The sequence below is a fragment of the Spermophilus citellus genome, assembly GCF_964194105.1.
Source record: "Spermophilus citellus genome assembly, chromosome: 15".
Taxonomy (NCBI): Eukaryota; Metazoa; Chordata; class Mammalia; order Rodentia; family Sciuridae; genus Spermophilus; species Spermophilus citellus.
In genome coordinates, this window is record NC_138195.1 from 53,573,602 (window position 1) to 53,861,959 (window position 288,358).

The window sequence follows — 288,358 nt, forward strand, 5'->3', positions numbered from 1 at the left end:
ATGAATCTCTTTGGTCATTGCCCATATAGCCTGGCCCATAAAACATGCAATAGCTTCTAGTGAGATATGATCAGAAAAGTAGATTAGGGTCAGGGCACAAAGGACTTGAATGCTTCACGGAGTCCTGCATTCAGTGACACTGAAGCTCAGCTGTAAGAGCATTTTAGAGGCCTCCAAGTTTATAGAAGAGACTCCTTTACCCTGAGCAGAAAGTTGCGTGCAAAGAGATCCAGGCCAACTAATGACCCAACTGAGAGGCCAGAGAAACTCTGACCTGAGGTAATAGATTTATACTGGGAGTAAGACTCCAGATCCAGGGTCTGAAGCTCCCCCCAGGTGCTGGTCTGCTCAGTCTGCCATTCTTTGACAACACTCTAGGCTTCTCTTGCTGGCAGGACCCAAGGTGGTGCTTACACAGATTTCTATCCAGCAACCTGGAGGCTGATGAGAGCATAAGGAAGATGAAATCAAGGTTGGTGAGATGCTAGAGCTTCACAGATCCTCTCCCCACTCCCCTGGTTTGCCTAAGCACCACAAGGCCAAGGACTTCTCTTGTGTCCCATGGAGAAGGAAGGAAAGCCCATCAGAGCCGCTGGAGGGGCATCTGCTAGAGCTTAATGAGTATCTAGGTGTCAGTCAAGTCACCTTGAATAAATAAATGATGGCATGGGACAAGTCTCTATGCTATCAATGAAATAACAGGAGGTACCAGGTGATCCTGAAGACCCTTCAGAGTTTTGTTTGCTTGTTTAAATTTTTATTGTGGTTAAAAAATAAAACGTAAAATGTACCATCTTCATATTTAAGTGTACAGTTTAGTAATATTCAGTATGTTTACATTGATTTACAACAGACATCCAGAAGTTGTTCATATTACAAAGTTGAAACTCATTCCTTGTTAAACAACTCCCCATGTCCCCTGCCCCAATCTGTGGAAAACATCACTTGACTTTTTGTGTCTGAGACTTTGACTATTATAAGGACCTTACATAAGTGGAATCATATAGTGTTGTCTTTGTGTAGCTAGCTTTTTTGCTTGGCATAATGTCCACATGGTTCATAGATATTGTAGCATATGTCAGAATTCCCTTCCTTTTTAGGAATATTCTACTGGATGAATATTACACACACAAACACACACACACACACATGCATGCACGCACAAACATGCACACACACACCTTGGAATTTCACACATTGGACTTTGTCCATCTAGCATAGTGACTCAGTGGGGCGAGGGGGACTGCTAGATAATTAATGTTCGAGCATAGGTGTGCCTGCTAAATAATTAATTACTAATCACTTTAGAGAAAATTGTAGCAAAAACTTGGACTGATTCATCAGAACTTTCTGGATTCGCTTCCACATCTGAATGAGAGATAGATAGACTAGATATCTCATACTTATATTGTCCTATCTAATTAGAGAGATTCCTCACATTTTGTTTCTTCATTTGCTGGTGGACATTTGGGTCCTTTCCACCTCTTGGTTGCTGTGAACATGAGTGTGCTGCTATCTCTTCAAGACCTGGTTTGGCCCTTCAGGTTTAAGGTGCATGCAGTGTGTTTAGTTGTGTGCTTTATTACTCCTTTGTTAAAAATAACAACCACCAAGAGCCTCTCAAGGAGTCATCGAATTGAAGTGAATACTTCCAATGCCACAAGGAGACACTCATTTTAGGAAATTTGGACACTCAAAGCTAAGATTTTGCATTCAAAACTCCTAAAGCTGTATCACCAAAAGGAACTAGAACAGGGCCTTGCAGAGGAAGTGCTGTCATTGTGCAGTATAGTTATGACTTCGATCTCAACAGTATCTAGGAAACCCTTTCCATGGAGATTATGGGAGTCTGTTAATATAAATTACTTGCTGAATAAGCCATGCATTAACTTGTTGGAGAATACATGCCAGGTATGCAGAAAAACATCTGCCAAACTCAGCCATGCATATTGTCCCCCCCAGGGAAAAACATTTAAGATCCATATGTATTCCTTTAAAAGAAAGGCTTAGTGTTCTCTCCTAGGTAGCATGGTTGAAATATCTGGCAGAGGTTCAGGCTTGAAGGTATGTTCCTAAACGCTGGAACCAGCCCCTCCAGCGAGGTGACTCAGTGGAGCGTTGGATGATTGTTAGATGATTAATATTTGAGCAAAGGTGTGACTACTGGTAGGGGTGCAGAAGTAACTAATCATTCATCGTAGAGTCCTTTTTAAAGGAAACTATAACAAAAACCCGATTTGATCCATCGAAACTTTCTAGGTTCACTTCTATAATCTGAATACCTATCCCATTCAGAATGAGGAGAGCCCAATAATTCCTTTCCGTAAGAGTCACCAAGTCCTTGTCTGGGAATGTGAACAGGATGATCAAAGTGTCTACCCCTGAGATCTTAGTGCAGGGGAGAAGTCAGGGAGAGGCACTAACCATGGAATCTCAGAAAGCAGCTAACTCAGGCAGAGTGTTAGGGAAAGCATCATGCCAGCTGACATTTCATGGGGACATTGAAGGAGAAGGAGTTTTACAGGCAAAGAAACATAAGAAAGAGCAGTCTATGCTGGGGGGAATAGCACATGTGCTGAAATACCTGCAATCGCTACTAACTCAAAGTTCACTAGCATCCCTGAGGTGCAAAAACACCATCCACTGAATCCAGTGATCTCCTTAGACATCTTCACAATGTGCCAACAGGGGCTGCTGCTGGTAATTTATGGGAGAGAGAATATCCAGCAAGGAGTCTGAAGGGAGATAGGAGCCTTCCATCTGTTCTCAGCTGGTTGCATGGTATTGTCCAAAGCAGGTTACCCACGGTTTGGGGGACAATGCTTTTTATTGTTACAACTAAGACTCTTCTGTCTGGAATCATGCTATACTGAACAGGACACTGGAAAAAAGACAAAAATTTGGACTGTATTAAGCAAACCTAGACTCTCCCTGGGGTGCTCTTTCCTCTAACTATCTTTAGAAGGAAACTGAGAGTCTCTTGGGAGATTCTCTAGTGAATGGAGCAGCTGGGTTTGCTGGACAGGTTTCTCTTTGTCTGGGAGCTCTGAGTGCCTCCCCAGCCTCAATGAAACTGTAGATGATTTTTAAGGCAATAGTTAATAATTAAACGAGAGACAGAGCTAGGAAAAGCTACAGAATTCTTCCTACAGCAGGGGAACCCAAGATATGGAGGGTGAGGACATTGTTAATTTTAAATATTGTACCTATTTTATTTTTAATTACTTTGCTTTTAAATGTCGACAACATACAAGTGTATAAACTACAAAAAGAGCCTTTCCCTCTGATGAAAATTTGGGTTTTTTACCCCTGCACATCTGTCTCCCAGAACCACTGTTACCAATGCACACCATATTCTTCTACATCTTATGCCATGCACAGTGTATAGGTAGGGACTTACTTATACTTAGATGCAAACTTCATCAGAGGCAGGACAGAACTAGGATAGAGAAAGTGGGGGGAGATATGGCTGATGTCAGCTGTCCCTTCCTGTTCAGCAGAAACAAAGAATCCAAAGAGCTGACAGGAGTATAGTTTTCTGTTTACAGCCAGCTGAGAGCAGTAATATGGGAGTCTCCCCAAAGGGAAAGAGAAACAAACGGTTATTGAAAGCAAGGAGAGGCTTATGGGAATGTTGAGATTTCTAAGATTGACAGAAGAGATGGATGAGTGAACCTGACATGATGGAGAGTCTGAGTTCTGTCTGTCCTTTTATAACTGCAGCATTTTGTAAAGATGGGAGTACACAAAGTAAAGCATTAACTGGCTTGGAGGGTCTAGGGGCAAGTAGCTATCAGTGGAGAATACACAGGGAAGATGGACAACACTGAGCACTGGCAAGGACATGGGGCTGCTGGATCTCTTATGCATTGCTGGAGGGAATGAAAATGATACTCTTAGGAATTTGTATTTCTCTATGAAACTTATATTCTCTTTTAAGTCACATTTAGCTGTAAGTAATAGAAAATTGATTAATGCTGGTTTAAGAGATAAAAACTTTTACTATTCACCCACCAAAATGCTTAGAGGTAGACAGTCCAAGATTAGACCAATATATCAAGAATGTCATCCATGAAATAGACTTTGTGCCTCCTTCTGCTTCAACAACCTCAGTTGTTGATATATTACTTTTGCAAACAGTTTGACAGTATCTTGCAAAGTTAAGCATACATTTACCATATGACCACTCATAGATATTGAACCAAGAGAAATGACAACATAGGTTCAAATGAAAGTTCTACCCAAATGCTCCTAGTAAATTTATTCATAACTGCCCTAAACTAGTACCAATTCAATTACATCTATTAACTGATAGATAGATAAATGTTTGCATATCTATACAATGGAATATTCTCAGTAATAAAAATTAAATATAATTATGGAGTTTTAAAAAAAACTCTATGGTGAACAACTTTAATAAGATATTTCACTTATAAAGAACAATGTTTAAAAATACATAATTTAATAAAGTGAACCTACATCAAAGTTCTTGGCCAGGCATGGTGATAAACACCTAAAATCTCAGTAAATCATGAGGCTGAGGCAGGAGAATTGCAAGTTCATTGCTAGTCTCTGCAAGTTAGCAAGACTCTGTCTCAAAATAAAAGTAAAAAAGAGTTTGTGTTATACCTCAGTGATAGAGCACTTGCCTAGAACATGCAAGGCCCTGGGTTCAATCCCTAGCACCACATACACACAAAAAAGTGAATGAATGGATGAATGAAAATTCTTAATGTGCATTATTTTGCTAGCATCCCAAAGGCACCACACTGATTAAGGACAGAGTTAGAGGAAGTATGGTCCATAAACAACCCTCACTTCTGAGACCAGTGGGGAGTTGGATCCCTGAGACCACTTTTAATTTTGATATTTCACTAGAGAGATTCCCAGAACTCACTGAAAGCTGTCACAGGGAAAGGAGACAGATTAAAATCAAGCAAGGGAAAAGGTACACAGCAGAGTCTATGACGGTTCCAAACATAGCGCCTCCAATTGTCCTGTTCCTATGAAGTCATGGACAGTCTTATTTCTCTGACATCAATGTGTGACAACACACACGAGGGCACTGGCAACCAGAGAAGCTAACCTGGGCACCTAGTTGGCTGACCATGTGGTCCCCCACCGTCTCCAACCTCTCTGGAGGTCAAGCTAATACTGCTTGGTCTCTACCCTAAATCACTCTGTTGGAATAGCTCCAAGCCCTTACTCTAAATCATATTATTACTATATGACTATAACAATGCCATGTGGATTTGAATTACAGTGACTTTCTAGTATTTTGATATGTGGTTAGGTAAATTTCACATGACCATTCTTTAGTATAATATTCATAACTATTCTTGGATGTGTATGTTTCTTTATAAAACTTAAATTCTTTGTTAGTTTAAAGTTACATTTGGCTTCAAGTGATAGAAAATTGACTAATGTTGGTTTAAGTAATATAAACCTTTTCTATTCAACCAACAAGATGCTTAGACTGTTCTGGATGAGAACAATAGTCCAACAATGTCATCAGTGATGTAGACTTTGTGCCTACAGCTGCTTTACCACTCTCAGCTTGCTGATAATATATATAATTGTTGCCTCATGGCCGTTCCATGGCTGCACAGATCTGGTCACTATAACCACATCCAAAGGCAAGAAATAAGAATTGGGGCTGGGCTTGTAGCTCAGTGGTAAAACACTTCCTAGCACCTGTGAGGTACTGGGTTTGATCCTCAGCACCACATATAAATAAAGGTATTATGTCCATCTACAACTGAAAATATTTTTTTTAAAAAGTAGGAATCTTCTACTTGTGACACAGTCTTTTTACTAAGAATAAAAACTATTAGGAGGCCTCAGTAAACTACTTGTACCTATTTTAGCCAGATCTGAATCATACATCCTTTCTTGGACAAATCATTGGTCAAAGAGAATAGGAAATAATTACTGATTGAGATCAATCATAACTCATTGGTCTGAGGTAGGAACCAACTCTGTGAGAATAAGGCCTCTCTACCCATTTCTTATAACTGCAATTCTGTTTGAAAGAAACTAGTGGGGAATAACTGTTGGGTAGGCAATTGTGTCTGCCACACCTTTACATTTAAGAATAATCCATATTTTTTAATGAATACTTTGAAACTCTTATGTTGAATTACATTTAGCTTATATATTAACTTAGACTTAATATTTCATGGTTTTCAAGTTTTTTCATCAAGAACTATTATACTATTCCATTTATTTTGTTCTTATTTTAAGAAATTTAATAATATTTTCAGTTCCCTTAATAAAAGTCCTGAAGCTCTCTGCTTCAATATAGGCCCACATAAATATTTTACAGTATTTGTCACTATTGTGAATGTAATATTTTGCTATGTCTATTTACAGATATGTATAGGTATTTGCACATATCCCTTGAATCTTGCCATCTTCTAAATTATCCCATGAGATGTAATATATCACCATACACACTTAATATTAAGAAGTCAAATTATCAGACACTTTATTTCAACCCTACCACTTATACCTGCGTGACCTGGGGAACTTCCTCTCTCTGCTCTCTCTATGTTGCTAAGGCTGGCCTCCAACTCACGATCCATCTGCTTCAACCCCCTGACTCACTCTGCCAGGCAATTTCAATAATTTTAATAAAATATCTTGGGTTACTTAAGGATAGAATCACATAATTAGCAAAAACAAATAGTCTCCTTTCCCAATGTTTGTACTAAGTATTGAATTTTTATTGAACTTGCTAATACTCTACTACTATGGAGGTAGATAAATAGTTCCTTATTTAATTAAAATTAGTGGTTGAGTCAGGCATGGTGGTTCATACCTTTAATCCCAGCTACTTGGAAGATTTAGGAAGGAGGATCACAAGTTCAAAACCTCAGCAACTGAGACTCTGTTTCAAAACTTTAAAAACAAAATTGTTAAGTGGCTGGGGATGTTGCTCAGTGGTAAAGCACCCCTGGGCTCAATCCCCAGTACCAAAAAATATTTAGCATTTTACCATTTAAGGAATTTGCTTTCAGGTCTTAGTAAAGAATATTATATGCAAGTGGTAGCTAGTTGCTTTTATTTCTACTTCACTTAGGATTGTTACTGGGAAGGGCTGTGAAAGTTTTACCAAATCCCTTTTCATCATCTTCAAATATAACAGGCAGTATTGTTGCATTTAATTTGCTCATATATATCAGTAAACTTACTAATGTTGACACCCATTTGCATTCCTACACTAAACTCAACTTGGCTGTAAGATAGCATAGATCATAATTTCTAAGTTTTACATTTTATCATCTCTGAAATTGGGTCATACATTTCAGTCAGTGGCACCCTACACTTGTTGTTGACTAGACAGCAGGTATGACACAGTTGCCAGGGCCTGCACACATGTCAAGTGCTCACAGATGTTAGATAATTGACCCTTTGAGTTATGTACATTGGGTTTTACTCGAGGAGTTAAGTTTAGTTGCTGTATAAAATCTAAAATATTACATTATGATTTGTCACCAAAATGAACAAGTTATTAAACGTACAGAATATCATGGAATCAGAGAAGTGGAACATAACTTGGATAATCATAAAACAAATTTTGTCATCAGAAATGACTTAGTTTTCCCATTTTCTCACAAAGCAGCACTTGAGAGACATGTAGAACTAAGTAACCCACATACACGTTTTCCTATTGAGTTACACACAAAAGAGTTGCAGTGCTCTAGAAAAGTTGCCAAATGTTTTGAAATGGGTAAGAGAAATTCCAAAGCAATGTCATCAATTCATGTGTTTTGAAATACCATCAAAATTTCTTGCTAACTTTGAACAGAAAACTATTATAAAGAAAGCACCCTTTAAAAAAATGCCGCATCACCAGTGCAACTGATGGCCAAATGAGTATATCGTGTGCAAATCCAGAAATCAGTGACTCTGAGTCTACAAATAGTAGAGTTGGGACTTCCAATGTGAAGCTATCTAAGGAATTCCCAAATGTTTGGTTTGTTTCTATTTTAAATTTTAAGTGTACACATAGTGATAGATGAGATGGGAACAACCCCCATATTTAGATTAAAGGTCAGCAGTACCCTGGCTATAAGGAGTAGCCAATCAGAGTCAGATTCTGAGCTTTGTTCATTCCTTTGTCTAATCATTCCCCTCCCTGTGCTGCATCGGAGAAGCCATTCTATGATCACAAGGAGAACCAGCCTTAACATTAAAACCAACACATGAATAACATCATAGAAGCAAAAGTTCCTGGACTGTTGATGACATCATGGAACTGCAGGTTCACCTCAAAGCAATCTGTTACTTGCAAACCAAACCTTAATTGAATAAATACTTAGTAAATGTTAGTTGATAGTGCAAACAATAGTGAGTGAGGACACTGGAGTAGCCCTGCTTCCCTAACCTAGGAATGATCCCACGACTGGGCCATTGTGATAAACTACTGGTCTCATCTATGGAGGGCCCTAGAAAGAGTCCTACAGATTTTGCTATGGGGAACACTGTGGAAGTAGAACATCTTTATGCCTAAAAAAAAAAGAAGAAGAAAAAGTGGAATTAAGAGAAATTGGTAAGTAGGGAAGGCATTTGAAGCTGATCTGTGCACATCTATTTTTGCAGTTCAGAAACAATTCTTGACTTTTATCAGCCACAGAATATTTTTGCAGTTCAGAAACAATTCTTGATCTGGATTTGACTTTTATCAGCCACAGACTGGGAATCTGGGCCTAACACAATGAAGCTGAGCACCAATTTTTGCTTCATTTTCACTTCGATGCTAGCTGAACTGTTCCCAGTGAGCCCAGATATTGCAGGGTCATCAGCTTAAAAAATCATGCCATGCTGCTGGCTTGGGTCACCGCTGAGTAAGCAGATGAATCCAGCTGAATGTAAAGGTGATGGACACTGAAAGAATCACAAGTGTCTACTCAGATCTGTCTGCTGCTAGTCATGTTTTCTGACTGCCCAATGGATTTGAGAGGGACAGGTAAGTTTCCCAGGCCCTGCCAGGTGGTAACATATCTAAGTTATCTAAGTTGTCACGAAGATTCTAATCAACCTTAACTTCAAAATCTAAAGCTAGTCTATAGTCTTTACAACACCAGAATTACTTTTCTCTTTAAAACTTGGTATGTTGTTGAGGTTTTTTGGTTTGGTTTTCAGGGTTTTTGTTTTTGTTTTTAATTTTTATCCTTATGTTTTATAAATAAGTTTTCCTGTGCCTGCTTGCCCCTAACTTCTTCTTCTGTCTGATGGCAGTTTAAAGAGTTCAGCCTGTGCTTTCTTGTACAAAGAGAAACTTGGGAACATTAGGAGCATACTAATTCACCACCAGATCTAGCCTAGCTTCTGAAGTCCAGAGCTTGAGGGTGTTGCAGAAGTGGAGTCACGGCTTTTTTCCATTTGATTAGTAAATATATTCTAGCTGAAGCCTAAGAGCACTTTCTTCTCCAGAATTCTGCTCTAATTCCTGAATGCAGTTGTCATTAATAGTCAATTTCTGGGTGCCCATGTCCCAAGGAAATGGCTTCTTCTTTTGTCTTAAGTAGACCTCCCTGCAAACTTTCCTTATCTTTGACCATACCCTCTATGTCAGAATGAAGAAAGTAAGCCTTTTCTTCCCCCTCTTCACAGAGTAGGGAGAAATTAGGCAGGCAGGAGAAAGGTTGGGGATGAGGGGTGGGAAATTACCTTTTTATGACTACATCCACATTGTAGCAAATTATACCAAATATTTTATGACCTTCAAATCTGTTGGCTACTTGTTATGGTTTGGATCTATAAATGCCACCCCTCCCCACAAAGCTCATGTCTTAGAAGCATAGTCCCCAATACAGCAAGGTTCAGAGGTAGGACTTTTAGACAATGATAAGAGGTATAACCTCATTAGCAGATTAATCCATTTGATGATTAATGGACTACTGGGTGGTAACTGTAGGCAGGTGGGGGCATGAATGGAGAAAATAGATCACTGGAGGTGTGCTCTTGAGGATTATATTGTCCCTGGTTCCTCTCTTTCTTTCTCTCTCTGCTTTCCTCCCAACCCCACATTTCTGCCAGGGTTTTCTGCCACACCTCAAACCCAGAGCAAATGTAATCAGCTGACCATGAACTGAACCTCTGAAACTTTGAGTCCCAAATAAACTTTTCCTTCTTTAAATTGTTCTTGTCAGGTATTTTGCTCACAGCAATGAAAAGCTGACTAACACACCACCTAGCAAGAAAACTGCATGATCCCTCTGGTTGACTGACCCCTCTCACTACCCAACTTAGGCCCACCCCTCTTTCACAACACTGCCCAAGTACATCTGGACGCTGGTCCTAGGCCAGGCTCTGGAGTCTCAGAGGTGGAGCAAAGAAACTCAGAATTTGATTAAGAAGAATGCTTGAGTAGATTCTATGGGTCCAAGAGCTGCCATAAATTCATCTGAAACACGGAATCTGAGTGGGAAGTCAGGGAGGTGAATGGAGGAGCTTTTGGACCTCCACACCAGTAAGTGCTTCCCAGGTGAAGGGGGGAGGGCACTGCAGGCAGAGACCTCCTCTCACCAGAGGGGTGTCAGGCTGCTTTGCTACTTCTTTGTGAGCTGGCCTCATTGTTTCTCTGATCTTTTAAGACTTCTGCTGTGAGTCAGCTAATCCTATCTCTGAAAGGATGTTCCCCCAACCACTTACTTTTCTAAATCAGTGTGGGTCCTTAATACATGAGTAAAAGAATTAACGGGATTAATGAGTGTGGGCCAAACTAACCCATCTTCCTCAGGCTGAGAGAAACAGGCAAAAAACATCCCAAGAGTCAGTGTTCTTGGCTGCCACAGATAACTCTGCCTTGCAAACAGCATTTCAAGGATAAGTTGGAGGCTGGCAATTCTGAATTTGTTCCCAATGCTTGACAGGATGCTCATTAGTACGAGTCCTGAATATTTCCATTGCCATACCAGAAAAAGTAGGGTGAGAAAGTAGTAGTTTAAAAAAAAAAAAAAAAAACCACTATTCGATCGCGGAGCACTATGGCACACGCCTGTACCGCCAGGATCTTGGGAGGCTCTGACAGGAAGATCACAAATTCGAGGCCAGCCTCCACAATTTACTGAGACCCTGTCTCAAAAACAAAAGGGCTGAGGATGTAGCTCATTGGATGAGAACCCCTGGGTTCCAACTGCAGTGTGTGTGTTGGGGGGGGGGGGGGGCGAGCGGGACTATTCCCGAAAGTGCTTAAAACTGGAAGGTGACCACCCTTGGCTACACGACAGGTGCTTCTACATCCGATTGGGGCAGTACACTAAAAAACGCTGCAGGAGCTGAACGCTTGTAATCCCAGCCATTAGGGAAGCTGAAGCAGGGGAATCGCACTTTGGAGGCCGCCCTGGGATATTTAGCGAGACCCTGCTTTAAACAATAAAAAAAAAAGGGCTTGGGATATAGCTCAGCGATAAAGCACCTGAAACCCTAGTACCAAACAACAAGCAACACAAAACGCTTCAGGAGCTCGCGTTCACTGACTTCCGGAGTTGTGAACAAACTAGCGCTGTGCGAACCAAGGACAGCCGGGAACGCAACCGGAGAAGCGCGGAAATTCAAGACTGTCCGCAGAGCAGAGCTGAACCGAGGAAGCGGAGCAAAGGCCGGACAGCGGCTCCGCGGGGGGCGGGGCCCGTCACGTGTGAGTGGCGCGGCAGCACCAGCGCGAAACTGCGCAGGCGCGGGGCCGCCCCGGAATCCCCGCGGGGTAGATCTCAGCGTCCGAGTCCCGCGCGAGAGGAGGGCGGGACGGGAGTACTGACGGCGGGTGCTGTGCACAGGGCTCTGTGAAGCCGGTGACGTCCGCAGAGGCGGGGTCGGTCGCTGCGCAGGTGAGGAGTCTAGCGGGGCCGGGTCTGCGGCGCGCCGGGAGCACTTACAGGGTTTACGTCCGCGCTCTCAGCCGGTCCGGCGCGAGCGTGCAGTCCCTTTAGTGGCTGCCCGACCACCCCCTCGGGAAGGGGCTCCTTCCTGTCGCCGAGGCACCTCTGCGTGGTCGCAATCAGTGGGAACATCCCGCTCCCGAGCCCACAACTTGGCGCTGATCTGAGGACGAGAACGCTTGTCTTCCCGCTCTAAGCATTGAGTGCTGGTGGCACCGACCTGCCAGAATATCTGGGACAAAGGACTGCGGCGCGCCCCCCCCTTCCTGGGCTAAGCCTGGGGTGAGCGGCGCGCGGACCCCCTGAGAGGAGGCAGTGAAGGCAGGGTCTCCTGACGGTGCGTCCCGTCACTGTTGCTTGCACACCCACCCGTGCCCCTACAGTTTCAGGCACCTGTTCTCCCTCTTCCAGAGGTTACAAGTCCATGGTTTACTGTTGGAAGGAGTCCAAGTGTAAATTTCAAAACAGTGCAGAGGTGTGGGAATGAGAAGACAACGAAGGACTAGCCTGTCTTCCCCGTTGTGCAGGAGCTGGCAGAGAAGGGGTCGGTGGTCAGAGACAGGGCGAGAAAAGTTAGGGCCCCGCCTGGCGCTGTCAGGAGGTGCTGAGCTGTGCAGTGGAAAGCACCCTCGAGGCCAAAGGATTGACCCGAGTTCCAATCGGGCTGACTCTGCCTCATATCCCACTACACCATGCAGTTTCCTCAGCCCATTGACCTAGACCTCAACTTGGAATTTGGGTTTTATTGTAATGAATTTTCCTTTCAGCTGGTGGATTATTTATTAGAAAGGAAAATAATTAGGATTTAGTTTGAAAAAAGCTATCTGTACAAAGTCAGCTTGTATGCAGTCTTGGATATACCTGTTTTAGCCTGTCCCCGGAGACTGAGAATTGGGAGTCAGATTGCAAACCTTGACTCCTCAGAATATACACATTCATTAGAAACATATGGATAACATTTTTGGGGCAGTCATTAATTGGGAAACAAGGAAAAATTATATATCATATCAGTGTCACCCTTTGTAAGGCAGTATACAAAGCAGCTCCTATGTGTTTAATCTTCTTCTTATTTCATGTCTGTGGGAAGTGATTCGAGAGTCATTTTCATTTTACTGATTCAAGACAGTGCCTTGCCCAGGTTCATACAACTAGTGGGAATTATGTCTTGGGTATTCTTGACCTGGCCTCCTTTATAAGGGTGTACCATGTAGTTGAGACTATTGTTTCTGAGTGGGTACAAAAGGTACAATAGCTTGTGTGGTATTGAGAAGGTTTAGTGGAATTCCAGGACTCAAGCTCCAGGCTTTGTTAGTATCTCAGAAATAAGGCAACTTTCATGCCTCTTTGTGAAAGGTTGGCAGAGACTCTAAGTCTCCCTTGACTGAGGCTTGTGTGGCAAGAACCGTCCAGAGTTGCTGTGGAGGGAGCCAGCCTCATCTCTGAGCTCAGTGACCTCTGGCACAGATTACAGCTAAGCAGTGCCCTTTACCTTCTCTGGCACTATGGGTGCAGAAGGCAGTATGTAGCTGCTGCAGTGTTTGCATGGAGCGTGTGTTGCGCAGTGGGCAGATAGCAGAGAGGTGAGGCTAAGCCAGGGTTCCTTCCAGATCTAGAACCTCCACCTACAAAGCAGGTCTGCAGTGATAGATCTGGAGCAGTTTTTCAGTGTTTTGTGTCCTGCTTCAGATGTCTTGCTCTCATGGGAAAGTAAATGAATCTGAGCCCTGCAAAGAAGAGACAGATGGCTGCCTCACAATTCTCTAGTGCATTGCTGCATTTCACATTGTTTTTAAATATTCTTTATGATAGCCTTTCAAAATACCCTTGTTTTTAAGAAGGTACTGAGGTACAGAGGGATGAAATGACCTCACAGAGTCAGAGGAAGAGTTTAGGTTTAGGGTCCTGAAGCAGTGTCTTTTGAAATATAACCCCTGCCTTCCTATCTGCACCCATATAACTTGATAGAACAGATGTTCTGTCCCTAGACAGGAGACAGCAAGTGAGGGACAGAATGGCTAAGTCATTTGGGGTCTCTGCAGCTTCAGCCTCCTTTCTCAGAGGAAAGGACCTCTCCTAGTTCGTACATTCCTCAGTTTTAGCCACATCCTAAAGTTTCCTGGTAGCTAGTTATGGCTTGTTCTTTGAGCATCTGTTCAAAACTTTCTGAATCTAGCATTTGAGAGGAGGGCTAAGCCAGAGATAAGCAGACAGGCAGGCAGTCCAGAGAATAGAACTGAGAATTGGAGACTGCAACAGGTAGGTGAAAGCTCTTTGCAAGTGGCTATGGTATTGAAGACACTAGTGAGTGGGAGGGCATCTTCTATTGCTAGTGGGGCCCGAGGTGCCCATGTTAACATGTTGTTAAACTAGCATTTTCAAGCTCTTTAGCATCTAGAATTGTCAGGGCCTTGTTACTGTGAGTGGGAAAAGTGTGGATCAGCTTCTTAGCCAAGAATGGGCAGTGTGACCCTTAAGAAAACATTTGGCATTGGTTTATAAGTTATTTGCCAAGGATTGGGCCTGGAAGAGTCTGGTGTTCTCTCAAAGTGCCAGGTTTCCCAGGCCCTATTCAGGAGTAGTCTGACATTCAAATTTCTCTTAGCCACCAATCAGGTTTCAGGCCCTGAGCCTCTTGACTAGATCCCTAACCCCTACAAAGTTCTAGCTCTAGAGACTTTTGGCCAATGGTCGGCTGTTTGAAAACCAGATAGAATAAATGCAGAATAAACAGTCATGGACTGGGATTTTGTAGACCCAAACCCGAGTCACCCTTGTGATCTTGCACTACCTAGTCCCTTCTTTGAGCCTTAGTTCCCTCATGAACTTAGTAAAGGAGGGGCTGAAGTAGAATTTTAAGGGAAGGAGAGGAAGATGAAATATCCTTCCAGCCTGGCACTGAGGGCCTGAGGCAAGGAGGCCCTTAATTTCCTTGTCTCCTGGTCTTCTCTTTCTTCCTTCTGTGCTGTCTGCCCCAGGCTAGCTCCTTCTGAGAAGGGAGGATTCCCTGGGTAGGCTGGGCGAGGCAGGAATACCCTTGATGATGCTGTCTATACTTGTTTTGGACATGAATTAACCCACCCAGTGCTGATGCTTTATTTTATTAATACTTTATCCGTTTCTGCCTAGAGGCAGCTCTTTGAACAGGCAGGAGTTTGGCCTGGGGAAGGAAGAAGTGAGGATGCATATCCAGCAGGAGAGCACTGGTGGCAACTGCCCCTGTGACTTTCTGAAGTGCCATCAGATCCTTGTAACTGCAGTCTTGGGGTATGTTAGAGTCTGGATGTTCAATGTACACCCAGAATGTCTACATAGATTAGGTCAGACCACCCTGCCAGCAAGCAGTGTAGCTAGGACTCAATGTAAGTTCACCTAAATCATAAGTTTAGTGGCTTACTGGTTGGTTTGTTTTTGGCACTAGGGATTGAACCCAGGGACACTTTACCACTTTGCCACATTCCCTTTTTGTTTTGAGACAGAGTCTCACCAAGTTTCTGAGGCTTGCCTTAAACTTTCAGTCCTCTTGCCTCAGCCTCCTGAGTCACTGGGATTGCAGGTGTATGCCACCCCACCAGGCTTAGTGCTTTCTTTAACATCAAGCCATCCCCATCCAAAATTACCTTCCATACAGCACTGAAATTGAATGGTTTCAACCTCACCTCACTGTGGAGTTTAAAATTTAGATTCTTTCATTAGACATGTAACACCTACTAATTACTAGGCTATATGTTAAGTGCTAGTGACACAGGAATGAGTGAAACAATAGTCCTTGTCCTTGGATTGTGCCATAATATCGTGGAGACAGAAGTAAGTAGGTAAAATACATGAAATCCACTTGTGCAGTAACCACGTACATGTGTTTATATATGCATGTGCACTATAATCAGAGGTGAGGGAGCAGTCAAGTGACAGGGTTTTTAGGAAAGAATTTAGAGGAAAGTATTATTTGAGCTTAGCCTTAACAAATAGATAGGCATTTACCTCATTAGCAAGAGTGGGGAAGGCATTCTGAGTAAAAGAAATGGCATGAGCAGTAGCACAGCCTTGCTTGTGGAGTGGTCTGATAAGGATGCTCTAGTGGCCTGGGAGGAGGCCAGAATGGTGGGCTGAAGCTAAGCTGTGGAGGTCTGTGCCAAGAAGTTTTGTGAGAGTCTGAAACCAAGGGAAGGATATGGGCGGGTCAAGGTGTGTTAAGATTGCTCTGCTACAACCTGGAGAAAAACTAAAAAAAAAAAAAGAAAAAGAAAAAAGCAGAGTCAGGCCAAGTTCAATTCTGTGGCTATTGAAGTAGACTGGGTGCAAAATAATACAGTCTTGGGGTTGGATTGTAGCAGTGAAGTCAAGAAGTGGGTAGCAGATACATTTTATAAGATGAACAGAACTTCCTAATTAGGTATGGGGAGGGAGGTTGAAAGGAGATTAAAATGTGACTACTAGTTTCTGGCTTGAACAAATGGGCTAGAAGCTTGTGTTTTTCCCCAAGAGACAACTCCAGAAGAGAAATTAACATGAGCGTAGGTCAGTTTTGACGGGGTACAAAACCTGCAAGTGGAAACTTTGAGTCAAAAGCAGGATTGGGGATTTGGAAGTCAATACCAAGGTAGAGGCTAAAGTGCTGAAGTAGGTGAGATCACTCAGGAAGGAAGTATGAGTTGAAAAACCACTTGCATGGCAGGGAAAGCAAAGGGAGGTAATGAATAGATGCAGGTGAAGGTCCTCAGTGATGCTAGCTGACTTCCTGGGCATGGTGTGAGGAATGGGCAAGGAAGCAGGCTGCCACAGAGAAAAGAAGCTGGCTCTTTGATTCTGTTCAAGTGACATGTGGGCTGTACTAAGGGCTTTGCTTCATTAGTTTTCCCTGGATAGCAGAGGGGGAGTCTGTTGGCACTTGGGAAATGTTATAATCTGCATGACTGTGAATGACTCAAAACTTTGCTCAACTTTTTGAAGAGCTAGGGGGGCCTTGGCGGCTCTCCATTTTTTTGTTTGCTGAAGATTAACTGTTGGCAGCTGGGGGAGCCCCAGGGTGTCTGTGTGGCCTGGTCCTGCCTATGGAGTGACTGAGCTTAGGGGCATAGGCTAGACTCCAGGGCCCCACCTCCAACCCTCCCCCCCTGCCTTCTCTCCCTGCCTGTTCACTGTGGGTCAGCCTTTTTGTCCGCAGATACAGGGGTGGATGCTACACATGGTGAGTGCCTGTTCTCAGGTTTAACCTGCCTGAAGTTTGCGATAGGGACCCTGTAGGGAGGGGAGGTGCCTTGTGGAAGGAGGAAGGTTCAAAGTTGTAAACTGAATAGGCAGGGTTGGGGGTGCTGGTGAAAAACCAAGAATGTTCAGACTTCAAAGTGAGCTGTTTCTGCTGGAATCCTAGGATGTTACCTGGGAGCTTTAAGTACCTGGGCATCCCCTCATTTTGGAGTTGTGGAAAATGGGGCCTGGGAAGGGATCAGCCCAGCTTGTCCTAAAGCACATCTGGGTTGTGCTCTCTACCCCACAGCTTCTAGACCTGAACTGCCTCTGATCTGCCACATCTGTTGTTTGTTTGTGTTCTTATCAACTTCACCTTCTGTGAGAGGAGGATCAGATAAGCTCCATGGGGGGGGAGGGGAGTGATTGAAGACTGGTGGAGGCTGGCTCTCCAATAAACAACTTTGTTATTCTCTTTTAGAGAGACTGACCCTTTTTTAATGGAAAAGGGATGGGGCCTGGGAGAAGGAACATCTGGTGTGTGGTAAATTTCCTTTAGAAGATCATGATTTGACTGTATTTGATGATTGAAGAATAAGTTTATCTTTTTAATTATTTTTAAAGACAAAGAAGATTATGCCTCTTGACTTCCACAGACCCATTTCTGAATGCAGTAGGGCAAGGTGTGACAGAAAGATTACAAGGTTTGAAGTCTTATTTCTGTTGAGCCTGATCCAGGTGGCATTTATCACTACCTGCTGGCTCTGTGACAGTGGGGAAGTTAATGAACTTCTCAGTGTTGGCAGCTATAAAACAGGAGGATTTCTGCATCATAAGACTGTAGAGTACATTAGCCATGTGTATCAAGTGACTCTAAGGAAATTCAGAGTTACTGATCTCCTTTCTTCCGAAGTCAGTGGTCTTAGAGGCCCATGTGGAAATATGTTATTTTATTTAGATATTAAAGCTCCTCCTGCCCACCCTTTTCCTGTAGGTGGGAATAACTATGATCCAAGACTCAGGATCTGCTCAGGCTGTGCAGCAGGCTGTTGCATACACGCTTCAAGATGCCAGGACAGGGTTGCTTTGTAGTTATGGGGGCTTGGCTGAGGGGTTGAACCTGTGCCTTCTCTGGGTATTTCCAGAAATCATTTTTCATGCTTATCATGGGCAGAAGAGCCGGCTGCTGGAGGTCCACTTGGCACAGTGTGTTCATGGAGAGACCTGACTGACCAGTAATCCTAATAATGCTCTGACAGCTTAGTGCTGCAGGGACTGAGGATGCAGTCCACCTCCCCAGAGTGGTGATGGTACCTTCAGCCCTGACATCTGCCCCAGTCAGTCTCCTTCCCAGGTTTAGTCAGTCCTTCCATCCTGCTTCTTGTGTCCTACACTAGCTCCAAAGCCACTTCTCCATGCATCTGTGGCTACCCAGACTGACTCTCATCCCTGTACTGCCATAGCCTCATGTTCATTCCCTGACTCGACTGCTTTACCTTCTAATCTACTTTTCTGTTATTTGTGTGCCAGGCCTGCATCTCCTTGAGGATTGTTTATCATTTCATTTTATATCGTTCCAAATTGTCATATATTAAATAAGGTCAATGCTGTATAAATGTTCAGAAATAATTGTTAAGTCTAGTTGAGTTGAATTCCCATGTTGTATTCTTAAGAAGACAGGCTAAATGTCTGTGGATGGGCAATAGGGGAATGGAGCCTGTTTGCCTCTAAGTGCAACTAGGTTGTATCTTAAGGATGTGGAGCTGACTCTAAGGGTCTCTGAACTTCCTGAATTCATTCATGTACCAAGTCAAAGCAAGTCTATTTGTAGAGTAGATTAAAGCTGGCCTTTGCATACTGAAGCAGAAATGTTTACATCTGATCAGATACTACTCATGATCCTGGATCCTACATACTTGTCAGAAATCCAGAGATGTTTTAGAAATGTGTAAATATATATAGACATTGTTCCAGGCATTGTGGAATCTCAGCAGGTGGTTGAGAACTGTGATTTTCCTCCTGATTATTCTGTGAACTATAATCCAGTAATGTGTAACTTTGCCACATGAAAGAATTGGAAGCAGGCCTGTGAAAGTTTCTTTCCTGTTTGGTCTAAGAACTTGATTGTTTGTGAGTTGTTTTCTTCACCATTCAATTCTGTTGAGTTCATATCAGCACACATTTGTGGTGAGTCCATGTCTGTGGACCACATTTTGAGTAGTATGGTTTTAAGAAACTCCTCTCCAAGCAAGAGTCTCTCACATCAGAGATACCACAGCAGCAACCCCCTCCCTAATTCACATACTGACCTCTCTGCTGTTTTTTTCTTCCCAAGTACATAGATGCCAGATCGTCTTTCTGAAATGCTGTTTTCATTTAGTCACCCCTTGTCAGGAAGTTCTCTTTCGTTTCTTAATTCAAAATCTGGACTTCTGAGGCCGACCTTAGTACTAGTCTGACCTACTCTTTCTTTCCCAAAGTCATTACCACCAAGTTGTAGTGCCTCCCTTACAGCCCCATGGATTTCCAGACTTTTGCTTGGACTTTGGAGAAATTCTGTATGAGTCAAGTCCTGAAGGGGCAAGTTGAGGTTGAGGGTAAGTGAACCACATATACCCCAAGGCCTGTCCCTAGCAATCTAAGTACACAGAATCAGGCTGGGATATGGGAGAAAGGTAGGAGAATAAGTCAGATCCTAGGATGGCATGAGAAGTAATGGAAGGGTAGGTGTTTAAGTGGTTGTCAGGAGAAGGAAGGCATGATAGGGTCCCTAACACTGTTACAGGGGTGTGCTGCTTCCAGGGTTTTCTACCCAGAAGCATAAGGATTCCCAGCTGAAGGGAATTTTACTACTGAGTGTCCAGGCCCTGGCTGGGAATAAGACAGTGTTCCAATAAAATCTCCCTGGGACTCCAGTTCACTTGCAGAGTCCCAAACATTGTGTAGAGACACCTTTTGCTAGGCTACTTCTGAAGCACTTGCTTCTGGGCATAACACATCCCCCCTTAGTTCCTTATTTCCCTCATTCAGCAGACACCATGCAGTTCTGTTCACAGTGGGAAAATGGCAGGTTAGACAAGGTATTTAACAGTTGCTATCTCTTGGTAGTAGGCTTTGGAGGATGTTTGCTTTCTTGTCAACCAGTCAACCATAATTTTGTGTATTGCCTCTTTGCTATTTTTTTGTTTTGTTTTACCATGAGCCTATTGTATTTCTACATTAACTAGAAAATAAAGCTATTCTCAGTTGGGAGAAGTTTGCTGAGATTGTCTGCCTACCATGAGTGGGTCCTGCTGGGGCCTTAATGAATAGAATATGGTCCTTGTTTCTGGGGGATTTTCCAATTAAAAAGGAAAAAAGGTAGGGTAACAAAGCAAGTATCCTCTAATCATGGAAGAGAAAGCTGTCCCTATCTAGATAGGCATAGCTGAGCCACTTGTGTTGTAAAAGAGTATCAGAGTTTGGAGAGGAAAGGAAGGAGTCAAGGGGTCACAGCATGGCAGAGCACTGCAGAGTTGGGGGCCACCACCTTAGACTAAAGGAGAGGGAACAGCAACAGAAGTCCTGAGAATGCTGTCATTTCTCTGTCATTACTTCTGACCCCCTGGTGAGTTCCTTGGGGCACTAATTACACATCTGTCATATCTTCAAGCTCTAATAACTGGCAGGTGGTTAGCAGACCTCATTCCACATTTCTGATCCTGCTTCCCCTCCTCCCTTGGCTTCCTGGCCAGCTGCCTGCCAGAGCCTTGGAACCTTACTCAGGAGATCAGATTCCAGCTGTCCTGTGGAACCAGTAACATCTTCCTTCCTCTCAATCTCCAGAGATGTCTTTCCTCCAGGACCCAAGTGTCTTCACCATGGGAATGTGGTCCATTGGTGCAGGAGCCCTGGGGGCTGCTGCTTTGGCACTGTTCCTGGCCAACACAGACATGTTTCTGTCCAAGCCCAAGAAAGCAGCACTGGAGTATCTGGAAGATATAGACCTGAAAACACTGGAGAAGGGTAAGTAGTCACCCTGCTGTTCTCAGTACTTTTCCAAGGTACTGGCATGCAGGCTTGCTTATTTATTTATTTATTTATTTTTTCTTGAAGAGACAATATAATAACATTAGGGAAAATTTAGTAAACTTTGAAATTACCAACAGTTCCATTTTCCTAACACAGTCATCATTTTTATTCCAGCACTTTCCTTTCCATATGTACATGTTATTATAAAGTTATGATCTTGATATGTTATTTTACCTCTTCTTATCAAAATCATTGTTCACTCTTATTATCTAATTATAATGATAAATCACTTCATAATGTTTAATCATGTATTATGCCATCACTTGGTAAACCTTCCAGAGAGTTTTCTGAGCAATTCCAGGCTTGTGGAATCATCAATGTGCCACCCCTCCCCCCTGCAAAAAAGTAATTAAATAAAGAAGTCTCTGGGTCAGATAAGGCTGAGAAACATTGTGTATCTAATTCCATGTTCCTGATGCTCAGCACAGGACCTGGTGCACAGAAGGAATTTGCTTATTGAAATGGGGAGGTCTGCTTTGCTGTTGATAGAGCATAATCAGCCCCCAATTAGGCAGTACAAGAGAAAGCATTTTAGTGCCACACTTCAGAACAGACATACCTCTCTACCTCCTTCTGGAACACTTTTCCCTCTGGAGTCCATTATGGGCAGCTGAGAGCCACACACTCCCTGTGTATTCTCAGCATTAAAGCTGTAACTCTGTGGGGATTCAGTTGTGCCCAGATGTAGCAAGGAAGTTTGACTGGTAAACACTGGGGCTCATTGACTGTGTGGTCTCCAGATTAGTGTCCTGAGAGGAAGCCTTTGTCATCCATTCAATAAGTGAGGAAGCTTGCAAAGGAAGGCAGTTGTGTGGTTGTGCAGACTCATGGAGGGCCTCTTCAGTAAGGTGTGAGGAAGGCCTGATAGCCTTTGTTTAGCCCAGGCTTCCCAGTCTTATTTGATTATGGACAGTCTTCCCCACTTCCCTCTTCCCTTTTTTGTTCACATAGCCCCCCCACAGGAACATGGATGCCTCTGGCACACTAAAGCATAAGGGTTCATAGCCCCCACTAACTCTATGACCAGACACCATGAGTAACACTTTTATATTCTCTTTTTAATAATCCCTGCTGCCCAAGGTAGAACTGCATATATTTATATGCATTTTGCAAATGAGAAAGCTGAGGTTCAAAGAGGAAAAACGGCTTTCCCATGATCACATAGCTCTAGATTCAAATTCAATCTGATCTCAGAGACAATCTTGTACTACAGTCTTGTACTACAGTACTATCTACCCTAAACACTTCTTTGTAGGACATCTACCCCACTCTATTAATAACATTGCAGTTTACATAACTGAGGTAATTTTTAAAAAAATTTCTGTTGTCTTAATTCCTTTGAATATTTTTATAAGAGTATGTGTGTGTGTGTGTATGTGTATGTATGTGTGAGAGAGAAAGAAAGTACAAGACATTTTCAGTTTGCCTATTTTTCTGACCTACAAAATTGTTACAATGTTAAGCGACACTGGCCATAAAAGGAATGCCATTCTGCCACAGTTTGGAATGTTCATATTTGAAAATGTTTTTATGTGGAGGGGCCTTTGAGTATGTAATAGGATCTGTAAGTGTTATTAACTTTCTTCAGGAAGATGAATAGTCCCTGTGTGAGTGTGGTTCCCCCCCTCCCATGTGTGAAATGCCTGTCCTTGCCCTCTCCCAAGCCTGGTTTCTGACCTTGGCTTGGCTTAGTGCAGATCATGAGCTTCTTAGGGGTCAGGGCTGGAAGGCCAGGAGGAAATACTGAATTTCCTTTTATTTTCCCCTTAGAACCAAGGACTTTCAAAGCAAAGGAACTATGGGAAAAGAGTGGAGCTGTGATTATGGCTGTGCGGAGGCCAGGCTGTTTTCTATGTCGAGAGGTGGGTACCTTAGAAGATCAATTCAGAGAAAAGAATCCCTGCAAGTGGGGACCAGAGCATTGCCAGCCAGGATCAAAGGCCTGTAGGCCTACTGTGGCCTTTTGTCAACTCTGGGCTGTTCTGTTATTTGCTCTGGGTATTTCTTTTGATGTAGATTTTGTTCCTGCTTTTTAGCAACTTGCTGTCTCTTACTGAGGTTAGCAACACATCTGTCTTCCCTTTGATACTTGCAAGCCTTTTACCTTGTGTTGTGACATCTGTGTTCTCCCCATTTAATCCAAGTTGAGGTACAGTTCAGTGTTCACAGTGGGCAGCACAGACACAAACTTCTTGAAATGGGAGGTCTACATTGCTATGGGCATGGTTAGCGCCCATCTGTGATAAAGCTGCAGCACCTGGAGAAGCTCTTTAAGGTGGTATAGAACAGACCTGCTTGTCAGCCTCTCATTAGGGACCCACTTGGAGTCTGGTATGGGAACTGTGGTCTCACAGGATCTGTACTTTGGCAGGGATTTAGTTAGGCTGATGGTGTGGGTTCATTTGACATGAAAAATCCATGAAAGTTGGGACTCGCTGACTGGATGGTCTCCAGGTTGGCCCTTCAAAGGGAAGCCACTGCTGTCTGCCCAGTAAGTGAAGAAGCACAGCAGGGAAGGCAGGAACTGTGATTTCTAAGTCACAAAATACTAGTATCAAAGGAAACATTGCAGTGACCTAGTGCCCCTATGGGTAAACTGAGAGCCAGAATGGTTTGGTGGCCTGCCTAATCTGGTAACAGAAGCACCAAGTTCTGAAATCACTCCTTGCCTGGAAGAAAACTGGGGATCACAGTACTCCTACTCACAAGACCGCCTGGCTTCCCAAGCTGTGGCTTTGGCCCTGTGAAGATTACCATCCTATTCCTCTGGCTGCCGTCTTCAGCCCTGAGGGATTTCCTTTTCAGCCCTGTTGGTCTCTCTCCTAATTGTGTGGTGGACCAGTGGAGAATCCACTTATACCCTGATGCACAGGCTGTCCTGCAGAGTCTCCCCCTCAGGGCATTTTTTGCCTGTCATCCCATTGGTTTCTCCTCATATCTCTTGAAAATACAGCTGGTTGTTACTATTCCCATTTTGCAGAGGAGGAAACAATGGTGTAGACATTGTAACAAAGTCATGCTGTCTAAGGAGGTGTATTAATGTCCTGTTGCCATAAACTTGGTGACTTTAAACAACACAACTGCCTCAGAGTTCTGGAAGTCAGAATTCCAAAATGGAATATGCATGCATTCCTCTTGGAGGCTATGAGGGAGAATCCATTTTTTTGCCTTTTCCAGCTTCCTGTATTCATTAGCTTATAACCTCCTTCCTCTGTTTTAAAAGTTAGCTGGTCAGGTGGTTGTATGTCATTGTATTCCGATGACAGTGACTTTTCTGCCTTCCTCTTCACACTTAAGGACCCTAGTGATTATACTGGGCCCAACCATATAATCTTCTTATTTCAAGGTCAGTTGATTAATAGACTAAATTTTATCTCAGTCTCCCTCCCCCTTGCCATGTAATGTAACATATTCACAAGTTCCAGGAATTGGGACACAGATATCTTTAGAGGCTCATTTTTCTGTCTACTACTAGAGGTGGAGTTTAAACTAAGAGTTTTTGATTCCAAATCTGCAATGCCTCCACACACCAACATTGAAGCCTGTTATGACTTGATCTCTTGAGGCCAGTGAAACCCAGAAGGTTCCAAGAGCAATAACTCTTGCTAATTGCAACCTGTTTTCCTCTATGCTGGTCTGTGCCCTGGCAGAACATTTTTGTGGAACTTAAATTTTCCAAAAAAGATGGGTGGATGTCAGTCTGAGTTATTTGGGGAGGCCTGAGGAGAAAGTATTTGACTCAGTTTCCATTTCACAGCTTTGTGCAGTGACATTCCCAGATAAAGAGCCCAGGAAAAGCAAGTGAAAAAAAAAAAGCTTCTCTTCTCCAACAGGTGATCTTTGACCACATCAGACACTATAGTCCCTCCTCCTGGTTCTTGGGCAAAATTTGCCACTCACTGAAGCTCTTGATAAATGTATTATAGTAAATTCTGCTTCAACTTTTTGTTGTTGTTGTTCTAGAAAATGTAAACGTAGTTGCCACCATACAGCAGTGCATTTGTATTTGAAGCAAGCAGGCTGCATTTAAAAGAATTTCCTGCTAGTCCTTTAATTCTGGCACTCAAAGTGAAAAAATAATTTGTTCTTAAGGTTAAAGCTTTACCATGATCTGTGCAGTATTTACTTATCCACATCAGTTCATGAGGGTCAAGGATGTCTGAACTGCTCAGCTCAGCTACGTTCTCCACCTTCAAATTTTTCCACCTGGTATTTAGCAACCTTCTTTATATCCAGTCATGTTCTTTGCACTGAGGGACCAATAAATGGAACACACAGTTTCTGAATATGAGATATATTTGGGAATTAAGTGACAATCCTCACCTTAGTGGTATCCCACAGACTCAGCACAAAAAAATGTAGCCAAGCAGGGAAGCTATAGAGGACATGCACAGAGCCAGTTGTGGCTCACACCTATCATCCCAGTGACTCAGAAGACTGAGGCAGGAAGATCACAAGTTCGAGGTCAGCCTCAGCAACTTGGCAAGTCCCTGTGTCAAAATAGAAAAAAAAAAAAAAATTGGGGAAATAACTCAGTGGTAGAGGGCCCCTGGATTCAATCCTCAGTACCAAAAAAAAAACCAAACCAAACAAACAACAGCAACAAAAAAGAACATACACAGAGAAACAGAAATAGAACGTCACTCCAGACTGGATAGGCTTAACCAGGGAGATCTTTCTAGATCAGGGATGCTTTTCCAGAGAGTCCAGTTTGACTGAAAAGAGAAAGGAGGTGGTAGCAGGGGAGGGGAGACCACTGAGCACAAGTGTAGAGGCCCTGGGTGGGTGGACTGTGTGGCATGTGTCTGATGGTCCCTTGTACTAGTTTGGTCTAAGGCCAGAGAGCAACTGGAAGATGAGATAGGTGAGAAGTGTCATGGCTGGGAGTACAGGCGACACTGTTATGGCTGCCTACTCCAGGCTGTGGTTGAAACACCCATGAGAGGAAGCTAGCTGTTCTTTCCACAGTGAAAAACACAAGAAGTCTGGACTGAGGATGGCTTCTGATGCCCTTTCCTGAGGCCTAGTGCTCAGCTGAGACAGTCGCATGCTAGGCTGCACAAATACTTCTGGCATTTTGTTGCCTCTGGTCCCTACGTTCAGAGCCAGCCACACTCTGGTGCTATGTAGAGAGAGGTTTGTTGGCTGCAGAACATCAGGAGTTCATGCCCCTGGACCTCCCTATCTTCCACAGGAGGCTATGGACCTGTCCTCCCTGAAACCCAAGTTGGATGACCTGGGTGTTCCCCTCTATGCGGTGGTAAAGGAAAAGGTTGGGACTGAAGTGAAGGACTTTCAGCCTTATTTCAAAGGAGACATCTTCCTGGATGAAAAGGTACATGTCCTGTGAGCTTGTGATACACATACTGATGGGGACTGTGCTCAGCTATGGAGAGTTCTGTGGCTCAGGGTCAATCTAGCATGGAGCTGGAGGCCAGCCTCCCCTTCTGTTACTCTGGACTTGCTGGGGCTCCCCCAGCCCTATGAGCCAGAGCATCAGATGCTTGAAAGTTGCCTTCTTCATTGACTCTAAAACCCTTTCATGCAGTGTGACCCAGGAGGTGGACAGTAGCCGAAGCCCACTTGGGTTCCCCCATCACACAGGTGGACCTTAACACAAACTCCCAACCCTTAATGTATTGCAGCTCTCTTGCTTTCCCCTCCATTCCTCACCTGCAGAATGTAGCATCATTGCAGGTATGAGAATAGTGATAAGGTCGAGTTAGAGTTATTTCTCTAGGTTGGGCCTGTCTTGAAATCAGAAGCTGAACCCAGGGCTGGGAGTTAGAGTACTTTCCCAGCATGTACAAGGCCCTGGGGTTCAATCTCCAGTACTGAAAAAAAAAAAATTAAAAGATGACAAACCTGGCAAGTTTCTTCATGTTCTTGGCAGTTGAGGCTCATTCTGGTGGAGTTGTGTGTGCTAAATGGGGAGAGGACAGGAACTATCAGTCTTTGTGTCTTTGCCTGAGAACAGATACCCTGTAGGGAAACTTCCTCCCTGGAGGGGTAAGCATAAAGACTCTTCATTTGGGGTCTATCTTTCTTGGTCCCTAGAAAAAATTCTATGGTCCACAAAGGCGCAAGATGATGTTTATGGGATTTGTCCGTCTGGGTGTATGGTACAACTTCTTCCGGGCCTGGAATGGAGGCTTCTCTGGAAACCTAGAAGGCGAAGGCTTCATCCTCGGGGGAGTTTTTGTGGTGGGACCAGGAAAGCAGGTACATTCTTAATGTTTCCTTGGGCATCTCTGGGTATCTGTCTCTGATCACAAGGCCCTGATCAGGGACCTAGAATGGGGGTTTACTTTCCCTGTTTGGGTTTTCCTGGCTTTCGTTCCAGAAAACCGGGGAAGGTAAGGTAGGGAAGGGAGGGCAGTGGTCATTTGCCACACACCTGCTGGCTCCTCATAGATGAGTCCATTCACTCTTCACCTTGTGAGACTCTGATCATGTTGCAGACAAAGAGCTTCGACCATGAGGGGATGAGCAACTGTACCAATGAACACAGCTCAGCAGTGGCACTGCTGAGGTCTGAACCCAGGATTTTCTGATTCAGGTTCTGTTTTCTGTGTTCAAATGAAAATATCATTTTATTATCCTTATAAATGTACTTTATTTGCATATTTCCAGGCCATCAAGGATGGAGAAAACTGAAGAGGAAAGAAGGAATAAAAACAGGCCTGATAAGGGAAGGGGCAAGGAGGTTTTGTTGGAGAGAATGTGTTTTTCCCTCTGAGGGTCTTGGTGTCAGGGCTGTGCATAGAGAGGTCACTGACTGTTATGGGCTGTTATGGACTGTTATATGACTGTTATGGACTGTTATGGGCTCTGATTATGAAGATCTAGAGTCAGCATGGAGACCCCAGAAGCAGGGCATGGAAAAGATAGATGAGGAGTCTGTGGGCCCAGGAGTTAGGTGGGTGGGTGCTCCATGTTGGACCCTGGGCTGTTGTGACATCCCCCACCCCACCCTGGAAAGTGGTACCAGCAAAGGCTGGTATTTATATGGAGGGATGGGGCAGAATAGATGCAGTCAGGGCATGGGAGGAAGACCTGTAGACTGGTGGTCTGACTTCTAGGCTGGTCCTTGCCCAGGGGCATGACATTAAAATTTATAGCAAGTGTTGTTTTCTTTCTGTAGAAAGACAGGGTTGATCTACATGGTTGGATCTTACTATCAATATTGATAATTGCATACTTTTCCCAATTTAGAAGAAATCAAAGAGGGAATAGAAATCCTTGGATTTTAGACTTTATTTCTGAGTTCTTTTATACTTCAGTAACTGTTCTCACTTGGCTTATTAGAACTTAACAGTAAGTGTAAATTTAAAAGATAAAACGCAGGAACTCACATTTCTCTAGTTCCAGAGACCCTGCTAGTCCCTGTGCATAGACTAATCTACAAAAGTGATTCCCACCGACCCTGGCCAGATACCCTTATTCTTGGGCAGACCAGGCTGCTTCCTCAAGGACTGCCCCTCCCGTCCCACTCTGGTACTGGGGGTTTCCTGCACTCCTCCCTCCTTGCTTTCTCCTGGCCTCTAGGGCAGGGTTTGGCATACCTGCCAGCCTTTTCTTGCCTAGTGATGACTCACCTGATGCTCACAGGCTGGCTGGCACATTCCTGATGTTGCCAGATGTATTGTTTGCCTTTGTGGGCACTCCCTGGAGCTTCAGGCCCTCCCTGCCTGGTAGAAGGTTAACTGGATTGGCTGAGCATCAGAACCTTGCTCAGTTGTTCTTGGGAGTAATTTTTACAGTCCACTATGCCAGGTACCACTTGATGGGAACTTTTTTCTTTTTTCCTTTTTTTGTATTATTAATACATAAAGCACTCAGTGCCACTTGGTGGCAATTTTAAAATGTTTTTGTAATAATAATCTATAAGGCATACTTTAAAGAAGCATATGTGTGCTATAGAAAATTTGAAAACAGCCAAATAATGGAAGGTGCAGGGAACCATTCTATGAGCTTGACCACCACAGACAACCCATTGGAACAGAGCTGAATGGTCTTTGGCTTTATTTTTGTTCTTCTTTTATTTTTTAATCTTTGGAACTGGTGATTGAACTTTGGTACTGGTGCTCTACCACTGGCCTACATCCTTAGCCCTTTTTATTTTATTTTGAGCCAGGGTCTCACTGAATTATTGAGGCTGGCCTTGAACTTGTGATTATCCTTCCACAACTTCCTTAGTAGCTGGGATTACAGGCATGTGCAACCATGCCCGGGTGGCTTTGTTTTTTTATTTTTAGAAAATGATGAATTAACTAAACTAGATTTTTTTTTTCATTTAGCAGTGTATCCTTAGCATTTTTCCATGTCATTATATATTCTTTCCCAGGGCAGACACCAAGACTTATTTTTACTACCTGCTTTACTCTTTATTGAATAGCAAGTAAATATAATTTCCTGATCTATTCACCTACAGTCACTACACTGAGGTGGGACTTCTAATTTTTTAAGTCTTTCTAAATAATGACAACATATTTTCAGGGTTTTTTTTGGGGGGTGTTGCTTGTTTTGAGGTGTGTATGTGTGTGTGTGTTGTGCTAATGATTGAACCTAAGCATCCTCCACCACTGGGCTGCATCCTTAGCCCTTTTTAAAATTTTTTGTTTTGAGCCATGTATTGCTAAGTTGCCAAAACCGGCCTCGAATTTTTGGTCCTCCTGCCTCAGCTTCCTGCATAGTTAGGATTACAGTTTTTTGCCACCATGTCTGGCAGTGTTTTTTTTTTTTTTTTTTTTTTTTTTTTTAAGTCTGAGTTCTCAGGTGTAATGGGTTAAATAACTTAAGCACTGTAACATACCTCTATAATCTCAGATATTTGGGAGACTGAGGCAGGAAGATGGCAAGTTTGAGGCCAGCCTGGGCAACTTAGTGAGACCCTGTCTAAAAATAAAAACGGGTGGGGATGGAACTCTTGGTAGAATGCTTTCTTAGCATGGATTTTACAAGGCCTTGGATTCGATCACTAATGCCCTCTGTCCTCCCAAAAAACATTTTTTTTTTACCACTTCTTTAGGATTACTTTGGGATATCCTGGTCTTAGTGCATTTTGTTTCATAGTACTGAAAGATTGGCCTCCAGTTTCTTATGAATACTAAAGGAAACCATGGGTCTCCTGCTGAAGACCTGCTGAAGTCTGCCGTCTGAGTTCTACTCCGTCGGGTTTTTCTTTTATCTTCATTCAGTTATCTTCAGCTGCTATGTTCTTTTGCCTGCCTCTCTGTCTATGGACACCTGAGTTACCCTCTCTGCTTTATACCTTTATCATAATTAGCAGCTCCTGGCTTCATGATCCCAAAGTGTTCGTTGCATACTCCAAATCATATGATGTGGCCTTTCTGAGTCACCTTCCCCCAAAGTCTGAATTCCTCCAGGGCAGATGCCAGGCTTTATTGGGATCCATGTTCCTTGAGCACAAGGCTTGATGTACAGCTGGTGCTCCACATCTGTCTCATGAATGAATGACTTAGAATGAGGATTGATATTCCCTCTCGTTTCCTTTTTAGGGCATTCTTCTTGAGCACCGAGAAAAAGAATTTGGAGACAAAGTAAACCCACTTTCTGTTCTGGAAGCTGCTAAGAAAATCAAATCACAGGTTCCAGCCTCAGAGAAAAAATGATCACATGAAACTGCCTGGCTTATCCTTGTTTCCACTGATGTCCCTGAAAAGTTAGGAAACTCACTTATACCACTATATTCTCACTATAGATTATTAACATATTTTAATATAATTTTCTGTTTAGGCCCATTGAGGCAAAATAGGCCCAAAATATGACTGATAAAAAATCCAAGAAACTAGTGCAGATCATTTTAGGTAAGACCTGGAATAGATGAGGCTTAAAGTTGGCTGGTGCACCTCATTACAAACTTATGTGGTATTTGAGTACCATTATTTGAAATGATTTTTATTTTCATGTCTTCAAAAATCTAAGAAAATTTGGGGCTGAGGGTGTATGTAGCTCAGTGGTAGAATGCTTGCCTGTCATGTGGGAGGCCCTGGGTTCAATCCCCGGTGCTTAAAAATAAAATAAAAAGATGTAGGACACATTGATAATGGAGTTAAAGATTAGCGATGTAAGACTTGGTGTGTGTGTTTTCTATTAATGGCTTATTATATAATGTCAAAGTAATACTCAAAGAAATTATGTGTTATGGGATAGTTTGATGAAGGTAAATTATAAATTGAAATCTCTTTTTTCATGTTCTCTATTCTAACCTCATAGATTCGTTTTTCTAGGAGTGATCATCTGTGGCTCTAATAAATTATGCATCAATAATCACCTGTACAAATTTTTCTGACAAAACCAATAATAAAAATACTTACCATAATGTTGTCTGAAAGTGAAAAATTATATTCCCCAGGAGTATAAAGGGTAAGGGAGGCAGGCTGTAGTTCTAATAATGTAAGAGGTTTGAAAATGACCAGAAGTATTCATCCCATCATTCATATTAGTCATTTATGAGGAATGACTTTGACGTTTAAAATCGGTAGCCACTTTCATATTGGTCTTTTAGTCTAATTGGGAAAGTAAGGAAGAGAAGGAACATAAGATGAAATGTGACTTAATACATTAATTTATTATGTTTGAATTTTTTTCTTGTGGGGAGCTCTGCCCCTAGAAGTCTCCACTAAGGCACCAAATGAGCCCAGGAGTATAAGTATTGAAATGAGAATCAAGAATAGAGGATTTATTCAGGGGACCAGCCCAGCCTGGAGGAAGAGAGTGAAGTATGTCATCTAGGAAAGCAAGAACAGAGACTGAGGCTGGGAGTCAAGCTGGGAAAGTAGAAAAGTGGAGACTGAGGATATAGTAGGGCTTGTAGCTCAGGGCTAAGATGAGGTTTGGGTCTAGCTTCAGGTGGGTGGCAGTGCAGAGTTTGTACAGGTCCATACTGGGCTGGGTTTCTGCAGTTTTTGAGGAAACACCCTTAAGTATTCGCTCAGGAGCCTGATCCATGGGATTCCAGCTCAGAATAGAGTTCTTTGATGCCCAGAGGACACTTAACTCTGAAATAGTTCCCTTGCAACTGAAAGAGCAAAGCCTTAAAGCATGCACCAATGGATGCAAAAGTAGAAACCTCATTGTGATCCCTTTTACCGGCTGTTTTCTCCTGGGTCCTCATATGCCTTGTATTCTCTCTCCTGGTAGTATGGAATCCTGGAAAGAGCATTGAGTCAAGGTGGGTTCAATTTCTAGTATACTGTGACCTTAAGCAAAGCTCTGGCTCCAGGCACCCTCATTGCTATCAAGTGGGCATAAAAATTCCTGCCCATTCTTCGGAGCTATTAGAAATCACTGAAGGGGCTGGACATGGTGGTGCACACCTGTAATTCCAGCCACTAAGGAGTCTGAGGCAGGAGGATCACAAGTTCAAAGCCCACCTCAGCAATTTAGCGAGGCCCTTGATAACTTGGCGAGACCTCGTCTCAAAGTAAAAAATAAAAAGGGCTGAGGATGTGGCTCAGTGGTTATGTGCCCCTGTGTTCTATCCCTGGAACCAAAAAAATTATTGAAGGAATGATAAATATTACAAGACAATGCTTCTCCAACTTTAAAATACACGAAAACCACCTGCAAAGCTCATTGAAATTGAGACTGTTGGAAAAGGTGGACACAGTAAAGACATTTTATTCTCAGGTCAGAAAGGAGTTCAATTCTGACCTGTGCAGAAGTGACTGGGAATTTTAAAGGGTGAATGAGGGGGTTAGGAGGGAAATGGGGGGGGGGGCAGTCAGAGAAGTGGAAAATTACAAAGAACTGGTAGGAGGGGTCAATGTGATCAGAGCTTCTGTGACTGTACTGACTGGCAAGTTTATGAAGTTAGGTTTTCTGCCTCTCACAGTGTCTGGGAGTCAGTCCTATATTTCTTGATAATTACATTTCAAAGTGATGTTCCCAGGGCTTTAAGAAATACTCTGGCTCCTGGTTAGTAAAAGATGCATATGTGCCTTTGAGGTATAGAAAGGATTTAAATTGAAATTTTATAAAGTAAATTGTTCCAAGAAAAGGGGAAGTTATGGGCCTGTAGTTAGGTGTTGACTGGAACAAATGGTAGATTCTATTGGCAGCCTTGAACTTTCCCAGACAGGGACTCAAGAGAAGACAAGACCTTGAGACAAGGCCTTCCCAAGCTGGTGTTTGTTCGATTCCTTTCATGTATGCATAGTAAGGGGCTGGTGGACAAAATAATTTTTGCTAAAGGTTTAGTGGTTCTCAAGACTCTAATATAGCAGCCTGAGCTAGGGCCTGAGTTTCCAAATTTCTAACACATTCCAATTAATCTTGATATCCTGCTAGTTCATGCATAATACTTTAAGAAGCAAGACTCTAAAAGAAGACTGTACAAAGCAAAGGCATTAACCTCTGTGGGCTTTGGGCTTGAAAAGCTTCAGCAATGTTTACAAACATTAGCAGTTTTCCCTTTTAATTTATTTGATAAAAGAATTGGAAATCCACAATGCAAACTATTGAGAGAATCCACGACAATATCCTTACTATAAAGCTGGACAATTTTGGACATAAAGTAAAATTACCTGGGAAGATTTTTAAAAACTTCTGATGCCCAGGCCCACTAAATCAGAGTCTTTGGAATGGGACTCAGGCAACAATATGTCTTTAAGCTCCTGGGTGATTCTAATATGCAGTCAATGTAGAAAAGTGCTTAGAATATCAAGTTTGGAAGAATAGCAGTTACATCTGAAGAGCTTTTTCTCAGAACCGGGCTGCCTCTGATCATCCCTGATAAATTCAAGGAAAAACCTTTGGGTGGCAAGTGTTGGGATGATGTGGTCATGGAATGGGGAAGTGGGAACTTTAACTGGATCTGAACCTTCAAGGTGAAAAAAAAATAGAAAAGAGTAGAGATAGGAAAACGAGAAGAATTCTGGTAATTTTTGTTATGCAATTCTATGTTTTTTCCCCAGTATACTGATTTATCAAAAGCATGCCTGCGTTTATGTTCTCTTCCCAGAGTAAGGCATTCCACTGTGATAGGGAGGCATTGGATAGGTGGGTTAGGAAGGACAAGCTGTGGGAAAGAGGCAGTAGGGATTTGTTCAGTACAAAGGATGGAAATCAGAGAGCAGACTGAACACTTACGCCCATCCTCTGACTGCCTTCCTTCCTCCACTAATGTCCAATGGGGCAAGCAGGCAGGTGGATATTTGTGAGGGGAAGGGAAAGAAAATTTGCTCATTCTGATTTCACTTTCAAATACTTAAAGGAGAAGAGTTTGGGGCTGGGGTGTAGGTCAGAGATGGAGAGCTCACCTTGTATATCTGAGGCCCTGGGTTCAGTTCCCAAGCTTGTGTATGCACACGTGCACACACACTTTCTTTTTATTTATTCATTTATTGATTGATTGATACTAGGAATTGAACATGTTAAACAAGCACTCTACCACTGAGCCACAACCTCAGCCTAGTTAGTTTTTAAAGTATTATCAGAAAAGATAGTATTTGATGGGATCCCTGGATTTGGGGAGGAGAACAGGAACATCTGGTCCACTTCCATGTTGCATGGTGGTCAGGGCTGACCACACACACTTTTAATGGAAGGAGTCAGCTCTTTCTACAGTGCAATGAAGGCCCCGGGAGTGGCAGTGTGTGTGTACTGCCCAAAACAGGTTGACGGGACGGGCATCTCTCAAAATATGACATCTGAGCAGACATCTGAAGGAAGTGAAAAAGTGGGTCTTACAAATATTGGACAAAGAGCCTTTCATGGAGAGGAAACTGCAGGTGCAAAGGCTCAGGGGTGGTACTGGGATTGATATGTTCAGTGGAGAGTTAAAAAAGCAAGATGAGCCAAGTGATGCGTGGACAGTGGCAAGAGAGGAAGCAAAGGCGGTGAGATGGTTGGAATGCAGGCCATGTGGTTCTAGCAGACCAGAGTAAGAACTTATAAATTTTACTGAGATATAGGAGTCCTTTGGAGGGTTTTAAGAAGAGTGACATGATCTACTTTTTATTTTTCTGGCTACTTGGAGAGAATAGACTGTTGAGGATCCAAGGTGGCAGCAGTGAGACCACTTAGAGCTGTTGTAATGATCCATTCAAGAGATAATGGTAGCAGGAACCAGGTAGAGCAGGGAGGCCTGAGAAGTGTCAGGTGCTGACCAGATCTGAAGGAAAAACTAAAGAGGATTCCTGAACCATTTGATGTGGAATGTGAAAGAGATGGATCAAGGATGACTTCACCATTTTTGGTCTGAACAGCAACTGCATGTGAATTTTGCATTAAAGGAGAGCAGAAGATGATGGGATAGTGGGAAATTTTAGTGGGCTACAACAGTCCAAAGAATGAACCAGGTCTCAGCTTGGATGCACTGAAACAATGCTAAGATAATCAGCCAGCTCCCAAATTATACATTCAATAGGATGCAATTTGCATGTTTTTTATGACATGGAAACAGCATTGTTGGGAAGGGGGTGTAAAATCCTTACACACACACACACACACACACACACACACACACACACACATATATGAGATGAAAAGACAAGTATGGGATGATAAACAATGTGCAGCTTGGGTTGAGCCCTACTTGGGAGCTTCACACTTTTAACAATCCCATTGCTTAAGTCAGAGCCTATTCCAGTTAAAGTAGAATCTCAGGATTAATTATTACTTTTTAACTCCCTAAGGGATTCTAGTATGTGGGCAAGGTGGAAAACCACTGCCTTAAAATGGAAAACAATTGTGAAATCTTTTAGAAGCAAAAGGAATTTTCCCCTTTTATATCAAAATCTTGGTCAGTGTCTGCTTTGGATTTAGGCAAGAGATACCCATGCTCTAATTTCCATGATGTTCATCCAGGAAACATGAGTAAACACTCCCTAGGGGCAGCTGAACCCAGACTAGCCTTCCACCATCACTTTCCAGTAAAAGGAACTCCTTAGAGAAATGGCTGATTGCAAAGTTGGGGCAGAACATGTACAAGATGAGTCTAAAACATCTTGTCACATCAGATAACAAACAGGCTCTCAAAGACCACTGAGCACTTGTAGAAAGGACAGATTCAAGAGACAAAAGAGGCTCTTGCTGGGCAATAATGGGATGATCTGAGCATCAATGAACATAACTGCACAAACACAGGAAAGCTACAGAAATCCATAAATTTGATGATAATTTTAAGAAGGAAAAAACCTCCAGTTAATATTGAAACCTAGCAAATAAAAACAAATACGATTTACCCTGCCTTTGCTACTTGAAAGTAACCAAGGGTTAATAATAGAAGTTTCTCACTATACAAGTAGTAATTCAGATCCAGCAATACCATATTAGAGTGGTAGTTGCCAAGAGGCAGCCAGTGGGAGAGGCCTGAGTTCCTAAAAATGCCTGAGAGTGCCCAAAAGGCAGCTCCATGCAGGGCTCTGCCCCAGCAGTGATGCCTCTAAAGGCACTCTATCCAGCAAGACGTGCTGGTACCACTTCCTACTCAAAATGTTCTTCCAGCACAGATCAAGTCAGTCAAAATCTGGATCCTATGTCTTCACTTTAAGAGGAGGAAAGTGTTCTCAGAGAATGATGTTTCAAAACTCCAAGTTAGGCAGGTCTATTGGCACATGCCTATAATCCTAGATAGAGACTTGGCAGGAGGATCACAAGTTTGAGGCCAGCCTCAGCAATTTAGTGGCACTCTGTCTCAATTTTTTTTTAAAAAAAAAAAAGCAGGATGGGTGGTGGAGTTATGGATGTAGCTCATTGGATAAGTGCCCCTGGGTTCAATTCCCAGCACTAAAATAATAAATTAAAAAATAAAAATACTCAAAAGCTGGTCAGGAGCAACTTTTGTGATAGAGGGCAAAGAGCTCTGAGGTAAGCCTTCAGAGTTGGGCCACCTATTGCCATGAAATCTTGGGTTGGTGGCTCTCTTCTCTGGGTCTGTGTCTCCATCTGTATCATTCAGGAGGTTCTAGATTTGGCAGCTGTGGGCACTATGGATCCTTCATCAGTGCCAAACCTGGAGTCTAGGTCTCTGTTCATATCCAGTGCTGTTGTTACTAATCTTGTTTTGTGGAACTGGATATTGAACTCTACCACTGAGCTCATCCCCAGTCCTCTTTATATTTATTTTGAGACAAGGTCTCACTAATTTTATGAGGCTGGCCTTGAACTTGTATCCTGCTGCCTCAGCCTCCCAAGTAGTTGGCTATTACTATGCACCACCATGTCCACCAACCCCATCCTCTTTGGATCAGTGGACTGGACATTTCAAGAAAACAGAAATGTTGATCTTGGTCAGGTGTGATGGCACACACCTCTAATTGATGCACTGAGACTGCACTGGGACAAACCTCTCCTTCCAGATCCAGGGAAACTGTTGAGTATAAAATATAGACTAGATTTGCTAAACAGGATATTTGGGTCAAGGAAGTAGACTTCAGGACAATTCTCCAAGTAGCCTTGGATAGACTCAGCTCTCCCAGAATATGCTGGGATTATAGCATCTTGAGAGGAGGAACTGGCCACAACAGATTGGGCTCTGTTCCTATCACCCCTAAGGATGTTAGGGGGAAATTGCTTCCAGCCAACATAGCTTCTCCCCTGAATCCAAGTACTAAAGATTGATCTCAGAGGCACTCTACCACTGAGCTTTATCCCCAGTACTTTTTATTTTTTATTTTGAGACAGTCTCACTAAATTGCAATCCTCCTGCCTCAGCCTTCTGGTTAGCTGGGATTACAGGCATGTAGTACTATACCTGGCTAATAATGTCTATTCTGACTGGAGTAAGGTGAAATTGCAAAATAACTACCCCATGATGCTGCTATACCACTCCTGGGTATAAATCTGAAGTATTTAAGCACAATATATGCTCGTGTGGAAATGTCCCAGAGAAACCCATTAATTCACACAATTAATATGACTTAATATTTGTAATTTAAAACTACTACCATTTGTATTAGCATCCCCCAAAAGAGAGAAATATTTAGGTACAAATATAGCAGAATAGGTACAAGATTTATATGCAGAAAACTATAACACTTTAATCAAGGAAATCAAAGAATGGACTAAATGGAGAGATATTCTATATTCATGGATAGGAAGACTCAACATTGTTAAGATGTTAGTTACTTCCAAATTGATCTATAGATGGATACAAATCCCAGAAAGTCATTCTATGGATATCAACAAACTGACTCTGAAATCTGTATGAACAGACAAAAGACCCAGAAAAGTCAACACAATGTTGAATGAAAATAAAAAAAGTTGGAATACTGATGCTATCTGACTTTAATAGGACAGTATAAAGAATCAAGACAGTGTTGTATTGACAAAACAATAGACAAATAGATCAGTGAAACAGAACAGAGAGCCCACAAATAGATTCACATAATTATGGTCACCTGAGTTGGGCATGGCAGTATATGCCTGGAATCTCAGACACTTGGGAAGCTGAAGCAGGGAGATCCCAAATTTGGGGACAGCCTGAGCAATTTTTCAAGATCCTGTATCAAGAAAAATCAGGGGAATATGGGAAGCAAGGGATAGAGACGTAGCTCAGTGGTAGAGTACTTGTCTAGCATGAGTGAGGCCATGGGTACTGATCCTCAAAACTGAAAGAAAAAAAAAAGCCTAAGGACATGAACAGATGCCTCAACAAAGAAAATGTACAGAAGACAAGCAAATCAAGATGTTCCACATAATATGTCATTATCAAGAAAATGTGAATCAAAATAACAATAAGATACCACACTATTAGAATGGCCCAAATCCTTAATACTGGAAATAAAAATGCTGCCAAGAGCTGGGCCCAGTGGTGCATGCCTGTAATCCCAATACCGCAGAAGGCTGAGGCAGGAGGATCGAGAGTTCAAAGCCAGCCTCAGCAACTTAGCGAGGTCTTAAGCAACTCATTGAGACCCTGTGTCTAAATAAAATATAAAAAAGGGCTGGAGATACCGCTCAGTGGTTAAGCACCCCTGGGTTCAGTCCCTGGTACCAAAAAAAAAAAAAAAAAATGCTGTCAAGGATATGAATCAGCAACAATTCATATTCTCTGGGGTGGGAATGCCAAATGGTACATCCACTCTGGAAGATAACAACACTTTTTTATTTGGTACTGGGGATTGGACTCCAGAGTATTTTACCAACACCACCTCCTTTTCAAATTTTATTTTGTTTTGAGATAGAGTCTTGCTAATTTGCTAAAGTTGGCTTTGAACTTGTGATCCTCCTGCCTCAGCTGCCCCAGCAGCTGAGATTCCAGATGTTTGCTACCATGCCAGGCAGTTTAAAACTTTCTTACAAAACTAAATATAGAGACTCTTCACCGCGCGAATGAGCTGCCGAATTATATGAAACAGCTGATAAGATGAGTGACAATTTAAAATCCAAGTGATCCGAGAACACGCACTGAGCTCTGACCCGCTGAATTCAAACTCCCGGTCACCTGCTTCCAGCAGACAAACAGCTATGACTCGGCATTAATTCATCCGGCTGAAACAACTGGTCAGCCCTTCTCATCATACGAAGGTAAATGCCTACCGAGCCTTCATAAGTAGTGGTCACAGGTTTGAAACGGGGCTTGGGAGAGAAGGACCCACCCGTTGAATTGTTCGCCCGGCAAAGTGAAACGACGTCATCAAACTGCTGCGGAGGAGATAACTTCGTGGAAACAGGTGTGTGATCCTATAGCCTTGCCTCTCCACACATCGGGAAAACCTTAAGGGACCCTCCCAGATCTCCCGTAAGGGCCCCTCCCAGCTCTCCCGTGAGTGCTACAGCCAGCCCGAGGGAATCAGAGGTGGTGCGGACCCGCAGCGCGGAACTACCGCTCCCACCAGGGCTGACTGCTGAGGTCTCTTGCACCAGCTACGGGGAAGTGGATACTGGAGGGCAAGTAAAATCCGCTGAGGATTCTCAGCCCCAAACTCTACAAACTTAGGGTCTAAGGGAATGGCAAACTGGAAGAGTGTGCCCAGTCATGCATGAAAACAGGGTCCCCGGGAGCAGCAGACTTGGCATGTAGCCAGTATTGTGGTGAGAGGGGCCTGGCTAGAGAAAAAGTGGGAAGTGACTAGACACAAGAGGAGGCCCTAGACACTCAGGATTGGAGACTCGCCCAGTCTGGGAGGAGCTGCTGCACAGTGATTGGTTCCCGCGTATTGACAGGAGAAACTTGACCTGGTGGGCACAGCGCCATCTACTGGAAGAGAAGTTAATCAAACTCTAAGACGGCATTTATTAGGTTTTTTTTTTTAATTTATTTTTTTTCTCTTTTTCTTTTCTTTTTTTTTTCTCTTTTTTTTTTTAGATTTGGGTTTTTCTTTCATTTTCATTTTTTTCTCTCTTGTTGTTTTATTAATTTTTAAATTTTTTTTTGCAAAATATTTTTTTTGTTTTTAATTTTTTTTCTACTAATTTTAATTTAAAATTTTTTTAATTATTATTATTTTTTTTAAATTTTTTTCTTTTTTAGTTCCTATTCTTTTTCTTCTTTAGTCTTTTCATTTTTCTTATCCCCCCTTTTTTCCTTGAATTCTACCTGCCTACTCTCTTTAGAGACTTCTTCCCTTCCCTTCAAATACCTTTCCTCCCAAGCATCAAATTAATCTATAGGAGCAAACAGTAACTCAGCAGTCAAACAGAACAAGAAGCAACATGAGCAGCTTCAAAAAACAAGGAAGAAAAGGAGTACAAACAATGCAGGACAGCCTAAATATTCAGGAGGACCTAGAGTCATCAGAAAAATGGTCATATAAAGAACTCAAGGAACACCTAAGACAGATGGAATGGAACCTTAAAGAGGATACAAGACAGCAAATTCAAGCAGCGAAAGAACACATTGAGAATGCATTTCATAAACAGATAAAAGAAGAAGTTAAGCATCTTTATCAGGAGATAGAGATTATAAAAAATAATCAAACAATAATTCTAGAAATGAAGGAAACGATAAACCAAATTAAAAACTCAATTGAGAGTATCACTAACAGAGTGGAGCAAGTAGAAACCAGAACATCAGATAATGAAGACAAAATATACCATCTTGAAAAGAGTCTAGCCAACTCAGAAAGGCTGGTAAAAAATCACGAGAAAAACATCCAAGAGTTATGGGATAACATGAAGAAACCAAACTTACGAGTCATCGGGATAGAAGAAGGTACAGAGATTCAAACCAAGGGAATGAGAAGCCTGCTGAATGAAATAATTACAGAAAACTTTCCAGAAATAAAAAAGGAAACAGATATACAAATTGAAGATGCATACAGGACACCGAGCACACAAAATCACAGTAGACCAACGCCAAGACACATTGTTATGAAGATATCCAATATACAGAACAAAGAGAAAATATTAAAAGCTACAAGAGAAAGGAGACAGATACATTTAGGGGTAAACCAATACGGTTAACCACGGATTTTTCATCACAGACACTGAAAGCAAGAAGATCATGGAACAATGTATTTCAAATACTGAAAGACAATGGATGCCAACCAAGAATTCTGTATCCAGCAAAATTAAGCTTCAGGTATGACAACGAAATAAAAATCTTTCATGATAAACAAAAGTTAAAAGAATTTGCAGCCAGAAAACCAGCATTGCAAAGCATTTTGAGCAAAACACTACAAGAAGAAGAAATGAAAAACAATAACCAAAACCATCAGTGGGAAGTGCCTCAGTAAAGACAGAGGGCGAGGGGAAAGACAATCATGGAGAAACAAACAAAAATTTTTTTAAAAAAAGGATAAACAATCAAACATGGATGGAAGTTCAAACCACATATCAATAGTAACTCTGAATGTTAATGGCTTAAACTCTCCAATAAAGCGACATAGGCTGGTATCATGGATTAAAAAAACAAATCCAACAATATGCTGCCTCCAGGAGACACATCTGATTGGAAAAGACATACACAGGCTGAAGGTGAAAGGATGGGAAAAAATATACCATGCACACGGTCCTCGCAAGCAAGCAGGGGTGGCCATCCTCATATCGAATAAAATCGACTTCAAGACTAAGTTAATCAAAAGGGATAAAGAAGGTCATTATATACTGTTAAAAGGAACCATTCACCAACAAGACATAACAATTATCAATATTTACGCACCAAATAATGGTGCTGCGACATTCATAAAACAAATTCTCCTCAAATTCAAGAATCAAATAGACCACAACACAATAATTATGGGAGACTTCAACACACCTCTCTCACCATTGGACAGATCCTCCAAACAAAAGTTAAATAAAGAAACTATAGAACTCAATACCACAATCAATAACCTAGACTTAACTGACTTATATAGAATATATCAACCATCATCAAATGGATATACTTTTTTCTCAGCAGCACATGGATCCTTCTCAAAAATAGACCATATATTATGCCATAGGGCAACCCTCAGTAAATATAAAGGGGTGGAGATAATACCATGCATTTTATCTGATCATAATGGAATGAAACTGGAAATCAATGATAAAAGAAGGAAGGAAAAATCCTACATCACATGGAAAATGAACAATATGCTACTGAATGATCAATGGGTTACAGAAGACATAAAGAAGGAAATCAAAAAATTCTTAGAGATAAATGAAAATACAGACACAACATATCGGAATCTATGGGACACAATGAAAGCAGTTTTAAGAGGAAAGTTCATCGCCTGGTGGTCATTCCTCAAAAAAAGAAGAAACCAACAAATAAATGAGCTCACACTCCAACTCAAAGCCCTAGAAAAGGAAGAGCAAAACAACAGCAAATGTAGCAGAAGGCAAGAAATAATTAAAATCAGAGCGGAAATTAATGAAATTGAAACAAAAGAAACTATTGAAAAAATTAACAAAACTAAAAGTTGGTTCTTCGAAAAAATAAATAAGATCGACAGACCTTTAGCCATGCTAACGAAGAGAAGAAGAGAGAGAACTCAAATTACTAACATACGAGATGAAAAAGGCAATATCACAACAGATGCTACAGAAATACAGAAGACAATTAGAAATTATTTTGAAAACCTATATTCCAATAAAATAGAGGATAGTGAAGACATCAATAAATTTCTTAAGTCATATGATTTGCCCAGACTGAGTCAGGAGGATACACACAATCTGAACAGACCAATATCAATGGATGAAATTGAAGAAGCCATCAAAAGACTACCAACCAAGAAAAGCCCAGGACCGGATGGGTATACAGCGGAGTTTTACAAAACCTTTAAAGAAGAATTAATACCAATACTTTTCAAGTTATTTCAGGAAATAGAAAAAGAGGGAGCTCTTCCAAATTCATTCTATGAGGCCAACATCACCCTGATCCCGAAACCAGACAAAGACACCTCAAAGAAAGAAAACTACAGACCAATATCTCTAATGAACCTAGATGCAAAAATCCTCAATAAAATTCTGGTGAATCGAATACAAAAACACATCAAAAAAATAGTGCACCATGATCAAGTAGGATTCATCCCTGGGATGCAAGGATGGTTCAACATACGGAAATCAATAAATGTTATTCACCACATCAATAGACTTAAAGATAAGAACCATATGATCATCTCGATAGATGCAGAGAAAGCATTCGACAAAGTACAGCATGCCTTTATGTTCAAAACATTAGAAAAACAAGGGATAACAGGAACTTACCTTGACATTGTAAAAGCTATCTATGCTAAGCCTCAGGCTAGCATCATTCTGAATGGACAAAAGTTGAAGGCATTCCCTCTAAAATCCAGAACAAGACAGGGATGCCCTCTATCTCCTCTTCTGTTCAATATAGTTCTCGAAACACTGCCCAGAGCAATTAGACAGACGAAAGAAATTAAAGGCATAAAAATTGGAAAAGAAGAACTTAAATTATCACTATTTGCAGATGACATGATTCTATACCTAGAAGACCCAAAAGGGTCTACAAAGAAACTACTAGAACTAATAAATGAATTCAGCAAAGTGGCAGGATATAAAATCAACACGCATAAATCAAAGGCATTTCTGTATATCAGCGACAAAACTTCTGAAATGGAAATGAGGGAAAACACTCCATTCACAATATCCTCAAAAAAAAAAAATACTTGGGAATCAACCTAACAAAAGAGGTGAAAGATTTATACAATGAAAACTACAGAACCCTAAAGAGAGAAGTAGAAGAAGATCTTAGAAGATGGAAAAATATACCCTGTTCATGGATAGGCAGAACTAACATCATCAAAATGGCGATATTACCAAAAGTTCTCTATAGATTTAATGCAATGCCAATCAAAATCCCAAAGGCATTTCTTGTAGAAATAGATAAAGCAATCATGAAATTCATATGGAAAAATAAAAGACCCAGAATAGCAAAAGCAATTCTAAGCAGAAAGTGTGAATCAGGCGGTGTAGCGATACCAGATTTCAAACTATATTACAGAGCAATAGTGACAAAAACAGCATGGTACTGGTACCAAAACAGGTGGGTGGACCAATGGTATAAAATAGAGGATACAGAGACTAATCCACAAAGTTACAACTATCTTATATTTGATAAAGGGGCTATAAGCATGCAATGGAGGAAGGATAGCATCTTCAACAAATGGTGTTGGGAAAACTGGAAATCCATATGCAACAAAATGAAACTGAATCCCTTTCTCTCGCCATGCACAAAAGTTAACTCAAAATGGATCAAGGAGCTTGATATCAAATCAGAAACTCTGCGTCTGATAGAAGATAAAGTTGGCTCCGATCTACATATTGTGGGGTCGGGCTCCAAATTCCTTAATAGGACACCCATAGCACAAGAGTTAACAACTAGAATCAACAAATGGGACTTAATTAAACTTAAAAGTTTTTTCTCAGCAAAAGAAAAAATAAGAGAGGTAAATAGGGAGCCTACATCGTGGGAACAAATTTTTACACCTCACACTTCAGATAGAGCCCTAATATCCAGAGTATACAAAGAACTCAAAAAATTAGACAATAAGATAACAAATAACCCAATCAACAAATGGGCCAAGGACCTGAACAGACACTTCTCTGAGGAGGATATACAATCAATCAACAAGTACATGAAAAAATGCTCACCATCTCTAGCAGTCAGAGAAATGCAAATCAAAACCACCCTAAGATACCATCTCACTCCAGTAAGATTGGCAGCCACTATGAAGTCAAATAACAACAAGTGCTGGCGAGGATGTGGAGAAAAGGGTACACTTGTACATTGCTGGTGGGACTACAAATTGGTGCGGCCATTTTGGAAAGCAGTTTGGAGATTCCTGGGAAAGCTGGGAATGGAACCACCATTTGACCCTGCTATTGCCCTTCTCAGACTATTCCCTGAAGACCTTAAAAGAGCATGCTACAGGGACACTGCCACATCGATGTTCATAGCAGCACAATTCACAATAGCTAGACTGTGGAACCAACCCAGATGCCCTTCAATAGATGAATGGATAAAAAAAATGTGGCATCTATACACAATGGAGTACTATGCAGCAATAAAAAATGACAAAATCATGGAATTTTCAGGGAAGTGGATGGCACTAGAGCAGATTATGCTTAGTGAAGCTAGCCAAACCCTAAAAAACAAATACCAAATGTCTTCTTTGATATAATGAGAGCAACTATGAACAGAGCAGGGAGGAAGAGTAAGAAGAAAAGATTAACATTAAACAGAGACTTGAGATGGGAGGGAAAGGGAGAGAAAAGGGAAATTGCATGGAAATGAAGGGAGACCCTCATTGCTAAACAAAATTACATATAAGAGGTTGTGAGGGGAATGGGAAAATAAACAAAGAGAGAAATGAATTACAGTAGATGGGGTAGAGAGAGAAGTTGGGAGGGGAGGGGAGGGGGGATAGTAGGGTATAGGAAAGGTAGCAGAATACAACAATTACTAATAGGGCATTATGTAAAATTGTGGATGTGTAACCGATGTGATTCTGCAATCTGCATTTGGGGTAAAAATTGGGAGTTCATAACCCACATCAATCTAATGTATGAAATATGATATGTCAAGAGCTTTGTAATGTTGTGAACAACCAATAAAAAAAAAACTAAATATAACCCTTTCCGTATGTTTCAGCAATTGCATTCCTTGGTATTTATCTCAAAGAGGTGAAAACTATCCATACCAAAATCTGCACATGTATGTTTATAGCAGCTTTTATCAATTGCTAAAACTTAGCATCAACCAAAATGTTCTTCAGTGGGTAAATGAATAAATAAACTATGGTATATCCAGAAAATGGAATATTAGTCAGCATTAAAAAGAAATGAGCTATCAAGCCATGAAGACAGAGGAAAATTAAATGCATATCACTAAGTGAAAGAAGGCTATGTGAAAAGACTGCATACTATATGATTCAATTATATTCTGGAAAATGCAAAAGTATGGAGACAGTAAAAAAATTGTTGACTGCTAAGGGTTAGGGGGAAGATAGGTTAGGAATAGATAGGACACAGAAGATTTTTAGGACAGTGAAACTAATCTGTGTTGTACTTTAATGATAGATACAATCATTGTATATTTCCATCCTACAGAAGGTTCAAACCACTGATAGGATTTGGAATGTAAATGTTCCCCAAAATTTCATGTCCTCAGTTAATAGAACTATCGGGAGGTGACAGAAAGTTTAGGAGGTGAAACCTAGTTTGAGGAAGTTAGGTCACGGGGGGGCATGTCCTTGAATGGAAAATTAGGACCCTAGTCCCTTCTTTCTGCTTTCTGGCCACCAGGGAGTTAGGGGCTTTGGCCCACTATGGTTGCCTGCCATGATGTGCTGCCTCCTCACAGGCCCAAACCAATGGTACCAAGCAATCATGGACTGAAACCTCAGAAACTATGAGACAAAATGAATCTTTCCTCCTTTAAGGTTGTTTTTCTCTTTTCTCGGGCATTTTGTCACAGCAAGAGGAAGTTGACTAATATAAACACTAAGATTAAACCCCAATATAAATATGGACATTGGGGGATTCTTATGTGTCGATGTAGGTTCAATTATAACAAATATACCAGGTAGGTAGGGGATGTTGATAATGGGGAGGCTGTGCAGGTACAGGGTAGAGATTATATGGGAAATCTTTTTACCTTACATTCAATATTACCATGAACATAAAATTGCTTTAAAAAATAATCTAGCTGGGCATGAAAAATACAAATATATTAAATAGGAATATATTGGGGGCTTTTGTTTTGTTTTTGAGATGAGGGTCTTATTTTGTTGTCCAGTCATGAACTCCTGGGTTCAAGCCATCCTCCTGCTTCAGCCTCCTGCGTAGCTAGAGCTACAGGTGCACACCGCCAAACCCAGTTTACCAATATATTTGTAACACAAACCAAAATACACTGGCAAGTGTAAATACATTGGCAAATCAAAAACCAAGGCATACAGAATCCCATTTATTCTGTCCCTATCCATCTATATGTATATTTGTTTGGCTCTAACAAGATAGATGTTTATTTCTCTCTTAAAATGGAATAGTCTATACCTAAGCTATCCAAGGCTGGGCAGGTGGCCCCACTGGGTCAGGGGTCAGCTTTCTTCTGAATTGTTACTCTGTCATCTTACCTCAATGCCTTCATATTCCACGAAGTTACCCACTAGTTCACCAGAGCTGGTGGGGAGGAGATGTAGAGGTCGCACTTCTTTCCCTTAAGTCACAACTTGGAAATAGCACACTTCACGTTTGCTCACATCCTATCGGACAAGACTTCAGGATGCTCTTATCTATTACAGAGACTGGGAAATGTAGTCTTTCTTTCCTTTTTTTCATTTTTTTTCTTTCTTCCTTTTTGTTTTTTGGTGGTGCTGGAGATTGAACAACGCCCCCCCCCCCCCAGCTACAGCCCTGGAAATGTAGTCTCTCTCATAGATGGCTTTGTACCCAGCCAAAATTTGGTGGTTCTATCCCCACCCCTGAAAAAGAATGGATTTGGGGGGAAACCCAAATGTCTGCCTTAACATATATATGGAAAATACATGAAACTCTGGTAATAATATTTGCCTCTAGAAACAGAGTAATAGTGATTGAGGACATAGATAGGGAGGACAATGTTCTATTTAGTACCCTTTTGGATCTTTATAATTTGTTCCATGTGAATGTATTAATTAATCCAATATTTTAAACAAGGTTATATAAATGTCACCTACTATGTTCTTAGTATACCTTCCTAGCTAGTTCACTGACAGAAGTTTGTGTATCTGCCCCTCACCCCTCAGAGAAGGTTACAGATAAATGTGGTGTGAAACTCAGGCCACACTGAATTGCAAAAAATCCACATGGAGTGAGGAGCTGGGGAAGCCCCATAGGCCTACATGGGCTTCTTTGTACAGGAGCCTGGAAAAGAGCTCAAATCCAGATAAGTGCCCTGGGAATGCTAATCCTCCTGGCCTCCCTAATTCCCTCCTGACTGGGCCAGGTTTGATTAGAGAAGAGGAAGCCCATTCTTCTGCCAGGCTTTTGTCCCAGCATGGCTCATGAGGAGAGAGAAGAGGAGGCCAGGAGAGACTGGAGATGTAGGTGCAGGCAGTTCCTAGGCAGATGCTGCTGCTTGCCCTTTGAAGCAGGAAGCCTTTGAAGACCCTGCCAGGCAGAGGCCAAGCTGCCCTTATCTGACTCTCATCTCTTTCCCATCCTTCATGACTCATGAAACCTTGGGGCAAACTTCAGGCCTGTGTGGATGGGAGCTGGGAGGCTACCAGCAGCGAGCCCGTCATCCTAGTGCAGGAGGGCAAACCCTTCTACTGGTTCCTGCTGGGCTGTGAGACAGATCACAGAAAAGACACTCTCATACCTCCTGGAGTATAGACCACTCAGGCCCTGTTACCTAAACTGGCTCCCAGTACCCTCCAGGGTGTTCTGCAGCTGTTATTTAATACCCAAGGGGCTCTGTGCACACAGAGAAACATTTCCAACTCCACATCGTGTCAAATGTCCAATGAAAGAAAAATGAAACTGTTAACATTCCTCTAAATATTTACATAATATTTCCACAATTAATAAATCAAATTGTTGTAATTTTAACAGAATAGATTTCCCCTGAACATTTAAACATCAATTACACCCTTCCTGAATCTAATGACTCAGTCTTATAAATGTTTTTAACACCGTTAAATATTGATAAATAATAACATAACCATTACAGAACTGGACCTGTAAACACATACTAACTCTGCTTTCAATGCTAGTGAGTGTATCTAAAATTGCTTCTTTATTATTTGCAATCAGTGGCAGAAACAGCCAGCAGGATAGATAATACGCTTGTATGTTGCTCATCACTGCCCTCTCCTGGGAACCTGAGGGAGTTGGCCAGGCCACACCTAATCCAGACTCATCAGGTTCTGTGACTTAAATTCCCACCCAGGGTATAGTGACTGGATGAGAGTCAGGCCCTAGACTGTACATCAGACCCTCCTGGGCTGGCCATGGACTTTCAAGACTTGAATAAAATCTTTGTCCAAGAAGGGATGCTAATGTTGTCAGCTGAATAGAGCAATCAGCTACGGGTTCTTGGGGTGTCTCAGTGTGCATCTCAGAGAAACGCTGGGACAGAAACCAAAGATTTACAGAGGAGCCAGTGAGCAGAAATCTGGCATAAGCCCTGAGGGGTGCCCTTCTAAAATTGCTGGTGCAGTAGAAAAAGAGACACCAGTATCAGTGCACAAATGGGGAGTACATGACATGGGGATGGTACCAGATCCTGACCCCTGCAGGCTTGCTCTACAAAAGGCACTGAGGAGAGGCTGTGCTGGGTGACTTTGTCTTTTCCTGGCTTCACACAGGCAAAGGGAATGGGCAAAAGGTGTTCTGAGCCATGGCAACAGCATGGGCAAGGGGTCAAGTGCACAGGAAACAGAAGCTGACCCCGAAATGCATGTGCAGGAAGGGAGGGAAGCAGGACTGAGTAGAGACAGGAACTGAACAATGAGGCCTCAACTGATCCCATGGGAGCTCTGAGCTGGGATGTTCCATTAGTTCCCAGGAAAAGAGGCAAGGAAGTTCTGAATCCCTCCCGTCAACTACTTAGTGGATGTAGCTGCTCTCCCCGCTCACACACACACTGGGGACAGGGCAGAGCCGTGGGGTGGGGCACAGCCTTGGCACCTTCCTTCCACTAGGGAAAATTCCAAGCGAGTGAGCAAATTCAAACGCTAAGTCCTGCCTGTGTGGCCCCTACATGGAGGGGACAGACTGGGTCACTGAGTGCAAGGGAGGCCTGTGGTCAGAATGTGGTTACAGCAGTCCATTCAGAGGCTGACCAGGCCCAGCCTCTGAATAACACAGGAAGGGGTTGGTATTCAAGATGAACTTTTAAGAATTTGGGGGAGGGAGACTGATAGGATCAGATTTTTGTTCTAGGGTCAGGGAGGGGGTAACTGGGACCGCAGGATAGAGATTAAGTCTCATGATAAAGACATGGTGTGGCCAAGTGCATAGAGAATATCTAAAGACACAGAGTGACTGGGACTGCAGAGAGCCTGTGAAGATGGGGTGGGGGTGCTAAGATCAGAGTCTGGAAAGAGCAGAAACATGTACAGGAAGTGGGAAACAGGGTGCCTCAAAGAAGGCTGAGGAGCAGCTGGGTGTGCACTACATGGTCCTGAGTGGGTAAGCAGAAGAACGAGTGCTCCCGGAGGAAGGAGATAGAAGCAGTGTCACACAAGGTTGGCAAAATTGTGCCCTCCTTTCTAGCATATATGCGCCCTTCTGCCTGCAACACACGCCCACAGAGCAGCAGCTTGAAAAACTCAGAGATTCCTTAGACTGCCCCTAGGTGGCAGTGTGTGCACATACAGCAGCTGTTGGGCATGGGTCCCCAAGGACAACCAGATTTTCCAGTGGGATCAGCTAAAAGGCCCCAAAGTTGTGAGAGAAACAGAGAGGGGCACTTGTGATGCCTAAAGTACTCACCTGTGCTCTGCTTCAGGTAAGTCCCAGTGCACCCCTGTCCCGTGCTTCTGGGGATGGAAACATGAGGATCTTTCTGGGACTCTCCTGGCAGGGTCTGAACCTGGAGGTCCCAGGGCCTTAGCAGACCCTCAAAACCCTGAGATTGAGACAAACAGGGGTTTCAAGTCTGGATTTGAAGATGATAGTTCTAGTTCTACTGCTTGTGGACTGGGTGACTCCTTCTGAGCCTCGTTTCCACATTTAGTTTACTAACCCAGAGCTTTATGAAGGTCAGTTCACATGAGATTATTCCAGATATAACATTCTTAATTCTAAGTGGCTTTTATATCCACATATACCCCATAATTCCCTGAACGGACATGAGCAACTCTCAACCCTGAGTGGACATAGCTTTCAAGGGGAGAGTTGAGGTTCGGCCCAAGCAGTCTCATTTTTCAGGTCCTTGCTCTTGACCTCTATGATCTGCTCTCTCCCTCTGATGTACTATCTAGCCACAAGTAGGGTTTCCTTCTTTGGCAAAACCATCTCCCATGTGGAGTAATTATACCATGGTTGAGTCAAGGATGATAGGACGTTGAGAGGTCACCTGTCAAATCACCTTCTTCTTGCCCTAACCCCAGTTCATGGGTGGCACAACCTTGGCCAGAGATATGATGGGTCTACTTATTACCACCATCTGCTGAAAGTTCAGCCCCCATCACTGAAGAGTACACCTCTGTCTCTGTGTCTGATGCTCACTATCACAAATCTTAGTTCTGTCTTGCAGGGAATACCACCTGAGGGCATAGGTCACATAGCTTAGGATGCAGATTCTAATGGGAATAAGAAGTACTTGGAAATTTACAGGCTCCTTAAAATAGTTCATTCTAGCCAGGTGTGGTGGTTCACACCTGTAATCCCAGTTTCACAGGAGGCTGAGGCAGGAGAATCCAAGTTCAAAGCCAACCTGTGCAAGTTAGTGAGACTATGTCTTAAAATAAAAAAATAATTTTAAAAAAGGTCTAGAGATGTAGCTCAGTGGTCGAGTACCACTGGTCTCAATCCCCCATAGTGAAATAAAAAAAATCATAACAAAACAATAAGCATTGGAAGATAGGCCAAGAAATCAACTTATTTTTTGTTCTTTCTCCCCTAGTTCTGGCCTCTTTTTAAAGAAAGGAAACATCCATTTAAAACTAATCTCAAGTCCTGCCATACATGAGATGACCCATCCTCAAATTGTCCTCTTGGCCCTAACTTTCTCACTCTAAGTAAGGGCCATTGACTTACTTCTTTGCTCCACGTGGTCACCCATTCTCATGAATACACCCACAGCCTTGTGTTACCATATCATCTTCTCATTTACTGAGGGCCTGCCAGCTCCACTGCCATCTTCTCCTTCCTACCAGCCAAGGCCTATGATACAACACCTCTGCTTTCTTTCCAGTATCCTTGAATCCTTTGCACTATTGTTTTTCTCTCATGCCTTATGGCAAATTCCCAAACAGTGCTCAGTTCTACATCCTAGAAAACTATGGTGACTATCCACCTTTCTCCATTCTGCCTCATTTTCACCTGAACCATTGCACAGCTCTCTTTATAACTTTTTTCTTTTATGATTATAAGTCGACTGAGGCTAAAACCTGGCCATTGAGGAGAGCCAGAACAGACCAGCTGAGTGGACCTGGGAGCTGAATGACATTGTGGAGGTACCAATCAGCCTGCTCTTTTTCCCAGTATGTCTTGGAAGTTTTTTCAATAACTATAGCTACCATCAGCAACAAAACCCATTTGGGTAAAGCATGTAGTTGGGTCACTGTTATAAGGACTAAACACAATTCCTAATTGATACAAAACCTGCAATTTTTTGGCTTTTGCTTAGATGTATCTCCTGAATACAATCTCAAATTGGACCTATTCCTTCTGTCCAGAGGCACTTCGAATGGAAGAGTGTGGGGAGCCATTTTGACACGTGATTGGGTGACTCCCGTTAAGGGCCTGAGGCGCTTTGGCTCTGTCGAAGCTTTCCCGACCCTTTCCTGATGAGAGAGCCCATCCGTGTGGGGGTGTGCCTGACCACTGACCCCGGGGACCCAATCACTGACCCTGACCTTGGAGTGCAGCCCCCCCTCAACCTTCATTGGATGGAATTCTCCCCTGAATCTCTTGTTCCCCAAATAAAAGGCTACTCCCCGGCGTGTTCACTCTCTCTCTCTCTCTCTCTCTCCTGCTAGCCCAGAGTAATCCTTGCTGCCCTGCTGGGCGGCTAGAGGTGGGAACCAGAGAGGTGAGCCGTCTCGGACCTAGCAATATAAATAAGGTAACTGGTCTGTGTGTTTTATTTCGATCTCTTCTAACTAACTTTATGCCTAGAACCTCATTAATGAAACCACTGCGCAGGCCGCATGGTAGAGAAGAGGTCTAAGTCATCAACTTTCATTAGATATACACATACAAACGACCCCTGAGTTCCTTGTCTCAGCGAATAGCACCACTGTTCATTCAGCCAGAATATGATGTCTCCTGTTTCCTTATTTTCCCATTCAACTCCTCACCCTCAGTTCTATATCCAGGAAGCATCCTGACTCTGTCCACCTCTCTGCATCCTGCCTTATCTGTTCTGAATTATTACTACAGTTTCCTTTATAATCCTCCCCTCCCCATTTAATCTTGCTCCTTTCAACCCACTCTTCTGGCTGCAGTCTTAGGGATCTTCTAAAGCACAAACATGTCAATGTCATTATTCTGCCTAAAACCTTTCAGTGGTTGCCTAGGACCGGCTATACAAGACTCTGCCAGGAATTATGATGTTGGTCCTGCACACACCATCCCTTCTTCTAACATAGGTCTTGAGCTATGGGCATGTGACTCAGGCTGGCCCAATTATGGTATCCCATCTCCCTCGCCACAGTGATTGGTCCAGGAATGGGCACATGACAAGAGTTGGACCAATTAGAAATCTTTCTTGGAACTTGTCCAAATCAAGCTAGAGTATAGAATTATTCACAGTCATATACTTTTGAAATGGCAAACTCCAAGAAGTAGGAGAGAAAGGCAGGGGGTCCTGGTCTGGGAAGCCCCTAGTATCAGCCATGAATTTCCAGAATAACTTTGGTTTCAGGTTCTTCTTTCGATTCTGAGTGACCTGAATATCCTTCCGGTAATCTCTTCCCTCCCCATTTTCCTACATTGGTTTAAGTAGAGGCCCCTTGTTTCCAACTAATTATTTCCTGACTATTGTGAAGAGCTTTGGCAGTGTGGCCTTAATAAGAAATCGTTCCTGGGTAACAGAGTTCTTCACAGCTTACCTACTGTTTTTCAGTTTTACAAACTTTATTTCATTTGACACTTTTCTTTCTTTCTTTCTTTCTTTCTCTCTCTCTTTCTCTCTCTTTTTTTTTTTTTTTTTTTTTTTGTGGAGGTGCTGGGGAATCAAATTCAGGGCCCTGTGCATGGTAGCATGGTAGGCAAGTGCTCTGCCACTGACCTACACCTGTAGCCAATTTGTGCGAGGAGCTTGTGAGATGGGTATTACTAAGACCTTGACAATTTAGGTAAGAACATTAAGACTCATAGATGTCATATGGTTTGCCCAAGATGAAAAAGCTATGAATTAGGAAAGTTTGTCACCAAATCTCACTTCTCTTTAGGGTCCCCTGTGCCTGCCCCTTGCCAGTGCATACATGGTTGTACAGCCCAGGATGGGCAAGAGCAGCTTCAGGACAAAGGACTATGGAGGAATTCAGAGGAAGACAAAAACCAAGTTCTCCCACTTAAACTTTAATTGATATTTGCTTCAGGAAAAGAAACTCTTGACTTCTTTGCTTTCTTTCTTTCTTTACTGTTCCTTGTTCCCACAATCCATACTCCAGGCTTGTAGTCAGTACTTTAATTCAGCTATTTTATTGGCAATTACAGTCCTAGGGACTAGCCTGCAAAGGAAATTACTAGTTACAATACAATTCTTTTATAAGTTGGGGCTGTCTGTATCCTAATTCTTTCATTTTTAATAAAGGAAATAAAAACATATTCTGAATGGATGTTCTCTGCTGCTCTCAAAAGCAACCCCATGTTGCTGTCAAAATGGGAAAGCTGGGTAGCTGGGAATGGCAGAGGAGTATCAGATGTGAGTGTCCAGTGAGAACTGCTGGGGGATGGGGTGGGGTGAGGTGGGGTAGGACATGCTGACTCTGTGAGGGATCTTCCCCACCCTCTTTAAAATTTTATTTTATTTAATTTATTTATTTTTATGTGGTGTTGAGACTCAAGCTCAGTGCCTCACACATGCTAGGCAAGAGCTCTACTACTGAGTCACAACCCCAGCCTCATATCCCCACCCTCTTAAGAACCTGCAGCAGTGTGTTCAACCTGTCTAAAAAGAAAAAAATGTGTCCCAGAGGTTGCTCAGATTGGCAGAACCTCCAACATCACTCAGTCTATGATTCACAAAGTTGTCTTCACTCTCCTTCCTCTTGTTCTATGCTCATGACCTTCACATCCAGGATTACACAGATATCATCAGATGTGAATGGTCATCTTTTCTTCACTGGAAATATGTCAGCCTCTGTGTGCTTTTCTTAATAACTGTGGCAGTCTCCTTCCATCAGAGGTGACCTTTTCATCAGTGCCCATATCCCATCTTCTTTAGTCTGCTCTTCAGAGTCACTGCTCCTTCTATCTCTCCTAGATCTTTCCTATCACTGTACAAACCTGCTCTGGGATAATTTATATTTTAACAAACTCCTCTGTAGTCTAATAAAAGTCAAAATTAAATGTGGTCACAAGCACCAGAAAATAGAAGATTAAACATATATAAAAAGTCAATAGGTAGGTAGCTAAGTAGGTGTGATGACTCCCTAAATATCAGGAAGCCACATTTATTCTCACTCTTCCATAACTTCCTCAATACATGGCTTCCACTACAGATTCCATATGGTTACTGGAGCTCCAACAGTATATCCATATATTCCAGTGAGGAAGAAAGAACAATGGCTGAGGAAAGCACATTATTTCCTTTAAAGCCAATTTAAAATTTGCACATGATCACCCCTACATCCTGCTGGCTGGAAGTGAGTCACATGATTATTCATAATTGCAGGATAGGCTGAGAAATTCTATTATGAAAAGAAAGGGTGAGAATGGTTTTTAGAGTAATCTAGCAATCTCTACCAAAGCCTCCTATATGCCCACATCCCTTTTGAGATTCCTTCCAAGTTCTCTGTTTCCTGTTAGGTTGCCCATATATGATAGCTATACTACGTTCTAGCTTTCACCCCTCTACTTCAAGAACACTGCATACCCAGCATGAAAAGAGGGCCCAGCACACATCAGGCCCCCAGTCAAGCACTTACTGTCTGCTGAAAATAAATGGAGGGTCAAGTCCCCATAGAGGTCCTTAAACTACCTGGGGTGTCACAGAGACAGTTGCAATCCCTTAAAGAAACAGCAATAACTGGAATAAACTGAACAGATACCATTTCAAGTTTCTCTCTCTCTCTTTGTTTTTGTAGGGCTGGGAATTGAACCAAGGTCCTTCTCCCACTTGCTAGGCAAGCGCTCTACAATTAAGCTATATGCCCAGCCCTTTTTACCTTGAGACAGGATCTCACTTAATCGCCCAGGCTGGCTGGCCTTTAACTTTTGATCCTCCTCCTGCTTCAACCTCCCAAATAGTTGGGCTTACAGATGTGCGGTGACTGTGCCCCCAGCCTAGTAAGATTCCTGTTATGCATTGCCAGGCAGAGCAGACTACCTGATCCTCAGTCCCCTCTGTGAGTTTAAGCAACAGCAGTGTGCCTGTGCTTCACTTTACAAGTAGGGAGGCCGATGCTAGGAAGGTCAGCCTTTTCATCATGAGATGCATGCCAGCAGGGTGGATCCCCCTGCATACCTGTCTGTACTTCAGGTCTCCCATGCCGCCAAGAATCACCTCAGCCACCTCCTCATCATAAAGGTGAGGAACAAATCTCAGCAGGAGATTCAAAGAAAGCGTGGTATTTTTAGCATCAAGGCTGGAAGGAGCGAGTCCTTAGTGTTCTGTATGCAAAGAAATAAAAATCTTAATTTACCATCTCTTCTTTTACAGATTACCCCCACCTTGGATTTCCAAGGCCGGGCAAGAACGCCTTCCATCTTCAAAACAGCCATTTTCCTAATCCTTCTCCCACCTCTACCCAGTCGCCCTGAGCATCCCTTGAGATGTGGCCTCCCACAGCTCGCTGTTCTCCGCTGGGGCCAAGCCTGGGGCAAGACCGGAGGGGCGTTTGCGACTGCTCGCAGTGGCCACAAATGCCCGCCCAGGGTCCAGGCTCCTCCTGCGCCGCTCACCCACCGCTAGGGCAAGGACCAGGGCTGGCCCCTGCCTAGGGCACCGCCCAGAGTCGGACAAAGGGGCGGGTCGGCGATCTGGCCTCACTGCTTGTGGTGCTCCGAGAGCTGGAAGGCGGGGCGGGGCGGGGCGCGGCGGGGGAGGGTCGATCCGCGGCGGGCGGGGCGGGGCGGGGCGGGGCCAGGCGCGGGGCCGCACCGGGCGGCGAAGGGAAGCGGCGCCCCTTCCTTCGCCGGCGCCAGGCGCCGCGCCCCCGGCCACGCCCCTCTGCGCCCCGCCCCCGCCGCTTGGACGGCCCGAGTCGCGCCCTCCCGCCTGGCGCTGCCGAACTTGCTCTAACTTCCTCGGCCGACCGGGCCGCGCCGCCGCTGCCGCGCCCGGGTGAGTATCGCGCGGAGCCCCAGCCGAAGCGTCAGGCCCTGCCCCCCTCATTGTCTGAGGCCGAACCCCTCAGTGAACGTCCACCGGAGACAAGGACTGCTCCCCAGATTCCCGCTCGGTCCCTCAGACTGCCTCCTCGCCTGCCCGGGGGCGGCCCCGCGGGCGGCGCTGGCTTTGTCTGCCCGGATCGCCCGCGAGAGGTTGGAGGCCGCGGCCCGGACCCTGCGGAGCCGAACTCAGGCTCGGGGCGGAGTGAGAGGCACCGCGGGTGATCCGGCTGGCGCTCCTGACTCAGTCGCCCTGGTTTCCTCCGGGGACGGGCGGGGGTGGGAGTACGCTGCGAGGGAGGGGCTGGATTCCCGCCGTCGCTCCGGGCTCGGCTTTCGAGCCCCGGGGTGGGCGCTCTCTTCGGCTCCGTAGCCAAACCTCGGCACCCGGGAGCGAGGGTCGGGGTTGAAGGTGGAGGGGTGGGTACAGGCCAGTGAGAGCTGCCCCCTCCCCCTACTCAGCGATGGGTGTTCTCCAAGTCGCGCACGCGACTGTGCGTCCGACTCTGCTTGGCTCCGGCTTGGGGCTGTCGGAGTTTGAGTACGTGGAGACCCAGCTTCTCCGTGCTTGGAAGCAGAGCCCGACCCCCCGACCCCTGACCTGGACTAAGCTTTGGCCGGGTTGCTTTTGTGGCTCGTCCCAGCTTGCTGCTCCGTCCCCGTTGCGGAGGTTAGGAAGTTTGTGTGTGTGTGTGTGTGTGTGTGTGTGTGTAGGGACGTTGGCCTTGGGACCACTTGAACGTGTGTCTTGGGAACTTAAAATTGGCCTCCGTAGAAAGTCGGAGTTTGGGGAAGTCGTGAGCCCGTTGGTATTCTGGCGCTGGCCAGCAAGCAGTGGTGAGTACTAAATAACTGTCCCTGGACGCTGGTCTGAGGACTTCATGCCAGAGAGTGTAGGGCTTTGAGTTGGAGTCTCTGCAGGTGTGCTGAGAGCTGGAATCTGCTCTACAGGAGGTCACTCTTGGGCTGGTGTGTCAGCTGTATGCCAAATCCTCAAAGAAGCCTTCACCCTGCCCCTTGACCTGGAAGTAGAAGTTGGTGCCATCTGAGTGCTTGGGCCACCCCTTCCCTTTTGTGAAAGGAAACCTGGAGATCCACATTCAGCCAGTACAGTGGTTGGTGGAGGCAATTTTCCTTTCAGGGATGCTCCTGGGTGCTGGCACCCTCAGAATGAAGGCCAGATTCCATCATGGCTCCATATTGCCTTCTAGCCCCCTTCCTCAACGGTCCCCAAGCTTTGTGTCCCATTCAGTGTGTGTGTGTGTGTGTGTGTGTGTGTGTGTGTGCACGCGTGTGCTTGCAGTGCCATTGCAGTGCCATTGCACTTTGCCACACTAGGGGGTTGAACCCAGGGCTTCACACCATGCTAGGCAAATGCTCTACCTCTGAGCTATACCCCCAGGTCCCATTCTGAAGATTTCTATTGTTTCGAGGTCAGACCTTAGAAACCAGGCTACCAGATAAATTTTCCCTCTCCTTCTCATTGTGTTATCCTTTGTTGCACTCCACCTTCAGGTGAAGACTTCTTTGATGTGTCAGTCTCTTCCTTTCATTTCTGAACTCCACTACTTGGACCACCTAATATTATCTGGCACTGTTGCAGGCAGTGTTCTAGGACTAGTGATTCCCTGACCATCTGTAAAACCTGTGTGGTCTTAGAATCCAGGCTGGACTTAAATAGGTGCCCAATAGTGTTTATTGATTTGAGTTTAGCAGCATCAAACAAGAATTTGAGTCATGGATGCCTTTGCAGGTTTGTGGCTGCTCCCAGGAAGAAAGGGCATGGAGGAGAGGGGGCTGCAGAAGTGTTATCTGCCCAGGGAAGATCCACCCCTTTTTTAGCAACTGTGCTAATCTCTTAGGACAGGTGAGGACTGCTCCTCCCTTTCTATGTTTGGGAGTGGGAGGATGAAGCTCATGCCTTGCATGGGAGGGGAGGGGCCTGCTTTGCAGGTTATGGGAGTGAAGTTCCCAGGGAGGCCAGGGTGTATGGAACCATTTCCTGAGGCCTCATTCTAGGTCACAGTGCGCTCAGGGATTTGACCTTGTTTAACTTCAGCTGAGTAGAATTCATTTTGGCAGCACCTACGAAGTGCCATTGTGCCAGTCCTGGGAAACCTTTGCTGGTGTACAATCTAGGAAGGTTTTGGAGAAGCTTACCGCAAATATGTGGCAGGTTTAATATTGATAGTAATAGTGACTTTGTTGAGGCTTAGTATTTACTGAGACTTAAACCAGTAAACTATGCTAGTTTTACTTATATTAACTCATTTAATCCTTGAAACAACCCAGTGTGAGATGATATTAATCACCTTATTTTACAGATAGGAAACAGTGGTCAAGAGAGGTCACAGAGTAACTTAGCTTGAGTTTTCAATTTGAGCTGGATTTCCTGATTGCTAATTGGAAACAGGCATTACTTAATGCCGTTCTCCAAGAAGTGATTAAAATTGATTAATATACTGAACAAACCTGGCCCACAGCAGAAAGACTAAGTTCTTACTGGGGCAGTTGCCTTTCTATCCCTGCATCAGAAAGCATCTTGCGAGTCTAACACAGCCTGGGCACACAGCAGGTACCTCCAGATCCCTGCTGATTGACTGCTGATGTAGCTTATGTGGTATTACAGACAATGGGAAAAGTGACTGAAAAGTCACTGCTTATATCTGTCTAGAGAGATCAGGGTTTGATGTGGTAACCACAATCTCAGAGGCTTAAAGCAACAAAGGTTTATTTCTCATTCACTCTACATATCCATTGCCTGTCTTTATGTTGTCCTCATTATAGGACCACATATGGTACTATGCGGATTCATTGGAACTTTCCTGGCCACTTGGACAGAGGGATAGAGAGCATGATGAATCCTCCCCTGATTCTTAGCCCGTCTACCTAGAACTGGTATTTCATTGGCTGAAGCAAGTCACATGGCCATATTTACCTGCGAAGTGGGGAGGAGATAGAATCAGAAACATTTGGTGAATAGCACTTATGCCCAACACTTGCCTGCCACTGTTCCTTCCTCTGTGGTTTCTTCACACAGAGGGGATCCTATTATCATTGTATGTATCTATGTCACCAGGAGCAGTAATCATGAATTAGAGAAGTACCATTTAAGTTAAAGATGAAATGAGGTGCTACATTTGAAAGGCAGAGGTATGGTAAACAAAAATGCATTTCAGGATAGTAAGAGGTGGTCTGCAAAGTCACTTCGCTCCTCTGGTCCTGGGTAAGTTACTTGAATTCCTGAATATTATTTTGCTCATTCATTAATTCATCCACTCATTCAGAAGCTTAAGAACCAGTGGCAAGTTTCAGGTCAGAGATTCTTACGAAGCACATGCTCAGGTCCCAGTCCACTGCTAGGGATGATGATACCTGTTTTTTGCTGCTGAGTCCCAGTAGCCTTTTAAGTGAAATATTATTATCCCTGAGAAGTTAAGCCAGCTCCTGTTCTACTTCACTGCCCTGGCTTGTGAGTTCTAGGATATCTTGTACTTCCTATCCCGCCTAGATGTGGCTAGCCACCTTTCCTTGAAGCAGGAACAGGTAGAGTTACCTCTGGCAACTGTATCCTCCCCCTTCCCTTTTTATATTCTGAGGCTGAGCTTGCAGGCCTAGAAGTGTGGACAGGAGTGTTTGTGTGGAGAGGTAACTGGAGGGTGGACTCATTGGCAAACAGGATTGAGTGTGGGGCTGGGATGGTTCTCTGGAACCATGTACTAGAAGGGGTTAGAAAACATAGATGATGTTAAAAACCGAGCTACACTGAAGTTCTTGCTTTTGTGCTTCATTACCTGCTTGGTTTCTGGTGACATCCAATATATCCCACAGACACTGGGAATGGTGGAGAAACCTCAGGTTCTTCTGCATTATGGCTAACTCACTATCCTTAGGCATATTTTCTCCTTTTGCAGATCCTCTTTTCCCATCTGTGGAATGGAGGAACAAGTAATTGTGATCTCCGGCAGTTCCCACTCTTGGCTGGCCATCAGAGTCCCCAGGGAGCTGTGTAGACTGGTGATTTGAAACTCTTGGGCTTAGAGAAGCCAGTATCTTGGGTTTGCTTTTCCCAAACCCAAAAAGCAGTGTCTTCTCTGACTGTGAAGAGCATAGGGTTTTGTAGTCTCCCACTCATTTCTCCCTTAACCGCATATGTTTTTCATTTAGACAGAGCAAGTAATTGTGTTGGTTAGCACAGTACCTGGCTAGTGGGCATTGTTCAGGATCTCTGATGATTCAACATGAAGATGACTGGCACCAACCAGCTCACAGAGTAGACAGTGGGGAGGCCAGCTTTCACGTTGTGTCTAATTTCTGACCAAGTGTCCTAGATCACAGTTTTACATTTTCTCCTCTGTATAGTGAAGCAGAATCAAATCTGCCTTCTTGTCTCACTGGGTTGCTTTGAGTGTGAATAACACTTCAGATTTGAGAAACTGGGTCCAGAGCCCGAGTCAGGCCTGATATTCTGTTTGGGACAGTGCCATCTGTCTGGAGGCTCTCAGCAAAATACTTACCAGCAGCTGATTCTGGGAACCCCACTTCCTCCCTCCACTCTTGGGCCTGGTAGGGTTGGGTGGAGCTGGGCGGGGCTGTGGTTTTCTCTTAGGAGGGAGCAGGCCTGTAAGTGGGCCTCGGCAGATGAGAGTTGAAACCTTTACCTCCTGAGGTCTGTCTGCTTCCGTCTTTGAGCAACAGGGTAAAGACCTTGGCTAGATAGCTGGAGAGTCAGGCTCCTCTCTCCTTGAGCTCTGTCAGCCTGCTCTGGATGACTGAGAGCCATGACAGTTGTCTCAATTGGCTGCTGGGATCCTAGTAGGAGGTGGGCCCCTAGTGCTGCCTCAGACTCTGTGTTCCCTGGCATTAGGCAGACCTGAGTTTCTGCTGTTGGTATGGGTAAGATTTGGGGAGGGGCCAGGGCAAGGGGCTGGTGAACCCTTTCTGGGTTTTCCCTGAATATGTGTGCCAATTCTTGGGCCTATGCTCATGTATGCCATAGAGCTCAAGGAGCACTCAAAAAAGAGGCTTTGAGGAATTCACAACTCTGACATTCAGGAGAGGGACCCACACAGCATCTTGAAGGGAGTGAGTGCCCCTGACTTTTTTGTCTGTATTCTGAGGTGTCAGAGTTCTGAACCTGCGAGGGCCTAGGGCAGTAGCATATCCAAGGACACAAAGTCCTTAGGCAGGGTCTTGAGTTTAAGGCATCAGAAGAAGATGTCATCTAACTTTCAGTTTGGGGCCTCCCAGGAAGGTACAACTGGGCGCCATAAATTCACTGCAGCAATTCAGGCTGTGGTGGGGCTCAGGACAGCAAGAGTACGTGCCCAGTCTGAGGGGCACTTAGCTGTGCTCAGTTCCCTGCTCCACAGAGAGGCTGTAAATGCCCACTGAGTAACCATTACCCATCTCCGTGATCTCCCTGGTGCCTAACCAGCCTGCAGGGTAGTAGTCTTGTTTCAGTCCTTCGCCCCAGTCAGAAAGCAGTGTATTCCTGGGGCTTGGAAGGGGATGCCAGCTCTAACCCCAGATGAAGTGTAGGGGACACTGGGTGAAGGGTGGGAGTTGATAGGTCTGGGAAGCTTTGGGGAGCTCTGAATGGTTCAAGAAAAAAATTATTCTGGCACTTGTTTAAACATTTAGGCAAACTATTCAGGACAATGGCAATGGGATTTTTAGTAAGGGAGAGAGATTGGGCTCAACTCCAAATTCAACAAAGGAAGACTGGGACTTCACAGCTAAGGAGCAGTGTGTGGGGGACCTGGAAAATTTCTAAGAAGATAGGATTTTTTTTTTTTTGGTAAATGATGTAACAGGATTCTTGCTGAAGGTAGGCCCAAGTGATTAGATATTAACTAGTGAATGGTGGCAGATGAGGCACTTGATTGGATATTGGGAATAAACCAACTCAGCAGGATTTTTGGTAATACTGGGCTCTTTTAAGATAGAGACAGAAGCCCGAGGTCAGAACTAGTTCAGCAGAGGGCTCAAAGGACCTGACTAAAAAGTTTGATGAAGGACAGAATTGTTTTCAGTGTCCCATGGCCAGCAGTGACCTGTATTTAGCTTGTCCATGGTTCTTGCTCTAGTCTAAGTTCATGACTACTTACCCCTGTCCCACAGGAGTGGTCTTTCTTTGTGGGTGTCCCTTCTCATAAGGGTCCCTCATTGTTTCCAGAACCTTGGTCTTTTTATTTTCACCATCTACTGGTTTCTTATCTCTTGGCTTCCTCCCTACTAGCCTGCTGCACCCAGGAAGCAGGCTAGTAGGGAGCTTCAAGGAATTAATGGGCTCCAAGAAAATGGAGATTAGTGGGCTCCAAGGAAATGAAGACCCAGACTGTAGCGGGATCTGCTGGCCAACCAACCCTTGCCACTTTTCTCTGGACAGCTCCATCTGCCAGGCTTCCAAAGCTGAGTTGTTTGCATTTCCTGCTGCCCAGGTCTGGTCTAGCAAACTGGTCTGACAACTTTGTGCCCCACCCCTCTTTCAGCCTAGTGCTGTCTCTTTTTTCTGAGCTGGGCCCAGGGAGGTGCTGTGCAGATCTTCTCTCTGACTGGACTGAGGGTACTTTCTGTTCTGGGCCCTCCTGGTGTGAGCTACTGCATGTGCTGCCTGTGATAACCCCACAGCTCTTTTCCCTGTATGAGGCCTTTGGATCCTTGCATCCAGTCAGCCTGGCTCCTTCTGCTCCATAAGCCATGCTCCCCCTGGTTTTCTGTTTGCCCTTCCACTTACTTGGTCAGACTCTGCCCCTTACCAATCAGGGCAGGCTCCCACCTGCCTTCTTGAGAAGATGGTATGTTTGGTCTTGGCCACTCTCATCTCAGAAGTCAGCGTTATAGGAACCAGGCTGCCTGTTTGTAGGGAAAACATGTTGGCTGCTTGTAAGGACCTACCTATCTCCCAAAGGCCAGTGTTGGGCTTCCACCCTTGCAGGGGAAGAATGGTGACAGCCCTGCTCTCCACAGCCATCCTGCCTCCCACACGCTTTATCTCCTTGTCATAGTTGCTTCCTGTGAAATACAAGCAGTGTGTAAACAGGATAAGTTTTGAGGGGGGATGCCAAGAAAAGAGTCAGTGTGGTGTTGGGGCATTCATTCCCTATGGCCCTGGGATGCTGAGAAAAATAGGAAGAGGGAGTGGCGTGTGCCCAGGCACAGGGGTGGATGGGCAGTTTAATTCAGAGCCTGAGTCTGGAAGCTTCCTGAGGGTAGTCCTGGAGCTTCCCTCTGGGAGGCAGGTCAGGTGGTGGGGGCAGGTGCAAGCCTCAGTGTCACAAGGTATACTATGGAGAATCAGTGCCTCTCAGGGGTGGGGATGGGACTGGAGAAGTGCTGGACTTGGTCTCATGCAGGGTTGTGAGATTTCAGGTTAAGACCTGCCCAGGACTTGCACTGAGCCCATCCAGGGGATCAGGAACTTGTTCCCCCAAACTGAAGTCTGAGGGCTCCAAATGCCAGTGTGGTTCTGCTTGTGAGCTCTCATTTGTGCTTGTTAATTTGGAGGTTACTTGTTGAACACATAACAGTCATCAGAGAGCATCTTAGAGAAGGGGGGCCAAACATGCACCTGCCCTCTCTCTCGCCTCCTTTCTCTGGCCTGAGCAGCCTGTGAACTTGAGACCATTAGGAAATTGTGCCTGTGCTGGTATCCCCAGGGATAGGGTGGAGCATTCTTTACATGGAAAGGTTTTGCTTATGGCCATTCCCTGCCCTCCAGTTCTCTCCCCAGATGGTCTGGCCATTCCTGGCACTTAATGGCCATTGTGTCATATCCCTTAGCAGCAGGAGAGTCTGGGACTGTTTTTGTATTATTCCTTTGGGGCCAAATCACTTGGAGGAAATACATCAGTGCTTCTGAGTGCAGACTATTGATAGGCCAGCTAAAGAGGGCTTTTAAACAACATGTATGTATCTCTTTAGCAAGAGATAGATATACAAATGCATCATACAACTCCATTTTGTAGCTTCCATTTCCTGAAGGTACATGGAGTTTAGTGGTTAAGGGATTAGGATTTTGGAGAAATTGTTTTTAGCTTGTCCTTGGAATTGGGCCAGGCCTAGAAATCTGTTGAAATAGGTTTCTTTAGCTGCTAAAATGGAGATGGGATTATAACATTAGGACCTTGAGCCTGACTAATGACTGGGGCCCTATAGGATCCCTGCTTGAATGCTTGGGTTACAGACAGACAGACAGATAGACACACACACCTAGTGCTTGGACCTTGAGTCCCACAGATGGTCCTTGGTTTGGCATAATTTCTTTTCTGCTTTTATCAGAGCCTGTTTGTGCTCTTCTTAGGCAAACTTACTATTTTGGGACTTGGGATGGAGTTGTAAGCAGGGACTCCAAGTTGCTTGGGGGTTGGCACTCCTCTCCTCCTTCCTTGCCCTATCTCTTCTTCCTCCCTTTCTGATTGCCTCCCCTCCCCCATCCCCTCTCTACTCCTTGTTCTCAAGAGATATCACAGTCTGTCTGCAAAGCTGTAGGTAAAGTTTTTTTGTGCCTCCAGCCACAGAATTTAGGTATTTTAAATGTTACTTTAGGTTTAACTTTTTATTTTTAAAAAATGTATATGTGATGAAAAACACAGAGCAAAGATATAATGAAAATTCATATTTTCTTTGTCCCCAATTGTGCATACACATACCCCTCCTGCCCCAGGGGGCCCTTGGTCACCAGATGTTCTGTGCCTAGTCAGGCATGTCTGTACTCCTCTCTAGCTTATTCCCTTGGTGGTATACTAATTACACTGTTCTGCACTTACTGGTTTTTATCACTCTAAAATTTATCCTGGGATTATTCCATTTTAGTAGAGTTTAGTCCATTATTTTTAAAACAGTAGGTCATTCTGCTGAATAGTGACTTTTGACTCACTTCACCAGTGCCCTGTTGACAGACATTGAAGTTGCTTTCAGTGTTTTGTTTCTGCAGGGTATCACATACATGTTGGCTGGCTATGAGATTAAGGCATTGGGTGCTTAACAGGAAGGAAACACTCCTTCTTCCAAAAGGGAAAATGGAAGTTTCTGAGGATTTCTTCTGAAAGGATCTTATATTTTTGCAGTCTGGTTCACAACCCAGCCTGTCTTTGGTTCACCTCAGGCTTGCCTGTCTCCATGAGCGTTATGTTTGTGTCCCTTGGCTGAGCCCTGTGGGTCATGAGGCCTGTGCACCCAAAAGTGTGACATAGGAGTGTGAGGAGGCAGCCAGAGGGAGAGAGGGATCTGAGGAGAGAAAGGCAGCTTCTCACATGTGGGTTTGAGCTGCCTCAGGGGTTTGCTGGACCTGGGTGGGTGTGAAGAGGGCGCCTTGGTTGAGAACCATGCTGGAGCTGGCCTGCTTTCAGAAGAGCAGGTCTAGGGGTTAGTGTGAGGAGCAGGCCTGCTGCTCTGGGGTCCCTGGTATCCTGTCTGCTCTGTTGCTGGGACTGACTGGCACTTGCCTAACATGCTGTGATTTTAAAAGCCTATGTAAAAGGTGCCTGGGTAAATAGTAGATGGGCTTTCTGTTTTGAGCAGGGACTTCTTTTCAGAGCAGAAACAGGGGGTAAGGCACAAGAGTTTTTCCTTCCTGGGATGGATTAGGGGAGGGAGGGAGGATTGTCTCCACTGCCCTGGAAGAACTCTGGCTGTTGCCACTGTGTGCCTCTGAGATGACCACAACAAGGGCAGGGCAGGAAACAGGGAGATTTTAAGGCTGGCTGTCAGATAGCCCCCTCACTAGACCCTGGCCTTTATCCCTGCCCTGGTTTTTCCTGCCCTGGCCCTTCTGTCCTGGCATGCAGAGAACTTCTCACCATTGCAGTTACACGCAGTCCCCCTGAGAAGTCCAGAGTTCCCCATGCCAGCAGCTCTGTTGTTAAGGGCCCCAGTAGCACAGAGGTTTCTATTGTGTTCTGGTGGCTGCAAAGCCTGACCTGTGGAACTGAGGAGGTGGGGCCTGGGACTGACAGTGGAGCTATTCATGGGCTCTGTCCTGGTTTCCTGTTGCTTCCATTGTGGATTTTGGGGGGTGGGGACTAGAGAAAGAGGGGAGGGAGTGGCCAGGGCTGCTGTTGTTGCTGGCTGCAGGAACCCATTGTGCTCCTTAGAGGTCCATTCCAGACTGACTTGAGCCACTCCTGGACCTCTCACTTGTTCTCAAACTCTGGGCCTTGCTATGCCCTCATGCCTGCCCTTTGTGGGTACCTCTGTCAAGATCCCTTTCCCCCCCCCCTTTTTTTTTTTACTGGAAGGAGCCCCAGTGCCAGGGGCCCAGCTGCCACCTACTCTGCTGCCTTGGGGAGCATGTTTCTGCTTCATCCCCCCCTGGCCCAGCTGCACCCTTGGGTGGGGGCCAGGCACGTGCCTGGGTTGCTGTGAGTTTCACAGGGCCTCCACCTTCCTTTGTACTCTCCCGGTGTCCCTCATCCCTGCTCCAGCACTCAACTGCAGAAAAGCCTGCTCGCTGGCAGCCCAGCCAGCAACCACCACTGACTGAGCCACAGCCATTTTCCTTTGTTCTGCCATCTCCGGGCTCTTGAATCTCAGGCGGGCAGCAGGCGGCGGGCACGCTGCACCAGCGGAAGCCCTTACGACAGAAGTCTGCCTGCTGAGGCAAAGGCATGGCAGCCCCTGGCTGTACCCCATTTCCCTGCAATGCCGAGGTTTCCTTTATTTACAGAGTTGCCCCTCTTATGAATCAGAGGTGAAGAAAGAGGTCTCATCTGTTTGTGGCCACTGAGTGTGTACATGACAGAAAGAGACTCTCTCTTTCTCCCCCCCACCCCCCACACACCCTAGAACTAGCCTTCTGCTCCTTGGCAGAAAAGGCCACTCCTGGGCACAGTGTGATCATCATTGAAGTCAATGTAGAAAGAGCTCTTAGCCACCAGTGGCAGGGTTGGTTGAGAAAAGTTTCTTTTTATTTTCATCTCTATGGTTGTGAGGATTTTTCATCTGGAGGGAACCGCCCCTCCCCCTTCATACTGAATTTCTCTTGTTCCTCCTCCCAGTTTTTGGTGAGCAGAAGGAACATTTTCTCTGGGGAGTCTATCTATCTCCAGCCATGTGTGGTCACAGGTTGGGCCAAGGGCCACTTCTGTCACCCACCATATGATATCTCTTTCTGGAGTACCTGCCCCTGCTTTCTCTTTCTCCTGCTTTCTGAACTGTCCTAGAATCTGTAATAGTCACCAGCCTTTGAAATATAGAGTTGTTTTATACAGAACATTTTTACTTTAACCTTTCAAAACCCACCCATGTGTAGATCAGCCTGACTGGCTGTCCTATCTGACTTTTTTAATCAGCCTAGTCTTACAAATTAGGAAGCAAGTCTCAGCCACAAAGAGGATTGCACCTTGGGGTGTCCTCATTTCAGCAAATGTTGTAGCATCCAGGAGACTCAAAGCAAAAAGAGCTGGAACACAGATGCCACTTTCGAGGAGAGGGTAGTTGCATGCATGGAAAAGGTCACACACATTGCTCAGGAAAGAGCACATGGAGGCAGAGCCTGGGGTTTGCACTGGCTCCCTAGGTGACCTTGGCCAGTACAGACCACTTGGCATGGGCCTCTGGCTAGAAGACAGAGGACAGGTTGCTCAGATGAACTTTCAAAAGGTTTTAACTGTGACCTTTTTAGTCCTGTGGGCAGTCACTGCCAGGAACCTCTCTTGCCAGCTCAGAATCTTGGAAGAAAATGCCCTCAGATGGGATGAACAAAGGTCCTCTTTTCCTGGGCATTTCTTTGTCAGATTCTTGAGGGACTGCAATGATCCTCTTAACTGAGATCTGGAAACCTGCCACCTTGAACCCAAACACATTGCCAGTTCTCAAGGGCTGTATGTGACCAGGGGTAAAGTCTTGCCTTAGACCTCAACTTGGCTTTTTTCTTGGAAATGACATATTACTCTTATTCATTATTATAGCCACCCCTCTCTTGTGAAGGGGGACCTGGGGAAAGGAAAGGAAAACATTTTATTATCTCCTGCCAAAGTGAAGACAGATGGTTCAAAGTAGAAATGAAAAGGTAAAGATACCCTCTGTACTTAAATAGTTTCTGTTTTTTACCTTAGTGTGTGGGGGATGGGGGTTCAGTTTCAGTTTTTTCATTGTTTTGTTCACAGGTTCCAGGAGATAAAATGTGTTTTTTTGCTGCTGTTCCTTTGCTCCTTCAGCATGGGATTCTGGCCCTTTATCTGCCTTTCCCCACCCAGCCTCCATCCCCTGGTCTTCCCAGCCCTAACCACTACTATCTGACAGACCTCCTGTGTCTGCTGCCCTCCTGCTTTCCTTTCATTGTCTTTGGGACCAGCCCATGTCACTACTGGGCTCTGTTTCTGCCAGCATGTCACTGGAAGCCTATGGTCTTGGAAGGAGTCCAAGGAACAGGGAGGCAGGGTTTGCTCATCTTTTGGTTAGAGTAGCGTTTGCAGTGGTGGAATGGGAATAAAAATAACCTGTGATGGCTAGGATTGTGGCTCAGTGTTTGGTCACTGCAGAGCATTTGCTGGTCTCCAGATTTGATTCCCCAGCATGGCAAAAACAGCAAGACACCTGTGACAATCCAGTGGGATACCCTAAGATAACCAACAAATTCCAAAATTAAAGTGTTTCTCAAGGAAAGCTGATTGCATCCTTGTAAATCAGTGCACAGTAAGGACATGCTTCACTTAATGGTTGGTTTCCTCCTGTGCATTGGTGTTGTGGCTTGTTCTCTGGCATCTCCCATCCTCTCTATTCAGAATGCCTCCCACAGGCTTGTTGATAGGCAGCATCAGCATCACCTGGGAGCTTGTTGAGACGCAGTCCTGGGGGCCTCACCCAGACTAGCTGAATCAGAATCTTTAACAGGATTCCCATATGATATGCATGCACTTTCACATTTGAAAAACACTGGCTCATCCACTTACCCTGTTATTTCTCCACCAGTCTGTTTTGTGGTTTTGTGGTCTTTACCCTCTGGCCTTCCTTAAAACTGTCCACTTAAGATGGGTTTGGCGACTCCTATATCTGTGGCCCCTCTCCTAGGGCATGCAGCACACACAGGTATTCCTGGGCACTAGGAGTGTCTTGGAGGTAGGGCTAGTACCCCAAAGCTCCCATGGCTCCAAGCCTGCTGGTGAGTTCATCTTTGGGGCATAGAGTTGAGGTGGGTAACTCGAGCTTCTCCAGGCCATTTGGTGTCACTTGTCCTATCCCGTTTGTCCCTGTCTGGTCCAGCTGGAGGACAGAATCCGAATCAGGTTGTAGGAGTTCTTTTCACTTTATTGAAACTCAAAGCATTCTACATAAAAATATTTTGGTGTATGTTGAAGTTCAAATAATTCAGAAGAGGGACTATAAAATTACATTTTGTTGTAGTTTTGCTGTGGAAAAGACATGTGACTGTCTTGATCACACTAGCATCTCCTATATTCTGGTGAAGGGTTGGGGGTACAGTTAGGTCCCTGGGGATGAGACTCCAGCTCCCCTGCTCATTTGCTGAGAATCCCTGCCCTTCTGGGCTCTGCTTTTGGAGCTGTTCTGCTGATCTCTTACTGGCTTCCTCTCAGTCCTTGTCAGTAGTCTCCCACTATTGATTTACAGTTTTAAACCCCCTCCTATTCGGTTTCTCTTGACATTTTTCCAACACATCACATAGCTTTGCTTAGCTCTGCCCCTTTTCACTTTTCATAACTTCATTGGGAAGGTTTTTTGCTTGCTTGTTTTTAGCTTTGTAAATCTCCTCCCGGCCCTCCCCGCCCCGCCCCAGGCTTTTCTTTGCTTGTAGGAGTCTGGGAGTCAGGCTCTGCCTTGGGCTGAAAAGTGTCCCACCCTGAACTGCTTGGTAGAGTTTGGGTGTTCTCCAGAATGCCTTCCTCAGTGTGAACTGGGGTGTTTGTCTTAACACAGTATATTGTAGCAGACTATGTAGTTTGGATACAAAGATTTTTAAACATCCATAAGTACCCTTTATGCCTTTCAGCCATGAAATAAATGGAGGAAAGGACTAAATATGTATTACTTGAAATTCTCTTAAGTAGTTTCCTTTGTAGGAGAAGAGAGGTGGAGCAACACACACAAAGAAAACATTTCAAGTCTCCATTAGGCATGCAGGTCAAATCCTAGCAGAGTTACTGGAGCAGCTCCTCAATAACCAGCAAAATCCAGTCATTTAAGCAGAGTTGTACTTTTTCACCAGAACAGATCCATAGGCTACTCCCCCCATTCCCACTGGGGTACCCAGGGGCCCTCTATCACTGAGCTACATCCCCAGCCCTTTTTCTAGCTTTTACTTTGAGGCAGAGTTTCACTAAGCTCCCCAGGCTGACCTTGAATTTGAAATCCTCCTGCCTCAGCCTCCTGTCTGGGATTACAGGTGCTGAGCCCAAGGGATCCATTCTTGGAACCTGTAGTATTCGGGAGTGGTTCCTTCCTAACTGGTTTTGTTCTAGGCCTCTGGCCTAGAACTGGGGGCATACTGGGGACTCTGTTGATGATTTGCATTGCAGAGTGTGTCCTGAGACAGTTGGCAGCCACCAGGTTGGATGGCCGAATGTCCCCGTCTGCCAGACACCACTGTTGCTTCCAGAATGATGTTCCTCTAGAGGCAGTGCTCTCAGTTGGTTCACATTTAAACCAGCTGTACTGTGGAGCATTTCCTGATGAGCTTCTGCTGCACCCATTCCTGTGCTCAGCACCTACTTGGCCCTGCATTTAGGAGTGGGAATCCTCTCCCACGTCCCACAGCCAAGTCCTACTCTTGAGTCAGAGTTGTCTGCACAGAGTCATTCTGGGTTCATGGCATGCAGCTGCACCCCAAACATGTAGAAACAAGTCCTGAGGTGCTGTCTCCCACAACAAAGCCTTTCCTCCTTGATGGGCTTGCTAAGCCAGGCTGTGTACTCAGGGGTTGCTGGGCAGGCTGTCTGCAGCCTTGCTAAATTGGGCTTCCCTTGGCCCTCTGGTCCTCCCTTGAGAGTTTTTGAATGGACATGGGACTCTGTCCCACAGTTGTCCTGAGGCACAGCAAGTTGGCCTTCTGTGTTCTTGTTCACCTTGGAGATGCTGCTGTAAACAGGCCCACATGTGGCACATTTGTGTGCAGCTAGCTGAGAAAGAGACTCTCATGTGCTTTTGCCTGGGGCATATGAAAGGATTGTGTCCATAGGGGTTTGACCTGGACTTAAGTTTTCAGAATGGGCCATGATTATCAGAGCACAGGGCACCATGACAATGTCAACTCCAAATCTTCCCATGAGTGGGCAGCCTCATCTGGGATGGCAGAAGGCAAATGGTGTGGGAAATAAACTTGCAAGCCAGGAAAGTGCCATCCTTCTTTCACCCCGTTGAGAGGATGGGGTGGGGCAGCAGCTGTGGATGAGCAGGCCCTGCCTCACCTGGGCGGGCAGGTAATACCCTGAAGCTGCTGGTGCAGTTGAGTGAGTTGCCTGATGAATCATTCTGAGAATTTCCTCTGGGGTCCTCTGCAGAGGCTTGTTTGTTGCCTTATGTTTTGTCTGCTTCCTCCCCACCCCCACCCCCACCCCAATGAAAAGGACTGCAAACTTTGTTTTGACTTGAGGCCACTTATTTTGTAGAATCGCCTTTAATTTGGCTTTGTTTGATGTTTCCTCATGATTAGATTCAGGTTAAGCATTTTCAACAAGAGAGTTTATGTCATAGGTGCTTCCCCTGGGGAGGCACATGATGTCTTTATTCAATTTGACTCATTACTAGTGATATTAGCAGTGATCATTTGCTTATTGTGTTGTTGGCTGGGTTTCTCCACTGCTAAGTTACTTTGATGCTCTTTGTAATTAACAAGTGCCCTCTGGGGAGTAATTTGAGACTATGAAAATGTGCTGTTTCCCATCAAACTATGATCAGCTAGTTTTAGGATCTGTTGACCATCCTTGACAGAATGGGTTATATCTGTCATGGTTGCTGAATGGTGAAGATGTAATTCCATAATTCCTTCTGTATTTATTCTTTGGCATTTATCTTTCTTTTCTCCCATTTGTTTGTTTATCCATGTGTGTATTAGAATCCACTCAGAATTCTTGTCTGTTTTGATTCTCAGATTGTTCCGGATATGGCTAGTGGAGGCTTCTTTAGACTGACTGCTGGGAAGGACAGCTCTTTAAAAATGTGCTTTTCCAGGTCTATACCAGCCCTGTTGAACTCAATGGGATTCTGGAAACATGTCCTTCAGCAGTTTGGATGTTTTGTGGAATTTGGTATCATGTGGATTTAGCCGGTTGTTTTTTTGTGGTCACCCCACAGAGTTCCATTTTCTCCCCAGTCACCTGCAGAGAAAAGTGACCTGAACTCTGCCTACTTCCAAGCTGGGTTTCTGGGTCAGAGTTTCTTTGAACAAAGACTTCTGTAGCTTAAAAAATAATAAAAATAGTAAGTTTTAAAATCTCTGGATTAGTGATTTTTCAAGCCCAACCTCTCCCGCAGAGTCCCCTTCCTGCTTCCCTCCACTGACCCCTGTCCACCCCTCCCTGGGCTTCTCTCCTGATGACTGCATTGAAGGAGGCAAAAGCTTCTTTCATCAATTAGTGAAGAGGCTCCTGATGCTTGTGAAACTCAGCAGGTTTGGGGTTGTGGGTTTTTGGTGTGGAAATTTACAACGCTTAATTTGCCAAGCTCAGTGTTTTTACAGGAAGCCACTCACTTAGAACCTCAAGCTAGATCTGTGGCTCAGAGTTGGTGGCCCAGCTTCTCTTGAACCTCCACATGGAAGATATCCTAGGGCTGGTCAAGGGCCTGATGATCCTGGGAGCCTACCTTCTCCCATAGCTGTGCTCTGCAGCACTGCTTATCACCCTGTGATGAAGGAAGCTGGCCCACCCCAAATTCTTTATAACTTTGTGGTTCCTTCCCACAGTGTAGTCACATTTCCTGATGCCAGTGAGTGCTGCCTTGTTGTCTGGTAGACCCTAAGTCTAGGGTATTGGGTAACTGGGGACTGGGTGAGCAGAGGACATAGATACTTTCGACTCTGAGAGTGAGTCAGAGAGAGCTGAGCCCCTTCTTTGCCTCTCAGAGTGTGATGGTGCCTTGGGGCAGCTCAGTGAGATTCCTGTGGGCTGCCTGCTCTGGCCTGCATCATACTTTTTCTCCTACTGCCTGCTGGAGCCCCTTTCCCTTCCATGCCCATCTACCCCCTGCTTAGGCATCTCCCTTGAGGCTATCTGTTCCTTTGGCCTGTGAAGGTTCTCTGGTGCTCAGTGGGCCCTGAGGCACCCCCTTCTTAGATGGTTGGAATATCCAGGGCCTAAGTTGTACTGCTTAGAGATGCAGAAGAGGCCCTAATTCTGTTGGGAATGCGGCTGCCCTTTCCTATTTGGTTGGGCCTGAGATTGGGTCAGTTGCCAGTACTGGGAGCCTTGAAGGCAAGGTGAAAAGTTAATTCTTGGTGAATGGCTGTCTCTGGACAATAGAGAGAAGGGGAGATTGCAAGGATGATTAAATTGGAGGGGTGGTGCCCATTTTAACTAAGAATGTGGGTGCATGGTTTTGTGATTAAGGTCACTTGATCCTCAGGTAAAAGAGAGGGGCATGAGGAGGAGTGGAAGAAGAGGTGGAGAGCCAGGTAGGAGACCTTCAGACCTTCTTGTAAGGAAATGAAGTACTGACCTATGGGTCCCTGGGAGGAGGAGGAGAGCAGTTAAGAACAGCTTCTGAGCAGATGGTTTTGTGATTGGAGGTGATTGAAGGTGCCCTTGGGGGAACCCAGTTGGTAGCCACATTGATTGAGATACCTGAGGGATCCAAATGGCACTCCTTGGTCCACAGTTAACTTTTATGCCTGGAGCTTGGGATAGGTTTCAGTGGCAAGATAATAGGCAATGGAGCCACCAGCAGAGAGCAGTAGTGGAGGGGATGCTAGGTGTGTAACCACCCCTTAGAAGGGTGGTAAGTGTTAGTTCAGGACAGAGCTCACTGAGAACTTTACTGTCTACAGCAAGGTCAGGCAGTGTGGCACTGAGTTCCCTTTTCTCCACTTCCTTCCCTTTGTGCCTCAGTCTGTCTGGCAGGCTGTCTCTGTCTTCTTCGCTTTTGTTTGTGTATCTGTGTCAGGAATGAGTCTGGTATCTCAATTTCTCAAATTTTGATCTAGTTAAAGTACACATTGAGGGAGACTGAGACTTTGCATTTCCCACAAATTCATGTTATTGGTGGTGATATCTGACCAGAGAGTTAGTACCAATTTTAAAACAGATATTGTCCAAAGAGGACAGGTCAGAATGGGGAGATGCTAATGGGGAAAGGAGACCCTGAAGGAGAGTGTGCAAGTGGCTGCCATTCCCTCAGAAGGTCCCAGCTTGAGGAGCAAGGGCCCAACTCCCTTGGTTGTGGGATAGCTAGGCACTAGCCAGATTTTAACATGGCTGAGAAGCTCAACAAACAGTTGCTTCTTGAATGTCAGTTGGTGAGGGTGATGTTTGTATGGAGCTGATCTGTAAAAAGGTAATGAACTTTTCTGTAAACTCAAGGTTTTTTTTTTTTTTTTTTTTTTTTTTTTTTTTTTTTTTTGTGGTGGTGATTGTTTTGTTTTGTTTTTGCAGTTTTGGGGATTGAACCCAAGGCCTTGTGCATGTAGGCAAGCACTCTGCTGCTTTGTACATCCCCAGCCCTTATTAAATTTTTATTTTGAGATGGGGATCTTGCTCAGTTTCCTAGGCTGGCCTTGAATGTGCAATCCTCATGCCTCAGTCTCCTGAGTAGCTGGGATTATAGTTATGTACCACTGCACCAAATTTGTAAACTTAGGTTTTAATTTAAAGGCCCAATCTTTTTTTTTTCTTCTGAATTGGATGTCTTTCCTTTTCTGCCTTTCCAATCCATCCTTTTTCTTTAAGCCAATGCATGTTTATTATTTCACAGTTTTTGTAGGTCAAAAGTCCAAGTACAACAAAACTCAACTCTGATTCTGCTTAGGGCCTCCCAAGGCCCAAATCACAGTGTCAGCAGGACTGTGTTTCTTTCTGGAGACTTGGGAGGATCCACTTCTAAGCTCATTCTTCCTGTTGTTGGCAGGATTCAGTTCCTTGCTGTTGTAGGACAGAGGTCCCCGCTTCCTTGCTGGATGCTAGCCAGGGCTAGAGGTTAACTCCTGGAGTCTCTCTGATCCTTGCAGGTGGCCCCCATGTCTCAGACCCAGCCAAAGGTACATCAGATCTTTTCATGCTTGGAATCTCTCTCACTGATGCTTCTGCACTTGATTGGGAGAAAGCTCTGTTTATAAAGGCTCATGTAATTACAGTTGGTCCTATGTATCTGTGGGTTCTGTATCAGAATTCAAATGACCACAGATCAGAAATACTTGGAAAGGAAAATGGCATCTGTGCCGAACATGTATAGACTTTTTTTCTTGGCAATATTCTCTAAACAATACAGTAAACAACATTTGCAAAGCATTTACATGGTATTAGATATTATAAATAATATAGATGTGATTTAAAGTTTTAGAGGATGCGTGAAGGTTATAATGCACTGTTTTATATAAGGAACTTGAGTATCTCTGGTTTGTTTTCCAAGGGGGTCCTAGAATCAATCCCTTGCAGATACAGAGGGATGACTGTACTTTGGACCCACTCAATAATCTCCCTATTTTAAGACCAGTTGATTATTCACCTTAATTGCATGAACAAAGTCTCTTTTGCCCTTTTTTTTTTAATGTGGTGATAGATTCTTCTCCTTGACTTTTATACTTTGCTAAATAAAAAGTAGCAACTAAAAATACTTTGAAATCTTTCTGGGATAGAAGTGATGAATTGAACAGACCTAATTTTACTTTCTCTGAAAACCTCACATAAGTTAAGGAGGATTTTAAAAAATGAATCCATGAGCATGGGTAGAATGAGAAAGAAAACAACAGCAAGAAAACTTTTGCAAACTAGGAATTGATGGACAAGTATTCCAGTTTGAATGTAAGAATTCATGGCACCAGATTATTTTGAGGGGTGAGAGGGGATGAAGGGCATCCAAGATGGGTAATATGATGGTTTGAAAGCAATTGATGTGGTTACATACCTAGTTTCCTTTCCTTCCTCCATGATGCTGGGTGATTGCCTCTCCCACTTTTCAGCTGGATATTGGAGATTAATTCTGCAGAAGGAAAAAAAAAAAACAAGGGTCTTGGAGACTCCAAGTATTTTGGAGGGTTCATATGAGGATCACCTCTATTCCCCAATCTTCTAACCCTATTTGGCTTCTAGAATACTGATATCCAGTCCCTTGGTGATTAAAAAGCAGTCTCCCCATAGGGGTGGCATACACCTATCATACCAGAGGCTTGAGAGGCCAAGGCAGGAGGATTGCAAGTTCAAGGCCAGCCTCAGCAGTTTAGCAAGGCCCTAAGCAACTTAGTGAGACCCTGTAACAAAATAAAAAATAAAAAAGGGCTGGGAATGTAGTTTAGCAGTACAGTGCCCCTGGTTAAATCTCCAGTACCAATAAATAAACAAATGAATGAATGAATAAATGGATAAATAAATAACCAGCCAATCTCACTGGGGAAACCTAACCAGCCTAGAAAGAAAAGAGAAAAAACAAATGATGCTGATAAGAGAGACTTCCCAGCAAAAGGCCAGCTAGATCGCTCTAGACAGAAACTTAGCTGCCCAGGGATTTAGCGGTTTCCAAGTTAACTTCTTAGTCATCCACCTTAGTCATGAGGATTACCAAAGACTAGTAGGCATGTTAAGAAAGTAACTAACATGAAAGAAGGCAAAGCAAATAAGGGGAAAAAAAACTTGAAAGAAACAGTCTATTTAGAGAAAACAATTTTTGAAAAAAACTCAGAAATATACTCCTAGTTAAAGAAATACTCCATACATGAAATAAGAATAGATACTATGAAAAAAATCACATGTGGAAAACCAAAAGTTATTTAAAAATTAAGAAATGTGGGCAGAGCAAAACCATCAGAGAATTATTAGAAGGTAAAGTTGAGGAAGTCTTCCAGGAAATAGAGCAAAAAGATGAAAAGACAGATAATAGGTAAAAAAAAGAAAGAAAGAAAGAAAGAAAGAATGAACCAGGCTTCCCATATCCATTAAAAGCTGTAGCAGAAAGGGAGAACAAAGAATGCAAGTGATAAAATCTCAAGGAAGACATTCCTAGACTAGAAAGCTGTTTTTTTTTGTTGTTGTTGTTGTTGTTTGTTTTGTTTTTTCTAAATAGGAATGGTCCTCTGAATGTTGAGCCACATGGTGGAAGGTAGACATAGACCGGTACTCTGAAATCTCAGTAAGCTAGGGAGCTAGGTAATCCTGTAAGTTCACAGAGAGAAAAAAACAGGTCAAATACAAAGATAAGGGGTGCTAGGGTGGTGGCTCAGAGGTAGAGTGCTTGGCTGGCATATGTGAGGCCCTGAGTTCAATTCTCAGCACCACATACAAATAAATAAATTAAATAAAGATCCATCAATAACGAAAAAATATTTAAAAAAATACAAAGATAAGGAATCAGTACTTTGGGGCTTCTCAGTGCTCTAGAAGAATATTGAAGATGGTGGAGCTATGCCTCATTGTTCTCCATGAAATTGCTTCTTAGTATAGAATTGTATACACAAACTCATTAACGAGTGAAGGTAGAATATTATTATTTCGTGCGCATGTAGGAATATGTAACAACAAATCCCATCAATATGTACAACTATAATGCACTAATAAATTGGGAGAAAAAAAGAATGAAGATATTAGCTGGATAGAGCACCTATGTAACATAGGCGAAAGGAGCACAAAGATGTTTTCAGATATACCTGGTCAGAAAAACTCGCCTTTTGCACTGAAACCTTTCTTCACAAAGGTGAGCCAAAGACCAGACCTTCTGAAGACTGTATCCCTAGCCCTAGGCATCAGGTGAGATGGAAGCAGCTCAGAAGCCTCTGGAAGGGATTAGAGATAGAACAGCTGGTGTGTAAGAACTTATTCAGAGTAGATTTAGACACCTGGCATTGAATTTGAGGTTGACTTTGGTCAAATTATATTGTTATATTATGTGCATGTTTGAATATGTAACAACAAATCCTATCGTAATGTACAAGTATAATGCATCAATAAAAATATGGGAAAAATGAATTTGAGATTGACTATTGGTAAATTATAGAAATTGAAGCAAACAAAAATGAGAATAACTCCAGAGAAAACAAAAATTGCACGGGAAAAGCAGACAATTGTGGTTTACTTGGCTCTTTTTGATGACCCATATGGTAACTTTGTAGTATCAGCTCTAAAAATTACTCTAGCCACTTCTACATCTTATCATTAGAGAGAGGAGAGATGAAAAAGGTCAGATATGGGAAGGGAAGCTCAGGGGCAAGGTGGGTTCAAGGGCAGTCTAGTTAAATCCTCATCTTCAGGGTAGGAAGTAGACAGGTAATGTCCCAATCTGAAAAGCAGGGACTAGTAATTCAAACATTATATACAGACATTTCTAAGAGATAGTAGGTATAAACAAGAGTCATCTAGAAGTTGAATGTCCTTAGGAGAGGAGGCCTAACTTAGGGGTGGGGCTAGGGTCTACTGTTTTTCTCAGCACAGATTTTACAATAGTTGGTTCTTAGATTATATGTAGATATAATTTTGATAAAAATTTAAATAAGAGCAAATCTAAAATGCACAACATGTGAAAAGAGGAAGTATTATTTCAGGAAAATCATTTTAAATTTGTGCATGCAAATTTGTGCACACTGGATTACTTTTTGTCAAATGTATTACGTATTTCATTTTGCTTTGCTTTGCTTTGCTTTGCTTTCTGGTTTTTTTTTTTTTTTTTTTTTTTTTTTTTTTTTTTTTTTTTTGTGATACGAAAGCTCCAATCCCAAATGTTCTACACTGAAATTAGTCATCCTCAACCCATGAAATGTATTTCATATTGTGAGCTGTGGTCAAACAGTTAGAAAGCCATGTTGGAGTGGGTTCTCATTGCCAGTTCACTTTTCACACTTCTGAATTGATCAAATATTTTACAGTTGAGCATGTGCTACTTTTCAAATTACAAATGGACAGTGGGGAGGAATGATACAGCTTAATGTAACAGAAGTAGACAGGAGCCCTGTTTATGATGACTGCAGGGCTCGTCACCACCTACCCTGCCTACCCCAGCAGTCGCTTCTATTTACATTTATAACACCAGGGAGGAAATGGTGAGGGTGATAGTGGAAACCTTTTTGGAAAATCACCTAAAGGCCACACACCATGCACCCATTTTCAAGCTCCTGTATTCCACTTTGGCCTTTTTTACCCATGTGCTTACAAATTTGCTCCATCATGCAAACTGTGATGTTCACATTTCATAGTGTGTATTCTTTCTCATGGTTTATTTTCATGAGGCATATTCTTGATCATGAATTTATTGGTTTAAGGGTATGACCAGATTTTGGGGGTGTTAAATGAAAGGGGTAGTAACAGATCTCTCTGCTGCCAACAAGATACAAACATGCTTGCCAGCAATAGTGGTGGTTATCTTGTTAAATTAAGAAGTGTGAAATAGTATCTCTGGATATTGTTTAAATTTTATTTCCAGCTGGGGGAATATAGCTCAGCGGTAGAGCACTTGTTTCACATGTTCAAGGCCATTGTTTCAATCCCTAGCCTGCAAAAAAAGTTAAAAATTAAAATTTCCAGTGACATTATTTTTATCTGTTAATTATATTGATTTTCCATTTCATAATGTTCGTATCCTTTGTTTACCTAAAACTGGAGTCTTGTTTTATTTAGTATCAATGTTTATGTGTTGTATTTATCCTATGTCATAAGTGCTACAGCTGCATATCACTTATTATTTGTTTCCTTTATTATTTTAAAGTTTCTTTTAATCATATGGGAATTTTGAGTAGTCTTGTACTTTTTCCCTGTTGCCTCAGAAAATGAGGCCAGGGACAATGACACATGCCTATAATTCCAGCTACTCAGTCTGAGGCAGGAGGATGGCAAATTCAAGGCCAGCCTGGGAAACTTAGAGAGATCTTGTCTCAAGGTAAAATAGAAAGGGCTGAGTGTAATTCAGTGGGAGAGAGCTTGCCTAACACGTATGAAACCCTGGATTAAATTCCAAATACTGTTTAAAAAAAGGATGATTAAGCTGGGGTTGTGGCTCAGTGGCAGAGTGCTTGCCTAGCATGTGTGAGGTACTGGGTTCCATCCTCAGCACTACATAAAAATAAACAAATAAAATAAAGGCATTCTGTTCATCTCTAACTACAAAAAGAAGAGGAAACCAAGTTTATTTAAAAAAAAAAAGATGATTAACATGGACCTACTGAGATACTCTGTTTTCCAAGACATGCTTATTTAACTCTCCTCAGATTGCTGATATGTTGTCTCAACATTATTAAATAATTCTACCTTTGACCCTGTTTTGAGAAGTTGATGAAATGACAAAACATGTGCCTTGTATTTGCTATATAAATATTTTTTATTAATAAGTTCTTGGAATTGAGACAGTTTGAGGTATTAATAATTGTTTTATATGCACACAAAATAGATTTTGGATTCTTCTCTGCTGGGGTGGTAGGTAATTAGTTTTGGAAAAGTTTGTCCATCTACTTGTAGGAAGCCAATATGCTTAGTCTTGTGTGTGTGTGTGTGTGTGTGTGTGTGTGTGTGTGTACTTTAAGGTAAATGATATAGGTGTTAATGGACACATCACTAACAGAGGGCCTAGTTCTGCTTTCCTTCAGTATGACTTGGTTAGCAGATAAGGTGAGATGCCAATGACCATGTTCACTTTGTAGTCATTTTGGGTTAGGTCTGGCTGTTGGGATTCTCTGACTTGGCTTTGGGCCCCAGCATCTGTGCAAGCAGTTATTTCTTGTTTGGTTGTGTGGTTTGTGGGGTGAAGAGAGTAAAGCAGGTGGGGAGAGAAGCCAGGTGCCCTGTGGAAGGAGAATCTCCATGCTCCACAGCATGAGTCTCCCTGCTGTTTGCAACTCTGTGAGGTTCCCTGTGGGGCATCTGTTCTCCATACTGAACTGGATGAACTTGTAGGAGATAAGGGATCTTAAGGGTGAGATTCCTTGTGTCACCGTAGAATAATCATGTCTCAAAGACCCTGGGCAAGCGGAACAGGGATGAGTCACCCAAACTGAATTGGTTTATTTGTTAATTTATTAGTAGTTTCTTTATGGAACTGCAGTCAGGGAGAGAGGGGGGATTCTGGTTTGGTTGGCTAAAGGGCACTTTCTGGTGACAAAAGGGCACTTTCTAGGATTCCTAAACATTTGGGTACTATGTCTGAACAGGTCTTTCGCCTTCCATGTCTTTAAGGCCAGCTCTGGGAAGGGAAGGGCCATCTGCCTTTCAGCCTTCTCTAGGAACCTCAAAGAAGAGGGTACATTTTGCATTCCAAGGAACAGGATTGTCTTGTAGGTTTAAAAAAAAAAAAAAAAGATAACAGTTTCTACCACTATTTTCCTGCCTTGTGGTACATTTTCAGCTGTTTGCTGTTTTTTGTGATAAACTTAATCAAGTTTTAGGTTTAATTTTTTTCCTACATGTCTGAATCCATCTATAGTCTACCACCAAATATTCCCATACCAAAAACAAAAATCCCCAGTGCTTTGGGGTTCTATAATCGGTGATACAAAAACAGATGGATATTAGTTTCTTTGGGTAGTTAATTGTCTGCAAGGAGTTTTCCTCTCCTGACCCTCAGTCTGTGTGCTGTACCCCAACCAACAAGGCTCTTTTACTTTCAGAGGATCCCCAAAGCAACTGCAGCCCCTACCCAAGCTGATACCTGGTCCTCTGGCCACATGTCTGGAAGCATGTCCCTGTTTTCTGAGGAACTTGTCAATAATGCAGATTCAGGGCCCAGCCAAGACCTACTAAACTGAATTGGGCTGTGGGGTGAGAAGTGCTGTAATCTGTATTTGGAATAAATGATCTTGGTGCCAGCTGGGGTCATCACTCTAGTGGTATCAGGGACTAGTCAATAAAAACCCTGTTTTAGTTGGAGATACCAAGGCCCCAGGAGGGAAAGCCTTGATAGGGTCAGGCCATCCTGCTACAGATGCCTCTGTCTCTACCTGAGATCCTTGTGTTTCTTCCTGCAGCACCTCACATGTGTCCAGCTATGTTCTAGCCTCTCAAGAGTGTGTCCTTATCACAGAGTCCTTGGGCACTGGGATGGCTGTGCCTCATTCTTACAGGGCAGTTTTGTGGAAGCATTCTTCTAATGGTGGTAGGAGGGTAGGAAACAGGGCTGCTGGGTGGTTGGCACCTTCCTGGCTAGGTTTTGAGGTCAGACAGACTGGATTCTTCCAACAGGGCGTTTACCTCTCTTCCATCCCTCCTGGGAAGGCGAGAGCAGGGTGAATGAATGGTGGGCTCTAGACAGCCTCTCGGTTCCATACCTTAGGAGGGTTGACTGAGCAGTCCATCCACTTCCAGAGGAATGTGCTTCCTTGTCTCTTTTCTGCACCATTGTCTCAGCAAAGTGGCAGGGCTTCCATGGCTTCTGCCATGTAAGAATTTGAAAGTTGTCATTCTTCACACAATATACAAAGGTGGCAGGTGCTGATTTCTTACTGTCTATTAGGGATGGGTTGTGTCCTCACTGGCCATGTTGTTCTGGCCTTGATCCCTATTCTAGCTGGCTTCCCCTTACTCTGGGAAGGTGGGAGGTGAACAGGGGGCTGGGGAGGGAGCTTTGCTCTGTGAGCTTCAGATCCTGACCCTGAATGTTAGCTTAGACATCCTCTCCTTCCCCAGCATAAGCCTTGCTTTGGCAGCAGAGATTTTTCACCTTCCCCACCACTCCCCACCAGAGGATGGTAGAGGAATTTAGGGATCACCTGGATTATCACTGGGGTTCAAAAAGGAAAAAAGTATAGGTGTTTTTTCAGAGTTTTTCCTTGGGACCATCCCCCCTTTTGTATGATTGTGACAGACTTTGGGGAATGGACTCAGATAAAATCAGCAGTCACCACCCTTCAAAATGTAGGTCACAGGATGTTCCCACAGGGGTTGTATAGTCTAAGCTTTATTATAAGCCCCAAGAAGCCAAAGCTGTGGTTGGTCATAGGGAGAAGGCAGAGAAGAAGGGGTGGAGGCAAATGTTGGCAGCTATGGGTTGTCGGGGTCTTTCTACCCAGGCCAGGGTGCTGGGCCTTCACCTCTTTGCAGGCTGAGCTTGGGAAGATAAAAGGTAAATGAATATGGAACCTTAGTTCTGGCTTTATGTATTGGCTGTAGTTGGATCATGCAAACCTGCCTAACCTTTCATTTCCTCTTCCCAAATGTGACTCTTCGTGGTCAGGCTTTGATTCCTCATTTCTTTGGTTGGCTCTGGAGTGTGGAAGGATATGGAGTGTGGAGTCAGCTGCTCTTGGTGCAGATGTTAGATCTATTATTGCGCTCTTGTCCTTGGGCAAGTCACATGACCTTTCTGAACTCCTGTTTCCTTAGCATGAAGTGGAAAAATCAATAGCCAATCGTGAGGTGATGAGCTGAATGTTTGGGATGATTCTAAGCAGAACTCCAGGGACTTAAAAGACGTTTTAAAAATTGTTATTTTTCCATTCTTTAAAAATTTCCTCCTAATTTTGTTTGTTTTCAAAAGTCAACCTAATCTGATTTTTACCTCATACATAGCTGATATTAGTAGTAGACTGTGCTTGGACTAGCAAAAGGACAAAAGAGAAACAATTCAGAGATTTCTGGAATCTGTATGAGCCTCAACTTTTTTCTTTTCTTGGGGAGCAGGTTTTGGGCAGAATACTTAACACTAAACCTGCTCTCTCATCAGTTGCTGTCTCTTTGCAGGTCCTGCTTCTCAGAAGATGCACTATTACAGATACTCGAATGCCGAGGTCAGCTGCTGGTACAAGTACCTCCTATTCAGCTACAACATCGTCTTCTGGGTAAGTATAGGAGAACAATCATATTTTCTTGTGCAGTCCTTCATGAATAAATCATGATTCTGTGCATATGTTTGATTGCCAAGCCCTGCCTAGGTGAGGCTCTGGAACCAGCAAATGTGATGGATGAGTCAAGGTGATTGAAAGCTGGATTAAGGGCCCCTAACTCAGCCTTGGGTTTCAGGAAGGCTTGGAGCTCTGGCCCAGGTGCTATCTTTCCTGCCCTCAGAAGGCTCCCAGTGAAATGAAGACAGTATGGTACTTGTCAATTCAATTCAAATTCAATGTGCATTTGACTGTGTGATGCTTATGGTTTACCAAGAGCAGGATTAGCCTGCTTGGCATTAGAAAGCAGGCAGGGAGAAGCTCCTTGGCTGGGGTGGCTAGGGAAGAGCATTCTGAGGAGGTGACTTGGGGGCTGAGATCTAGCCTCAAACTCAATATTTCTTGCCTCAGCCTTCCAGATAGTTGGGACTTCAGGAGTGGACCACAGCCCCTGCTATGAATATTAGTGAAGGAGCAGCCAAATGGGAGTCTAGGGGAAAAAAGCTCCAGGCAGAGATAATAGCAGTTGCAAAGATCAAAAGAAGGCCATGTGACTGGAGCCAAGCATGGGTGAGAGGTTGCACAGTGTATGTCAGTTTTCTTTCTCAGTAATCGTGATGGAGGTGAAAGTCTTGGTCATTATCAGAGGAAGGAGTAGGCTAAGAAGAACATCAAAACAAGTGAGCATGTTGACCGAGGAGAGGGAAATTTGGAATATAGAATCCTGGGGTGCCAGAGGCTGGATGGAGGAGAAAATCCATGCAGAATTGGCTGAGTGGATGGACTAAGGTGAAAGGGAGACTAGGAGAGCTCATGTTATAGAAGTCTCTGAAGTAGAAAGGAGCAGTCAGCTATGCCTCATTGAGGTGGTGCAGGATGAGGACTGAAAACTGGCAGTGGCTTGGACACCGTAGAGGTGGTTGGTGACCTTGATTGGAGACACTATGCTCTGGGTGGGAGTGGGAGCGGTGATGGAAACTCAGCTGGAGTTGGCCAAAGGAGCCAGCAGAAAGTGAGGGAGTGAAACTGAGACTCTTGGTAGTTCTTTAAAGGACTCTTGCATTAAAGAGAAGAAGAAAAATTGGTCACTGGCTGGAGATGGTGAAAGAGTTGAGATACATCATGTGTGTCTTGCAGTAGAATTGGTCCAAGGAGAGGAACAGGAGGACAATAAGGAACATGATAATTAAAAATGCTTTTAAACCATAAGCCTTTTAATGGTTGCAACCATTAGTATTTGTTGTATTTGAGCTCTTGAAAGTTTAGATCGCAAAGTCCCATGTGTTATAAGCTTGATCCCTAGCCTAGGTGCTGTTCCACAGGTAGGGCCTAGTGGAGGTATTAGGTTATTGAGGGGTGCCCCTGAAGGAGTTAGTGGGACCTGGTCTCTTCTTGTTTCTTTATTTTGCATTCTGGCTGGTAGGTGAATGATTTTGCCATATACTGCCTCCATGATGTGCCGCTTCTGACCACAGGCTCCAGAACAATGGGCTAAAAGTCATGGACTAAAATCTTCAAATTTGTGAGTCAAAATAAACCTTTTCTCTTTATGAACTGATTATCTCAGGTATTTGTTGCATCAATGGAAAGCTGACTAGCACAGTATCTGTGGATTTGGTGGTTCCTATTTGGACTGGAACTTTTGAAAACAAGGCAGACTCACTAAGACTTCCCAGCTTTTCAATATTATTTTATATCATCATCTCCTGGGAATTCATCTCAGTGTGTTCTGTTCTGGAGATCCAATGGCTTGGCCATTGATGGGGGGGATCCAATGGCTTGGCCTTTGACCCCAGGTCATTTGCTGTGCTTAGAATAGCCTTTCACAAACAGTGCCATTACTGTTCCTGAAATAGGACATTGCTGGACCTTGCAACTGTTGTTCCTGTGGGTCCCTCCTAATGGGAGAACTGTGCCTTGTCCACATCATGTGTGGCTTCCCAGACCTGCATTGCTCCCTGTCTGGAGGGAAACCTCTGGACCTACCTGGCCTGTTCCCCCACTTCTCCAGGTCAGGTGAATGATAGAAGGCCACCTGGGCTATAGACAGCTTAACACTTGGTACACTGGAGCACTGGCTTCACCCCTGCTGGCTGTGCTTCCTTCACCTCAGACTGTCATCCAGATTTTTGTAGCTAGAGCAGAGCTGTCCTCAGGCTGCTGTGGCTGAGGGCCCTGGTCATCTTTGTTTCTTCAGGAACTTTTTTAGAACAGATTCTTGGCTCCTGGGGAGCTGTACTCACTTGCCTACTCTCACATTATAGCAGTAAATTCAAATAGCAGAGTTCATGAATTCAGGATTGCAGCAAGTCTGCGTAGTGGTTGAAGGGCATTGTAGTGTTATCAGGGTTTTGCAGAATTGGCAGTGTGTGCTGTTGAGAGTTAATCATTTTTTCAGTTAGTGTGCACTGGGGCTGAACAGCAGGGAAAAACCAGAAACAGGAAATGAGAGCCTGGTTGGGAAATACAGGTGGGAGACTGGTCACGTAGGTCAGGCCCAAGCTGCCCTGACCCTCCTTGCTGGGTCCTGGCTGGGATTTGCCATCTTCCTCTGTGCAGTGTGGAGTAAGGCCTGAGAATTGAGATGCACAGTCCTCTGTTAAGCTCATGGAGCAGAAAGGAGGATGTCAGGCTACTCTGGGCACCAGGGTGCCAGTCTGGACTCTTCACTGAAACTGGTTGTCTTTGATAAGCCTGGTGTTCTTGTTGTGAAACATTGTTCTCAGCTGCTTGCTGTCTGTCTCATATGGTTGCAGAAATGTTTCAAATGGTATATCTCTTTAGAGAAATTTTCTTTTTTGAAATGGCGAGAAATACAAAAATAGAAAAATGTAATGAGCCTTACATTCCCATCATCGGGCTTCAAAATTATCCACTCATAGCTGATCTTAATTTCATTTGTTACCCCCACCCACTCTTTGGATTATTTTGAAGCAAAGTCTGGATAGATGATTTTGCACAGTGTTGGTACTTGTTTTGTTTTGATGATTGAGGTGAGCAGTGGAGGAGGAGGATTGCTCAGCAGGCGGGGATGAATATGCAGAAGGCAGCCTGTTGTTTCTGCAGCCAGTTCTAGGTGATATGACAAATGCAAGCTTTAATTTAGCAGTTTGCCCCCATTGAGCATTATTTTCACGATAATTTTCTTTAAAGATAAACGCCTATAGCACTCTAACAATTTTTGTTGGCTCTTTTTTGACTTTGGAGCTGAGATTTCCCAGGAAACATCAATACATGATTGGGGTAAGAAACACGGATGCCACTGATGTCTCTCTTCTGTTCTGAATTTCATGTTTCACATAGTGAGAATGGAGCTGGGCTTCCTGAGGGGTCTTATCATAGGGATAGGAAAAATTGCTTCTAGCCAAAATAGGTTTTTTTGTTTGTTTGTTTGCTTGTTTTAACTGTACTGGATAATGCACCTAGGGGTACTCTTCCACAAAGAATTTGAGCTTTCCTGGTTTTGCTGAGGAATTCTCTAGAGCTGCATTCCTAGCTCTTTCTGGATTTTATTTTGAGACAGGGTCTTGCTAAGTTGCCCAGGTTGGCCTCAAACTTGTGATGCGCCTGTCTCACCCTCCTGAATCATTGGATTTATGGGCATGCAGCGCAACACCTGGCCCAACAATAGCATTTTGAGAGTATGAGCATTTTTTACTTTTTAAATTGTAGTTTAGTTAGGCTAGACTTGTTTGCAGTGCAAAATCTTCAGCTCAGGGAAATGAAAAATCAAAATCACAGTGAGATACCACTTCGCATCTATGTCTGTTCTTTAAGAAAAAAAAAAAAGAACAAAAACCCCAAAACAACCCAAAATAAATGCTGGGAAGTATACGGAAAAATTGGTGCCCTTGTCCACTGTTGGCAAGGATGTAAAATGGTGCAGCTGTGATGGAAAACAATATAGTAGCTCCTCATGAAATTAAAAATGGAATCACCATGTGATCTAAAATTTCAGTTCTGGGTATAGACTCAAAAGAATTGAAAGCAGGATGTTGAAGAGAGATGTGTATACTCACATTCATAGCAGCATTATTCACCATAGCCAAAGGTGGAAACAGCCCAAGTATCCTTTGGTGATAAGGTAAATAAAATGTGGCACATACATGCCATAGTGTCTTATTCATTCTTAATATAGGTGAACTTTGGGTACATTATGTTAAGTGAAATAAGCCAGATGCAAGAAGACAAATTGATTCCACTTAAAAGACAAATGTATGATTCTACTTATGTTACCTGGAGTAGTCAAAAATCATAGAGAAAGTGGAATGTTGGTTGCCAAGGAGTGTGGAAGAGAGAATGGGGGAGTGTCTGAGTCCATTTGTGCTGCTCTAACAAATTACCACAAGCTGGGTACTTATTGAAAAGAGACGTTTGTTTGCCTCATGGTTCTAGAAGTCAAGAAACCCACGCTCGGGTCTGCATCTGTTGAGGGCCATCTTGCTGCCTCACAACAGGGCAGAGGCATCACATAGGCAAGAAAGAGGGCAAGACTAGCAGAACTTATTTTTGTAACAAACCCATTCTGGTGATAATGAATTAACCTAACCACTCCTAAAGGTCCTGACTCTCAACACTGCTGCCTTGGGTAGTAAGCTTCCAGCACATCAATTTCAGGGAACACATTCAAGCATAGCAAAGAGTTACTATTTGATGGTACAGACTTTCAGTTATGTGAAATGAATTCTGTGGATGGATGGTGGTGATGGTTGCACCAGACTATCATCTATTTAATACCACTGAAATCCACACTCATATAGTATATTTTACCACAATTTAAAAATTTTTTAAATTTAAAAAAAAAAATCTCACTTTGGCTTGCAGAGGGAGGGAAGCTGGGAGAAGTATGTGCTGGAGGGACCATGTATGGCCCTCTGTATAGTGTTTTTTTTAAAATTTATTAGTATATTATTGGTACATTTATTGGTAATTATATATATTAGTAGGATGTGTTGTTACATATTCACACATGTACACAACATGATTTGGTCAGTTTCATTTCCAGTACTTTCCCTCTCCTTTCTCTCCTTCCTCCCCTTGTCCCCCAAGTGTAGTATTTTAAGAATATTCTTGTCTTCACTACTGAGAAGATGTGGTACCTATTTCTCTCCAAGTATTATATAATAAACTTTTATTATTGCATGAGGTTCAAGAAGGCTCAACAAAGCAGCCAAGGATCACTGCATTTCCCCTGCTCCACCCGCTCCTGTCTGAGGCTCTCATGGTTTCATGTCCTTGTGAGCAGAATCCTCCCTTTCTTTCTTTTTTTTTTTTTTTTTTTTAAGAGAGAGTGAGAGAGGAGAGAGAGAGAGAATTTTTAATATTTATTTTTTAGTTCTTGGCGCTCACAACATCTTTGTTGGTATGTGGTGCTGAGGATCGAACCCGGGCCGCACGCATGCCAGGCGAGCGCGCTACCGCTTGAGCCACATCCCCAGCCCAGAATCCTCCCTTTCTTGAGGTCTGCGTTTTCACAGCAGCATCACCTGGTGTAGAACATTCTTGGTTGTGACATAGTCTTTGTGATTATATTTGTTTTAGAGAATCCCATATTGGACTTTTAGGTTGTTTTCAGTTTTTTTTCCCCATCCTAGATAAGGATATAGTGATTATTTTTTTTATGATACAGAATTCTTCCTTTTGGGGAAAGGAGGGAAGTCGTTTGCCAGGATAGATTCCCAGGAGTGACATTAAGTGGGTCAGAAGGTATATACATTGATTTGACCTGCCTGACATAGAGTCAAAATTACTTTTTCAGAAAGCCTGCTCCAATTCACAGGAAATAGACTGCCTTATCTTTGGGTGTAGGTAGATGTGTGTGTTTTTATACTGAGCCTTGCCAAGGCAAAGGGCAAGGACTACTCAGAGTCACCAGGGGAACTTGAGGCATAGCCAAGGGTGCTGGATCTCTGCAGGGCTGTAGCCCCTGCCCTCCTCACACAGGCCTGAATGAAGCAGAGTAGGGATCACAGAGGAAGGGATATCCAGGATGCACCAAGATTCTTGCTGGGTCATATGGTTATTGAACACTCACAGGGTATTTTCAAGGTGAAGTAACCTGGTATGTGTGTGTACAGTTTGATGACAATTCAGTGGGCCATACAACCACCATCATCAAAATGAAGATGTGAAACATTTCTGTCACTCCAGAAGCTTCCTTTGTGTCTTCTGCAGTCCCTTCCTCTACACCCCTTCCTCAGGTGACCATCAGTCTGCATCCCCTTGCCATAAATTAGACTCAACTCTTTTATCTTTGACTTCTTAAAAGATAGTAGAATGAATCAGACATTATCAGCTTATATAATTACATGACCAGTGTAACTCTACATCGTGTACAACCAGAATAATGAGAAGCTATACTCTATTTATGTATGATGTGTCAAAATGCATTCTACTGTCAATGTATAACTAATTAGAACAAATACAAAAAATGTTAGGTGATTTTTTTAATGTTTTTAATTCCATTGATTTAAAAAACCTTTTATAATTATTTTTTACTTTTATTTTTCAAAAAGAAAAATATACATAACAAAAAATTTATCCTTGTAACCATTTTTAAGTTCATTGGCACTAAGCACATTCACATTCTTATCCAACCATGACCACCATCTATTTCCAGTTCATTGACTGCTGTTCATTTATTTATTATTTCTCACCTCTATTTGGAACTATTTTGCTTTTTTCTTAGCCTTTGAAGGTAGAAGATTAAATCACTGGTTTGAATTTCTCTTGTTTTCTAGTATAAGAGTTTGAAGCTGTATATTTTGTGCCTCCCACACATTTTGATATGTTTTCACTTTATTTGGTTAAAATATTTTGTAGATGCATATTGTTCATGTAGTTTATCTTTCCCAACCCTCAGGTTTGTTTCAAAAGTTTCTTAAGAAACCAGGTTTCAGAAGTTTCTTAAGAAACCAGGCATAGTGGTGCACTCTTTTAACCCCAGCTACTTGGGATGGGAGGTTGAGGCAGGAGTATTGAAAATTCAAGGATAGCCTGGGTAACTTAGTGACACCTGCTCTCAAAAAAAAAAAAAAAAAAGTTCTGGGGTTATAGTTCAGTGATAGAGTGCCCAGTGTTCAATCCCCAGTATTTAAAAAAAAGTTTCTCTTTTCTACTGTATTGTATTGTACAGTGTGGTTTTCTTTGTATTTAATCTGTTTGAGGTTCATTAGACCTTTGGGATTTGTGAGGATGTCATTTTATCAAATCTGGGAATATTCTGATCATTATTTTTTCAAATGTGCTCCCTCCCTCCCTTCTTTTCTGGGTGTTGTCCTGTAGAACATGGAGATTGTGTTTAGTTTTTCTTGTTTTTCCTTCTTTCCTTTAGTTCGTACAGTTGCTTTGTCTTCAAATCCGCGTATCTCTTCTTTTTCAGGGTTTAATTGGTTGTTAAATGCATCCAGTGAATTCTTTACTTCTCATGTTATATTTTCTATTTCTTGTACTAGTTCCATTTGTGTCTTTTAAATATGTTTCTCTCCTTATCATTTTTATATTTTTCTTTAGATCTATAAACATATGTAAAATATCTATTTTAAAGTCTTTGTCTTGCTAATTCCATCTTCTCTGTCATTCCTGTCTCATATTTACTGATTTTTTCCTTGTTGTATGTAGATCACATTTTTATTCTATCTAGTACCTTTTGATTAGATGCTTAGTTTTTCCACCCACATATTCTTCCATTAATCATTTGAAGACTTTTGTGTCTGAAATCTTTTGTTAAATATGTGAGTTTCATTTCTGCTGTGAATATGTAGTTGTAGACAGTTTGTTCTTATTGTGTAATATTTAATTGTAGAAATATGTCATTTTGGGTTATTTATAGTTTTAAGTTATCTGTTAATGTAATATAAAATCTGGACACCAGTATATGGGGGTATCCCAGGCTTCATATGGCTGAGTTAAAGGAAATCCTGTCTTTCATCTCTAGGTCCAGATGGCTTTAATGTGATAGATTAGTGCTCTCCTTGGCACACCATGGCTTGCAGGTCAACCTGGTCTTCCGCCTATTTTGCACATATCATTTTATTGGAACACAGCCATGTCAGTTCATTTATTTGTCTTTGACTGTTTTCCCACTGTAACAGCAGAGTTGAGTGCTTGCAACAGAGATCATCCAGCACACAAAGCAGCGAGCATTTACTTTTTGGCCCTGGTTTGGAGTCTTGGGTTTCCACCCACTGTTAATCACTATGATCTGTGACAGTGATGGCAGCAACTGGGGTGGAGGTTCCCTCCACCCGCTTTCCTGTGGCGCTGCCTGTAGCCTCCCTTGGATGACTATCCCCTCGCCTTCTTTCCTTGACAGATTCCTGGGTGGGGCTTGGTGGAACCAGCTCTGTGTTATCAGAGGTCACAGAGACAGCTGTGGAAACTTCCTCTGGATCCCTCTGCCTAGTCCTTGCCCTTCCTCTTTGGGACCCTCACATGGGTTTACTGAAAGGGCATGTGTTTCTTGTTGTTAGACCCACCCTTCCGGCAAGAGGAAATGCTGGTGTGTGATAAGCTTTGTGGCCCAGGCAAGGCATCTCCTTCCTGGGCACTGTTTCCCTGTATAATGAGGAAGCTGAGCTCCAGTCTTCATTCTGGTTTTCAAAACTTCCAAACTCCCTCTGAGAAGTGGCTTAGTTCAGAATTCATCTAATATGAGACTACTTTGAAAGGGAGATTCCCTGCTCTGTGTAGAGCTCAGAGTGGCCCCAGTCTTGAGGGGCAAGGCCTTCTAACCTTGATGAATATCTCATGAATCCTCCCTCAGCCCACTAGGCTTTCAGAGTTGAGTTTGGATTTGGGGTCCGTGTCCTCTGGCAACCTTTCTGGCCTCTAATTCAATTGATTCATTGGCATTTCAAGAAGCAACAAGGATTTCTGATGTTTACCAGGCCTGAACTCGTGATTCCCTATTTTGGAGAGTACCAAGACCAAGGGCTTTGCACCTGGAAAGATTAAGGGGTGCAAGGCTTACTGGAGGTGCTTAGGTTCTTTGCTCATTTTTCAGATAGGCAAACTGAGCCCCAGGAGAGAGGGATGGCTTGCTCAAAGCCAAAGAGTATGTTAGGACAGAACGGAGGCTCAGTTCTAGCATCTTCCACTCACTCTCCGCCCTGTTTTCTTCCATCATCTTTTCCTGCCTCATGTGAAAGCCTCCAGAAAGCCCCATCCCTGAGCTATGCATTTCTGTTATCTCCAGAAGCCCAATGAAGCAGGTGTATCTGGAAAGAAAGACCTCAACTTGGGACAGAGACTAGGGCGGAAGCTGCTGGGGTGGGACTCAGTGTCTTTAATGCAGTAGGTGCTTGTGATGTTGCTCTGAAGGATCTTCTATTCCTCTGCTCTGCCTGCACCTTGGAGACCAGGCTTCTTCAGCTGAGCTCTGCCCCAGGGTGAGCATGCCACAGGAGGCTAAAACCTACAACCTTCCTATGATCAAGGAAAGGGTCATCCTTGTTGTGTAGAGGAAATGAGGCTCAGAGAAATTCCTAGAAGTGCATGTGGTCCTGTTGCTAGGATATTCCAGAGCAGAGATGAGACTGAGAGCACCCTGGCCTATGCCATTAGTTCAGCACTGCTCTGAACCACCCCATCTTTTGGTATCTCAGCCTTGTGTTTCCTTCCGTTATCTCTGAGACACCCATAGGAGGCCCAGGGGAAGGAAGGGACTCTGTGAATGTTAGACTGAGTCAGCAACAGGGTTGTGCAAGAACCAGGGGCCAGAGGACAGAGTCCTGTTGCCCTGTTGTTGGTGGTTCTCCTTGAGCCTGATGAGGAAAGGCCTCTGGGGCCTGCAGGAGTTGTCTAAGTGCTTTCACACGTGAAATCTTGCAAGGACTAAGTTCATTAAATCCTGGGTAAGAGGCTGCTTTTGACTACTTGGAGTTGGAATTGTCTCTTCCAGGCCAGCAGGGCCTGGCCAGCTGTTTATACTTTTGCTGGGACTGGATCCCTCTTAAGTAAACTGCCACAGGCTTCCTTAGGTGGTGAAGGAATTCCTTGTAGTTTATAGGACAAGGAAGGAGTGTACCAGCCCAGAGCACCCACAAGCAGGACTCTTACTTCTATGATATGGGCCTTTGGCTAAGGAGGAAAGGTCAATTCCGAATGTTTTGATGATCCTTAAAGAAGCCCTGCTCCCTTACCATCTGCCCTGGTTGGAACAAAGACTTCTTTAACAGGGGCCTCCTCATCACATAGCTATGTTTTGTTTCTTTGAAGTTGCAAAGCCCAAATGCCTCTCTGTGGCATCATACCACTGGGCTCCCATGTGACTGTCAGTTCTGAAATCACATGTTATCAGGGTCAGAGACACTTAGATTTGGTTCTTAAGTAGCACCAACTAGTTCTGTGACCTTGAACAATTGACCAAGTTGCTCTGTGTCTGAGCTTTCCATCTGATAAATGAAGGTGATAAGGGCAGTGTTGGAGTATGTAGAAGGTCTCCTTTGGTGTTTAAGTGTTTAACATGGTGTGAAGGAAAGGGTGGAGCTATAGGCCTGGTGACCATAGCAGTATATGTGTCCAGTGATCCAAGCAGACTGAAGGTTGGACTCACTTTGGGCTTGACTGGAGTTGGATCCCTACTTGAGGAGATTCAGTTGGATCATGTAAGAAGAACAAAGAAGGCTGCTCTGAGACTGGGGGTCACCCAGCAGAGCCATTGCTCCCAGAAGGTTAGCAGCTAGGGAACAAGACTGAGCCCAGACCCACATAATCTGCTCCAGAGTTCAAGGATCATGATTGTTGGTCCACAAAGTTTCAGCTTTGGGCCAGCATTCATTGAACCCATGATCTGACATGTGACCCCTAAGTTCCCATCTTTCTTATGTGAGTTAACTTTAGTTCTTCCTATGTAATGTTTTGAACAACCAACAATAAAAAAAAAAAATGGGAAAACAAAACAAACAAACAAACAAACAAAAAAAACAAGCTCTTACTCTTAGAGCCTGGTCATTGTGCGGGGAAAGAGAACTGTGCTGCAGTGATGGGGACCGGGCTCCTCTTTGGCTTTCCTAGGGAGCCTTGGAAAACAGTGATGACTGGAGCAGCCATGAACAGGAGCTGCCTGCCCCAGCACAGCTTGGGCATGAGGATTTTGGTATCCACAGAGGTTCCTAGAACCAGTTTCTTTCAATTTCTGAGGGGCAGTTGTATTTTCAAAGGATCATTCTAGTTGCTTGGAGGCCTGTGAGGAAACCCCTGCAGGATCCAGACCTGAGCAGGTAGATCAGCAGTAAATGCTAGCTTCTGTTATGGAGAGTTGAGGATCTTTCTGGAGGACTTGTCCTTTGTGTGTGTTAGCTGTGCAAGCTTCCTTGCATCAGTTTAGTCACCTGGAGGAAGAATTCAAACAGCACCACAGTATGACTTCAGCAAGACATAGACATATAGGTGGAGCTGAGGCTGGTCTTACTATGGGGAAAAATAGATGCAGAACATGGGGTGAGGAGTGAACTGTGAGATCAGTGAATGCAGAGATCAGGAAAGGGGAGGTCTGTATGGCTGTCAGTTGAGTGTTTCAAGGCTGACTTCATTCACTGGTCCACATGTCACTGGGAGCTGGGTGGACTTTGCAGAAAGCAGGGCTGGGAAAGTCTGTTGGGAACACTGGATGGGGGATAGTGCTAGTCGGCCAACAGGCTCTGTTCTGCTCTGATTCTCGGCTGATGCCCCTGTTTAGGGCTACACCATAAACCTGGGCCAGGCTGGGTTCTTTCTTGGCTCTTTGAAGTAGATGATTTCCACAAGTGTGCCTGGGAGGAGAGCCAGAAGCATCACAGGCTGGGACTGCCTATCCTTGCAGCCTGGTAAGGTTCTTACAAGGGCCTGTTCTGCACCTACATGCCAGGTCCTTCTCCATGTTGCTGGGATACACCCCTGAACAGCACAGACAGCCTATCTGATCTAGGTTCAGTGCAATAAAGTAAATCAGGCAAAAGGAGATTTCCAAGTGATGGACAGGGAGCTGTTCTACATATGATGGTAAAGGTAGCATCTCTGAAGAGGTGAAATTTGAGGAGACCTGCCTGAAAGAAATGAGGAAGAAGCCTGGAATGGATATGGACAAAGAACATTCTAGGCAGAGGGAACAGTTTCAAGGCTCTGAGCAGGGAGTGAGTTCAGGAAACAGCCAGGATGCCAGGGTGGTGGGGAGAAGGGCTGCAATGGGGGTGATGGGCAGGAGGAATGTGTTGCTGGGATGTGGGCTGAAGCCTGGGGCACAGCCCTGTGTAGGTCGCGGCAGAGTTTGAATTTTATTCCAGGTCTGAAGGGAAGTCATTGGAGAGTTTCAAGGTGGGGAGCCATGTAATCTTACAGTTGTCCTTTGGTATCTGCCAGCTCTACATCTGTGAAAGCCAATCTTGGATAAAAGCTGTTTTTTTTTTTTTTTTAATCTGTGTCGGTACTGAACATGTAAACATTTTTTTGTAGTATTTCCTAAACATTATAACAGCTATTTATACAGAATGTATGTTGTATTAGGCATTACAAGTAATCTGAGATGATTTGAAGTATATGGGAGGATGTGCACAGGTTATATGCAAATACTGCACCATTTTATATGGGAGGCCTGGGCATGAGCATTTTGGTATCCACAGAGGTTCCTGAAACCAGTTTCTCTCAATTTCTGAGGGGCAGTTGTATTTTCAAAGGGTCATTCTAGTTGCTTGGAGTCCTGGGAGGAAACCCCTGCAGGATCCAGACAACAGACAGGTGGGAGCAGAGAGGAAAACTGGTCGGATGTATTATGTGTTTTGAAGGTAAAACCAGCAGAGGGTCAATAGTGAGTTGAATACTGGGTAAGGGAGAAAGAAGCATTAAGCACGAAGTCAAGGTTTTCTCTTAAACAGAGGAACAGACAGTGGTACCCTTTAAGGAGAAGGTGAGGAGTTGGGGAGGAGCAGAGCAGGTGTGGGGAGATCCAGGAGACATTGAGGACGTTTTTTCGATTGGAATCTTGTCAGATCTTTCAGGTGGACAAGTCAAGGAGACCCTGAGCTGCGTGACTTAGAGAAGTGGCTATTCTGGTCTGTATTGGTGAGTTGGCAGTGTGTTGGACAGCATTTAGTGTTGTGGCAATCATGAGATCACCTAGCAGGCTCAAGGCAGGGCAAAGGACCTAGGACTGAGCTGTGAGCTTCTCCACAGCTTGGTGTGATCTGAAAGAGGAGTCAGTGAGGGAGACAACCCTTTGCCTTGGTATTCCTGAAGCTACGTGTGCAGGGAAATAGTTGAAGGAGAAATGACTGACTTGATCTCACCTTCCATAAGGTCAGATAAGGTGGGATTAAAGACTAGCTCCAGCTTTGGCAAGAGGTAAGTAAGTATTGAGAACCTTGAGGAGTTGTAGGATCACCAGTCACTTGGGGGTTTACTTCTCATAGCATTTTGAAACTCCTGGGAAGTGGAGGAAATGATCATGCACTCATCAAGAAAAACAAAGATATCAATTAGGAAATTGGTGTGAGGTGGAATGGGGTGGTGTGGTAGAAAGGAGCAAGGGTGAGCCCAGAGGAGCATAAGCACCAGCAGCCTGCTGGCCTGTTGGTGGAGTGCAGCACCTAGGATGTACTCGATGAATATTTGAACCAGTGAGTGAGGAACAAATGAATGAATGAACTGAGCTTGGGATGGGGTCCTTCTCCTCACTACCTGCCATTTTGGTTTTGAACTCTCTGGACCCCAGTATTCTGCTTTATAAAATGCAGGGGTTGGGGTTTATAGACCACTGTGGGAACCAACCACTAGAAGCTGTGAACCACCCTCCAATATTCTGTGCAGAATATTGGGAGTATGTGCATTTTCTGAAAAATGATCTATGATCTGGAAGAGGCTGAGACCTCCTGGGGCTTTCATTAAAGGGCCTGCCTTCCCATTCCAGCCACCTGGGTCTAGTATTGAATAAAACGGCAGAAATAGCTTGAAGCTTGAGAATAAACTTTGGAAAGGTGAGAGTCATAGAGAAATCTAGCTCTGTTATTTATTGTGAGATACTAATAAATGGTAGTGCAATGCTGGTGTGGTATAAAGTAGTTAACAGAAAAACAGGAGGCAGCTTCATTTGCACAGATCATGATGTATTTTCCTTTTATATGGCAGATTCTACCTGGTTCAGAAACCTGTGTGGTGCATTTGGGTGGGCTCCATTCTCTTGGCCCAGAGAGCAGCTTAGCCCTAGTGGGTTCCTGCAGGTGGGAGACTGGGGTGCTTTTCTTCTGAGTGAGGTCATTGCTTAATGCAGGCTTATTTTAATTCGTTAGCTAGTAACCCAGCACCTCCTGAGCACATGTGTACTTTGTGCTACATGTAAGTACCCTGGGGAGGGGGCTCAACTCTGGCCAGTAGCTGGCCTGGGTAGCTTATGGCTGAGTTTGAATATAGTGCTGGAGGCCTGAGGTGGGGAGCGTACTTGGTGCTGGGCTTTGCTCTCCATGCCCCCATCTACACTGGAAACCTCTAATGCTCCTGGGGCACAAAGTCCTCTTACACACTGAGAGTGCCCTGAAATGAACTTGGGTGGGGGCAGGTGTGGCAGAATATAGAAGGAACAGGGTAGAGCTTGACTGCACAGTCTCTGTAGGACCTAGTCTGCCCTGAGGCCTTTATCTCTTCTCTGGATTGTGGGGCCATCTGGTGTTGGAAGAGTTTGTCATACATTCAGGAGTACAAGCCAGTTATCTGCAGAGCCTCCTTGTCCTTTTCCTGGGGTAGAAACCCCTGTCATCTGCAGGGTTAAGGATTTTTTTTTTTTTTCCCTACTGGAGATTGAACCACTCAGGGGCATTTTACCACTGAGCTATATCCCCAGCACTTTTTATTTTTTAATTTGAGATAGGGTCTCTTTAAGCTGGTTAGGGCCTTGCTGAATTGCTGAAGCTGGCCTTGAACTTGCCGATTCTTCTGCTTCAGCCTCCAGAGCTGCTAGGGTTATAGGTATGTGCCACCACGCCCAGAAGGGCCTAGGATCTTGGTTGGGAGCCAGGAGCATCCTGACTAGCATGTGGTCTTTGCTGTGAGAAGCATGTTTATGGTGCTGGCTTCTGATCTAACATTTCTTCTCTCTCTCTCCCCACTGTTCCTGCTCAGTTGGCTGGAGTTGTCTTCCTTGGAGTTGGACTCTGGGCATGGAGTGAAAAGGTAGGTAGAACCCTGAGTACCAGGAGACCAAAACTAGATTCATTCTGCTTGAATTATCCCCTCCTCCTGTCTGTTTCTTGACAAGGAACATTTCCTGTGCAAAGTAAAGATCCACAGAACCCTGAGGCTGGCTCTTCCTTGGGCAGTGCAGGGAGGGGTAGTCAGTGCTGGAACAGTTAGGTTTTGGGGGTTTTCTGAGCTTTGTGAATGTGGAGAAATTTCTGTTTGCAGCAGCCCGGAGTGGCCTTGGGCTTGCCTGCAGCTATGCCCAGAGTGGGCCTGGGGTTGCCTGCCTGACCCTGTATGCTTCTAGGGCAAGCGAGCAAGTCCCAAACACAGTTGTGTTTATTCCTGGAGCTCTTGTCCTCGCCTACAGAAGTCTTGAGAACAGGAGCAGGGCTTGGTTGCGTGCCTTCAGGCACCCTATGTGGTGGGAGCAGGCCTTTAGGTATCTTTGGACCTCTTTGCCAAGCCTGTGAGAGAGGTGAGAAAAAGAGACCAGTATGTAACGGTCTGCAAGGATAAAGAGCAGGTGGAGCTGTGGTGTTGTTGCTGGGGAGGTGAAGAGGGCGGAAATCCCTGCCAGGGCACCAAGGGAGGTAGAGAGAGAAGTTAGGTGAAAGAGCCCTCTGTTCCTTCAGTGGAAACTGCCTTTGTTTCCAGGAGGAGACAGGAGCACTTAGGTTTATGGGATTTCCTGCCATAGCCTTAGGAACTGGATGAGTCCTGCCCTTGGGTTTGGACACCTTCAGGGTAGCCTGTGAACCCTAACAGGGCAAGAACTACAGTGCAGTGTCCCTTTGCCCCACTGACCTGGAAGCCAGTGCAACCTGTGACTTGTAGTGCCACTGTGTGGCCACCTCTGGGACTGCAGCAGTTTGCTTAGCTAGCTGTCTGCACTAGGCTGAGCACCTGGTCTGGCTGTCCTCTTCTTCATTCTCCTTTGAATCTCACAGAATTGCTGTGTCATTGTGGGTCACACTAGCCACATATGACTATGTGTTTCTATTTAATTGAAATTAAACACAAATGAAAATTCTTAAGTGTCCCTAGCCACATTCCAAGCACCCAGAAACGGTTGTTACCAATTTGGACAGTGCAGGTACACAGCACCTCCACTATCACAGGTAATTCTGTAGGCAGCACTGCCATACCTCTTCCCTTGCTAGGTATATTTTCCACAGAATGTTCATTTTGAGGGTGCTTTGGACAGTCAGCCACAGCATTTTGCTTTCCAGTGGACCCGTCAGAGATACCCAATAGGCCATAAAGGAAGCCTTGGGTCTGCCTCCCAGGAACTGAGCTTCAGTGGAGACCAGGAGGTTGTGACCCTCCTGTGAGGGTCTCAGGACTGAAGTGGTCAAGAATCTGTTCGCCTGATGTGCCTCTCAGCGGGTAGTCAGGGCCATATTCTGCCTGGCTTTTAATGATAGGATTGAGCCCTGAGAGGCAGGTCTCTGGACAGCCCAGCTAGAGTCCCCTTGAGTCCCCTTCAAGGCTGATGCTATCCTTCTTTCTCTGCCTTTTTCAGGGTGTACTGTCTGACCTCACCAAAGTGACTCGGCTACATGGAATAGACCCCGTGGTACTGGTCCTGATGGTGGGCGTGGTGATGTTCACACTGGGGTTCGCTGGCTGTGTAGGGGCCCTACGGGAGAACATCTGCCTGCTCAAGTTTGTGAGTGGCCCCAGAGATGGGGGTGGGATGTAACAGAGGTAGGGGTAATGGGGGGTAGGGGTACTGGCTTAGCTAGGTCGGCCTATATGTTACCTGGTGTGAGTCACTTTGTACCCTGCTGCCTCATTGAGTGGTAAGATTTTAGGGAAAAAAAAATCCAGATGAGCTGGTTCCTTTCCCCGGGAGAAGTGGGGCTCCTCTGGTTTTCAGCTCCTGGTGGGAGGAAGTGCTTATAAGCAGCTCCACTCCCCCTCTTCGCGTTTTATCTCCTCTCCGAAGTTCTGGAGGAATTGTTTGTTTGCTACTCACCTTTGCCCTTCCTGGCTAAGATCAAAAGATGTTGTCAGTAACATTAAGAAATCATTTCCCTCCTCCAGGGCTGTGAATCTGTTGGATGTGCAATGTAGAATCTTTAATTTCCTGGTAGAACTGCCAGTTACAAAGAATTTAGTTTTATATTTAGATACAAATTAATTTTTAAATGCATTCAGTTAAAATTAAATAGCACCTGGTGGGGAAAACACATTAAGGTTTTTTACAATATATTATTTGTTGAGTTTATTAGGTCAAGCTTTCTCTTTCCTGGACTTAATTTAAAAAGCACAGCACATATTTTTTTTTTCTATTTTTTCCCTCTTAAAAATACTATGTTTAGTATCTTGCTTCCATGGGAACAGGGAGTACATTTGGAGGGCCTGTGTATATGCATGTTCCTATGCCTACATGCTGGTACTTCTCCATCTTGCTTTGAAAGGCTCCTCCAAATTTGTCAGTGGTGTTAAAGCTGTTTAGTGGTCTTTGTGTCTGTGAGAACACAGGCTTTACACACTGAAAGTCTCTGGTGACAGAGGTGGATATGAACCTATGGCTGCAGAGGGGCCTTGTAGAATGCCACCACTATTCGTGGCCTGTCACAGACATATCTCAGGAAGGGTCTGTATGTGACTATCATGCTCACATACAGAGTGGGTACTGATAACATTGGTGCCTCCAGAGTGGTAAGACTGCCAGGGAACTAGATGTCCTGTGTGAGTTACGTGACTGCAGACAAACTATGTACCTGAGTGAGCCTCACTTTCTTCATCCTTAAGGTTGGGGTGATAAATCCAATTTCTAGAAATTTGGATGATTGTGTATGTGTGGAGAGTGGTCAGGTAATGTCTGGGCCCAGACTTTGTCCCAGAGGAGCTGACAACCTTGTGGGTAGGACAGCCATTCACTCCCTATTACGGTTTCCTTCTTTCGAGGGAGGAGGGCTGCTTCATAACAGTGACTGGCACGTTGGCCTGGAGCCCTCTCATCTTTTTTCACTCATTCACTGTTAGCAGTGTTGCAGTGGATGACGTGGTTAGTGATCAACCATCCCCCTTTACGGGTGAGATGAAGCCCCCTGTTACTAACAGGTCAGCAGGATTCCCAGGCTGACCTGGGGTCTCCTGTGACAGCTCATGTTCTGCAGCAGGTAGTGGTTTTGGGTCAAATGGGTGTATAGAACCAGCCTGGTAGATGTGGTAACTCCTGCACTGCCCTTGTCTCCTTGCAGTTCTGTGGTGCCATCGTGCTCATCTTCTTCCTGGAGCTGGCTGTGGCTGTGCTGGCCTTCTTGTTCCAGGACTGGGTAAGGGATCGGTTCCGGGAGTTCTTTGAGAGCAACATCAGATCCTACCGGGACGACATCGACCTGCAGAACCTCATCGACTCCCTTCAGAAAGCTGTAAGCTCTGTCTCCTGGCGGGTTCCGTGGTAGCACCTGCACTTTCCTGCCTTAAGTCAAGTCTGTGCAGCTCGACAGTCAAGGCTAGGGGACACAAACCTTCTCTCCTTGCTGTGTTTCTGCCTGCAGCGTGGCAGGCAGTAGGGAGGTTGTGGAGTGTGTACTCTGCCTCTGGTCAGTTTGTCTCTGCCGTTCATGTGGCCCGGCTAGGCTCTGTCTTCCTGTGCCTCCCCACCCACTATTTGTATTGGGCAGGCAATTCCAACTGTACCAAGGCCACCCACTTCTAGAATATCAGCCCTCACTACCCTCCCCCTTTGTGGCTAAGGTCTCCCCAGCCTTGCCCAACAGCCACGCTGGCAGCCAGTTGTCCCTGGGACCTTGAGCCCTGTGGGTATTGGGGGCAGGGGAGGCAGAGCTCCTACTCCCTAAGCTCATGACTCACCACTTAAAGCTATTCCTGTCCCCTTCCTCTCTGGGACCTTTTCCCCTTCCTGTTTGAGAAGGGCAGAGCTGTCTAGAGGAAGCTTCCTCAGATGGAGGGGAATGTGACCTCTCTGGAGTATGTCCCCTGGGGTTTATCTAAGCAGTCCCACGCTGGGGCCATAAGTCCATCTGTCCCTGTACCCCTGGTGTACAGCTGCACCTGGAGGATTGGGCTCCAGCTGCTCCAGGCCCCCTGGGAGAAACCCCCTCCCTAGCCATGTTATCTTCTGTTTGATCTGTGCTCTGTCCGAAAGCCCACCTTCCTCAGGAAATTTTTATATGGAACACTTTAGTTCTGAGAAGAAAATAAACTCTAGAGAGCACTAAAAATAACTATGACCCACTCTTATTAACCAAAACTTGTTTACCCTTATTTCATGTATCATGGAATTTAGCCAAACCCATTTATGTGACCAAAGAGTCTACCTGAATTGTTGTCATTGACCTGTATGGTCTGTGAAAGCCACCAAATCCCTGCCATTATCCCATGCCCCTCACTGTTCTTTTTTCTGTTTGGTGCCACAGTCTCATTCTATGTTCACATGGTCTTGGGTTTGCTGGCTCCAGCATTACTTAAAACACATCATCTTTTCTCTGCTGCCTCCTTCTCTTTAAAAAAAAAAACAAGTTTTCCAGAGGGATTCAGTAGGTTATGGAGTTTTCTTGGGGTGAAATATTAGTTAATTATTAAATCATTAAGCAGCTGGCACAGTGGACAGGTGGGGATGGGAAAGACAGTATTTTACCTTAAAAGCAGGAAAACAAGTGGAAATCCCCATTGTCATTTGTTATGATTATGCCATAACCAAGTCGGCTTCAAGGGCAGGTGTGGAAATGCGATCTGCTGTCGTGTGGGGACACCGTTCACACTGGGTTTTACAGTTGTTAGACTGATGAGGATTCTTCTTTGCAGCTGTACCAGACAGTGGGGAGGGCAGAGGCCCTGGATGGGGCAGAGTTTCCTGTGTTGCCATTCACTCCAGTTGTAACTGTTGCTTTGGGAGTAGATATTCAGTGCTTTTATTTTATATATATATATTTTATTTGTTTGATTTTGATAAAGAAACAAAAAAGGCAACTAAAGCCAGAGTAGAACTATTCCCTATGCTGAGGCCAGGTGGTGCCCCTGAGTCAATCTGTGTTTGACAGAGATGTTGGGGCTGCTCTTGCCTTGATGGTAGTGGTAGCGGTGGCACTGGGGATTGAACCCAAGGGTGCTTTACCATTGAATTATGTCTCCATCTCTTTTAATTTTTTTTTCATTTTTGAGATTAAATTGCTCAGGCTGGCCTCAATCTTGCAATCCCCCTGCCTCAGCCTCCACTCACAGGAATTACAGGCATTTGCCATTGCACCCAGCTGCTGTTTCATTTTTAGAGGATTTCCTGGGTGGTATTGCTCAGCATCTCTGTATGTGTGGGAGATAGCAGGGTGGGCCTCAGTTTCTCTGTCTGATAGAAGGAACCATACTTATCCTGCCACATTAAGACTGACTCTGGGAGCATCTGATGATTCTTGGCTTTTGTGATTGTAGAACCAGTGCTGTGGAGCCTATGGCCCTGAAGACTGGGACCTTAACGTCTATTTCAACTGCAGTGGTGCCAGCTATAGTCGTGAGAAGTGTGGGGTTCCCTTCTCCTGCTGTGTGCCGGATCCTGCGGTGAGTTGACTTGCTCCTGGGCATGGCATGTGTTCCTCATATAGCCAGTAGTTTCTGGGAGTCTGCGCATGCCCTGAGCTGTTATTCTGCTGCACACTAGAGGAGCTGGGTGCATGCCCTTCACATCTGCCCCAAGGCCTTGCACCTCTGCAGTCCTGTTTAGATACATTCGGGGATTGTTCTCTCATGGCCCACCCTGGCACTGATGTACTGGGTAAAGCAGGAGGAAGCAATATTCACCCTCCCTTGAGGGGCTTTCACTTGGGGTGCCTGGACAAGATGCTGTGATGGTCATGAGCCCTTGATTGGCATCTTTATACCCTTTCTCAGGAGAAAAAAAACCCAGTTCTCAGAAGGTTACAGGAGCTTTGGGGAGCACATCACTGACAGGGGAACAGCATCTCTGTGGTGGAGAATTATTTTCTGTGGATTCTCCACTGTTTATTTTATTCTCAGTCTAAACCAGGTAATTGGGTTCAGAAACTGGGCTCACGGGATGACCTGTGAAGGAGCACTGAATTTTGTCTGAGCTGAACCTGTGCAGAACTGACCCTGTGCTAACTCTTAGTGCAGTTATGTAATGCCTGTTCTGGGCCATAGGGCTCCCAGCAGGCCGGCCATCACTTCTACTACATGAGCAGGTTCTCCAGCCCAGGAGAGGCTCAGATTTGCTGAGGTTGCACAGCTGATGTCTGAGGACTCTGAGGGTTACTATGAAATATACTAATATAGTAAATGTTGCATTTATCTAGTATAACTTTTGCTTCCTAGCACAAAGATTGGCAAATTGTGACCCAGGACCCAAATCTGGCTTGCTTTTTTATATGACTTGGGAGCCAAGAATGCTTTTAATTATTATTAAATGGTTGTTCATCTTCCCAGCACTATAACAAAATACCTGAGAAAATAACTTCCAAAGACGGAAGGTTTATGGGGCTGGGCTTAGCTCAATAGCAGAGCTCATGCTTAGTATGTGGGTTCAGTCTCCAGCAAAGCCACTTACCCCCCCAATCCCCCGCCAAAAAAAAAAAAAAAAAAAGAAGAAAGAAAAAGAAAAAGGTTTATTTTGGCTCATGGTTTTAGAGATTCCAGCCCATGATCAGACAGACCTATTACTTTCAGGCCTGACCGGCAATGACAGGGAATATATGTGGAAACAAACTGGTCACTTTGTGGCCAAGAAGCATAAGAGGAATGGGCCAAGTTCCCACAATCCCCTTCAAGGTCATATACCCCGTGACCTAAGGGCCTCCCATTAGGCCTCACCTCTTAAAGTTTTCATCTCCCACTAGCTCCACCCTGAGGACCAAACCTTTAACATAGGGAACTTGGGGGGGGGGGGGCATTGAATATCCAAGCTATAGCATGGTTGAAAAGAAAGGTAACATTTTGTGACATGTGGAAATTGTACAAAATTCAAATTCCGGGGTCCATCCTGAAATGCAGCCAGGCCTGTTTGTTTACATGTTGTCAGTGCCTGCTCTCTTGCTACTAAAGCAGAATTCTGTACTGTTCTGGAGACTGCATCTGAAATATTTACTCTCTGGTCCATAACAGAAACAGTTTACTGACCCCTGTCCTATCCTGGTTGGAGGATGTGGGCTGTAGTGGAATTTGCAAAGGTGTTTTCTGGTGTTGGGTTATAGCTTTTCTTGAACCTTTTACCACTGACTTCTCAAGAGGATAAAAGTGACTGATTTTTCTGATTATCTTATAGCAAAAAGTTGTGAACACGCAGTGTGGATACGATGTCAGGATTCAGGTGAGAACCCCAACATGCAGAACTTCAAGAGCTCCTTAGGGTGACAGTTTTTCAAGCTGTATTCCCTATAGTTTGACTTGCTGCTTTAGCAAAAGTGAAAATTGGAGTGGGAAAAGCAGGGGGAGATTAAGCTGAAAAGGTGACATCTAAACGGAGACAAGGCTGAGCAGGGGTTGGTGCCCCACACACTCCCTCCTGAGCTGGAGGCAGGATCCTTGGGAACAGTGACAGGTGGAGATTTCAAACCCTGTGACTACAGTCACAAAACAGAATCATTGCTGCATTAAAGAGTGGGATGGACATTTTGGGGAACAAAGTCTGTATTTTTAAGAGGCTCCTTGGAGCTATACAAGGTGTCTATTATAAAGGGGTTCTGGAGGAAGCTGTAGGAGTGTGTGGCTTGGTGCAGCTTCCTCAGGGAGACAGTGGCAGCAGGAAGGAGACTGACCTGGGGCAGGGGTGGGACTCATGATTACAGGATTTTCTTAAAGCCGCAGGGAGTAAGTTCTTACATGTGAAGAGGAACAAGACCACCCTGAAGATATAGGCAGAACCCTCCACCCTGACTCCATTTCTTGCTTTGGTGACTTTTGGTGATAGGAATGACTACTGTCCTCAAAGGAAGGGGTCTCAGGAATCTGCATGGGCATCTCCTGGGCATTAGAGATGTGTTCTGTGGCTTGGAAAACTTGGCATCCTTCAGTGATCGCCATTTCTCAGGGATGGGCTGCATGAGCTGAATGTTTGTTTTTCCCCAGAATTCATAGACTGAGACCTCATCCCCTGAGTCATGGATTTTTGAAGATGGGGCAGGGTGTTTGGGAGGGCATTAGGCCATGAGGTCAGGGACCTGAGGAGTGGGATTAGTATCCTTATAGAAGTAGTCCCAGAGGGCTTTTTCACCTCTTCTGCTGTGCAAGAAGACACCATCCATGGACCAGAAAGGAGCCCTCAGCACACACTGAATCTGTCTGTCTCCTTAGCTTGTAGATGTCGTCTTCTTCCTGAGTCTCTTCACGCCTCTACATGTCTCTGTACTAATCTTCTCTTGTAAGGACACCAGTTATTCTGGATTAGGGCCCACTTTAGTGACCTCATTTTAATTAAATTACCTCCGTAAAGGCACTCTCTTCAAATACAGTCATTCTGAGGTGCTGGAGGTTAAGGCTCTAATTTATGAATGCGGGGCACAGTTCAGACCCTAAGGCCTCTAAAATGAATTGTCTTCCATTATTATTGCCAAGAAGAAAGTTGATTGGGGAAGGGAACTGAAGCTGATTGCCATTTGTGAGGTTAATAAGGGTGTGTGTGTGCTGGGACAGGTCCTGGAGCTCTTACTGATGCTCCATTGAGGGTTGACATTGGAGGGTACTGGTTGGCTAAGGACCATTGCCTGCTGGCTCTGTCTCCTGGAGCTAGGCTTTCCTGTGGGAGACCGTCCCTTCCTTCTGCCCATCCTTTGAGAATGCCCCACACCTCATCTCCTAGTTTCTCCCTTTAAAGGTACATCTTCCTCCAGGGCTTCAGGCCCCCTCCTGTGTCTCCAGATGTGGGCATTGGAGGTGTGCTGAGTAAGTTGAATTGAATCTCCAGTAGCCCAAACAGAAATGGGATTACAGACCAGGCCAGCTGGCCTTTGGTAAACAGGTGACTTGATGGCAGCTTGACCCTGGAGGGATAGAGACCAAAACCAAGGGATATGTTTTTCCTGGAGAGTTCTGCCTGTCCTTCCCATGTGCTTCATCCTGTTCTGTGCTGGAGCTGAGCTTTTGGGGACCAGGGTGGGAACTCTGTGCCACAGGCTCAGGCCTCTGGGGTGCTTCCCTGCAGCTGAAGAGCAAGTGGGACGAGTTCATCTTCACCAAAGGCTGCATCCAGGCGCTGGAGGGCTGGCTTCCGAGGAACATTTACATCGTGGCTGGTGTTTTTATCGCCATCTCTCTGCTACAGGTGCGTTCCAGGGGCCTGCAGATGGGTGGGGGTTTTTTCATTTGAGGAAGTTAATGGGGGCCATTAACTGAGAATGCTTGTCCAGCTTGTGTATGGTGTGAAGGAACCTGACAGAAGAAATTAGATGTTTAAAGCTGAGTGTGTGGGGCCGGGGAGGGAGATGGAGAGAGGGAGGGGGAGAGAGAGAGAGAGAGAGAGAGAGAGAGAGAGAGTGTATGTGTGTGTGTGTGTGTGTGTGTAATGTATATGTGTGTTGTGTGGGCTAGACCCAGGACAGACTGATTCCTGTCTCCCTATGGTCTACTACCTAAAGGAAGCCTCTCTGTCGTAACAATGTAAGAGGTACTGTACAGAATGGCAGTGGAGTGAGACCCTAGTAGATTGTATAAGGGTATCTGGTTGGGACTGGAGTCACCTGCTTTGAGAGTCTTCCCTGCTGCAAGTGGATGCACATGGCAGGATTTAAGATGTCAGAGCTGCTTAATGGAAGGTGATATTGTTGATCACCTGGGGCTTGAAGGAGGACTGAGGCTCAGGTCAATGTAGTCACCTAAGGATCTCTTCCTCCCTGTCCCTAGCACCTGGGCACCCAGGCCTCTTCCTGTTAACATGAGCCCATCTTGGCTCCTGCCCTTTGCAGATGCTTGTTCACCTGAACAGTTGGAAGGATGTTGGTGGTGAGGGGGCAACAGGGCCTGGGGTGAGTGGACCCGCCAGTATCTCCTAGAAGGGAAGTCAGTAATTGAGTGGTCTCAGAGGAATGAACATTTCTAGTGCTGCACAGAGCTCGTGAGGAGATGCTGGCAGTCTCTGAGCAGCTTCTGGGAGAGTGGGTGGTGTGCATGTGAGCACACCAACCCTGCCTTGAAGAGGATGACTGCGGTGGGTCCAGCCATTTGCATGCACCTTTCTCCTTCACTCAGCAGTGTGTACTTAGTGACTGCAGAGGAAGACAGAGAAGCATGTAGACAAGGAAAGAAATAGCCTTGCAAAGCAGGCAGGGGAGTCAATTACGAACCACAGGCAGAACTTAAAAGGGGAAATAAAAATCAAGAGCACTCCTGAAGGTTACCAAGTTCACTTTGGTCTGTTCATGTAGGAAAATTTCAGCCGAGCCTCATGATTGCCCAGTTCTCCAAGGACAGGACGTGTTGACATCAGCACAGCCAGCATCATTAATTACCTTGGTTTTATGATGGAATCCAAGTTTATAGGAAACATTTGAGATTTGTTATTTTGGGGATCAACATGATAGAATGGCCTTGTTAATTTTGGTTTCGATCTGGGTACACGTGTCCTGCCTATGGCATGTGCTGTGCTCACTTGTGTTAGAGGCAGGACCAAGTGTCTTTTTTTTAGTCCATGGTTCCTGCTTGTTCTTGCCTCTTCTGGGCTCAAGAGACACAGCAGACTGCACTTTCTACCTGTGGGTCAGTTGTACTTTGCCCCTTGCCTGAGCGTTTTTCTCAGTGTATCCCTACCCTGGCAGAGTAGACCAAGGGAGCAGTGTGCAGTGGGGTGTCCACCGGTCTGCTCTCTGCTCCCCGCCCTCCTCCTTTGGTTGCTAATGCTAAAGGCCACTGACTGCTGGCTTTGGTTTCAGATATTTGGCATCTTCCTGGCAAGGACCCTGATCTCAGACATCGAGGCGGTGAAGGCTGGCCATTACTTCTGAGGAGCAGAGGCGAGCAAGTGCAGCTGAGCCACATTGTGGAGGCCAGAACCCTTCACTGTCATCAACCTTATATCCAGTGGGAGAGAAGCTGGCACAACCACCCGGAGCCAGCGCCCTTTCTTCAGCATCAGTGTGATATGAACTCTATTTCTCCTTGCTGGTGCTGAAGGCCCAGGGCTCCTTTTTACCTGCAAGACTTGAGCCTGCATCCCTGCTGGGACTTCCTAGAGGCAGAAGTGTCTCTACATGGGGCAGTGGCCCCGAGGGACAGACTGGGCTTCTGTGGCTGTAAGGAGTGCCTGTCTTGGCCCTCTTGGAGACCGAGAGCCTCTGCAGACACCTGCTTCTCACTGCAGGCTTTGGGTCATGGGTGCTAGCCTGATGGACAGCCACATCTTAGGGTGGGACATGGGTAAAGGGACAGCAGGTGAACACAGAGCTTCTCTCTCCACCAAGTCCAGCAGTGCAGTGGCCTGCTCCTAGCTGGGGAAGGGGAGGGGCTCAAGTGGATCTGTGTATGCTAGTGGGATCGTGGTGGGTTAGGATCATTTGCAGGACCCTCAGCCATGTCCAAGTGTAGTAAGCCTGAGCCAGGGCATGACTGGTGCCACGAAATGCCTCGGCGGCTACCCGCCAAGCCCCACTGCCATTTTCCAGGACAGGAACTGCCTCTGGTTTCAACAGCATTAAGCCCTGGTTGCTGGGGAAGCGGGGGTGGCCCATTCCCCACTGAGAGCCGGCTCTCGTTTTCTTAAAGTGTGTAAATAGTTTATTTATAGGGGTAAGAATGTTTTCACACCATGTCTTCATTTCCTCTTCCTTTCCTCCGGCATTCTCCTCTCAGCAGCCTTACACAGTGTCTAGAACTAAATGCTGTCCCTTTCAGTTCTCCTGAATGTCTCCAGAACCAACCACAGCAGCCTGTCCTTTCCATCTACTGTGTTCCTGCATTCCCCTTCCTCCATACACTGCCCCCGAGACACACCCCACCTCCCAGTTTGGCCTCACTGTCTTCCAGTCTTGGTGCTACTAAAGCTGTCACCCGAACTTGAATCCTGCCCCTCCTTCCCCATGGCCTGCCCAGGGTGCCCCAGCCCCCCACATAGGCAGCCAAAAACCTTTTGGGCAGAACTTCTGGTCGAAGCTATACGCCAAAGGCTGGCTGGCCTGACATCTGTCCCTGGAGAGAGCTGCTGTCCTGCAGCCAGGCCTTTGCTGAGCTGTGCACCCCAGGCCACAGCTGCTTAGAATCTTGGGACATTTTATTTCTTACTTTCGTGGTGATTCCCCACCAGGATATGTGTGGTCACTGTGCCCACCCTTCCTGTTGGGGCTCTTCTGGAGCTTGCTCTTGGCAATGGCTCTTCTGGAGCTTGCTCTTGGCAATGAAGTTTATTGTATGTGCTGAAAAACCCTTGGAGTAGTTGGGGCATTGTCCATCTTTGGCTGGGCTACTTTCTAATGCTTCTCTGTAGCTTGTACCAGTTCTGTCCTTACTGTTCAGGGATCGAGTGCTACCTTCATTCACTTGCAGAAGTGTACATTCTAGTGTGGTGTATACTGGTTATGCTGGTGGGTGTTTGTTGATGATGATGATGATGATGATATTTTTGTTTTGTTTTGTTTTGTTTTTTACCATTCTCTGTAGACTAGAGGAAGAATGCTTGTGTTTTTAGAAAGTGTGTTGCTTCTCTTTGACTGCCAAACTCTTTTATGGAATATATCTTTATATTAATGCTGCTGTTTTGGTTGTTTTTATTTGGGGTCACTACCAAAATGGTTTTAAATACACAGTATAAATTTGGCTGCAGGGGGAACGAGCAGGATCAAGTGTAACTAGAGGTATAGTAGTGCAGATTGGCATGTTCCAACATGGATTTCAGTTATCCTTCAAACAAGGCTACAACTGGAACTGGTTGACTTGTGGTATAGCCACACGTGTGTAGGCAGGAGCGGAAGAACTTTAACCCTCAGGCCCATAGGAAACATTATTTTAGGTGATTCCTTTTCAAACCCTGACAATACTGTTTACCCAAGCAAAAAAAGCTTGGGGACTATGGGTTAGTATCTGGGCATTGTTGCTACGTGAACCATGTATCCTGAACTTGTTGGCCTCTGTGTCATTGGGGGAGGTGGGAGGGTGTCAGGGGCTGTGTCTACCTCAGGGAGCCTTCCACCCAACCTCCCTGCCAGTGTGTTGGTGGCCATAGACCCTGCTTGCCAGAGTGTTGGTTCTAAAGGCTTCAGACAGCTCCTGCGGTCCCATCTATTCATGTAATCCTATTGCATGGATCCCTTGGAATCCTCCTAGGTACCACACTCCAATTCAGGAGGAATTCTAGCCATGACTTCCAGAATTTTGTTTCTCAATTAGTTCATAAAATGTTCAGGCCATCTCATTTAACTCTTGAGTCGTTGGTTGAAGAAAGAAAACAAATCAAGGATTGATTAGGGAGCCCCTGACTTGAAGCTCAGACACCCTACCTTGGCCTGCCCTGTACCCTCACCTTCCCTGTTCTCTCAGGCTGCACAGAGGCCAATGTGCCACCTCTGCACTCTCCTTAAAGCTTTGTCCTCCTTAGAGCTCACTTTTTTAACTTTTTACTTTTTTTACTTTTTTTTTTTGGCAAGCACTCCACCACTGAGCCACACCTCCAGTTCTGCCACTCACTTCAAAGTCTCCAGGTTTCTCCTGTCCTTCCTGTGACCCTCCTCCTACCTCCTCTCAGGACTCCGCCCTGCTTTTTCCCCACCCCTCTTCCTGTTGCTGCCTTTTCTCCTCCTCCTACAGACTTGCTGAGGCCCCATTGCTTTCCTTTCCCACTTTCCTTCCCTGGCAGCTTCTTCCCTGGCCACTCTCTGCCTTTCTCATCCCCACCAGTACTCTCCTTTTGGCTGGTTGTCAAACCAGGACAACCAACTCTTCAAAAGCCTCTGCTTCTGAGGTCCAGGTGTGCTACTTCTAACCCTCTTCCATCTGTCCCTCTCAGGCCTCAGCTTTGTCTGCCCCAACCTCCTCAGTGGTCTCCAGGACCTTCCCATTGCTCACAGGTCAGGGCCCTGGGTCAGGCAGGAAAAGCATCTGCATTGCTTCACAAGCCCAGGCACCTGGTGTCCCCACACGAATAACAATAAAAATTAATGGACATAGTACAGTATGTTTCAGCTTAAGAATTAATAACTCATTCAAGCACCAGAACAGGTCTGAGGAAGCCATTTTCATGCATAAAACATGTACCTCAGAGGAAGGTAGGTTACCTCCAAGGATTGAGAAAGGTCTGGTTTAACTCTGGAAGCCTGTCCCTAGAACCTCACCTTTCAGCTAAAGCAGGAGGCCAGGAGGTAACCTGCCAGCTCTGAATTTCAAATCTAATTGGCTCCTGCTGAACAGAACCAGTCCCAGAAGATCCTCCAGGTCACTGGGCTCAGGATCTATAGGCATTTGGGAAAAGTGGGGAAATGGTGACCTCCCCTCCCCGTCCACATGATGACTTCCTGGACTTGAGTGCCCAGTTTGATTTTGGGGCCTTTGGGAAAGTAGGGCATTGTTTCTAAGCACAGCCCTATGCTGGGCTGTAGGCCTTGGTATCACACAGTAGGCTCAGTTTGCTGCAAGGCCCAAGCTGTGCTATGTTCAGTCCACAAACCGATTGCTCCCTGGCTCTGTGTGAGGTGCTTATCTTAAAGCCAAGTTGCTGGGGATGGGGTGGGGACAAAGCTTCCCCGCACTCAACAAGCTTATGGAGGCTGGGCATTGTGGGGTGAGAGGTAGCCTTCTCTCAAGGAAGTGCTGAGCAGAAGCCACAGAGGGCGGGCCTCTGTCCAGCAGGAGGGTCCACATGATGACTTCCTGGCCAGCAACCTCAGAAGTATGGTCTGCAGAGAATGGGGAGAGCTATCTCAATGGCCCAGCACCTGAGGTTCCCGCTGTCATGGGAAAGTCCCTACCCAGATGTCAGTTGTGTCAGCACTGGCCCCCACTAGCTGAAAACCCTCAGGTCCACCAGGTGAGAAGGGAGGAGGAACAGTACTTCATGTGGGCCTTTGCTCCAGTGTCAGTGTGTTTGTGTCTCCAGGGCTACAAAGCTTTAGCTCATCAGCCCCATGATAGATCTTGGTAGAGGTGCTTCTATCTGATCATGTCCAAAGGATCTTTGGGCTTCCAGGTCAGACTGGGCCACCTGCAGGCTGTTCTCATTTACCTGGGTGCTCTCCAAAGGCCCAGAGAACTACATACTTTTAGGGCATTTTGAACTTTCTTACAAAGTCACAATTAACTGGCCTTTCCTCCTCAAAAGCTATGTTAAAATCAAATTTATTCTCAGAATGATTTGGGGGGCTTTAAGGAGCCTCAGAAATGTCACATGTAGAACTGGGGCTATTGTGGAACCTTAGGAGAAAGAAAAAAAAAGCTAAGGATACATTTAAGTGGAAACTGTTCTAGGGGTTCTGTGGGGTCCCAGCTCTGAAGAGGGCAGAGTAAAAATTCCTTACAAAGGTTGGAGGTGATTATTTCTTCACTTGCCTCCCCCACCCCCTGTGTTCTGTGTCCTGTATTTCAGCAGGGCTTTCAAAAGCATCACTTTAATAACTACCAAAATAAATTACCACCTTGGACTGTAATTTTGTCACCTCAAGCAACTTTTAAATGTGTCTTTTAAAATATAAGTAAAAGCAATCTAAATAGAGTGTAAAGTGATTTTTTTTTTCTTCTGTTGCCAGAGGCAACCATAATGAAGTCTCCTTCCAGCAAGTGTCTTCAGATCTTTACACAAATGGCAATCATTTTACATGGTATCCCATGATTAGTTTTACTTAATATACTGATCTGTGGTGCATTTGCATGGTCACACTGTCCATTGTGGGGCCATGCCACCAGCAAATGAACCTTGCCCTCAGTAAAGGGGAGTATGTTTACAGACATAGGTAACAGAAAACCCAGTTCAGACTGGCCTGCACAATGAGGGGAGGGTTTTGGCTCCTGAAACTGGAAAGTCCAGAAGTGGGGTGAGTTTCAGGGCTGGTTTGATCCAGTGGCTCAGCAATGTCAACAGGATCTGGTTTCCTTTCTCTCTGCTCTGCCTTCCATGGTATCCCCATCTTCTGGGGCTGAGGGAGGAATCATTCCACCTGGGACAAGCTCCTGTGATGGATGCAGCATGTGATAAAGCCACTGGGGGAAGGGAGGCCCTCCTGCTTGTTCATTTCACTTAAACCACATGGCAGGATGTGGTTTAAGCAGAGTCCTGTAGGATGGGGGATGGATGCGAGATGCTAACAATCCCCCCCACCCCCACCCCTGCATTGCTGTGGGCGAACATTAGGGTAGCTTGCAGGGTTTTGTTCTAACAAGGGGTTGAAAAAAAAGCATGTGTGTTTGGTTAATGGAATTACTTCTTAGTAGGATTTGTAACATGTTTAAGGGAATTCTCCAGAGGGTTGGCTTACATTGGGTTGGGATGTGCCTCTTCTGCCAGGTCATTGCTGGTGTATGGGAAAGTGTCCTAAACCTCTCCTCCCTTTTTGGTAGGCAATAATCCCTCTCTTGGACCTTTCAAGGATTAAATGAGATGTGGTGGGTAAAACATTAGTTAGTATGGTAACCCCCAAATTATTGCTAATGTAGTTGCTTATGTGGTTTGGAGATTAAGGGGATTTGATCTGTAGCTTTTTGTCCCCACCTGCTGAGCTGCCTGGGTTACATGTCATACAGCTCAAGTTCTGAGCCCAGTGAAATGAGTAAGATGTAATATTCATTCCTCCGCCCTTTTCGGCACAAGGCTTCCGGGTTTGTAGGGAGCCTCAGGCATTTGGAGTTCAAGATCTGTTTGCTTTATGTCCCTTTGGGATATGGAGGTGAGAGGGGGCTGCTTCCTACCTGGAACATGGATCCTGCTAGAAACCTACACAACCAAAGAAGTTGCCCCTCAGGCCCCACAAAGCAGCAGGGGGCCCTCACCTGTCAGGGGTTCTAGGACTGCTATTGACCCTCAGGGGCACAGGAGGGATGGTCCACAGGGAGAAAGAGCTTGGAATGGGACAGAGGTGAGCTGGAATAGCAGGGCCTGGTGTGTAATGATGTGCTCTGAAAACTTCAGAACATCTCATTGGTTGGTTGGTGGACCCCATCTGGTCCCCTGCTCCTGGTAAGAACAGAGGCCTGGAGAAGTGCTAGGACCTGCTGGAGGAGGCCAAGTGCCCTCACCTGATCAGGTGTAGGAAGCCTGGGATCATGCTTGGCTCTTTAAGAGCCAGGGGACCTATGTGAGATAGGTGCACAGGCCCTACTGTGCTTGCCAGGAAGCCCTGAGAAAAACTTGGGTGTCTGAAAACTGTGGGAATGTCAGGAAAAGTCAGGTAGAGTGTGGCAGTTGTCACCACCAGGGCTGGTGTCTTCCTCTTCTCTCCCTAAGGTGGCCATTTCAGCCTTACTGTGCCTTTGCAAGGAGGTCAGGGTGACAGGTTTGCAGATCCTTTGGGCACAAACAGTCATTCAGCTATCAGCTATTGTGTTTACTTTTAGATTTGATTTTGTTTTGTTTTTTTTTTTTTTTTTTCCTGAAATCAGTACAGATGTAGTTTAATATGGGAAGACTTGGAGTGGTCTCTGGGAGGTACTGAGTACCCTGTCTCTAAAGGAATGCAAAACTTATCTGGGATAATATGGATAGGACAGGCAGCATGTGAGTTTTGTGCTTCATGGACTGACAGCAACTCCTTCCATCTATTGATTAAAAAGGAGGGGGGGGGATAGGTTGTAGATCAGTGGTAGAACGCTTGTCTAGCACATGTGAGACACTGGGTCCAATCCTCAGCACATTAAATAAATAAATAATATAAAAGTATTGTTTCCATCTACAACTAAAAAATGTTTTTTTTTTTTAAAGCATGAACCTGTCAAGGTTTTAATTCATTAAATAAGGGAGTTGGTAAGATTAACAATTCAAAGGAGGAATCACAATGAATCATAAATCCATATGTAGTAAAAGTGTTGAAATTGTCTTTTTTTTTTCAGGAAAGGAAGCAGTTGAATCTCTTCGGGAGATATGTACATCTATTGACAATAACTCTGCAACATAAAGAGTTGTAGAATAGCTCAAAGGCAATGAAGATCTAGAATCGAGATCAGATAAATGGGAAAGTGTGCCCCAAACAATGCATAGGTTTCCACTGAAGACACTCAGAATGTTTTTTACTTATTCCCAATTTCCTTCTACCTCTTGTCCCTCTAGAGCTTACTTTTAAAATAGAACCAGGCAGGTCAGTAGCTCACAGTGATAAGAGGTGCTTGAGGATTAGAATACCTAGCTGCCCCAGCCAAGGGCCAACCACTATGGGAAGCATCCTGGGGGTTCTTTCAGCATGAATGGCTGGCTCAGGCCATGTCTGCCACCTGCAAAGCTCATGTCTGCAAATCTGCTAATTTTTTTGTTTAAACGAAAGAGGGGAAAACCCAACTTTTTATTTTCTTTTTTAAATAAAAAGATGGGGTCTTGCTTTGTTGCCCAAGGCTGGCCTCAAACCCTGGGCTCAAGTGATATTCCTCCATCAGCTCATGAATAGTTGGGACTACAAAGTTTGAGCCACTGTGCCCAGCTGCAAACCTGATTTACATTTGCTTCTTGACCCACTGCTGCAGACACCTCAATTGCTGCATTCCGAATTGCTTAACATGTTTTCTCTTCCCCCAAGCCTACATTGCACCCACACTGCAACCAGCCCTTGTCCTCTGTATCTCAGCCGAGCACCCCACCATTTATCAGTGACCAAATGCAGGAATATGGTATCACCTGGGCTATGACAATGAAATTGACTCCTCTGTAGTCAGTAGGCATCTATCCTAAAAGTTAAACACCATCTAGCCAAGTGATGCTGAATGCTTCACTCCCTGGAGTATCCACCATGACAGATTTCAGTATCATTTACCCCCTTTTTTGTCTGAATGATTCCTGAGACTCCCCTTGTTTGTAATGCATGCATATAGGTGCATTTGATTTTTGTTTTCTTATTTATTTAAGTATTAGGGATGGAATCCAGGAGTGCTGTACCACTGAGCTACATCCCCAGCCCTTCTTATTTTGAGACAGGGTTTTGCTGAAATTGTTGAGGCTGGCCTTACACTTGGGGTCCTCCTGCCTCTGCCCAAGAAGCTGAGATTGCAGGTGTGTGCCACCATGCCCAGAACAAAGTAAAGTGTGTTTACTTTTCTCTCGGAATCTTGAAGAGATTCCTGAAAGATATAGGGGTGAGAAGACTTTGGTCATGTAGAAGGAAACCTGTGATGGATGTTTTAAATAATAGGAGTGTGGGGGTCCCCAGGCCCTAGCTGCTGAATTCTCCCCTCTTTCCTCCCTGAAAAACAGTTCTTAGAACTGGCAAATACATGAATTTTAATGTCACAATTTTGATCTTTTTAAAAAATTCCTACAACCTCCCTGTGTTTGTCAGTTTCTATCACTAAAGTGAAATACTTGAGATAAGTGACTTATAAAGAGAAAATGTTTATTTTGGCTTACATTTTGGAGGCTTCCAGTTCAAGATTAATTGGTCCATTACTTTGAGCCTTTAGAGAGGTAGAATATCACAGCAGGAGTCTTGGCAGAGCAAAACTGCTCACCCCATGGCCAAAAAGGAAAAGAAAGAAGATGAGGCTGGGGTCTCACAGTCCCCCTTGGAGGGTCATCCCCAATGACCTGAGGATCTCTCATAGGGTCTCCCCTCCTTTGAAGGCCCACAGCACCTCCCAATAACACCATCTTTGGGACCAACGACTTGGTGTATGTGGGAGTTGTGGTTCTGGGGATGGAACCCTGGGCCTCTACCCAAGTGTTCTACCACTGAACCACACTCCCAGCCCCAGGAACATGCCTTTAACACATGGACTTTTGGGGACATTCAACATCCAAACTAAGCATCCTATCCCCTTACCTTAAGGTCATACCAGGATAGGTGCCAGCCACAGCCTTGAGGAAGCAATATGGGTGAATGTTCACTGTGGTCTTCAGGAGTAAGGTTGAAACTGGGGCATGTAGGTCCATAAGCCTTTTTTCTGCTATGAAAATGCAACAGTCTGATGATGACCTCAGAAAATCTGCAGTGGGGCCAAGGCTGCAGGTGGGGGCTGGGAGAGAACTATTTTCTCCATTATAGTTAAGAGGAAACAGACTCAGACCAAGGAACTTGCCAGATGGCTGGGAAGTAACATAGCTGAGATTACAGCTAGGATTCCCACTTTAAGGACTCTTGTCCCTCCCTCTGATGACACTAATTCACAGGACACAAGTGTGTGTGCAGTTATGGGCAGATGTGTGTACTCATGTAGTACAGTGCAAAAGCCAGGAACTACAATCCTTTTCTTTAGAAAAATGGAAATAGTACAATCATTCCAACACTAGCTTATGAGTTAGGGCAGTGGTTCTCAAAGTATGATCCCCAGGTCAGCAATTACAGCATCACCACCAGATCTTCTCAAAATGCAGCTTCTATGCACCGCCCTTCCCCAAGTATATGGAGTCAGATACTCTGGGAGAGGGCCAGTGTTCTGTTTCAATCAGCTCTTAAGTGACTTTAATGCATACTAAAGTTTGAGAACTGTTTTATAAGGGAAGAATCAGAATAGAGTAACCACTGTAACAACATCCCCTGAATTTTGGTGACTTTGAAAAAGAAACGCTTGTTTCTTGTGTATGTCACATTCCCTAGTGGCTTCTGGGGGTTAGGGTGGGGAATACTATGCTCCATACAGCCTCTCAGGGATCCAGTCTCTTTCAGTCTTATGGCTGTATCTCCTAGAGCCCCTTGGAGTTGTCTCTAGTCAAATGGTGGCTGAGGCAAGGGTGAGGACCAGGGAGGAGGATCTTGGGAGCTAGACCCAGATGGGAGTATATTGTGTTCACATTCCATTGGCCAGAACTTGAGCCAGTTAACTACAGGAGCCTGGCAGAGATCGAGGAGTAAGAAGGGAGGTCAGACATTGGACACCAATGTTCTGTGCCCCAAGTCACAGTTTAGGGGAAATAAAGATGAACTGGATTTTCTGACTTCCTAAATCCCTTTTTGTAGGAATTTGGGGCTCAGATTGGGGTTGGGGCTGGTTTGCCTGACAGCCTCTGTTCAGCCTTCTCTGCTCTACAGAGTGCTCTGAAAGCAGTGAGCTTCTCAAATTCTGGGCAGGAGAGTGGGCTGTGTCCAGACTGGAGGGCAGACAGCACACTGGACTGTCCAGTCTAGAACAAGAGTGGAGCATGGGAGGGCAGGAGCCATTCTTGGCTAGGTGAGACCTGCCTTTAGTCCTGAACTTCTTGTTAGCAGCTGTGCGACCTGAGTCTTGGTTTCCTCAAATATAAACTTGAGATAATAAAATTGCTAGTTTCATAATCTTGTTCTGAGAATTAAATGAGGAATTTAAAAAGGAAGCCCCTGGCACAGACCCTTCTGCTACACAGACATAATGTTGATAGTTCTTCCCTGGCTGTTCCACTGAGCAGGACATGGGGGATGGGGGCCACTGGGCTCTCCTGGTGCCTTGGAACCTGGCAGCAGGGGCTCACTCCAGTTCTCAGCCACTTGCAGGACAAGGATGGCTTCTCACTACTGGTCAGGATGGCTAGCGCTGGGCTTGAGGTTTGTATGTGACTTGCCTGCAGCTGAGTGGGGCAGCAGGGAGGGCTAGCAGACTGCTTCATTTTTACTAGGACCCAAGGGACCAGGGCAGCCTTGGTGGGAGGCTGTTCATAGTGTTGGCCATCTAGAGCAGCAGAGTTCCAGCTTGCCCTTGGAATTCACAAGTATGCACTAAGACTTGGTGTCTGGTAAACCAGTGCTGAGTGGCCTCTGGAGAGGGATCAGGTGAACAGTGTTTTCTTATGAGGAGGATGAGGTTTCCAGGACAGATTTATGGGGCAAGGATGCAGGCCAGTGTTGGTCCTTTGTCTGGGTCAGCTGGTGGTGGAAAGGTGGCAGCCATCTCAATGCTCTCTCCACCCTGTGGACCCAGAGCTTCCTACTCCATTAGCCTGTGAATAGAAGATTTAGCTTCTCTAGAAACTGTCCCTTTATTGTGTCACAGCTTCTGTCCATGAAGCAAAGAAGGAAGACCTGGGACACTGCATAGCTCTAAGAGCGTACATTGAACAATCATGTAGAAGTCTTGGAGTTTTGCTCACCATAGAAAACTGGTGACATCCAAGTATGGAGGCGATGGCTGGATTTGGGGGCCTGAGAAGACTTCTTGTGGGAATCAGGCCATCAAAAGGGCCCAGGTTCTTCCCCTTTGTGGTCTCATGTCCTGCCCATCTCTGTAGCATCCATGACAAGACAAATGGAGACAGAGGCAAACCACTGGGGTGGTCAGGAGACACTGGCTGCAGTAGTCTAAAAATTTACCTCCAGGTTAAGCAAAATGGGGTTTTACAAAGGCCCACACCCCCAAGAAAGACAGGGGCACATTCATAGACTCAGAGCAGAACCAGGGCTTTGGAGAAGGCAGGGGCCTTGAACCTGCTAGGGAGACCTTCCCATTGGCTCCTCTGCTATCTTTATAGGTTGGTCCTACTTCCTTCTGCTGCATACAGACCTTAATCTTACAGGGAGACTTGAGTATCAGCAGCCCCAAGTTAGTAACTTGGTAGAAAATAAGCTCATTATCCCCCATGTTTGTATATCAATCCCAGACCCAATACCTGTCCAGCTCGTAAGTACCCTTTAAAGCCAGGAATATGGGGAGGCTCTCTAGGCAGAGGAATTAACTTCCACAACGCACTCCCCCACCTAATATTATTTTGGTTCACCAAATTAATGAGGAACCAAGCCCCAGATTAAGAAGCATACAAACAGAACTCATGTTGTTACCCAGTATGTGCCTGGCTGGCTCATACAGGGCCTATCTGTTTAACATGGAGCCCTGACTGCTTACCCAGGCACAGATGAGGAAACTGAACCATGAAAACAAGGTCTGTCTGGGAGCTCACTGGGCTGGTAAGGTTGAGTGTGGAGTGACACAGGTCTAGTTGGCTACTAGAACTGTGCTGTTGGAATCAGTGTGTGTGTTTGTGTGGTGTATGTGTGTGTGTGTGTGTGTGTGTGGTAGTTTTTTGTTGTTTGTTTGTTCACAAACGTCACCATGGGTGTTCTGCCCTTTAGAGATATTTGGATGTCACCAGTTTTCTATGGTGAGCACAACTCCAAGACTTCTCCATGATTTCTGCTGACCACTTTCCTAGAAGCCCATGTACTCCAAAACACAGAGATCACTTCTCTTTAGTGATCTCTGTTTATCCCCACCTTTATCTTACAGAATTGGATAAAATTCATTTTTAAAATAATAAAGATGTCACAGCAAGCATTTTGTGAATTAAATCACATTGATGAAGATTTGGGGCAGGGTGGACTGCAACCCAGGTTAGATGACTCCCTCTCTCTCTTCTTCCCCTGCCTTCTCTGAAGCTTACAATCCCTAGTTCACTAGCATCAATTCCAAATCTAACAAGGTATCCAGAAGGACGGGGCTTCTTCCTTTTTTTCATATTTTTAATTGGAGCATTATAATTGTACATAAAGGGGCTGGGGATGTGACTCAAGCGGTAGCGCGCTCGCCTGGCATGCGTGCGGCCCAGGTTCGATTCTCAGCACCACATACAAACAAAGATGTTGTGTCCGCCGATAACTAAAAAATAAATATTAGAATTCTCTCTCTCTCTTTCTCTCCCTCTCTCATTCTCTCTTTTAAAAAAATTGTACATAAAAATGGGATTTTTGTTTCATATTCATACATGCACACAATATAACTGGCTTCCTACCTTTAATAGATCACAATTGTACTCCTTCGAAAGGAGTGGGGCTTGTACAGTTCTTTGTCTTGATATATAAGACTGAGGCTGTACTACATACATCCAATCTCAGTTTACCTGCTTTCCCCTTGACCAACACATCTTGAGCAACCTCTTTATACTAATGTTCTCCTCAACTTCAGTTCCAATGGCTGCACTGCATTTTATCCTATAGATGTGCCATGATTTATTCAGCTAAACATTTTATTGAACACATTACTTATTCTGAAATTTCCACTATGACAAATGTCACAGTAATGATCCTTACATATGTCATAAGATCCCCGTCCCCACAGTGAGGATGTGAGCATTGAGGAGTATAATACTGGCAGTACAGAGTTCAATATTTCTCAGTATTTGGGGAGTTGGTTTCACCTGTTCATTCTTTTTTCTTTCTTGTGCTGAGAATCCAACCCAGGACCTCCCACATGCTAGGCAAGCACTCTACCCACTGATCTACACCCCTGGCCCCTCATCTATTCATTCTTTTGTTTAACTTGGGAATCATTTTATCAATCCTCTCTCCTAATTTCCTTTCATGTTTGAAATGATATTAAGTCCATAAATTAATTTGAGATAGTATTAGTTATGTATTGCTGCATAGCAAATTATCCTCCAATTTAGCAGCTCATAAACCACACACATGCCTTTCATAACCATTTTAAGGGTTAGGAATATAATAGCAGCTTAGTTGAGTGGTTCTGGCTCCACATCTCTCATGAGATTGTAATGAAACTGTTGACCAGGTGGAGATTTCTCCCGAGCAGAGCTGGAGGATCCTCTTCCAACCTCACTAGTGACTGGCAGGAGGTCTCAGTTCTGCCCATGGGCCTCACAGCATGGTTTCCTGAGTGCATGATGAGAGCTGAGAGCCTGGTCAAGTGTCTGATAGAAGGCATACTCCCTTCTGGCACGGATGTGAAATCCAGGAGGTAGGGATCTTTGAGAACCATTTTCGCCGATTAGCTGATACGGAGATTAATTGGACATTTTTTCAATATTGGTTCTTTTCTGATTGTGAATGTCTTGTGTTCCTAGACCAACTTAAAGCCTACATATTCTCCCAGTAAAAAGGTCTACTTTTCCTTATTACAGGTCCCCACGTTGTTAAGTTCATTCCCGGTATTCCATATGTCTGGTTCCTCTAGTGAGCAGGATCTTATTTAATACATCATTTTTTCTCCCTCCCTCCTTAAATCATTATTTTATTTTATTCAAAAATATACCTCATTTTTTTCTAAGTAGTTGCTGCACTAATGCAGGAACACTATTGATACTTATGTCCATGATGACATAAGTATCATCATGGTGGTGACAAGCAGAAACTACTGTTGACTTTCACTGAGCCCTTGGATTGCAAAATAGATCGAGTAAGATAAGTAAGTACTCTTAGGAGCAGCTTCCCAAGTGATGATGCTCCAGGGAAGGTGGACAGATTGTAAGAAGGGCCTTCCTGTAGCTGATTCTTCCATGGTAACTTTGCCCAGGCTCAGCTATAGCTTAAATGAGAGGGTCCTCTGGCCATCACTGACCCTGCCTGTGAGGGACTGTGGGACATGCTGGGGAAGCCAAAGCAGGTGGCTTGTGGCAAGGCTATCCATTCACCTAATGTAGCCCATGACTCCTAGGTCTAAGTGTTCAGCATCTTTCTGCAGAGCCCTGCTCTGGATGGCTCCCCAGCATCTGCATAGGCTCTGCCAGTTCCACCTGGAAGGTTCCTTTTTCATTCATTTTCTATAGATATTTACCATGCATTGCTATGTGCCAAGGAGCATTCTATATCAGTGATGAACTGGATGGAAGCACTTGCCCTTGGAGTGCTTATTATCTAGGAGGGAGAGAGAGAGACAGAAATATTATTGCCAAATAAATAAGTAAAATGGTAGTTTACAGAGCAGAGGAAGGGAGGGGTCATCAGGAGGATAGGGGAGCTAAAAGTTTGAGCCAAGACTAGAATTTGGTAACTGAGCCAAATGAGGTCTAGACAAAGGGATGAGCCATTGTGAGGCCCTGGGGAGGCAGATGTCCAGTGTATTTGCTGTCCAGTGTGAGGCCAGCAGGCTGTATCCAGTGACCAGGTGCAAAGGGGTGGGTGGTGCCATATGAGGGGTGGTATGAAGCTGGGCAGATTATGAAGGGCCTGTGGTCCCCTGTGAGAACTTGGGTTTTGAGTAGAGAAATGACATGCTCTGATTTAATTTTAAGAGGATTTTAGTAGAAGCAGAGATTCTGGATAAGACTCTGGGACCCCCAATTCTACTCTTATCTGATCCCTTAACAATGCCTGTGTAGCCCTTTATTCCCTCTCCCCTGGATCTAGCCAGCATTTGGTGGCTGTTTTCCCTGCTTCCTGTTTTTCTAGCACCCTTTCCACACCAGTGACAAAGCTGTTTCAGAAATGTCCCAAAGCCCTTCTGCTGCTTAGGAACCTGAGGTGATATGATGGTTTGTCCACCCTGACTTCCTGGCATAGAGAGGTCTGACTATGCCTGTGGTCCTTCTCTGGGGCTGGGTCCCCTGCTGATCCCCAGAGGGAGGTTGGTGTTAATAGATCACATTTTAGGACTTTTGAAGTACATTTGATTTCAGTCATGTGAGTTACATAAGTGTATGCTAATCATGCTATAAAACCCAGAAAAAGTTAAAGTGGTCCCTCCCCATTCCAAGATGAAACAATGCTAAACAATTAGATGTAAAATCGTCTGTATTTTTCCTTTGTTTACACAAAAGTAGTCAGAATTTCTATTTTGTTATTTTCTCTCCCGTTCCATGTTCAAACATGGACTTTAAAAAATGGATTGTCCTATGCACAGAATCCTACACGTTGCCTTTCCATTTCATCTGCCTTGGACCTTTCCCCCTCGTTAAGCCAAATCGACCCCACTCTGTGACTGGAGCATACAGTTTTATTGTGGGCGACCCCTGAACTCACCAGGGACTTTCAGGTGGTTTCCAGTCACTTGCACAATAGCATTGCATGCGCGTATCTCCTGGCGCCTAAAGGAATTGCGTTAGCCTGAAAAAATAAATGCATCACATGGCTAATGAGAAATGAAAACAGAATACAGCCTGTTGAAAGGCTGCAGGAAACCTGGTCTGAGAACCGCGGGGTTCCCTCTCTGCTTGTCTTGTCTCCTGTTATCTGAGGAGCCCAACAGTGCCCAGTTCGGCCGCCAGAGGGCGCGCCATGCCAGGCCGAGCCTGAGCGGCGGGCGAAAGCCAGGTGGGAGGTGGCGCCCAGGACTGCCCAGCGGCCCCCACCACTTGTTACCGAAACCCGATCCATCCCGCAGAGCGTCTGCGATCTGCCTTTCGGTCACGTCCCTGGGATTCGGTGTCTCCTGGCCTCCTGCCCCACTGACCTGGGATTGCCAGGGAGCACCCCTCCCACCAGCGAGGCCCGTTCTGTTGCACAAGACGGGGAGCCAGCCAGGGTCATCCTCATCTGTTACCACTACAAGGACGACACCATCATCACCCAGCCAGAGGACAGGACCTCAAGCCCATTCCCACACCCAGCCGGCTGGTGCTGCTGCTCTGAACAGCATTCTCTTTGGCCCTGTGCCCTTTCTTGTCCCATGCCTCTGGGGAGCCAAGGAAGAAAGACACTGCCTGTAGGAGGCCAGCTCCCTTGGTTGCCTTCCTCCCCTGGTCTTTTCTCTGGACTTTGAGCTGCCCCCAGCCCAACCACAATTAAGGCCAGGAAGGTCAGAGCAAGAGGGGGCTGGGGATGCTCAGTCAAGAACCAAAGGGAACCATATCCCCTAGAGGAGTCAAAACTGAGGTAGGGAAAGGAAAGAAGAGGTCAGGGCAGGATCCACAGCCACAGCTCATCCAGGTGGTTGGAACACCTGGGTGGAGGCTCCCAGAAGGTCTGGGTCACATTGGGACAAGCTGTCTGGTCCTGGGAAGCTGCTCCAGACAGTATTTCTTTTGACCTAGTGGGCTTCAAGCTGGTTGAAACCTGCTTAGTCCTTGCATTTGTGTGGGTTAACCTTGCCGAGGGAGCTCACTTGCCACCATGTTCCATCGCTCAGATGTGCGATCCACCTTGAGTCCTAAGGGAAGAGAAAGGGACACAAAGGTCACCAATCCAACCAAGCCACAATGCCAAATCATATTTGTTTGCTTATTTTCTCCTGGTGGGGTTACATTTTTAAAACCATCAACAAGAAGTTAGATTTGAAAATTGGGTTGAGTCCAACTACAGCACTTTATTGGTTGGGTTGCCGCAGGCAAGTCGCTTACTTTCTCTGAATCCAATTTCCTTATCTGAATAAAAGGGCAGTTAACTGTAAGTACCTCTAAGCATTGTTTTTTTTTTTTGGGGGGGCGGGGGCTTTGGTCTCAGCAAAAGCAGTTCCACCCACCCTCACAGCCAAACAGAGGTGGTTTCCCTCCAAGCAGAAGGCGCTATCATCCTGCCCTTCCCTGCCCAGGTGCCTCAGATCAGGGCATGAAGAGGAGGCAGCTTCATATTCTTCCTATTTGGTGAATTCCAGACAACTGCAACAACAAGAAGATCAACATCAACCATCCCATTGGGCCCTGGGGGGGAGGGGGTGTTGTCTCTCAGCACACACCCAGCTTGAGTTTCCTAATGGGGAAAGGGGAAAGAAAATCTGGCTTTCTTCTTTCTTGGAACTCCATGACAGTACTCCTTTTGGTGTTCTCTGTTGATACCATTTCATTTCCCTCGTTGGCTACAACATTGATAAGAGGAAAGATCTTTCCTCTCCCAATGCGAAGTTTTAAAAGCATTACCTCAGTCTGCCAAATGTCCTGGAAAGGAGAGGGCTGGCAGTGGTGGAGCAGTAGATAGATGGTGGGGCTGAGGAGCCCAGAAGTTCCTGGCTGGCTCTTTTGGCCTCTTTTTAAAATTGGCCCCCAATATAGGGAGTTAGTAGGCAAAGCTGCCTCCTCCTTTCTCTTATCTGCAGAGGAGAGATCAGTACTCCGGCTGGCCAGGGCAGTGTCATTGATACAGCTGGTGTCATCGTTACCTTCCACTGACAGATCACTCGACACCTACTGGCCCAGGCAGGGCTGGGTCTGGGCCTTGCCCAGCTGAGCTAGACCTTGGACTGTCCCTGTTTTTCCAGAAGTCGAGGTGAGTCCAAGACACAGGTGCTGCTGGGATACAGTGCTTGGTGACCCAACAGAGGGACTCAATTTCTCCTGGTGGCTGCTTTCCCTTTCAGGGTCCCAGAGACTTCTTTGGTTCCTGCTACTTGGTCCCCTGCTGTCCTGGGGAGAGGAGATACGCTCATCACTGGCTGGGAGCTGAGGCAGAGTGATGCTGCTGCACAGAGAAGGGGTGCTGAGAGTGGCGCCCGAGTGAGGCCAGGGCTGAAGAGTGGCTTGGGGCATTCTGCCTGGCTGCTCTGGTCAGCTGCCCTTCTGGTGTGTGCATCGCAGGTGGCACCATGCTGCAGCAGATCCTGCACGACATGTACATAGACCCTGAGCTCCTTGCTGAGCTCAGCGATGTGCAGAAGCACATCCTCTTCTACAAGATGCGAGAGGAGCAGCTGAGGCGCTGGAGGGAGCGGGAGGCCTGGGAGACCCTATCTCAGGGGGACGGCCTCCGGCCCCCGAAGGTCAAGCGAGGTATGTGGCTGGGGATTCACCAGTTCCAGGAGGGTGGAAAAGTCAGTGAGGCTAACCTGGGCTCTTCTGCAAGATGTGCACTGGTATGATGAGGGTTGAGGGCTTAGAACCCTTGTGCTATGGTGTTTGGTCCCTTTAGCCTGAGCTTTTATCTTTAGACCAGGACTATAGGTTTAGACCACAGCAGAGGCTCTACAAAGTCCCTGAGAATGTGGACTTGATTTATCTTTTTGTAGAAAGTCCAGGTTCTGTGAAGTCACCCTGGGGATGTCAGATTAAGCTCAGGCATAGTTGGCAATTGCATGATGGAAGGAGGGCATGTACTTGACCTCATTGCTGGTTCAGGCCAGGGTGCAATGGAGACATGCAGTTCCTCTTTTCTTTGCGAGCATGGCTCAGTAGTTCCCAGCTTGGTCTTGCACTGCGCCTCTCTGTTTCCTCATACAAGGGGATGGTTTGGATTATGCCTGGAACTCTGCTGGGCATCTGGAGAAAGGGTGTCAGGAAATATCATCACACAATGAGTCACCAGCCCCAAATGGAAATAGTAACTGCAGACAAGAAGGATGGGTGCTACCTTTCAGGTAGTTTATATGCAAAGTCATGTGCCAATCAAGCCCATGGATGGGTCCACCTGAATGAAGGAGATTGTTCAGGACCCCTGGGCTAGAATCTGCTGGGAATGATCATTTATGTGCACTGCACTCATTTTATACTTTGCAAAGCTCATTGCCTTTCTTTTTCCCTTCTGTGACCCTCCACTTGGCCTCTGTACTATTCAGCCAGTGAAGTGAAGTTTTGATCTGTTTAAAGTCTTCAATTCAAGCTGTTTCAGGGCGGTTTCAGGCCTGGGCATACAGGTGTCTTGGGGCTGTAGCTTCCGCCTTTCACTCCAGCCTCACTGCTGGCCCTTCCCCAATTTGCACCAGGATGTAGTTTAAGATGTGCTCACTCCTGCTCTGGTCTTTGCACATGTGCTTCTTACTATTGGGAATGAGCTCCTGCCTTCATCCACTTGAAAGACTCTGTCAGAACCTGTCTTGTCCTCGGAGTCTTTGGGGATGCCCTCCAGCATAGGGAGTACTTGTCCCTATGTAGCTGATGGGCATGCAAGACTTACTCCAGCCCTTGCATTTGCCACACTGTCATTGTCATTCATCATCTGCTTGCCTGGCTCTCAGTAGACTCAAAGGCACTGGAGCGTGAGGCTATACTCCATTCTGCCCTTCTCCCTTGGGCCTACCACTGAGCAGGTTGGTATACAGTGTTAAATCTCTATTTTGAACAAGATACAGCAGGACGCTGAGGGGGCAGATTGTGGCAGAGTGTGACTTGGCTCACTAGTGGCTGTATCACTAGCTGGCAAAAATGACCAGTCACCTTTCCAGTCCCATCCGACCTGTGCCTCGAGGCCTCACATGTGTCTGGTGGCTCCTTTGGGAGGAAGACAGATGCCCCAAAATTTTAACTGCAAAAATATTTATATGGAGATTTGTCTTACATTGACATCTGCATTCTCATGTATAAATTATACATTAAACTCATATGGGTTTCTGGAGCAGAAGATTCTTTTCTAGGTTATTAATTTTCAGATTTATAAAGAACGGAAAGAGGGTGAACATGTTGAGGAATATGCACATCCTGGGTCAGGATCCATTTCGGATGCCAGCTTTGTGCTTCAGTCTTGTCCTTAGGAACTATCTGGGTAGGCCACCAGAAGCCTGGCTCTGTCCCTGGAGGACAAAGAGCTTTTTGTTGGAAGAGTCTGGGCTGCATGGTGCCCTCTTCATAAACTCATGGTGCAAAGATACTGTACCATGCCTGTGAGTTTTCTATTTGCCAGGTGCCTGCCCTACCCTTAGTCCTCCCATGTGGGGTGCAGGGCAAATTCCTGTGACTCCATTTCAGGAGGAGAACCTGATGCCCACAGAAAGGATGCATTGTATCCAAGTTTACCCAGCTGCTAAGAAATGGAGTCAAAACACACATCTTGTGACTTTGTTGTGGAGTCTAATGACTGATGCATGCTTTTTCTTTCATTTCTGAACTGGGGACTTGAATTAGATGAATAATCTATGCTCACATTCACTTGTTCATCCATTCATTAATTTGTTTGTTTCTCCAGCATTATGAAGAGCTGGCTTTGGTGAACTGGACGGAGCTTTATTTCTCCTGATCTTAGGTGGATAGATCACAGGGAACACAGCCAGGAGCCAGGCCTGGTGCAGGGCAGCTGTGTGGTGGCTCCGGGCAGGAGCAGGAGAGGACAGTCTCCACCCACTGGATCTTTTCTCTTCCTTCCTGGTCCCTTTCCTCCTATTTATCCTGAAAGAGGCATCTGTAGTGCCTCTGGTGAGCTGTGTGCTGGCCTCTTTGGATCCTAAACATGATCTTGATGGGTCTTAGCCAGCTGGAATGATGCTGCATCTCCTCCTGGCCACTGTCCCCAGTCCTGCCTGTCCCCTTTGTTCTCCTCTCTCACCCTCTCTTTTCTGGGAACATTTCCCAGCTCCCAGTAGGCCTGACCTCACTGTTCTTAGGGCTCAGGTAATGCTCTGATGGCATGTGTAGGCAGCGTAGCACAGGGCAGGACAAGGCATGCTGTGTGCCTAAGAACTTGTCCACTTTCAAATTGTGCCCAGTGAGACTGGGAATAAGCAGGGTGGCATGGATCATTCTAGTTCACAACACGTTGGGGCTTTATTGGTCTTGGGACATATATTTGGGACCAACACATATAAGCTGGGGTGAAGGCTTAGAACTATACCATTAAAGCAAGGCAGGAGAGGAGATGGGGTCACAGCTGGGCATACCTCACTCCTCTAATCTTGTGGTACTTCTTTTCTATTTTCACTTTCCATTTTGGCATGAAGCTTTAGATGTTCTACCCAGTCATGAAAGACACAGGTCCTTAGCTTGGAAGATGGGGTATTTATCATGTTGATTATTTATCATATTTTGGATAAAGTTTGTTGTCCAGTGGGAAGTTGCGTTGTTATACTGAGACTTTGGGAGATGCATTATAACATTATATTCCTATTAAGACTTAAGCCAATCCCCTTCCCTACCCATGCAGCCTCCTCCAGCTTTGTTCCCATGTCCCTGCAAGAACTCCCAACTGCTTTGGGAATCAGAAACTTCACAGTCTTGTGGGTCACTTCTGCACTTGCTTAGTTATCTAGTTATCCCAGTTTCTCAGGGCTGGAGTGTTGTGGTCTTGGAGATAAGGAGTCAGGGCACATATTCACACTGCTCTGATAATATGGGAAGATTTCCCAGCTGGACCTGTCAGCTCTGCCATGACTGACATTCTGCTAGTGTTAAATTGGCTCCTCTGTGTCTACCGCCTCATCTTTCTGGATGTCCTCTGGGAGCCAGACAACTTTCCTTGACCTCCTTCCTGCTTTCTCCTTCAGTGTGGCTGAAATCAGCCAAAGTGTGAAAGCCTGCACACTCAGGAGGTTGGCTTATTCTCACCACACAGCCAACCCTGAGGCAGAATCCTGCATCCCTCCCAGGTGGCTCTTTGGCCTGCATCTATTCCAGCCTGTGATGTGCTGGGTCTCCAGCTTCCATTACCTCCATACCTCACAGCAGGGTTCAAGATGACCTCCCACCTCCTGGTCCACCTCTCTGCCTGCTTGACCTGAGCAGCTCCCAGAGGCAGCCCCAGATGGGGCTAGAGGGAGTCACCCTCCTAGGCCTCCTTTATGTCTCAGCAGTTCCACTCCTGCCAATTCAATGGGAGTTTCATGAATGCAGAACTTCTCACTGGCCCTTATGTTTTCTAGGGACATCTAGTAACCATGGCAACTTCACCTGTTGAATCTAGGTCCTCCTGTGCTCAGCATGTGACTTTTCCAGGCACAGAAGTCCTAACCTTGAATGCTAACCCTGACTGGAGCATTCATAGTGTGACCATATTCTCAGGTGTCCCCCTGCCTCACACTCAGCCACCAAAGACCATTTGATATAATAAGTCTTGGGCATACCTCACTTCTCTGCCTGGTGGCTTCCATTACACTTACAGAATGGTATCCACATATCTCTCCAATCCCCTTTGTGTCCCACTGTGTGGGAAGCCCCTTTTCCCAAACCCTCCCAAGGATGGTTCCTTTCTATCATTTTGCAATTACATGTTGAGTTCTTTACTGACGACCCACTCTCAAGGAGTCTCTCTGATCTCTCCGTTACAACTCCCTCCCTAATGTTTGTCCTAGCACTTACCGCATCTGAAAATTATCTATTTTTATTTTAATTGTGGAAAACATAAGATAAAATTTACCATCTTAGCCATTTTAAAAATATGCAATTCAGTGGTTTTAAATGTATTCAAATGTTGTCCAGCATCACCACTGTCAAGTTCAGAACAAAAGGAAATCTTGTATCTATTGAGTGATCCTCCCTCTCCTCTCCTCCCCTCAGCCTGGCAAACATTGTGTTTTCCATTCTGAGGATTCCTGCCTTCCCTTCCTCTGTGTCTTTCTCTCCCTCCTCTTCTTACTGTTTCTTTTTGCTAGTTTATGTTCTGTATCCTCCATTTGCTTGAAGTCATCCCCAGACCATGGGTGTTTCTTGCATTGTTCAAGTTTCCATCCCCTCATCTAGAACAAGGCCTTGGGGTACAGTTGTAGCTTGTATGGGTGAGCATAGGCCAAGAACCTTGTATGCATGGTGTGTCCAAAGGATGTGATTGAAGAACCAGGTCTTAAAAGATTTTTTTTTTTTAATATGAGGCTATGTGCTACACCATGTGATTCCTCTTGTTGATCTTGAAATTCTTCAGTAAACATATATAAAAATTGACCATATAAACTTGTGCTTTGGGATTTGTTATAGAAGCTGATATATGAGACTATAATATACACATAGTGACAATTCTTTGTTATCTTTTCACTTAGAACTAATTTCATTTTCATTTCTTATTTTAGGATTTTGACTTAGATTTTTAGCTTGTCCAATACTGCTTTTTAAATTCCCATTTACTTAGTGTGTATTTGTGTGTATCTCCTCCACCCTAGCCTTTTGATATCATTTTTTTTTAAAGAAGATTGTATTGGAAAATGTGTATTAAATACTATTTGCAATTTTAAGACTTATTTTGGTAAATGTTCTCAAACCTATTTTCTTTCTTTATCATCAGTAAAGAAAAGGGCTTTATGGTGGGCATGAGGCATAGTCACAGGAAATTACTGTAATCTGTTGATAACTGAAGGCATGGCCCATGGCCTGGGACCACCCTAGTTGTGACTATGTAGCTGGGTGTAGGGTGCCCGGCTGGTCAAGAGAGTGGATAAAGGAAGTCCCTGAGAGCCATGAGGGGACTTGCTGTGTGGTCTGTTGGCAGTCTGACATGGAGAAAAGAACAGGTAGCCAGACCTTTCTGCTCTACCCACCTGGTCTGTGTAGTCCACTCTAGATGTACCATGTAGTAGGTGCTCCACTCAGGTGTGTGGCCTAGACATTGATGGGGACCCACTTTTGGCTCAGCATGGTGACATGTCTCAGCATCCTGGATGTGTCACCGTCCTCCTGCAGCACAGCCTTCATCTGTACTGGGGGAGGGGTTCTGTGACCCCCTCCCTTCATGGTGGCTGTGAGGATTGGATGGGCTAATGTGCAGTCCCTGAGGCCCGCCCTGTGTGCACGATACTGATGAAGGTCTTCTCATCCTTCCCAATCATTTTCTTCTTGCCACCCTAGGCCCAGTGGTGTGCATCCTAGTGAACAGCTTCTCCTGACAAAGGGCACCAAGGCCACTGTTCCCCATCTCTAGCACCAGCTTTCAGAAGCCACAAAGCCCCAGACTTGCCAGGTGGGCAGCAAGAGGAACCAGGGCAGAGGCTTCTGTGAGGAGTTTCGGAGTCATCCACAGTGACCAGGGTGATGGCTCTGGTGCCTGGTCGGTGCCATGTCCCTAGGGGTGAAGGTGCAGTTTTTGTGGCTATAGAGGAGGATCAACCTTATGCGAGCCCTTGATTGTCCTCTGTATCTCTAAGCACAGAACTAGCATCCTCAGGCAGCTGAGGGCTTCTGGTAGGAGGATCCTAAAGGGGTCTCTAGGAAGCAGACTCAGACCTAGGGTGGTGGAGAGGGCAAGCAGAACAAGGCCTCAAAGCAACTGCTTCTTGGAAGGAAGGCGAGCTTAACCAAATGGAGACTTGTCTGCCCTTCAAGCACCTCCACTTGCCTAAGCCCTTCAGTGACTTGGAAGATGCATCCAGATGTATTTCATAAAAATAAAAACAGTGACTGATTAAAAGACATGCTATTATTTTATGTGCTACTAAGAAAGATGTAAATTGATCCATTGGTTATGAGACACATTCTGATTTCAGAGATGTTAACTAAAATGTATATCTTTGAATCAACCAGATAAGGAATTATCTACATTTTAGTTGAGCAAATAGAACCTCAGAGGGTTCAGCAGCCTGCTGTAGGAAGCAAGTGGGAGATGGAGTTAGAATCTGAGTGCGATGCCGGGATTCAAGTTTCTGATTTCTCTGGCTGTGCCACACAGAGCTTTCCTCTTCATGGCTTCTCCCCTGATGAAAAAGACTCATCGAAGGTGACCAAGGACCGATACCCAACAACCAAAAAGCATAAAAAATTATAAAAAATAATAAAAGAAAATATAAGAGAATATTTGGGATAGTTGAGACTTTCTTAAAATACAAGAATAAAAAAAGAAAATTAAGAAAAACCTGACCAAACACAAAATCTGAATAAAACATGCCAAACCAAACTTCCCAAAAGGTCAAAACAGGAGATAAATGGGAAAAATATTTGCACCATACATAACAGGCAAGGTATTAGTATCCCCCCGAACAAGTTCTCTAAATCAATTAGGAAATAACAACCAACGTCAGTAAAATGGAGAAAAGACATGAACAAGTAACTCATGGGGGTGGGGAGATTTCAGATCACAATGCTGATGTGAAAAGAGGTTCAACCTCATTAGTAAATCACATAAATGCAAATTAAAACAATGGGATTAGCAAGTGTTGTCAACATTTGATAGTCAACACTGTTTATGAGGGTATAGGGAAAAAGATACTGTTGCAGGGCTGAGGCCTTCTGGGAGATTGAGGCAGCATCAAGGCCCCCCATTCAAACACCAATTCTTGAAATCAAGTCAGAAAAATTTCAAAACATGTCACTCAGAATAACAGGTATGAGTTTATTAGTGGGATAGGTAGGGGAAAAGGGGACATTCTCAAGGGAGGGAGTGGATCCTTCTCAGAGAGGAAAGGATAGCACTGCATGCATATCTTGCCCTGGAGTTTTATAGGGGTTCTAGGGAATTTTCCAGAAAGTTCTACTTAGGTCCACCTCTTGACTTTTGACTGACAGCAGGATAACATCAGACTTTCAAGTCCCCACTGTCATGACCACTCTAGGTCACTTTGGCCCATGCTGGCAGGTTCTAAATGGAACCTATTCTTATAGATTATATAATCTATAAAGGGAATTATCCTTATCTCCCTGAGTTCCAAGATCTGGTGTATAAAAGGGTCACAAAAGTCTCCGCTTCAGGGTACCTTGTGTTCTTATTGGAATTATTTTGGGCCTGTATTTCTCCCGCAGATAGCAGGTAGTTTGCTGAGGAATGTAACATATCCTGTTCACTCAAACCAGGCAGGGTTTCAGGTAAAGTGCTTCTTGGAAAAGAAAGCACGTGGGTGTCAGCACAGTGAGCCCACTTTATAGAATTATTCCCTTAATCTCATGTCCCACCGCTTGCCTCTGTCTATCCCCTGTTAATGCTATTTTTCATACACGGTTTCCAGGGGAGATATAAAGAGGCAGGGAGTGTTTGCCCCTTTCCATTTCTTCTGTAGGTTCCCCAAGAGCTGGGCCACATGGGCGCTAGTGGGCTTTCTACAATCATGATGAATACCTGTGATAATCAACTTAAAAAGAGGAAAGGTTTATTCTAGCTCCCATTTTTGTAGTTTTCAGCCCAGGTCTGTTGGCCCCATTACTTTGTATGGTGAGGAGGAGCCTCATGGTGTGTTGTGGAACAAAGCTGCTCCCCTTACAGTGGCTGGGAAGCATCAGGAGAGGAAGGGGGGGGTGTTAGGATCCCAATATCCCCTTCAAGGGCACTCCTTCAATGACGGCAAGACCTTGCACTAGGCCCCGCTGCTTACAGTTTTTATCACCTCCCAATAGTGCCAAGCTGGGGACTAAGCCTCTGACACATATGTCTTTAGGAGACATTTAAGGTCTAAATCAAAGCACATAGGGGTAAGGTGTTTCTTAGTGTGCTGGGGTTGCTATAGTGATTTACCAGTCTAGATAGCTTAAATAACAACATTTATTCCTCATAGTTCTGGACCCTAGAAGACCCAGCTCAGAGTGCCAACATAGTTGGATTCTGGTGAGGGCCCTCTTCTGGTTGCAGATGGTTGGCATCTCCTTGTATCCTCTCATGGCAGAGAGACAGTGAGTTAGTTCTCTGGCCTCTTTTAAGGGTACTAATCCCACTTGTTAGAGCTCTACCCTTATGACCTAATCACCCAAAGTCCACACCTCCTAATACTTGGGTTTAGTGTCAACATATGGATTCTGGGATTTCATTGCTGAGGAGTCTTAGGGAAGGAACAAAGGTCCATGTCCTGGATCACACAGCTGTCAGTGATCAATGGATCAGCAGGGAACTTGAGTTGCTGGGCACTTACCCTGTTCTTTCTTATTCTCCATCTTTCTCCCAGCTGCTGCCCGAAGCCCAAGAACTGTTTGAACAGGACTGCATTTTGTTCAATTCTGCACAGAGGGAGGCACCTGTCCTAAACCCGTGCAGGGACCCAGCTCTAGGGTGTTGGACTGAGCTGCCTGAGTTTTATTTCTCTCCTCTTGTCTCAGGGATGCTCATGCCTGCCACCTCCATGCTTCCCTTTCTGGCCTGGAGGTCAGCAGGAGCAGTTCTGAGAAAGGCCACCAGCTATTTATCTCTCAGTCACCTGACCTCAGGTCTCAACTCCAGCTTGGAGCCACTGGACTGAAGCTGAAGTAACAACTTGCAGACGGTTCAGCTGCCTGTTCCTCTGCTCTCTCTCAGAATGGCTAGCATTTCTGCTCTCTAGGTTTTTATCATGTAAGAATTAGCAAAGATTCCTATGGTTTTCCCTTTTGGAAATAGATTTTTTTTTTTTTTGCATTAGACTTTTAGATCTAAATTCCCTCCCCCTCCTCTTTTTCTTTCTCTCTCTCTTTTTAGTACTGGGGGTTGAATGTGGGGCCTTGCCTAGCACTGACCTACATTCATAGCCCAAGGTTGAAATTCTTTGGGTTCATTTTCACACCAATTTCCTTCACATCCTTTCAAAGTTACATAACTTTAGGCCTCATTTATTTTCCATCCTGTCATTTCACTGATGTATTTCATTTTCTGGCCACCTCAGTTGGGTTCTCACATTCAGACTTGGTGAGATGCTAAAGATTCAGGATGTCTAGTCCCTGCCTGAAGAATTTGAGCAATCCCTTCCTTTGACAAGCAGTTTATGCATTAGATGTTGTCCCAGATGAGAAAATTGGTCTGGTAAGTAACAAGATGAAGACTCAGGTCCTGACCCCCTCTCTGTCACATTGATTCTGCTGGGTCCCAGATGGGGAGCTGGGTTGGAGTTAGAGTGTTGCAGATTCTCAACAATAATTACATCAGGTACTAAGATACACTCCTTCAAAAGAAGATGTGGCCTTGAGCTGGGGAGTCATTTTACAGTCACAATGTTGGAGAGAATGGTGGGATGACGGTTAAGTGTGGCTGAGTCCCGTGTCTGTGTCATACAGTAAGGACAGTGTGGAATGCAACAAAAAATAGCCTGACACTATTGATAGTGTACCTTATTTCAAAACCCTGCTGGGCTTTTGCATTTGCCAGAGGAGTTGTATGTCACACTGCCTGGGTTAAATTTTGGCTCTGCCTACTCCCTAACTGTGGCTGTTTTCCACTTTGGCAAGATATTCTAGCCTCTGTGTAAACTGAGATGATGATACTACCTATATCCCAGATTTGTGGGGAAGATGAAATGAGATGGTCCCAGTGAAGTCTGACATGTTGTAAATACTTGACAAACATTAGCATTAGCACATTTCTTACGTGCCTGGCTGAGTTCTTTTTTGTTTCTCCAGATTCAAATTCACAAATAGAACAAAAGGCACTTAGGTTAAGAGAACCCACCAGCTGTTGGGTCAGCCACCTCCCTTGAAGGATTCTCTGAGAGGTTCCTTACAATTAGATATGGTCCTACCCTTAGGAGCAGGTGCTGTGGTATGCTTTATCTGGTCCACAGTGTCTCCTGATTCCTGACTGTTCTGAAATTCTGTCACTTCATCACCAGCTAGTATTAACACATGCATCAGTCTAGGTTCTCTAGAGAAACAGAACCAAAAGGATATGTGTTCATATAATTTATTTTTAGGAATTGGCTCATGTTTGTGGGACTGGCAAATCCTAAATCCATAGGGTGGGCCAGGAGGCTGAAAATTGAAGCAGGATTTCTATTTTACAGTCTCTTCTTCTTCTTGTAGAAGCCTTAATTTTTCACTATTAAGGCTTTGGAGGGAACGACACCTACCCACCCCCCATTAAGGAGACTCATCTGCTTTAAAGTTAACTGACTATAAATGTTCATTACATCCAAAAGATACCTTCACAGCAATGCTAAGACTAGTGTACCAAACATCTGGGCACCATAGCCTAGCAAGGCTGACATATACTATTCACCAACACAGCATGTAATTAATTTCACCCACATGTAGGAAACACCTACTGTGTGCAGTGTGCATCTATTGTAATAGGTACCAGCGGTCTGTTCATTAGACTTCCCTGGTTCAGCTAGGTTGCTGGTATTTCAATAAGGACATGCCAGAGAAAGGAGGTACTTCCAAGCAATCTTCGAGAATGTGAAAACAAGCACAGCATGGAATTAGAAAGCTGTCTGCAGTCAGAGTCGTTTTTCTCCCCTGCCACTCATTTGTGCTTCTCTCTACACACTTGCTCCTAAGGACTAGCTCCTGATGCTATTCATCCGCAAACATGGCCCCCTCTTAATGTATTCCAGGTCTTAATCACATGGCCTTCCATCTCCAAGATCCAGTACCAAATATGACACTCATGCCTTTGCATCTCAGTGTATTCCATTTCATGGGAGTCTGGTTGTCTCAGCTGTGGTCCACATCTGTAAGCAAAGAGGCTCATGGAGATAGTTGGGCTGCTGCTTTTCAGAGTTATGAGCTGTGAAAGGTAGAGCTAGAAGGGAAGTTGGATATAGTGGGTAAACTGTTAATATCTCTGCTGAGGGTGAACCATCTTGTCCTTCTTAGCCTAGGACCTTCCTTTTTATAAAATAAAAAGGCTTACATCTTGGAAACCAACTTGGCTCCAGGCAAACTTGGACTGTTGGTCATCCCATCCATTAAACACACCTGAATAGAAACGTCAGAAGACAAAGTGGGTTTCAGGAGCAGGAGACTTGATGCCATATAAATGCGGAGAAGGAATCAAATAGAAGGAAATATTCTTGGGTTATTCCTGGACTCACTGCCCCTGCATCTGGGTTTTAAAGGAAAATCTGGTAAACCAGCATGGTACAACTTGGGCTTCCCAGCATTTTCAAGTGGAAAGTGACTTTTTAATTGGAGGGAAAGCTGAATATATATGCATACATTATCTTTCTCATTCCTCGACAGCTTGAATATGGATATATTTATGATGCAAAGTAAGAGTCAAATTCATTTTTTTTGCATGTGAATGCAAAATATATTATTTCCCAGTATTATTTGTTGAGAAAAAAATTATTCTTAATTAAATTGCCTTGGCATGGTTCATATGTTGATCATATATGTATATGTGGGTCTGTTTCATTATATTTATTTCCCTACTTACACAAATATCACATTAGCTATAGCTTTCTAGCAAGTCCTGAAACTGTGGCTTTGTTGTAAATCTTGTCAACAAATTGTGCAAGTCATTCAAGTTTGTTCTTTTTCAACATTGTTTTGTCTACTCTAGGTCCACCTAAGTTTTAGAATCAGATTGCCAAATTTGTGTAAATAGCTTTTCCAATCCATAAAAAGGTATTTTGTTCTGCTTCTTAAAGTTTTTAGTTTCTCTCAGCAATGTTTTATAGATTAGGCAACAAATTTTGTTAATACCTCATAGTAGTTCTTATTTTTGATACTTCTGTAAATGACATTTTAAAAATTAATTTTTAATTGTCTATTGCTAAAATATAGAAACACAATGTATGTTTTTCATTAGTGCATTATAGTTAAACATAATGGTGGGTCATTTTGACATACATATAAGTGCATATCACAAAACTTGCTTCATTTCCATCCCAAGTATTTCTGCTTTCCCCCCCTTTTCCCGCTGATCCCCTTCCTTGACTCTACTATTTATTTATTTATATTGGTGCATTATAGTTATACATAAAAGTTGAATTCATTGTAATATATTCATACGTATACATAGCATAGTTTGGTCGATTTCATTCTGCAGGGCAATTGATTTTTGTGTACTGATGTAATATGCTGTGACCATGTTAAAATCACTCATTAGTTTGAATAGCTTTTTTTTTGTAGTTTTTTTTTTTTTTGAGATTTTTATATGTAATTTGTCATAAAACAAAGACAGATATATTTATTTCTTTCCAATACATACATCTTTTATGATTTTTTTCTTGCCTCACTGCACCAGTTAAGATCTTCAGTCCAGTATTAGATGTGGTGAGAGCTAACAACATTGCTTTGTTCCCAGTCATTAAGGGTAAATAGTTAATTTTTGATCCTTGAATATAATGTTAGATCCAGGATTTTTACAGATGCATTTTATCAGGATGAGGAGCTCCTTCTCTATTTCTAGTTTGCTAAGAATGTTTATTAGGAATGTATTTTAGTTTTGTCAGATGTTCTTTTCAACTACTGAAATGATTGTAGTTCTTTTTCTTTTTCTTCTCTTTTTTGCGCTTGCAGATATGATTAATTACTTTCTTTGATTATTAAATGTTGAACTAACCTTGAATCCCTGTGGTGAACTATATGGTTATGATAAATTATTATTTCTATATAATTCTAAATTCAATTTGCTAATACTTTATTAAGTTTTTTATTAATCTATGTGTCCAGGCTTTCATTATGGGTAGATTTGAAAGTACAAGTTGAAGTTATTTTGTAGACCAAGCTATTCAGAGGATGCATTTCTTCTTTGGTGAGTTTTGGTACATCTTGCATCTTTTAAAGAATTTATTTCATCTAAGTTATCAACTTACTATCATGAAGTTTTTAAATTTAAGTTTTTCTTATTTTCTGTATTTTAGAAAGTATAGAAACTTAGACCATTGGTTTGAGCTCCTTTATTCTCTCCTCTTCCTCCTCCTTCTTCTGATTGAACTCAGAGGTGCTTTACCACTGAGTTACATCCCTAACCCTTTTTATTTTTATTTTGATAAAGGGTCTCAGTAAGTTGCTTAGGGCCTCACTAATTTGCTGAGGGCTTCCTTGAACTTGGATCCTCCTGCCTCAGTCTCCTAAGTTGCTGTATTTATAAGCATTTACAATTGCATCTGGCTCTTTATTCTGAATAAAAACACTTGATGCTAGAATTTTCTCCCAGTGCACTGTGTCAACTAAATCCCATAGATTATTATGTGCTATATTTTAATTTAAAATATTTTCTAATTCACTTTGTGATTCCTTTTTTTATTCATGGGTTATTTAGAATTGTGCTGCTTAATTTCTGAATGTTTGAAGGAATTTTTTCTAGATATTCTTCTGTTATGTATTTCTATATCAATTCCATTGTGGTGAGAGAACAGTATATGCATGATTTCAAACATGGACATTTGGGTTGTTTCCACTTTGGGGGTTATACGAATAATGCTTCTGTGAACATTTATGTACAAGGTTTTTGTGTACACATAAGTTTTTTTTTCTCTTGGGTGGAATTGCTGGGTCATTTATAAGCATTCCTTGTAAATACCATTTGAGTTCTTTTACAATCAAAATTCTATAAAAATATTAAGCTTGCTAGCTCAAGTCCCTCATCCTTTTAAAAGGCACTAATGCCATCATGCAGACCTGACCTTCTTAACCTCATCTAATCTAAATTACCTCTCAAAGACTCCACCTTGAAATACTGTTAATTTATAAATTTTGAATTAAATTTTCAGTGCATGAGATTTTTGATAAACACATTCTAATCATAAGCATTTTGTATTTATAAGCAATACATTATTTAATCCCACCTAACAAAAATCTGGAAAAGGATAGTCCTGGGTTGTGTGAGTGGCTCTGTGATACCATTACTTTCTCTGTCTCTTCTTTCAAGATCCTCAGAAGGTGGCTTAGCATTTTGGGTCTCCAGTGGCTATTGTGCTTCTTGGTATCACATCTATATTTTGGTGTTCAGAAGTGGAAAGGAAGACTGAATGTTATCTATCTTAGAACAATAAAAAAATATTCCCCACAACTCCCTGTTAATCTACATAACATTTATTGGTCAGAACCTTATCACAGGGTTACCCTTAATTGGAAGGAAGACTGAGAAAATGCTGAGACTTTTAAGCAGGTGAATGACTACCTTAAACTCAGAGTACTAATAGCAAAAAAGCAGTGGACAGAATCTGAAGGGGTAACCAGTAGGTCACTAACAGCATTTACCATAGTATCTATTCCACTTTTTTTCTCATAGGATTATTTTCTTATTCATTTATAAGTATTCTTTGTATATTTTAGATTACTCCTTTTAAAATTAGAATTATATTAAAAAAATTTAATCTCCAGTATCCTGGCAGTGTTTCTCAAAGTGTGGTCAATGGATTTTTAGGGTTGTTTGAGGGTACGGGGGTGGGGGGTGTCTACAAGGTCAAAATGATTTTCACAACAACATTAAGATGTGACTTTTTATTTTAAACAATGCTTACACTTGTATTAAGGATACAAAGCCAATAGTGGATGCTATAGTTTGAATCTGGAATGTCTCCAAAAGGTCCATGTGCTAAAGGCTTAGTCCCCAGCTTGGTACCATTGGGAGGTGCTGGAACTTTTCAGAGATGGAACCTACTTGGAGGTCAGGAAGTCATTGGGGGTATGCCCTAAGAGATAACTGTGGGACCTCAGTCGCTTTCTTTTTTTTTTTTTAACACTCTACCACTGAGCCACAACCCCAGTCCCGTTTTTTTTTTTTATTTTTTTGCGTTTCCTATACTTCTTTTTTTTAATTCGTTGTTCACAACATTACAAAGCTCTTGACATATCATATTTCATACATTAGATTGAAGTGGGTTATGAATTCCCAATTTTTACCCCAAATGCAGATTGCAGAATCACATCGGTTACACATCCACAATTTTACATAATGCCCTATTAGTAATTGTTGTATTCTGATACCTTTCCTATCCCCTACTATCACCCCTCCCCTTCCCTCACATCTTCTCTCTCTACCCCATCTACTGTAATTCATTTCTCTCCTTGTTTATTTTCCCATTCCCCTCGCAACCTCTTATATGTAATTTAGTATAGCAATGAGGGTCTCCCTTCATTTCCATGCATTTTCCCTTTTCTCTCCCTTTCCCTCCCATCTCATGTCTCTGTTTAATGTTAATCTTTTCTTCCTGCTCTTCCTCCCTGCTCTGTTCATAGTTGCTCTCATTATATCAAAGAAGACATTTGGTATTTGTTTTTTAGGGATTGGCTAGCTTCACTAAGCATAATCTGCTCTAGTGCCATCCATTTCCCTGCAAATTCTATGATTTTGTCATTTTTTAGTGCTGCATAATACTCCATGGTGTATAAATGCCACATTTTTGTTATCCATTCATCTATTGAAGGGCATCTGGGTTGGTTCCACAGTCTAGCTATTGTGAATTGTGCTGCTATGAACATCGATGTGGCAGTATCCCTGTAGCATGCTCTTTTAAGGTCTTCAGGGAATAGTCCGAGACGGGCAATAGCAGGGTCAAATGGTGGTTCCATTCCCAGCTTTCCCAGGAATCTCCAAACTGCTTTCCAAATTGGCCGCACCAATTTGCAGTCCCACCAACAATGAACAAGTGTACCCTTTTCTCCACATCCTTGCCAGCACTTGTTGTTGTTTGACTTCATAGTGGCTGCCAATCTTACTGGGGTGAGATGGTATCTTAGGGTGGTTTTGATTTGCATTTCTGACTGCTAGAGATGGTGAGCATTTTTTCATGTACTTGTTGATTGATTGTATATCCTCCTCTGAGAAGTGTCTGTTCAGGTCCTTGGCCCATTTGTTGATTGGGTTATTTGTTATCTTATTGTCTAATTTTTTGAGTTCTTTGTATACTCTGGATATTAGGGCTCTATCTGAAGTGTGAGGAGTAAAAATTTGTTCCCAGGATGTAGGCTCCCTATTTACCTCTCTTATTGTTTCTCTTGCTGAGAAAAAACTTTTTAGTTTATGTAAGTCCCATTTGTTTATTCTTGTATATAACTCTTGTGCTATGGGTGTCCTATTAAGGAATTTGAAGCCTGACCCCACAATATGTAGATTGGAGCCAACTTTTTCTTCTATGAGACGCAGAGTCTCTGATTTGATATCAAGCTCCTTGATCCATTTTGAGTTAACTTTTGTGCATGGCAAGAGAAAGGGATTCAGTTTCATTTTGTTGCATATGGATTTCCAGTTTTCCCAACACCATTTATTGAAGATGCTATCCTTCCTCCATTGCGTGCTTTTAGCCCCTTTATCAAATATAAGATAGTTGTAACTTTGTGGATTAATCTCTATGTTCTCTATTCTATACCATTGGTCCACCCGCCTGTTTTGGTACCAGTACCATGTTGTTTTTGTCACTATTGCTCTGTAATATAGTTTGAAATCTGGTATCACTATACCGCCTGATTCACACTTCCTGCTTAGAATTGCTTTTGTTATTCTGGGCTTTTTATTTTTCCATATGAATTTCATGATTGCTTTATCTATTTCTACAAGAAATGCCGTTGGGATTTTGATTGGCATTGCATTAAACCTATAGAGAACTTTTGGTAATATTGCCATTTTGATAATGTTAGTTCTGTCTATCCATGAACAGGGTATATTTTTCCATCTTCTAAGATCTTCTTCTACTTCTCTCTTTAGGGTTCTGTAGTTTTCATTGTATAAATCTTTCACCTCTTTTGTTAGGTTGATTCCCAAGTATTTTATTTTTTTTGAGGCTATTGTGAATGGAGTGTTTTTCCTCATTTCTGTTTCAGAAGTGTTTTCGCTGATATACAGAAATGCCTTTGATTTATGTGTGTTGATTTTATATCCTGCCACTTTGCTGAATTCATTTATTAGCTCTAATAGTTTCTTTGTAGACCCTTTTCGGTCTGCTAGGTATAGAATTCTGTCATCTGCAAATAGTGATAATTTAAGTTCTTCTTTTCCTATTTTTATGCCTTTAATTTCTTTCAACTATCTAATTGCTCTGGCCAGTGTTTCAAGAACTATGTTGAACAGAAGTGGTGAGAGAGGGCATCCCTGTCTTGTTCCAGATTATAGAGGGAATGCCTTCAATTTTTCTCCATTCAGAATGATGCTAGCCTGAGGCTTAGCATAGATTGCTTTTATAATGTTGAGGTATGTTCCTGTTATCCCTAGTTTTTCTAGAGTTTTGAACATAAAGGGATGCTGTACTTTGTCGAATGCTTTTTCCGCATCTATCGAGGTGATCATATGGTTCTTATTTTTAAGTCTATTGATGTGGTGAATAACATTTATTGATTTCCATATATTGAACCATCCTTGCATCCCAGGGATGAATCCTACTTGGTCATGGTGCACAATTTTTTTGATGTGTTTTTGTATTCGATTCACCAGAATTTTATTGAGGATTTTTGCATCTAGGTTCATTAGAGATATTGGTCTGTAGTTTTCTTTCTTTGAGGTGTCTTTGTCTGGTTTCGGAATCAGGGTGATGTTGGCCTCATAGAATGAATTTGGAAGAGCTCCCTTTTTTTCTGTTTCCTGAAATAACTTGAAAAGTATTGGTATTAATTCTTCTTTAAAGGTTTTGTAAAACTCCGCTGTATACCCATCCGGTCCTGGGCTTTTCTTGGTTGGTAGTCTTTTGATGGCTTCTTCAATTTCATCCATTGAAATTGGTCTGTTCAAATTGTGTGTATCCTCCTGACTCAGTCTGGGCAAATCATATGACTTAAGAAATTTATCAATGTCTTCACTATCTTCTATTTTATTGGAATATAAGTTTTCAAAATAATTTCTAATTGTCTTCTGTATTTCTGTAGCATCAGTTGTGATATTGTCTTTTTCATCCCGTATGTTAGTAATTTGAGTTCTCTCTCTTCTTCTTTTCATTAGCATGGCTAAAGGTCTGTCGATCTTATATATTTTTTCAAAGAACCAACTTTTAGTTTTGTTAATTTTTTTCAATAGTTTCTTTTGTTTCAATTTCATTGATTTCCACTCTGATTTTAATTATTTCTTGCCTTCTGCTACATTTGCTGTTGTTTTGCTCTTCCTTTTCTAGGTCTTTGAGATGAAGTGTGAGCTCATTTATTTGTTGTTTTTTTTTTTTTTTTGAGGAATGACCTCCAGGCGATGAATTTCCCTCTTAAAACTGCTTTCATTGTGTCCCATAGATTCCGATATGTTGTGTCTGTATTTTCATTTATCTCTAAGAATTTTTTGATTTCCTCCTTTATGTCTTCTGTAACCCATTGATCATTCAGTAACATATTGTTCATGTAGGATTTTTCCTTCCTTCTTTTATCATTGATTTCCAGTTTCATTCCATTATGATCTGATAAAATGCATGGTATTATCTCCACCCCTTTATATTTACTGAGGGTTGCCCTATGGCATAATATATGGTCTATTTTTGAGAAGGATCCATGTGCTGCTGAGAAAAAAGTATATCCATTTGATGATGGTTGATATATTCTATATATGTCAGTTAAGTCTAAGTTATTGATTGTGGTATTGAGTTCTATAGTTTCTTTATTCAACTTTTGCTTGGAGGATATGTCCAATGGTGAGAGAGGTGTGTTGAAGTCACCCATAATTATTGTGTTGTGGTCTATTTCATTCTTGAACTTGAGGAGAATTTTTTTCATGAATGTCGCAGCACCATTATTTGGTGCATAAATATTGATAATTGTTATGTCTTGTTGGTGAATGGTTCCTTTTAACAATATATAATGTCCTTCCTTATCCCTTTTGATTAACTTAGTCTTGAAGTCGATTTTATTCGATATGAGGATGGCCACCCCTGCTTGCTTATGAGGACCGTGTGCGTGGTATATTTTTTCCCATCCTTTCACCTTCAGCCTGTGTATGTCTTTTCCAATCAGATGTGTCTTCTGGAGGCAGCATATTGTTGGATTTGTTTTTTTAATCCATGATACCAGCCTATGTCGCTTTATTGGAGAGTTTAAGCCATTAACATTTAGAGTTACTATTGATATATGGTTTGTACTTCCAGCCATGTTTGATTATTTATCTTTTTTAAAAAAAATTTAGTTTGTTCCTCCATGATTATCTTTCCCCTCACCCTCTGTCTTTACCGAGGCACTTCCCACTGATGGTTTTGGTTATTGTTTTTCATTTCTTCCTCGTGTAGTGTTTTGCTCAAAATGCTTTGCAATGTTGGTTTTCTGGCTGCAAATTCTTTTAACTTTTGTTTACCATGAAAGATTTTTATTTCGTTGTCATACCTGAAGCTTAATTTTGCTGGATACAGAATTTTTGGTTGGCATCCATTGTCTTTCAGTGTTTGAAATACATTGTACCATTACCTTCTTGCTCTCAGCGTCTGTGATGAAAAATCCATTGTTAACCTTATTGGTTTACCCCTGAATGTAATCTGCCTCCTTTCTCTTGTAGCTTTTAATATTTTCTCTTTGTTCTGTATATTGGATATCTTCATAACAATGTGTCTTGGCATTGGTCTACTGTGATTTTGTGTGCTTGGTGTCCTGTATGCATCTTCAATTTGTATATCTGTTTCCTTTTTTATTTCTGCAAAGTTTTCTGTAATTATTTCATTCAGCAGGTTACTCATTCCCTTGGTTTGAATCTCTGTACCTTCTTCTATCCCGATGACTCGTAAGTTTGGTTTTTTTATGTTATCCCATAACTCTTGGATGTTTTTCTCGTGATTCTTTACCAGCCTTTCTGAGTTGGCTAGACTCTTTTCAAGATGATATATTTTGTCTTCATTATCTGACGTTCTGGCTTCTACTTGCTCCACTGTGTTAGTGATACTCTCAATTGAGTTTTTAATTTGGTTTATCATTTCCTTCATTTCTAGAATTATTGTTTGATTCTTTTTTATAATCTCTATCTCCTGATAAAGATGCTTAACTTCTTCTTTTATCTGTTTATGCAATTCATTCTCAATGTGTTCTTTCACTGCTTGAATTTGCTGTCTCGTATCCTCTTTAAGGTTCCATTCCATCTGTCTAAGGTATTCCTTGAGTTCTTTATATGACCATTTTTCTGATGACTCTAGGTCCTCCTGAATATTTAGGCTGTCCTGCATTGTTTGTACTCCTTTTCTTCCTTGCTTTTTCAAGCTGCTCATGTTACTTGTTCTGTTTGACTGCTGAGTTACTGTTTACTCCTATAAATTTATTTGATGCTTGGGAGGAAAGGTATTAGAAGGGAAGGGAAGACGTCACTAAAGAGAATGAGAGTAAGCAGGTAGAATTCAGGGAAGGGGGAATAAGAAAATTGAAAAGACAAAAAAAGAAAAAAAATAGGAAATAAAAAAAGAAAATTAAAAAAAATAATAATAAAAAATTAAAATTAAAATTAGAAGAAAAAAATTAAAATAATTTTTAAAAAATTTAAAAAACAACAAGAAATAAAAATGAAAATGAAAGAAAAAAAACCCAAATCAAAAAAAAAAAAGAAAAAAAACTAATAAATGCAGTCTTAGAGTTTGATTAACTTCTCTTCCAGTAGGTGGCGCTGTGCCCACCAGGCCAAGCTTCTCCTGTCAATACGCGGGAACCAATCACTGTGCAGCAGCCCCTCCTCCCAGACTGGGCGAGTCTCCAATCCTGAGTGCCTAGGGCCTTCTCTTGTGTCTAGTCAGTTCCCCACTTTTCCTCTAGCCAGGTCCCTCTCACTGGTGCCGCTCACCACAATACTGGCTACACGCCATGTCTGCTGCTCCCGGGAGCCCTGTTTTCATGAACAACTGGGCACATTCTCCCTGTTTGCCATTGCCTCAGACCCTAAGTTTGTAGAGCTTGGGGCTGAGAATCCTCAGCAAATTTTACTTGCCCTCCGGTAGCCACGCCCCCGGTAGCTGGTGCAAGAGACCTCAGTTGTCAGCACTGGTGGGAGCGGTAGCCGGGAGTTCTGCGCCACGGGTCCCACGCCACCTCTGATTCCCTCGGTCTGGCTGTCGCGCTCATGGGAGAGCTGGGAGGGGCCCTTAAGGTTTCCCCGATGTGTGGAGAGGGAAGGCTAGGGAATTACACACCTGTAGCCACAGGTTTCAATGAAGTTATCTCCTCCACCGCAGTCTGGTGACGTCAGTTCTCTGCCATGGTGGTGTCTCTTGCAAATGGCGACAGTTCGTTTCCCTTTGCCGGATCACCAATGCAACGGGTGGGTCCTTACTGTCTCTCCTAAGCCCCGTTTCAAACCTGTGGCCACTACCTATGAAGGCTCGGTTGGCATTTACCTCTGTAGGATCAGAAGGGCTGACCAGTTGTTTCAGCCGGATGGATTAGTGCTGAGTCACAGCTGTTTGTCTGTGGGAAGCCCGCGAATGGGAGCTTGAATCCTCAGTTCCTTTCTCTCCTGGTACATTAGATGGATGGTTTTCTCTGACATATGCTCCCACCATGACTGGCTGCCCCATCCCTATACCAGAGGCCTAAAAGCAATAGGTCTGCCCAATCATAGACTGAAACTTCCACAACTATGAGCCAAAACAAACCTTTTCTCTTTATAAGTTGACTAACCTAGTGGTAAATCTGCTGGCCCCATAATGGTTCCAGTATCGTATTTTTTTACCATGACACAATCACAAAAAAATGATGATGTGTTCACAATAAAATGGATGATATTTTCATCTCTTGATGAATAGTAAACCTTATTTCATTGTGTGACAAAATGGAATGTATGCATGAAGTATTTTTGCTGCCTACAGAAGTATGATGGGTGTCCTGAGAAAAAGCAGGTATGCTTGTTTCATTACATGATGAAGTAGTCTCTTTCAGGTTACATCATTTTTACTTAAAAAAAGGCCAACAATTTATATGTGTGTGTGTGTGTATATATATATATATATATATATATTTTTTTTTTTTTTTTTTTTTTTTTCAAATATGGGTATTTGAAAATAAATAAAGTAGATCTGTTATTTCAAGGAAAGCAACTGATAAAATTTATGCCAGTGATAAATTCTAACTTTCAGGCAAAAGCTAAAAATTTTGAAAAACTTAACATCTGCCACAGTGCGTTTATTTGTCACCCAATACATAATGACTTTTCTCAAGAGATTCATACATGTATTTACAAATGTAACTTTTCTGATATGTAAAATAAAGTGAGTCCATGTATGGAAGGTCTGCTTGACTCACTGAATCACTATTTTCCAAAGGACAAACGAGTAATGTTGCAGAATCATGCATGAGAAAAAGATCCGTTCAAAGCGAATAACAAACTAAATAGTTTTTTGTGGGGTGGGGTGGAGTACCAGGGATTGAACTCAGAAGCACTCAACCACTGAGCCACACCCACAGCCCAATTTTGCATTTTATGAGAGACGGGTCTCATTGAGTTGCTTAGCACCTCGCTTTTGCTGAGACTGGCTTTGAACTTGTGATCCTCCTGTCTCAGTCTTCTGAGCTGCTGGGAATACAGGCGTGCACCACCACACCCAGCGACAAATGAGTGTTTATTTTTATTTTGCTTTTTAAATGCTCGAACTTTTTATTTTGAACTAACTTTAGACTTAGAAGAGTTTCAGAGTAGTTTAGAAACTTTCCATCTGCCTCTCACCCAGCTTTCCCTATGGTTAACATCTTATGTCACCGTGGTACATGGCTAAAACTAAGAAAATAACATAACAAATGAATTTCAATTTAATAAACTATAATAAAACGAATCAATATGGTTTCAGATTCCAAGCCACAGCTAACATTTAAGAAACCACCTCTTGTTTGATTTTTGGTATAGCATCAAAAATTATCTGAAAAAGGTGCTAATTGTTCTCTTTCCTTCTTTTTTTCCAACTGCATATGTAGGGGAATACATTTTAAAAAATGTATTTCAACCAAAATTACATATCATAACAGAGTGAATGTAGGAACAGATATGAAAAATCCATCTGCTTTCAATTAAGTTGGACATAAGGCAGATTTGCAAAAATGTAAAATGAGACTACTCTTTCAACTCTGCATATGTGTATTACATTTACACACATACACACGCACACACAATATTCCAACATCTCCCCAATCTCCTTGCCTCCAGTCCTTGGTAACCACTTTCACACTCCACATATCAGGGGTTTCATGTGGAACTTGTCTATGTTATCCCAGTTATCCACATTGTTGCAGATGATAATATTTTCTTCTTCTTCAAGACCGAATAGTATTCTACCATGTACATCTACCACATACCTCTGTCCACTCTACCTGCTGCTCCCATTACCAGCATCTGGCTTCATTACACTCCTCTTTAATTAGGTTCCTGTATTGCCTGGAGAATATTTATGCCCCTTTACCCTGCAGGAGTCATGTTATTCTTTGGGACCCAGATGGAGTCCAGCAGGTTGGAGGCTCCTATCTCTCCCACAGTTTCATGCTTCTGTTTGGTAGAGATGCCATAGAGGTATTTCTTGTATCCCTTGTTGTTTTGTATGCATTACGATGTGTTTGGAGAAGAGAGGAATATCTTTTTTTTTCAAGAGAGAGAGAGAGAGAAAGAGAATTTTAATATTTATTTTTTAGTTCTCGGCGGACACAACATCTTTGTTTGTATGTGGTGCTGAGGATCGAACCCAGGCTGCACGCATGCCAGGTGAGCGTGCTACCGCTTGAGCCACATCCCCAGCCCTGAAAGAGAGAGGAATATCTTTATAGGAACATCGAAAAGAAAAGCCTTTAAACCTGCAAGTTTTCTTCTGAGCTTACTATGAGATGTGTGCATATGCACATTTCTTGCATATTTCTTGCTGCATTCCCCCTACCCCAAATAATATGTCTTTTCAACATTGATTTCCTTAAAGATTCAAGGGTTATCTGGGAGATATTTTCTAGATTATAGAACAGTTAAAATTTTTTATGACTATTTCCCCCTACTGTCTTCTAATTTGGGGTTTTATTATTAGGGAATATGGCCTATAAAAATTTTCTCATAACTATAAGAGCAAAAGAAAAGTATATGCTCAGTGTTTAAGAAATAAAAGTTCTGTTGGGCATTGTGGCACATGCCTGTAATTCCAGCAGCTCTGGAGGCTGAGGCAGGAAGATTGCAAGTTTGAAGCCAGCCTCCCAATTTAGCGAGGCCCTAAGAAACTTAGTGAGACCCTGTGTCAAAATAAAAAGGATATAGTTTAGTGGTAAAGCACCAATGGGTTCAGTTCACCAAAAGAAGAAAAAAAAGTTCTGTAATTATGAAATAAAATTGAATCATTCAACTCCTATATATCATTACTTTAAAAAATCTGTTTGACCCACTGACTTCTGAAACAGACGTAGTAAGTGCCCACCATGAGTTTATACACATTTTCAAATTCTTCTTGTATTTTTGGTGTTTTTCTTTTATGCAGTTGGCTGTTATGTTGCTTGTTGTATAAAGTTTTACAACTGTTATATCTTCTTGGCGGGTTGCAACTTTTATTATCACACAATATTCTTCTATGTCTTGTTTACACGTTTGTCCTTGAATTTTGCTTTGTCTGACATTGACGCTCTGCTTTCTTTATGCTTGCCTTTGCGCAGTCTGTTGTTGCCTCTATTTTTAAACTTTCTTTTTTTTTTAAAGTGGGTTTTCTTTAAGTAGCACATAGGTGGATTTATTTTTTAATCACATTCAATAGTCTTGGATTTTTAATAGGAGAATTCTTTCTGCCTACATTTATTGTGTTAATGGACATATTTAGGGTTCCTTGTCTTTGCATAATTTTCTGTTTGTTTTCTGTATTGGCTGCAGATATCTTTGACTAGAACTAACAGAACACACAACTAATAGTTGCTTAATTAAACAAATGTCTATTAAATTAAACTTCCATGTCTGGGTTGCCTTATTTTGTTTAATAACTGCAGAATTTTATTTCTTGAGATTTCTTGTTTTTCTCAAAGGACAAGAAGTCTGAAGATGTCCTGAAATGGGTGATTTATTTAGCTGTTCAAAATTTCCAGGGGCACATCCTGGTCTATCTTTCTGCTCCCCCATGCTCAGCCTGTGATTTTATCCTCATGCTTATAAATCTTCTAGCAACCTCAAGCATCATTTCCTCAATCTCTCAGGAAGATGCAGAGAGAGAAAGGCTTCTCCTAAGAAGTTTCATCCTGTGGAGGAGAAAGCCCTTCACTGGGGCTTCTGCCAGTATCTACTTTGTTAGAAATGTGAGTCTTGTCACTCTTAGATCCATCACTTGCCAATGAGAATAACATTATGGGATGGGTTTAGATCCATTGTTATTTTGTCCTTTGAGGCTGGGCTGGAAACTCACCTTTCCTACAGGGGAGCATCTCTGCTTCTCCCTGAACAACTTGGGGTTCTGTGGTGAGGGAGGATGGTGGGCTGGGGTGGATGGTGTGGAGGCAATTGATAGCGTCTGCTGTGATAGTTACACGTATTTTGTTCTTTCTCTGTTCCCTTTACTTACTGTGACGGGATGGGGATGTCACTAGTCATTTGCTTTTCTTCATTATTTTGTTGAAAGTTTTATAATTCTAGTAGTAATGGCCTCTCTGAATTATACCTAGTTCTTGATTACTATATTGCCCTTAATGTACTAAAAATATAACAGTGTCCTTCTATATTAGGGGGATTAATGTGCCTTGTGCAATTGATAAACCCTGACATTTCAGTACATTTACATGACGAAGGCTTATTTCTTGACGGCAATGGTTGGGTGTGGTTTCAGCAGCTCCTCTGTGTGATCTTGTTTTAGACATTGACTCATGGATCAGGATGATTTTTTTTCTCAAAATTCCATCATCTTGGAGTCATTTATTTCCAGCTGGGTGGACAAGGGAGAAAATGCAGAAAAGATATAGCAGCTGCTCATCGCCTCAGCCTGGAAGTGAGACCAATCACTTCCTCTGACACTCCACAGACTAGAAGTCAGTTGTAGGGTCCCAAAGAACTGAAGGGAAGCTGAGGAATGTGGTCCTTGGTGGACTAGAAAAAAGGAATGCAGGGTGGACCTAGCATGGTCACTGTCATTGATTGCCATTCTGAGCATTTATACATTTCATTTTCTCCTTATGAAATGCATTCACCACTTTTTCCAGTCACTGCATCCACCTGGAAGTCCACAGGGTCCGAGGCCCCACATTTATCTCTATAAAGTCCAAATGTGCTAAATAGATATGTCACCTGAATACCTCTCACCCTTAAGACCAACATACAGCACTAGACAAGGCCAGAATATCTCTAGGCATACTGCCATTTGGGAAAGGAGAGAGCGTGAGACCTGTTTTCCCTAGTCTACAGCATCCTTGAGTCCTGCAGGCTGGGCTCTGAGAGTTCCCCTGCCTTAGCCATGAAGGAATTCCTTGAATGGACTTGATCCCCTTGAGGAAACTTTTTCTCCTTGATTTTTGACCTCGGCCTCTTCTGGAGTGAGTGTTGAGGACCACACCCTCCCTGGTCAGCATGATCTTGAAACCCGCCTCCAGCTCACTAAAGTTGGCACCCAAGAGTTGTTTGAGTCTTGAACAATCAAAGGCTTTCTAGTTTATACTCCAAAACTCAAAAGGCTTCTCGTCTGTTGGCTTCCATGTCCCAGGAACAATACCTAAAATTCTTTACTAGACATTTTCTACAGTTGACTTTATTTCTTTGCTCCTGGACCCCTACGTGTCTCACTGTCATCTGCAGGCATCTACTTTGAAGTTCTTTGTAAAACAGTTGTGAGAGTTGGCACTCAATGTTCTTGGGTTAGTCTGGCTTCTCTGAGGAGCAGGAATGGGGAGGGATTCACCACGCAAGGTTTTTTGTTTGTTTGTTTTTTGTTTTTTTTTTTCCTCAACGAAAATGCTTGTCAGAGAAAGAGGGCAAGGAGCTGGCCGGGGGCTGGGAGAGACATTGCCCTGCAGTGCAGTCCTGACCTTGACTGAAGCAGAGAGGGAGGGAGGTTGGTTGGAGGTGTTCCAGAAAGTTTGGCAAGGAGTCTGGTGTGTCTCAGGAATGAGCCTGGTGTGCTCAGTCAGAGACTGAAGCAGACTCTGAAACATGGCCTTGGACAAACCCAAGAGCCCCAGTGAAGGGCTTTCTCCTCCACAGATGAAACTTCTTAGGAGAAGCCTTTCCCTCTTTGCATCTTCCTGAGAGATTGAGGAAATGATGCTTGAGGTTGCTAGAAGATTTATAAGCATGAGGATAAAATGCCCTCAGTAGTAGGAGGCTGGTGAAGCACAATCTTGTGACCACCATGGAGCTTTGTGTCCTCAATCATGTATTCACCTTAGAAAGTTGTCTCGGCTCTACATGAAAATACTTTAAAAGTTCCATCTCTTATAGTTGGAGCCCTCAAAGAAAAGGAGATGTTTTTCTCAATCCTATGAAGTCCCAGATTTCTAAATGGTCTCTATTCTCTCTCATTTTACTTGCAAAGCCCTCAATTCTTCTTTAGACTCATTTCCTTCTCTTGACACTTTGCCAAACACAGCCACTAGTAACCAACACACATTACAAACTTTTTATTTCCCACCCTCTTCCCTTATAATGAAAGTTCAGGAAGCCCTGGGCCTGATTTTTAAGTTACAGTGTCTGACATTTTTACCAAATATTTTGCTCTTGCTTGACATGGATCTCGAGCCATCCAGCCTAATGGACATCACTCACCACTCAACTGAAAGTCAATGATGCGTAGTTTATATGTGTTTCAGCAGCAGCTGTTTTTTTGAGATTGATCTCCATATTAGTCATAGTAATCAATGCCATCTGTTGCAGTAGGAAAACTGAGAAATCTTCGTGGCTGAATCTAGCACAGGTTTATTTCTTGCTCAGGTTACTGCCTGATATAGTTCACAGAGACTCAGCATCAGGCTGCTTCATCTGGCAATCTACCATCCTTGGTTCTCTTTTTTTTCTAGCTAGTGGACAGGAAGAAGAGACTGCAGAGAATGTTCACCACCAACTACTGCCACAGCCCAGGAGTGACATAAGTCAGTTCCTACAGAAAGTGCCTCACTGTTATCTACATTCTCTTTGATGAGGATTTTAGGAGAGCTCAGTCACAGACACCTTGGGGACCTGCTCCTGCTGGCTGGCTTAGCTATTGTGATGCTCCCCAGGGGGAGAGGAAGGGAAGGAAGAGAGGGTCTTGGACCTGCCTTTAGGCAGTATCTCTCTGGAATCGTATTTGTAGATGACACTGCTCTGCTATGAGGGGTGTAATGGTTGTGTGCCATTTCCTAACGAATGGAAATCAGATATGTTTCTTTTTCCTTCTTTATTCCTCCTCCTGTTGTGAGGTAGCAAGTGACAAACACATCCAGTGGCTCTTGGGAGAAGATGGCGAGGTCTGGGTCTGGGTCATGGGCGAAGGCCCTGGTGACAAGACTTATGAAGAGATCTCCGAGGAGCTGATTGCAGAGAGAGCGCGGCTGCAAGCACAGAGGGAAGCCGAGGAGCTCTGGTGAGTGGTGCTGGGGCAGGAGGGGTGTTGGTGGGACCTGACCCACACAGCCTTGGGGTAGGTACAAGCCAAAGACCATAGGTTGTGGGTAGGAGGTAAAAGGTACCATCTCACTGGCTGTTTTGAGCTCTGCTAAGATTAGGGGACCAAAGCGTCAGTGTCTTGCATCAGGCAAAACTGAGGGTTCAAACCCTGGCTCTGCTAATTACAAGTTAGCTGATTGGGTCCTCAGTTTTCTCATCAGTAACATAAGCCTAACAACGCCCTTCCGATGTGCATGTAGTTGGATTCATCTTGATTGTATATACAACATGTTTTGGCTCTTTCCTGTACTTAATTGTCAGGGGGACAGTACAGCAGTTTGGATTGACTTTTGTTGTCTGTTTGTTCCTCTATACATCATCCACATTTCTCACATAAGATGGACGGTTGAGTCCCGGGTGAGGTTAGAGTGAGACTCTCATAAATAATTAATTTTTTTTTTTGCCAAACTTGGAAATCCATGTGAAATTGACTCTGACATCTTCCCACCACCAATTTTGAATGACAATATTTTAATTGTAAGCTGCAGAAGCCTATAAACAACACGGAAAACTATAAGGAACAGATTAAATAGATTATAGAATGACATACCATCTAAGATAACTACAGTGAACATTTAGGTGATACATGCTCTATAAAGTCTTCACCTTGACAATTTGATGAATATAAATCCACAAAACTATTTAAGATTACTGTATAGTATTTGAGAAATACAACTTGTTGGTCCTATTGACAGACATTTGAGTTATTTATTATGTTATAAAAATTCTCCAATGAACATCTTCTACATACATCTGTGTACACTTGAGTGAGAAATGGGATTTCTGAATCTTGTTTGTCTGGCTTCCAGAATGATTCTACTGATTTTAACCTTCCCATATGTGAGAGTACCTATTTCTCCCCATCTTGGCCAATGTTAACCTTTTGTTGACCTTCAATATTTGCTATTCTCTAGACCAAGGGAAGATTGTTCGTTGTTCTTATTTGAATTCCCACTGAGATTGTGGTCCTTGAGTTTTTCACTCAAGCTGATTCCTGCTGGTGCTCTCTTGGAAGGAAACAGAAGGAGGCAGAGATCACCAAGAAGTTCCGGGATGCTCTAGCCAATGAGAAGGCCCGGATCCTGGCGGAGAAGTGGAAAGTGGAGATGGAGGACCGCAAGGCTGCCAAAGTCCTGGAGGAGCGCATCCACGAAGAATTCAAGGTGGGCCACTGCATGGGGCACCTGTGTGGTGGCTCTTGCTCTAGCTCCAAGGCCATTGCGGCTGATCTCTGATTTGGATCTGACCTTGGCCATTAGTTGGTACTGGGTGCTTTATGAGAATAGAAGAAGGAACTTGACACACCATTTGGTCCCATCCATCTCTTGCACAGATGAGGAAACTGAGGGGTAGACAGAGGAAGAGAATTGCCAAGGTCACATGCAATAGTGGTTGGGTCAGAACTCAGGTCTTCTGCACCCCAAACCAAGGATCCTGAAATGAGGGCTTTGGAGAGAATTGGGTTTCTTCTGGTCAGACCAGCCTGGGATCCTATTCCAACTTTACTATTAATGCTTTATTACCCTGGAAGCTTACTGAACTTCTCTGAGTCACCATTTTTCTTTTTATGAGGATTGAAAGCATCTCTCTCTCTCTCTCTGTCTCTCTCTGTCTCTCTCTCTCTCTCTCTTTCCCCCTCTCCCCCTCCCCCCCCTCTCCTCTAGGGGAGGGCATTATTCATAACCTGCATGTCTACTCATTCTGGGAGCCTTTGTAATTGGTAAAGGAGGTTTACTGCCCTCTGATAGGAAGTTCGAATTACCTGAAAGTATACTTTTTCCTGATTCCTATTTTGAGCTTATTTTTTTCCTATAGTAGCAATATATTTTACTGGATAGAAAACAAAATATAGATAAGCAGAAAACTGAAAATAATAATCATGCTAAATCTCCACGTTGTGTTATTTTGTAACTTGTATTGTCAAAGATAAGCACAGCCAGACTTAGATAGAGCAGTGAAAACAGATTTTTTTTTTCAGTAACTGCTGACAATAGGGGAAAGAGTTGAGCCCCTTCTGATTCATGTAGAGGGGATGTGGATGTTTGGGTGAAGGAGGGTGGTGGAGAGCAGGTTCTCCACAGAGTCAGAGAAGAGAGAAATTATAAAGGGCCGGCCAGTGAGCATTCGGTTAGGCAGCTGTATCTACTAGGTGGCAGCTGGAATCAGGATTCCACCCTCCCACGGAGGAGACAGAGGCCCTCTCCTTCCAGATGATTACATTTCTAAGGCATGGCTCTCAGGTCCTTGAGAGAGACACTTCTGAGTTGTAAGGAGACACATATTCACTACTGTAAGCTCCTTTTAGTAAACACTCTAAGAAAGAGCAGTCAGGAGCTGTCACTAGGTGCAAGTAAGATCAAATAGTACGCACTTCCTCTGGCAGAATTGAGCTTTCTCAGGCAGCCACTTAAGTAGTGTCTGGAGTCACCTAGGGACATGGTCTTATGGGCTAGGAGCCAGGCTAGAGTTTGGCATATCCTCTGAGTGCAGGAGTTTGGAAGGAGTTATTATGTTTCTTCTGAGAAGTGTCTGTATATTCATTGTATTTGCCCATTCAAAAATCTTTATCCCTCCATAATGATTAGATAGTGAAGACATGGGTTTTTAAAATTGTTTTATGTTGACAATATTTTTTCTCAGTAGTTATTGTATTTTTCTTAGTCTTGGTTGTTTTCAGATATACAGAAGCTTGGGATTTTTATTAACCAAATCTATTCATCTTTTTCTTTACCATTTATTTCACGCTCAGTAAGATCTGTACCATCACAAGCTTATAAAAAATATGAACCTACACTGTTTCATGTATCTTTTATGATTTTATTTCTCTGCATTTAATTCTCCTTCATTTTGGAGAGTGCTATGATATAGGGCTCTAACTTTATTTTTTTAAAAAATGATTAGCCAGTTATTCCAATATCATTTATTATATCTGTTCTTTCCATTTCTATTGGACTTTCTGCCTTGATTAGATTTTTACTTTTTACTTACTTCTGGATCTCTTCATTTTCTTCTATGAATTATTATTCTTGAGCCAGACTTACTTAATTATTATAGCTTTAAAATAAAATTCAATATCTATTAAGGTAAGAGCCCTACCATTACTCTTCATTTTCAAAATGTCCTTGGCTAATCTCACCCATTTTTTTTCTGGTAGGGAAATTTTTAAATTATTTTATGGCTATTCCCCTCTCTCTACAATAGAACTCACAGTGATTTTCACTGGAATTGCATCCATGTGATAGTTCTGTTTGTAGACAATGGATGTTTTTACAATATCGAATCACTGAATCTTCTTTAGAAATGTGGTATGTTTCTCCTATTATCCAAAGCTTCCTTTTGTCTTTGTTAAATTTTTATCAAACATCTATAAATGCACCAGCTATCTAATTCCAAACATTCTCAAAAATTATATACATCTATGTGCTTCTAGTTTTTGGATCTTGCTAAAATTTATTATTTTCTTTGAGTGTTCCATATTTCCTTTTTAGTTAAACTTTAGATTTCATATTTTTTGTTGCTATTGTGAATGAAATTGCTCCCATTATTTTTAACCTATTGCAATTGCTAGTTATATACTATTGTTGATCTTCTGATTTACCTTTCCCAGGAGTTACAATTTTTCAGGGGAGATTCTCCTGAGTTATTAAATAAAGCAATATTTATTCTCAAGACATTTTATTTTAAAAATTGCAAACATGCAGAAAAGTTGAAAGAAAAGTAGATTGAATATTCACGTATTTTCCACTTAGATTTACCAATATTAATACCTTGCTAAATTTCCACTCTGTTTGTCTTACACACACACACACACACACACACACACACACACACACCATGGTTCTTTTGTTAACAATTTGAAATAAAGTTGCAACAATCATGACATTCTAACCTAGGTGTTGGCCAACTGGTATCCATAAATGGTCAGTGTTTACTCAGCCATTTCACTGTGACCAAAAGACCTGACAAGAACAACATAGAGGAGGAAACATTTATTTGGTCTCGTGGTTTCAGAGGTCTCAGTCCATAGATGGTCAACTCCATTCTTTGGTTCCCGAGGTTAGGCTGATTATCATGGTGGAAGGGTATGGCAGAGGAAAGTGGCTGGGACCATGGCACTAGGAAGCAGAGAGAGATTAAGCTCAGCTCACACAATATATACCAAAGGCATAGCCCAAATGACCCACCTCCTCCAGCCACACCCTCCCTGCTTACAGTTACCACTCAGTTAATCCCTATCAGGGGATTAATACACTGACTAGATTAAGGCTTTCAAAACCCAATCAATCCACCTCTGAACCTTCTTGCATTGTCTCACACATGAGCTTTTGGGGGACATCTCATATGTAAACCATAACAGGTCAGGTGGTAAATATTGTAGACTTGGGGAGCTATGCTGCCTATGTCATACGATTCACTGCCACTGTAGCATGATGGTAGCAACTATAGTCAGTATTGCAAACAAATGCATGTGGCTCTATTCTAACAAGACTTAATGTTATAAAATAGAGGCCTGGTTTGGCATGGGAACCTTAGCTTTCAGACTCCTGATTAAAAAACCTAAGAACTTGAACATGAGATCTGAAGAGCTACAATAATCATTATCACTCCTATTGAAATTAACAATAATACCAAAATAGTAAATCCAATCCAATGCACCGTGGAGAGAGGTCTATGTTGCTAGATTTTGTATGTGGTTATTTAATTTAAGTCTGCTGGGGAAAAAAACAGTTTCATTCATATATATACATACATATATATATATATATATATATATATATATATATATGTATATATATAGCAATGATAGTCATCACCTGCTCCATTTTGGCCACCTTCTTTCCCAGATAAGGCTGGGCCCCAGATGCCAGGAGGGTAGTTCAATGCAGCTGGGTCCTGGGCTATGTTCACAAGGACACCGAAGGATCAAATTACTTGTGGAGATTTTCTGTTTGATGGTGTCTCTTTGAGCCTCAATGATAGGCGGGGTGATAAATTGTGGGGTGCTCTGTGCCAGGGCTCATGAATGGGTTAGGAAGGCCTTCTGGCCTTTAGGACATTGAGGAACTCAGATGTAGGCTTTGGTGTTATTTACAAAGAAGGCTATGATGCATTTGTTTTCATTTAAAAAATTAATTTGCTAAATGTGAATGTTTCATCTTTAATAGAAATAGTAATTCAGACTCGGCATGGCCTCATTTGAAGAATCTTCAGAAATACAGGTTGTAACTGAGATCCCTGAGAGGCTGTGAAGGACAGTGTCTGTCAGGAGTGGCAGATCAAGGAGTCTGGAATTGGTGGCTCCAGGTTTATGAGCTGGGGCATTTTTTGTTAGATCTTTAATGCACTCTTCTTTTATCATATTGAGTTCTTCATCCCAGGAAACAGTTAAGCACAGGCTGAAACATTATTGAAAAGATTTCTGTGGTGGATTACAGATGCTGGTGGCAAATTCTTTGTCACCTCTCCCTTTGACAGTTGGTGGTGTTTATTCCCTACCCCCTTTCCTTCAAGTCCCACTGGCTTTGAGATTAGTCCCCCCCCCCCCCCCCCCGGTACTGGGGATTGGACTCAGGGGTCCTTTACCACTGGGGATGTAGCCCCAGCCCTTTTAATTTTTTTATTTTGAAATAAGGTTTTGGTCAGTTGCTGAGGCTGCCTTTGAACTTGTGATCTTCTTGCCTTGGTCTTCTGAGTTGCTTGGATTACAGGCATGTTCCATTGAACCTGGCTTGAGACTAGTTTTGTTGTGGAAGATACAAGTAGAAATGGTTCTCTGTAGTTTTTAAACATTTTTCAAATTAAAAAAATTTACAAATTGTGTTTGTATTGCTAAAACATTTAAATATACAAAGAGCATAGAAAATAACAAAAATATTTGGATGTCCAACTCACAAATTCAACAAACATTACTGTTTTCCATGTTTACTTTATATTGAAAAAATTAAAAAAAAAACAATGTTGCTAGAACTATTAAGGTTCCTCAGCCAATATCTCCCTACCAAGGAGTGGCCATTCTTCTGAAGTTGTATTTTCTTTCCATTTTTACTTTATGATATATAAGAAGCCATAGAAACATAGTAACAATTTCTTACAAATTCTCTAATTCTCTATATATTCTCTAATTATTTATATAAACTGTCAAACTGAATACTCAGTTATTTTCAAAGTTTTTTCATATTAGTATCATTTAATGGATGTATAAAATTTTGTTTAAATGAGCATATCATATTTTTCTCCAATTCTTTCCTGATGAATTTAGGTCATTTTCAATTTTGGTTAGAATAAATTTTAATGTAATATTGAACATACTTGGACAAGCTTCCTTGTACATATATGGGATTGGTGGGATATGTTCTGTGTAATATTTTTCTTTTTTTTTTGACTATACTTGGGATCAAACCCAGGGCTTTGTGATGTTAGGCAAGTGCTCTTCCACTAAGCCACACCCCAGCCCACTTTGAGGACAGTCCTAAGAGATCTGAACCTTTTACTTTTGCCTCTGTTGCAATGTTCCATTCTGGGAGCTGTCTCATAGATGTCCTGTACCCTAGAGTACAATGCTGTAAGGAAACTCAAGTAGCATTGCAGAGAGAAAAAATCCATCCAAAACCCACTGAGGTAACAGGCACATCCCTGAATCCTTCTTGGCTCTGCTAGTGCATCCTGGACAATGAGACCAATCAGGACATTCACCTCAACTGGGACCACATGGCGCAGAAGAGCCACTCAGCCAAACCCTGCCTGAATTATTAACCTATGTATTGTAAGTGAATAAAATGATTGTAGTTTTAGGCAACTACATTTTCTAGTAGTTTGTTACTCATCAATAGATAACCAAAACCAGCTTTAACAAAGGGATTATGGATTGGGTGAGAGACGGTCTTGGATTATTTTTATTGTGCTAGTTTAACACCAAGATGCTAATATTTGTGCATGTTAGAATGTATGAACAACTTTTATTAGTACTTTTCTTAATGAGAACATAAGTGAAGGTAATTAGGGGAGGGGAGGTGTAAAATCCTTGTTCTATAAAAGCTTATGGGGTGAGAGAAACTTTGTGAGCAACTCTCAGCCCCAGCCACACCCAGGGGACTATAAAGGGATGCTTGCAGGAGTCTTGGAGTGAACAAAAGTGGGAAATAGAAAGGAGATGGGTGGATTGAAGAATGACCTGGTAGGGGGAGGTAAAAAGCCCCTGATGGGTGAAGCCTCATAGACTGAGCAAGGTAGTTTGTGGAGTCCTTGAATACTGCATTAAGGGGTGGACTGTCCTCTGCAGGCAAAACAGCCTCTTAACCCCAAGAGTTATGGTTGGATCAAGTTTTTAGAGCATAACTGGTGGCAATGGTATGATTCAAGTGCTATGTTTTTTGGGAAGGGATGCCAGTTGGTAGATTTTTGCAATGCTCAAGATGTGAAGTGATGCAGGTCTGGACAGTTGTGACTATGGGAAAGACAGAAGGGCGTGGACACAGAGAAACAGTGATGAAATCAGTGGTGTTGGCACTAATTAAATATTGGGCTGGGGGAAAGCAAGGATCACAGACATCTGCATCTCAGGCAGAGGGATGTGCAGAGGGTAGCCTCCTCCTGCCAGGGAGAGCTGGGCAGGAGGCACAGGCTGAGAGAGAAGAGAGCCTGCTGAGCTTTCTACCACACAGAGGGTGACAGGCTGGAAGCTGGATGCTGGAGGGGAGGAGAGAACCTGGCTGAGAAACCTGGTGGTGAAGGGAAGTTGGCTAGCCTCATTTGAGACAGCTTGTATTGGGCATGTAGGCAGGGTGGGCTGATAAGAATACTTGGAAATCTTTCTGTTGTGGCTGGTGCCATTCAAATGTGATTTACATGCTCACTGAAGACTCCTTTAGAAAAAAGGAGATCTGAGGCCAGGTATTATTTGCATTCCCCCTTACCCTCTCCCCTCCTGCCCCCTTGTTAACTGTAAGACTGCTTCCAGATGCTGCTCTTTCTGCTCATAACAACAGAACAAGGCTCAGTGAGACTCCTGCTTCCTCCCTCTCCCTGGATCCTGTGACCTTCCTTCTCCACTTCCAAGTTTTCCACCCATTCCCCACCTCTTCCCAGTTTCCTTGATAGGCACAAACACAGTTAAGAAGTTCTTTAACTTCTCTCCATTTCTCTGTCAGGACACTCTCTAGTTCTTTTCCCCTTTAAGGTTAGAGTTTATTTTGGCCACTGAATGACATCCTCTCCAACTGTAGAAACAATCGCTGCCTTGTTCCCAATAAGATTATAAGTGGTAGGAAAACTTTCCACTTCTCAGTTTTCTCTTGAACATTTTAGATTTCACCCGAATCTCTCTCTCTTGTCAAGGCTAACGTGAATAAGACCATGTGATCTACTTACCCTTTCCCTTTCATGGATCCTCACAAACCCTGTCTCATCTTCATTGCTAGTTAATTCACTGGGCTCCTCTGCTGGGTGTTATGGGGCATCTACTATCAGGCAAGCCCAGTGATGTGAACTGGGGAGGGAGGAACGAGTGACACAGTTTCAACCTTGCCCATTTGGAATGTATCATCCCACAAAACACAGTATTATTGGAGCCAGACAACAATGACACTTTCCAGAAAAAAACATTTGTCTCTGACATTTTCCATTGTGGTGAGGCAGACCTGGGCCTCGGAGGGTTCCTTGGGTGTATGTGAGTGATAGCTTGTCAGGAAAAGGAGGATTGTAGAAGCTGGACAGCTCAGAGGGGCTGGAGCAGCCAGAACAAGGCTGAATCATCCCTGGGTAGAATGGGAGTGTTTGCATAGCTGCCTCTTGGCTCTGTTGGCCTTTGGCTGCTAAACCTAGTAAGTAAGGCAGACTCTTCTTCAGAGATCTCAATTTGGCCAAAGGATTCTGAAAGTTGTAACAACAATGAGAATTTTTGAGCAATTTTTTTGAGCAATTTCAGCTATGAGAGTTGAGTCAAGATCTCAGGAAGAAAGATGCAATTCTGTTTATTTGAGATTGCAAAATGTTTTGTTGCTCTCATCCTTGCGAAGAGCTTGCTTCTTTCACAGGAAGCAGCCAGTCATTCTCCTTTGAGAGAGAAAGTTGCTGCAGACCTCTGGCTTCCTGGGTGGTGTCCCACTCTCAAGGGGGAGAGAACTGGGTGAATAGTCGTTCACCATTTTACATTCTGTTTCATGTTAATTACAGCTGGGGGAAGTAGAAACACTATGTTGTAATTGGAAGTGAAGTTCCACTTATTCACTGTACAGTAGCTACAACCCTTCTCTAGGGTGCAGTCTCCTTGTTTGGGGCTGAATTATGCTTCCCCCACCGGAAATCCATATATTGAAGTCCTAACTCCTAGTACTTTAGAATGTAGCTATTTTGTATACAGAACTAAAATGAAGTCTTTAGGGTGGGCTGGGTTCTGATCCAATATGACTGGTGTCCTTGTAAGAAGAGGAAGCTTGAATATAGACGCACATGCATATAGAAAAGGCCATATGGGGACATGGTGAGAAGGTGACCTTCTCCAGGCCCAGGAAAAAGCCCTCAGAATGAAACCAACCTGTCCACACCTTGATTTTGAACATGAATCCTCCAGAATTGTGAGTAAACACATTCCTGCTGTTGAAGCCACTTGATGTGATACTTCATTATGGAAGCCCAGGGTGAAGCCCTGGCTCTGACAGGTGCCAACTATCCCTATTTATCTTCCCTGACACCCGGTCCTGCCTGGAAGATCTGAAGTACTGTGTGGAGGTTACCATGGCTGTGCCCTGTGGACTGAGTGATGCCGCAACTGTCCTCAGATACCAGGGAGCCCTGAAGGAGGGAGCAGAACCCACTGTGAAACTGTGAGGGGCTGGTGAGCCAGTGTGCGGGAGGCTGCTGAGAGGCTGATACAGATGAAGTCAGACTTTGAGGTAAAACTCAGCTGATTTCACTTTGGGGTCTTAGAGACTTGGGTTCCAATTCTGTATCGGTCAATAACTCTGCTCCAGTGTTTCCCACATCAAAATCAACCCATCCCATGTCTATCATAGCCCCACGTTAACCTCCAGCTGTCACTTCTGTTCTGGGCTCTTTTTCATAGGAAATGGACATCCTGAATGGGTTGTCTGTGGTCCTCTCCACTCCTTCCTGGTGTCATCTGGATGGCTGCCCCTCTGCTGGACTAGGACTGTTCTTGTGACGCTCTCCATTGCCTCCAGTGGCCACGCCCAGCAGTCTCCTGTGATTTCCTTATATCTACAAAGCCTGAGCAGCCTTCAGCTCTGTTTGCCATTCCCTGTCCCTTGAAATGCTCTCTGTCCCTTCTGGGTTTTCCTCTTCCCCTTGGTCTTCCTTTTCATTTCTCTTTTCTGGCTTTGACTCTTACTCTCAACCTTTAATTGTTGGAGTGACCCAAGACACTCTGATTGTCTTCTCTTAATCTGCTCTCTTTCTGCCGGAGTCACCATTAGGTTCCATGGCTGAGGAACATCACTCACACCAGGTGACTTCTTCATCAGTCTCTTCAGACTGATCTTCCCCTAATCCCCAGGCTCAGCATTCCACTGTCCTCAGGAGCCTCTGGGTGTCTGAGGGTACTCACACTCTTCCAACATAGCATTTAGACTTTTTCAGTTCCAGCACAGTGGGTAACTCTGTTTTAAACAGGCCAGCTTGGCTTGCAACACTGGCCCTTTGTACTTGCAGTTCCCTCAGCCTGGAAATTTCTTCTCCCCAATACCCACTTGCTTGTTATTAAGGTCTCAGACCAGATGTCACTCCTGAGAAGTCTTCTGGTCACACCATTTAAAGTTGCCTTCTTGACTCTTCATTTACCCAGTTGTGATTCTCTGTACATTGGTTATTATTTTGTGAAATTTCTTGACTTTTCATTTATTTGTTTAGTGTTTTGCTCACCTCTAGAAAGCAAGCTTTGAGCCAGTGGGGACTGTCTTTCTTATTGCTGTATCATAGCACCTTGAGTAGGCTTTTGAGCCTCTTAGGTGCTTCATAAGTATTTGATGAGTGATTAAATGAAGCCACTTAACTTCTCTTGTCCTTGATCTCTAACTCTTTGAGAATGGATAATTAGTAAGTGGGAACTGTGTCTATTTAAAAAATAAATAAAAATTGATCACTGAATTGGAGGAAAGTTCTCCATCTAAATCATTTCAGAAGCAACACAGCTTTGTTTTTAAGATGAGGGATTAAAAGTTCAGTTATTTCCCTTTAAATTCTTATTTGATTCATTAAAATACTCCAAGGGCCTGAGAAAAATTGTAAACCACAAGGATTGGGAAAATGAGAGAAGAAAGAATGGATGAGAAAATTTCCAGGAAGGTCAGCAGTTGGAGGACAGGAAAAAGGTGGTGAGGGCCTCTCTGGGTGCAGAAAGAAGTGAAGGAAGTGAGCAGGTCAGTCCATAGCCCTCAGAGGTCCAGGACTTGGAGGCACCAGCTACTGCAAAGGACAGAGCTGAGAATGTGGAAAGGGCTACAAGTTTCTGTATGGAGCGGCTGGACCCAAATGTCCCAGTTTTCACCTGTTTCTTCCAAGATACTATATTCCTCCAGGACTAGGCCTAGAAGGAGATGGGGAGTTGAAAGGGGAGGTTTGGGGCTTGGACTAAGGGGCACATGGGCAGAACAGGAGAGGGCCAAGTAGGAAAGATGGAAATTCAATAAAAATCTGAACTCAGAGGAAGGGGCCAATAGCCAAGGTTGCCTCTAGGGTATGCAGGGCTGGCAAATAATTTTTTGCAAGGTCTTTCTTCATGTTAATAATTAGGGCCACATAAAATCAGCCTGTTAGCTCTACTTTGGCAACTGAATCTTATGTGAATTTGTGTTAAAAATTCTATATTTATTGGCACAATTTATCACTCGTTAGGTCATCTTTTCAAAGAAGGATCCAGGCTGACTTCATGAGTATGAATTCCGGAGTTCCCTGGGGCATCTGGTCAACCTGCTGCCGGGTGGTGGAGGAGAGGGTTAGAGTGCTCCATAAAGGGAAGAAACAGGAACCAGGATTCAGACAGGACCTCATCTGGGCACAGAGCAGCTTTCCTGAAAAACTCTGTTGATTTTCTCAATTCTAGGGGACTATTTCTGGATATACCTTGCAGGGAGAGCTTGGTGAGGACATTTACAAAAAAGGCACTTCAAAGCATAGGCTTCCATGAAGAATGGGGCCCAGGTTAGAGCCCTCCTGGCTTGGATGAAAGGATAGTCCTATCTGTAGGCTGCTCCCCACTGACTACCGAATATTGATCGTCAGACATCACCCAGGAAAGAGAGGAGAAGACCCTGAATATTCTCACAGACAAGACTCTAGATTCTTATGTTTGTGGATGGCTCAGTGAATGGCTAGTTCCTTATCCTGTTGCTCTAGAGTGAGGTCCACCTCTCAGGGAAGCCTGGCTACACAGTGAACCTCCCATTCAGGTTTTACCTTTCTCTTGAATATGAATGGACGACCAGTGAGCATCAGACATAGGAGGAAAGTCTCCCAGGGAAATGGTGGCAGGCACCAAGTCAAACAAATAAAAAACAAAAACACAGAGGAAATTAACCTAAATCACAGAGGGGGCAAAAAAAAAAAAGCCTCAGAAAGATGAGCTACTGTATTTCTGAAACAAATACAGATGCGAAGAGGAGAAAGGGGCAAGAAAAGGATAGAACAGAGGGCTTGGAAATTGCAAATGCCATAGCTGAAATAAATTCAGTAGAAGGTTTGGAAGATAAAGTCAGCAACATCAACCAGGGAGAAGAGCAAAAAGAACAAGATGTGGAAAACAAGAAATGATAAAGCACTTAGAAGCTCAACCAACTCAAGGAGACCAGCAGTGACAAATAGGAGTCCTATAAAAAGCGAAAGAGGAATGAGAGGAGAAGAAATGATGAAGAAATCCTAAGCAAAGATGTATTGCACTGGACAGACAAGAGACTCCACACTGAAAGCACTCCAAGTGCTCCACATCACGGATGGGAGGACATCCACACCAAGACACAACATTTAAAAACACCCAGAACGTCAGCGATAAAGAGACCCTGAAGGCTTCCAGAAAGAAAAATTGAGACCCCTATGTGGAAAAATGACAATCAAAGTGGCAGCACCAAATGCTGGGAGACAGGGAAGTAAAGTCTTTAAAATTCTGCAGGAAAAGAATTTTTAATCAAATTCTTATGCTCAGCCAAGTTAGCAGTTACAGGTGAGGTTCACATGGTGATATTTTCAGACCAGTAAGGACTCAGAAAATGTTTCTCTGCCTGCTTACCTGAGAAGCAGTATGAGACATGTTGTCCCAAAGCCAGGGAATGCCAACAAAGAAACAGGGCTCCATTTCAGGGAAGGCTGAGAAGGTGGTCCTGGGAAGATAGATGGAGAGGAGACCTAAGCACCTTAGAGATTGGGATTGGACAAGAAGGAAAAATGGCACTCAGGGCTGTATTATCTATTATAAGAAAGAACACCTGGTTAAATATAGAGAAACATTTAGAATTTCAAGAGAAAACAATTAACAACTCAGGAAAAAACAAAAGAGAAAAAGCCATCATATTTCCATATTTTTACTGAATTTAAGATGATATTAATTATAAAAACATGCCATTATTTTAAGAAGAAAAAACTGTTGCCTATTAAAAAGACAAGTTGTAAGACATGCAAATTTTAGTGATGCTAAAAAGTTTTTTTTTAAAAGTACTTTTTAGAATTGGTGAAAATAGCACCCTCTTTGGCTTTGCAATAAACTATGTTGACATTGTTATTGATTTAATTACAAATTGCAATGAGAATTCAGTTTTCTATTTTTGTTTTTGTGATGCTAGGGAGTGAACCCAGGGCCTCAAGCTATCCAAGTGTCTACCACTGAGCTACATCCCCATTTTTTTGAAATAGGGTCTTACTAAGTTGCTGTGACTGGCTTTGAACTTGTGATTCTCCTGCTTCAGCCTCCTGAGAAGCTGAGATTATAGGCATGCGCCACAAATACAAATACAGCAAAAAAAATACAATTGCAACTTTTTTTTTTTTTTTGCAGTGTTGAACACTGAACCTAGGGCCTGTCACATGCCTAGGCAAGTGCTCTACTATTGAGCTGCACACCCCAGTCTGCTATTTTGCATTATAAGCCTTTCTAAGCTCATGATGCCTGTTTAACATATACATGCTATTTTCATACAAACAAAAGAAACATTCACTTGGATGTATGCACATGAACACATGTGTGTGTGCGCGCGCACACACACACACACACACACACACACACATATACACACACAGATACACACAGACACACACAAACCTTTCTGGAATTTGAAGGTGAGATAGAAGTGGGAGATTCAGGACTCCTAAACCTATTCATTCTTGAAAATACCTTTTCCAGATTTAAGCTTAAAGCATGTTAATATCCTACTTAATGGCCCTCCAGGAAGACCAGGTGGCCCTCCTGTACCTTCCTTCTTTCTGCCTCAAATGAAAGTAATCCAAGGATGGTCCAAGACCTCTGATCTTCGCAGAAAAGCTTTTGGCCCAGAGTCCTCTGATCTTTGTAGAAAACTTCAGAATTTTACTATTGTTTTTGTTCCACATATTTTAACCTATTTGATTCTTACCAAGTGTAAACTTCACCATTTCAACTGTGTAGGGGATGAGACTGGAGTGGTCACTACTGGCCTATCCCATCCTGAGATAGTTCAGCCTTGACCTACTGCAGATTCAAAGAGATACTTCTTCATTCTAATGTTATCTGTCTCCATGATGTTTTAGAGGAAAGAGGAAGAAGAGAGGAAGCGAGGAGAAGAGCAGATTCGCCTTCAGGAGGAACAGAGGGCGAAGGAGCTTTACTGGTCGCTGAAGCAAGCCCAGCTTCGTTGCCAAGCCAGCGAGAAAGAGGAGCAAGAGTGGGAAGAACAATGTGAGTTGAGCTTGGTTCCTGGGGCCAGGAGACTCCTGCCTTCCCCACCCACGTTCCACTCCTCCACTGTTCATTGGCTCAGCCATCATTTTAGTTCATTCACATTTCACAAATCTTTCCCAAGGCTGACCATGTGCATGATCTTGCTAGGTATGACCCAGAGCAGAACAGTGAGTGTCATGCTTCAGGAGCTAATATGTCCATTTTGGAGATTTCTTACGTTAAAAAAATTAAATGCTACTTTTACTGAGTTGCCAGTAATTTCCCGGATCTATGCCTGGTATTATGGTTTAGTTGTGGTGTTTCCCAAAAGCTCACATGTGAGACAATGCAAGAAGGTTTGGAGGAGAAATGATTGGGTTATAATGTTAACCTAATCAGTGAATCAATTCCTAGTAGGATTAACTGAATGGTAACTGAAGGCAGGTGGATTGTGGCTGGAGGAAGTGGTTCATTGGGGGCGTGGCTATTGGGTATATATTTTGTATCTGGAGAGTGGAGTCTCTCTCTCTCTCTGTGCTTATTAATCATCATGTGAGCTGGTTCCCTCTGCCACACTCTTCCTCCAGGATGCCTGTCTCACCTTGAACCTGGAGGAACAGAGCCAGCCACTTGTGGACTGAGACCCCCAAAGCTGTGAGCCCCCAAATAAACTTTTCTTCCTCTGTAGATGTTCTGGTAGGGTCTTTCAAGTTGCAGCAGTGAAAAAGCTGAATAAAACACCTGGGGATTCAGAGATGAGGAATCCTGATCCTTATAAAGAAGAGACTCACCAATCAGAGCCAAGATAGGGGGCTTTGAGGGAGGATGTACTACATACCACTGGAGCACTCAGTGGCTGCCCTGGTGGGGTTCCAGAGGGCAAGGCATGACATGAGGCTTGATAGCTGCCTAGGAATTACTGAGGCAAAGAGAGCCCCGGCATGTGCAAAGGCATGGGGACAAAAGGAATGTGGCAGAAATGTGGGGTGACCGAAGCTTGGAGAGTGTCAGGAGTGAGAAATCAAGTGAGAAAGAGAAGGTGGAGCCAGGTTTGAAGAGTGATTTTTTTTTTTTTTAATGACACAGGGTCTTGCTATGTTATCCAGGCTGGCCTTGAACTCAAGAACCTCCTGCCATAGTCTCCTCAGTAGCTGGGATTTCAGGCACATGCTGCCATGCCCAGGTGGATCATCTTTTGAAATATAAAAATTTTTAATTTTGATGAGGCCCAATTTATCTATTTTTTCTTTTATTCTTGTGATTTGTATCACATCTAAGAAACTAGTTGCCTAATCCAGAGTCAAAATGACTTATGCCTATCTCTCTTCTAAGATTTATGGATTTAGCTCTTACATTTAGGCCTTTGATCCGTTTTGAGTTCATTTTTGTGTGAAATAGGTTCCTACTTGACCTAGTTGTCCAAGCACCATTTATTGAAAAGATTATTCTTTCAAGGATCTTGGCACACTTGCAAAAATCAATTGACCAAAAATGTAAGTGACTATTCCTGGACTCTCAATTCCATTCTATTGATCTACATACCTGTTTTTAGGTCAGCACCACACAGTCATGATTCCTGTAGCTTTGTAGTAAGTTTTTAAATTTCAATGTATGAAACCTACATTGTTGCTCTTTTTCAGAATTATTTTGGGTCCCTGGTTCATATGTATTTTAGGACTGACTTATCAATTTTGGCCGTAATGCCATCTGGGATTTCAATAATGATTGCATTAAATTTGTGCTCAACTTGGAAGTGTTGCCATCTTAATGATATTTGGTATTCCACTCCATGTATATAGAATGCCTTTTTATGTATTTAAGTCTTATTTAACCTCTTTCATAATATTTTGCAGTTTTCAGTGTACTTTATCCTTGTTTTGATAAGTTGATCCTTGTTAAATATCTTTGTTGCTATTGTAAATGGAATTAAGTTTTTAACTTTATTTTTGGATTGTTTATTGATAGCACATAGAAATGCAATTGACTTTTGTATACTGATCTTGTATTGTGAAATCTTACTAAGCTTTTTTATGAGCCCATATATATATATATATATATATATATATATATATGTATATTTTTGTGTGTGTGTGGTTTCTTTATATTTTCTATATAAAAGATGGTTTCATACAAGCAGAGATAGTTTTACTTCTTTCTTTTCAGTCTAGATGCCTTTGATTTCTTTTTCTTGCTTAGTTTCTCTGGCTAGAGCTTCTAATGCCATGTTGAATAAAAGTGGCAAAAGTGGGTATCTTTGTCCCTGATTTTGAGAGAAAGCTTTCAGTCCTCTTTTGCCATTAATATGATGTTGGCTGTGGGTTTTTCATACATAACATTTATTGAGTTGGGCAAGGTCCATGTTTTCCTAGATTGTTGAGTGTTTTTATCAGGAAAAGGACTGGGTTTTGTCAAATACTTTTTCTGCATCTGTTGAGATGATTATATGTTTTTGTTCTTTATTCTACTAATATGGTACATTCTATGCTGAGTTTCAGATGTTGAATCAATCTTGTACTTCTGGGATAAATTCCACTTGTCTGTAGTACACAAATCCTATTGTGTGTTGCCAGATTTGGTTTGTAACAATTTTGTTGAGGATTTTCGCATCTGTATTCATGAAGGATTTTGGTTAGTAGTTCTTGTGATATTTTTGTCTGGCTGTGGTATCTGGGTAATACTGGCCTCAAAGAATGAGTTGGGAAGTGTTCATGTCTATCTTTCTTTCTTTTTTCTTTTGGTACCATTGATTGAACCCAGGGGCTTTTAACCACTGAACCACATCCCCAGTTCTTTTAAATATTTTATTTAGAAACGGGGTCTCGCTAAGTTGCTTAGGGCCTAGCTAAGTGGCTGAGGCTGGCTTTGAACTTCTACCTCAGCCTCCCGAGCTGCTGGTATTACAAGTGTGTGCCACCATGCTGGGTTCATGCCTATCTTTTTATGTTTTTTGATTAGTAATTTAGTTTCTTTGCTTGTTCTGAGCCTTTTTTTTCCCTTGAATAAATGTTCCCTGGATTGCTGAAAGCCTTTTGTTAATTTCTAACGTTTGGAGAGAGTTGGTTCTGATAACTTGCCAGTGTTCTTATTGTTCATAGAGGAGAGGATTTTCAGAAGTCCTTAATTCACCTTTTCTACTAATATCCTCTAAACTGATATATATCAATGCAGTGCCAATTCAAAAATACCAAGTTTCTAGGGCATATTCAGAGACATAATGGGGCTTCTGGATAGGTAGTTGGGTGGAAAGTATTTATTTTTACATTGAATATTTAAATTTTAAGTGACATAGCACATAATTAAGTGATAGAAAAGGAATAAGCCAGAATTGGATAAAATGAAAAGTTAATTAACTTTTTAAAATTTAACTTTAATTTTATATTTAATTTATTTTTTTCACCATGAGGTAGCTGTGGCGTTTAAGACAACCGCGTTCTTCCTGTTTCTGAGCACCGATGTCTTTGACCAGATGTTCCTAGGCCTCTTGGTCCCTGGTAGCCCCGTGAGCCTGAGCCCAAAGCAGACTCCTTGCAGAAGTCTCAGTGCCAGCGTGGAGTGAACCTATGTCTCATGTCTCCTTCTCCTAGAGACTTACTGTTGTATTCTCAAGAGATCTTGAAAAATAGGCTATCAGTGTTCTCCAAGGTCCCTTTATGGGTTCATTTATTCTTTAGCTGGCTCAGTAAAACAGATGTGAGCAAGTAGCTGTGGTATGGGGCCATGATACCCTGCCACTGGCATCCTGCCCACTCCATGTGGCTTTAGGGACCCCTCTGTGACTCTTTGACTTCCTTGTACTGTATTTGTGGATTCCTTGTTCAGGACAGTATCCTTTCATCTGCTGACCACTTCTGTGACTATAGGAGCAAGGCATTTTCTCCCTTCAGAGCCAGTATTACAAATGCAAATACGGTGTCCAAATGTCCTTTTTGTTTTTATCAAGGCATATTCTGAGGTAATGCCTCTCAGAGGCTGAGGCACGGTGGGGGGGGGTGAGGAGGGAGAATGTCCTGTGCACTGATTGATAACCGTTAGGCAGGTGTGCTTAAACTGTTTTAATGCCCATTCACATAAGAATTGCAGGTTTTTTGTATGTTTGTTTTGCTTTATTTTGTACAGGGGATTGAACACAGACAGGGGTGCTTTACCACTGAGCTATATTCCCAATCCTATATTCAAAGTTCACTTACTTTGAAACAGGGTCTTGCTAATTGCTGAGCATCGAAGTGGCTGAGGCTGATCTTGAACTTTCTATCCTCCTGTCTCAGCCTCCCAAATTGCTGGGATTACAGGTATTCATCACCATGTTTATCTTGGGTTGGAGTTTTAAAAGAATTTCTAAGTATTACTACAAATTGGTCTTAACTAAATTCAATTGAATGCCCTTGTTTTAACTTTTCATTGCTGTGACAAAATACCTGAGGAAAACAGCTTAAAAGAGGAAAGCTTTATTTTGACTCACAGTTTCAGAGTTTTCAGTCCATGTTCACCTGGCTCCATTGCTTCCACACCTTGATGAGGCAGCACTTCATGGTGGGTAGCATATGGTGGAGCAAAGCAGCTCACCTCATGGTGGACAGGAGGAAGAAAGAGAGAAAGGGGTGGGGGACAAGATACAGCCCCAAATAACCCACTCTCTTTAACTGGGTCCTAAGTTTCTATGATCTCCCCAAAGCTTCACTGAGTAACATTTGGCATCTGAGCCTTTGAGAAACATTTGGCATTCAAACTGTAACAGCCCCAAACCCTGAGAGTTCATAGAGTTCACAAAGATTTGGGCATTTAATTGCTCATATGCCTAGAATAGCCTCGGAGCAGAATGGGTGTTGGTATTTTTGTTGGAACTCTTTACTGATAGGAACTGAAACAGAAGCTCAGACTCAGGCATTTTGCAGGATTGTGCACAAACGCAGGCTTTCTTTTTCTCTACTCCTGGGTGTGTATTCTGGCCTGTGGATTTAATGTCTTCCAAAAGCAGGATGTAGGAAGGACGTCTCTGGCCATCTGCCTCTCAGGGCATCTGGGGGTCTGTGCACAGGAAAGAAGCCAGAAACACTCATTGATTCCTTGCGTATAACTGCCCAACAACCCCAGGACCTTTGATTGGTGGCTGAATTTTCAGGAGCACAAAGCAGAAATCAGGCTCAGTAAAATTTGCTTGAATCAACAGGAAGGCTTCTGGGGGCTAGAAGAATAAGACGGGCCACAGCTGGGTAGGAATTCATTCATTTAAAATCATAATGGAAAGAGTCAAATGGAGAAAAGAGGCAGGGCAATGTTTATACTGAAAAAAAATAGTGAATAATTACTGAAGTCACTTGAAGCTACTGTACTGTCTGGGAAGGAGAACTGGGCTGGAAGTCCTGTCCTAGCTCTGCCACTTGCTAGTGTGACCTTGAGCAAGTTCTTGCTCAATTACTCAATACCTTCCTTTGTAAAATGCAATTAATCATGCTGAGCTGAGTCTTGTTGGGAGGGTGAAATGAGAGAGGGGAAGCTAAAGCACTTTCCTAGTTGTAAGGTCTATGCACTTGCGGAGGCTCCTCTTTTGTAGCTACATGATGGGGTGGAAAGTGAAGAGCTGGGCTGATATTTCATTAGAGATGGAGAGTGGGAATCATCTTGCCCAGGAGCCGCCTGATTGCTAATTAATGTACCATATGGCAACCGAAAACAGAAGAAACAGAAGAGATGTGATAATTCAGGCTCTCTGATTTTAGTTCCTCATTTTATATTTTCTTAAAGACCAAAGAGCTGTACTCTGGAGCCTGTCATTCAAATCCAACAAAGCTATTCTGCACTCAATTAACTTAATATGAAAGATATAGTGGGCCATTAATCTATTGAGGAACAGCAGTTTTTGATAAAACAGCCAAATTAAATTCTCCAGTTAGGCGAAAAAAAAAAAAAGAAATTATTCCTTTTAGTATCACTTGAGTACAAAGTTATTTAGTTCAAATAGCAGAGCTCTGGCTTCTGAGCATCTCTGAATAGACTGGGCACAGGACTTCATTTGATAATATTTCCACTGTGAACTTGTAGGACTGTAGAGTTAGGTAACATCCAGTTGCACACAGATGAGGAGTGAGCCATATTTGGCAAATGAAGCTTTTAAAAATTGGGCACTTATTGTTGTTAGAAATGTAAATAGGTTTTGGACCCATTGTTGAGACTTGTGTTTGCACGTTTCTTCCTAAACTGTGTAAATTTGGTTATAGCCCCAAACCAATAATCTGTATCTAGTTGTCTTAGCCCTTGCAAATTGTTGACAGAGCAAATGCAAAATGTGTGCTTAGGCCCAGTCCAGGGTTCAATGATGTTAATTCTAGTCCCTTTCCTCTTAGAGGTGTGCCCTGATTCTGGGTTGAATATCAGTTCTTTCTTTCTTTCTTTCTTTCTTTCTTTCTTTCTTTCTTTCTTTCTTTCTTTCTTTCTTTCTTTCTCTCTTTCTCTCTTTCTCTCTTTCTCTCTTTCTCTCTTTCTTTCTCTCTTTCTCTCTTTCTCTCTTTCTCTTTCTCTCTTTCTCTCTTTCTCTCTTTCTCTCTTTCTCTCTTTCTCTCTTTCTTTCTTTTTCTTCCTTGTCTTTCAAGGGGCTTTATGCAATGCCAGGCAAGTGCTCTACCACTGAGTTCTATCCCCAGCCCTTTTTACTTTATTTTGAGACAGGGTCTCACTAAATTGCCTAGGCTGTCTTCAAACTTGCCATCCTCCTGCCCCAGCCTCTGAGTAGCTGGGATTACAGGTTTGCAACACTGCACCCAGCTGAATATCAGTGATTCCAAAATGCTGTGAGCTTGGGACAGACGGAACCTGGAGGAGCTTGTGAAACTGGCATCTGGCCTGGAAGTGGGATGGAGCAGAGTGGAATTTGGGGCTGAAAAGAAAGTTAAAATATAATACAAAAGAGGGGTGTTTTCCATCCATGGATGGGGGGTCCTGCAGATTCTCCCTGGAGGTAACTCGGGATGGTCTTTTACTCAGGACAAGGTGATATCTTGATAAATCCATCATAAATTAAAAATATGGCAAACTTAGAATGCATTTCATCCCCTTAAACTACAGAACATCCTGGCTCAGCAACATAGCACCCTGTAGTGTGTCAGTTGTTCATCTTTGTGGTTGCCTGATTGATAAAGAACTGTGGCTTGCTACTGTGAGAGAAGATGGGACTGCTTATTACTAGCCTAGAAAAAGATCCAAATTCAAAACTTGAAGTATGGTTTCTACTGACTACATACCCCCATTAAATTAACAATTATAAGTTGGAAACCATCTGTAGTTTGAAGTGCACCCCACTGTCTAGGTGCCTGAGCTTCCATGTGTCCAGTTGTGCCCTGTGTTGGGTTCTGTCTGCTCTCCAGTTGCTCAGGAACCCCTGAGCAACCAGTTAGTCCAACGTTCTTCTGCCTTAAAGAGTGGCTGCAGTTGCTCCTAGAGGCCACAGGGGGTCACTGTTGGCAGACATCTGGCATTTCTGGCCAGTAAGGATGTTTGGCAGCTGACCTTGGAAGTCTCTGAGTTGGGGCTTAGGGCCCCTTTTCTAGGCATACCTTAGCTGTGGGAAAACTTCACTTGCTTTTCGAGAGGTTCACCTCTCAGTCTTTATCATCTTTAGTACCAAACCTGCTAATTCCTGCAGGTGACTGGGACTCTACCAGGCTGAGTCTCCAGAGGCCTGTGTGTATACCTTGCCACCTATTCTTACTTCCCTGTGCTTGGGAAACCTCACCTTTACACAAGTTTTCATTTTCCCCCATTCCCCGACTGGAGCCTCTGACTCCACCTAGCTCCCTGCCGTAAGCCACCCCCCAACTTCCACCTAGGGGTAAACTCTTCCTAGAGGATGTGTACCAGTCCCCTTGTCTCAGCCTACATAACAGTAAACACTAGATGACATTTAGTGAAGTTCTACCTTGTGCCAGGTGCTGTGCAGATTTCTTCCATATTTCATTTACATCTCAGTGGGGCCTATGAGGACCCCATTTTATAAATGAATAAATAAAGTGTAGCTATGGTAATTTGGGTTGCCCACGACCACATAGAGCAGTTTCCAAACATATCTATACACACACAAACACAATTTAAATCTCTGTCGCTGCCTTTGCTATATTATTGGATTACTCATTAGTTTTCGGTGACAATCTACTCTTCACTACAAATTGACATTGCTCTGAAGCATCCGGTTCCTCTGTAGGATGTAACTGGATCAAATGAACTTGGAAGGGAGACACTGGTTCCTTTCTCACTGTGCAGGGGAGGGGAGTGGGCATGACCCTGGGAACCAGGGGGTAAATCCACTGAAGAGGGGTTTCATGAGGGGCAGAGACTCAGGATTTTCTAGAACCAAGTGCCTCCTGGGCCTTTCCTCTCAACTTCCTCCTCATGTGTAAAGCTCACCCCTACCCCACCTGCTCATCCCTGGTTGTCCAAGGTAGAAACTTGGCTGTCTCTGCTCTCTGCCTATTGCTCACTACCAATCTAAAACCTTCCAGGGTTCTGAGGATTCTACTTGTTAATTTCTCTGAGTTTTCATCCCGATTGCCCTGGCCATTTTCCTGAGACCATCTAAGTCCCACTGCGGCCTGACTGAATTTCTGTTTTCTAAGTCTTTAGTTTTGTTCCTGTGTAATTTATTACCAACGCGGTAGCCCAATCAGTCTTTTAAAAGTGCAACTAGCATCCTTCTTTCCTGTTTGAAACCTTCCAGTGACTTACAATCACCTTTTGGTAAAGGATTAGAACTCATTAGCCATAAGCTATTGATCTCCCAAATGGCCTTTTCTGTTTCTTCAGCCTTGTCACTTGTCCCCTCCCTCTGAGCACTTCCCTCTGTCCATGCTCCGCTCCCTCTTGCCTCTGGGTCTCTGCACATGATCTTCCTCTGCTTAGCATGTCCTTCCTCTGGCCTCTGTTGGTTGAGTCCTGTGTGTCCATCGGACATCAGCTTAGATGTTTCCCCTTCAGGGGATGTCGCTGGCTGGCTGGGGTGTCCCTCCTCTGGAGCCCCAGCACCTGTGCACACCCCCACCACAATTCCATTCACTGCTCACAGATGTGTTTCTCCTGTGAGACAGTAAGTCCTCTCAGCGCAAGACATGCCCTACCACAGGCCCAGCCACCCGCTGATAATGGTGATCTTGATCTAGAGACCCACTCATTAAGATGCTGAACTTCCATCTGTCAGAAAATTGTTAGAACCACTGTACACTTCTATGGTGACCATGCTGTGAATGTGCCCCCGGGAGCTGTATAGTGCTCCGTTTGCAGTAAAAGCAGTGTCCCTATACAGCATGGGATAGGCACCGAGTAGGCCTAAGACACGTGCTGAATAAATGCAGACACCTTGCCTGTTGTTGAAATAGGTAAAAATCCTTTCTCTTTCAACAACTAGCCTGGTTGTACTTATGGAGCTGTGTAACTGCTCGTGGGGATTCTGTCAAGAGGAAAAAAGAGGAAAAACAACCGCTGTGTCAGAAAACTGAGCGGGAACCCTGAGCACAGATAAGGGCATGATTCTAGAGTAAACTAGCTATTTGGCAGTCCTTGGATGAGGATGCTACTGGCTCCATTTTTTAGGGAGGGAAAACTAAGACCCAGAGAGATGAGAAGTTGTCCCAAGCCAAACGGGGAGCCAGGAGCAAAACCCCTGTCTGTTAATCACTTGAGTGTCACTGTGTCTCTCTGCAACTTCCAGAAGTCCTTGTAGGGCATGAGCTTCTAATGTTTAGTTTGCCGTTTAGTTTGTAATGCAGTGCAAAGCCTGTCCCAGGGCATCTTGATCTTGTCTGAACCTCCTCCCGACAATGCAAGGCAGGTTTCATGGTGTTCTTACTATCTGAAACTTACAGAGGAGTCAATGGGACCCCAAACACAGCTTTTCTTCCTGGAATGGCCTTTTCTTCTTCCTCTCTCTGGAAAACTCCTCTTGATCTTTCCAGACAGTCTTAGTTCATTTTCTGTTGCTATAATAGAATAGCTGAGACTAAGTAATTCATAAAGTAAAGAGGTTGATTTTTTTCTCATGGTTCTGGAAGTGCAAAAGCAAGGGAGAGAGGGAGGGAACAAGGGAGTAGACCTACTTTATAACAACCTTCGGATAATCTATCCCATAGAAACTAGCCCACTACAGAAAAAAATCTTAGTACCTCTTAAGGCTTCACCTCCCAACACCACTACCTGGCAACCAAATTTCAACATGAGTTTTGATGGGAACAAACCACATCTACCTTATAGCATAGCCCAGTTCAATTCTCCCCTCTGTTATGGTTCTAGCTCCCTAGCAGGTTGTGAGGGCTGCAGACCCTACATGCTGACAGTACTTTATTGTTCCTCTTTTAAATGATGCTCACGACCTGCTTCTGCTTCATTAAGGTGGAGATATTTACTTATCTTGTTTTCCTACCCTGGCCTAGAGAGCTTTGAAATAAGGGTCTGTCTCTTTGTTATCTCTTTATACGGCTCAAGGCCAAATACAAAGTTAAAGACTTAATCAGGTGCATTCAGGCATCCAAAAATGTGTATTGCTTGCCAACTCTTTCCAGACACTGGAATCCAATAATGGGCAGATCAAAGAAAATTCCCTACCTGCCCTCATGGAGCTCACAGCCAAGTGGATATTCTGTATGTGACTTCCATGAGGGGTACTTCTAATAAATACTTTCTTAAAGACAGACTTTTTTTCTCAGTTATGTTATCCTCCCAGAAAAAGTTCTTTGACTACCTGTGAAGGAGAAATGATTTATTCTGGGACTAGGGCAACTTACTTTGTATCCTCCAAATACTAATAAAAATGAAGTTTTTGATAGGTGGTGGGTTGTTGCTATGTGACTGTTGAATGGAGGTGGAGGACAAGTGGACTACAAGTATCATTTTCCTCCAAGAGGGGAAGGTGAACTGCTGGACCAGGACAATGACTAGCCTTGCACAATTAGAAGACCAAAGCTAGCTTTGGGGTTTTCTAACAAAGAACTTATGGATTTGAGTGGCAGATAGGGATGTGACAAGATGCAATCAAACCACAAAATAACTCATTTTAATGGCAGGCCTTGAGTTCAATAGACTTTTTCTTTTTCCTTCATTTCCTCAGTCTAGACTTTTCTGGGTTTTTGAAGCAGCAATATACTGGCCTTTTCAAGGCCATTTGGCTGTGACAGGGCTCTACCTTGAGGAACATGAAAAAGTGGAAAGCCAAAAAGAGGGTGTCTTGGAGTCTATAAATACCTTCATGTATTTATACATGAAGAGTGAAAGTTATCAAAAGATTCTGCCCTTCCTCCATGCTTTTAGGGCTAAGCCTGCCCTACTATTTCCAGAGGCTCCAAACCTCCCTGTAGCACAAATAGGTCTGGTGGCCAGCTTCTAGAGAATCCACCTGTATGTGCACAGTGTTATAGCCTGGGCCATAGGTGAAGACCAATACACCATCTCCCCCTTTTCAGTGCGCAGGACCAAGGCAGCTGATGAGGAGAGGAGCCGCCGGGCCCAGCATGCCAGAGATGAGTACCGGCGCCACTCACTCCGTGCCATCCAGAAGGGTACAGTTGCTGGCCTTAGCTCCATGTTCCAGGAGCTCGGCCAGAACCATGAGCAGGAATCTAGACTCTACCACCATCTTCCTGGTCCTGGTCCACCACCACCCCTCGCTGTGCCTGTGAGGTGAGTCGGGGCTCCACGTTGACATTTGTGGGGTTGTGGGGAGAGCGTTGAACTGGGGCATGCCACACCTAGTTCCATTCTGGGCTCTGCCTCTGACCTGCTAGTTATTTCCCCTCTGTGTGCCTAGTCTGTGTTCAGTGTGGAAGAAGATGCAGTAGGATGGGGTTTGGAAATTTCTAACAATTTAGAGTCCTTTGAGTCCCTTTGACAATCTGAAGAAAGCTGGATACCTTCTTCCCCTCAAAATGTGCATATATACATACCTCAAAATGCACACAATTCTTAATTCCTAAAGAGCCATGGGCCCTAGTCAGCAAGTTATAATGAAAGGCCTCAGATTGGTGTAATAAGGCCCAACAACCCAGAATCCAGGGTTTGGGCCTTTTCTACATACCAGTGATGCTGGTTTATCCTGTTTGAATAGCAGATTTGCATATTAGGTGTGGCTGAGTACAGGAGGGTCCTAACCTTTGTGTCCCCAGGAGGTTTGTTCAGCAAGGACTGCCCATGATTGCCAGGACTAAAGGTCAAGAGGTTGTGGCGGGCCTCTGAACCTTCCACTTGTCCCCACTGAAGGCCAGCCCTGGAGTTTGGCTCCTCTTAGACCCCATTCCACATGATTGCATTTATATTCAGGGGAATTAAAAAGAAATACAGGCAGGGCCCAGAGGTGGGTGGTGAGCACCTGCTGCTCCCTTTACTACAGGGAATACTTGGAAGTCAGTTCACCACCAGAGAGTGGGGGTGGTATGAATTGTGCTTTAATTGGAGTTTGAGATTATTCATAACCTCCTGTTTCCTTCCCCTGCAGTCCAGGGAGAGCTGACCAGGTCTCCAGTTCTTCCCTCCTTCTCTCCCCACTCCTTTCCTTTCTTGTCATGTAAGGTTCTCAAACCAGAAAGTTTAATAAGGTAGACTGCACCAAGAAGAATCTGACTGCCTCCTCTGCATTCCATCTGCCGAAGTCCCTCTTCCTCACAGGTCATTACGGCTCTTTAGTGTCCTTTGTGTCCACCCAGCTTCTCTTTAGAGTCACCAACATGAAAAGTCTTATTCCCACCCCCACCCGCTTCTAATAGCTACCTAGTATTCTACTGCATGGATGTGCTGTAATTTATTTATCAAAAACTCTATTAGTGGACATTAGTGTTGTTTCAAATCTTTGGTTATAACCAACAGTGCCCTGAATGAATGACAGAATGATAGAAATTATATGTATGCAATCATTATCTGAAAGAGGAATTCTCAAAAGTGGGATCACTGGGTCAAGGTCTAAGTGCATTAACAATTCAGCTTGCCCTCCTCAAGACTGGTACCAATTCACACTCTTCTTCTTTTTTTAAATTTTACTTTTTATTCTAATTTGTTATATATGACAGCAGAATGCATTACAGTTCATATTACACATACAGATCACCATTTTTCGTATCTCTGGTTGTACACAAAGTATATTCACACCATTCATGTCTTCATACTTGTACTTAGGGTAATGATGTCCATCTCATTCCACTGTCTTCCCTACCACCATGCCCTCTCCCTTCCCCTCCCACCCCATTGCCGTAACTATACTTTGTCTATTCCTCTCTTGCTCCCTGCCCCAACCCCACTATGAATAAACCTCCTTATATCAGCACACTCTTATTCTTTAGCCCGGCCAACAGTGCTTTGTCAAACTAACTTTTTTTTTTTTTTTATCAATTTCTAGGAACTCTTTACATGTTAGGGAAAAGGATTCTTTGTTTGTGATAAGTATTTTTTTTCTCTGCTTGTCATTGATCTTTTGATGTTTGTGATGGAATTTTCCATCATGTAGAAATTCTTGATTTTTCCTGAGGTTTAATTTTGTTATGTTTTCTGAATAGTTAGAAAAGCTCGCTTCCACTTTTGTGTGTGTGTGTGTGTGTGTGTGTGTGTGTGTGTGTGTTTAAGAAACCCATAATTTGCCCAGATGATAGAACCATATGAACTATGGTGCAACTTGGCTTCAGGTTGGCTGTGTGGTCAATAGGGAAGGGGTGGCCCTGCAGCAGGCCTTGAGGGGGTCAAGATGTCAGGTAACTGGAGCAACAGGACTGGGCACACAGAGAGGTGTACATCTGTCCTCCCAGCACCACTGCCCTCGGTTTGATGGTGCTGGCCCTGCCCAGCACCTCTTTGTCTGTCTGTGCTAAGGGGTAGACCCACATTACTGATAGGAGGAGAGTCACAGGTGCAGAAATGAAGCTTCTGGCCAGGTGGCCCCATTGGAGCACCTGCCCTAGCATTTATATTCTGGGGAATCAAATTCCCTGCTTAGAAATTCTCTGTTTAGAGTTGAGTGTGGTGGTGCATGCCTGTTATCCTAGCAATTCTGCAGAGAGGCTGAGGTAGGAGAATCACATGTTTGAGGCCAGCCTGGGTAGCTTAGCAAGACTCTGTCCAGCCTTTAAAATGAAAAAAAAAAGGGGGGGGGGCTGGGAATGTAGCTTAGATGTAAATGTAAAAGGGCTGGTAGAGCATGCATTTAGCACATGCAAGGCGTTGGGTTCAATCTCCAGCACTACAAAAAACATAAATAAAAATCAAAACTCTATGTAGAAACAATTCAGTTTTACTGCTTAGAAACAGAAGGACAAGAGGGAGTGCATTTTTTTTTGCTGTTATTTTTAACCTTCCTATTACCTTCTAAGGAGACAGAGTCCTAGAAACTAAGGATTCTTTCCTCTGACACAGTTATTTTGGGGGGAATACAAATGTAGAGGAAGAGGCTGGACTGCCCTGTGTTGCTTAGTTGAGAGGAATGGCACCGGAGGGTACTGAGAAGGAGGGGACCTTCCCATGGGAGGACAGAGTAGAGAGCAGGATGGCTCCGGGGTGGAGAGGTGGAGAAGCAGAGCCTGGACAGACAAACTGGCTATAAGCTGTGAAATGTAACTTCATCCTTTGTCTTTCTTCCAGAATCTTTTCTGAACTCTACAGTGTTCAGTACTCTCTCTCTCTCTGTGTGTGTGTGTGTGTGTGTGTGTGTTTGCATATACATGTGTATGTAAGTAGGTCTATTCTGAGGCTTGAAAGGAGGTACTGTGCTCAGCGTCAAAATGTTGGTACAAAGAAAATATAAAGTTGTTTGTTTTAAAAAAGGAAACCAATGCCACAACGAGTAGGTAGACAGTAGTGACAAAATAAGAATTTACCAGGTTCCTACCATACAGTGAAGAGGCTAAGGATGTCCAAGGTGGGCCAAGGCTTTATTCTTCAGGACTTGTGTTTTCAGAGCAAAAATTAACACAGGGTGGTCTTACTACATATTTATTCAGCAAACAGTTGTTGGGTGCCTGGCCTGTTACCTGGCATGTACTCTCTAACTCCCAATGTGCTTTATTTTAGTATAACTCAGATACGACAGGGGTCTTATGTGGCCCAATTTCTGTGCATTCAAGAACCACCATTCAGAAACAAAAGCAATGGAAATCCTCACTTTCTTATGAGAAAATATGAAAAGTGTCCAATTTATCTTCACCTGCTGCTGCTTCTTCATCTCTCCCTCCATCTTCCATCCCTCACTGATCTCCTGGCCATGGTGAAGTTTTGTTCCCTTCCCCTCTCTCTCCTCTCCCTTATGTTCTTTATTTCCTGGGTGGAGAGTCTCACCATTTCCAGGGCAAACTAATGTTCTTTGGTCTCTTTCTGTGCATTTTCTTGATTCTGTTCACAAAAGCACAGGAGCTAGATGGCAAAGGCAGGTGTCCCCTCAGGGACAGGGCAGGGCAGAGGGAACGCATGGGAAGTAAAAAATCAGAACTCACTTTAGTGGTGGGTAGAGGACACTCCTACATTAATAAATTTGCTCCTGCTCTGCTAGGATCCTTATTCACTGATGCTGATGCTTATGTCCTGGCCTATGCCAGGGAAGGATAAGGCTTTCCCCTGCTTTGGTTATCTCTTATTCTCTTTCTACTCTCACCTGTGTGGTATTATTTGCAGCAAGTGTTAACAGTGTCCTTTGGGGAAAAACAATAATAGCTGCTACATAATAATCTGCAAAGTGCCTTCAAGTACCTGGACTTGTTGAAGCCTCTTCATGGCATGAATGTGGGTATTGTGCTTATTCATGCTCAGTGTCTCCTCTTCCCCTTCTCCCTCCCTTCCTTTTTCATTCCACCCCCTTCCTCCTCCCTCTCACTTCTTCCTATTCCCTATCTTCCCCTTCCCTCCTTCCTCTATCCCTCCCTGACTCTTCGACTTTCCCCTGTCTTCTCAGCAGGACTTGGGAGCGCCCACTGCGTCCACTCTCCAGAGAAGTCATTGTCCGCTGGTTTAAGGAGGAGCAGCTGCCTCGCCGAGCTGGCTTTGAGAGGAACACCAAGTCGATCGCTCCCTGGTTCCATGGTAGGGCCATTTTCTGGGCTTGAGAAAAGATGAGTGAATACACATCTGCCACTCTCTGGCTGGAGCCTGGGTCACGAAGGGCAGCTATAACCAAGTCTTTAGGCTCTAGGATGCCTCTGTTCTGGCCCCAGCAGCTCCAGCAGGAGTCTAGGAGCCTGGAGGCACCTGGGGTGCTGGACCACTATATCTGCTGGGAAGGATGAACATGAGTCCTTTCTACTGCTGTCACCATGTGACCTCCTGGGCCATCAAGGCTCCTCTAAGGCATCTTCCCAATACTTACAAGGCAGTGAGTTCTCAGTGGGTACAGAGATCCTGGTGGGCAGAACCCACAGCTTTGTGTCTGAGCCTGTACCCTGGGATTCTGGCCACAGCCTAACACTGTAAACTCTGAAAAAAAATCCATGTTGATTAGATGACAGATGGCTGAATAGAAAGGTTAGAATTGTCCAAACACAGAGGATTAGGTATTGAAAGTCATTCAATCCCTCCATTATTGATAAGAAACTGAGGCACAGAGAGAGGAAGAGGTTTTCATAAGGCATGCCAAGGAACTTGAAAGTCAAGTTCAAGAGTACATTTCACTGCTCATGACTCCACTCCAGTGATGTGCTTATGTAGTGACTTCAAGCAAAGAAACAGCACTGTGACTTCAGCAGACTGGCTACAGGGAAATAGGAGTGGTTACCAGCCACCAGTCCTCTCTGTATCAGTTAGTATTGCTGCAAAGAAAATTGCCCCAGAACTCAGCAGCTTCAGGCAAACAAGCATTTATTGTTTTTTTCATGAATTTCTGGATCAGTGTGGCAGTTCTAGTTTGGGTTGGGCTCAGATGATCTTGGCTGAGCTTGCTCATGTGTCTCTGAGCAGCTAGAGGGCCAGATGGGGCTGGCTGATTCAGGACGGTCTCAGCTGGGATGTCTCCTCTTGGCTGTCTGTGGCCTCACCCTCTAGCAGCTGGGCAGAGACCATCTAGTTCCTCTGGGGAAGCTGAATCTTGACCTTGCTCCCTGAACCTTCCCTTCCTAGCCAGCATTGAGCTCAGGTTTGCCTGGGAGCTCCCCTGGATAGAAATGATCTCCCTGCTACCATTATCACCCATTTGACCCTTACCTGCCTGTTTCCTGTCTGCCAGTCTCCCGGGAGCTTGACTGGCCTCACCCTTGGCCTGCCTTTCCCCTGCATTTATTCTGATGTTGTGAACTACCTCCTTGCTTCCTGGTGAGCTTCTGTGTCTTCTCAGTTCTCTCCAGATGGAGAGATGAACCCAGAGTCATGATGTGCACTAGAGACTGGGGTATCTCCAGGGTTGACGGGCAGATGGCAGAGGGAGGCCCTCACAGGCAAGCTCTGGACGTGGCTTTTGGCTCCAGGAGAGGCAGCTGTGGCATTTAGAAGAAATCATGCCTGGGCGGGCATGGGTGAGCCATCTGCATCTTCATCCCCACCTCCAGGAGCCCAAAGCGCTTATGAACTATGAGGTGCAGGCAGCTGGAACTCTACAGACAGGACAGCTGAGATGCAATGCTGAGAAGGACTGCTGAAGGTTACAAAAGTGGTGGCCACCCATCCAGGCTGTGGGGTGCCCTGTTGGTCTGTCTCTTTCACTGGGGGCCTCCACGATTTATCCTCCACATAACATCCTGAAAATCTTTTAAATATAATTTGTTCCTGTCACTCCCATGCCAGTACCCTCACTCCTACTTTTCTCTATTCATGCAGTGAAAACCAAACTCCATCCTGGAGCCTACATGTCCCCAGGTGACAGGTCCTACTCAATCTCCACATGCCAGAATTTTTTCTCAAAGCTCTGAACTTATTTTGTGCTCCTCAAATGAGTCATCTTCTTTCTGTCTCGGCCCTTTGCTCTTGTGATTTCTCTGCTTGAGTTAGTTCTCTTTCCCCAGTTCTTTGCATGGCTGACACATCTTTATTTTTCCTCTGACCTGTCCCCTCCTCAGAGAGTTCTTTTCTGAGAACTCGTTACCTGAAGCAGTTTTCCTTAATTTGCCCTGCTTAGTTCCTTAAAGGCATTCACCCCATTGTTATTTGTCTTATTTCTTGTTTTCTGTTCTCCTACCTGAATGTGAGTCTGTCAGGCTCAGGGCCTTGTCTGTTCCCCTAGTGCCTGGTATAGTAAGTATCATGACGGGAATGGCTGAAGGTGGGAATGAAGCATCGGAGCTGGGATTAGATCCCAGGTTTCCAATTCCAAAGAACAGCTCTTGCTTCTCTACATGGGGCCTGCTATGTGCATGAGTCCCCTCAGAGCCTAGGAACAATCAGAGCCACACGTGCAAGGGTTGTCTTGCCTTCCCAGTTGTCCATGTGCTCCATGGGGACAGGCGCTCTGTCTTTACCCCTCCTCCTGCCTTCCACCTGCCTAGGGCTCAGGTGCAGAAACACACCTAAGGCAAACTCACCGTCTTCCTCTGGTGTCACTATTGTGGAGCTTTCCAGTCCCACTAATGGCATCACCATTGTATAGGTCTCAATGTGTCGGTCAGCTTGGTTGTACCTAAGTAACAGATGCACCCCAAATCTCAATGACTTCCATTAAATAAGTTTTTTAATTGATTTTTATTTGTTTTAATTAGTTATACATGACAGTAGAATGCATTTATGTACTTTGATATATCATACATAGATGGGATATAATTTCTCATTTTTCTGAGTGTACATGTTATAGAATCATATTGGTCATGCAGTCACATATATACATACAGTAATAATGTCTGTTTCATTCTACTATCTTTCCTATCCCCACATCCCCCCTTCCCTCCCTTCACTTCCCTCTATCTAATCTAAGGTAACACTATTCTTCTCTAGTGCCCTCACCTCCAGCCTTATTATGAATTAACATCCACATATTAGAGAAAATATTCAGCCTTTGCTTTTTTGGGATTAGTTTATTTCGCTTAGCATGATATTCTCCAACTCCATCCATTTACTGGTGAATGCCATAATTTCACTCTTCTTTAAAGCTGAGTAATATTCCATTGAGTATTTATACCACATTTTCTTTATCCGTTCATCTATTGAAGGACACCTAGGTTGGCTCCATAGTTTAGCTATTGTGAATTGAGCTGCTATAAACATTGACATGCCTGTATTACTGTAGTATGCTGATTTTAAATCCTTTGGGTATAAACTGAGGAGTGGGATAGTTGGGTCAAATGGTGGTTCCATTTCAACTTTTCTGAGGAATCTCCATACTGCTTTCCATAGTGGTTGCACCAATTTGCAGTCCAACCACAAATAAGGTTTGTTTCTTACCGATGTATCATGCCCATCAGGGGTTGATTTTTTTAAAAAATTTTTTTCTTAGTTGTTGATAGATCTTTATTTTATTTATTTATACGTGGTGCTGAGAATCGAACCCAGTGCTTCACACATGCCAGGCAAATGTGCTACTGCTGAGCCACAGTCCCAGCCCCAGGGGTTGATTTTAGACTTTAATCTGGGCCTCAAACCAAGGGAGCCACCTCTTTTGGAATCTCTGATAGTCCCATGTTAGATTAGAAGGAAAATAAAAGACTTGGTGAGCCACACGGTGACCCTAGAGCTTCTACATGAAACTGATACCTGCCATTACTGCACACATTTCATTAGCCAGAACCAGCCTGGCTTCCACAGTGTGGTAGAGTATGACAGTAGCATCTATTAAGTGATTCCTTATGGCTCAGAGAGAAGGTGGTCAATACAAATGACTGAGACATGTGCCCCTGGAGCTGGTCCCAGGGATTCCCTGCCCCTCACTTCTGTCACATCATGTGTTCCTGAAGCCCCCATGGAGCCTCCATTTGAATCACCACTTTCCTCTTAACTCACATATTATTATTGCCATGGGAGCAGAGCACAGCACCTCAGATGCCTGCAGAGTGCAATTCAAACTTTCTGTGGAAGTAGGGGATTGACAGCTGCACTGACTGCTCAGCGAGCCTGATGGTGGCCAATGGAGAAGGCGCAGTGGAGGTGCTCAAATTTGTCTTTAGCTTTTTTCCTACCTTGATGGAGAAAAAGCTAATTTTATGTTGTCACAGAACAAACAGAACCAAGATTTAAATCACAATTTATGTAACTGATTTCATGTTCTCCCTTATTCCTGCATAAAACATTCTGGAAATTTGCTCATACAGGGAAGGGAGCTATTTAGTGACCAAATCTTCATTGATCTGTGACAGAATGAAAGAAAAAAGGCTCACATATGGAGGATGGCCAAGTGTCTTTGCTTAGAAATGACTGTGCTGTATTCTAAGATTATCTCCTTTCTTCAGTTTTAGTGTTAAAACATCCTATCTTTTATGAATTGATGGTGGTAGTAAACACTAGTTATTTTTATATATTGTCCTTGGAAGAGCAAAAGCCTGGGAACAGTTATTGGTATGTTCCAACCACCCTCCCAATGTAGGAATTCACTGTCAGAGGAGATTGGGCTCCTTCTGTATTAATCCTTTAGAGACTGGGAACTCACTACTCCTCAGGCAGACTGCACCAGGCAAATTTTTAGGTTGTTTTTAAATTAATTTTTTTAAAAAAATATATTTTTAGTTGTTGATAGATCTTTATTTTATTTATTTATATGTGGTGCTGAGAATCAAATCCAATCCTCACACATGCCAGGCAAGTGCACTACTCCTGAGCCACAGCCCCGGTTCAGGGAGTTTTTACTGCAGGTTGACAGGGTTCTTACTCTCTCTTGGGCGTGTCTAGGCATCTTTGCTGGGGAGGCTCTGCTCCATGTATCTCTCAAGCTCCTCCTGGGGCCCCTGGGCTGGATCAGGCATGCTCTGCTCCTGGTAATAGTCCAGATACCAGCAAGCTATTGGCAGCACGTCAGTCAATCTTAAAGTCTAGTCTTAGCAGCAGCACACTGTCACTTCTGCCTCATGCTGTTGGCCACAATATGTCACAGAGTTGAGAGGCAGGAAAATATATTTTGTCTTTCTCTTGTGAGGAACTTCGAAGCCATATGTCAAAGGATGTGGAGACAGGGAGAGAAGAAGAATTTGAGCCAATAATGCAATTTATCACAATCCCAATATAAATCTTTTCTTGGTAAAACATTCCTAGTTAATTTAGATGGATTTTAGATGCAGGTAAAAAATGACTACTGGGACTTCTACCTCCTTCCCTTTCCTCAAACATTTGTACATGTTCTGTGATCAAAAACCACAATGTTCACGAGGGGCCTGAAGATACAAAGTTATTCTAGAACCTAGCAGCTATGTGACTTTGGATGTGTATTTTGGTTCCCTACCTGTGAAACTAGCATTATTATGTCCACTTTGCAGGAGTCAATAAAAATGCTTTGTCCCTTCTAAGGAGCCCAGTTTGTACAAGTGTTGATGTCACCTGGAGCCTGAGCTCAACCACCAGAGATCCCCTCTGCTGGGAAGCAGAATGTGGGGAAACGGGCTCAGAGCATGGGGTAGGTAGGGAGATAGTGATGGGAACTGATTTCTTCTGGGACCCAGTGTTCCTGACAAAGTCTCCTGTGTTAAAAGAATGGTAAAAAAGCAATTTCTTGTTTCTCCTTTGCTCATTGTTATGTTCAGGAGTTAAGAGACTTCCAATTATATAAAACTATTCCTGAGAAATGCCAGTGCATATATGCTTAGCTTTGGGGAAAATCTATTTTGGGGCTTCGACCTGTATCTAAAATTATTAAGACTGTCCTCTGTCTGAACATTGACTCATTCAGAGTTCATTTCTCTTCCTGAGCTTTACTTCTAGAAAAGAGTTGCAATATGGTCCATGGTTTATTGTCTTGGCAACTACCCCCCGGCTGTCTTGCTGCTCGCCTATAGTGCTTGGCACAGAATAGGGCTCTGTGTTAGATGATGTAGTTGGCATTGGTAACTTATTCCTGAGGGATTTTGCTCAGGTGTGCTGAGAATGGGCCTCAAGCACGGCCTTCCATGGGATTATGTGGGGCCACGTACACTCAGGTGAGGTGTTACTGGCTTGATGCCTTTTCTGATAAGCACAAAGTGAGAGCCCAGAGAAGAGATGCTCCCCAACCACTAGGACAGTGTAGTCTTCAGGGAGCCCAGCACTGAGGGGTGGCTTTCCTGTGCAAGGTAAGAGCTCCAAAGTGTAATGGGAACCTTTTCACACTGAGACCTCAGAGCATATTGAGCAAGTAATGCCGAAAGTCACAGAGCTGGGTTCTAGAAGGGGCCCTGGACCTTTAGACCTTTTGTGCCCATTGCTGTCTTGCATTATGCCACAGTGCATCCAAATGTGTTTGAGGGAAGGGAAGGAATACAAGTCACAATGGTCATTTTTAAGAATTACTTGGGGCATGTTTGTCTTGGAAAAGAGAAACTAGTGGGTAGAATAGGCGGAAGAGTAGAGCTGCTACCTCTCAATCTCTGGATCTCTGTCTTGAGAAGAGTGAACTGTTAAAAAAGAGACAAAACTAGGGTTCAGGGATGGGGTTCTGAAGAGATTGATGCATGTCACTTCAATAGAAGAAATAGCTTTTGATGGTTTCAGCTAGCTATGGGGCACTCTTGTTGGACTGAACATTCCCCAGATGAGGGAGTATTTGAGTATCTGTAATTCAGGGCATTTCTGAGGGCAAGCCCTTCCTGTCAAGACTTCAGTGTATTCCAGTGTCCCAGGTGGTCACAAACATTGGCCATGTTACAGGACTGGCCATAGAATGGGCCCCTGCTAGTCCGTGAGCCGAAGAACTAGTATGTTCTTTGTTTCTTCGACCATTGGACTTCCTCCTCTCACTCCTCTGTTGCTGTTGGCATTGTTGGTCCAGAAGCTAAAGATTGAGTAGTGGTGATTCTTTTCCTAATGGCCTTCCCAGGGTCCCTGCGGATGACAGGTAGACTCACCAGTTACTCTGCAGGAGTCTGCCCCCGTGAGGTGGAAATGGTTGTGTCCTGGGAGCAGCTCACTGTAATGGAGTCTTAGATTGGCCTTCTAGCTGCATGCACTGGGATGTTGCCTCCTCTCTGAGCCACACAGAGAGGGAAGGGGCTGCACTGGCTGACCAGGGCTGACTGTTGGCCATTCTTCCAGCATGCCGCTTCCCTGTAGTCCTGCAGCGTAGATATAGAGTGGTTTGATATGTACCATCTCATGGTGCTGTCAATTTCTCCTTGAGCTGGGCATGATTGGTCCTTTACAGATGACCAGAGAGCTTGGAAAACTGACCCATCTTTGCCCAGCAGTAATCACAGGAGCTGGGACACAATGTAGTTTCCTGGCTCTGTTTCTCCTACTCCATTCTGGCTGCCTTCTTGAAAAAACTGAAATCCCTTACTATGAATTTCTTAGGCACAGCCTAACCCTCAGTCCTCCTTGTTCCATCTTACAAAGCAGAGCTGGGACACTGTTCTCTTGATCTAGTTTGAGGGAATATTTGGGAATGTTCTTGTTGTTCCTTATGATTTACTCTCAAAAGCTAGAGTTTCTGGGGACACAGGGAGAGCAAGTCAGTCCAGACCCCTCTCTTTGGTTTCCAAGATCAGTGGGAGAAGAGGAAATGATGGTGAAGCTTTGGAATCACGCTGATGAGAGGTGGCAGCCAGGAAGGGGTGCTAAGGACCTTGGGAGTGTGAGCATGGGCACAAAAATCCATGTTAGGCAAGGAATTGCTGAGGAAACTAGGATGGGGAAAATAATATTATTAAAATAATAATAACCTGGTGGTGTTATGAGGATTAAATGTAGTAATATTTATAAAGTGTTTAGAACATGTCTGACATTCAATAAATGCCTCCACTTAACAAACATGGTGGTATCTGGGGATGAGTAGTAGTAGTGCCTTGAAGGCACTTCCTAAGTTAGTGCTGTCACTCAGAAATAAAGAAAAAGATGACATTGAATGCCTATGCACAAAAGGAATATGATACTTATTTAGTCTTCCAATAAAAAAAGTAGAGGTCTAAATTTTCTTTCATTATAAGAATGATAATCATCTTGGAATATTTTTGAAAAGCCATTAGGTGTAACATAAAGGCCATTTGGAAGACCAGTTAGCATGTCAAGTGAACTTACTAATTTTCCTTTCCTGAGCAGAATTTGGAAAGGAAATTTTCCACCAACCCTTATCTCAAATGAAAAACTTTCTGAAGGAGAAAAAGGTCGGTCAGCTGACGTACTTTATTTTTTCTTTTCTTTCTTTTCTTTTTTTTTTTTTTTGCAATGCTGGGGATCTAATCAGGGCCTTGCATGTACTAGAAAAGCACCACAGAATTACATTCCCAGTCTCTTCTTAAGTTCTTGCTTAAGGTGGTCAAATTAAACATAAAAGAATATGGTTCATTTTTAAATGTGTGCACTGGCTAGATAGTCTCAAAAAGGAATAACAAAGAAGAATGAAATTATTTTTGGCTTTAGGAAAGCCTAGCTTGTATTGGTATTCCCAATACAATACTCTTTCTTCTCAGCTGAATTCCAGTGCCTTCTCTGCTTCCAACCCCTGTACACTGTACAGGGCTGTGTGTACCTGCTGGTGCCCAGAGGTACCATGTGGATCAGTGGGGACTGGGTAGGGGACCTTAGACTATACCTGTCCTCAAGTGTGTACTGGCTCATATCTGTGGGGTGTGGTGGTTGACATTACCTATGGGATAATGCTGGATTTTTATGTTTTGACTAATTTTCCTTTGTGTTGGCAGTATGTTAAGTAAACATACTGAAGGAGCATGTATTTCATTACTCCTCACACAACCCTTGGAATAGGAAGTGATGCTGTTGATTATGCACATGGTGCTTACGGTGTGCCAGGCACTCTTCTAAGCATTTGACATATGTGCTTACATAACTTATTCCATTTTTACAACATTACTGCAACCTTGCTATTAGCTTTAGCTCCATTTCACAGATGAGGAAGCCAAGACATAAACAAGTGAAGCCACTTGCCCAAAGTTGACAGTCAGTGTTTTAGTCAGCTTTTTCTGCTGCTGAGACTAAAAGAGCTGACCAGAATAATTGTAGAAGAGGAAAAGTTTATTTGAGGGCTCACGGTTTCAGAGGTCTTCCTACTTCAGTCCTGGGACTGCCAGCTCCATTTCTCAGGGCTTAAGGTGAGGCTGGACATCATGGTGGATGAGTGTTGGTGGAGAGAAGCAGCTCACACAATGATCAGGAAGCAGAAAGAGACTCCACTTGCCAAATACAAAATATATATATCCCAAAGGTATGCCCCCAGTGCCCACCTTCTCCAGCCACACCCTACCCATCTTCACTACCACTCAGTTAATCCCATCAGGGGATTGATTCACCGGCTGTATTAAATCTCTCATAAACCAATCATTTCTCCTATAAACCTTCTTTCACTGTCTGATCACATGAGCTTTTGGGGGACACTGTACATCCAAACCATAACAGTTAGTAAGTGGGGGAGGTGGGATTCAAACCGAGACGATCTGGCTCAGAATCTGTGCTTTTACCTGTGACCAGGTGCAGCCTGTTACCATCTCACAGGCGAGGAAATAGAGACTCTGGAAGTTAAGTAACTACCCCAGGGGGCCGGGAGTAGGATGGAGAGATCCGATCTTTTCCTTTCCATGGTAGGATATCTCCTTGAGGGTGGAGAGATGGCTGTTTCTCTTGGAGACACCCAGGTGTCTCTGGGCTGTGGGGTCAGCTGTTTTAGTTGTCATGCCTCCTTCCTGGCTGGGGCAAGTGGCTACACCTCCTGAGGTTGGCACTGCCTTCTCCAGGAGTCCTCAAGGGTACCATTTGAGTCTCCAGTCTGCAAAATTTTTAGACGATAAGTATAGTGAAATAGGCAATTGATTGTTGGTATTTTGGATTGTTACATTACTTAGACATGGATACTAGGGGGCAGCTTCCCTTGTTTAAGGCATTTAATTCATTACTAATTATTATTGCTATGCTGGGGATTGAACCCAGAGGTGTTCTCTCACTGAGCTACACCCCCCAGCCCATTTTTATTTTTCTTTTAAGTCAGGGTATTGCTAAGTTTCTCAGGCTAGCCTTGAAACTGCAGTCTTCCTACTTCAGCCTCCAGAGTTGCTGGGATTGCAGATGTGTGTCACCAAGCCTGGGAATTAGTTGTTTATTAATATTAAGCTTCTATTATACGGTGAACACTTTGATGTTATAAGACACAGGGTGGCAAACAAAACTGATCTTTTTTTATACCCTTGTGGAACTTACATTTGCTTGCAAGTAACAGAAAAATGCAAGCTAAAAAGATAACTTTCAGCTCATATGACTGAAAAACTTACAAGTAGAGGCTTCAGGCTTTGCTTGATCCAAGGAGCTTAAGCTTCTCAGCCCCTCTCCATCTCTCCATTCTGTTGCTCTCTACATTTTCATTCTCAAGCAATCATCATTTGGAGGTTGCATGTCTACATTCTCCAAGATTCAGGGCAGAAGAAGATATGCTTTTCTCTCAGCAGTCCCAATATTAGTCCCAATTGGCTGTTTTTTTTTTTTTTAATCTGATTTGGTCCATGCCCACTTCTGACCCAATCCCGTGGCCAGAAAGGTGAGCCATCTGGTTAGGTAAGCCTCACATGGCCATTCTTGGAGTGGGGGTAGGCAGTCTACCCTATTAGATCTGTATAAAGTGACAGCAGAAGAAAGTCATGGTTCCCTTGCCAGAAAAGGGTGAATGGTACTGAGCAGGTCACTAGAGGGGAAAATAACCTGGCTTCTGCTCTAGCAAAGCAGCCAGTCTAACCCTGAGACTAACTTTATGCAAATAATGAAGATGGGCATGGTGATGCATACCTGTAATCCCAGTGACTTGGGAGGCTGAGGCAGGAAGTTTGGAAATTTAAAACCAGGCTCAGCAATTTAGCAAGACCCTGTCTCAAAATATTAAAAGGTTTGGGGATGCCCTGGATTCATTCCCCAGCACCACACACACAAATAATAATAATAATCATACCATAAATGTGCTAATTCAATTGAGATGATACACAGGATTCTTGCATTGCCATTTTTAGAAGTCATTTTGCTAGGTGGTGCCTTCCTCTGCCTGGAAGAGTGGTACTGTAGTTTGGATCTGGAATATATCCCAAGGGCCCAGGTGTTAAAGACTTGGTCCCCAGTGTAGTGTTTTGGGGAAGGTGGTGGAACCTTTAAGAGGTAGAACTTAGGAGGAGGTCTTCAAGTTATTGGGGCTGTGCCTTTGAAGAGGCTTGTGGGAACCTTAGTCTCTTCCTTTCTTTTACTTCCTGGCCATGAGGTGAGCAGTTTTGGCTCCAACACATTTCCTGCCGTTGCCATCTGGTACTCCACCAGAGGTCTAAAAGGGTCTGCTTGATCATGATCTGGAACCTCTAAAACCCATAAGTCTGAATAAACCATTCCTCTTTATAAGTTGTTTATCTCAGGTATTTGTTATAGTAACAGAAACCTGACCGGCATAAGTGGAATTCATGCTTAGAACCTGGCATGTCACAGTGCACATGGGTGTTGCCTTTTGGCAATAAATATGTGTGCAACACAGAAGCAAGCCCTCCTTGTCTCAGCAGTTAGCTGTGGTAAAATTTCATTAGGAATTATAAAAAATGAAAGCATTTGAACTCATTCATCACAATCTCTGTGGCTTTAGGATGCTTTGAGAAACTGTTGAGAATGAAGAGCTTAATAATTCCAGCCTCCTTAATGATATCGTCTGGAAAGTGTGGCAATAAGAAAGGAAAGTCACAAAAATGAATGAGAAATAGCTCAGCGGTAATGGAGGAGTTGTCGGCTGGTGAGGCGAAGCCGCAGTGAAAGCTTTAAGAAATATGCATGTCAGATAAATTGAGACCCATAAAAAGCAACACGTCATGGCTAGCCTGCCTGCGTTTCTTTCTTTTTCAGGGTGAAGCACTAGCACAGAAATAAAAAGAGCTCATCTGGTTACTCAGGTTCAATTCTGGGCTAATGATTTGAGCGGACGGAATGGGGGTGGAGGAGGGGCTGGGGACGGAATCCCAGGTCTTTGAGGACTTGCTAACATGTGGATTTATGGTCCATTAGAGCACAGTGACTTTGGAAAGTAGAAAGCGCTTTCCTTTTCCGGGGCTGTCCGCCTGTTTGTGCTGAAGGAGTAATATTTTGAAAGTGAACATGAAGTTGCTGTTGGTGTTTGACAGCCTCTGTGTGGGATCGGGGCTGGGGGGGATGATTAGGGGAGGTGTCAGGAAGCACATGGTGGGATTTGCACTCAGGGCACAATAACGGGAGCTGGGTGATGCTGGTCCATCCCACTGGGGTGCTAGCTGCAGATGCCTGCCTGTAAGAGCAAAGTGCTAATGGTGAGAGGGTGGAAGAAGATGTGGGCTTGTTTGCCAGCCTGGCTGCCTTCTACATGCTTCCTTCTCCCTTCTGCTCCCTTCTCTATTCTCTGCTTTCCAGCTTGTAACCATGGGAAAGGAGGCTGTCTCCTGTCTCTGGCCTGTCCTGTTCTGCAAAGGCTCACTAGGGGGCGCTGTAGCATGTAGGCGGACTTTGGCACCTAGTTTCAGAGGAGCCCTGGGCACCTGCAGGTAGGCACAGGAGCAACCTTCCTTAGTCTCCATCAAGGGCACACATATGTATGGTGGGCATTTGCCTCAGTTTCCTGATTGTTGCTCTGTTCACTTTCTGTCATTGATCTTTGAGCTGTGTGAGAGATGACGGGGCCAATTAAATTTGTATTCCCCACTGGTGGCAGCAGCCACTGAGCTCGCATCATACGCCTGGAATTGTTTCTCTTTTTCTCTTTTGGGTACTGGGAATTGAACTCCGGGCCACTGGACCTCTCCCTCTCTGAGCCACATCCCCAGCCCTATTTTTATTTTATTTAGAGACAGGGTCTCACTGAGTTACCTAGTGCCTCTCCATTGCTGACTCTGGCTTTGGACTTGAGATTCTCCTGTCTCAGCCTCCTGAGATGCTGGGATTACAGGCATGTGCCACCGTGCCTGACCAGCATTGCTTTTCTTTATGTGGTCAGCAGCTTTGGGTGTTAACTAATGTGAGTGTTTTTTTTTTTTTTTTATTGTTGGTCGTTCAAAACATTACATAGTTCTTAATATATCATATATCACAGTTTGATTCAAGTGGGTTATGAACTCCCATTTTTACCCCGTATACCGATTGCTGTGTCACATCAGTTACACTTCCATTGATTTACATATTGCCATTCTAGTGACTGATGTATTCTGCTGTCTATCCTATTCTCTACTATCCCCCTTCCCCTCCCCTCCCCTCCCCTTTTCTCTCTCTACCCCCTCTACTGTAAATCATTTCTTCCACTTGTATTATTTTTCTCTTACCCCTCCTTTCCTCTTATATGTAATTATGTATAACCCTGAGGATCACCTTCCAATTCCATGCAATTTCCCTTCTCTCTCCCTTTCTATCCCACCTATGTTAATCTTCTTCTCAAGCTTTTCGTCCCTACCCTGTCCTTGGTTACTCCCCTTATATCAAAGAAGTCATTTGGCATTTGTTTTTTAAGGATTGGCTAGCTTCGCTTAGCATAATCTGCTCTAATGCCATCCATTTCCCTCCAAATTCTATGATTTTGTCATTTCTTAATGCAGAGTAATACTCCATTGTGTATAAATGCCACATTTTTTAATCCATTCATCTATTGAAGGGCATCTAGGTTGGTTCCACAATCTTGCTATCGTGAATTGTGCTGCTATGAACATCGATGTAGCAGTGTCCCTGTAGCATGCTCTTATTAGGTCTTTAGGGAATAGACCGAGAAGGGGAATAGCTGGGTCAAATGGTGGTTCCATTCCCAGCTTTCCCAGGAATCTCCAAACTGCTTTCCAAATTGGCCGCACCAATTTGCAGTCCCACCAGCAATGTACAAATGTACCCTTTTTCCTGCATCCTCGCCAGCACTTGTTGTTGGACTTCATAATGGCTGCCAATCTTACTGGAGTGAGATGCTATCTTAGGGTGGTTTTGATTTGCATTTCTCTGACTGCTAGAGATGGTGAGCATTTTTTCATGTACTTGTTGATTGATTGTATGTCCTCCTCTGAGAAGTGTCTGTTCAGGTCCTTGGCCCATTTGTTGATTGGGTTATTATCTTATTATCTAATTTTTTGAGTTCTTTGTATACTCTGGATATTAGGGCTCTATCTGAAGTGTGAGGAGTAAAAATTTGTTCCCAGGATGTAGGCTCCCTGTTTATCTCTCTTATTGTTTCTTTTGCTGAGAAAAAACTTTTTACTTTGAGTAAGTCCCATTTGTTGATTCTAGTTGTTAACTCTTGCGCTATGGGTGTCCTATTGAGGAATTTGGAGCCCGACCCCACAGTATGTAGATCATAGCCAACTTTTTCTTCTATCAAACGCCGTGTCTCTGATTTAATATCAAGCTCCTTGATCCATTTTGAGTTAACTTTTGTGCATGGCGAGAGAAAGGGATTCAGTTTCATTTTTATGCAAATGGATTTCCAGTTTTCCCAGCACCATTTGTTGAAGATGCTATCCTTCCTCTATTGCATGCTTTTAGCCCCTTTATCAAATATAAGATAGTTGTAGTTTTGTGGATTGGTTACTGTGTCCTCTAGTCTGTACCATTGGTCCACCCGCCTGTTTTGGTACCAGTACCATGCTGTTTTTGTTACTATTGCTCTGTAGTATAGTTTGAAGTCTGGTATCGCTATACCGCCTGATTCACATTTCCTGCTTAGCATTGTTTTTGCTATTCTGGGTCTTTTATTATTCCATATGAATTTCATGATTGTTTTATCTATTTCTAAAAGAAATGCTGTTGGGATTTTGATTGGCATAGCATTGAACTTATAGAGAACTTTTGGTAATATTGCCATTTTGATGATGTTAGTTCTGCCTATCCATGAACAGGGCATATTTTTCCATCTTCTGAGGTCTTCTTCTATATCTCTCTTTAGGGTTCTGTAGTTTTCATTGTATAGGTCTTTCACCTCTTTTGTTAGGTTGATTCCCAAGTATTTTATTTTTTGGGGGGATATTGTGAATGGAGTAGTTGTCCTCATTTCCGTTTCAGAGGATTTGTCGCTGATATACAGGAATGCATTTGATTTATGCGTGTTGATTTTATATCCTGCCACTTTGCTGAATTCATTTATTAGCTCTAATAGTTTCTTTGTAGACCCTTTTGGGTCTGCTAGGTATAGAATCATGTCATCTGCAAATAGTGATAATTTAAGTTCTTCTTTTCCTATTTTTATGCCTTTAATTTCTTCCGTCTGTCTAATTGCTCTGGCCAGTGTTTCGAGGACTATGTTGAACAGAAGTGGTGAGAGAGGGCATCCCTGTCTTGTTCCAGATTTTAGAGGGAATGCCTTCAATTTTTCTCCATTCAGAATGATGCTGGCCTGTGGCTTATCATAGATTGCTTTTACAATGTTGAGGTATGATCCTGTTATCCCTAATTTTTCTAGAGTTTTGAACATAAAGGGATGCTGTACTTTGTCGAATGCTTTTTCTGCATCTATCGAGATGATCATATGGTTCTTATTTTTAAGTCTATTGATGTGGTGAATAACATTTATTGATTTCCGTATATTGAACCAGCCTTGCATCCCAGGGATGAATCCTACTTGATCATGGTGTATAATTTTTTTGATATGTTTTTGAATCCGATTCGCCAGAATTTTATTGAGGATTTTTGCATCTAGGTTCATTAGAGATATTGGTCTGTAGTTTTCTTTCTTTGAAGTGTCTCTGTCTGGTTTAGGCATCAGGGTGATGTTGGCCTCGTAGAATGTATTTGGAAGTTCTCCCTCTTTTTCTATTTCCTGAAATAGCTTGAAAAGTATTGGTGTTAGTTCCTCTTTAAAGGTTTTGTAAAACTCTGCTGTATACCCATCCGGTCCTGGGCTTTTCTTAGTTGGTAGTCTTTTGATGGTTTCTTCTATTTCCTCTATTGTTATTGGTCTGTTTAGGTTGTCTATATCTTCCTGACTCAATCTGGGCAGATCATATGACTTAAGAAATTTATCGATGCCTTCACTATCTTCTATTTTATTGGAGTATAAGGATTCAAAATAATTTCTGATTATCTTCTGTATTTCTGAAATGTCTGTTGTGATATTGCCTTTTTCATCCCGTATGCTAGTAATTTGGGTTCTCTCTCTTCTTCTCTTCGTTAGCATGGCTAAGGGTCTGTCGATTTTATTTATTTTTTCAAAGAACCAACTTTTAGTTTTGTCAATTTTTTCAATTGTTTATTTTGTTTCTATTTCATTAATTTCAGCTCTGATTTTAATTATTTCTTGCCTTCTACTTCTTTTGCTGTTGTTTTGCTCTTCTTTTTCTAGGATTTTGAGATGAAGTATGAGATCATTTATTTGTTGGTTTTTTCTTTTTTTAAGGAATGAGCTCCAAGCAATGAATTTTCCTCTTAGAACTGCTTTCAATGTGTCCCATAGATTCTGATATGTTGTGTCTGTGTTTTCATTTAACTCTACGAAGTTTTTAATTTCCTCCTTAATGTCTTCTATAACCCACTGATCATTCAGTAACCTATTGTTCATTCTCCAAGTGATGCATGATTTTTCCTTCCTTCTTTTATCGTTGATTTTCAGTTTCAATCCATTATGATCAGATAAGATGCATGGTATTATCTCTACTCCTTTATATTGTCTAAGAGTTGCCCTGTGACATAATATATGATCTATTTTTGAGAAGGATCCATGTGCTGCTGAGAAAAAAGTGTAACTACTTGATGTTGGGTGGTATATTCTATATATGTCAATTAAGTCTAGGTTGTTAATTGTGTTATTGAGTTCTATAGTTTCCTTATTTAACTTTTGTTTGGAAGATCTGTCCAGTGGTGAGAGAGGTGTGTTGAAGTCTCCCATGATTATTGTATGGTGGTCTATTAGACTCTTGAACTTGAGAAGAGTTTGCTTGATGAACATAGCTGCACCATTGTTTGGGGCATATATATTTATGATTGTTATGTCTTGTTGGTGTATGGTTCCCTTGAGCACTATGCAGTGTCCCTCTTTATCCCTTTTGATTAACTTTGGCTTGAAATCTATTTTATTTGATATGAGTATGGACACTCCTGCTTGTTTCCGCAGTCCATGTGAGTGGAATGATTTTTCCCAGCCTTTCACCTTCAGTCTATGTATATCTTTTCCTATCAAATGCGTCTCCTGTAGGCAGCATATTGTTGGGTCTTGTTTTGTGATCCATTCTACTAGCCTGTGTCTCTTAATTGGTGAGTTTAAGCCATTAACATTTAGGGTTATTATTGAGATATGGTTTGTTCCTCCAGCCATATTTGTTTATTAATGTTACTAAACCTGATTTGTTTTCCTCTTTGATTACTTTCCCCCCTTTACTGTCCTACCTCCCACTGTTGGTTTTCAATGTTATTTTCGATTTCCTCTTCCTGTAATGTTTTGCCAAGGATTTTTTGAAGAGATGGTTTTCTAGCTGTGAATTCTTTTAACTTTTGTTTATCGTGGAAGGTTTTAATTTCATCTTCTATCCTGAAGCTTAATTTCGCCGGATACACGATTCTTGGTTGGAACCCATTTTCTTTCAGTGTTTGAAATATGTTATTCCAGGATCTTCTAGCTTTCAGAGTCTGTGTTGAGAGATCAGCTGTTATCCTGATTGGTTTACCCCTAAATGTAATCTGCTTTCTTTCTCTTGTAGCTTTTAAAATTCTCTCCTTATTCTGTATGTTGGGCATCTTCATTATAATGTGTCTAGGTGTGGATCTCTTATGATTTTGCACATTCGGCGTCCTGTAGGCTTCTAGGATTTGGGATTCTGTCTCATTCTTCAAGTCTGGGAAGTTTTCTCGTATTATTTCATTGAATAGATTGTTTATTCCTTTGGTTTGGAGCTCTGTGCCTTCCTGTATCCCAATGACTCTTAAGTTTGGTCTTTTAATGTTATCCCATATTTCTTGGATGTTCTGTTCATGGTTTCTTAGCAGACTTGCTGAGCTGTCTATGTTCTTTTCAAGTTGAAATACTTTGTCTTCATTGTCTGATGTTCTATCTTCTAAGTGATCTATTCTGCTGGTAGTATTGTCAATTGAGGTTTTAAGTTGGTTTATTGCTTCCTGCATTTCTAGGATTTCTATTTGTTTGTTTTTTATTACCTCTATCTCCCTGTGAAATTGATCTTTTACTTCCTGGATTTGTTTATGTAGTTCCTTGTCAAAGTGATCTTTCATTGTCTGATTTTGCTGTCTCATGTCTTCCTTGAGACTCCAGATCATCTGAAGCATGTATATCCTGAACTCTTTATCTGACATTCCATCTGTTGCAGCTATTACCTCTTCTAAAGTTGAGTTGACCTGCATTGCTTGTGGTCCTTTCTTTCCTTGTCTTTTCATACTGCTCGCGTTTCTTTCTGCTTGGTGAAACTGTTGTGTTTTTGAAATTTTCCCCCTATTTATTTATATTGCTCTTGTATAGTTGGGAGATCTCTCTTGCAGGGCGGGTAGTGGCTGTGCTCCTCCTCTAATTAGGGTGATCTATCTACCACGCTGGTTGCTCGCAGGTCTGCCCACCCTGCGGGCGCGGGTGGCGGCTCTACTCTGCCCCCACTCCAATTGTGGTGACGTAACTACCCCGCCCTTGGGTCGTTGGTCCTGATCCGGATATGGGCGGCAGCTCTGCTCCGCCCCTACTCCAATTGGTGTGATGTGTCTACCACGCTGGTCGGCCTCTAAGCCTGTTCCGCCGGTGGGTCGCAGATCTGCCTACCTTGCGGGCTCGGGCGGCAGTTCTGCTCAGCCCCCACTCCCAGTGGGGGTACCTAACTGCCTCTCCAACTGGTCACTGGGCCTTTTCCGGACACGGGTGGCGGCTCTGCTCCACCCCCACTCCAACCAGTGTGACGTGACTGCTTCGATGCTACTTGTCCACCACACTGGCAGGCTGCCGAGCCTGTCCTGCCAGTGGGTCGCAGGTCTGCCTACCTTGCAGGCTCAGACGGCGGCTCTTCACAGCCCCCACTCCAAATGGGGTGACTTGGTTACTGCGCCGTTGGGTCGCTGGTCCTGTTCCAGGCGTGGGCGGCTACTCTCCTCGGCCCCAGCTGCAGTTGGGGTGTCATGATACCACGCCGGCGGGTCACTTGGCCTGCTCTGGGCGCAGGTGGCAGCTCCACTCTGCCCCCCAGGCCCCCACTGCACCCAGCAGGACCCGGACCGAGAAGCAGTCCCCGCAGGTTCCCCAGCCCTGGGCTAAAGCAGCTTCGGGAGCCAGAACCCAGCCTCTCCGATCCCAGCCACGCTCTTCTAGGAGCAGGCTCCACAGAGCGACCCCCGCGGGTTCCCCAGCCCCAGACCAAAGCAGCCCCGGGAGTCCAAGCCTGGCCACTCCAAACTCTCCCAGCTCGGTGCACGCTCCGCTAGGAGCAGGGTCAAAGACGCAGTCTCCGCGGGCTCCCCAGCCCCGGGCCAAAACTGTTCTGGGAGTCAGAGCCCAGCTGCCCCTCAGCGCACGTTCCACTTGGAGCTGGCCTCAGCACGCAGTCCCCGCAGGTTCCCCAGCCCTGGGGTAAAGCAGCTTCAGGAGCCAGAACCCGGCCTCTCTGATCCCAGCCACGCTCTGCTAGGAGCAGGCTCCACAGAGCGACCCCCGCGGGTTCCCCAGCCCCAGGCCAAAGCAGCCCCGGGAGCCCGAGCCCAGCCGCTCCAAACTCTCCCAGCTCGGTGCACACTCTGCTAGGAGCAGGGTCAAAGACACAGTCCCCGCAGGCTCCCCAGCCCCGGGCCAAAACTGTTCCGGGAGTCAGAGCCCAGCCGCCCCTCAGCGCACGTTCCACTTGGAGCTGGCTTCAGCATGCAGTCCCCGCAGGTTCCCCAGCCCTGGGCCAAAGCAGCCCGGGGAGCCAGAATCCGGCCGCTCAAAGTCCGGCGCACGCCTTGCCAGGAGCGAGCCCCGAAGAGTATTCTCCTCAGGTTCTCCGGTCCTGAGCCTGAGCGATCTGTCTGGTTTAAGAGTATCTTCCAGTTTAACTCTTCTGTTTTCTAATAAATATTCAATCATTTTAAACTCAAAGTACTGCCTCTCCCTTCTCATTGGGGCTGTCCAACATTATTCCTCTTCCCAAAATAGTGTCTGGATGGAAGGGAAGCTCATGGCCTTGTTCACTGGGTCAATTCTCAGCCTTTCCTCTGTGCCTCTGATGATCCATGGCTGGTGGAAGAGATGGCTTGATCTTTGATACAGCCAAGGTCTGAGGGATCCCTTCCCTGCACTGACTAGCTTCCAAACATAACTTGGCCCTATCTCCACTCCTTCTGGGGACTTAGAATTTCAGCAACTCCCTTCAACTAGCTGTTGGCTGAGCCCATTCACCAGGAAGGTGGTTTTAGGGTCATCTTGCCTCTTTTCTAGGAGGCTACTCAGGGAGCTGGACCTTGCTCCACCTTTTAAAAAGCCCTACTACTGAAGGTTGAGTTCATGAGCTGCCCCGTCACTCCTCCTTCATGGCTTATTACTGGAAGAAGCAAAGCTACCCCTATTTATCTAAATATTCTCGTTTATTTTCATTCATTCCTCATCTGCGTTCTCCTTCCTTCTCAACAAGTAGTCATTTTGATAAATTTAATATTATCTATTGAAAGTGTTCTTGTATAGGCAACTATCCTTTGGTATTCACAGGAAATTGGTTCCAGGATCCTCAATGATACTCAAATTCCCGCATGCTCAAGTCCCTTATATAGAATGGTGTAATATTTGCATATAACCTATGCACATCTTCCCCTATGCTTTACATCATCTCTAGATTACTTTAATACCTAATGCAATGTAAATACTGTATAAACAATTTTTATATTTCATTGTTTAGGGGACAATGACAAGAGAAAATTCTGTACATGGTCAATACAGATGCAGTTTTTTTTTTCCTATTTGCTGTCGGTTGAACCCAAAGATTCAGATAAGGATGACTGACTGTGTATTGGACATGTGTCATTCAAGGGAATTTATTCTGTCCTCTTTTTTCTTTCCTCATGATAATATTGTGATTTGACCTTCATGTTTTTCTATAGTTAATTTTTATATGAAATTAGTTTTCCTGAATTTATCCAGTGAGAATGCTGCCCAGAATGTTTTCCATCCACAGAGCTTCCTCTTCTGTTCTTTTGTGCAGGGCTTACCAGTAGAGCAGCTTGCTTCTTGGGATTCTCCTAGCTCTGGGACTCTCAAACCTGGTTATGCATTAGAATTACCTAGAAGATCTTAAACAACATGAATTCAGGGTGGACCCCAAATGTGTCAAGTCAGACCCCCTTGAAGAGGGACATGAGCACCAGCCAGCATGGAGATTTAGAACTCATTAGTGACCCTTTTGCTCTTGGTGGTCACCTGCCCAGACCCCAAAGGACACTGATGATTTTGAATAAATGCCATGGCAGTGATGTGTGGGAATTTGCAAGAGTGGGAAGCTGCAAAGCAACAATGATAACATATTTGTAACGTGAAATGTCGAATACATACAGCGTATGCTTGCCCATGAGGGACTGGCATGATGAAAGCTAGTGGGAGCAACAGCCATCCTGGGTACCCCAGCTGCTTCTAGCTGTCACTGCCCTCTCCCTCCCCCAGGGAGAATCCCTGCCCCAAATGCTTTGCGATCCTTTCTTTGCTGCAATTATTTCTTATATATTGATATCCAGGCTCTACAATGTTTAGCTTTGTGAGCTTTTTGACCTAATAGAAATGGAATCAGAGTGTATTTATTTTTTCAATATTTGCTTTTTTCATGCTTTATTAATTTTTTTTTCATATTCCATTCTTCTACCTCCAGTACTTGGAGGTTATATACACTCAAAACTTGTTTCAGTGGTTAATTTAGGTAATTTAATGTGTACCTAAGAAATTATAAGGTTAGTATATATGTTTATCCTAAACAAACAATTTAAAAACTTTAATCATGTTACTCTCCACTATAAGATGTTGTCCAGTATTATAGTTTTATCTTTTTAAAGTCCTCGAATTATCCATTACTATCATTTTGTAAGTTTTTTCTCTAAATTAGATTAACTTCCAGCACCTGTGTGCATTATTCCTATTGGTTTCTCATAGTCCTTGTTCAGGACAACTTTTCTTCTTCCTGAAGTACATTCTTTAAAATTGACTTTAGTAATCAAGTCCTTCAATTTTTTTTTTACTGGAAATGTCTTTTTTTCTGTCTTCTCTTGATAGTTTTACTAAACATGATTATATTTTCTTAGCATACTGAAAATATTATTCTAGTGTCCTCTGGCTCCTAGTATTGTAGTGGAGAAGTCAGCCTAGGTCTTAATTGCTTAATTCTTTATAGGAAATCTGTCATTTGTCTCTAGTTGTCAGAAGGGTACACTGAGTATCTTTGTGAAGTTCCACTATTATGTATCTTTGACAGTTCTCAACTACTCATGACTTAGAACAGCTCCTCCTGTCCTCCCCTCCTCCCCTCCTCTTGTCCTCCCCTCCTCCCCTCCTCTTGTCCTCCCCTCCTCCTGTCCTCCCCTCCTCCCTCTCCTCCTTTCCTCTCCCTCCTCCTTTCCTCCCCCTCCTCCTTTTCTCCCCCTCCTCCCTTCCTCCCCTCCTCCCTTCCTCCCCTCACCCCCCTCCTCCTCCCCCTCCTCCCCCTCCTCCCCTCCCTGTTCCTCCTCTCCCCCATCTCCCTGCTCCTCTCCCCCACTCCCCGCCACTCCCTGCCCCATTCCTCCCTTCCCTTCTTGGGGCTTAGAATACACACTGTTAGACCTTCATTCCATCCTCCTGTCTCTGGGCCTCCCGAGCTTTAGGTTAAGCTTCCTTCATGTCACATTTATATAAATGGCCTGTGGATATGAGTCTTCACTCATCTCATCCCTGCAACTCTTCCCCACCCCTCACTGTCCACACAGAACCAGCCCAGCCTTCAGGGCCCACCTCATATGCCCCCCCGCGCCTCCACAAAGCCGTGCCCGATTCTACAGACCTCCTTCATTCCCACCTTCTGTGTCTTTCACAGCAATTGCTGTCCCCTGCCTGAGATGACATGGTGTGGAGCAAAGGGTGTCGCACTTGGAGTCTGAGGACCCTGACTCCACCACCTAATAGCCCTATGTGCTTGTGTAGTCACTTGTCCTCCGGACCCTCGGTGTCCTCAGTTGTTGCCTGATAATGACAAAGTTGTTAGGAAGAGTAAATGAAATGAGGGTCACAGAGGCCCCAGCTAGTGCCCAGTGCTGGCTGTGACCTCAGCTTTTCATGGGACCTTCAGCATGTCCTTGTAACTTATGCCTCAGTGGAATCTATTTTGGGGAGGATGGTGGTCCAGAGGTGGCTGCCAGTGCCCACCTGTAGAAATGTGGCCATGAAGTGGTCCTTAGGCAAGGGTGAAATCCCAGCTTATGTGCCTCCGATCTGTACTCCTTCATTCAACTTTCCATGCTGCAACATCCCCATGCCCTCCTTCTGTTAAGGAAACATAACTAGCCCCCCATTGCCCTCAGAATTAAGTCCAGAATCCTTTCCATGGTGTGGCAACCCCTTTGGGGCTGGACCACTGCTCACCTCTACATGTCTTGTTACTGCCCAGCTCCCACCTTAACCCTCCTTCCAGGACTCCACAATGGCTTTTTCAAGATGCTTTTTTTGTCTTGCCCTTTTACTTTAAATTTTCTGGTCTCCTTCTAACTGTCACTTCAATCCTGGGCTCCAGAGTTGAGTGGTGCCTTCCCTAAGGTCTACCATGGCACCTGAGCCCACACCCACATGGCCTGGTTACAGTTAGCCTGAATTGGTCAGGTGCACATTACTACATGAAAGTAACCTGAGGCAGTTAACTTTATAAAGAGAAAGGGATAAATTTAGCTCATACTTTTGGAGGCTTAAAGACCAAAGAGCATAGCTGAGGCTTTTTCAAGCTGCCCCTATCTGCATCATATAGGTTATAAATGACAATGGTGGGAAGTGTGTGTCCCTGAAAAACTCTCTCATCTTCAATCAGAGCAGATGGACCAAGAAACCAAATTCCCACAATCCTGTTGGAGGTCATGGCCCCAAGACCTCAGGACCTCCCACTTGCCCCATCTCTTAAAGGTCCCCACAGCCTCCCAAGTGCAGCACCCCAGGGACCAAGCTTTTAACGTATGGAACTTTGGGTACATTCAACATCCAAACCACAGCATAGGCTTTTATTAAAAAAAAAAAATTCTGCCAATTTATTTCTATCTAGTCAGAGGTTCGATAAGGCAGGACCTGGCTCTCATTTCCTGCTGGTCCCCAGGTACCCAACATAAGACCCCTAGATAGTGCTTAATAAATATCTATCAAAGGGAGGAAGGGGAAAAGGAAGGAAGGAGACAAAATGTTATTGGGAACTACAGGAAAAGCGTGTTTTTGTCACCTAAGGGTGAGGACTGGCTCAGAAAGAATCTGCAGTTATTCCCTGGGTTAGGAGGAAAGATTTGTTTTGGTACCTGGTTTCACAGGTTCTAGTCCATGGTCAGCCAGCTCCAAGGAAGAAACACGTGGAAGGATGCAGAGGGAAGGTGCTTAGTCTGTGGCAGCCACGAATCAGAGAGAGAGAGAGAATGGGCTGGGGACAAGATGCAGTCCCCAAGAACATGCCCCCAAAGACTCACTTCCTCTAACTAGGCCCCACCTCCTACACCTTCTATCCCCTTGCAATAGCATCATCAAAGTTTTCATCCACTGAGAGGTCAGAGCCCTCATGATCCAGTCACCTTCCCAAACCTACCTCAGAACATTCCCGAATGGGGACAAAGCCTTTACCATGTGATCCTTTGTGGGCTAGTCCAGATCCACACCATAACACATAGCCTAACAGTAATTCCAGAACAACCACACGAGCACTAGCTGGTGTGGCCACACCCCTCAGCCAGCCCTGGTCACTAGCCAGACCATTAGAGCTTGAAAGGTTTGGTGACCCCAACAGCGAGCTTGCTTCCCAGCCAGAAGTAGGGAGGAGAGGCCCTCCTTCTTCCCTCAGCCGGGAGGGGTATGTGTTTAGATAAAAAAGGGTGGGATGAGGAGGCTGGTGATTAGAGCTTATTTCCCAGCCTCTCTATGCTTGACTGAGATCCAAGGGCAGAGAGAGATGGGGAGGGCAAAGTGGGTGGGGTAGGAACACAGCAGCTTATCCCTTCAGGCTTCCCACACTAATTCTCTTGGAGGTCAATTTTCTATAAAATTCTATTTGCTTCCTAAACTGTGAGGTTATTTTACCTTTTGTCTTGTGCCACATTACAATTTTGCTTTCTAGGCAAGTATGGAAGTTCTGGGGAATTCACAGAAGCTTACTATTGGAGACACCTGGAGAGCCTCCTAAGAATGGCCCAGCTAGACTTATAGTGCAGGCAGGGGCCTAGGGACCCAGGCTGGGGCCTCTTCAGAGAAAATCACTCAGCCCAAGTTTGAGAGGATGGGGGTGGGGGCAGCAAAACCTGGCAGTACTAGGACCATTGCTGCCACCTGCACCAGGTGCTTCCCCAGTGCTAACACATGTGTGGGCTGCTTAGATTGTCTCATGCAACTAGTTATAGCATGTTAGATATTTGGGCTCTGTGCTAGGCACAGTCATGCATTAACCTCATTCTCAAACCACTTTTTGATGCAGGTGTTGTTGTCTGTTATCATCAGCTTACTAGATGAGGACTGAGTATCAGAGATCTGCCCAAGGTGACCTCTGGAACAAGTCTCGGGGCCAGGATTTGAGTTCTTGCTAATAACCCCTCCTCCCCGAAACATGCTTTCCAATGCCAGGCACTTAGGATATGAAGATAAGATTTGAAGTTTCTGTCTTAGTTCAGGTCTTCTGGGAAGCAGAAGTATAAGGGATTGACGGATGGAAATGCCCACAGAGGACTCAGGAGAGATGGAACCAGAGAAGGTGGGGAGAGCCTTTGGAATGTGGTGCAAGTGGCATCTGTTGAGGGAGTGGGAAAGGACACTCAGGCGAGAAGAGCCTCCCCCTGGAGCGCAGCTCAGAAAAGATCCTGGTCAGGCTGATGGGAAGCCTCAGATTGAAGACCACTCACAGAGGAGTCCCACACTGGGCAGAAATGGTGGCTTTAGTATCTTCTGTGTCTAGATAGTGGCTGAGGATGTCATGGCTTCAGAGTGGATCCTGTAGGGCATGATACTGCCCCTTGTAACAGGCTCTTCTCTCAAAGGGAGGCCGAGGTGTGTGCTTTCATGGCTAACACAGGCTCTAGCCTTGAGCAGTCACATACTATTTGTCCTCTACTACTGGAGTGTTTGGTGGATGTTTTAAGAACCCTAAAGTAGAATATCCAATGTAGTCTCCTGGATAGAAATTATTTCATTATCAGTTGAGCAAATTGTACACGGTACAAATGGACCCTGCCAAGGGGGCTAGTAAGAGAGAGCAGGGGATTGACATGCAGGCACCCTCCCAGCCAAGTTGTGAGTTTGCTATTGTGGCTCAAAGAGGCACCTTTTCCCTAATTCAGCTATTCAGAGGCTCATCGTTTGCACAAAAGTAGAGAGTGAAGACTACCAGCAGCCTGTCCTTCCTAGAGAAAAGAGGGATGGGGTTTTCAATGAGTCAGGGTCAGCTGGGGCAGTGGGGGCTGGGGGAAAGTTTCAGGCTTCAGCCCAAAGAAGGTAAGCTGTAAGCCCAGAGAACAGGTAGGGTAGGGGGCAAGGAGTCCAGTTTCCACTGTTTGGGGGCCTATGTTCCTCTGGAAACCACTCAAGGGTTTCAGATGGGAGAGAGACAGCACATGGTCATTTTGGTGCTCTGGTTCATTTTGGATATGAAAAAGTCATGTCCTAAAGATAAAAAGTGTCATTGAGGATATGAAGAAAAGGGAACTCTTGCACACTGTTTGTGGGGATGTAAATGAGTACAGCTGTTTGAAAAAGAGTGTGGAGTTTCCTCAAAAAAAAAAAAAAGAAAATATCATATAATCCAGCAATTCTACTTCTGGGTATATATCCAAAAGGAATGAAGTCATCTGAGCCATCTTTAGGGTCTAGGTCCTCTGGTGTTGGGGCAGAGGGGTGGGTAAGGGACCGTGCTGAGTCTTTTGATGGATCCTGGACATTACCTTTTGATCCTCTTTAACTGTCACTGCCTCTTGGGCCCAAGGCACCAAGACTGTCCAGGGGGCAACACAGGGTGCATGGTCCAGCGTGGGGCTCTGTGTGATTCTTCTGGTATCCTGTGTTCAGAGGGCTCCCATTCTTTCTGCCTCCATCAGCATAGTTTTCCTCTTACATAGCCTGGTTGGGGAGCAGGTAGTTGGCTCGATTGCCTTTTGATCTGAGTCCCAGGAAAGGAGGACATTGGTTGTCCCCAAGCATGCTGGCTGTGTTTAAAAGGTGGGGCATTTGACAGTGTGGGTTGCCTCTGTGTCCTCTGCTTTGGGCATAATGAAAGTTAGGGGTGTGCACCTTGTCTGGGGGCAGAGCAATGGGAGGGAAGTGGCCTGCGGGTGCACTTGGGATACTCAGTGGCAGAGTGCCTCTCAGCATCATAGAGACAAGTCGCCCAGCTACTCCTGCCACTCTGCTTGTCACTGACAGTGAATAGTCCCCCTGAGGGTATGCAAAGGGCAAGCGAGTGGGTATGCAAAGGGACAGTGTGTTGAGATTCACCGCTCCTCCAAAATAGCAGATGGTGACATGACCCACATGTTCACACTAGTCTCAATGTTAAAAACTATCTTGGATTCTTTTTTCCCCCTCTTTTCAATGCTTTATCCACTCACATTATTCAATACAATTCCAATCTATAGGTACTTAATCAAGAAATGACAATCCTTAATGCTGGGCAGTGCAAGAGACATAATCAATTCAAAGCAAACAATTCTAAGTTAATTCTAAGCACTGCAAACACATTTATGATAGGCTCATTATAGACATTCCCTCTGCATGCTAAGTTCAAGTGCCAGATCTAAAGTCTCAAGTCCTAGTAGTTAAGTCCAGCAGATACACACTCACTCAGACCGCAGTGATCAGGTCAGGAATGCATAAAGGCTTCTCCTGGGGTGGAGCTGAACGCTGACTGAGGAGAGGGTCCTGAGGAGAAGTCACTGTTCTCACCAGGGTCAAGATGTGGCTGTAGAGTTTGAGAGCCGTGAGGATGATGCAGAGGATCAGGCAAATGATGAGAAGAGTTGGGATGTCAGTCTGGGTCCTCATCAGGCTTTCAGGCATGTGTGCATCAGTATTGGCTGGCTGAATGTCAGTTCATTTGCTCCATCATTTATGCTAAATTCTGGGGCTACTACTGGCCCTTTCAATCCCTATCAGCTGTTACTGGGTTTCTCAATGACATCTTTTATTCTGGGGTCAGGACATCTGGTCTGGTGGTTTCCTCCCTAATCTCTCACTTCTGCCTTGATCAGGGCGAAGGCAAATGACAGTGGATTCACTTTGAGTTTTATCAGGGTTGTGGGAAGTGATTTAATTTATCAGGCTATGCCTGATGACAATATTGGAGAGTTCCATAGTCGTGCCTGGTGGAGAATGCAGTTTTATTTTAAAATGGAGTTACTTAGGCTAAGGCCCTTCTTAGGTTAACGCCATACTTACAGAATGGCTCCGATTTATCCTAGCAACAACCTTACGAGGTACTCCAAACTCCTCCTGGTGATCTTGCTGTCAGTATTTCAAATGCACCTCAACAACTTTAAATCACTTTTACTCTGTTTGGAATATATTTCCTGGCTTTTAGAATCTCTGGATACTTCTGGTTCTTCATGAATCAGTATAAATATGAATTCCTTTGAGTTACTTTCTATGAAGACAACCTGATTTCTGAATATCTCCACTTGGATACTACACACCACAGGCAGTTGCCAATGTGGATCCACTGCAGGCAAATCAGAGAGGGGGATTAAGAAAACCTGCATCTCAGATGGCACCAGGGCGTGTCTGGAAACAGAGCAATCAATGATCAAGGACATGATCAAATTGATCCAGAGGGTGAGCTACAGAAAATTCTTATGTAAAAGCCACTGTATGGTAGCCTGATGAGAGCCAAGACAGCTACCATTATTTCCTGCTACATTACGGTCTATCTTGGATTCTTCACCTGACCCAAAAGCCATAATATGCCTTTGAACTAGACCCCATATGATCATTTAAATGTCAAAAGACATTGGAGAAGCTGAGGGCTTCTCCACAGCAGATGATCCCATAGTCAGGGAAACGCAGAGTTGGGAAGTGAGTCTGTCTCTTTTGTGTCCATCATTTCCACCTCCCTGCTCCTCAGCGTGCCTCACCAAACACATGGCCCTTTGTACCTGACCCAGAGAAGAGCAGCTCCCTAAAAGCATCTTGAGGTATTGACATCCATGAATAAACAACTCCAACTCCAGGCCTGACTTCTGTAGTATGATGACACTATGTGGCACGGGATCGCAACACTTCAGAATGGTCCCTTGAAAGGGACCATTCTGTGCCCCATGAAGAAACTTTGTGCCCAGTATGCATACGTATTTGGAGGAAGTTTTTTCCTCTTAAGAGAAAACACTGCTTCCAGCCTCTCATTTCTGGCCCCAGAAAGGTGGAGAGGTGAGTATAGCCACTGTCAGTCCTTCTGTTGCAGTCATTAAAGCAAGACCCTTATGGCTCTCCACAGAGCTGTGCATGCTAATGGGCATTTGTAATCAATAGATGCTATAATTCTGGTTCATTAATAATCCCTTGTTTACCCAATTAATCAAAATGAGATGTGCTTTAGTTTGGAGGAAAGCATGCTCAACTCTAGTCCTGGCAGAAACTGTGCCCAGTCTCGCAGCTGGTTGCTCTGGGCCAAGACACTTGTCTGTAGAAGGAAATGAGTGCTAGCCAGCCTCTGTGGCCCTTCTCCTCCCTTGTCCACACCCTAGATAGTGTGGTGGGCTGAGCTGCAGGGTAAGAGGCAGGGATAGGTAGGGGAGGAAGGGGAAGGAGGTGCAGAACCAGCCAGCTTATTATTATTACTTCTTCTCAACCAGGAATTATCAGCCGAGAAAATGCAGAAGATCTCCTGGAGAACATGACTGAGGGAGCATTTCTGATCCGAGTCAGTGAGAAAATCTGGGGTTACACCCTCTCATACCGCCTGCAGAAAGGCTTCAAGCACTTTCTCGTGGATGCCTCTGGAGACTTTTACAGCTTTCTGGGAGTGGACCCCAATCGCCATGCCACACTCACGGATCTCATTGATTTTCACAAGGTATCCCTCTTCGGGGTGCTAGTCGGGATATGAAATAGGTGGAAACCTAGGCTGAAGAGAGCTAGAGCAAGCACAGCAAGACTGAAGGCACTGACCCATGGGGCTGCGGAATCTCAGAGACACTCAGAACAACAGGGTAGAAGAACATAGATGCAGATTAGGCCAGGCTCGGGGGCCCACTTCTCTCTGTTCCATAATATCTTAAGACTCACATGTGCAGCTGTAGCTCTTTTCTCTAGGCCTCTTCTCATGCTGAATAGCCCAGTGCTCCCTACTGTAAATACCTAGGGGCTGACTGATGGCACTCTCCGCACACCTATGACTCAGTCTCAGGAGTGCCCTTCTTGAGGACATTCTAGCCAGGCCTCTGGCAGCCTCTGAGAGTTAGCTCAAGTGCAGCAGGCAGCCCTATGGTTAGGGATGCTTTCCTAGTAGTAGAGTTACCACCTCTCTTGTGTGAACCTCAGCTTTAGCACTTGATGTATTTGTGGCCATGGGCAGAACACTCAGTCTCATTTACCTTTGGTGTCCTGGCCAGGTGCCCCGTTTCATTTTGCACTGTCATCACAGAATGCCACAAACTAGGTAATATATAAAGAATGGAAATTGTGTTTCTCACCATTTTGGAGGATGGGAAGTCTAGGACTGAGGGGCCAGCATCTGGTGAGTGTCTTTTTATGGCATCATCCCATGGTGGAAAGTGGAAAGACAAGAGAGAATGAGGTAGTGAGAGAAGAGGGGGCCAAACTCATGTTTTATTCCTTTCTTTTTTTTTTCTATAAATACAGAAATGGCTGCTGAAATAAAGGCACTAATTCACTCATGAAGGCAGAGCCTTTTACTGGTCCTACCTCTTAATAGCATCACAAAGACAATTAAGTTTTCAACACATGATTTTCAGGAGGAAACATTCAAACCACAACACCAGGCATATGGATGTAAATAGTCTTAGCTGGGATCTTGTGAGCCTTAAATGAGATCATGTACACAACTGTGTTCTGTAACTGGGGTTATGGAAGTCTCTGTGTCCCATCACTCTTCTTGTGATTTGTCCCCCTGCCACAGACCCACATTGAGAAAGATGTCTTTCAAACAATGCATGTAGTGAGAAGCCACTCTTATGTTACGTGGCTGTTGGCATCAGTAGTAACTGAGAGAAAGGCAGAGGTGGAAGTCAGTGGCCTGGAAGGGCAGGATAGAGGGATTCTGAGAGCTGAGTGGTAGAAGCTCAGGACTTCAACATCTCCCTGAGCTTCCCAGGCTTAGAAGGGCTCACAGAGTGACTTGACCATCTCAATAGGCTTTTGCTTTAATAGGGACCCTCAGATTTATATTTCTCTTCATTTCTTCATGAGTGTCCCCAGGGCTTGAAAGAGAGCTTGCAATGTGGCCTTATGACCGAGGCACATAAAAAAGTCACCCACCCCAAAACACCTGGACATAGAGTGCAGTGGACTGCCTGGACAACTGGATGAACCAGGATCAGGGAAGATTTCCACTTGTGTGGGAAAGAGCCTCTCACAACCAGAGGAAAGGCAGAGCCTGGGAATATTGCATACTGGTACCTTCTCTGTGCCAAGCAAGGAGCCCACTGATTTGCATCCATGCCCTCATTTAATATTCACTACTCTGTGAGGGATATGTATTAGCCCCAGTTCACAGATCAGAAAACAAGGACACGGAGAATGAGAAAGTTGGCCAGTTCTCATGGCTGGGACCAGCTGGGACCAGGAATAAATCCTCAGGCTGTCTGCTGCTACAGCATGTGCTCTTCCCACTAAACCTCTGTGTTTCTTTCCCTGTCCAACATAAGCTACTTCAGTGGTGATGAGCTCCTTGTCCCTGGAAGCTTTCCCAGCAAAGGGTAAATGCCCATCTCTCAGGGCAGGTTTCTGTATGTGAATCCCAGACCAGATGTCTCCGAAGGTCTTTATTCTCTTCCAAAGCTCAATTTTTGAGACTGACAATTCACTTCTAAGGCTTTAAAGAGATAGCATCCATATCCCTGTGGAGATCCAGTAGCCAGCTTTTATAAATGAACAATTTAATTACACAATTAATTCATGATTGCATTTTAAGAAAATTCAAATGCCATAGCAACCCCACACTTCATTCATTTAAAGTCCCTGTTTCTATCCTCCACCATGAATAATCATTTTGCCATGTGCCTATCCAAGTATTTCCTGGGCAGTAATACCAAAGCTTAAGTATATAAGGAAATACATAGTCTCATTTTTTTCATAGAAATTATATAACTTTTTACATGTGGCTCAGCAACTTGATTTTTTAAAAACTATATGTAAAGCATCATAGAATGTGGTGTTTAAAATCATGGTCCCTGGAATCAGAGTGCTGAGTTTAAATCCCAACTTCATTACAGTATGTGATTTGGGCAACTACTTAAACCTCTGTGTCTTAGTTTCCTGGTCAGTAAGATGGGTTTAATAATAGCACTTATCTCTTAGGCTCACTGTGAGGTTTAAATGAGATATTATAGAAAGTACTGAAAAAGTATGCCTGACACTTGTAAGTTACTAAGTCACTACCAGGAGATCTTTCCATGTCATGACACGTACCAATTCTTGCACATGCCCTGTGGTATTCCATGGTACGAATGTATATTACAGCTTAATTATCCATTCTCCTCTTATGTCCACTCATTCAACTTCTAGTTTTTCAAGTTGATGAACAGTGCTGCAGAGACTTCATCACTATGTATATGTCACTATGCTACTATGAATACATGTGCAATATTTTTTCTAGGATGGATCCCCTGAACTGGAATTTCTGGAGAGGAAAGTATGCACATTCTAATTAGAAAAGATCTGCCAGAATGCCCTCCTAAAACATGGTGCCAATTCATGTTCCTGCCAAAACTATATGAGGCTGTTTCCCCACACTGCTGCCAACACTGGGGATTCTCAGTTATTTAATTTTTTTCCATCAGATGGGCAGACACTGGATCTCACTATTGTTTAGCTCGTATCTCTCTGATTGCTGCCAATGCTGAGGATCTTTTCATACTCTTAATGGCCAGTTGGATTTCTTAGTCTGTGAATCATCTATTCATATCCTTTGTCAATTTTTTCTATTTAGATGTCTCTTTCTTATCGATGTGGGCATTCCTTCAGCTTCTAAATTGCTCTTTAGTTATGTCCATTCTGCTTTTTTGGTTCCTCTACTGAAATTTTTCTTTTTTAATTTAAATGGTCATGCTATTCATTTTCACCCCCCTTCTCCCCCCACTCAAATATAATAGCTCATTCTTGTTTCATGGATGGCTTATTCTGCTGAGAAAGTTAATTCACATCTCTTAAAGGCTCCTTATGTTTGTTTTATAAACTTGTTATTTTCTTGGGAATCAGTTCTATTATTGAGCCTGGCATCTTTCTTCTATAGTTATGCTTGTCTTTAAATATTTCTAAATTGGGGGCTATGAGATGATAGTCCAACTTTAAATTTCCTGATTATCCATGAGTGCTTTCAGTTTCTCTTTCCAGTCTCTTCATGCTGTAGGGGTTGGAGTTAACAGTGAGTAGTTCATCTTTTGGGCATGGTAGTATCTGAACTTTTGGGGTCTCCTTGGCTTCCCCAGGAGCTATGTGCTTCCCCAATCTGTTCGAAATCCCCTACCTGACTTCAGCACACACCAGGGGTTCTAGATTAGTCCCAAAGTTATTATTGGATCCTCCTATACATGTTTCACCACACTAGGAACTCAACTCTACTTGAGTTGACCACAGCTTAGAAGGTTTTAAGAAAATGATCCCGGGCCCCAACTCAGATCAATTAAATTAGGATACAGAGGATCATTGTCATTTAGATGGGTGTCCCCCAAATGCTCATGTGTGAGACAACACAAGAATGTTCAGAGGAGAAATGACTAGATTGTGAACTAATAATGGATTAATCCACCTATATGGACTAATTGAAAGGTAACTGTAGGCAGGTAGCCCCTGTCCTACATTGACACCTATGACAATCTCATGTGGTATATCTCTTGGTTTTCAAAGATCCTTCAGCATTTTTATTCTGTTGATGGGTTTCTCTTATTTTCCAAGACTTATTTCTTTTTTAAAGCAGATTACCCCTGCCTCATTATTTATAGAAATTTGAGTGAAGAAGGCATATGCATAGTCTTTGTCTTTCTGTCTCAAACAAGACTCTAGTGAATGTTTATATCACTTTCTTGATTTTAAGTAAATGCCCCTCCTCCTTTTTTTTTTTTACCTTTCAGGAGGAGATTATCACTGTTTCAGGGGGAGAGTTGCTACAGGAACCCTGTGGACAGAGGGACAGCCCACCAGACTACCACCTATTATTTGAATGATTATTTTTTTTTCCTTATTATAGTTAAATCCCTTTGGGTACCCTCTTTCTGAACTCAGTGCAAGAACTTCCCAACTCAAATCCCAATGGCTTTCTAGAAGATCTACCACTATCCAGAGGATCAAGTACATCAGTATGTCTCATGTGTGCATCTGTGCTATGGGTCCCATCCCAATGCTCAGGACAGAAATTGCTAATAGCTGCTGCAACTGTTTCATGGAGAATTTAGCTGTGACCTCAGAAGATTCACCCTATTTGTCATGGCTACTCTAAACTAAGCTCCTAGAATGTATGGATCATGTTTTAATAATCCAAAATATTCTAGTGCCGAACCTGGACTTTAGCATGTGGTGTGATAAGCATTCAATAAATGTCGGTTGAACAAACACACTTCTGAAAGTTTTTCAACACTAATAAGCAATGGTTTCTAGTAAGTTATTTCCTGCTTCTCACTCTTTATAAAGCCATGGAGATAAGAGAAGAAAGATTATAAAGGATTTCTATGGAGGATGCTGTAGATGGAGGGGATGATTTCTATAGATGCCACTTTGCTTATGGAGTTCATTACCCTCTTTGATATTATCACTGGAATTGCCTAAGGCTCCTGAGCCCTGGCTTCCAGGACAGGTGATGGATTCTGTGCTGCCTTCCTTATTTAACCTCTTCTTTGGTCACCCTCCCCTGTTTTTGAATTGTATATATCTTGACTGCAGTTTGGCAGTACTGAAGTGATGATTTCATGTATTCCTACATATGTGCCCAAGACCTGGTATGCAAGAAATATTTTTAGATATCTGACAAGGCTTTTGCACTTTAGAATGTTCTCTGTATGCAGGCTACTGAAATGATTAGCGTTGTCTTCATTGTTCTTGTGTTGATTCTAGTGTCTACTTAATCTGAATATGTTTAACAAGAAGACTCTCCCAATAACTCCTCAATTATGCTTGGTGATGGTGTGATGGTGTCTATTTGTGCATAAGCATTTATGACCACATCCACAGAGACAGCAGATTAGGATAATAATCTAGAATTAAGAAGACCTGGGTCCAAATCCTTATCCCTGGAACTTACTTGCATGATAATGCTTGCAGTATTATTAGCTCGGTGAGCATAAAAAGGTGAATGGATTCTGGGAACATCAGGAAACTGGTTTACCTTACCTGATGAGTGTGTCAAACATCTCTTAAGCTCCACTCATTTCTTGCCTCACCTGCTTCCCAGATCCTTGGCCACTTGTTTCCCCCACAGCCACCATCACTGGAACCAGTTTTGTGTGAGCTCTCCTTTTCTTTACTATGTGGATCAGCCTCACTTGAGCATCAGCTTATGGTGCATGGCCCCATGTGGTACTACGGCTGCTGTTATGGGTTGGATCTGAGGTATCCCCCAAAGGCTCACGTGAGAGACAATACAGGAAGGTTCGGGGTTGAAATTATTGGGTTATGAGAGTTTTAACCCAATCAGTGAATTAATACCCCTGGTGGGATTAACTGAGTGGTAACTGGAGGGAGGCAAGGTGTGACTGAAGGAGGTAGGTCATTGGGGGTGTGACTTTGGGGTATGTATTTGTATTTGGTATGTGGAGTCCATCTCTGCTTCCTGATCAACATACGAGCTGCTTCCCTCGGTCACACTCTTTCACCATGATGTTCAGCCTCACCTTGAGCCTTAAGGAATGGAGCTGGCTGCTATGGACTGAGACCTCTGAAACTGTGAACCTCCAAATAAACTTTTTCTCCTCTAAAGTTGTCCTTGTCAGGTCTTTTAGTCACAGCAGTGAGAAAGCTGACTGAAATAGCTGCTCACCTCCTGTTGCTGCCGAGGCATACCGCAGGAGAGCTGGGGGTTAGTGCCCATGCAGTGAACCTTAGCTCATTGGTTGATCAGTTCTTCTTACTTCTTCCTCCTGGAGGGGCTGTCCTGAGAGCCAGCTCTTCATGTGGCCTCTATAGTTCTGCAAGATGGAGAAGTCAGCCATGAGGAAATTAAGCAGTGACCAGGTGAGTGCAACACCCTCTGTTTGTTCTTGCTCTTCCTCTGTCTTAGCTCCTCTCCATCCTGCTCCTCTGGGATGGTTTTCCTGGATTAAGCAGCAGCACAGAAACTTGCCACAGGCTTTTCCTTTTGAGGAACCCTTGAAAAGCACCCATTGTAGCAAGGTATTTAATAATATCAGTTTTGCAACTCAGTTCTCTAACTTCCCCAGCCTTCCTCTCGTTGGGTACATACAATCAAGTGATAGAGGGAACCCTGCTTTCTGAATTCTAAGGCACTTTAATTTATAATCAAGTACTATCAAAATTACTTTGTTTCTATCAGGACTTTGCAGAACCAAGTTTTTGTTCGGGCTCTGCTAGGTACCAATTATGTGAGTTTGTTCAAGTCTTTTGACCTCACTAAACCTCTGTATAACAGGGGAGAGGATTTTCTATATGGTATCCATTTGGTAGTTTTGGAAAATTAGTTAAATGACAATATGGAAGCTCCATGCAAATGAAAGCTTCATACTGAGCAGTGATGTGTCAGGAGAGATGATGTGATGATTTTCACTGTGTTGGAAGAAACTTCCAGCAGCATCTTTGAAAGCAGACCAAGATGGGTTGAGAACCCAAATCCCCAGGCTGCTGTACCTGTCACTGCCTAATTAATATGAGAGAGACAACAGCTGAGTTTTCCATCCCTAACACATTTATTTCATTTTATTTGGGGCCAGCACTTTCTGCATGTCTCATATATTTTAGGTTTTACCTGGATTTAAAATAAATTCCTTGTAAGTTGTCCTGCAAATGAAATTACTGTCTGGAAAACTGCAATTTCATCTTGAGAGTTTTATTATGCTAATAAATGTCAGGATTCTCAAATAAAGGAATTGCCTCCCCCCTTTTTTTCCCCTGAGCCCTACAAATATAATGAAAAACAGCCAGTCAGCTACAAGACTCAGCAGAGGGAAAATTTACAACCTGTAACTAGAAAGAGAAGTTGTAAAAAACACAATGCAACTTAATGGAAGATAAATTTCAGGGAATGGGAGGGCAACTTGGGGTGCAGATCCAGGGAGGCCTCTGCATGGCAGATATTCTTAGGGAATAGCAAGGGGTTTATGGGCCAAAAGGGGGCTACTGACAATGAAGACCCTTAAAAGGAAACATGGGCATGAAGACTTGGGACCTGGGGTAGTTTGTTCCTTTTTATCACCTTGATCCTCTCCTTATCCTCAGGACTAACTTGTGATGCCAGGTAAGTTTCTCCATCCTTGGGCCATAGTTTCTTATTTGAGATGGATAAACATGGCTGGTTTCAGAGGGTAGCTATGAAAATAATGTGAGATTTTATAATAATAATGACAGGCATTGTTTTAAGCTATGTGTGTATATGTGTGAGTTTGTGTATCTGTGTGAATTCTCCAGACCATGCTTGAGGGAGACAGTGCTCTCCTTTCCATCTTGCACATGGGGAAACTGAGCAACAGAGAGGCTCAGAACTGTTCCAGGGTCACTCCTCTTGGAAAAGCACAGACATTGACTATAGCCTGGCTTTTGGAATGGTATAAGCCTTAGGCCAGTGCTTTCCAAACTGGAATGTGTGAACCAGACACAGAGTGATATTAAAAGTACAGGTTCTTCTTCAGAGGATCTGGGATCAGGTTTGAGGTTCTGTGTTTCTAACAGGTTCTGGGTTCTGCTGCCATGACTGGACTGTGGGCCACACTTTGAGGAACCAGCTTTGAGAGCAGTGATCAGCAAATTATAGTACAGGTCAAATTTGGCCTGCAAATTGTGTTTCTACAGCCTGAGAGATTAAGAATGGTTTTTATATTTTTAAATAGCTGAAAAAAATTAAAAAGAAGAATAATATTTTATGATCTGTGAAAATGATATTAAGCTCACATTTCAGTGTCATCTATAAAGTTTTAGTGGAATATAGCCATACTCATTTGTTTACATATTGTCTTTGGCTCTGTTTGACTCACAAGAATTAAAGCATTTATTATCTAGTTTTTTATAGAAAAAGTCTGCTGACCCCTGCTTTAAATTGTAGTACATCTGTTAGGAATTATTTTGTCTCCTTTCTCTGCTTTATCTAAGTATACCCTTAGTGTTACATTTTTTTTCATCCACTGTGGTAAAATACCCGAGAGAATCAACTTAAAAGGAAGAAAGGTTAGTTTCAGGCCATGGTCACTTGACCCTGTTTAGGCCTGTGGTGACACAGTACCTCACGGTGGAGGAAACCTGTTTACCTGGTAGCATCCAGGAAGCAAAGAGAGGGGCCAGAAGGGGCCAGGGTCCTGCAGTCTCCTTCAAGGGCATGACCACCATGATCTGACTTCCTTTTACTAGCCCCCCCCCCCCTTAAAGGTCCTACCATTTCTCAATAGCACCAAAGGCAGAGGATCAAGCAATTAACACATGGGCCCTTTTTTAAAAATAAATTTGTTCTAATTAGTTATACATGACAGCAGAATGCATTTTGATTCATTGTACACAAATGGAACACAACTTTTCATTTCTCCAGTTTTACATGATGTACAGTTGTACAACATGTGCAGTCATACAGGTACCTAGGGTAATGATGTTCATCTCATTCCACCATCTTTCCTACCCCCATGCCCCCTCCCTGTCCCTCCCTCCCCTTTGCCCAATCAAAATTCCTCCATTCTCCCCACACCTCACCCATCCCCCATTATGGGTCAGCATCCACTTATCAGAGACACCATTCAAAAACAAAAAGCCTTTGTTTTTTGGAATTGACTTACTTCTCTTAGCATGATATTCTCCAGCTCCATCCATTTAGCTGCAAATGCCTAATTTTGTTCTCTTTTAATGCTGATTAATATTCCATTGTGCATAGGTACCACAGTTTCTTTATCCATTAATCTGTTGGAGCGTATCTAGGTTGGTTCCACAGTTTAGATATTGTGAATTTAGCTATTATGAACACTGATGTGGCTGTGTCACAATAGAATGCTGATTTTAGGTCCTTTGGGTATCCATCAAGAAGTGGGATATCTGGGTCAAATGGTGGTTCCAGTCCAAGTTTTCTAAGGAATCTCCATACTGCTTTCCATAGTGGTTGCAACAATTTGCAGTCCCACCAGCAATGTATGAGTGTACCTTTTTCCCCACATCCTCACCAACACTTATTATTGCTTGTATTCTTGATAATTGCCATTCTGACTGGAGTGAGATGAAATCTTAGAGTAGTTTTGATTTGCATTTCTCTAATTAATAGAGACATTGAACATTTTTTCTTATATTTGTTGATTGACTATATATCTTTTTCTGAGAAGCATCTGTTCAGTTCCTTAGCCCATTTATTGATTGGGTTATTTACTTTTTTGGTGTTAAGTTTTTTGAGTTCTTTATAGATCCTGGAGATTAGTGCTGTATTTGATGTGGATATAGTAACTATGTTCTCCCATTTTGTGGGCTCTTTTTCACGTCATTGATTATTTCCTTTGCTGAGAAGAAGCTTTTTAGTTTGAATCCGCCCTATTTATTAATTCTTGATTTTATTTCTTGTGTTTTACGAGTCTGGTTAAGAAAGTCAGGATCATACATGGGCTTTTGGGGGACACTTACAAACCACAGCATTTAGGAAATGCTAAATGTCCTTTTGTTACTGGCTGACTTCACATAACTTCACATAGATAAACCATAGTTTATACCTCAGAGAAACCTAGGTAAATGTTCTATTTTTTTTAAGTACTAAGGATCGAATTTTGCACCACGGAGCTACTTTTCCCTTCTTTATTTATTTTTTAAAATTTTGAGACAAAGCCTTGCTAAATTTTCGAGGCTGCTCTTGAACTTGTGATCCTCCTGCCTTAGCCTCCTGAGTAGCTGGGATTATAGGCATACACCATGGTTCCCAGCCTACCAAGTTTTATAATAGTGTTACTATTTCAGTTTTGAATCTTATGTCTAGTATTCTAAAAGAAGATTCATTTTCTTGTCAAGATTCTAACCAAATGTGAGCTGGTAGCATCAGTTACATAGATGTTTTATATGGGCATGTGATTGTTTCCTTCTTAGAATTTACCATACTTTCCCTGCAGGTAGCTATAATTGTATGTTTTGCCCTTCAGTCTGTGAGATTCTGGGGTCAGGCAAAACCATATTAATCTGTGTATTTTAAGGTATCTGGAACAGTGGTTGTTGTATTCATTTGATATGAATTGGGGACAATGGATTGTGCAGATTTCAAAGATCTGCTTTTACCTTTAGGGGACCTCGACAGGGAAAAAAGCCTAGGCTGAGAATTCTTGCTGCTTTGTATTAGAATCTCAAATCTACTACTTTAAGTTACTAAGAAGAATAAATAAGCAAGTGAACAAATGAGACCTAGAAAGTCAAAAGCAGTTCTGAGGGCTATTTTGAGACGGGAGAACAGCAAGTTGAAACAGAAATCGTATCTTGTAAATCTCTTATGTGGCTCACAGCACAGGTAAATAGAGTCAAACCATAGCATAGCAGAGGAACTGTCTAAATGTCGGCTCGCATTCTTAACGAGATTTACGCATGTAAAGATAGGTCATCAGAAGAGCTGATCCATCTCTGCATGACTTTTTAAAAAGTTTTGGTAAAAAGTACATAACATAAAACTTAGAATTTAAACAGTTTTTAAGTGTACAGTTCAGTGGCATTAAGTACATTCATGTTATTGTGCAACCATCAATACCATTCATTCTAGAAGGATTCTCATCCTGCAAAACTGAAATTGCATTCTCATTCAACAAAAAGTTCTTACTCCATCCCTTCCCCAGAATCCACCATTCTTTTTATCTCTACAAATTTGACTACTCTAGGTACCACATATAAATGGAATTATACAATATTTGTCCTTTTGTGACTGGCTGACTTCACATAGCTGATGTTTTGAAGGCTTATTCATGTTGTAGCATATGTCAGAATTTCCTTTCCAAACTGTATAATATTCCATTGTATGTAAGCAAACCCTCTACCATTGAGCTACTGCCTCAGTGGTTGTTGTAGCCATTGTGGAAAACAGTATAGAGGTGCCACATTTTCTGTTCCATTCATCTGTCAATGGGCACTCAGGTTGCTTCTCTTTTTGGGCCACTTTGGATAATGCTGCCATAAACATGGGTGCACATCTCACAATTCATGTGCTCTAAAGATGAAATCTTTGACTATTCCAGCAACTTCCCAGTTTACAGATTCTGATCTATCCTGACCACATCATTGCTCTCCAGTTCCCCGGTCTCTGTAAGTACCCTTTCCTAACTTTTCCCTGTCCATGTTGTCCATGACTCCTCTGGTGTGTGTTCTTCCATGCTGCAACAAGCTACTAAGCCTGACTCTGGCCACATGTGTATTCATGGTGGGCTTTAGCTGATGGGCAATAAAAAGACAACACCTGAGAAGCCATCTGCAATAGACAGGAAGAGGGATTTGCACTTCCCTGATGATTAGTGATGTTGGGTATTTTTCCTATACTTATTAGCCACTAGTGTATCTTCTGAGAAATGTCTATGTGGATCCTTTGCCTATTTTATAAATCAGACTATTTATTTTTCTTGTTGAGTTTTTTGGAGCTCCTTATATAGTCTAGATATTAATACCCTGTTGGATAAATAGTTTAAAAATATTTTCTCCCATTTTGCCAGTTGTCTCTTCACTGTGTTGGCTTTTTCCTTTGTTCTGCAGAAGCTTCTTGGTGTGATATTATCCAGTTTGTCTAGCTTTGATTTTGTTTTGTAGGCTTTTGGGGCTTTATAAAATATCACTGATATCTTGGAACATTTCTCCTATGTAGTTATCAGGGAAATGCAAATCAAAATCACAATAAGGTAGCCTCTCACCACAGTCAGAATGGCTATACTGACAAGAATGCTGAGAAAAAGAAACTCTTATACACTGTTGGGTGCAAATGTGAACTAATACAGTCATTATGTCCACTTTTGTTTTTCTGTTTCCTTTTGTGGTGCTGGGGTTCAAACCCAGGGCTTTGTGTGTGCTAATCAAACCCTCTACCATTGAGCTACTGCCTCAGTGGTTATTGTAACCATTGTGGAAAACAGTATGGAGGTGCCTCAAATGTCTAAAAATAGAACTACCATGTGATCTAGTGATCCCACTTCTGGGTATATATCCAAAGGAAATGAAATCAGTACCTCAAAGAGATACTTGCATGCCCTTGTTCATTGCAGAACTATGCACAATAGTCAAAGTATTGAATTAACTGAAGTATCCATGGATGGATGAATGGATAAAGAAACTGTGACATATATAACTAATGGAATATTAATCAGCAATTAAAAAGAATGAAATCCTGTCATTTGTCATTTGTGGAAAAATGGAGAGACTTGAAGGCAATTATGTTAACTGAGATAAACCAGACACAGAAAGACAAATAATGTATGTTCTCTTTTGTGTGTGTAGCTAAACAAGTCGATCCCACAGAAGAAGAGAAGAGAATAATGATTACTAGTGGCTAGGAAGGGTAGGGGAAAGGGTGAATAGAGGGAGGTTGGGGAATAGGTACTGAAATGCAGTTAGGAGGAATGAGGTCTAGTGCGGCACATACAGTGTGGTAACTATAACAACATACTTTTAAAAAGAAAGGTATTTGAAGGCTCCAAATACAAAGAAATGTAAAATATTTAAGAAGATGGAACTGCTAATTTCTCAAATTTAATCATTTTATCTGTATATATGTATTGCACAGTCACACTGTGCCCCATAAATATGTATGCATATTTTGTGTAAAAATAAATTAAGGGCTGGGGTTGTGGCTCAATGGTAGAGTGCTTGCCTAACACACATGAGGCACTGGGTTTGATTCCCAGTACCACATTAAAAAAATCTAAATAAGCAAAATAAAGGTATAAAAAATAAATTAAGACTCAATGTCTCCACTGACCATGCTGAGTAGCATTGCATATGTCTCAATTGTGTTTCTCAGGACCATTATATATCCCCATCCCAGAGAGTGACGATTTCATGGGAAGCTGTTTGTGAGCTCATCCCCCAGGAGACTGTGAAGTGGAGGACAGTGAGGAAAGAGAACCAGAGATGGACTTAACCATGCCTCTGGCATCTGCTCTGCTGAAGGACACCTCCTTACTATGGAGGTACCAATGTCAAGGTCCAGTCGTCACAGGTACCTCCTGGAAGGAGGCTGAAGTAGAGGAGACCAAGAGCCTTCATCCTCTGTGAAAGGAGGGGCTAGCACAGTGCTCTGTGGTGGACCTTTGCTCATTTGCCAAGAGACATCTGCGCTTTACGAATATCCCTTCCTTCTTCACTCCAGGTAGAAGGAGACACAGTTAGGGAAGGTAGAGTCATTCTTTGAGGGGGGGGGTCATGAATATAATCCTGAATTTAAATGGCAGTAGAAGAATAAAAGAGGCCTTCAGGAAGAGGAAATAATTGGAATAAGGAAAGACCTGGAGGCACGTGTGTGTGTGTTTGTGTGTGTGTGTGTGTGTGTGTATGTGTGTGTGTATATGTGTGTGTGTGTATAGGCTAAAAATGGGCTTGTTAGCGTATTATATCTACTCCTCTGTATGACACAATCTAAACAATAGCATAACCAAATTCTTCAAAAGGGATATATTCTGTCCAGATTCTCAGCCATGAGCCAATGGTCTTAGATATTTCTGGAAGCCTATGGCAAAACAGCCGCTTATATTAATAATTTGGTATTGGCCCAACATTTGGCCTAGATCTTTTAAGACTTGGTTTCCACCCTGTGCATCTTTTACCACATCCTTTAATCAATCTTGTATACTGCTAACTGCAATTTATGTCCTCGTGTTGGAAGGCTTTTGGATGATTCCCCTCTTATTGTCACATCTTTGTGCTTTTTATATTGGACTTATTCTGATTGGCTGGAATTTTTGATTTTCATTCTGCAGCTCTTTAATGATTCATTTTCTCTGGGAAATTTGATAAGGGGGAGAAACCAATTCCTTGTATCTGAAATGTGTATTCTTTTCAATCTCATATTTCTATTGGCAGCTGTTTGTTAAATAGAACCGTGAAAAGTTCTTTGGGTTAATTAAGCCTCATTTTTCCCTTTCTAAGTTTCTAAGGATGTATTAAAAGTAAGAAACACTTATGGCAAACACAACAACCAAAATAATACATAGAGAGAAAAATAATATTTTATTATGTATAACCAACTTCAGTAAAAAGAATCTATGAGCCAGCAGCTCAGAGTCTGGCTTTAGCACAGTATTTTAGGAACAAATCAACCCCTTCCCCAAGTATGCCTGACAAAATATTGTTTTCCATTAACAACTTAGCAATCTGTTTAAGAGGCATGGCATCCCTGAACAAATGGGCCACTGGAAAACCAATTAATGACACTCTGCATTAGACACATTCTCAACCTTAAAATGCAGATACTAACTCACAGCCGAAACACAAATGTAAGATCATTTGAGCAACAATTTAGCTTTTATTCCTTAGTAGATACCAAGGGAGGGATATTGTGTGTTAACAGCATTTACCTGATACACACATGAAAACAGTAAAGCCCAGGCTGGTAGATACCGCACAGGACACCGCTAAAGAGGAAACCTCAGTGTTCACAGCGGAGGTTTATGTTCTCCATTAAGCAATTCAATGATTGGTTTAAGGGAGGTTCCATCTATCCTGACAATTTTAAGAGTCCCTGAACTCTAATTTTTAAGCAATTGTATTCAAAAGTATAATGGTGACTCAAAGAAGAGAAAAGGAGACACATTTCAGACTTGTGGAAACTTTTTCTCTTTTCTCTTTTACTTCTTCAGGTGGAATCATTCTTTTGTCTTCTTGAACATGCAATTTGTCTTTTCCCAGCAGACACCAAGATCCAGGGATCTTGGTATCAATAATAGCCAGGGTCCCTGTAGGAAAGAGGACGGGTCCTTGAAAAAGGGTATTTGAGGAGGGCTCAGTAACTAAGCTGATGGTGTAGGGAGCCACCTGGGGCTGACTTAATAGCATCCCTGCCTTTACCCACCTATGCCAGGAAGACAAGAGGGAGCAGTTCTGGGGGAGCAGAGAGAGCAGGTCCAATTGGCCATTTTGGAGGGGTAGACTCTGAGCAGGGAGAGAGCCAGCTTGAGGCAACGTTTCAGGGAGGCAGCTTGTTCTCCCTCTTTCTAGTCTCTCCAGGTTTTTCCTATGGGTCCTGGTACAGCTTCCCACCTGAATCTCAGCTACAAGATTCACACTGCATCATTCGATAGTCTTGCCCCAGCTTCAAAGTCCCTCTGGGTCTTCTCTCTCTCAAATTCACACAGGAAATGGCTCATCTGCTTTGGGGGTTCAGTCCATTTGGGTGTGTGGAGACTCTGTGACACAACTGGAGTCCATCCTCCTGGGCATGTCTATGTGACCTTTCCTACTCTGTTTTCTGAGGCTGGCGATATGACTGACTGTGGGGAGGCTTGTTGTCCATGCAGGCTCAAGTCAAGCCAGGTGTATTGTGCCTCCCTTTGGGCTCAGACTGCTGGGGTCCTGGATGTGGCTCCTTGGAGGGCTGCTTGGCAGAATACAACTAATTTGTTCTCTCCAATTCTTTTTTTCCCCTACCAACTTGGAGGGTCTCTGTGTAGTTCAAGGGTCCCAGTGAACAAGGTTGAACTGGGTTGGTATAATCTGTGGTCTCCTAAATACTTCACTTGTATTAGGGCTGCAGCCTTTGAACTTAAAGCCAAAGGGAGTGGGGATGTAGCACCGTGGTAGAGCATTTTATGCAGGCTCCTTGGTTCAAACCTTAGCAATGCAAAGGCGGAGGGGAACTATGAATTTAAAGCCAGACTGTGCATCAGTAATTGTGAAATTGAATGATGGGTACGTGGGAATTCATTATGCTATTATTTCCACTTAGGTATATGTTTGAAATTTCCTATGATAAAAATGGGTTGCGAGAAACTTTCAAAAAAGCAAGGATTTGATGTATAGATTTTCCGGTTTCCCCTGTGAAAACAACCTTAATATTCTTCATGTCTAGATTTCTGAATGGGCATGAGTCTCAGGTGAAAACAAATAGTGTGTGTGTATGTGTGTGTGTGTGGACCAGGGGTGCCAAACCAGTGCTCTTCGCTTCTTCACCCTAAAATGGGAGGTGGAATTGTCCCCCACCACCCTGGCTTTGCTCTTTCTCTGAGGTTGGCTAATTCAGTGGTGTAGGACTGAAAATGGCTCTCCCTCTGGAGGCTGCCTGTTTGAATCCTCTGGGGCTGGCCTGTGAAGGCTCATCCGTCAGGGGCTTATGAGCCTGTCCAGTCCTGCCTTCCACTTGCTAGCCGGTGCAGAGAAGTGAGCTGCCGCAGCCAATCATCCGTGTCCTTCGGGTATATTATGTGGCTTCTGGAAGCTGCTCACATTAGCTCCAGCTTCTATCCTCTTCCCCAAGGGGATGGGAAGTTGTAGCCCTGCTGTGTTTGAGAACTGCAAAATCTTGTTCCTCTCTCTGGGATGTTCACTGAGCAGAGACAGGAGACTCCACCAGGCCCTTTCTAATGACAAAGGTCTCTAACCTTGGAATTGCATGATTTCTTTCCTTTGATGGATACAGTGTGACCAGGACTTGTAAGACAACAAAGGGAACAAAAGGTGAGATTGGAATTCTCTGATCCTTGTCTGCTTTTCCCCTCTTTGGTCTGTGCCTGTCCCTGTTGCTTCATTTTACGCCCTGGAAACTGTATGCCCTACCTAGCCAGCATTTATTCTCTTCTGTGATGGCACATTTTCCTGGGTGTTTGCTTAACTCCGGCCTCTGCTGGGTGCTGGGAATATAGGGACAGATTGGCCACAGGCAGTACTTGGGTCTAGGAATCACTGTGTCCATTCCCAGGACCCCTTTCACTTTCATTACTGCCCACATCCTGCTTTCAGTAACTCCTGCCCGCTGGCTCTTCCTCAAGAATGGGCTTGGGTTGTGACTGGAGCCACTTTGTAAGGAAGTGTCTTAGAGTGAATATTTCCACCCTGCTTCTCCAGCCCTGGCTGCCATTACCAAGGCCTGTTGGTTATGGGGTATGGAAGCCCAGGCCCTCACCTTGGGATGGGACAGTTCTGAGGTGTAATTTACCCTCTGCCTTACTTTAGCCTGAGATCCCTCCCTGACTTGGCCTCCTCTTCTTCCTGTCCTTATCTCTGTTCTCTCACCAATCTTTCCTGGGAGAGCTTCCTTCATAAATCACTTGTACATCTCAAGGTCAGCTTTTGGAAAGTCTGTGCGAAATCCATCACAGAAACCTAGTCAGATCAAAACCACATGGTCAAGTTAAAGGGGTGCTGGGTGAGAGTTCAAGGGTGGTGTGTGTGTTCGTGTGTGTGAATGTGTCATGCACAAGAAGGTGTTGCCATGAGGCTCAGGTAGTGGTGGTGATGGTAGCAAAGTAGGGAAAGCTATGAGGCTGTCGGTATTGGTGGTGCACACCCAGATGGCCTCAGATGATTGGTGATGGTGGCAGAGATATTGACTGTAGACTGTTCTGTGATGCAGTCTGGTCTGTGGTTCTGTTTTCCTTCATTCCATCTATTTTCCCAGATACTTCTCTGGCCTTCCTAGTCATCCCAAGAGCTCCCTGATGTCTTCTTCTGTGCAACCCAGAGTTCTGCCCATCCCTGGGTCAGAATTGTGGGAAGATTGAGGGAAAGAGAGGGGCATGTGACCAGGGACAGAGGTGTGTGAAAGGTTCCCTGGGTCCAGGGAGCTATGGGAGTTTGGCATTATTAAGATGGTAGTAGAGAAGAGCTGGAGAGGGCCAGGAGACAGTTTAGGTGGAGATGGACTTAGGTGCTTTAGTCACTCTGCACTAAGATGTAACCCAGGTGGGGACATGGGTCTCCAATCCTCAGTGACCTAAATTCTTTGACTCTAAACTTGGGATCTGCTTTATTTACAAATGGATACTTCTATAACTTCTGCTGCTTCTAACATCCTGAATCCATAGGTCCACAGCTAATAATGGAGAAAGGGTCCCAGTTTATCTTAAATTCGAAGCTGTCTCACATAAAAGGAACCAAGAAAAGGGGGATGATCATTTTGAAAATACTACACATTATATGCCTACATTGACTGTATTATCATAATCTCATTTTACAGGTGAGGAAACTGAGGCTTAAATAGCTTGAAAGGTTTGTTGGGATTGCTCAATTGCAGAACACCCATGCTAGTACATGAACCCAGACCTTCTAGCTACTCAGTAAGGAGTCACTCTGTGCTCTCAGAAAATTTTACCTGCCGGTCACGTTCCGGTGTCTGCCCAGAGCGTGAAATATAGCTCACCTCCAGTTTGTCGATGAAGCATCAATCTTATTTCTTCTGTGTTTTTCCATTTGGGATGTAAGAAAAGATGTACATTCATCAGGGACGACTGGGACCACTATTAGGGATTCAGCTCTGAGCTAACTGTAAGCTCTAGGTTTACAGATGTAGGAGTGTCTAATCTTGGCAGTAAGGGGCTAATGAATGAGATAGACCATGCCATTCATAAGTTGTGGTGCTGTAATTTACACGTCTGTAAATAAGAGCCCTTTACTAGTATCCATAGCAGTGAGCTGCTGAGGACATGAACCTATTGGGAGAAAATCTACATGCTGGTAATGGTCACGATTTACTGAATGTCCACTGTGTGCCACTACATCAGGTGTCTGTACGGGATCTGTGCACATCACACAGGCACCACAAGGTAGGTGTGGGCATGCCCTTTTACATTTGTGGAGTTCAAGACTCGACATGGTAAAATTCTTTTTCTTTTCTTTTCTTTTTTTTTCTGGATCCTGGGGATTGAACTCAGGGCCACTCCAACACTAAAGCCACATCACCAGCCCTATTTTGTATTTTATTTAGAGACAGGGTCTCACTGAATTGCTTAGTGCCTCGCTTTTGCTGATTGGTTTTGAACTTGCAATCCTCCTGCCTCACCCTTCTGAGCTGCTGGGATTACAGGCATGGGCCACTTTTTTTCTGAGATTATACAGCTAGTAAGTGTAAAAATTGAGGCTATGGCATTTTGGTTGAACTCCACAGCCCATGTCTTTTCACTTAGAATCTTCCTATTCAAAATGTGGATCTTGGATCAGCAGTATCACCTGGAAGCTTGTTAGAAATGCAGGATTCCAGGCTATAATCTAAACCTAGCCAATCAGTATCTACATTTGAACATGTGGTATTTGTGTGCATTGAGTCTCCAGAAACTGGTTCTGGGCTATATCACTTCCCCTTCATCATGTCAGAATCTTGTGGATCAAATCCTGATTGTCATTGACCATAAACACGAAGTCTTACGGAACACCTTATTTCCCCTATAACATTGAGAATTGGTCTATTAAAGTCCTATATCTGGGGTACATGTCTTAAACTGCTGGTGACTCCCACATTTGTAAAAAGAAGTAGGAGCAGGCCTGTGCTATTCCCTCTGGCCAGCAGGGGGCACCAGCGGCATCTTCTGCAGTAATTTATCTGGCAGCGGGAAAGAAAGTTGGGAAGTTCAGCCCCTGGCGATGGGAGGGTGCAAAGCACCGATTAAAAACAATGCTGTGTCTTTGATATAAGGGGAGTAACCAAGGACAGGGTAGAGACGAAGAGCTGGAGAAGAAGAATAACATTAAACAGGGATGATAGGCGGGAGGGAAAGTGAGAGTTAAGGGAAATTGCATGGAATTGGAAGGTGAGCCTCAGGGTTATACACAATTACATATAAGAGGAAAGGAGGAGTAGGAGAAAAATATATAAGTGGAAGAAACGATTTATAGTAGAGGGGATGGAGAGAGAGAAGGGGAGGGGAGGGGAGGGGAGGGGGGACAGTTGAGAATGGGATAGACAGCAGAATACATCAGTCACTAGAAAGGCAATTTGTAAATCAATGGAAATGTAACTGATGTGACACAGCAATCTGTATACGGGGTAAAAATGGGAGTTCATAACCCACTTGAATCAATCTGTGAAATATGGTATATTAAGAACTATGTAATGTTTTGAACAACCAACAATAAAATAATTAAAAAAAAAAAAACAAAACAATGCTGTGGGAATGAGCCTTGCTCTCTGCTTGCTGGGCAAAGGGATCTGGCTTTGTAGTGCTGTGGCACAGAGGTGGAAAAAGTCTTTTGTCCACCTGTGTATTTCACAGTAAGTGATGAAACTAATCCCCAGCTAAAGCCTGCGTGTCTCTCTCAGGGGGCTGCAGCTCTGTGCCCAGAGGCAGGGGCCTGTGCACAGGAAGCAGGGTACCTGGCATCTAATTTTTGCTTTGCACTAACTCTCAGTGTGACTTTGGGCGTTGGTCCCTTTTCTCTGACTTAAGTTCCTCAGCTATCTGAGGCATAAAATGCACAAGATATAACCTCAAAGTTCTTCTTAAGCTGTGACATTCTATAAAGTAATAATTAAAAGGCACTAGATATTTAAAAGAATCTTTCTGTTAAATCCAGTTGTGCAATCTAATTATCACTCCTTAACTCATCTATTTTATAACTTTCACTGTTTTCTAAGTTTTTTTAAAAATATATAAAAGTGAATCTCTAAAATAGGAAATGAAGTCATAAGACATAAATCTGAGTAAATTGCCAAATACCCAAACATCCCCCATATCCAGAAAGATGACATGCATACTATTTATACTAAATAACCTAACAGGTCTCTATAAAGATTTTCATTTTCCTAGAATTTTCTTTTTTGGCTTCATATGTTTCGATCATATCTCTAGATAACTGCCATTTTTATTTTTCATATAAAGAATTAAAAATATAAGCTAGCTTTTCCTCTAACAGAGTTGATCAAAATTTATGCTTTATTATTCACAATTGGGGTTTCTAAATCATATACTTCAGATACAAATGTGCTCATTGTTTTTAGTATTGGTACAAGATTGTGTTTTTCAAACGCAAAATCTGAAAAATCATAAATTACCTAATTTACATCAATAAAGGAGAAAACTATGGTGCATTTATAACTTTATACACTGTGTTCTTGAGCATATTCTTGAGAGAACTTCTATTTTGAATAAATTTCAGTGAGAATTCTGATTCCTACCATTAATTATAACTATTTTATGACCTGAAGACTTTCTCACAGATTAACTTTTGGTTCTGTATATTTCAAAACTCCTCTTTTCTCCATTCCTCATTGACATCAGGTGGCAGCTGTGGTGGGACATGTCTCTAGAGTGATAGAATTGGAGGTCCTATACTTTCACAACAGGATGTTGGGTATTCCTGGAAGCCACTGCTGTATTTTTGCTGTCTCCAAATCAGAACCTGCAGGGTAGAGGATGTTGTGTCTAAAGAATGTCCACCTGCAGGGGGCAGTGCAGATCACTGGCTGTGGCTGAGCAACACTTTGCTCTTCCCTGAGTAAGGTTTCAGGGGAGGATGGGGGAAAGTGGACATCTGCTTTCACTGCTTCAAGTTTTCTTCACCTCTCCTAAGCTGGCTAAAACTCAGTATCATTTTCCTTCTATGTGGTGTATCCCTTGTTCCTATCACTAGTTTCCCCATCATATTCCTGAGGTCTGAAACATTCCCAAAGTAGATAGACTTGGAATGAAACTAGATGCATGCTACATTTCCCTCACTTCAAACCACAATTCAAGTTGTTAGTGTAAGAAAAGAAGTGAATGTTTTATCTATTTGGAGAATATTTCTCAGGAAGGGCTCCCTGCCTTTAGCTTATGTAGGTGATTTCCTCCTCCTCCTCCTCCTCCTCCTCCTCCTCCTCCTCCTCCTCCTCCTCCTCTTCTTCCATTATGCCTCCTCTGAGGATGCATAAGCCAAATTCAGAATAAAAGAAATCCTTTTAAAAAGGTAAACTGAACTGGGCACGATGGTGCATGCCTGTAATTTCAGCTACTTGGAGGCCGAGGCAGGAGGATCGCAAACTCAAGGTCAGCTCTGGTAATTTAATGATATCCTTTCTCAAAGTGAAAAAGGGCTAGGGATATAGTTCAGTGGTAAAGTTCTAATGGGTTCAATCCCTGTACTTAAAAAAAAAAGTTAAACTGAGCAGCTAATGAGCTTTTGAAAGTTTATTTGAGCAAAGAAATATTCATGGATTAGGCATCTCCAAACCAGAAGGGACTCAGGAACTCTGTGCAGAAAACCCAAGGGGGATGCTTTATAGGATCAACACAGGAGCAAAACAAAGAAAGAAAGTATCTGATTTGTTGTAGGTATAAAGTTGTCTTATTTGGTCTATCCCACTGGAAAGTCCCTAGTTAGATAATTATAAGTTTGTTGCCTGCTTCTGATTGATTGAGTTTAAGCTCTGTTTTTCTTTGATAGGCCTTTACAAAAAATAGTTCAAGTTAAGGTTAACTTATGTTTGCAGATCAAGCAAGGTTAAAGTCACTTATGAAACTTGTGTTCTATCACTGTAATGGATACCTGAGGACATCAATTAATGAAGAGAAAAGGTTTATGTTGGCTTACAGTTTTGGAGGTTCCAGTCCATGATGGGGTAGACTTATAGTTTTTAGGCTGTGCTTGGGAGGGAACAGGGAACAGGAGTAGATCATGTTGGGAGCATGATCTACTACTTTCCTTATGGCTGGGAAGTGAAAGGGAACAAGGAAGACAACTGGAGTCTTACATGACCTGAAGTCCTCCCACCAGGTCCCATCTCTTAAGGGTTCTACCACCTCTCAATACTGCCACTCTGAACATTTGGGGGATGTCTCAGATGCAAACTCTAGTAAGGCCTAATTGGCTTTGTCTGCTTAAGGATTCTTGAAGTCTGGTTTTCATTTTAACTTACTTTAACAACTCTTTAGAACAAATGACTGAACTTTTACAAAAAAGAATTATTGTTAGAAAAAGGGGCAGGGCAGAAAGTAACTTTTAGATTCAAAGAAATTTAAATGTGTGGACATTTTTTGAATCCTGATTTGAACTGACTATAAAAGAATGTTTGAGAAATGTGACAATTGAACATGGTCTGGCAATTAACCAATACCAAGGAAGTTTTGTTAGTATGGTTAGATGTGATGTAGTGATAACTTGACTTAAGGTCCAGCAAATGGTTAGCACTCCTGCTACCTGCATCACCCAGCTCTGGGAATATACAGGGAAGGAAGAGGCAGAGCAAAGGTCCAGAAAAGTGGTGACAGGGACTTCAGTCATGGCTGGGGGTGGACCATAGAGATGTTTTCTCTGTTTTTTCCATCTTCTTTTCTCTAAATACAGCTACCATATTTCTTGCTCCTGGGTTTCATTTAACCTGTTACACTTTCATAGGAAGCCCTCCCTTACTCCTTCCCCTTCTTCATGGTCCATCTTCCCAAAGCCAGGCTGACCTCCGATCTTGCCTTGCCCATTGCAACACACACTGCCTGTCCCTTCCCTGAGAGCTCACAGCACCCCCACTGAATTTACAGATGTTTGCTCACAGGTCAGCTTCTGCTCTCTTGCTCATCTCCCCAGTGGGACAAGGGATCTTCAAGGAAAGGTCACAGCTTGGTCTGATGTCTATTGTCGCCATCGAGGACTATGTGCTTAGAAAAAGTGTGTTGGTTGAAGGATTCTCCAGAACAAAACAACTTATCCTGGAAAATGTATTTACATAGAAAGAGGCTGCCCAGCAGTGCCTGTACCACTGCAGGATTGTGGAGGCAGGTGGAGTACCAGGCAAGAGCCCTGTGGGGAGTAATGAGTGATGAAGCTTTATGACATTGTATCCCATCCCTGATGATGGCTTTTCAGAGAGGCTCCCCTGAATGATGAGGTGGGACTCCTGGAAGACGAGGTGCTGGTCTGCTTCACTGACCACACATTAGGATCACCTAGGGAAGAGCTTGACAATACTGCTGCTCAGGTCTCCCATGGGAGTGGAAGCCCAGGAATCTTATATCTGAAAACCCATCCAGATGATACCAATTGAAGCTAAGGTTGAGAAGCACTGGGCTGTGGAAGTCTTCGCCCCTCTACAGAGATGGGATTTAATGGAGCCATCTACAAAGCTGCCAGCTGCTCCATGTTGACGGTGCCAACAGAGACAGCAAGCCTATAGTTCTTTATTTCTACAAAATATAGTCAGTAGTTCTGACAGTGAGCAAGGGAAGGTTCTTGCAGCTGTGTGCTTCAGGAGAAAACTGGGGTGGGCCTCACTGAACAGAGCCATGATATTGAGGCCTCTTTGCAGAGGTAAAAGGAGCCTCAATACTGTCCTTGGTAATGTGGCTGTCCTTGTCCAGAAAGTGCATCCTCATAGGGCATAGCTTAGAAGCTGATCAGGGCAGGTGTGGGCAGCTGAGTGGCCTTGTATGAGGAGTGAGCTGCTCATGATCCTGCAGCCAGTGTCTATCCCCAACCATCATATGACCACTGAGTGGGGGAATAGTTTGCATTACTTACATGATACTTGTAGTACCCAAAATTGACACATTTATTATTTTTTCTAAATAATACACAATCCAATTCTGCAGTTCAGCTCACAAGAAAGCCAAGTGCAATCACATCTGGGATCTGTTTTTGGACAAAAGTCCTGGTTTACATGATACATAGTGGTGGCTGCCTTTCCCTTCTCTCTGCCTGCTGACATTGTCATTGCCTGCTTGGGAAGGTGGCTTTGGTGCCTGTGGCTGCAGCTCTTTGTCTGTAGCCAGGGCTGTTCCGTTGTATCTTCCTTCTCATACAAGACCTAGCTATGCCTGGGGTGCTGGGCTAGAGAGGGGTTATGTGCCCACAAGGAGCAGAAACCCAAATGTCCCCTTCCTCAGCTGATTGTGAGGGGCTGGAATAAGATTTCCTTTAACCCCAGTGTTAAAAGCTCTCCTTCCCCTGGACTTCATTTGAGAAGCTTTAAGAACTGAAGACTGACTCCTACCTCTGAATTCTTTGATTTATTTGGTCTGGGTTTAGTCTGGCCATAAGGACTTTTAAAATTTCAGGCGATTCTCATCTGCAGCCAAGGTTGAGAGATAAGGCCAGCCCAATTTCTCTTCATTAGGCAGAGAGAACTTTCCCAACCTCTGCAGAGTAAATGGCTAACATTCAGACAGGATGCCAAGCCTCCTACCTGTGCAGATTCATGGTCTTCAAAAACATTGTTTCAGGTTGAAAAATAGTGGCTAAAAGGTGGCCCCCAGTGACAGCGTGGGATCACTTACCTGGGCTTTTGATAACAAAGGCTTACAAATTCACTTAACAGGGAAAAGAAACCCATGTTTTCAGAGCCTAATGCCTGGCTGTCTTTTTGAGGAATAGTTGTTTTTAAACCAGGTTGCCAATGTCTTGGCTGGGCACAAGATCACGAGCCACTCACAGCTTTGTCGATTCAAACAGCAATTCTTTATTCCCGAACTCACACGGGCCTCTACACACGTTCTGGGGCAATCCCAGTTCTCCTCCGCCCAATTCACCTACTCCACGAGGCTTTTTTTCCAATATCCCATTTGAATCTCACGAGAACTCAACAGGAACAAGCAGCAGGAACACCCTAATCCTGGCAGCAATAATCTTCAACCTCCAACTTCCCTAAAGCCCCTATTGTCTTAAACCGGGAACGCCCTAAACCCAAGGACCGGGATACTTCCTCAAACCTGATCAGCTCTAAACCCGGATCCACCTTGGTCCTTGAGCAAGGTCACCTTACATGCAATGTCAACAGCGAAATCCATTTAACATGGGGTACGCTAGCCAGGAAATTTTGATGCGTCATTCCTACTTGGCAATGGCCCTCAGCACCAGGTTATGGTATATTTCTAACAAATCATCAAATCATCTTTCTACACTGGTTCATTTGTCTGTACCCTCCTTGAATACTATTTCCTCAAGGCCAGGGACTAAGTCTGTGAGTTTCCTGCTGTATGGCTACTTTACAGGACGGAACCCAGTATTCAGCCAATGGTTGTTGCAAGAACAGACATGAATGCCTAAAGGATGGTGGATGGGTGGATAGATGAATGGATAAGTGGATAAGTGGGTGGGTGGATGGGTGGATGGGTGCGTGAATGGCTGATGGGTGGATGGATGATGGTAGATAGGTGGGTGGGTAGGTGAATGGGTGAGTGGATACTTGGGATGGGTAATTGGTTGGACAGATAAGTAGATGGGTGCACACAAGAATCAATGCCTCCTGAAATTCTCTGGAAACCAGCCTCTCACTGATTCTTTTCAAAAGCCAGTACTGGAAACAGACATATGAAAGCAGAGCAACCTATAAATTCAATTTTTAATAAGGCCAGAATCTCGGAGCCCAGGCAGGTTTCATTTTAGCTATTCACATAGTCACAATTTAAGATTTTATGAGTAGCTGCCACATCAGCCTCTCTGTCTTGTGACACTCAGACCCCATGGCTGAGGACTAGAAAGTGCATTCTTAAGAAAGCCATCAACCTCAAAGAGTGACCTTTCAGACACAATGATTTATAAGAGAAGAAATAAATGCTGCAATGAAAAGAATAAGATTTCTTTCTTTCAATCTTTTCCAGCTACCTTTATTCCTAGAGGGAATATCTTGAGGCAGCTTTTATTCCTCCATTGTATAGGCCTTTCCTCAGAAAGCTGTGTGGAAGGGAATCCTTTAGGACTTCTGAGCAGGTGGGGGGAGATAGGAGGACTTGAGGTGGCTGTCAACTCTCGTCCTGACCTTGTTTCATTTCAGCTGTTCCTAATCAGCAGGCAAGGCCTGCTGTCTTCTCACCTATCCACTTAATGAGTGAGCAGAAGGCAGTTCACGTCCTTGAAGCAGTGTCCACCTTCTTCCAGGGCCTTGGGTCCAGGCCTGTCTGCAGGAACACATTGAGGGAGGCTGGCAGGCTCTCTTGCTTGCCCTATGGAAGGGTGCTTGCAGAACCTGATGTGGTTGGACTTTAGGACAGAGGGTAAAGAGTTCAATAAGAACTCACAGGTCAGCTGTCTGTTCTGCATCTCTGAGGACCTCTGACCTCTGACCTCTGACCCTTACCTGGGCAGGATTGAGCCCTCTGAATTCTGCTTTTGACTTTGTTAGCCCATGTGCTGGTCAGCTTCCTGTTACTGAAATAAACACCTGAGATAATGAACTGAGAAACCGAAAAGGGTTATTCTGGCTCCTAGTTTTGGAGGTTCCAGTCCATGATCCATTGGCCCCATTGCTTTTAAGCCTCCGGTGGGAAAGGAGGCAGCACATCATAGCAGGCAGCATGCAGTAGAGTAAAGCCACTTACCTCATGGCCAGGACACAAAAGAGACAAGGGAGGAAGTGGGGTCCCACAATCTCCTGTTGGGGGATGATCCTAAAGACCTAAAACTTCCCATTAAGCCCCATCTTTTAAACTTTCCATCTCCTCCAAATAACACCAAGCTGGGGCTCAGCCTTTACTACGTGGGACTTTGGGACACATTTAAGATCCAAACTTTAGCACCATCCCCTGGTGGTAGTGCATGTTGTCCCTGTTCAGGACAGTGAGTGCATGATGTTGAGGTGTCTCCAACATTCCACCCATCTATGGGAGCACTCAGGTGGTGAGATCCTTCCTTCACACAGACCGTACTGGATAATGGAACAACGAAGGATCTGGTAAGTCCACACAGGGTGACTTGTTTAAGGATGTGATCTTTCCTTGTTGGAGGGCTGCCCTATCCGTCATGATATTCCATATTTTTAGTGATTACCTCCTGGGAGCCAATGGCAAAGACTAGACTTCTTATTGGACAAGGTTAAATTCTTTATTACAAAACACCCAAGAGGATATATTACATAAATAGTTGGATAAATGAGTCTAGACCTCAAGGGAAATGTCCTTGCTAGAGCTAAAATGTTTAAGAGTCTTAGATAGTGATGTACCAGAAGCCAGGTTAGATAGGGGAGGTTGAAGGGCCTAGGACAAACCCAGGCACTCCACCAGTTAGAGCAGGCATCCAAAGATCCTGGATCAGCAAAGGACACTGAATGGTATCATCTAGTAAGGTAGGATGGAGCTAGATACTTTCAGAGAGTCTTGATATTTATGTCATTATGGAGCATGAGAATGGTTAAAGGTGTCAGAATCATAAATACAAGAGAGTTTGAAAGGAAGAATAATTACTAGTGTTTAGAGTTCTTAATACACATTAAGACATGTTTGCACTCCTGCAACAAAACTTTAGGAGTTATCTTCTCCTTTAAAGTCTTCATTTTACAAAAATTACTAAGGTTTAATGAGTGCTGAATATGAATTAGGATTGGTGCCCACATTATGCAGAATACTGCATGATGCATCTTCTCTATTAAATTCTCCGCATTACAGAAGAGGCATTAAGTCTTAAGCGGCTAATGTAATTGGACCAAGGCCAAACTAGATTCACTCTATGTTTGTCTGACTCCAGAGCCCTTGAGGTTAAGTGCTAGGTGACACTGCCTTTCTGGGGGCTGAGAAAGAGACAGGATCCTTAGTGGAGACAAAGGCACTTTCTGCAGAGCCACCATTTGGAGGGATATGTAAATTCTCTATGTAGCAGCAGAGGACAGAGCCAGGACCATGTTGGGGGCTACTGAAAAGATGATTTCATTGGACCTAGAGAAGTCTTTCCCATACTTAGGGCTCTCTGAGCCATGCACAAGCAATGGGATTCCTGGTCATAGAGATGTGCAGGCTGAGGCTGGCCCGCCATGATCAGGGAGAAGCAGATCATGTCCTTTTTCCAGTTCAGCCTGCTGTTTCTCGTGTATGATGACAGGCTACTCCTGGAGGCCAAGTTCTTTTTCTTCTTGCTTTCTGGACCATAAAGTATATTTCAAATACCCCAATCCCCCTTTCCACTCCCTCTCATTGGTTTTCCTCTTGTGTCTTCAGTTTTCTTAATGGAAATCAGCCAACCAATAAGCGGCAATATGGTGCATGACACCTGGCTGTTGCCACATAGGGCTATGCTAAGCAGTAATTGGGTCAGTGTAGGGCAGGCATTCCCAACAGCCTGTCAGGTAGGTGTTATTCCCACTTAGAGGTGGGGAAACTTTAGAAATGTGAAGTGGTAGAGCTCAGATTCAAACTTTAGTCATCCTGGTCCCATATTTTGTCTACTTAATCCCTACATATTACTCTGAGTAGATCCTGGCATTACATCTTTTAAAGTTCTCCAGGCTATTGGCTAATGTACAAATTATCTTGTCATTGTCATAGATTAATTATGGAATTTCTGTATTTCTTCCCATAAACTATTGGAAATATATGACTAGGTGTTGATGTTTTAGTGAAGATCCAACGTCAGAAATATCAGCTGAGGAATAACAAGGAATAACATGGTTCTTCTCCAACTATCAGCTGTGGGCAACAGGAAATAGACATTTTGCCCAGGTCTATAGTAGCCAGTGTTTGTACCCACTGGACTCAACCACAGCTCAGCTCAGGGGCTCCAGTACGAGGTGTGGGGTGTGACTCTTCATATTTAAATAATTTGAGTCTTCAGCTTTGGGATGTTTTTAGCTAATGATACTTGGTACACACATCACTGTTCAGTTTGCCAAGAGCATCCTCCATAAGGCAAGGCAGATGCTATTATTCTGGTTTACAGGTGAGGAAACTGATCCAGAAAGCTTTGAGCAAAATGCCCAAAGTGACATAGTCAATTAATATCAGAACAGAAGCTCCTGTATGCTTTCTGCTGCCTTTCCAAGGGCCTGACTCTATCAAGCAGCACCTTGATGTGGCCAGAGAGAGGAGTTCAACCTGCTTCCAGTGCTAGGGGGATGAATGTTGGAGGAGAAAAAAAAATGGAGACATCAGCTATTGTGTTTGTCTATGAAAAACACTGCACAAAATTTGATTATATCCAGATTCCAAGCCAAGCATGGAGGCTGGGCTAGTACCTCATTCTTAGGCTTGCCCATGCATGGAAGGGAATGGGATATTGAAGGCATATAAGTCATTATTGCTGCATGAATGCAGGAACTCAGAGTGATTATGCTGTGAAATTTACCTGGCAGCTCAGCAGTGAAATTGCAGCTAATTGATTTTGCCTGACTTTATGGAATCCTCTCTGTTTCTAATCCTCTCTATGCTCTTTGCCAGAAGATGAGTGAGGGGGTTGTAGATGGAAATGTAATCTGTTACTTGCAAAGTAGCTTCTCTGTGTGGCTGCCTGACATTTACTCCATAGCCCACCCCGGGTTTTCAAGCATAGACATTTGCTTCTCATGGGACCTGGGTGGAAAAAAATGCTGAAGGCACCTGTAGGATATCATTGACTTCCAGCAGAGTTGCAGGAGAATTGAAAATAAAAAATGTAGAGGAGGAAGGAGAAGGGGATTGAAGAGTCTGGCTCTGCAGATTTGATGGAGAAATTCAGAGAATTTTGTTAGAGCTGGAAAGGTTCTTAGAAGTCATCTACTCTGTTCTACTTTAGTCCTCCCTTACAGTGGGGCAATCAGTTTGGACAGAGTCAGTTTGGACAGAGCCATGGGAGCCTGACCTGTATGGGTTACAAGGACTCATAGGCCTTCTGCTTACTGCTTCAGAAGGCCCAAGGATTGGAGGTGACATCTGACAATAGCTGTGATACAGAGATAGAGAATTGCATCTAATTCAGGCAGGCTGTTTAGATCAGAACAGGCCATATCTAGACACTCTGGCTGGTGGAGGGACCCTTGGCTTGTGTAGGCCAATATTGGGGCTCCAGCCTGGACTGCTGTTCCTCCCTAGAGGTCTCAACCTGAGGGGTCTCTTCAGCAGTGGTACATGTTTTCAAGGCTTGCCAAGGCTCATTTTGGGAAGTTCAGTTGATCAAAATGAGGGCCCATCCCCAGGCCTAAACCATGTCTCAGAATTTTCTTTTCTTCATTTGCTCATCTTCTTGTCTAGTATTCCCACCAGCCAGTTGGTTCCACAGTCTGGGTAAGTCTGGGTAAGAAGGCATCCCATGTCTCTTCATTCTTGATGCTTGTTCCCTGGACTCTGTCTCCCTGGGAATGGGATTTTTTAAGTATTTCTTTTAATATTCCCTTCCCCCTTATACCTGCCTAAGCCACAGGCTTCTGGATACTTGGGTGTCCCTGTGTGAGCAGCCAGTGCTATGCAGGGAGGGAGGAGCTGATGGGGAATATAGAAAGGATCCTGACTTGCCTCAGGCTATGCTTCAGTCACCTGGAAAGACAGACAGAGCCTTTAGCTTTCCCTCTTGCCTCCTCTGTTTCTTCCTTCCAAGGTCCCAGAGTTCAGGACAAAGCTATGTCCCCAGGAAGAACATGCTAAACTCCAGGACTCCCTGTGCAGAAAGCTCTGGCCAACTCCAGGACAATCCTGAGGGAGGCAAAAGCTTTTCAGCCATTAGTGTGACTCCATCAGTTCATGTACTGAATGCATGGAAATGGTATTCTGAAAAGAGGAAAGAGTAGTCAGGCTCGAAGAAACATGATGTATTTGGAGAAATGACTGGAAGTGCAGGACACAAATAGATAAGTCTACAGAGATCAGCAGGGATTTCACAAAGGGATACATTTCCCAAGACAAGGGACTTGGATTTGGAAGAGTAGGAACCATGAAGTGTTTCTTTTTCACAATTAGACTTTAAAAGTACCTAATAACATTTAAACTAATGAATTACATATATTTAAGGTGTGCAGCATGATGTTTTGACATAATATATATATATATATATATATATATATATATATATATATATATAGTCAACCAAGAATAAATGCAACTTAGTCAAGAGCAAAGAAAATAACATTTATGTTACCAATTTTTTTTTGGATCCAAACTGAGTCCTTTTTTGCTCTCAGAGTTGTGGAACCAAGTACCAATTGAGCAGTAAAGGGATATTTATTCTTGGCCAAAGAACAGGAGAAGCAGGGAAATGGACTCATAAATCATCTTCTCAACCTGTGGAGGCTGGGGAAGTCATAGATAGAGTATGAAAGAAATAAGTCAGAGGGAGAAAAAGGGGAGGAACATTCACATATTTTCCAGGAATGGGCAGAGGCTTTCTGTGAATCTGGGCTCTACTTCTTGTTGCTCCTTTGATGATTCTTTATGGTCATCATTATGGCAATTGCCAACTGTCATAGAGCTGGGGGTGGGGTGATTTATTAGCATGCAGTTGGAATTATGATGAATTTAGAGGCTGCCTGCTGGTCATTCTGGTGGATCTTATATCTAAATATTTTGATTAACCCACCTGAAGAGGGACTTCTGGCCTTCAGGCATCGTGTCCTTAAAGAAAAGCAAAATTAGGGCGGGGTAAAAACTTATCTCAGTCTCACAGGCTAGTATACTGGATAGCATTTGTTTGAGGTTAGTAAGGGTTGATTGCAATCTGGGAAAACAAATTCAGGCAGTCTTGAAAATGTGCTCTGAGGTTTTACAAAATGGCGGCTGTATTAATATTTTAAACTGCAAGGGGGGCTAGTAATTATATCATTATTAGTCAGAACAGCATTGGCAGAAGTTAAGGTGTCTTCCAAGAAAGGAAATGTGTGTGGTTTTGGTCTCTGAGTAGTTTGGCAAAATAGTTTGGTGTACAGATGGTCAGTGAAAGTTAGATGGCGTTTCAGTGGTCAACTTGCACCTAGGGTTGGGTCTGTCTGCAGGCCAATGTAAAGTTTCAATTGCTAGCAATTCTAATATCTAATTAACAATGGACTCTGACTCTATATTAGGTACCTTGAACTGATGCTACTCCATTTTGATTTTTTTCTTTGACATATTGAAATGGTTACTATATTCACACAAATTAACACACTCATCATCTCACACAGTAATCTATTTGTGTGTCAAGAGCACCCCAAATATATTATTTAAACAGAAATCCCAAATACAACATTATTAACTATAGTCATCATGTTGCACCTTAGATCTCTACTCTTGTTCATCCAAAATATTAATAGCTTTTTATTTTTGATATTTTTTAGATTTAATGAAAAATTGCCAAGATGGAAAAAAATATTTCCAAATACCCCTGTGATATAAAAAGAAACATACGTTTGGTCTCTGCCCTGTGCTGCTGATGACAGTCTCCCAGGCTGCTAAGTCATGCAGTGGCCTATTGGTTCCTGCTGAGAAGCAGCAGTGGAGTGGTGGAGGGCTGGAGTAGAGGAGTGGCAGCCAGGTGGGTTGGAGGGTGGCAAGCATTGCCTGCTGCTACATGGAGCCTGCCAAGCCCTTTGGCAGCCAGGCCTGGGAACAGTAGGGAAGCCTGCTGCAGAAGCCTGGAACCTGCATGCATAGAACATCCCACAACCTCAACCTCCTGCTTCCTGATCTGGTGGGAGAAAATGCAAGTGGGGAAGACCTGAATGGAAGTTGGGGCTCAAGAATTGACCAATAGCATTAGTATTTTTCCAAACCCTAATTAGCATAAATTTATATCAATAGCAATGACTCAAGTGCTATGTAAACCACTGGACTAGAGAAAGGAGAAACTTGCTATGGGTTCCCTTTGGTCCTGCAAGGGTTCTGTTCCTGTTTCTATTCTTCAATAAAGCCTTATCTAGCAGAGGGGTGGGAGGGGAAGGGAGGGGGCAAGGAGTTAGCAATGATGGTGGAATGTGATGGACATCATTATCTAAAATACATGTATGAAGACACAAACTGGTGTGAACATACTTTACATACAACCACAGGTATGAAAAATTGTGCTCTATATGTGTAATTTGAATTATAATGCATTCTGCTATCATTTATTTTAAAACAACAACAAAATAAAGCCTACTCTCCCATTTTCTTATCCTGGTTTGTGGATTTCATTCTTTGAATTCAGGAGACAAGAACCCAGAAAGAAGAAGAAATAGATGGTGAGCTACTGTGATCTGCTGCAACATGGAGGGCATGGCCTGCCATTAAGAGCTGCAACACTTCTCAGCTGCAGGGCCTGCAACATTACGCAGATCTCACCCACCAGCAGAAGTGGAAAAACTCCAGTCTCACCCACTTGAAGAAGTGGGGAATAAAGTTTCAACTCAAAACTTTGGTTTCACTGGTTCAGAGATTCTAAAGCCTTTGCAATGCCCTGAGTGATTGAGGTGAGAGAAACATTTATTGTTCATCATAATAAGCCCCCATGCAAACCTTTGTGCAATTATATTGCAATTATTGACTCTTGGTGGGCCCCTTGATAGCTGTAGGAAGGAGGCTGGTGGCCAGAGGAACAAACTATAGGATTAGAGGGTTGGAACTTTCTTCTCCAGGAAGGGGAGAGGGACTAGATGTTGAGTTCATTCACCAATGACCAGAAATTTAATCTATTATGCCTTACATAATGAAACCTCCATGGAAATCCTAAGACACTGGGGATTGGAGAGTTTCCATGTTGGTGAACACACTGAGATGCTAGGAGGGTGTTGTGTGTGGAGAAAGCATGGAAGGTCCACCCTCTTTTTCCACACTTTGCCTTATGCATTTCTTCTGTTTAGCTGTTCCTGAGGTGCATCCTGTATAATAATCTGGGAATAGCAAGGAAATTATTTTTCTGAGTTCTGTTTGCCACTTTAACAAATTAGGGAACTCAAGGACAGGGTGATGGAAACCCTCTTCAACTTTATAGCTGGTCTGTCAGATTACAGATAGCTTAGACTTGTGATTGGCTTTTGAAGTGGGGGTAATCTTGTGTGTCTGATCCTCTCAGCTGTGGGGTCTGTACTAATTCTGGGTAGCTAGTATCAGAATTGAATTAAATTATAGAATAACCAATTCTTCACACAGAGAGTTGGAGAACTGGTTGATGTGAAACAAAATACAAAACAAAACTAAACCAAACCCCCAAATGTTCCCTCTCCCCGCTACTTGCTGTCAGAGTGTCCTGGGAGTAGAAAGTGATCACAGGAGTGGTAACACCAGATAGTTTCCCATACTATTGTAACAAAACTTAAAGGATGCTTTTGCTTAAAAACCACTGACTTGGACCTGCAAATGTAAAACATCTTGATATCCATTCCTCCATTTTGCATCTGTCTCTTTTGCTGAGTCGCCTTGGATTCCAAGAACAACAGGTCTGACTGATATACGTTTTGTGATGGACCAACATTTTCATTACCACTGAGAAGGCCCTGTTGACCAATTCTGAGATCCTGTTGACCAATTCTGAGATCATGACCTACCAGACCACAGTCTAACCAAGACTGCTTGACTGCATATTTCTGGTTCCCCTTTGTCTATGTGATCTAGAAGCTCCTGTCAGTATCCCTGAAGACAGGGCTGGAAATGCTGGTCCTCTTTCTCTTCCCAGTATGGCCAAGTTCCTTTCTTGCTTTCACACTATATTTTGTGTTTGGTTTGGAGGGAAAGTGGCCAGACCTGATTAGTGGAGACTTCCAGAGTCTGGCTTCTGGCTCAGAGCACTGATAACATTATTAGCATTTTAATATGTTATACGTATGTATGGAATATTATCACAATTAATGACTGATATTGATACATTGTTACTAAATGAAGTCCATACTTTATTCAGACTTCCTTAGTTTCTACCTAAATGTCCAGGATGCCTCATTACATTTCCTTATCATGCTTTCGTAGAACCTTGCCAGGCTGCAACAATTCCTCAGATCCAAGGTTTTAAACAGGGGTGCAACATAGTCAGATCTGAGGTTTGGACAATTTGTCTATATTATTTTTTCTTTATTCATTTTATTTCTTACAATTCTTGGAACTCCTTGAGTTGAGTGTGTGTTGTCAATGTCTGTTTTAATTTTTTCTTTATAAATTTACACAGAGCTAAAAAGTCTGCTTTAGTTGTTCCCACAAATTCTGAAATGAAGTGTTTTAATCATTACTGAGTTTTTAAGTACTTACTAATATCATTGCTGATTTTTTTAGACCAGCTGTTATTAATAAAGTATAATTTAGTTTTTGATCCATGGGATTTTGAAACTAATTTTGTTGGTAATTTCTAAAGTCATGTACTATAGACAGAGAGATAACATATTCTCTCCGATAGTGAGTTCTTAGAATTTATAATACTCCCTTTGCAGCCAAATTCATTGTCATTTTTAGTGTATGTATAATATTTAATTAAAATACATTTTCTATATTTACTGGGTATCAAGTCCTCTATATTTAATAATTTCATTATTTAGATACTATATAATCTTACTTACTTTTTCCTGCTATATTCACCAGTTCCTGAGTATTAAATTTTCAACTATTTTTGTTGATTTATATGTTTCTCCGCATAGTTTGTCAGTTAATGCTTTATATATTTTGAAATTAAATTGTAAGGTGCATAAATATTCATGATTATATTTTCTTACTCTGCTTCTGTTTTGATCAGTATGTAACCCTTCTCTTTGTGTTTTGCATTTCATTTTGTCAGACAATGTTTCCCCAGCTTTCTTTTGCTTCCTATTTGCCTAGTGTATCTTTCTGATTTCTTTTGTTCTTTAGATTTTCTCTGTTCTTTGGTTTCAAATGTATCTAAGATAGCTATTGGTGAAATTTTAAAAATTTAGTCCAATATGGGACTCTCATTTTAATTGGTAAGTTTTAACCCACTTGGATTTATTTTTCTAATTGTTATTAGATTAGAACTTGATTCTGTCATTGTACATCATCTTTTTCATTTGTTGTGTGTATCTTCCCCTTTACTATTTTGCTGTTGTTGAGAAGGTTGTTTTACTCTGCTGATATAAAGCTGTACCTTCTATTTTGTTCTTATTATGGTTTCTTCCTTTTGTCTAATTGAATTGGCTCTCACTTCTCGGGTGTGAAGTCAGAGCAGTGTAGCATGCACCTTGTCATCTATCTGACTATAGTACCACTGTGTCCAGTGCTTCCTTACTACGTGTGATGTGTTCTGTGAGCAGTGCACTATTTTTATTACCTAAACACTTGACCCCAATTCACGAAGGATTTCATAGTCATTTAAATCCATACTTTCTTACTTGCCAGGCTTATTACTATAGCTTAGAGTCCTTCTGAATGAGCACACTATCAATATATAAACACATGCATTTTCTTTTGCAGGAGGAGTGTTTTATTGACATAAATAACTTTGAAATAATATTGCCAATGTATTTAATATTAAGCATTTTGGCAGAGAGAGTTGTTTACCCTCGTATCCATTTCCATTTCATAGGGCCCTTGATTTCTACTGGGATACGTACCTACATGAAACAAAGACTACATTTCCCAACTTCCTTAGCAATTGGGTGAAGCACAGGATTATGTTCCCGGGAAAAGGACTTCAGTGGCTTTGATGTATGATATCTTCAGGCTTTGATATATGTCTCTTCTTTCTCCCTCTTCTTTCTTTTTGCTTGTGACAATGATATGACTAAAGATTTGTGTTGGATAGAAACACAAATGTTATCTCTTAAATGATTCTGCAGACACTAACCCAGGTTGGCCTGTTGACCTTCAGGCTTTGAAGCATGAGAAATGTAAGTATTTATCTGGTTTAAGTCACTGTCATTTTGTGTCACTATTAGTTGCAGCTGAGCTCAATTCTAGCTGACATAATCAGAATTTTGCATTTCTTATTGCTTGTTGCTGTATTTTTTGACTAAACATTTAGTCTGCTTAGATTTGAACTTGAATTCTAGTTTTGTCAGTTATTGGCTCCAAACTGGAAATGTTTTCTATGTTTAATCTTAATTTATTTGTAAATCTTTAATAGCATGCTTCTTGCATAAGTTGTGAGATTAAATGTTTGCAAAGTACTTAACAAAATGCCTCTCATATAATAGATGCTTGACACATTTTTAAAAACTATTCTCGTCTGTATGCTCTATGTTGAGGAATCATATCCTGACTCTACAGAATAATATTACACAATATTTCTCATAGTAATAATCATATTGCACAATTGACTTATACCATGATTTCTGCTTCACTTAAAGTTTTATTTTTCTACCAATTTGGGGGTACCTTGTCTCATTAAATAATTCCTAGAAGAGGAGTGAATTTTACCTCAAGATCTATTGCCATTGAATAACATTTTCAAGGAAGGGTTAAAATTTTTATACTAATATTCTTTAAGGTTGGGAATTAATGAATTTCAAAAATTTTCTGCAGTGAATTCATTTTGTTGAATTCGGTTCACTTTATTGGTGAATATGTGATAAAGAAAGCAAGGCCTCTGCTCTTGAGTAGTTCCATGAGAGGTCAGATATTAAGTTTGCTAAGTCTATAAATTATTCAGAAGAAGGACTGCTTAGGGCAAGTGGGAGAATGGAGGTGTTGGCAAGTGTTCATTCCTCAGACTGCACCTGAAGAGGAGCTTGAGACGAGTAAAGGTATTGAGAATATGACTGGAAATGTCCCAGGCGGGCACAGACAGGGTCACCTAGACAGGGCAATAGCATTCACTGAGGAATGTAGGTGTGAGGCAGCCTGGCCTACCTGTGTACCACGGAGGGATTCAGTATTGTTCCAGCACAGCAGCAAAATGACCCCATCTAGGTGCAATTCCAGGGAGGATGAAGTGAAATCAAGAGGTGTGCACTAGAAAATGCAGTGTTTTCAGGGGTTACAGTCTGAATTTTCTAAAGAGCACCAGGGCGTCAAGTTGAAGGAGAATTGGATCATTTTAAGAGAAATTACAGACAGCTAGGAAGCCATTGCAATCATCCATCTGAGAGGTGAGGCGGGCTGGAATCAGGTAGCACCATCTTGGGATAGAGAGGAGAGGGCATGTTTGGATGTCAAGGAGACAGATTTGACAGCACTTGGCTACTGATTGGATATAGAATTTCAGGGCTGACTCCCACTTTCTGGAGTGGGTAGCTGAACAAAGAATGAAGCCATCAACCAGGACAGAGCAACTAGGAGGATGGGGAAGGAGAGTGGAGGCAATGAGCTCAATTTTGGACATGTGAAGAGAATATTGCCTTTTCAGAGCCTTTCCTCACCATCAGATTTCATCTTGATATTTTAGTACGATGCTTCTTGAAACCAACAATTGCTTAACCTGCCACTTGCTGTGATGTACCTGCAGCTCAGTTTCAAATGCAGTGATTTTGGGAAAGAGTCTTAAGCTATGGAAGAAAGCCCCAAGTAGGTGGGTTGGGAGCAAGAGCAGAAGAATTGAAGAAGACACTCATGCACTGTGCATGAGCTCAGGAAAACCCTTAAAGGGAATGTAAAGGGACATTGCTGTGGACAAAACCAAGCAATCCCTGCATTATGGAAAGCCCTTGGGAACAGATGAAAAGAGGAGCTCATGGACACGACTCCTGCAGAAGAGGACTGTGTGTTGGTAGGAGCACTGGCCTGAGAGGGAACCCAATGAGGCCCACCCAGGGAGGAGGGACAGATTTTATTGTAGGGATAGACAGGTGGGTTGTTTCCATGCTCTCCTGAAGTACATGGAACAGGGAACAGTGACAGGGGTGCTGACTGCCAGGTGGGAAGAAAGAGTTGAAACACGGGGGCAAACACAAAACAGCTACCGGTACCAGAAATGGCTCCCGTGCTCCTGATGAGGTCCTGGCTCTTCCTGTTCCCAGCCCAGTCAGGTGCTGCATCCCAGCCACACCCCATGCTGATCTCAGCTGGGTCTCACCGGCCACTCTCCCCTGCTCAGATTCTTTTCTCACTTCAAAGCACAACTTTATTGAGAAGGTAAGACTGTAGGAAGGAAAATCAAAAAGTCTGGCTCATCCCCTATGGGAAAAATTAGCTAACGTCCTGGTTTGTGGTGGGTGATGTTTATGTTTTAATTAAGTTATTTCATTTTTAATTTATTTATTTGTTCTAATTAGTAAGCCTGACAGAAGAATGCACTTTGATTCATAATACACAAACGGAGCACAATTTTTCACTTCTATGGTTGTGCATGAAGTAGAGTCACGCCATTTGTGCAACCCATACATAAACCTAGGGTAATGATGTCTGTCTCATTCCACCATCTTAAATTTCACCTTAATTGAAATTTTATAGATAAGATTCATCAATAGCACCTTCAGTTTCCAGCCAAATTTCTGGAATTTTGGTAGTTTTAGGTGTTCTTAAGATATGGGGGGACACTCAGTGCTGCATCAAGATGTACCTGTTTTAGCTAATGTGTTTATGAGCTTTAAAGATTTAAAAAACCCCAAACAAACAAAAACAAAAACAAAAGAAAACAAAAAAAAAAAAACTTAAAAAAAATTTAGTTGGGAATTTGTGTGGCATTATCCGGGGACAGTATCAGACAACTACATATAGTGCTCTGCTTGACTGGCCATATAATCAAAGCCCCCTTTACTGCTTATTATTTCATTGATTAGGGAGGTAATTTATTTATGAGGATTTCATTAGCTTCGGTAACATGAGCACTGGTTTTCTAATGAGCCAGTCAGACAGTGGCAGGGCACTGTGGTGAGGGACCAAGGTCTGGGTTTTGGAGTCAGGTAGACTTGAATTGGAATCCTGCCCCCACCACTTATATTTGCTGGGTGATCCTGGCAGTTCACTTCCCCTCCCTGTACCTTGGTCAGTCACTTACACGGGGGGCCGGTGGTGGTGGTTGCATCTTCCTCATGGGACCACTGCAGGGATGAAGTGTCATAAAGCTTGTGAGACACTTGGCGCACAGTAGGTGCTCAATTAAAGCAACTTCTCTCTTCTAAAGAGGCTCTATTGGAAAAAGACCAGCTGCTGGAAACAGAACCCTTGGATTCAGGTGTCCAACTTTTCAGCTGTGAGAAGTTCTTAGCATATCTGAATCTCACAGGCCTCATCCATAAAAATGTACTAAAATATAATTGTACCTTCTAATTTCCTCTCACAGATGCTATGAGTCCCACAACTCAAGAGAGGGTTCTAAGTTTTTTAAGAGCCACAAAGCCTCTTAATTATTGTGACATAGAAAGGTGTTTATGAGGGGGCAAAAAAGAGAGGGGTGGGCCTGTGTTTTGTCAGTATGGAACTTTTGTGGGTGAGACACCTATTCAATATTCCATAAATGCTTGTTAGTGTGGGCTGGAGCTGTGTCCATTTTGGTGTCAGGACCATTTAGAGGTGGAATTTGACTGGGGAGTTAACTTGGAGAGGGCTTTGGGCTCCTTCTGCACATGAGTTAAGGGGGAAGTCAGCATCATGGTGCAGATGTCCAGCTTCAAGCCAAGGGACCATGGTGGGAGGGATGAGGTGGGGTTCCCAAGAGGACCATCCTGTTCTCCAGACCTTCTTAACAGCCCATGGAGCTCTTCAGTGAGTGGGTTTATCTGGGTTATGTATTCACAGCTTCCTGCTGCCTAGTGGTAAATCTGGGTCTCTTCAATAATAAGATCCTCAGTGACACATTTTGAATGCGTCTGTGGGATGCAGAAAAGCCAACATGCCAATAGTTTGCAGGTTGGGGATGGTAGCAACATTGACCTTCAGTGCCCTTGACATTGAACATCAGACCCTAATGAGCAATAGCTAGGCCTTGCAGAACACTGGGTCATGGCTTCCACTTTCGAGTGGGTAAACATAGGTGACATCACCATGACAGGAGAATAACTGCAGACATCTTAGCTGAGAGGGCTTGTTCTCAAAGCTCATGTGGCAAACCTTCTGGTCACTCTGAGAATTGACTGGAAGGAATTTTATGAAAGTCATTCTATGGATCAAAGTTTCCATAGAATGACTGGAATTGCTGTTAGAGAAATACCTTTTTGATGTCCAGACTGATGTGTTGTGTCGATGTTCCAGGCATGTTGGAAAGAAGAAAAGATAAATGAAGAGGCATCTGAATTCTCAATTCAGTTGTTGAGTGCCCTTGACATTGAACATCAGGTGAGCGGGTTTAGCTGGGTTATGTATTCACAGCTTCCTGCAGAGGGTGGTAGAATATGCATGTACATTCCTGATATAGGATGGGAGGAAATAATTAGGGTCAGAAGAGATGCCCAGGAGAGGTGACATGAGTGTTCAAAGGAGAATGAGGTCCTGTTGGGCTCCAGACATCAGTGAAGCAGTGGGCTTTGATGTGGGCACTGGGGACTGGGCAGGCTTAGAGGAGGGAGATGAGGCTCAGGATCAGCAGACACTTGCTCTGAATCCCTGGGAGGGAGACTCCAATTTTCCCCTTAGATCATAAGTCTATACCATCCTCTCAGCTGTGGCCATGAGGAAAGCTGAGTCATGAGGGGAAGACACAGCTGTAGCCTTCAGTTCTTGTCCCATTAACTTAGGTCTTAGCAATACATCCCAAGCACTCCTCATCAGTTATTTTAACATTTCACTGCTGATAATCTGGCTTCTACGGAGCCACCTAATCAGTACTAGAAGCATAACTCTACTTATGTAATGGACCTGCTCTAAAATTTTCAAATTTTCAGATTGCCTCCTTGATATTTTTCAAATATTCTTGATAACAAGAATCACTGGAATATCAGGAATCTGCCTCAGGAATATCAAACCCCTGATTATCCAATTCCTAGCTTGGGATCTAGCAATCAATTTCTTTAACAATCACTCCAGGTAATAATTAACCTCAAACAAATTTGAAAAACCAATTGTCCTGCTGAGTAAATTCTAAACTCATGAACTTAAGACTCTGAAGAACCTAATAATGAGCCTGTGGGTAAAGGATAATTGCTGGAAGTTCTCAGGCAGAACTGCAAGAGGGGGAGAAAGTCTCACAAACTGCCACGGTTTAAATATGTTTTGTTTCATCCCAAACTCAGATTGAAATTTAGTTGCTAATGCAATGGTATTGAGAAGTGATGAGACCTTAAAGAGGTGGTTGGGTCATGGGAGCAACCCACCTTCAACCATGAGTAGATTAGTGTCCTTCTTGCAGGTGTGGGTTCTTGATGACGTGAGTCAGTTATGAGTGGGTGTTATAAAGGGAGTCTCCCCTCACTTCCCTTTACTCACATGTACTCACTCTCCCTTCTGACCTGCCATAATATGGCTCAGCACAAGGCCCTCATCAAAAGCCAACAGATGCTAATACCATGCTCTTGGACTTCTAGCCTCCAGAACTGTGGACCAAAATAAACTTCCTTGCTTTATAAATTACCTGGCCTTAGGTATTCTGTTATCACAACAGAAAATGAATTAAGATACCAGTTTTCTACTCTTCATAAAACATGCTATATTCTTATAATAAATACCTTCTGTATATAGCTTGAAAATACTAGATCTTCTGTCATGTGCCACAAAGGACACATTATAGGAAAAATTTCAGTTAGTAATCATTCTAGTGTCGCAGATGCACAAACAGGTAAGTATGCTGTTACTTCCTTTGGCCTCTCTCCTAGAAGATAGTTGAGTTCCCATCCTTTCTTCTCTCTTCATTCTTAACTTCATCACAGGGAATTTAGAATTTATCAGATTGAAGAATCAACTCAATCTTGTTCAAACTCATTTATGCTGCCTGAATTTCTTTTAAAGCACACTCTGGAAGTCCTTGGTTGTCTCCTGTCTCTCCTTGGTTGTCTCTTGTTCCTGAAATGATGGGGAACTCACTACTTCACAGGGCAATTTTCCAAATTAGGTGGTTGAAATGTTATTTTCTTAAATTTGTCTCCACTGAACCCAGCCCTGCTTTCTAAAATGACCCATAATTACTTTGTTCTTTTTACTGCATTATTTTTTAGCTATCCAGGTTCAGATGCAATATGTGTTTAGTTTTCTCTTCTGTAAACTAAACTTCTTCTAGACTTTTAAACACAATCCCTCACATTATTATTTTTAGTCAGTCTGACTTCTGGGCTAGTTTCCTCTGGGAATACTTATTTTCCAAATTTTCTCTGAATGCAGCACCCCCCCACCCCCATGGAGTCTGGTCAGGAAAGATAGCCATTTCCTTACTTTGGCATGGAAAGTTTGTTAAGCTTAATGTGTGTGTGTGTGTGTGTATGTGTGTGTGTGTGTGTGTGTGTGTGTGTGTGTGTGTGTTTGGGCATGTATGATAGATATAACATAGTTAGCCAATGACTCTTATCTTAGTTTATTTAGTACTGCTATAACATAGGCTGAGTAATTTAATGAATAGAAATATAATTGACTTACAGTTCCACAGTCTGGGGGTCCCAGTTGGAGGGGCTGCATTTGGCAAAGTCCTTGTTTCATTAACAATGGTGGAAGGTATCACATGGGTGGGAGAGAGTGAGAGAGGGGTCAAACCTCTCCTCTCCAAAGAACCCACTTCCTTGATAATGACATTAATCCATGCATGAAGACAGATTATCATCTTATAAAGGTCCCACCTCTTAATACCATTTCACTAAGGATTGAGTTTCCAGCACATCAGCTTTAGGGGACACATTTATAAACCACAGGAAACTCTCTAGTCCCACATTTGGTGAATGGTTGCTTTGTAGCAGACATATCATCATGCCCTTCCAGTGCACCAAAGTCCAGATCTGTCACAACTGTGTCTTCCAGGCAACGTTTTCCATTTCTTCTGGCATATCTAGCCCTTCAGAGGGATGGTGAGGTGTCCTGGCTCACGCTGTCACTTGGGACTTCATGTTTCTTTCACTGGGCTTCATATTCCTCCTCTATAGTAAAGAGGTCAGGACCATGCATGTTTCCTTCCAACTAGCCTCTGGCTTTGACAAGGGTCTAAAGTAAGGGCAGCCACCTACTCAAAAAAATCCCCATTCTTAATGGGAGGAGGGTGAGGAAGGGGACACTCAAGGAGAAATGGCTTCAGGGAGAGACCCTTGGCAGGCCCCAGTTTCCTTACTCCTAACCTTTCCAGCCTCTGCTTCTCACTGCCCAGGGAGTTGTGACATTTGAGACGTGTGCTGTCACCCTGGTGGAGGTGCAGACAGAGGCATGGTCGAGCTGCAGCATTTAATTTTTGGAAGCAACAGAACAGAAAACCTCATGTCATTCTGACAAAGAAAAGATGAAACAGCAGGCAATTAGGCAGGAGTGTATCAATTAGTGAGCCAGAAAAATGCTTTACAATATTTTGATGATTCAACACTGTCAAACAAAAGCAAAAATTAAAAAAAAAATTCCTCTAAAACAAATACCAGAAACCCACAGAAATCATTACATTATCATTTTGCTTAAATGCATTTAAAATACGTTGGAGGCATAGCGTGGACATTTGGATTTGGTAGGAAACACAGAATTAATACATTGTGATGAGTACCCCATTTGTAAAAGAATACAGTTGTATGAGTTCTCGTCTTTTCTCTCCCCATTTGACTAACAAGTTATTGTGACCTACTCCCCAGCCCGGAAAATATGCTGAGTCTTCACTGAGGCATATTCACTGAGGCACTGAGAAGACTTGCAATGCATATTCCCTCCTGGGCTCTGACACTGTGCAGGTTGAGAGAGCCACCAACCTGGAACTGTGTGAAGTTCATCTGTAAATAAAGAAGAGTGTGCTTTGTCAGGATCTGACCTTGGTGTTGAATCCCAACTTTGACACTCATTAGTTATGGAAATCAAGGGAACAAAGATTAGCTCTTAGAGGCCCAGTTTCTTCATTAGTAAATCAGAGTCATGATTTCTACTTCACAATGTCATTACCAGGATTAAATGAGAAAGTATGGGACAAGTTGATGACATGGAGTAGGTGCTAAACATGTGCATTTTTTCTTCCTGCCTCAGAGTGTCAGTCTTAGAGACAACAGCATTTCCAAAGGGCCCAGCACATGCCAGCATTTCTCATCTAACTTGCGTTGGAAGTACTAGGAAGGGTCATGTGGCTGCATAGTGGCATGTGGCCTTGCTGGGTAGTTGGTCCTGGAAGATGTCCTGACATTAACACAGTTACTTTTTACAGAAACATTTTTCTTATTTTTCCATAGCAGTTTGGCCTTTAGAGGAATCCTAAGCCAGGAATTTAATGTCTCTGTCACTATTGTCTCCTTATCCTTTGTGAGTGGAACATGTGCATGAATATTGCCATTTGCTTTCAATCTCTTAATGGAATGAAGTTCTTCAGTTCTGGTGAACAGGAAAGACATTCAATGCATATACAGCTAATTAGTGTATGATTTAATTTATTCACTCTTTTAATCATTCATTCATTCTGCAAGCTTATTTATATCTTGCTTACCAGACTGAGTGTTGATATGGTATGTTGGTGGAGATGGGGTATGAAGATGGAGGGGCGTGTCTCAAGGGTGCTGGGAGCACCAGGTGTTAGCAGAGATAATGGGGTGGTCACCAGCCTCTGCAGTAAGAGCAGTGCTTGGCAAGTGTGTCTCAGCATCCCTAGTAGTAACGATGATGCCATTTTCAAGGTGCCTTCCCACGTCAAGACCTCAGCCTGGGGTAGGTGGGGCTGAATCTGGGTCTGGAGGCAGGCCAGGGTTTCTCTTGGCCAAGCTCGGGCAGGGCCTTGGCTGCTTTGGGTAAACCATATGCCCATTGGTGTCTGAGCATCACTTTAAGGTGGGTGCTGAGGCAGGTCTGGCCAGGTTCTATGACAATGGGTTATTATCTTGGAACATGCCTTCATTCTCACATCAAGTCACAATGCATTAATTCACAGGTGCCCAGATCCCACAACTGCAGAGATGAACAGCCACTAAAGGCCACTTAGATGGCATCATCATGGCACAGATAGGGAAACTGAAACCCAGAGCAGGGAGCTCACAGGTCCAGAATCACTAGGAGAGCTAAAGGCAGGCCCAATTGGCCTCTGCTGCCCCATTCTTCTAGTGTACCCAATGTTCCTCCCTGGACATCATCTGCCTTCATTCTTCAGCTATTTCTCCTATTATTTATCTTTATTTTCCTGAATTATGAGTTTGGTGACTGTTTCAACACTTACAGTCACAGGCAGTTATTTGTTGACTTTTTATCAGATAGATGTGGACCCTGCCTTTCTATCCTCCGCTTTGAGTCCCCACACCCACAGGTCCTCTCAATTTAATTAAAATCATCGTTCATGGCAGGTCGAGTCAGTCTTATGATTACGTTTGCTTTCCTGTACATCTTTTCACTTTCCTGGAATTAAAAATCACACATTGCTTTCTCATTTGCATAGTCTGTGCTGTCCCTGCCATCAATTTCCCCCATCAGATGTGTCACAGTCCTGACAGCTGGGTTTTCCCAAATGAGGAGCTGCATTTCCAATTGTGTCTTGGACCAGCTGGATTCCTGGGGTGCTCAGTCCTCATCAGTGGGGTCAGAGGCATGAATGGGGTTAGACCTCCAGGAGCCATCTGCATGGCTTCCATAGGACCTGGCCCTTCTTCTCCTAGGACTTCTTAGGAGTTTCAGGGCATCCTTTACACGTGTTCACCAAAGATTCTGCTCCTAGCCATTTTCCGCTGTGTGCAGTCTTTGGTGGGCCCTCTGCTTCTCTGCTCCCTCCAGCTCTCTCCAGGAACCAGCATCTCCCAGGCCTCTGGAGATGCTCTGCTCAGTGCTCTCACTGCTCTGAAGGATGCCCGCTGGTGCTGAAGTGCACAGTGGCAAGATGGGCTGCACACTTCTGTCTTTGGCTACAGACTATTACAGGACTTTGTAACACTGGAACTGAGCCGGCCATTACCCTGGACCCTAGGACGTTCCATGCTGGTTGGTGAGGAATGAGGTTTTCTCTTGGTGCTCCACCAATGGTGTCCAAGTCTCCTGAAGGACAGATTGGTGTGGGAACTGCCTGCGGACAGCCTACACCCTGCTGTCTCTGGAATCCTGATTCTTTTGCTGGCTGGACTTTCTTCCCCTTTGCATTGCATGCACTTTGCTCCCTCCTAACTTTTTTCTTCTGTCCCTGTCACCCATCAGCTATGCTTTTCCATCATTCTACCCTTTGTCTTAAATTCATTTAGGGAGCAAAATGAAAACATCTACTTTGATAAAACACTGAGTGGATGTGCTGCCTTTACCTAGGTCAGCAGCTGATCTGTCTCTGGGAGTCTTTGTTTCATCTTGGAGTGCCCCAGGGTACCTGAGAGAAGGGAGACAACTACACAGAAAACAAGTCTCTTGATGATTGAGTCTCACCTGCCTCCTCAGGACAAAAGCCAATGTTGCCCCTGGCTGATGATTCTGTGTGTTTGAGGGAGAGCTGCTCTTGGATTTGATTTTTGTTGCCTTGAGGAATCTGCAAATTCTTGGGACTGGCCTGGGGATGAATTCTGCAATGTCTGTGGGATCCTTCCTCCTGGGTCCCCAGGTCACTGTCTCTCTTCCTGGGTCAAGTTTGTCTTGTCTGGTTCCCTCCTTGCTGAGACCCTGCCCTCTGCTCACCAGTCTCTATAGAACAGTTTGGATCCAGCTTAGGCACAAGCTGAGACCTTGCACTCTTGATTTGAATGATCTGTGGTTTTTGAAAGATTTGGATATGTTTTAATGAAACAATCCTAGCCTCAATAGAAAACGTTTTGGATGTTTAATTAAATATGGTGGATTCTGTAAATCTCTGTAAGATTTTTCATATAAAAATTCACATTTACGAACCCGCCTTCCCTCCCTTTCTTTCCTCTCCCTCACCCAAAATGCTCAGGACTAGAAATGTTTCAGATTTCAGATTTTTTCAGAACATGTGGGGATGGGACTCAAGTCTGAGTTAATTTATGTTTCACATACTCCTTAGCCACAGAGCTCAAAGGCTAATTTATATGATATTTTTAGTGTGCCTGCATTTTGCATTTTGACTGCAGGCCATCGCATGAGGTCAGGTATAGAAATTTTCATTTGCTGCATCAAAAAACCAGTGCTCAAAAAGTTTCAGATTGCATACTTTTTTTTTTTGGTGGAGGCAGGGGAGCACTTAGAATTGAATTCAGAAGCTCTTTACCACTGAGTAACATCCACAATCCTTTTAATTCTTTTTTTTAAGCTAAGGTCTCTCTAGGATGGCCTTGAACTTGAGATCCTTCAGCCTCAGCCTCTAGAGTTGATGGCATTACAGGAGTGCTAAATGAAATAAACAAGACTCAAGAGTCAAATGTTTCTCCCAAATATGGAAGCTAGAGAAAGAAAAAAGAAAAAAAAAGGATAGAAAATGGAGATCTCACAAAAATCATAGGGCGATCGATAGAGTAGTGGAGGGGGACTGAGAGGCAGGGAGGAGGGGCCGGCATGGGGAAGTACAGGGAATGAAATCTACCAAATCGTGCCAGGGCCAAGTATGAATATATCACCATGAATCCTACTTTTATATAAATTTTAATGCAACAACAGCAATAATAATAGAAAGATGAGTAGAGAAGAAAAGGTAGATCAGAAGGAGGAGGGGAGGGAAAAGATAGTACAGGGAGAATGAGATTATCAAATTATATGCATCTAGGAATATGGCACATGAATCTCACTATTATGTTTAAGTATGATGCACCAATAAACATAGTTTCAGATTTTGGAGCCTGTTAGATTTGGATTTTCAGATTAGGGATGCTCAATCTGCGTTTTGGTTCAGACATATAGCCACTTCACTAGTAGAGGGACAACCTCAGCACCCACCCCAGCTGTAGCTGATTCATCGGACTGCTTTCCCTGGCCAGAACCCATTCCAGCTGCCCGGTCCCCTGCTCTCTGCCTCCAGGGAAGCTGCCATCAAGCAGACGGATGGGTGCTTTCAGCTTTAGAGGAAATTCACTTCAGCAACCCGAGAGCAGTTTGAGAAACAAATGTTTCTGTTGTAAACATCTCACACAGTCGTAAACTCCAGCCTCTCTTTAGAGCCCCACAGAGAGGTGACCATGCCCTTCTGTGACCCTCGTAGCGGGGCACTATGGTTTATGAGTCATTTTCTCTACCAAGGAGGTGGGGATTCGTGACTCTCTAGAGAGGCTGGGTAGGAGCAGAAATTCAAGCAGGGATCATGCAGGGGCCCCAGGCAGATCTTGCCAGACTGTGCAATGTGGACAATTTAATTCCAATGGTCTCATGTTCTTACACTGTGCCTGAAGCTGTGCAAGAAAACCAGGTGCATGCTGGGAGTTCATGCCAGGTTGAGCCATGCCTCTGTCTCACCCACAAGGATGAAAGTCCAGCAGATGACTTTGCTCTACCAAGATGGTGTGTAGTTTGCTAGGGCTGCCATAACAAAACAGCGCAGATTGTTGACTTAAACAAGAGAACTCTGTTGTCAGACAGCCTTGGAGGTCAAGATCAAAGGTGCCATAGGTTTGCTTCTCCTGAGGACTCTCTCCTTGGCTTGCAGATGGCTGAAGTCTTTCTGTCCTTATCTGGTCTTTCCTCTGTGTGTGTCCTTTCCTGGTGTGTCTGGGTGTCCAAAGTTTCTCTTCTTATATAAACAATAGTCAAATTGATTGCATCCTAATGACTTCATAGTAACTGAGTTACCTCTTTAAGCACCCTGTCTCCAACTACAGTCACTTTCTGTCATACTTGGATGTGAGGACTTAAAACATACAAAATTTGGAGGGGACAAAGCTCATTACATAACAGGCGAGAAAGAAGCAGCTTATAGGGAATAAGAAGCAAAGGGGGAAAAAAAGAAGAAAAATAACATTTATTAAGTGAAATGGAGTAGACCTTGGTGTTCCAGGCATAACAGATATGGTTCCGAGAAGGCTCTGAGAGTCAATGTCGTGTAGTGATTTTTTACTTTGCTGGGACAATGATGTGAGTCTAGTGCCCTCTGAGTCCCATAGACAGGAAGGTAAAGAACTGCCCGGAATCCTCATCTCAAAAGGACTCTATATTTTTTAAAAAATACATTTTACAGAGGAAATGAGAATCTGAGACTCTCTGCAGACATACAGCCCCCATCCATTGGAGTTTACCATGACAGGGGCCCCCGCAGGAGGCTTCTCTAGGCAGGTGTGCAGTTGTCTGTACACAACAACTCTGTGTCCTCTTCATAGGCAAAGAAAACAAGGCTCAAGGAATTTAAGGATTTAGCATTCCCAACCAAGAACTGATGTGAGGAGGGTCTGGGAGGTCATCCTCAGAGCCATGGGAATCAGAAACAAGAAAATTAGTGCAGATTAATAAATGAACAATCCTGACACTGATTGATCCTGTGAAAGATCCAGATGCAGATACCAAGGTAAAGATCCAGGAAGGCAAGTTCTCGCCTTCCCTCTGGCCAGTGTTAGGGGTGGGGCAGATGGGAGGGGACCAGGGGAAGTGAAACCTGGGCAGTGGTGTGACACCCAGAGAGGAGATTTTCCATTTTTCCAGCAGGTGGCGCCATCTAGCTGATTATCCGAGGAGAGCCGGTCCCGTCTAGGGAAAAAAACAGCCGCATTAGGGCTTCTTCCCAAACTGCAGGTCCCAGCAAGGGCCACCGTAAAGAGAATTCTTCTCTTTTGGCGACTGAGACAGAGGTTATTTGTCCTCCGCTGGAAAATCTGGCTTCTACACGCACACGTGCGGGAGTGAAGGGAAGTTTCTGCCTCCCCCAGGGCTTGGTTGGTAGGGGTGGCCGGCGGACTAGGCTCCAGGGCCAGCCAGAAGGCTGCACTTCCCCCGTAGCCTGGGGCTCTCCCAGGACCAGGGTGAAAGCTCCCCTCCAACCCCAGAGAACTAAGAAAGGTCCATTTGTCCCTGAAACTTTGGCCCTTTCTGAGAGATAAGATGTGCAGTCTTAGGATGAACCAATCAGTTACCCATATTTTCCAAAATATGACCATTTGGACTTGAATTGATGTATCTATATGGCTGGGGAAAACATGAGCCTTTCCGGTCCTGATACTCATCCCTTTTCCACTGTACGGTGGCGGCCTCAGCATGGTAGTTGTGGGTACAGATGCTGCGCTTGAATCCATACATTTCTTCGACTTTCTGTGTGACCTGAGAAGAGCAGGGATCAGAGAGTGAAGGCCATGAGGAGTCCGTAGACTCCACGTGGCCAGGGCAGGGCAGAAGATGCACAGAGAGCGCCAATTGTCTTTGTCGCCCCCTGCAGGACGCAAAGTGCAAGGCCAGACACAGGCTGTTGACAAGCTGGGACAGTCTCTGCTGTCCAGTTCCCTAGCCAACGGCTCCTGGAGGCCTGGGCTCCTGGAGGCCTGGGCTCCTGGAGGCCTGGGCTCCTGGAGGCCTGGGCTCCTGGAGGCCTGGGCTCCTGGAGGCCTGGGCTCCTGGAGGCCTGGGCTCCTGGAGGCCTGGGCTCCTGGAGGCCTGGGCTCCTGGAGGCCTGGGCTCCTGGAGGCCTGGGCTCCTGGAGGCCTGGGCTCCTGGAGGCCTGGGCTCCTGGAGGCCTGGGCTCCTGGAGGCCTGGGCTCCTGGAGGCCTGGGCTCCTGGAGGCCTGGGCTCCTGGAGGCCTGGGCTCCTGGAGGCCTGGGCTCCTGGAGGCCTGGGCTCCTGGAGGCCTGGGCTCCTGGAGGCCTGGGCTCCTGGAGGCCTGGGCTCCTGGAGGCCTGGGCTCCTGGAGGCCTGGGCTCCTGGAGGCCTGGGCTCCTGGAGGGCCCTGTCTTTGAGTGCGGATGGGGAGTAGGGAGGAGCTGGGCAGCAGGCCAGGGGAAGGATGCGGGGGCAGAGAGGTTTTGTGAACCCGCTTGGAGTATCTGGACAGTCTCACAACCTGCCTGTCTGTGCCTCTATGTCCTGATGGGCCCCAGCCTGACTCCTCCATCCCCAAAGCCATCTGACTTCCAAAGGTCCAAGGGCACCAAGAGATGGGCAGTGGGGATAGGGCTGGGAAGGCAGATGCTGAATTGATCTCTGCATTATCTGGTTTCCAAGACACCTGGAGTATGTCACATGCTGGTGCAATCTGGCAGTGAAGAGCCAGGGACCCTGCCCTCAAAGTGCCTGAATTTGAGTCATGACTATCAATTCCAAACTGTGTGACGTTGGACAAGTTATTTGCCCTCTCTGTGTCTTCTGTTCTTAACCTAGAACAGAGATAGTATCTTCCCCACAGGCTTCTCTGAGGATAACTAGGTGATACATGCAGTGCATTTGGAAAATTTATAGTTGTTTATGCTCATTATACTTACAACAAACTATTCAATAGCATTAACTGTTATCATTAAGTACATGTTAAGTTTACATAATTTTCCAAACCACAAAGTTCCTAGATTTAAGGACACACATGTATTTGGGCAGGAACTGGGAACTCTATTATCAGTCCTCTGTGTCCATGGGTCTGATCAGGTAACCTGGGGTAGGGGTTAACCGAGGGCATGAAAAGAGTAGTTGCAGAAAGTGGAGTAGTTTTCTATGGGTATAAAGCTTCCATGTAGTCAATCAGGTCTTTTCTTCCCTTCCTCCATCCAAGCTGATGGTTGGGCTCTCATCTCCAAGGATGAGGGAGAACGGAAAGCAGAAATAGTCAATGAGTTTTCATAATTTTATTTCCAAAGTCTTAACCTCAAAGGTAGGGTGGAGATTGGGGCAGACTAGATAAACCTGTGAAAGAAAACAGGCAGGGTAAAGGATTCACCCAGAGGCTGGAGGACTGATTAGAACTTGGCTGTGGGCCAGCTCCGTGCTGCTCCTGGGACCCCACTGCTGTGCTTTTCCATGAGCTGCATTTCTGCAGGCCCAGCTCCTTCTGAAGTTATTTTCCGCTGTGGAGATGCAGGACACTGAGGAGCCTTTCTGACAGGACGCACTGGGCAATGAATGGCTGTAGCGGCTGCCTGTTCCACACACCTTCCTCGCTGAACTGCTGGCGTGTGAAGGCTTTTGTAGACTGCCCTGCTTCGTGTGGAATTAGAACAGCTCTGAACTTGCTGCCTATTATCTTGAAGTCATTTCCTGTAAAGTTCTTGGCCCTGTTGGCCCTCAGCCATGCATGCCTGGGTCAGCTGCTTCACCATCCCCTGTGCCCACACCCACGTGGATTTCACTGTGTCCTTGTGCGTCCCCTGGCTTGTGCCATGTGTGCTGGGATCTATGTGCCCTGCTGTCCTCACTGGCATGATTAATTAGACAATGGCTGTGAGAGGGGCTGGGATCCTGGCTCAGATTCTGACCCTGCTCAGTACCCAGTGCTGACCCGAATCCAAAGCTTCCCTTTGCCAAGCCCTCCTTTGCTATTGGTTACCGTAGTTCAGTGTGCACATGTTATCCTCACCCACAACGGGGTTCTGAACCCGTAAGAACACAACAGCCCTGGACCTGCTGGCATGGTGTGGGGTGGTGGTTCCCCCAGGTCTCTGAATGGCCACCCAAATCAAACTTCTCTGACTTTACTACAAAGTCTGTGGATAATTCATCCCAATACCTTGGAGGGAGATGGGGAAAACTCACCTGAAAACTTTCTTTAATAATTTCTTTAACAATTTCCTGTATTTTCAACAGCAACTAACAGTAGCCAGACTCTTCAGCCTCCCTAGATCTGTCATTCTAGTATGAGGCCAGGGTGGGGGCTGAATCTGCCTGTGATGGGCAGGTGTACAGAGCTGGCACCTGTCACTGGTCCCTGGGCATCTACAACCCTTGGAATGGTTCTGTTCCTTGGCCGCGGTGAGGAGGTGAGGAAGAATATGGGAAGGAAGGGAGGATATGGACTGTCAAGCTCCTGTTGGTTGCTGTAGCAACATTCCAAAATGACTAGAGATCAATAGCAGCAGCCTGAATTTTTATTTGCTTTTATTTTCTCTTTGGGAACAGCATCAGGCCTAGAAATGAGAATGGCAGAAGCCCAGGCTGGGCTGGGGACTGCAGCTGCATTTGCTTCCTGAGTCTGGACTGAGGCAGAGGAGAGAGACACAGGGGTCCCCTGAGCTGCAGAGCTGGGAGATGGGGCTGGGAAGAGCCTGGGGGGACCCCCTGCCAGGCCATTTAACCTGTTTTGTAGCTTCACCATTTGGCAGCTTGGACCCTCCTGGGAGGGAAAGATCAATGGTGCTGTCCACACATTGTGGCCTTCTCAGCTTCTGACCATTTTAGCTTCCATAAAGAAGTATTGAGATGTGCAAACAGAACCTAGAGGTGGGAGTGGACTGGTGCTGTTGAGGAATTCTTATAAGACCAGAGGAGACATGGGGCCACACCATTTAGGATGCTTGTGAAAACAAACAAATAAACAAAAAAAGAAGGCCAGTGTCTCCAGATCTAGGCAAAGAATAAAGTTCCAGCTTGAATGCAATTATTTCTGACACTCTGTAAGAAACTGAAATGCTGTGTGTCATGGTTTAGATAAGTATGAGGTGTCCCCCAAAAGCTCACGTGTGAGACAATGCAAGAATGTTCAGAGGTGAAACATTATCACAAGCATAACCTAATCAGTGCATTAACCCACTGATATGGACTAACAGAGTGGTAAATGTGTATGGCTGAAGGCAGTAGGTCACTGGGTGTGTCTTTGGGGTTTATAGTTTGTCCCTGGCGAGCAGACACCTCTCTCTGCTTTCTGGCTGTCATGAACTGGACTACTTTTTTCTGTCGATGCCCTTCCACCATGATGTTCTGCTTCTTCTATGGCTCAGAGCAATGGAGCTGGCTGACCATGGATGGAACCTCTGAAACTGTGAGGCAAAATACACTTTTCCTCCTTTAAGTTGTTCTTTTTGGGACTTTTGGTCAAAGTGACACAAAGCTGGCTAATACACCTGGTTTATCCCAGAACCACTGTGTTAACAACCTTATTAGTCAGAACAAGGAAGGAAGTCTTGCCTTTTGCAACAATATGGATGGACCTGGAGCACATTTTGCAAGAGCCAGATACAGAAAGATAAGCACTGCATGATTTCAATTGTATGTAGAATCCCAAAATGGTAAAATTCACAGGTAGAATCAGGGAGTAAAATGATTGTTGCCAGGGATTGTGGGGTATGAAAAACAGGGAGATGTTGGTCGAAGTGTACAGACGTTCAGTTAGCAGGATGAAGTTTTGGAGACCTGATATACAGCTTGGTGAATACAGTTAACAACACCATATTGCATAGGTGAATTTGCTAAGAGCAAAGATCTTAAGTGTCCTCAAAATTCATGTACATGCACACGACACATACACTCACACAGTAACTTGATGAGATGAAGGACATACTAATTGGTTGGTGATTATTTCACAGTTGATGTGTATGTCTAAACATTTTTTTTTCTTTTTAGGGTACCAGGGATTGAACTCAGGGACACTCCGCCACTGAGCCATATCCCCAGCCCTATTTTGTATTTTACTTAGAGACGGGTCTGAGTTGCTTAGCACCTCGCTTTTGCTGAGGCTGGCTTTGAACTTTCGATCCTCCTGCCTCAACCTACTGAGCTGCTGGGATTACAGGCATGTGCCATTGCGCCTGGCTTTGAAATATAATTTTTATTTGTCAATTACACTTCAATAATTTTTTTTCTGTTTCTATCTTTCTTTTTCTTCCTTTTTTTTTTTTTTGTACCGGGGATTAAACCAGGGGTACTTAACCACTGAGCCACATTCCCAGCTCTTTTTAAAATATTTTATTAGAGACAAATTCTCACTGAGTTGCTTAGGGCCTCACTAAGTTGCTGAGGCTGACTTTGAACTCGTGATCCTCCTGGCTCAGCCTCCCAAACCACTGGGATTACAGATGTGCCCCACTGCACCTGGCAATAAATATTTTTTAAACATAAAAAAGGATAATGTACTATTTTAGCATAACTAAAACAAAAAACAAAAAACAAAAAAACTCCTGTTGTGCAAAAGCTGACTTTGTGCAGGAGTAGGAGCAGAGAGAAGAGGCCACTCACTGATGAGGTGAGTCTGGGCCAGGGTGGGGGTGGTTAGAGAGAGAGAGTGGTCACGGCAAGTGTGGCAGAGATGAAGGGGTCCTGGGTGTATCCAGCAGGACTTGGTGGGAGATTAGATAGGGTTTGTGATGAATCTACGTACAGCATTGGAAAGATCCTGTTAAATAGTATGAGATACAAGGACAACAGTATAATATGAACGTACAATTTACTCAGGCTTTACTCAGTTCCCTTCATTTTATTACATTCTTTGTCTTGCAGAGTGTTTTAGCGTATCAGCTCACTGAATCCTCAAGCCCCCTGAAGAAAGTTACGGTTTGAATTCTCAACACAAGTCGACTTCGGCTTCTGAACACACCATGGTTGACACTAGGCCTCTTCTCTTATTTTTGGGGTGCTTCTCAGAGGGAAGAGTTGATGTTTCAATGTGAAACCTGAGACCATGTTTGCCTTCAGCTGTCTTTCCACCAGTGTCCCTCCTAGAAAGAAGGCTCTTCTGTCTCTTCTTTTTGTCTGTGCATAGTGCTTCCTACTCTTACTCAGCAAGAACTCTCACTCCTCAGTCCTCCACGGCCCAGCGTTGGATGGATCAGAAGTGGCAACCAGTTTTGGTGAATGGGGGATAGTTGAACAAGAAGGACCAAGAGTTGGTGAGGTGATTGTTGGAGGTGGACGGTGGGCTTATTAGACAATTCTTTGTACATTTGCATATGCTGAGAAGTTTCTATATTCAAAAATTGAAGGAAGTGATAAGAAACTGGCCAGCCATGGGAAAAGAGCTGAGTGGGAAGAGAGATGCTCTGTGCCTGCAGGACACCCTACATGAGAAAGAGGATAAGTCTTATTTTTCAAATTAAGATTGAAATGTTGATTATTATATAGAGCTCGATCATCTAATTTCTCAATCAAGCCTGGACTCTGTGATTTCAAATGACTTTAGAATTTTATAATGACCAGGAAAGTCCTGGGAATTTATTCTCAGAACAGATGAAAAAAAAAATTGAATCCCACTGAGCAAATTTAAAGGGCATGAGACAATTTTAGCTAGAAAGCAGCAATAACCAGTTTATATAGTGTGGATCTGGATTTAGACAGAGCGTGCATTCAGAACCTGCTGCTACTCCCTGCTGCTCTGCACGCTGGGGAGGCTCCTGCTACTTCTTCAGGATTCAGTTTCTCATCCGCACTACGTGATGATGGCTCTAGAAGCTCACTGTGCTAGCGATGGCACCAAGTGCCTGAATAACAAGTTGTAGATGCTATTGTTAACATAATTATCATGTAAACATATTGCTAATGTGACAATTACATAGCAATGGAACTGGTGCCAACAAATGTATAGCTACCTGCTTGGAGAATGTGGAGGACCATCTAGAGGATTTTCCTAGGGAAAATGAAGGGGCGGGTGGGGAGACAGAGGGATGGACAGAGGGAGGAGAGAGAGATGCTTCAAAATGCATTTAAAAAAAAAATTCTACAATGTTGTAATTGCATCAAAAAATGAAGAGGTAAAGAGGTGTTGGGGCAAAGATATGGGATCTTTCTGATTGTATCTCACAAGGTGGGCCTATTGGACATAAGGTTACTCTTGGGGAACCAGCAGTAAAACCCTGAAAATAATAAGAAGCTGGGTTGTGTCTTTGTGGCAGTGCTGTGGGCTGGTGCCTGCAGCTCAGAAATGAGGTGACCTGAGTGCTTTGGCTGGAAGGAGGAACAGCCTGCCTGGGCTTAAGAAGAGACAAGCTCCTCCATGCACCACCCCCACCTGGCAGCTTCTCTTCCATTCTTACTGGCTGTGCTGTCTTAAGGGCATCATTTCTATTCCTCATCAGTTCCTTATCTGTCAAGTGGGAGAAGGGGAGGGGAGGATGATAGAAGGATGTCAGAGGTGGTCTTTCCAGCCCAGCACAGAGGGACAAACTCAGCTTCGATCTCTAGGTCTGCAGACCCTGTGCCCTTACCACTGTCGGGAGAATGCTGATGGGTGATTGCAGAGAGATCTCCTGCAGGACCAGGTAGCAGGTCACAAGGGCCTGATGCTTGGCAAAGGGTGTTGGAGGGTAGGAAAGCGCACCACAGCAACTGGCAGGCTTACTCAGCAAACTCAGTATTAACAGCAACACAGTATTACTTTATTTTCCAAATCGATTTCATGTTGAACCTTTGCTCTACGAGGCAACTGGGAAACATTGACCTCACTCTTTTTCAGGGCTTCCTGCCACTCACGATGTTACCAAGACCCTGGGGCTACCACAAGATGGATTCCTGCTAGTGGGTGTCCATGTCGTCTTTCAGCATCTGTCCTCCGTGGTCAGGTGCTGCTGGACGCCTTCTTCAGGGGGCATGGCTTTTCTGTCCTGCACTCTGCTTTGCACCCACATGCCTGTGGGGGCCCCACCAGCTCTGGCCCCTGCCTCAGGGGACTCCACAACCTGTTCTTTTGGGGACTCTTTTCAGCAGCTGGGCAGGCTGCCTGGATGCTTCCTATTTGGCACCCACAAAATACATACTCTCTCCTACTGTGTATCCTCCCCTGTCTCCATTTCCGGTTTGGGAGTAGTCACAGGAGGTTGGGGGGAAAGTCCACATATGATACCTCCTCTTCTTGCTTTTGGAAATCAAAGTCTGGAGGTTCCAGGGGCTATTTTTGCTTTCCACCCAGCTACACCAATCCAGTAAAGAAGGGGGTAGCTTTAATTAGAGAAATTATGGTGGGAGCCTGTGGGCAGCCCTCTCAGATGATGGGCCTGGGTGGGGATATTTTCTTTCTTTTGAAATAGCCACAGATTAAACAGTTCTCTGTTGACTTACACCCTCCTCTCCTCCCCACCCTGACACACCCCCACCATCAGAAACTAACATAAATATTAGATTATGCTGACCTAAGGAATGATGATACTTATACAGTTGAAGTAGTTTTTCCTTTGAATTTCATTAATAGTGTGATTAGTAATGAAATTGCTCCACTAGACATTTTTATGTATTTTTTATTACAAAAGTGATAGAAACACATTGCAGAAAATTTCTAAAAATGGGAAAATGAAGCAATGAGAGAAGAAGCTAAGGAAATGGAAGAAACACAATACCTAGGCACAAATCATTCAAGAATACATTCATTCCAGCTAGGCATGGTGGCACAAACCTGTAACCTATAATCCCAGCACCTCAGGAGGCTGAGGCAGGAGGATCTCCAGTACAAAGCCAGCCTCAGCAAAAGTGAGGTGCTAAGCAACTCAGTGAGACCCTGTCTGTAAATAAAATACAAAATAGGGCTGGGAATGTGGCTCAGTGGTCAAGTGTCTCTGAAATCAATCCTTGGTACTAAAAATTAAAAAAATAACATAGTAAAAACCAGATACATTCTAATAATCTATCTATTGATCTGGGAATTCTGGATGATAGGTGACAGCCTTGATTCTATCCCTTTAATTTTATTTGTAGTATACCACTTATTTCCTTTTTCTTTTTCTTCTTTTTTCCCAGTCCCTAAGTCTGCTGGCTTGAGAGAACTATTTTTTTCCTCTCCTGTTCCCATATTTTAATTAGGAAACTCTAATAACCTTTATGCTTTCCTATTTTTTCCATTTTATATGCTAAAAGAAATATTCATTCTTTCTTTCCTTAGATGCTCTTCTTTCCAACTCTTCCTTTCACCTCCTACTTTTACTCTATAACAACAGTGTTTATTTAGCATCTTAAATATAAAATTCTGGTTTTGTATCAAACTTCCCCATATCTTGTATCTCTTTTAAAATCCCTACACAGAAAGGGTTGTCCTGCAACTGGCTGCCTGTGAGAGGGTCCCTTCCTGCCTGGCCATTCTGTGAGTCTTAGAAATGGAAAGAAGCCTGTTTTTAAATTTAAAATAACATTAAAAATTATTTTTTCTTGACTGTCTTCCTTGGAAGAAGTGTGAATTTTAGATAAATGTTTCTTTATCTTATGACATGGTTGTCTTTCTAGAAGACCTTTCCATGGTCAAGAAACTGCTTATGAAACTTCAACAGGGGAGAATTAGATTTTGAAATGACATCTTTTAAATTATGGAAACTTTATCAACCAATTTGCTGTGAGGGTTTCTTTCTGCCATCCTTATTTCTTGCATGTCTTTATTTTTGTTCTTGTTCTTAATATTTTTACTTGGTTAAGATCTGTAACATTTACACCCTAGTCTTTAAGTTCCACAATTGTTTAGTTTTAGTTCCATATTTAATTAGAGTAAATAATCACTGCTGCCGGACACCGTCTCAGGTGCCTGTAACCCCAGCTACTTGGGAAGCTGAGGCAGAGGATTGCAAGTTGGAGGCTAGCCTCAGCAACTTAGCGAGACCCTATCTCAAAATAAAATGGGCTGGGGATAGCTCAGTGGCAAAACACCCCTGGATTCAATCCCTAGCACTGAAAACAAATAAAAAATAAAAATAGTCACTACTAATCTTTTGCCACAAGCTTTCATATCTGATTTATAATTTTGATAATTTCTTGGGAATTGAGACCTTTATGGAGTAGTTTTTACAAAATAGTTTTCAGTGCTTAGCATAATTTCAGGCACTAATCATTGTTAAATGTTATTTAACAATAATAAATGAAATAATAGAATAATGATAATAATACCTTTTGTTCTTTTGAGGGTATTTTACTTATGCAATTATTTTACTATTTGTTTTCCTTTTATAATTGATGTTCCTTTGTTCATCAGAGAATAAAATCATTACTTCTTTTTTTCTGAAGATATATTTACAGAAGCATTTCTTGTCTCATCTGCCTTTTCATTTTGGTTTCTTCAGGTATGCAAAATTTTAATTGTATATAATTAAATCTGATGATCTATTCTTTGTGATTCCTTCTATTAGTTCTAAATTTACATACTTGATATTCAATTTTATCATTTATTTTTCTATAATTGGAATTTAATATCTTAATATGTAGTTCTGCAATTCATTTAAAAATTTACTTAGTATATGATTTCAGGAAGAACTCAAAGTTAACAGGTTTTTTTTTTTTTTTCCAAATTCATCACCAACACAAAAATGTGATGAGTTCTTCCTTTTCTGTTTCTCAAGTTTCAGTAAAATGTGTTGAATTTTAAATTTGAGCCTGCACATCTGTGTACACTGTTTCTCCTGTGGCTGCTTCTCATTTTCTTTTGAGCTGCCACCTCTCGATCTTACATGGTGCTTTTGTGAGTCATGGCTTTCTCCTTGCCCTGCACCCATATTGCCTCACCTAGATAATTCTCTGTCAGCTCCTTTCAAACTGTATTTTTTGGGTTAATGCATTCCCTGAAATATATACCACAAAATCTTGCTTCATATATTTCTCGAGCATAAAACTGAGAGCAAATCAAATGTTTGCTTGACATGTTTACCCCTGAACCCTGTAAATAGTTTTACCAGGAAGGTCTGTATGTACGGCACCTGCCTTACTTTCACAGGACCAGGTGACCAGTGGCCTCCCAATTATGCAAATTGATTATCTTCTCTCCTGTGTGAATTACTCCCCACATCAGAGATTCTAAGCATCTGAAGATTGGACAAGGTCACAAAAGGATTTCTTATGCCATTTACAAGGGGAGGACAAATGTGACGTTTCATTCACTTGTCAAAGTAAGGGTCATCAGATAATAAACACACTCTTCCTATCTCTATTATAAGGCCGATTATTTTGTTAATTTATCTTTTATAAGTCTACCTCTGCCAACACTGTGAGTGGACGGAGGGCAGAACATATACATCTTCTATTCCCAATCCCCAGTACAGAGCACAGAATAATTCGCAAGGTTGAGGTTTAATTACTACTCGATAGAGAAGGATTGACTTCTATGTCCCACTCGCTCCTCCAAAACAATCTATTGAACCAACCAACCGGTGCATCATCATGCAATCAAACCAAAGCCGTGACACAATCGTCAAGGAGATGCCTCAACTTTACTTAAACCGTGATTTGTATGCAGCCAGGCTGTGTCGTTCATTGGATCTGGAATCCAGAAACGAATCAGACACAGTTTCTTTCCTTAAGGAGCACAGACATTCCAATTATAAATGACATATTAGCTTAAGTATAATTCAAAAGGGAAAGAGATTGGAGCCAGATGAGCTGTGGATCAGGAAAAAGAAAAAAGAGAGAGAGAGAGAGAGAGAGAGAGAGAGAGAGAGAGAGAGAGAGAGAGAGAGAGAGAAGAGAATAATTTTTTTCTCCATTAACCTTTGGGGATAAGAACACCATACCTTGGGTCTTATTAAGGGCTGTTCCATGATTAATATTTCCATCTAAGAAGCAATTAAGGAATTATTATCCAGGGAGATTGTGACAAAAGGAATTAAACCATGCCAACTCTGTTCAGGTTGAATAAGGCTCTGCTTTGAGTATTGAAAATTAAGTCTATTTAGACTAAAGGCTTACATTTTGTCCTTAGCTTTTGCTCAGGTGCTACGAGAACCACTGAGTGGATAAGTAATAAATTATCTAGAACGACCTAGGAAATACAATCTGTAGTGCTAAATGGAATACATTATAATCATGGTGTGATAATCAGAATAACAATAATTTAACATGTAGTAGACTCCAAGGGGCAACAACTCTTTCAGCCCGTTAAAGCACTTGCATTTGAGATATAAAACTATACTTTTCAACAGTATAGGAAGTACTTCATTATTTCCAACTATGATTGAAACAGTGGGAAAACCATCCTCCCTCAGTGCTGTAATCATATTGAATTCACAAGTGCATCTAATTATAAACATTCTACCAGGATTTTTTTTGTAAACCCAGTTATTTTTTAAAGGTGTTAAATGGGAGAGTTACTATAATGCTTGTGAAACAACTTAAAAGAAAAAAAAAATAACTGGGACATTCATCAACTGAAAAGTAGGTACATCTTCTATTTCTAAAGATATAGTGTAGAGAAGGAAAGAATTGTTCCTTTACTTAGGAGAAAACTGTGGTCTGGAGAGGCCAATTGCTTTGCCAAAAAGCAATATTACTGGTCGCAGAACCTAGGCTTTCTATAGAGTGCCTGGAGCCTGGTACACTGTGGTCAAGATTTCCCTCTTGAAAGGGATTTTGATTCACTCATTTAAGAGATGCAGGCATCACATCATGGAACAACAGAGCTGAGCCACGTGGCTGGCAAGTGGTGAGGCTCTGGCCAGAATTTGAGGGCCATCCCCTTACGCCTAGGCTCCCTGCAGGGAACCTGGCTCAAAGCAGGGATCCTGCAGCAAAATTGCCTCCTACAGTAGGTTCAGGGTTTCTAAGTCCATTTCTCTTGATGACTTTAAGGAGGTTTCAACTCTTTCAGGAGCCAGTGAAGAGTGGCTCCGATTTGGAAGAGGTCTGGAAGTTTCTGTGTATCCAGTTGGGGCAGGTTCATTACCAGAGTAAACTTGGACTAATCAAGGATTCATCAACCACTCATCGTGTGTCAGGAGCTGTCCTAGGAGCCAGATAACGCAAAAAAGACCAGAACATACTTGAAAGAGCTTACAGACTAGAGAAAGAAAGACCCGGAAGAGTAAAGAGGAAGTCCCTGGCTTCCGGAGGTGTCTTCAGGAATGACAGGGGTCTCGTTTCACATTTAGATGAAAAGCTTCTTTATTCTGAATTGCTGAGTTTCTGCAGAGCCCAGAGCCGTGATGTTCTACGGATTCCTTTAGTTCACCAGCTTCAAAATACTCGCTTGTCTACACTTGTCATTTCTTCCAGGCTTTTTCAGGAAATTTCCACATGATTAATGTTACATTAAAAAACTTCCACTTCAGGTACGTTTTGCTGTAGATTCCACACAGCTGTAGCTGTCAGTGGGTCACGCTGTGTGATAAATGAGCCCAAGCAGCTCTGGAAACGCTGTCACTGTCCTCCATTAATTCAAGCCGTGGACTAGTCCCTTCATCCCCATTGCTTCAAATTACACCTGAGAAGTGTACAGAGAATTCTCTGGATGTGATTCCCAGGCTCTTAAGAGTCGGTGGGGCAGATAGAGTTCCTCACAGAAGACTGATTTGCCTCCCTAGCCAGCTGATAACTGGTCTCTAAATCACTTCTTGGTTACAGATTTATTTTTGTTACTGTTTATGCTTCTATTTCTCTAGATAGTGCATTTGAACAGTGTGTGGCCATTTTCTTAGGATGTCTGGACTTATCCCTGTGGGAGGCGTGGTATCTGGCTAAGTGAGGCAGAGGTCCCCATTTCCATATCATCCCAAATGCAACTCAGCCAGGCGGGACTGACTGTGGTTCAGGACTACAGCTCTGGCCTTGGCACCCTCTACTCCTGCCTTTTCACCCTCAGCCTTCCCATTCCTTGCTCTCTGTAGCTCCTCTCAAGTGGGAACTGTGCAAACCACCAGGTCTCTGCTTAGTAAATCCTGGTCGTGGCTGCTTCTCTTTGAGCCTGTGTCCAGGACGTTTGGGGTAGAATTTGGTGGCTCACAGATTCTCTGTCCAATATCTCTTGATTTGTTCCCACACATGGTCCATGAGGTATGTGTGGTGTTTTAACACCAAAGGGAAACTTTCTTATACCTCTGAGTCCAGGACTCTTCATACTCAGAGAGGAGAAGCAGCTGTCATTTTCTTTACACTTGCATGTGCAACTGAAAGGGAGCCCATGTAGGAATCTGAAACTAGTGTCTAATTCCCATTTATCCAGGCCAGAGGCAAACTATCAGACAGGTGTGGCCACCTGAACAATGTCTCTTTAGGACCAGTGGGACTGTCTTTTCCCCAATGTGTATTCACATGGCTCTTGTCTGGTGGTCTCTGCCCTGGGTGGGGGCTGTGCTGTCTGTGGGCTGTTATGGAAAATATTCTGAGTCTTTGTGTGTTGTCATTTCACACCAAGTTCATGTTAAGGCCCCCATTCTGGCATTGGAGGCAAGTCCTTCCTGTGCACACTCTCTAGGAAGCCTTCTGGCTGCTGCCTTTCCCCTGGCCCTGACCCTGAATGCATACTTTCTCTGTCCACTGACCAGTCAATTCTGGTCACTGCTCCCTAGATTCCTAGGGCAGTATGTGGTTGGGTAGGCCATCTTTCATATTTTATTCTTTTTTTTTTTTTTTGGCAGGGGGTTAGTATCAGGATGTGCTGAAGCTGCTCAATATTGCACAGAACACATACTCCTGTCCATTTCCATGGATGCAAACTGCTCCAAGCCACCTATTTCAGGGACTACCACAGGGTCTCTTTTTTATTTCTTTGCTATTTTTTTATTCTTAGTTGTTCAAAACATTACAAAGCTCTTGACATATCATATTTCATACATTTGATTCAAGTGGGTTATGAACTCCCAATTTTACCCCAAATACAGATTGCAGAATCACATCGGTTACACATCCACGTTTTTATATAATGTCATACTAGTGTCTGTTGTATTCTGCTACCTTTCCTATCCTCTACTATCCCCCCTCCCCTCCCCTCCCCTCCCTTCTTCTCTCTCTACCCCATCTACTGTAATTAATTTCTCTCTCTTGTTTTTTTCCCTTTCCCCTCACTTCCTCTTTTTTTCTTTTTTATTTATTTATTTATTTTTTATTGGTTGTTCACAACATTACAAAGCTCTTGACATATCATATTTCATACATTAGATTGAAGTGGGTTATGAACCCCCAATTTTACCCCAAATGCAGATTGCAGAATCACGTCGGTTACACATCCACAATTTTACATAATGCCCTATTAGTAATTGTTGTATTCTGCTACTTTTCCTATCCCCTACTATCCCCCCTCCCCTCCCATCTTCTCTCTCTACCCCATCTACTATAATTCATTTCTCTCCTTGTTTATTTTCCCATTCCCCTCACAACCTCTTACATGTAATTTTGTATAGCAATGAGGGTCTCCCTTCATTTCCATGCAATTTCCCTTTTCTCTCCCTTTCCCTCCCATCTCATGTCTCTGTTTAATGTTAATCTTTTCTTCCTACTCTTCCTCCCTGCTCTGTTCATAGTTGCTCTCATTATATCAAAGAAGACATTTGGTATTTGTTTTTTAGGGATTGGCTAGCTTCACTAAGCATAATCTGCTCTAGTGCCATCCATTTCCCTGCAAATTCTATGATTTTGTCATTTTTTATTGCTGCATAGTACTCCATTGTGTATAGATGCCACATTTTTTTTATCCATTCATCTATTGAAGGGCATCTGGGTTGGTTCCACAGTCTAGCTATTGTGAATTGTGCTGCTATGAACATCGATGTGGCAGTATCCCTGTAGCATGCTGTTTTAAGGTCTTCAGGGAATAGTCTGAGAAGGGCAATAGCAGGGTCAAATGGTGGTTCCATTCGCAGCTTTCCCAGGAATCTCCATACTGCTTTCCAAATTGGCCGCACCAATTTGCAGTCCACCAGCAATGTACAAGTGTACCCTTTTCTCCACATCCTTGCCAGCACTTGTTGTTGTTTGACTTCATAGTGGCTGCCAATCTTACTGGAGTGAGATGGTATCTTAGGGTGGTTTTGATTTGCATTTCTCTGACTGCTAGAGATGGTGAGCATTTTTTCATGTACTTGTTGATTGATTGTATATCCTCCTCTGAGAAGTGTCTGTTCAGGTCCTTGGCCCATTTGCTGATTCGGTTATTTGTTATCTTATTGTCTAATTTTTTGAGTTCTTTGTATACTCTGGATATTAGGGCTCTATCTGAAGTGTGAGGAGTAAAAATTTGTTCCCAGGATGTAGGCTCCCTATTTACCTCTCTTATTGTTTCTCTTGCTGAGAAAAAACTTTTTAGTTTAATTAAGTCCCATTTGTTGATTCTTGTTATTAACTCTTGTGCTATGGGTGTCCTATTAAGGAATTTGGAGCCTGACCCCACAATATACGGAGCCAACTTTTTCTTCTATCAGACGCAGAGTCTCTGATTTGATATCTAGCTCCTTGATCCATTTTGAGTTAACTTTTGTGCATGGCGAGAGAAAGGGATTCAGTTTCATTTTGTTGCATATGGATTTCCAGTTTTCCCAACACCATTTGTTGAAGATGCTATCCTTCCTCCATTGCATGCTTTTAGCCCCTTTATCAAATATAAGATAGTTGTAGTTTTGTGGATTGGTTACTGTGTCCTCTATTCTGTACCATTGGTCCACCCGCCTGTTTTGGTACCAGTACCATGCTGTTTTTGTTGTTATTGCTCTGTAGTATAGTTTGAAGTCTGGTATTGCTATACCGCCTGATTCACACTTCCTGCTTAGCATTGTTTTTGCTATTCTGGGTCTTTTATTATTCCATATAAATTTCATGATTGTTTTATCTATTTCTACAAGAAATGCTGTTGGGATTTTGATTGGCATTGCATTGAACTTATAGAGGACTTTTGGTAATATCGCCATTTTGATGATGTTCTGCCTATCCATGAACAGGGTATATTTTTCCATCTTCTAAGGTCTTCTTCTATATCTCTCTTTAGGGTTCTGTAGTTTTCATTGTATAAGTCTTTCACCTCTTTTGTTAGGTTGATTCCAAAGTATTTTATTTTTTGGGGGGATATTGTGAATGGAGTAGTTGTCCTCATTTCCGTTTCAGAGGATTTGTCGCTGCTATACAGGAATGCATTTGATTTATGCGTGTTGATTTTATATCCTGCCACTTTGCTGAATTCATTTATTAGCTCTAATAGTTTCTTTGTAGACCCTTTTGGGTCTGCAAAGTATAGAATCATGTCATCTGCAAATAGTGATAATTTAAGTTCTTCTTTTCCTATTTTTATGCCTTTAATTTCTTTCGTCTGTCTAATTGCTCTGGCCAGTGTTTCGAGGACTATGTTGA

The 288,358-nt window shown here is 43.5% G+C and overlaps 3 protein-coding genes and 1 long non-coding RNA gene across 6 annotated transcripts; 3 read left to right on the plus strand and 1 right to left on the minus strand.

Annotated features, from left to right (window-relative positions):
• Positions 1-11,680: 11,680 nt before the first annotated feature.
• Positions 11,681-31,488, plus strand: PRXL2A (peroxiredoxin like 2A). 2 transcript variants are annotated; one of them, XM_081268689.1, is made up of 6 exons: positions 11,681-11,837; positions 20,898-21,077; positions 22,914-23,005; positions 26,338-26,478; positions 27,201-27,365; positions 30,665-31,488. In XM_081268689.1, the coding sequence occupies exons 2-6, from the start codon at positions 20,900-20,902 to the stop codon at positions 30,776-30,778; spliced, it is 690 nt and encodes a 229-aa protein (XP_081124815.1). In that variant the 5' UTR covers positions 11,681-11,837; positions 20,898-20,899; the 3' UTR covers positions 30,779-31,488. The 2 variants fall into 2 exon arrangements, with proteins under 2 accessions (XP_081124815.1, XP_081124816.1); XM_081268690.1 differs by having other exon boundaries at positions 11,683-11,837; positions 20,915-21,077.
• A 23,280-nt stretch (positions 31,489-54,768) lies between these two features.
• LOC308633820 lies at positions 54,769-58,385 on the minus strand. Its single transcript, XR_014018878.1, has 3 exons — positions 58,009-58,385; positions 56,854-56,999; positions 54,769-54,895 (listed from the first exon to the last, which is right to left on the minus strand). It is a non-coding gene; the product is annotated as an uncharacterized lncRNA (long non-coding RNA).
• Positions 57,484-113,035, plus strand: TSPAN14 (tetraspanin 14). Of its 2 annotated transcripts, XM_081266944.1 has the most exons (9): positions 57,487-57,672; positions 85,472-85,569; positions 100,699-100,749; positions 102,281-102,427; positions 103,971-104,141; positions 106,162-106,287; positions 108,005-108,049; positions 109,880-109,999; positions 111,603-113,035. In XM_081266944.1, the coding sequence occupies exons 2-9, from the start codon at positions 85,489-85,491 to the stop codon at positions 111,672-111,674; spliced, it is 813 nt and encodes a 270-aa protein (XP_081123070.1). In that variant the 5' UTR covers positions 57,487-57,672; positions 85,472-85,488; the 3' UTR covers positions 111,675-113,035. The 2 variants fall into 2 exon arrangements, with proteins under 2 accessions (XP_081123071.1, XP_081123070.1); XM_081266945.1 differs by lacking the exon at positions 108,005-108,049 and having other exon boundaries at positions 57,484-57,672.
• Positions 113,036-129,566: 16,531 nt separating this feature from the next.
• Positions 129,567-224,678, plus strand: SH2D4B (SH2 domain containing 4B). Its single transcript, XM_081268826.1, has 9 exons — positions 129,567-129,611; positions 129,703-130,111; positions 158,769-158,928; positions 160,027-160,174; positions 173,736-173,883; positions 185,301-185,517; positions 189,758-189,885; positions 219,760-219,980; positions 224,218-224,678. Exons 2-9 carry the CDS (start codon positions 129,928-129,930, stop codon positions 224,308-224,310), a joined length of 1,299 nt encoding a protein of 432 aa, XP_081124952.1. The 5' UTR covers positions 129,567-129,611; positions 129,703-129,927; the 3' UTR covers positions 224,311-224,678.
• Positions 224,679-288,358: the final 63,680 nt, after the last annotated feature.

Excerpts from the sequence above, each read along its gene's own strand:
- PRXL2A (XM_081268689.1), top strand. The coding sequence starts at position 20,900 with ATGTCTTTCCTCCAGGACCCAAGTGTCTTCACCATGGGAATGTGGTCC. Across the intron at positions 21,078-22,913 it reads CCTGAAAACACTGGAGAAGG|AACCAAGGACTTTCAAAGCA; the intron begins GTAAGTAGTCAC and ends TTTTCCCCTTAG. Across the intron at positions 27,366-30,664 it reads TGGTGGGACCAGGAAAGCAG|GGCATTCTTCTTGAGCACCG; the intron begins GTACATTCTTAA and ends TTTCCTTTTTAG.
- TSPAN14 (XM_081266944.1), top strand. The coding sequence starts at position 85,489 with ATGCACTATTACAGATACTCGAATGCCGAGGTCAGCTGCTGGTACAAG. Across the intron at positions 85,570-100,698 it reads GCTACAACATCGTCTTCTGG|TTGGCTGGAGTTGTCTTCCT; the intron begins GTAAGTATAGGA and ends GTTCCTGCTCAG. Across the intron at positions 100,750-102,280 it reads TCTGGGCATGGAGTGAAAAG|GGTGTACTGTCTGACCTCAC; the intron begins GTAGGTAGAACC and ends TGCCTTTTTCAG.
- SH2D4B (XM_081268826.1), top strand. The coding sequence starts at position 129,928 with ATGCTGCAGCAGATCCTGCACGACATGTACATAGACCCTGAGCTCCTT. Across the intron at positions 158,929-160,026 it reads AGGGAAGCCGAGGAGCTCTG|GAAACAGAAGGAGGCAGAGA; the intron begins GTGAGTGGTGCT and ends CTCTCTTGGAAG. Across the intron at positions 219,981-224,217 it reads ATCTCATTGATTTTCACAAG|GAGGAGATTATCACTGTTTC; the intron begins GTATCCCTCTTC and ends TTTACCTTTCAG.